At 45.2% G+C, this 288,358-nt stretch overlaps 2 protein-coding genes across 2 annotated transcripts; one reads left to right on the top strand and one right to left on the bottom strand.

Moving 5' to 3' along the window:
* The first annotated feature begins 57,805 nt into the window (after nt 1–57,805).
* On the top strand, nt 57,806–263,212 carry LOC146180860 (ubiquitin carboxyl-terminal hydrolase 24-like). The gene is made up of 56 exons (XM_084576188.1): nt 57,806–58,461; nt 62,060–62,219; nt 64,098–64,165; nt 64,950–65,096; nt 67,200–67,298; nt 67,466–67,501; nt 67,644–67,706; nt 74,235–74,375; nt 79,819–79,977; nt 85,493–85,610; nt 87,164–87,267; nt 89,654–89,761; nt 93,310–93,405; nt 95,133–95,291; nt 98,769–98,864; nt 99,007–99,156; nt 106,808–106,939; nt 112,153–112,264; nt 113,094–113,170; nt 115,887–116,027; nt 119,391–119,444; nt 122,878–122,990; nt 126,766–126,943; nt 132,752–132,850; nt 133,482–133,589; nt 135,750–135,854; nt 137,283–137,368; nt 138,647–138,731; nt 143,334–143,501; nt 146,926–147,107; nt 155,157–155,325; nt 157,351–157,516; nt 162,382–162,540; nt 164,932–165,151; nt 167,529–167,590; nt 168,435–169,026; nt 171,034–171,297; nt 173,173–173,311; nt 177,184–177,303; nt 185,437–185,633; nt 187,773–187,912; nt 190,453–190,603; nt 204,225–204,486; nt 207,463–207,566; nt 209,082–209,192; nt 212,367–212,460; nt 215,115–215,234; nt 221,841–221,936; nt 222,722–222,833; nt 229,661–229,761; nt 237,775–237,888; nt 243,920–243,985; nt 244,346–244,433; nt 246,998–247,076; nt 251,379–251,541; nt 257,095–263,212. Exons 1-56 carry the CDS (start codon nt 58,207–58,209, stop codon nt 257,260–257,262), a joined length of 7,656 nt encoding a protein of 2,551 aa, XP_084432314.1. The 5' UTR covers nt 57,806–58,206; the 3' UTR covers nt 257,263–263,212.
* Nucleotides 263,213–271,541: 8,329 nt separating this feature from the next.
* Prp5 (pre-mRNA processing factor 5) lies at nt 271,542–275,251 on the bottom strand. Its single transcript, XM_084576187.1, has one exon. It carries the CDS (start codon nt 274,954–274,956, stop codon nt 271,684–271,686), a length of 3,273 nt encoding a protein of 1,090 aa, XP_084432313.1. The 5' UTR covers nt 274,957–275,251; the 3' UTR covers nt 271,542–271,683.
* Between the last annotated feature and the right edge of the window lie 13,107 nt (nt 275,252–288,358).

The raw sequence follows: 288,358 nt of genomic DNA, 5'->3' as shown, positions 1-288,358 counted from the left end.
AATCTATCCACACAGCATGTTTGGATTCAGGTCTAAGCTATCTACGCAGGACGTTCTCCTACAACTCAAGGAGGACATCCTAACCAACATCCCAAAAACAGGGGAAAACGTGGTCATGGCCCTAGACATCAAAGGGGCCTTTGACAACGTCAGCCACCCGGCCATAATGGAGGGACTCCAAAATATAAACTGCGGGGAAAGAACTCACAACTATGTAACAGCCTTTCTAGCAGGCAGAACAGCCACCATAAGGCTGGGAGAGGTGAGAAGTCAGCCTTTCAGCACCCCCCACAAGGGAACCCCACAGGGGTCGGTGATCTCGCCCGTGCTCTTTAACCTAGCCATGATTGGCTTGGCCAAAAGACTGGAAGAAATCGAAGACATACAGCATGCCATGTATGCGGACGACATCACGGTATGGACCAACCGGGGCACGCTAGAAGAGAAGCAGGAAAGCCTACAGAGAGCCGCAACATGCGTAGAAGAATACGTAAGGGCAAGAGGCCTAGCGTGTTCAACAGACAAGTCGGAGCTACTCAGGGTGGCGAAGAAACCTACGAAGGCGAACCTGGAAATCAAGCTCGAAGGCCAAAACATACCGGAAAAAAACTTCATAAGGATATTAGGCATGTGGCTGCAGAGTAGCGGAAAGTGCAGCCACACGATCAGCCTACTGCAAAAATCAACCGAACAAGTCAGCAGAATGATTAAAAGAGTCTCCAATAGAAGGCATGGCATGAAGGAAGACGACACCCTTAAACTAGTCAGAAGCCTGGTAGTCAGCAGGGTGACATACTCCCTTCCCTACCACCCGGCAATCAAGAAAGAAAAAGAACAGGCCGAAGCTCTGATAAGGAAAGCTACAAAACGGCCCTGAACCTACCAAGAAACACCCCAAACAACAAGCTACTAGAACTGGGAGTTCACAACACCTTTGAGGAGCTGGCGACGGCCCAACTGGAAGCACAGCTAGAAAGGCTAGAACTCACGGAAACAGGCAGAAGACTACTGAGAAGACTAGGCTACCAGGCGGAAAACACGCCAGACCCAAACGAAAACATTCCAGACGAAATCCGGCGAACCCTCAGAATTCGCCCGATACCACGAAATATGGATCCCAACCTACACGCGACCAGAAGACAGGCAAGAGCAGAATACGTGGAGAACCACCTAGCTAAAAAGGCATATACAGTATATACAGACGCAGGGCTATACCTGAGAGACAGATACAGCACCAACACGAGGATAGCAGCAGCTGTGGTTGACTGCTCAGGCAACACGATCAGCTGCGCATCCGCGAGAGGAAGATCGGTAGTAGACGGAGAGGAGATCGCTGTGGCACTCGCAGCGGCCGAGGGCTATCGAAGAAACGAATCACAGGTTATAATAACAGACTCCAAGACAGCCTGCAGAAGGTTCCAACAAGGAAGGTTCTGCAGGGAGGCCCTACGCATTCTCCTCGGCGCAGGAGCCTCGGGCTATAAAGCAACACAAGTAGTTTTCTGGGCACCGGCGCACACCAACATAGAGGGCAACATGAGGGCAGACAGCCTGGTTCGCGAAATCACGCACCGAGCCTTGCTGACAGAAGACCTCGTGGACCCCGTGATGGTGGACCCGACGTACGCAGATATTTTAAATCACTACAGAGGCAGCAGGTTAAAATACCCTCCGCCCCACAAGCGACTCACAGAAGAAGAAGCGACCAGCTGGAGAATACTGCAGACTGGCACCTTCCACAACTTATACATTCTAAACAAAATGTTTCCCACACAGTATAGAGATAGCTGCTCCTGGTGCGGAGACAGTCCGACCCTATACCACGTCACATGGGAATGTAAACACAACTACACTTTCCAAAAACAAACTAACCCGAGTGCGGAGCAATGGGAGGGCCTGCTAACCAGTTGTGAGCTCACCGCCCAAAGGGCATTGGTGCAGCACGCATGCGAGGTAGCCAGGACCAGTGGAGCCCTGGAATGAGGGAACCACCCGTGCTAAGGAGTCTCCAACGGTGGCGAAGAAGCGGCTGCAGGAAGACTCTCCGAGACTGACCAAAAGACCTCAATAAAGTTTTTTCACTCACTCACTCACTCGAGTAGAACAGTGACAGTCTCTCAATGATGATGAATTTTAATTGACCATGCAAGACTCGATCGATGACAGCCGGTCGGCCTGCGCCACTGAACAACAGAAAAGGCGGGATCAAATTTTTAATACGCCTCTTTTGACAAGTTTCATATTACTGCTATCAATTGATGCGTTTGAACTATGCTTCCTGGAAAACCTCATAGCAATGCTGATAGTCTGCCGTCTCGCACCCGCAGAGGGGTTACCTACATGGTCGCCTCGATCAGTACACTTTACCTCGGTAATGCATGCAACGGTGGCGCTGTACGCAATCGAAAGTCGGCTGCATAGCCCTCGGTTGCCATGGTCGAGTTGCCATAGAAGCCATGCATCCAAGGGGATGTTGGATGGTATTCTATTGAAGCCCGAGAGGCCAAGAGCAAGATCGCGTTTGAGGAACGCCTCCGCCTCATGCTCGACACCCGGTGGGCTCGCAGGGTGTACAGATACCTGCACTTCCAAGATATCAGGACGCAATGGTGCTCCCGTGTTCAGCGGCTCCGGCTAAAATACTGGTTCTTCGAACATCCCATCGAGGAGGACGCCGAACGCAAAAACACACGTGCTGTACAAGCCCAAGTGCTGCAGGCAGAGACCACCCGCTGGCAAAAGGCGATGGAGGCGAAAGCAACACTCCAACTATATCGAGGCAGCAAGAAACGCGATCGCCCAAGAAACGCTGTAGGATAACAGCTGTGGCAGTGCGCTTCTTTCTGTGGCGATAGTGCTCCCGACGTGCAAGCCGCTGTGGGCAGAACCTGTGGGGAAAACCAAGAAACAACCGGGTGCTCAATTGCATTGGACTCTCCCCGCCGCATTCAGATGGCACCACCCTCTTGCAGGCGCTTGGCTTCGGGAAAATCGAAACCGTGCGGGGTGCCGAAGTCGTGTTAGGGTGTCTGGTCGTGTCCAAATCAAAGGCTTGCCTGCAACAATGGCGAGGGCATCGTTTATAGGATCTATAAACGTTGGGCGAAGGAGGGTAGCGCGACAAATGTCCGTCATGCCCCAAGATGCCTAAATAACTTTTTTTTTAACTCCCGGCTAGGACACAGGAACTGTGACCGCCCGCTTCAAAAAGCCACAGCATGATCATCATCATCAGCGTGTGGTCCGCGCACAGCTGCTTTAGTTTTTTCGCTTCGAAACACGGTGCTTTGAAGTGTGTGTTTTCGTCGGTTGCGAAAGCAACACTACGACAGCCAAAGCGAGACCTCGGACGGCCGTCGCTACGCCGTAAAAAGGCGTAGCTACGGTCTCCTCATAAAAAAATAAGCATGCCGTGACATTCACGTTATCCCTATGCCACGGGCAGGAGCTGCCAACTCGGGTCGTTCATAGGAGGGTGATATCAGAATTAGCCTGCCAGAACCGTTTGCATTCTCGTTACCCCTACGACACGCAGCGTAGGGATGTAAAATTTCCGGAAATTGGGAAGGATGGAAAAAACCAAGAAAAAAAAGCTTTTCCTGAAATATTGGAACATTTTCAAAATATCAATTTTTTTTTTGTATTAAGAAGTGTAGCTGCATTAGAACAGCAAAAAGTCTTTTTACGAGCAAAGTGCTGCTCGTGCAAATGTCGCGCCGCTTTTAGACGGTTATAAAAAGACAAATGACGCCGTTGTTGGTTCTAGAAGGTTCTGTGCGTGTGCGTGCGTGTGTGTGTGTGTGTGTGTGTGTGTGTGTGTGTGTGTGTGTGTGTGTGTGTGTGTGTGTGTGTGTGTGTGTGTGTGTGTGTGTGTGTGTGTGTGTGTGTGTGTGTGTGTGTGTGTGTGTGTGTGTGTGTGTGTGTGTGTGTGTGTGTGTGTGTGTGTGTGTGTGTGTGTGTGTGTGTGTGTGTGTGTGTGTGTGTGTGTGTGTGTGTGTGTGTGTGTGTGTGTGTGTGTGTGTGTGTGTGTGTGTGTGTGTTGCAGCCTCCACTATTGCGTGTCAGAAGTGGCCAAATTTAGTCTGTGTGCACATCTAACGCAGGCATAAGCCCACAGGACATAGATTACAGAACCTGTGTTTACTCGTTCCAACATGCAGCTTAAAGTGCCTAGTTTGATGAGCAGCGCCGTAAATGAGAGGAACAGCAATTCGTAGTAGTGCGGGCCGGTAGGCAAAGTTCTGTGTTTGTTTCCGTGTCTCCCTTTCCTTGGCGCGTTCTTTTTTTTTTCGTCTCATATATAGTTCACTAGTGATTTGTTTTTTTTTTTTTTTTCTGGCAAAACCTTATACGGAGTTTAATCTATATCTGTATTTTTCTCTGCAATCAATCATGTGGCAGTGAGGTCTGACCACTATTCCGTGTTTTCTCCTTCCCGGTACTAGTCTAGTCTTTCACCATTTACATTCCAATGTGCTTTTTATATTCCTCTAATTGTTTGAGGTTTATCTCATTTTAGCTTACATCAAACACGGAACTATATCTACATGCAATATTTCTGTATGCTCATCGTGTGTTTTTATATATGCTTACTCTTGCTCGTGCTTTTATTTTTCTCGTGTAAATGTTAACATGCAGTGCACAGTTTGCCGCATTTATCTCCAAATAAGCAATGCGTAAATAAGTATCGAACATTTCTGCATTTTAAGATATACTCTAGTCCTTTAATATCAACGGCTCCTTTCCTCATTTATCAAATCTTGGTAATTTAACATTTACCGCATTTCTCGTTAGTACAGTAAGCCATCTGACAAAAAGATGCTATTACATTAGCACCATAAAAGGAAAACGCCGACCACAGGTATAGGGTCAAAGGTTTGGGTCGGCGTTTTCCTTTTTTGGTACTAATAAGGACATTGCTACCCGACCATGATTTCATCAAACCTTAGAATAAAAAAATGCTGTTTTGCATATGCGTTCTCAGTGCGTTCTAGTGAATACAATACACGCATGTGAAATTCCAGTTCTGCTCATTTTCTGATAATGTTTGGTAGACAGATTAAAGTTCATCGCTTTTTTAATTAGATCATTGACATACCAAGGCGCTCTAGTAGATGGCGATGTGTTTTGCTCGCTTCTTCCTAGATTGTTCTAACCTGTTCGTGTTGAGCTTCAGACCATTTTTCTTCCAGTTCGATTTTTATGCATTCAAATTTTAACACGTTGTTTTTAAAGAGACAGAACACTGGCCAAAATATGTCAGGAGATTATCGTGGAGATGAAAACACCTTGCCTCATATAGTACAGATCGACTACAATATCAAAGAAAAGAGGCTTTACAATTTGAATTTGCCATTGAAAATCGCATAAGAACAACTGAGGCGCTATCTAGCGGGGAAACCCTATTACTTTCGGTGTAGTACCTCACCTGACTACATGTCAGCAAAACATCGCTGATTTTCGTAAGTGCACACTGTTCTGTTTTCTTCTAAGAGTGCTTGTTGTAATTTATTATATTTTGCGCTATTTACACTGCATTCTTAAATAAAAACCACCCCTTCTTTCGCATCGCGAGAGGCAGCTTTCAGGTGTTGCTACTAGATGGCGCTACAGTATTTTGAATTCTTTATATGATAAACATGGAACGGAGGATACAAGACAGTAACCTAGGTTTTAACCTGTCATATAGATAGGTGGAAAGGCGATAGAGCAGCGCCTCCCCGGTTCGATGTATGCAGACGATATTGTGCTGCTAGCTGAGAGTCTGGAAGAATTGCAAACTCTAGTTAAGTATTGCGGAGACGAAGGGGACGCTCTAGGCCTCAGTTTCAGAGCAGTTAAGTCGGGTCTGATGATTTTCAACCGCTCAACTGATCAGGGTCTTAAAATACAAGGCCATCAAATACCTAGAGTAGCAGAATATAAATATCTGGGGGTATGGGTAAACGAAGGATTGGCATACATTGGAAAGCATGAGCAATCACTTAAGGCCAAAGGGCGAAGGAATGCCGGGATAATGAAGCATAAGGCATTGTGGGGATACAATAGGTATGAGGTTTTGAGGGGTATATGGAAAGGAATTATGGTGCCCGGACTTACTTTCGGAAATGCGGTTTTGTGTCTGAAATCAGAGGTACAGTCGACATTAGAAATGAATCAGAGATCCGTTGGACGATTAGCACTAGGTTCCCACGGCAAAACTACAAATGAGGCGGTACAGGGAGATATGGGCTGGGCATCTTTCGAAGTACGGGAGGCTCAGAGTAAAATATTATATGAGGAACGCCTGAGGAAATTGGACAGTAACAGATGGGCAGCTGAAGTATTTAAATACCTGTACTTAAAAAGCGTTGACTCAAAATGGAGGAAAAGAACTAGGAAACTAACTAGTAAGTATGCTAGTCACAAGGACGGAGAAATAAAGAGCATTAAGCAACAGGTGAAAAACACAGAAGGTAAAAATTGGATAAATTCGATGGAAAAGAAACAGAGTGTGGAATTATACCGAAAGTGGAAAATGCAGATCAGGAAGGAAGATTTCTTTTTTTTTTTTCTTTATTTTCACATAACATATACAAAACGTTTGCAAAAACTGCTGGGCCAATAGCCGAAGCTAGTATAGGCCCATTGTACACTTTTGTTATAACAGCAACAGAAGACACCAACATAAGACTCGGTTATAAATGATCAGTGAACAAAGTAATAGCTCAAGAGGCATGTGCACTACTTTTTCAAGCTAGATCAGGGTGCCTTAGAACACGCAGCTACAAAAAGAAGTTTAACAATGGAGATGACGCATGTGCTGTATGTGGTAACTCCAGTGAAACAATTGACCATATTATACTCGAATGTAATGGTATCCATCCTGAAGTTGATGCAGGCGCAATCACTGTTCCTGAAGATCTGGGGTTTAGAGATAACAGTGGCCGGGTGAATAAACCGGCGGTGGAAACTAGCAAAAAACGACTGGAAGATTGGTGGCTTAAAAGCAGAGAAGTGACATAATGTTAGTAATGTAAGAACAAAAATTTAATAAATGGAAGATGGTTAGTTAACCATTCTAAATCAATAATTAAGATATTGGGAGAAAAATGAGCATGATAGCTACTGCTACCACCCCGTTTCAAAGGGGACGCTCCTATATTCCATCCATCCATCCATCCATTCTGTAAATGAAGCGATGGTAGTGCCCTCAAAAACTTTCGGCGACGAGGCTTGCGTTATTGTGCCGTAATAGCCTTGAGTGTGAAATTAAAAAGGACGTTCCTTTAAGCAAAAAATGTCTGATTACTGTCTGGCGATATTTGTTTTCGGTACGTCTTTTTTGTCGACCACCAGTCGTCATCACGGTCGCTGCTCATGGTTTTCAGCTTCAGGTACATAAAAACCGGTGTATGCACTGATCGAAAAATTATCGGTACAAATTTTTTCAGCATTTCTACCAAAACCGCTATGGCATCGAACATTTTAGACATCAGTCTTTCCATTGCACCAAGAAAAATTTCGGACATAAATTCCAGTGTTCTGTCCCTTTAAAGGGGTAGGGACACCAAATTTTGAGGGTTTATAAGGGGTTTTCTCTGTACTTGAGATCACCCACAGCCAAAATCTAGACACAAAAAACATTTTGCATATAACTTGATTCAGCTCCAAAAAGCCCTTAAATGCTCTTTCGCCCGATTGAGTCGCAATGTTAGGCGTAGCGGTAGAACATCCGCCTCGCATGCAAGAGGACCGGGGTTCAAATCCCGGTGCCGCGCAATTCTCCACCGGATGAAAAAAAAAAAATCGCGTGTCGATGGAATTGCATAAACAGGTTAGGGGTGCGACCTGATACCAGTGAACACCTCCGGCAACGCACTCCCTCACCAGAACAGGAGTTGGCCACCCTGGTGCAGTAATTGGACGCAACTTCCTATGATAAGCTCCATAAAACCCCGGCCCTCAGTCACCAGCGGCTGCGGAACAACTGACCACGGCGGCGGGCAGACCTGTGACGCAGCAGGGGTGCTAAGAATTCCTGGCTCCGCTGGACAGGCCGCCATTGGAAACTGACTCTGGCAACGTTTAATGCTAGAACCCTAGCTAGTGAAGCTAGTTTAGCAGTGCAGTTAGAGGAACTAGAGGGCATGAAATGGGATGTCATAGGGCTTAGTGAGGTTAGGAGGCCGAATGAGGCATATACTGTACTGAAGGATGGGCATGTACTGTGTTATCGAGGTTTACCAGAGAGGCGACAACTAGGAGTAGGTTTCCTTGTCAATAAGTATATAGCGGGTAATATAGATGAATTCTATAGTATTAATGAGAGGGTTGCAGGCATCGTAATTAGGCTTAATAAGCTTAATAAGGTATAAACTGAAGGTTGTACAGGCCTATGTACCTGCATGTAGTTATGATGACCAGACAGTTGAAAGCTTCTATGAAGATGTAGAATCGTCAATGCGAAAAGTAAAGACGCAGTATACTGTACTAATGGGCGACTTCAATGCCAAGGTAGGGAAAAAGCAGGCAGGAGACAAGGCAGTAGGTGACTATGGCATTGGTTCTAGGAATAGCAGGGGGGGAGTTACTAGTTGAGTTTGCAGAGCGCAATAACTTACGAATCATGAGTACCTACTTCATCAAACGGAAGAACCGGAAATGGACATGGAAAAGTCCTAACGGAGAGACTAAAAATGAAATCGACTTCATAATGTTTTCAACCCCCGCCATTATGCAAGATGTAGAGGTAACCGGGAAAGTGCGATGCAGTGACCACAGGATGGTGAGGTCCCGAATTAGCCTAAATCTGAAGAAGGAACGCAACAGATTAGTAAGAAAGAAACCCATCAACGAATTAGCGGTGAGGGGGAGGGCAGAATAGTTCAGGATCTCGCTACAGAATAGGTATTCAGCTCTGACTGAGGATGGCGACATTACCCTACAGGCAAGGAACAATAATTTCAGAGATATCATTACTGAGTGCGCGGTAGAAGTAGGCGGTAGGATAGTTAGAGAGGATGCCGGTAAGCTGTCTAAGGAGACGAAAGATTTGGTTAAGAAACGCCAGACTATGAAAGCTTCCAATCCAACAGACCAGATCGAATTGGCCGATATATCAAAGCTAATCAATAAACGCAAGGTGGCCGATATAAGGAAGTATAACATGGAGAAAATTGAGCATGCTGTAAAGAACGGGGGAAGCCTTAAAGCGGTAAGGAAGAAATTGGGCTTAGGCAAAAACCAGATGTATGCGATAAGGGACAAGGCGGGCAACGTCATCACTAATATGGACAAGATAGTCAAAGTAGCCGAAGAGTTCTATACAGATCTCTACAGTAACCTAAGTAGTCAGGACCGTAATGAGATTGGCGGTAGGGAAAAACAGTCAGACGTTCCACCAGTGACGAAGGACGAGGTCAAGAAAGCACTAGAAACTATGAAAAGGGGGAAATCAGCTGGAGAGGATCAGATAACTCCAGATTTGCTAAAGGACGGGGGTGATATCGTGCTAGAAAAACTGGCCACCCTGTATACGCAGTGCCTGGTGTCATCGACGGCACCGGAACCATGGAAGAATGCAACATTATCCTCTTTCTCAAGAAAGGGGACTTAAGGACCTTAAAAATTACGGACCAATCAGCTTACTGTCTGTTACGTATAAGGTATTTACTAAGGTAATCGCTAATAGAATCAGGACAACCTTAGACTGCAATCAAGCAAAGGATCAAGCAGGGTTTCGGAAACGGTACTCTACTATCGATCATATCCATACCATCAATCAGGTCATAGAAAAATGCTCGGAATATAACCAGCCCTTACACATAGCATTCATTGATTACGAAAAAACATTTGACTCAGTTGAAACCTCGGCGGTGATGCAGGCATTGCGAAATCAGGGGCTAGACGAGCCGTACGTGAAAGTGCTGGAAGATATATATAGTGGCTGCACAGCAACCATAGTTCTGCATAAAGACAGTAACAAAATTCCCATGAAGAAAGGTGTTAGGCAAAGAGACACTATCTCCCCAGTACTATTCACAGCTTGTTTAGAGGAAGTATTCAGAGACTTGGAATGGGAGCAGTTAGGGATAAGGGTAGATGGAGAATACCTCAGTAATCTGCGATTTGCTGATGACATTGCCTTGCTAAGCAACTCGGGGGATGAACTGCAAATAATGATTGATGACCTAGACAGGAAAAGTAGAAAGGTAGGCTTGAAAATCAATATGCAGAAGACTAAGGTAATGTTCAACAGCGTCGGGAAGAAACAGCGGTTTACATTAGGTAGCGAAATACTGTAAGTAGTAGGCGAATATGTCTACTTGGGACAGGTAGTAACCGCAGATCCGGACCATGAAAAGGAAATAACAAGAAGAATAAGATTGGGATGGAGCGCATTTGGCAAGCACTCGCAGATTATGACTAGCAGCTTACCGGTATCGCTCAAGAGGAAAGTATACAACAGTTGCATCTTGCCTGTACTCACCTATGGGGCTGAAACGTGGAGGCTAACCAAGAAAGTTCTACTTAAGTTGAGGACAACCCAGAGGGCTATGGAACGAAAAATGGTAGTTGTAACATCGAGATAGAAAGCGTGCAGGTGGGTCAGAGAAATAACTCAAGTTACCGACATTTTAGTGGAAATTAAGAAGAAGAAATGGACATGGGCAGGACATGTAGTGCGAAGAGAGGATAACCGATGGTCGCTTAGGGTAACAAACTGGATTCCAAGGGAAGGAAAGCGTAGCAGAGGGCGGCAGAAAGTTAGGTGGGCTGATGAGATTAAGTAGTTCGCAGGGGTCAAGTGGATGCAGCTAGCACAGAACTGGGTTAAGTGGAGAAATATGGGAGAGGCCTTCGCCCTGCAGTGGGTATAATCAGGCTGATGATGATGTTGATGATGAATTTATTCACGTATGAAGCTCATAAGTGTATCAGTGAATACTAGTGACGTCACATCACAGTAACGTGACGTACTATCAACGGTGCAACGACGCGCCGCAACTGCCAGCTGCTGCATAGGTGATCGGTGGGCTGCCCGAACGAAACCATCTCATCAACGAGACTTCAACCTGACTAGATCTTCTTTCTACTTTATTGAAAATACAAATAAGCAAATCAGGACCATTTCATATGCTCGCGTTTCGACACTCAGCGGAAGAGGGGAAAACAAAAAAATGCAGCATTTGGCACCTGAAATTGTTTTAATAGACTAAACATTTATCACGAACGTTCTGAAGTAAGCATAATTGCAACCGAAACTAAATAACAGCAAATAAATTAAATTATTTCTGCAGCCTTTTCAGTGCTCTAAATTTCTACTTAGAAGCAGCCATTTATCATGCAATTAGCACAAATTTTCATGTTTGTTTAAGGGAATCATACTTTATGGGGGGGGGGCTCGGTATTTTATGCCTCGGGAAAAAAACGAGAAAATCTTTTTTTTTTTTTCTCAAAATTTCCTGTTTGTCCCGAGCCCTCCCATCTCTACACGCAGGCACGTCCATACGGCTTGATTGAAGCGTAACTTTATATGTGGGCTGATAGCTTACGCTCTTACGCAATACCCTTGAAGGATGACCTTAATAAGTGCCCTCAATAATGTAGCACCTTACACTGATAGGGCGTGATAGGGGAATAATGTAGCAGGCAAAAGAAGTTTCCGCCATTGCTTTCGCAATTCAACTAGGGCTAACCAGAGCTAAACCACAACTAAATATTTTCTTAATAATTTTCCCACGTGGATATTGTTTTAGTTCAGAGGAAAAGGTTGCTGTTTGAACATTGCTATTGATTATAAATTTACCCCATAAAAAGCATTTCGGCGCTTTTTTGCTCTCGTGCACTGCAGAGGACTATAAACGACAGCTGCGCGCCAGCATGCAGTTCTTTTCACAATATATTCGTGGTGTATGTGCAGTGAACGCGTAATTGTACCGTATATCTGCGAATACATTTCTCCACGCTATATTACTATACCCCAGGTACTTCTTTCATGTTGCACTATATCTATCAATTCGCTTTTAATTCTTGAAATCAGATATCAAAAGAAAATGGCAGTTACCTCGTAGAATGTTTCTCTGACCTAAACCGCTAAATCCTCGTAGCTCAAATTTAGCACAAAGATGGCATTTGGTCGCCAGTATTTTTATACCAAATTTGTTTGGGATACCTGCCTGATTCAATCTGAAGTAAGATGTTCAACGATATGGTTCCTATCGTATGCGGCGGCGACGAAGCAGCGGCTCGCAGCCCAGAGTTGGCAGCGGTGGCGCCATGTCGTGCTGTTACATTGGAAAGCATGAGCAATCACTTAAGGCCAAAGGGCGAAGGAATGCCGGGATAATTAAGCATAAGGCATTGTGGGGGTACAATATGTATGAGGTTTTGAGGGGTATTTGGAAAGGAATTATGGTGCCCGGACTTACTTTCGGAAATGCGGTTTTGTGCCTAAAATCAGAGGTACAGTCGACATTAGAAACAAATCGGAGATCCATTGGACGATTAGCACTAGGTGCCCACGGCAAAACTACAAATGAGGCGGTACTGGGAGATATGGGCTGGGCATCTTTCGAAGTACGGGAAGCTCAGAGTAAAATATTATATGAGGAACGCCTGAGGAAATTGGACAGTAACAGATGGGCAGCTAAGGTATTTAAATACCTGTACCTAAAAAGCGTTGACTCACAATGGAGGAAAAGAACTAGGAAACTAACTAGTAAGTATGTATAGTAACAAGGACGGAGAAATAAAGAGCATTAAGCAACAGGTGAAAAACACACAAGGTAAAAATTAGATAAATTCGATGGAAAAGAAACAGAGTGTGGAATTATACCGAAAGTGGAAGATGCAGATCAGGAAAGAAGATTTCTTTGATAACTCAAGAGGCAGTGCCCTACTTTTTGAAGCTAGATCAGGGTGCCTTAGAACACGCAGCTACAAAAAGAAATTTAACAATGGAGATGACGCATGTGCTGTATGTGTAAACTCCAGTGAAACAATTGACCATATTATACTCGAATGTAATGGTATCTATCCGGAAGTTGGTGCAGGCGCAATCACTGTTCCTGAAGCTCTGGGCTTTAGAGATAACAGTGGCCGGGTGAATAAACCGGCGGTGGAAACTAGCAAAAAACGACTGGAAGATTGGTGGCTTAAAAGCAGAGAAGTGACATAATGTTAGTAATGTAGGAACAAAATTTAATAAATAGAATGGTGGTTTAGTTAACCATTCTAAATCAATAATTAGGATATAGGGAGAAAAATGAGCATGATAGCTACTGCTACCACCCCGTTTCAAAGGGGACGCTCCTATATTCCATCCATCCATCCATCCATCCATCCATCCGTCCATCCATCCATCCATCCATCCATCCATCCATCCATCCATCCATCCATCCATCCATCCATCCATCCATCCATCCATCCGTCCGTCCGTCCGTCCGTCCGTCCGTCCGTCCGTCCGTCCGTCCGTCCGTCCATCCATCCATCTATCCATCCATCCAGCAGCAAAAGGAGAGGCAATGGAAGGTTGTTGAAACAGCTCAAGGAGACGCCACCGATGCCAACTTTGGGGCAGCGGCATCTCTTGCTTCACCGCCGCATACATGGAGGAAACTACTACTACTACTACTACTACTACTACTACTACTACTACTACTACTACTACTACTACTACTACTACTACTACTACTACTACTACTACTACTTCCACAACAACTACTACTACTACAACTACTACTATTACTACTACTACTACTACTTCTACAACTACTACTATTACTACTACTACTACTACTTCTACAACTACTACTACTACTAATACTACTACTACTACTATTACTACTACTACTACTACTACTACTACTACTACTACTACTACTACTACTACTACTACTACTACTTGCAAGGCAGTGAGAGGGAGGAAGGGGCGAGGGGCGAGGGGCGAAATGAATCGTAAAGACGCGAAAAGGCGTGCGCATTGGTGCTGAGACACTGCACACTGGCAAGTGCGATCTCGTAGAACGAATTATTCTGTTATTCGAATTATTCGAATTATTCTGTGTACGTGCGCGTACCCGATTGCCTCTTGCGTATGTGCAGTTCACTCTCCTTTCCCAAGCGAGGACCGCTGGCGGCATTTCTCCGGCAGTCTTTTGTATTGTTCCACCTCCTGTGCCTTTCTCGCTCTTTGGCCCAGTCACACACCCACCTTACGGTTTCAAAACGCCGAAAGGCACCGAATGCCTGTTGCTCAGTGGAATGGCAGTATGATCACAGTATGATATAATGAGAAGGAGGGCACCTTTAACAAGGCCAGGTGCTTTAATTAAAAGGGAAATTGAGAGTGAATGTACCCATGCTCGATCACATAGTGCGACAGTTCTAACTTTTTTTCTCTGAAAAAGGCAAAGCCATTAAACGCGCAACTGAAAGCGTTAAAAAATGAGCCTAGAGACGCCTACCGTCTTCCGGCTCCAAAAGGCCGTTTCGCGCTTAATATTTTCTGTTGGTATGGCATCAATGCGCGTTGGTTACTTTGCAGTCTGGATGCGGAAGTCAACTTGCACATTTTGGAGGAAAGGAGACGAGGAAAGTCAAATCTTGAGACTGCAGAGTAAAAGGCTTTCACATATGTATATGCATGTGGCATATGAAAGGCTCTGATTGGTACAACCCGTGGCATTGAAGTTTTGAGGAACGGGTTCGGTTACAGAGTGAGCTGAAATACTCTTTCTCTGTGAACTCCCATTATGCGACCCTGCTTACAACCACCGCCCTGAACACTATAGCTAAACACCCCAAGACTGTTAGCTGCGCAGCACGACGAAGACTTCCGGTTGCAAAATTTCAGAGGCGCCTTCATTTTTGGAACGTGCCTGGAACAGCCATGATCAAAGGACTGTTGCCGTGGCACCTGACAGTAAGGTCCTGTTTCCAAGAGTCGCATATCACGAACCGCTTAGGTGCCCGAACGACGCCCATAGCGCGATCGCAGTTGGGTTATGACTGAGCACACGTGATGCCTTCGAATCGGGAGGTTGCGGCGTATGCCACCTAGCCGCAACAATTATTACTTATTTGTAGTTAATCTTGTCTTACTTTAAGCATCAAAATAATCTATATTCCGTTACTTCAACCTGTCTTCAGTCTATTATTAATTGCATATAGTAACGTTGGTTCTGATGTTAAAACTGTTTTTTGTAGGTGAACGCTGTCTGGCGAGTCATGGAACCCCGAGCTCGAGCTGGGCCACAAATGACGTGTAGTGTCCTCTCTTTATATATATATATATATATATATATATATATATATATATATATATATATATTGTAGGGGTGTGTTTATTCAGATGGATATAGCCGCTCAGGAGGAACTCGCAGCGGAGCGTCAGGCGTGGCGAACCAGCAAGGCAGCGACCAACTTCTTCGTCCTCGAACGCGCCAGCACGCGATGCATGGCAGTGGCTAAGAAGACGAAAATTACCACACTACATTTTCCCCCCGGGTAGAGAAGGAACCATCCTGGCGACTTATGGAGCGACAGAACAGACGGATCGTAATATGGCTTGATTCGGTTGACATGAACTGTTTCGCGTCCACGGCGACGCAGGTCCACAGAGGGCGTAACAGGCTCAACTACGTAGTAGACAGGAGATGTTTGTTGGAGGACTCGGTATGGACCATGATATCGAGCAAGAAGCTTCTTTGAAAGGCCGGTGGTTGTGGCAGGGACCCAGAGCCATACCAGGCAGTTAGGTGCATATGTAGAAAGCTCGCCGGTGTCGCGGTGGTGTTTTTGTTGCCACTGGTTTTCTGTTGTAAGCGAACGGGCGAGCTGACGGCATTCTTCTGCGTACTGGGCGGCATCCGAGAGTGGCGTCGATTCAGAGACATCAGGGCGGTAGGGAAAGAGCGCGTCCATTGTACAGGTTGGCTCGCGTCCGTAAAGAAGAAAGAAGGGAGAGAATCCAGTGGTGGTCTGTATCGCAGTATTGTACGCGTAGGTTACGAAGGGAAGAACTTGGTCCCAGTTGGAATGAGCGTCGTTGACGTACATGGCCAGCATGTCACTCAGAGTACGATTGAAGCGCTCGGTTAGGCCATTTGTCTGAGGGTGGTAAGAAGTTGCGGTGCGGTGAATGATGCGGCATTCTTTCAGCAGTGCCTCAAGAGCTTCGGACAAGAAAACGCGTCCGCGGTCACTGAGCAGTTCTTTCGGAGTCCCGTGGCGAAGAATCAAGTTGTTGAGAAGGAACAAAGCAACGTCTTTTGCGGAGGCAGAGGGTAACGGTGATGTTTCAGTGTAGCGAGTAAGATGGCCTACTGCCACGATAATCCACCGGTTTCCAGTGGAAGTAGTAGGAAGAGGGCCATAGAGATCTATGCCAACGCGGTCAAACGAACGAGCAGGGAAGGGCAACGGCTGCAACGAAACAGGGGACTTCTGTGGAGATTTTCGGCGTTGGCAAGATTCGCAAGCGCGCACAAAACGTCGTACAAAGCGGTACATTCCACGCCAATAAAATCGCAGACGTAGGCGCGTGTAGGTTTTCAATACGCCACCGTGGGCACACTGTGGGTCACCATGGTACGCAGCACAAATGTCGGCGCGGAGATGACGCGGGATGACTAGAAGCCACTTCCGTCCATCAAGCAAATAATTGCGGCGATAGAGAAGACCGTCACGAATGGAGAAGTGGTGGGCTTGCCGGACGAGCGCCTTGGATGAATGACCGGGAGTAGGACTTGAAAGAAAATGCAAAAGTGCACTGATCCACGGGTCATTTCGCTGCTCGGTAACCATGTCGACAGTGGAAAGAGTCGACAAATCGTAAGCACAGACGTGCTCAGACGAGGTATCACTAGGCAATGGCGAGCGGGAAAGAGCATCCGCGTCCGTATGCTTCAGACCTGATCGATAAATGACATGGATGTCATACTCCTGGAGACGGAGAGCCCAGCGAGCAAGGCGACCGGATGGGTCTTTCAGAGAGGCCAGCCAGCACAAAGCGTGGTGATCGGTCACAACATAAAACGGTCGGCCATACACATAGGGACGAAATTTTCCGATGGCCCAAATAATGGCCAAACATTCCCTTTCTGTGACTGAATAATTGGACTCTGCTTTAGTCAATGTTCGGCTGGCGTATGCCACAACATACTCGCTGTAACCAGGCTTACGTTGGGTAAGGACGGCTCCAAGCCCAATACCGCTGGCGTCAGTATGAATCTCCGTAGGCGCAGTCGGATCAAAGTGGCGTAGAATGGGAGGCGAAACCAAAAGGCGGCGTAAAGTGTCGAAGGTTTTATCGCAGGCCGGAGTCCAGGCTGAAAGGTCGGAGCTGCCGGCAAGGAGCTGGGTCAGAGGAGCGATGATAGAGGCGAAGTTCAAGATGAAACGTCGAAAGTAGGAGCAGAGGCCGATAAAGCTCCGAAGCTGCTTCAGGGAGGTTGGCTTCGGGAACTCTGCAACTGCGCGAAGTTTGGTGGGGTCGGGAAGAATGCCGTCCTTAGAAACTACGTGGCCTAAAATTGTGAGTTTTCGAGCGGCAAAGTGGCACTTCTTCAAATTCAACTGAAGCCCAGCGCCGGCGAGACACGTGAGGACATCCTTTAGGCGGAGAAGGTGAGAAGAAAAGTAGATAACAAAGACAGGTCTGCCACTTGAGTCCACGAAGAACAGTGTTCATCAGGCGCTCGAAAGTTGCCGGGGCATTGCAAAGGCCAAAGGGCATAACGTTGAACTCGTATAAGCCATCAGGTGTTATAAAGGCAGTTTTCGAGCGTTCATCGTCAGCCATCGGCACCTGCCAGTAGCCAGAGCGCAAATCCAAAGAGGAGAAATACTCGGCTCCCTGTAAACAGTCCAAGGCGTCGTCGATTCGTGGCAGAGGATAGACGTCTTTGCGCGTGATCTTGTTTAGCCTACGGTAATCGACGCAAAACCGGATGGAACCATCTTTCTTGGTGACCAAAACAACCGGAGAAGCCCATGGACTGTTTGATGGCTGTATGACGCCCGGCGAAGCATATCGTCCACATTATCAGCAATGACTTGGCGCTCAGAGGCCGACACGCGGTAAGGACGCTGTCGTAAAGGTGCGTTTGTACCAGTGTCGATTGTGTGCGTAACGACAGACGTGCGACCCAGAGCAGTGTGAGGAAGGTCGAAGGCAGAAGTGAAGCTCTGTAGAAGGGCAGGAAGTTGATCGCGTTGCGCGGGTGGAAGATCTGCGTCAATAGCCTGTTGAAGAACATCGGGTAGTGTCGAAGCGGTCGCTATATCGCAAGAGCTGAGAACATTAACGTCTAATGAAGCAGGCGTGGCAGGAAAAGTATTTGCACGCGCAGGATCAAGTTCTTCAATACGACCGAGACACTCGCCGCGTAGCAGGACGGATGGGCACGAAAATGGATTCGATACATACATTGCACTAAGACCTTCTTCGAACTTGAGAACAGCAAATGGAAGCAGGAGGCACGGATGGCGTGAAGCGGCCTCGGACGGTGTGGAGTAGACAGTCGAAGTAGTAACACTTTCACAGGAGAGTGGAACGAGGGCAGCAGAAAATGGAGGAATGTCTGTGTCATTGGCGACAAGGAGTTTTACAGACCGGGTAGGAACGTCACACAAGGCAGTATCACACACAGGAAAAAAGGCAACTTCCGCGCGGGCGCAGTCAATAACGGCACGATGAGTGGAAAGGAAATCGTAGCCCAGGATGATGTCGTGTGAGCAGTGAGCCAGTACAATAAACTCGATGGTGTATAAGACGTCTTCGATGAGAACACGGGCCGTGCACGCTGCTGAGGGATGAATGCGCTGGGATGAAGCGGTGCGAAGCGAAAAGTCGGGTAGTGCGGTGGTCACCTTGCGAAGACGACGGCAAAGAGATTCACTGATGACGGATACGGCAGCGCCCGTGTCAACAAGAGCGAGTATTGCGACACCGTCGACGAACACTTGTATTACGTTTGCAGGAGAAGACGGAGGACTTGAAGAGTTCGAACCAAGCGCAGTTCTTGCCCCGGGAACTGCGACTGTTAGTTTCCCTCAACAGTGCCGGTAGAACGTCGGGGAAGCGGTGATGGTGAACGGCGACGAGGGGAAGATGATCGGCGAGAGGTATACATTTGATTGTCCCGAGGAACGAAGTCGGAACCGGGTTGAGTTCTCGGCGAGGGCTGGTCGGCGTCGTACGAGTAGTTCCAGGGGTCAGGGCGAGAAGGTGGAAGGCGTTGGCGGCAAAGACGGGCTACATGGCCCGGCAGCCCACAAGAGTAGCAGATTGGCCGGTTGTCTGCGGTGCGCCAAGGGTTCGTAGGGCGTTGGCGTACCCTTGGAATAGGCCTGTGGAACGCCGACCCAGGCAAAGGCGAACGATGGTTGGAAGGGGCGGCCTGGTAGGAAACAGGTGCGGTTGGCATTAGCGGCCTGGCCGCAACTTGGGCGTACGTTAGTGGTGCCGTTACTTGCGCTGGCACGGGGCTGGTCGGCAGCACTGGGCTGGGCGGGAGCACGTTACTGGGCGGAAGGACATCAGCGATATGGTCTTGCACGGCACGCCGTATGGTAGGGGCCAAAGACGGAGCCATGTCAGGAACAAGGCGACCAGTGTCTTGTAATTGAGGGACCAGGGATAGCTGGCGGGCGACCTCTTCGCGAACGAAGGCTTTTATCTGTTGAATCAAAGGGCTGTCCTCTGATGAAGTAGAACCACCCAGTGCTAGTGTAGAAATGGTGTCGTCTCTAACACCGGAGCGCCGGGTAGAAGCGCGCTGCTTTCGAAGCTCGTCGTAGCTCTGGCAAAGTTTAATCACGTCACTGACGGAGGCAGGATTTTTCACCCAGAGCATCTGACACGCGTCCTCGGAGATACCTTTCAAGATGTGTCCGATCTTAGCCGCTTCGGACATTACTGGGTCGACACGTTTGCACAGGTCAACGATGTCCTCTATATAACTTGTGAATGACTCTTCGGCATGCTGAGTGCGCTCACGCAAGCGTTGTTCTGCTCGGAGCTTGCGAACTGCAGGACGGCCAAACACTTCCGAAAAATTCTTCTTAAATACAGACCAAGATGGCAGGTCTGCCTCATGGTTGCGAAACCAGAGGTTCGCCATGTCGGTCAGGTAAAAGATTACGTTACTTAGCTTAATAGTGTCGTCCCATCTGTTACAACTGCTGACACGTTCATACGCCGACAACCAGTCGTCGACATCTTGGTCAGTCGTGCCACTGAAGAGGCATGGATCACGCTGCCGTAGAACGCCAGAACACAGTACCGTGGTTGGTAGGGGCGCCGATGTCGAGGTGGTCTCGTCTGGCATGGCGGAAGCAGTGGTCAATGTGCGGCTTCTAAGTTCCAGGGTGGATGGGAACGTACCCAGCAGCACCTGCACCAATTGTAGGGGTGTGTTTATTCAGATGGATATAGCCGCTCAGGAGGAACTCGCAGCGGAGCGTCAGGCGTGGCGAACCAGCAAGGCAGCGACCAACTTCTTCGTCCTCGAGCGCGCCAGCACGCGATGCATGGCAGTGGCTAAGACGAAAATTACCACACTAAATATATATATATATATATATATATATATATATATATATATATATATATATATATATATATATATATATATATATATATATATATATATATATATATATTAATCTATGATAGAGCTACAGTGCTCTAGAATATAGACCAACGCTGTGTTTACAAACAAAGTGGGCGCTCACGGCGCCGCAGCCGACTGGGGGTGAAAAATAGGGTTAATTAACGTCCATAGGAATGCATGGAATCGAAATATTCCAAAGCAGTTTTCTCATTTCACGGGGCACCTGTGATGTCGTTATTCACTACGAAGCAACTATGAACATCCTAGAACAGATCGTCAAAATACGAAATCTCATTACCGAGACGAAGTATTTTTAAAATACTGCTAATTATGTGGGGTGCGAGTTGGGAGGGCTACCCGTAGAAATACATGTAAACACAACTTACCGGATCCGAGTATTTTTCTCATTTCGCAGAGCATCAGAAGTGGTGGCCGGTCGTTATAACGTTGACCTGCGCTTTGAAGAAGTGTGTAATAAAATATGGTGCGTCATTACAGAGGCAGTCTACTTTTAAAACTGCCCGAATAACCTACGTTATGAATACAGACACCGCCAAAAGGCAAGCTGGGTGTAGTGAATCGCGCATTTTTGCTTACAGTCTAATATGCTGCCGTATAGGGTAAATAAGCTTGATAATACTGTCGCTCCAGTGATACTTCCTAAACAGAATTACATTTAAAAAGCAGTTGTGAAACGCCATGCGACAATATGGACCGAACGAGATTCGCGCATTGCAGCAGACGACAGCGCAGCTAACGATACCCACCGCGGCCACCTCCAGCTCCGGAGCGTCTGCTGGCGACAGCGCCAGTGATGCATGGTCGTCTGCAACTGTGCGCGGTCAGTTTATCGTGCTGTGAGCGGTCCCGCAAGTCGTCAGACTTGCATTACTTGCAAGATAATGTAGTGTGTCATTCAAAATGACGTCGGGGGCATCATACAAGACGTTCACCAAAATATGAGAAGGGTTCAACGCTGCTGAACCGAGCAAAATGTTGCGGTAAGTTGTGTTTACATGTATTTCTATGGGTCGCCCTCTCAACTCGCACCCCCATACGTTTCGCGGTGTTTTTAAAAATACTTCGCCTCGGTAATGAGATTTCATACTTTCACGATTTGTTCTAGGATGTTCATGGTAGCTCTGTGCTAAATAACGACATCATATGTGTCCTGTGAAATGAGAAACCTGCTTTGAAATCCTGCGCTTCCATGTATTCCTATGGGCGCTAAGCCTATTTTCCACCCCCAGTCGGACCACGCTGGCGATAGAAGCGCCACCGCATCGTGCCACGGCCGGTCTCGAGGGAGAGAGCGCTTCTCTTACGGCCTCTCCAATGGGGTCTGTTTCCACCGCCCGGCGCGCCTCGGTGGGGCCGCCACCGCCCCACTGCTGCTCCTTCGCTACAGCCGTTCACGCGCAAGGGAAACGCGCGCTCGCGTTTAGCTTCGCCCGCGTCAGTTGCAACCGGCAGGTCCTGACATTTCGCCCCTTATGGTTTATACGAAGTCCATCATCAACATCTAACATTTATCGTGTACGAGGAATAAAATATAGTCAACAATCCGCTCACGCGCGCGCTCCTTCGTCAGTGTGGCCATGCACGGTCGAATGAAGCTTCGGGTACACTTCAAAATTTTTTACCCCTAAGTTTTGTACAAAAATAAATTTACCAGGCTATGCAATCTGCCTTTGAATGTTTTAAGCAGGTGTAGCGCGACCTGACGTGAGTGCATGGTGAACCGTAGGGTGGAGATTCTGTCAACCGCTACCGTTTTCGTTTAGATCAGAAGAGGCACCGGCAAAAAATCATGGCGTGTCTCAGATTCAGACTAAAGAACAAAAATTTACTCATGAAGTAAAAATTTCACTTGTCTAGCTTCGTTCAAAACATATCAGTCGGTTGAAAGACAGAAGATGTATATGTAGTCTCGCGAATACTATTAATCAAGGAAATGGGCTTAAAGAGTTAAGCAGAATCGAAAAGAGCGGCAAACAATAAAAAAAAAATTGTCCTTCAAAGTTACACATTCATCAAAATGCGACCTGCGTCTAGAAAATTCAGGCTCAAAATCTTCCTGCACGGCTTGTACACATAAGGAGTTGGTCTCTCGGTCTTCTCTGTCACTTTCCTGGCATAATTAATTGAGAAGAAGAATTCTGAGAATTTTTTCAAATATCAAAGAAGCGGACCTAATAACATAGCTGTTGTCAATTCCTTTCGGGCAACTCAGTGTTGAGTTCTGAAATGCTGACTGAATCAGGATCTTAAGTACTTCGAGAACATTTGTGTGTAGTAGGTGCACGGCAGCTTTTTCAAAAAAAAAAAAAAAGCTTGTCCAATAGGGCAACAAGCTCTGGTTTCGGATAATGCAGTCCACTAGAAAATTGTCCTCCTAGAAGAGCGTACTACATAGGGCTGCTTCTTTCCCTAGTTTCAAGAAGAATAGCGCAAGCGTCACACCCGAAGTTGATTAACTAAACGATATGTCCAGCGACGTAAGGTGAACCGGAATATGTGACAGTGGGAAATGGGATGGTAGGAGATGCCATCGCTTCCTTCAGTGCCTTGATTTTGCTCTCAGATGAAACGCCCGTCTTGACAATGTAGTCATGTGCCGCTTACTGTTACGGCCCTCGCATCTAGCATATATATATATTATTCACTTCCGCACATTAACCTATACTTTCCCGAAGAGAGCCTCAATGGGTCACTATATATAGGGCTTGAAATGAGTCTTCAGTGAGAGTGTCCTTCTTTGCATACTTTCGATATAGCAGGTGAACTCATTTGTAAGTCACTGCAACGATTATCACCATCATTTATTGGCCTTTTTTTACCACTTCGAGCACAAGTGGTGTCATGAATATCAAACCGTTTTTTGTTTTCATAATAAGCATAATATCATGTAAAAATATCATTAAAACAATGTTTATTTGCAAAATTAAAATAATGTTTATAATACCACACATTGCCTAATATATGAATTGTAATAACTGTTGGTTTGTGGGGTTTAACGTCCCAAAGCAACTCAGGCTATGAGAGACGCTGTAATAACTGTGAAGAGGAAGAAGTGCACAAGGAACATGCCAGTCAGTGGCATCGTGATCGCTGCGCGTGCTGGATCTGACTGTGTTCGCTGCCGCTGTGTTCGCCGCTGATCTGCTCAGTCCTGCTGATCAAGTCCTGTTGATCTGCTGAATAAACCCCCCATTCTCACATTTGGTGGAGGTGCTGGGTAAGATCTATCCTCTTGGCCTGGAACTCCGCAGCCGTACATTACCACCTCCTGCGATGCCTGAGGACGTCAGTCACCAAGCCGTACAAGTTGGCTCGGCCATCATCTGTCCCGGCTGCGTATTGACAAACCATATCCCGTAGGAGCACTCGAGCAGACGACGCTCTGACGCGCAAGCACGTGACAAACGTCACTTCCGCGAGTAGCAGCGACGCTGCTTCTCCCTAGCGCCTTGTGACGAGACTCCTCATCGTTTCTGTTTCGTTTCGCGCAGGGCTCGCATTTACGTTTTTTTCCCCCACTGGTGTTTGTCAAAGGTACGCATGTTTCGGTGTCGTTTTCGCGCAGGGCTCGTATTTCCGCACGGCTGTCAGCTGAAGTTCACGTAAAAGTCACGCAAATTGCCGTCGGCTAAAAGTTCGGTCACGCGATCGCGTTAATTTCGGTCCAGTGACCACTGTGCGGGCTTTTTCCTCTGGTGTTCTGTAAACGTCGGTCGGTTACCGGTCACGTGTCACGTAAACTTCAGTCCAGTGTATGTTCTGGAATCGTCGCTCGGCTCGGCTACACCCCGAAGTTTGCACTTCTGCCCATTCGCATAGCTCCGCGCAGTTCGTCCGGTGCTTTTGGGTTGTACGCACGTGCACATGGCTCATCCGTTGCGCGCTGCGCTAGCCAGGGTGATTTTGTGCTTGGCGAACTTGTGTGTCAATTGCGGATAACTAGAGATGATGGACGAGCTCCCAGAGCCGCTCGAGCTCGTAAAAGATGAGCTCGCGTCAAAAGGGCACGAATCGGTGTATCGCGCGAACCTGGAAAACGAGGCAGCCGTCAACGAATGGCTGGAAGCCTACAGCGTCGAAATCAACAAGTCTTGGATCGTGCAAAAGGTTCAAAAGGATGGAGAAAGATACGTACTTTGCCAATCAGCCAGTATTGCTCTTAGCAGTATATTTCAATCATTGTCAAATAATTTATACTCGGCTAGTGCTATATGCGGGTTGGATTTTAGTCAATTTAATAAAAAGCGGAGCTACACTTCTCGCTTATACTGGAGTCGAAAGTACACGAGCGCAATATATTAGGCGATAGTTTCCATGCAGACCTATGCAATTAGCTGAGAAGCTCGAGAGAAGAGACTTTTGAAGGAAGTCACAACCTCGAAGCTAAATGACTAATTGCAGAAATGATGGCACAAAGTGCTAGTTACATGCCATCAATCTGATAACTTTCCCTTGTAAACGTTCGTAAAATCAGTTTACAAAAAAAAAATCTTAGCCAATGAACTTATACTCAGTGAACATCCAGTGAGTATCTGCCGCAAATGTTAATAATATATCATTATAGTATACATTATAATGTCCACGTTGAAGAGAGTAAAAAGTGGACATGTACCGAATACCCACATATGCCCACACATCTCTTGATGAGATATTAAATGATATTCTGTAGATATGTAGCCAACATCTTTTTAGGGGTTGTGAGCTGTGTAGTAAGAGTACAGCACTTTATAAGAGCAATCAGAGCAATTGCTGAAAAATGCCAAAGAAGATAATTGTTTATCCTAGGTAAACATTTCCTACTGGTTTCTTGCTAGGATCCTACTAGTTCCAGTAGTACTGGTTTATTAACACATTCCCCATAGCCACTGGAATCTGTAGCGGCTGGGTCTCCCTGCAGAAGGTCGGTTGGGTGCATTGGTTCTGGTGGGCCTGTTGACCTATGAAAATCTTGGTGCAGCAGCTGCCTAGGGCCGCACCATCAAAAAGAAGACAAGGGCAAAGGTTTCATAAGTATGAATCATACTTTATTATTTTCCATGTCTACGAAAGTTCTGCAATCTGCATGGACACTTTTGCCTTTCTGTCTGGTACTGCTGCAGGTGTTCCAGCTTCAATCAGATGTTGCATTGAAGTTAGCTGCACAGAAAGATTTTTTCAGAAAAACATGCTAGCAACACCACACTACTTTAACAGTCAAACCATTCCATATGTGACACACCACAAATTGTTAGTGCTGTGCTTCGCATGCCTACACAGCTGCTTACAGTGCAATCAATCATGTTTCTGTCTAGTTTGAGCTTTTTCAGAATCAGTGCGTGGCGAGCCTGTGTATGCATTTGGACCAGAATATGAGAGTGAAAGTGTGTAGCTGCGCGGTGTATGTGTGCAATGACAACTGGTCCATGTGGAGAACATGCACTTCATGTGTTATACGTCGGCTATGCGAGACGAGTGCAATCCACTGTGTGCGTGGTCTCCTCTATAACTCGAACCAATTCACTGCACTACAACTTTGTCATCAACCATTTGTACCATCATTCTCCTTTTATTTCCTTTTTCTCCCTTATCTAGTGTTGAGCAGTACGCTAGGGTCATATTGCTGCTGGCCGAACTCTCCATCTTTCTTTTCATTGAATTATTTCCATCGCTATCTTGCTTATACACTGTGCTTTGGGCCTCCTTGCAAACACAAATGTGGCTATTTGCAATTCAAAGTAGTTTCTTTGATGGCTGCATGGCTGCCCAGTGTCATTTGTAGAACTGAAGTCACATCTGCCACTTTTTCCTGCCAAAAAGTTGAAGGCATTTGCCAGTAAAACAAACTGCTTCTGCATAAATGGTTTACAATGTATTGCATTTACTAAACAGCAAAGGCATTGTTTCACCTCAATTTAGAAGCAGTGCATTTCAGTTTTGTTTAGTGTCCCAATTTGACTTAGGCTCTGCAGGATTCTGTAGTGTAGGTCTCCGGCTCATTTTTGACCAATGATTTTTTTTTTTAACATGCACTGACATCACACAGTAAATGGGTGCCTTACATTTTCCTCTATCAAAACATGGTCGTTATGGCTGTGATCGAACTCGGGTTCCTCAAATTTAAATGCCTAAGACTGGTTGTTTCATACTATTTACTAGACGATTTTCATCGGGGTAGCCTTGTTGTGCCTAATTTACTATAAACACACTTGTTGCACATGATGATGACATTAACAAGCCTTTCTTGAAAAGTTGGATTGCTAGCTGATCAGTGTGCAAACCATAAGGGAGTGATGTCAAAATACTCTGGTTCTCCCCTCTTCAAGTGTTGCTATAGTTTGTGAGCTTAATCTTTTAATTTTGTAGCAATGCTTCCTTCTTCAAAACAATTGGTAGGCATAATGGTGCAAGTACAACATGTCACCTAATTCAGAAGCTTTTGAAACGGCTGTAAGATAGTTTGGAATTCAAGTTAGCCAAGGTCACTTTGAGATGTATACAAGGAATAAACAGTTGTTGTGAAAGCCAGCACTTATTTATTTGACTCAATATTGAGCTGCACCATCCTGCGTAAGCATGTTATGAGGTGCCCACGACTGCAAAAATAAACACTCTTGTTTCTTCTTGCCATGACACTTGAGCAGAATACTGATCACATACATAAAGAGTTACAAAAAAAATTACACAGCATGCTATGCCACTGCCTCTGCTTAACAGGTGCAGTTAAGTTAGCTACTGCGCTCAACAAATGCCTATTCAACACAGTGCTCTCAAACAAGCGTGAGTACTTTAAGAGGGTGGACATTCTGGCTGGTTGGTGCATGATCTGTGACTAAAAACAGCGCTAACACGAGACGAAGCAGACGAAACAGCATCGTGTCCCCTCTGCTTCGTCTCTTGTCAGCGCTGTTTTTAGCCACAGAAGCGTGAGTACTTGGTTATCGAATTCACCTAATATCCCACTACTTTCAGAATCAATAGTTTGACGTCGCCAGATTATGGGCTTCAGAAAAGGGCGGTTGCCGCTATGAACAGGGCGCAGTAATCATGCGGGCGTTCACAGAACGAGAACATGTTTTCATTTCAAGGATTATTACCGCTAATTTCAGAAAACTGGCTCCGCTGTCCCAGCATGTTGCCATATGGAAACATTTCCGTATTTAAAGGCCGGAAACTGAAAAAAAAAAAAGAATCATGAGTGCAGACAGCTGCTCACAAGGTAGCATAAAATGAGAGACGGCCTTTGAGATGTAATTTAGCATCGGTAGTAGTCTACATACGCCCTTGGGTAGGCCAGTAGCTTTAGCATCTCTAGCGAAGACCCCCTCGAGCAGCGATGCAGCATCACAGCAAATGTTTCACAAATACACCACGTAACCACGTTTTTTTCTCTCTTCCCCCTTTTTAACCCCCTTATTCCAGCGGTGTTTATCCAAACATTGCAGTGCTACTAACCAAGGCAGCACTTTCAGCGACTAGTGGCTCCAAGGCGAGCATCCAACGGCGCTGCGCAGCTTGCTTGGAATCGACGCACTTGCACATCCAGCACCAGCACAGTTGGCATCCAGCATGCTTAGGCAGCAAAATTTCAGCAGTCACGGCTTCACAAAATCGCTTGCTGTCAGAGTCAAACATGAAGGCCAAAGCACTTGTTTCGAACTGCAAGCATCACAGTATCCAGCATCCAAATGGCACGGCTTGGGCCACTGCGTTTATAAAGCCTCAAAATGCGGCCGCAACACCCCTTAAGCCACAGGCACTACCACTAAGCCATGGTAGAAGGATACGCGCTTGTCTGGCTAACCAACGCCAGCGTCGGCGAAGCGTTTAACGGTGTGCGCGCGTGCGCTGCCATCTTTCTTTGATGTAAAAAAAATAGACACAAACAAAAAACAACTTAAAGGAAGTGACGTCGTGTCACGTGCTTGCGTGTCAGAGCGTCGTCTGCTCGAGTGCTCCTACGGGATATGGTTTGTCAATACGCGTCCCGGCTCCCTCCGCCAGCGAGACCCCGCCATCTTCAGCAGCACTGACGACCACGATGTCGAGGACTGGCTCACATCCTATGAACGAGTGAGCGTTTACAACAAATGGGACGCGGAAACAAAGTTAAGCAACGTCATTTTCTATCTCACCGGCGTAGCAAACCTATGGTTTCGAAACCATGAAGCGGACATTCCATCATGGTCCGCGTTTAAAGCCAGCTTCTCTGAAGTTTTCGGCCGACCAGCTGTGAGAAAACTCCGCGCTGAACAGCGCTTGCGTGCGCGGTCTCAGCAAGTTGGCGAAACTTTCACGAGCTATATCGAGGACGTCGTCGACTTGTGCAAGCGCGTTAACCCACACATGTCAGAGGCCGAGAAGATCAAGCACATTCTGCAAGGCATCGATGACGATGCCTTTCAGATGCTGTCGGCTCGAGATATCCGCACCGTCGAGGAAGTGGTCACACTGTGTCAAAGTTATGATGAACTGCGGAAACAAAGGGCCATAACGCGCGCGAACACCATGCACTCTGAGTCCCTTGCTGGCCTGACAGATGCAGGCGAACATTCTGCGCTCCTGCCACAAATTAAGAGCTTCATTCGGGAAGAAGTTGCTCGACAGCTCTCCCTTATATCCTGCCATCAAGAACCTTCCTCACACCTAGCTCCCAGTTTACGCCACATTATTCAAGAACAGGTAGCTGAATCTCTTCCTCCAGCCCCTCAACCCATGCCTGTTACAGCGCCGTTAACATATGCGGCTGTTGCGGCCCGACCGCCACCTACATATGCTCCACCGCCACCTCCCTACGTTCAGTCGCCTCCTGCGCCTGCGCGAGAACCTGCGCAGTTTATGCGACCGGCTCCAAGACCACGTAATCCCTGGCGCACGACGGATAACCGGCCAATTTGTTACACTTGCGGGCTTGCCGGACACATTTCTCGTTATTGCCGCAACCGTCTCCCGGTGTCGGCACCACCTACTCACGGTTCTGCATACTGGTCTCCGACGCCTCAGTATTCTGCGCCTACTGAGCCTCCAGCCCGCCCTCAGTTCTCCCCAGACCGCTCAGCCATATCCGACCGCCGTTCACCGTCGCCGCGACGCCGCTCTATCTCTCCGATGCGACGTCGACAGAACGCTTCACATGAGGAAAACGTTGCGGTCATGGCTCTAATTGACACTGGTGCTGCGATTTCGGTAATGGACGCAAAACTATGTCGCGCTTTAAAGAAAGTAAAGACGCCAATGGCGGGACTTTCGTTGCGAACGGCCAGTGCTCAGCATATCAAGCCTTTAGCAGCGATGACACCCCCTTCATCAGTGCTCTTCAGTGCTTGTTCGTGTCGCTTGTGCATCTATTAGCGATGACACCGTTCTCTTCACACCAGCCCATACTTTCCTGCGCCGCAAGTGCCTTCCATTGCCCTACGCAGTGCTCGCTATTTCCGCTGGCCTTTCCACGTTATGGGTCTCTAACCCATTTAACTCCCCTACTGCTTTGCGCCATGGTGAATGCCTCGGAAGTATCCAGCCAATCGCATCTCTTCTGATCTCTGAGGAACCTGACGACGCGCCGCACTGTGCCGTGACTGCGCTCAGCCCCCCTTCACCTGCGCCCGCTCCCCCCCTCTACAGACTTGTTCTTCCGTTCCATCGATGCCGATCTTCCTCCAGAGCAGCGCACTCAGCTTTTGAACCTACTACATTACTTTCGCTCCTCCTTCGACTCTCATCAAAGTTCTTTGGGTCAAACTCCTACAGTCACTCATCGCATCGACACCGGCACCCACGCACCACTACGACAGCGCCCCTATCGTGTGTCTGCAACCGAACGCCAGGCTATTGAAGAACAAGTCGACCTAATGATCCAGACTGTCGTGATTCAGCCCTCAAGCAGCCCTTGGGCCTCACCTGTTGTCCTTGTAAAAAAGAAAGATGGTTCTATCCGCTTCTGTGTCGATTATCGCCGCCTTAATAAGATTACGCGAAAGGACGTCTATCCTCTCCCACGCATCGACGACGCTCTAGATTGTTTGCAAGGCGCCGAACCCTTTTCTTCCCTAGATTTACGTTCCGGGTACTGGCTAGTCCCCTTGGAAGCGGCTGATCGCCCCAAAACTGCCTTTGTAACTCCCGACGGCTTGTACGAATTTACAGTTATGCCGTTTGGCCTTTGTAATGCTCCGGCAACATTTGAGCGGATGATGGACACCATTTTGCGTGGCCTAAAGTGGAAGACATGCCTTTGCTACCTCGATGACATTGTCGTCTTTTCTCGTGACTTTGACACACACCTCTACCGTCTGAAGCACGTTTTGACCTGCCTATCTGATGCCGGACTGCAGCTGAATTTGAAAAAATGTCATTTTGCCGCCCGCCAGCTCACCATTCTCGGCCACGTTGTTTCCAAAGAAGGTGTATCTCCAGACCCTGCCAAACTTCGTGCCGTAACAGCCTTTCCCAAACCGACTTCCATCAAAGATCTACGTAGCTTCCTCGGGCTGTGCTCTTACTTTCGCCGTTTTATTAGGAATTTTGCTTCCATTGCTGCTCCCTTGACAGAACTTCTGTCCGGCAGTTCCGACCTTTCGTCGTGGTCACCAGCGTGCGACGATGCCTTCAATGCTTTACGACACATCCTCACGGCACCGCCTGTCCTACGTCACTTCGACCCCACAGCGCCTACTGAGGTCCACACAGACGCCAGTGGTATTGGTCTCGGCGCAAAGCAGATTGTACTGAATACGTGGTCGCCTATGCTAGCCGTACACTCACGAAGGCTGAATCCAATTACTCTGTTACTGAAAAAGAATGCTTATCGATTATTTGGGCTCTTACTAAATTCCGCCTTTACCTCTATGGTCGCCCTTTTGACGTAGTGACGGACCACCATGCGCTTTGCTGGCTTTCCTCACTGAAAGACCCGTCCGGCAGACTGGCAAGATGGGCTCTTCGCCTTCAGGAATATGATGTCCGCGTTGTTTACCGCTCTGGCCGCAAACATCATGACGCCGATGCACTTTCCCGCTGCCCCCTTACAGCTGAGGTCGCGAGCCTTTCCCCTTCCGACGATTCCCCGCCATCGCTTCACATCAATGACATGCCGTCAGCGCAGCGGCAAGATCCTTGGATAAACTCTATCCTCGATTTTATCTCCAATCCTACAGCTGCTTCTCCATCGCGTGCTCTCCGCCGCCATGCTTCCCACTTCGCCATTCGTGATAACCTCCTCTACCGCCGCAACTACTGCGCAGATGGCCGCATGTGGTTGCTAGTTATTCCCCGGCAGCTACGTTCGCAAATCTGTGACTATTTCCACGCTGACCCGCAATCCGGTCACGCGGGTGTCCTCAAGACACACTCGTCTCCGGCTGCGTTACTACTGGCGGGGTATGTACACCTTTGTACTCAAGTACGTTCGCTCATGCCTCACCTGTCAACGTCGCAAGCCATCTCCTCAACGTTCTGCTGGAGAGTTGCTGCCGTTACCCAGCCCACCACGTCCTTTCGACCGCGTCGGCATTGATTTGTACGGGCCGCTTCCCTACACTGCGGCCGGCAACCGCTGAGCTATCGTAGCCGTTGATCATCTGACGAGGTATGCAGAAACCGCCGCACTTCCATCTGCCACAGCGTCAGAAGTAGCTTCCTTCATTTTGCAGCGATTTGTTCTTCGCCATGGCGCACCTCGAGAGCTGCTCAGCGACAGAGGACGCGTTTTCCTGAGTGACGTTGTGAAAGCCTTGCTCACCAAGTGCAACATTATTCATAGAACCACCTCCGCCTATCATCCCCAGACTAAGGGCCTCACTGAGCGTTTCAATCGTACCCTTGGCGATATGCTGTCTATGTACGTCTCCTCCCATTACTCAAACTGGGACCTCGTCCTTCCGTATGTCACGTACACTTACAATAACGCAACACAGTCTACTACAGGCTTCTCTCCTTTCTCTCTCCTCTACGGCCATCACCCCTCAGCTAAAATCGACACCATACTCCCGTATCAGCCTTACATATCAGAGTATACACCTGCGTCTCAAGCAGCCCAGCATGCGGAAGACTGTCGACAAATCACCCGCGCATTCACGGCTAACACCCAGTACCGCCATAAATCTAACCATGACAGCCAACACTCGACACCGCACTTCTCGTCTGGCGCTCTTGTGTGGCTATGGATACCTTCCAATGCCCCTGGGCTGTCTTCAAAATTTCTTGCTAAATGCCATGGCCCGTACCGTGTTCTGGAGCGCACCTCTCCGGTTAATTATGTGGTGGAACCTGTTACGCCGTCCCATTATCTACGCCGGCGTGGACGCGAGGTTGTTCACGTCCAGCGCCTCAAACCCTATTACGACCCTGCCGTCTTGCTCACGCCGTAAGTCGCCAGGATGTCTCCTCTTCGTCCAGCGGGTAATTGGGAAGAGGAAGAAGTGCACAAGGAACATGCCAGTCAGTGGCATCGTGATCGCTGCGCGTGCTGGATCTGACTGTGTTCGCTGCCGCTGTGTTCGCCGCTGATCTGCTCAGTCCTGCTGATCAAGGGAATCTATGCCTTGTTGGCCGTCTACGAGCATTGCATTGTCGCAACGTGCACCTGAGAAATTGCCGACACTTCTGGGACGCCACGACTACCTTCCTGACCAGGTGGGCTCGCTTCCCGTAAATTCTGAACCCCGAAACTCAGCAGTGGCCTGCAGCTAGGCCTAACCGCCTGAGCACGGGCTTCGGCCCATCCAGGCGTATGCTACCACCTACATCAAGATGGCTACCGTCACGGGATACGACCCCGACGCAATGCAAACTTCCACAATCCAGGTGAGCGATTCTCCAAAATTTAACGCCTACACGGAGACGCTACTCGAAAGGCAGAAAGAGATATGGACCCAAGTGCGTTCCAGCCAACGCCACGTCGCAGCGCCAAAAGGTCAGGAAGCGTCCGGCTCTGCAACGACAGACAGTTCACCACGGACGCGGCCGCCCCGCTGGCGTCCTTCAACACAGGCAGAGATCAGCAAGGACGAAGCGGTCGTAATTATAAAACCCAAGGATACCCTCGATCTAAGCCAATTCAAGAACAGCGGAAAAATCAGCCACGCGCTTCATGAAGCTACTGGAATTCAGCCGCAGGCGCGCTTACTGAGCATCTGGCCCGAATGGAACCAGAATCTCATCGTCATAGGAGCACGCAACGAGGAAGCTGTCCGCAAGCTCTTGAACATCAAGCACATTAGGGTCGGAGGTAATCTGTACGCGGTGACTGCATACCTCAAACCTCAAGATGCGACATGCAGAGGAGTCATTCCTGTCGACTTGGAAACCACGGAAGACGAAATCATGCAAGCCATTTACTCTCCACAAGCTGCGGTCATCGGCGTTCGCCGCCTTGGGAAAACAGTCATGGTAGCCCTCACATTTGACGGGCACAAATTACCCCGACACATCTTCTTCTACCAGCAAGCGACCCCGGTCCGGCTATACAAGAAAACCACACCGACGTGCCTGAAATGCGGCCAGGTAGGCCATCGCCAAGGCGTCTGTCCTCATCCGGACGCGTCATGCTGCCCCTCCTGTGGTGTTCAGAACCCATCTTCTGGCCATGAGTGCACAGTTACCTGTTTCACCTGCGGAGGCGATCACCTCACCAACTCAAACAAATGCAAACTTAAATATCGGACACCAACCCCCCGAGGTCAGCGATCTGGCACCGATCAAACCAGCACCCGCTCATCCAGGGACAGACAACGCTTGCAGCACCATGAGCCACATAAACATCAGCGCCTGCGGTCGTCCAGCGGAGGCTCTGCAAACTCCCGGCGTTCCAGCACTTCACCTGGGCGGCGAGGCGGCAGTCAAAGAGAAGACAAGCGAGACGGCTCCGCACAAAAGGTGAGCTGGGCTAAGGTAGCCATTACTTCCCCTCAGTTGTTGGCACAAACCAAAATGCAAGATAAGCTCAACACGCTCGAAGCCGAAAACCGCCGGCTAAAACAGCTCCTGTCTCAACCCCAAAACAACACATCACCCACGCAAACCAACCCCCTACCCTCCACTGACACTAGCGCCTCTCCACTCGCACCCAACCCCCCTACCATCCGATCTGAAGCCACAGGGGAACCCGAGCAGTATACCGAAATTAAAACGTGGGTAACCCAGGCTATAGATAACCTAAGGACAGAACTTTTTCAAAGTATGCGGCAGATGATTCAGGAGGCTATGCAACCAGTCGTGCCACAGATGAGGGAAGAAATTAAGCTCTTACTAGAACCTATGTTTCAAAACCAACGAGTTCACGACGCAAAGATAGCGCGCCTACAACAACAGGTGGCGGAACTCATGCGGTCTGCCTCCCCACGATTGAAAGGCTTCCGTCGCCGACACGCTGTCGCGGACGAAGACTTGGAATCCTGCCTCGAACCCACCCTCGAACCTATGCGTTCCATTTCCGAAGAATCTTCTCCACCTGTACCATGCCTACCGCCCGGACAGCAACCACCCACAACTTAAGCGTCCTACAGTGGAACTGCCGCAGCTTCCGCCGTAAGAGAGCCTCACTCCAACAATACATTGATCCTCTCCCAAACCAACCAGATGTCATCGCTTTACAGGAGGTTAACAACTCCGCAAAACTCATTAATTACTCCACACACCAACGCACTCAGGCAACTTGCATTAAGGTTCACAAGGATTATACTGCACTTGCTTTAGATCTAGAAGAAGAAGATGATGTAGTGTACGACTTTGTTCAAATCCTACCTAGACACCGCAACGGTACGGGCACCTACATTCTCAACATTTACAGTAAACCCACCCAAATTGCCTTTCCTTGCGCCAGGGTGTTCACAAAGGCACTCACTGTCGCCCGAGGAGCTCCGCTCCTTATTTTGGGCGATTTCAATGCGCAACACCCATCCTGGGGCTACCCGAAAGTAAACAAGAAAGGCCGCATCCTAGCAGACACCATATCAAACCTCATGCTTACCATGCTGAACGACCCGACCCAACCTACTTGACTTGGCAACAGTGTCACGCGTGACACCAGCCCCGATCTCACACTAACCCACGGATGTAAAGCTTGCCTATGGGAAAACACACTGGAAACTTTAGGCAGTGACCATTTCATTCTGATCATCCATCTTGCAAGCAAAACGCATCGACATATGCGCGGTACTGCCAAAATCACTGATTGGACCGCGTTTCGAAAAGAGCAAGCTGACCTTGATCACCCAGATATCACTGATTACGCTTCCTGGGCATCGGACCTTAGGCACCTATCCACTAAGTACACCCGAACCCTGAAAATATCTTTAGACCGCCCTGCAATTGACTCCCATCTCCTGCACCTGTGGGACGCCCGCAGAGGCCTGGTGAAACGTTGGCGCCACCAGCGCCACAACAGAACGCTCAAACGCCGCATCGCAACCCTAACGCAAGCTGCAGAGGACTATGCATGGAACCTTGCTCAATCAAATTGGCTGACAAGATGTGATTCCCTGAGTGGTAACCTTAGCTCGAAACAAACTTGGAGCTTACTCAGATGCCTCATTGACCCAAACAACTCCAAAAGCGACCAACGCAAGAACCTTGCTAGGGCTCTACATGGTTACCGCGGCTCCAATAGAGATCTCGTACAAACCATCAAACAAAAGTACTTCTGCACCACAGTCGATACGGACCCCCTCCCTCCCTATAATGGGCAGCCAAACGAGAAACTAGATGCGGAATTCACCGTCAAAGAAATACAGGCCGCCATCCTAGCCATGCGCAGAGGCACAGCTCCTGGGAAAGACAAAATCACGGTGGGACTCCTCGCCAATCTCCACGACGCAGCCCTCACGCAGCTCGCGAATTACATTAACAACTGTTGGCGCATGGGCCGGTTGCCAAACGAGTGGAAGACTGCGGAGGTGCACTTCATCCCCAAACCGGGCAAACCCATAAATATTAACAATCTACGGCCCATCTCTCTCACCTCCTGCGTAGGGAAAGTTATGGAGAAGGCGGTACACATCAGGCTCACCCGATATCTTGAAGAAAACGACTTGTACCCACACACCATGTTCGGATTCCGGCCTGGCCTATCCACCCAAGATATACTCCTGCAGCTTAAAGAAGAAGTCATAAACCCCCCTAACAAGCCTTTCTTCAGGACAATTCTCGCTCTTGACCTCAAGGGGGCGTTTGATAACGTAAAGCACCACTCTATTTTGGAAAATATGAGCCGCATAAATTGTGGGGCAAGGACCTATGCATATGTTAAAGATTTCCTTCACGGTCGTACCGTCTACGCCGACCTCGGTCTGGCAGAACCCAGCCAAATACAGCTAGGCACACGTGGCACGCCACAGGGTGCTGTTCTATCACCCTTACTTTTCAATATAGCTTTAATCAAACTCCCCGCACAGCTAAATCAGGTATCGCATCTACGGTACGCCTTCTACGCAGATGACATCACTATTTGGACCACGGCCTATTCTACCGCGGAAATCGAAGACCGCCTTCAAGAGGCCGTAACCATCGTGCAAGCCTACGCCGCTAACTGCGGCCTTACTTGCTCCCCCGAAAAGTCGGAGTTGCTGGTACTACACAGCTCCCGCCAACGCAGACCCACTGTTGAAGTTAACCTCAATGGAAACCCAATACCACAGAAGGACACCATCAGGGTTCTAGGGCTTTACATCAACGACAAGGGCAGAAATATGTACGCCCTCACTCGGCTCAAAAACACCACTCTGCAGGTTGCGCGTATGATAGCCAGGGTCACTACCAACAACAGGGGTATGCTCGAACAAGACACCCTGCGCCTGGTTCAAGCATTCATCATTAATAGAATTGTGTATTCGACACCGTATCTGCACCTCAAAACGGGAGACTATAAGCAAATCGACGTCATTATACGAAACGCAGTTAAAAAGGCGCTGGGCCTGCCCCAAAGCACTTCCACAGAACGTCTTTTGCAATTAGGGGTGCACAATACAGCCGAAGAACTCCTTGCCGCCCAACGCGCCACCCAGATAAATCGATTAGCAGCAACCCGCACGGGCCAGACCGTTCTTATGGACCTTAACCTGACTAGCCCGCAAGGTCTCGTACAAAAACAGGCTATACCGCCCGGGTGGTCAGACTCGTTCATAGCCAATCCCCTACCCCGCAATATGCATCCTCTGTTCCACCAAGGGCGCCGGAAGGCGCGGGCCAAATACATCCAGGAAAAGTACGGGACGGACACTGAATCGTACTACGTAGACGCAGCAAAGTCAGAAGCGGGGTACACGGTAGCGGTTGTGATTCACCAACAACAACTGGTTGATGCCCTCACCATCTGCGATGACAATATAGAAATGGCGGAGGAGGTGGCCATTGCTTTAGCCGCCACGCATACCACCTGCGCCTATATAATAACAGACTCTGTGGCTGCCTACCGCAACTACATCAAAGGGCGAATATGTCCCCAGGCTGCCAGAATATTGAAAAATTATGGACACCCCGAACAAGACAAATGCCTCGTCTGGACACCGGGACATCAAGGCGTGGAAGGGAACGAGTGCGCCCATGCCGCTGCCCGAGCTCTCCTCCCCCGGGACTCGACCCCTCCATCCTCCACACCGCCCTATCCCGGCCCTCTGGCGACGTATGCGGAGAGGTTACAGCACTGCAGACTCTCTCGCAGAAAATATCCACCCCCAGCCAAGGGGCTCTCCAAAGCGGAGGAAGTTAGATGGCGACGCCTACAGACAGGTACATATAACACACCAGCCCGTTTAAACACAATACACCCCGGGTTCTGCGACCCCAAATACAAATATTGCGGGGAAAAGGCAGGCCTGCACCACATGGTGTGGACTTGCCCACACAATCCTCCAGATGATCCGAATGCAGTGCCAACAATTGAGGGGTGGGAGGCTGCCCTATCCAGCTCTGGACTAGAGGCCCAACGGGCCATCGTGACACGTGCGCGGGTAGCAGCGGCAGCCGCTGGAGTCCCGGACTAGGGACCCCACCTGCACATCCCCCTCCCTTAAATATACTTAATAAAGTTTTTCACTCACTCACTGCTGATCAAGTCCTGTTGATCTGCTGAATAAACCCCCCATTCTCACATAACATTTAAAACTCAACCCTATAGCGTTTACTTTGACTGTTATACTAATAATTTATATTATGCAAGCATTTCGCAATTTACATTACATTTTTATGAAATTATTTTCATCTTCGGTGCTACGTGAATGGTTTCGCATCTAGCGCTGAAAGACGGTTTTGCTGTTGCAGACTAGTTGCTGTCATGTTAGCCTTGAAGAAACTTTGATGTGATCACTGCTCATTCATGGCGATTTCCACTGGTCGCTACGGAGCACGTTTTCTTGCTCCGGGACGACGATTTCGATTTCCACTGGTCGACCAAGATAGGTTTCGCGTATTCCGCTGGTCGTTTGGGGCAACTCGGGACGCTCCAGCTCGATCCGCCGACCGAAGTCGGATCTCGCCGGAAGTCCTAGTCGCTGACGCAGTCACTTCCGGATGCTGCTGGATTCTTTTGGCTGTTTTTGACCGTTTCAGCGACATTGGCAGAGGACGCTGGATGTCATCGTTTTTTGCGCGAATATGTCGAAGTGCGTCTATCGAAAAACGTCTGCAGCGTTAAAAAAAATGAGAAAGCAAGTTGTTGAGGGCCGCACTCCTGCCTATTTATCAACCGCAAACATTTTGGCGCTGGGATGCGGCTACAACTTTCGAAACCGGCTCAGCTTTACTTCCGCCGCGCGCTCTACACGTTCCGCTGGTCGACCAAGGCTGATTCGCTCTGTAGCGCTTTAGGTCGGCTCGGGCGCCCAGCTCCGATCGACCAGTGGAAATCGCCATCAGTTTTGTTTTTGTTCCTATTCTTGTATAGGCTTGGGGAAAATTCGGATTAAAATGGACAAAAGTAGCTACCGTGCCGCAACGTATGTCATACTTGTCGAACGTTTGCTGAACGACAGTGTTTTTTATATCCGTTCAAGTGCGGTACGTTGACAACATGCCGCTGCAGCATCTACCATCTGTGCATTTTAATTTTGGGGCTGCATTCACCACGAAACTCGCGAGCGACAGCGCGAAACAGGCAAAAGCCCCCCGCCGCCGCTGAAGCAGACGCGGAGCGAACAGTGAGCAGGTCACGCCCCTTGCGGTGGCGGAGAGCGTAACTCAAGGAGAAAATTTCCCATTGTTCCCGCGGCGATTGAGAAGGCCGTAAAGGCCGCTGTACGGTCACTATTTGGGCGCTGCGCCCGTCCGCTCGAGGACGCATCCGCCAGGTCCTAACAATGGGGCGGACGGAGGCAAGCGTCCTCCGCCCGGCTGCCGCACAGAGTTCGTCAACTTCAACTTTTGTCGCATGCGTTCTGGAGGCGCATCGCAAGCTCCTCCTACTTTTTCAAAGATGGCCGCCGGCCGACCGAGCGTAGGCGAAGCAAGGCCTAGGCGGACGGTGCCTGTCGATGAAAGATAGACCATGTCGCTATTGCTCGTTTATTACGATTATTCAAAGCGACTTGGAAGTTTGCCTTGCCATGAGCACAAGCATCGAGTGACAGTTCCCCCAGTTGAGTTGGCCTGCACCAAGTTGACGAGTGGCCGACAAACCTACGGAAGATGTACTACTGCTACACAGTTGCGGTGCCTCGACGTGTTTATTTGGAGCCGTTTGTGATTGCTGCAGGATCTTCACGGACAGCATCAAGAAGCAGCTCCCCGCAGTGAATTAATTCCCTGTGCGCGTATACAGTTTCATAGCAGCGACAATTAGTGGGAGTGTAGCGAAAGTGATACGTTCAGAACGACTGCTGTTTTGCCAAGTTGGTGAAATCGCCTGCAAGTATATCTGTTACGAGTGAAAAGCTCACTGCAAGCTCACTGCACACGCTTTGTTTTCCGAATGTTGATATGAATTTTGAGCTGTGCTAGACGCATTCATTCGTCTGCGTGCAGCGATCGCGAGCAATCACTGATATCAATCGTGTTTCGTGTATGTGCTGTGCTTCAGAACTGCCGTGGGTGTGAAGTGCCCTTTCTGAAAACTTTTTTTCGTGCGCGAAACGATTTTGGCTGCACGGAGAAGCGTCGGGAAGCCGGCACCAATCTGCTGCTTGATGCTTCGTGAAGTATGTTTGCGATGGTTGCTTGTTATCGTTGCTTCGTGTGATGCCTTGACAGATGTGTTTATTGGGTTTAATTGTTGTACTCCGAATGCTCTCATTACAACCGTGCGCGGACGGCATTGTTGTTAGTGTTCTTGGCCTCTTTATTATAGGTATGAGTTGTGGGCACACAACCACGGCGGGCTTGTAACCAAGTTTTAGTGCCGAAACAAAACACAGCGCATTCTTGTTCTGTGAATGGAACGATTACCGTAGAAATGGCTGAAAAAGCTAAGAAGGTGTGTAAGAATTTTTAGGATAAGTGTAATAGATTGGGCAGTGTTATATGGTACAGGAAGAAAAGTACAGACATAATCTGAAATGAAATGCCATCTTATGTGTTATTCAGTTTCCCCATTTGAGCAGTATAGGGTTAGAAGGATGGAAGTTTTCTGCACATTGTGCAAGACAGTCCTCATGAGATTAGCATAAAAAAAAAAAAATTCGCACTATAAGCCATAATAATAAAGAGTAAGAGTACCTGCAAGCAAGATCTCAGTAGAAAACCACCTGCACGAAAGTGTATAAGGCTCCATGGATTCAGCTTTATCATGCGACTCACAGAGCATAGTGTGAAACTTGGGGTGCAAATACATGGCACAAGACAAATGTTTACATCTGGCATGCCTTAAGCTGCATGCAGTAACTTTTCATGAGAGTGATGAATGCTGGTACTCTCAAGTATGACTCAAGGAGCAAAGATTTTAGGGATATTCATAGCAGAAATTAATGAGTAGAAGGTATGTAGCACGGTCACACAAACACTTTCGATCCTTATTGAACTCGATCTGCATTCAACTCGTGCAATCGTGCCCGAGCCTGCTTGGATCGAAGCTGTTTCTAAGCGCTCTTAAGTTTTGAAGTACATCTGAGAGCGGGTATCGCCACCCTCGATGTCACCTAATGCACACGAAGGAAGCTTCTCAGTGGTCTGTGCAGCACCAGATGCTTCAATGCTTCCTGAAAACCTCAATGAGGATCACAAGTGTTCGCGTCGCAGAGGTATAAGAAGGAGCAGGTAATTTCAGACTGAGTTTGCTAAGAAATGGGCTGCTACCACAGTTCTTTCAAGTGCATTACAATGAAAAACCAAAGGTATATGCAGAAAATAGCATCTCACAAGCTTTTGTACTCTCAAGACAGGCAGTTTGCACATGTAAGCACTTCAGACGTCACGTGAAATCCTGTGAACAGCTGACCAGCGGCATTTCCCTCATTGTCTTATGAACAGCCAAAAACAAAAATGCTTTTCATAATGGCAATAACATGCACCTATTATTTACTGCAGATTTCCTGCTCTCATTGATTCATTTCTTTTTTTTTTTTTTTTTTACTTCTTAATTATTTCGTGGTTGAAATTGCCTACAAGTATTTGATTCGTTTGAAAAGCTCACTACACATATCTTGCATTCTGAATGCTGAAATAAAGTTCGATCTGTGCAGGTAGTCGCGTTTGTTCTTCCCGCATGCACGGCTTTTTCCCTGCAACGTGTCCATCATAAATATTGATTGTGGCTCATGTGTACTGTGCCTGAAAACAGCCTTGGGTGCGATGTGACCTTTCTGGAAACTATTTTGTATTAATGAAATGATCTCCACTGTCTGCTTTCTGATGTGACTACAGAAGCATCGGCACCACTCAGTGGCTTGATTCTTCATGAAGTATAATTCTTGCAATTATAGCTAGATTATAGCAAGCCTGTCTTGTCTGTGCCACGTCTTGTTCTGATTAATCGTTATGTTGTGGGTGCTGGGCATCATGATGGTGTGCCGACAAAACTGTTAATTTTCTTGTCTCTCTGAAAAGGGTACATATCTATGATGGGTACCGAAGGTTTGGTGCTGAGCCAAAAACAAGAGGAGAGATTCATGTCCCAATAGAGCACATGCCGTGTAATCAACTTCTGTCGTTCTATCCTTAGCTCAACAGAGCAAGATGCCACCAAATGAATGGCTAAGAAAGATGGTAAGGCCCATTATAAGACTGTAATGAATTGGGCAATATTATGGTGCAGAATGAAAAAAAAATGTACAATCTGAAAGGAATTTTCAACTTGTCTAAACATTCTTCCAGTTGCAATGATACAACAATATACAGGTACTTGCACACTTTTACCAAGGCAAGGCCCTTAATCACACTGAGGGGAAGACGAATTCAAATAACGAGTTACAACTGAGCTAGATGAATTTTCAAACAAGTTTCCTTGGGTCTAAACCGTGAAGGTTCGATAGTGTCAACCCTCTACAGCATGATAATTCGGATAGAATCCCGTCGCACAACCACATTACCTTGCATTGCCTTGAGCTGCATAAAGTGATGCTTCTTGAGAATGTTGAATGCTGCTGCTTAGTGTAGCAAGAAAATAGAAATTACTTGGCAAGAGCCAAATGTTGAGGAGAACCAGAATGGGGAGGATAAACATTTATTTTCTGGCTTCAAAGACCACTATACTAGTAACAGATGCGAGATGCTACAACTGGGGATATGCATATAACAGCTTAAGTTTGCTGCTACAGACAGGCAACATTCATTTTTTGTTCATGGTATAGCATGCAGAAATCTGGATAAAATATCCTTTGCTTTGTTGAATTTCCTAGCTTCAACCAGAGCAGTGCAGCATTACTATCAGGCAACACAAACAGCTTGAAATCTAAAAAAAAAAGCCATGTTACATACACCTAAAATCACTGGAGTGCTTCTAAGTACTCCACAGATATGGTTGTCAAGTGAAAATGCATGCAGTTGTGTCAGCATGTACCTAATTAGCAATCTCGGACTGACCGAAAGCTTAGTGCGCTTCACGACTCTGGAACACAGCACCTTACAGCATGTTATGTGTCCTCTCAGAGCAATGTACTTCTCTTTCCTTGTTGAGCTCAGTGGCTATTTTTATAATGTCCCCCTAAATGAAGCTGTCACTGTATACACCCATTGCAAGGACCCTTTTGTATGGAAAATTCCACAGAGCCTGTCTCCACATGCAACACTGCACAAGTGTGAAGGAGTGAGACTACAGTACAAGGCTGCATGCTTGAAGAAAACACAATTGTAATGAATGAGCAAGAGTAGTGCTTTGCCAACTTATCTATTTATTCAATTTGTCAGGGTGGCGCAGTGGTTACGGCGCTCGACTACTGTTCCCAAAGACGCGGGATCGAATCCCGGCCTCGGCGGCAGCTTTTCGATGCAGGCAAAAAGCAAGGCGCCTGTGTGCTGTGCGATGTCAGTGCACATTAAAGAACCCCAGGCGGTCAAAATTTCCGGAGTCCTCCACTACGGCGTCTCTCATAGCCGCCTGAGTTGCTTTGAGACGGTAAACCCCACAAACCAACCAATTTGTGACAGAAAAGAACCCAGCAATATAGTCATCCACACTGCTCAAAGGCAAAACAGCATTGTCTGCTAGTCTACAAGGTGCGATCATCACTATTATATGTTGTGCATACCACTGTGTATCACTGCTGCATTACAACAATACCCCCCCCCCCCCTCTCGTCTACTTGGGGACTACGCATTAAAGCAGACAGGATCTCCCAAGTGTGAAACTGCATGGACTAGTTTCTATCCAGCTTTAACTCTTTCACTACCGCGCCTATTTAAATCAATCAATCTGATCGACGGTTCAAATCCTCACACTCTCACGCGCTCGCGCAGGATGGATGGATGGATGGATGGGTGGATAAGGCTGAACCCTTTGAATCGGGCGGCGGCGCCACAGGCCGCCTAGCCGTGAATAGTAATATATAGTGTGGACCTATTCTTGCCTTCCTTTCAGCCACCAATCAGCTAACCTTCGTTTGGTTATTTCTACCCTTTTAAAGTCTATTTTCCCTTCATTATCCTTAAACCCCAATGCTTTGGCTAAATCTGGCCCATTGCCTTGAACTATAGGGCGGAGCCCTTTACAGGAAATTATTAAGTGTTCAGGCGTTTCCTCATCCTCCCCACACACCCTATCTCTTGGTACTTGACTCGGTACGTCTTAGTCCGCAATACTCCTGTCCTAGCCTCGAACAACAATGGGCTGCCCCTAGAATTATCGTAAATGTTTTCTTTGGCTATTTCCTGCTTGAACGTTCGGTACATTTCTAATGCTGATTTAGTCTCCATCCCTGTTTTCCACAGACCCCTCTCTGTTTCCTTAACCTTTTTCTTAATTGATAATTCCTGGCTGGTCCCCCGACTGCTGTCCAAATATTTGCTTGCCAATTTTCTTGTCCGCCTTCTCCATCTTGTGTCAACATTCCTCATGTAGAGGTAGCTGAAGACTTTCCTAGCCCACCGCTTTTCTCCCATTTTTCTCAATCGTTGCTCAAACGCTATCTTGCTGCCAGCTTCCCTGCTCTCAAAAGAAGACCATCCCAGGTCACCCTGCACACCTTGGTTTGGCGTATTCCCATGAGCTCCCAAAGCAAGCCTACCCACCCCGCGCTGTTTAATTTCCAACCGTGCTCGGACCTCTGATCTCATACACAGGACTGCGTTGGCAAAAGTCAGACTAGGAACCATCACCCCTTTCCAAATCCCTTGCACCACTTCATACCTATTGTAATTCCAAAGCGCCCTGTTTTTCATGACGGCTGCGTTTCTACTTCCCATAGCTGCCACATATTTTTCATGCTCCGTTAGGTATTCAGCTCCAGTATTTATCCACACCCCAAGATACTTGTACTTATCCACTACTTCCAGCATGTCCTCCTGTATCCTATGTTCGCCGGTCTCATTATCATTAAAAATCATGACTGCCGATTTTTTTTTGCTAAACTGCAGACCTAACTTATCTCCCTCTGTACCGCAGATATCCATCAACTCCTGCAAATCTACCCTGTTGTCAGCCATCAGTACTATATCATCTGCATACATTAGTCCTGGTAATGACTGTGGGATAAATTCTCCTTGCTTGAATAAAGAAAGGTTGAAGCCGAGTCCACTCCCCTCTAGTTTAGCCTCTAATCCTTGCAGGTACAGCATGAACAACAAAGGTGACAGGGGACATCCTTGTCTAAGCTCCTTCTTTACCTCTACAGGCTTCGACACCTTTTTTTCCCATTTTATTAGCACTTGGTTATCCTTATAAATATCTTTTAAAAGATTAGTTACTCCGCTTTCCACACCTAACACATCCAGAATACTCCATAAGGCTTCTTGAAGTACACTGTCATAGGCTCCTTTGATATCTAGAAAAGCTAGCCATAGGCAACCTGCAATGGAGTTTGCTGAGACATGTGGCGCCACCTGGCGGCCGACGGGAGCTAATACTGAGTCGGCGCAGAAGCTGACGCCGTATATGTTGCGGCCGCTGTGTTCCTTCTGCGCTCGCGTTTTGTTATCCCAGTGAGTGTGATTTACTCATTTAGTGACTTCAGTGGTCTCGTGCGATGCTTCGACTACTATGGATGTGAACAAGAATAAAAATAAGCGCAAGGGCGGCGAGAAAGATTACCACAATCACGAAGGAGACCTAAGCGTACCGCTTGCTGGGAGAATGATGAGAGAAGGAGATATTGGCTGCGAGAGAGTAATGTAACTGAAATTTGTTTTGTTATGGGGCCATTGGCCTACAGACGCCAAGAAGCTAAAATAAGACGATTGCCCGTGAGCGGAGGAAACGGTATAAACTTCTGACTCGGGGAGTCGCACGCTGGTTGGGGCACACTACTCAGTACGCGCTTTAAAATTTGGCGTGTACTGGTATATGCTGTGCAAGATCGAGTGGCATACGTCCAGAAAATCAACAAAGCCGTGCAGCCGCAGCATCGTATTCCAGCCGCATTTCAACGGAGGCGAAATAAAAAAAAAAAAAAATGTTCGTGGATCTGTGAACTGGATTTCTAATGCGGTGTCTATTCGGAACCACAAAGCCAAAATATCTTCAAAACTTCCAATTACAGATTTCAATAAGCATATTTATCTGTAAATTAGTTCTTAAGGTGCTGAAAAAGTTGAAGTGGCGGAGTGTAGAGGCCCGTGATACTGTGTACGCTGAGAATGGAACTTCGTTCTACTGTTCCACGCCAAATATTTCTTTCACCGGCTGCTCAAGCTACTCAAGAGTCTCTTGTCTCAGACGATAGAATATTTCATCATTAGTAACAACAGTAAAAAATTCTAACTCTTAACGACCTCCGTTACGAAAGCTTTGCCGTTGAGTGCCAGCATTTCCCGCCGGCTTTCCCCAAGCTTGAGGTACGGAGATACAAAATGCATGCCAGTTATTGTTGTTGTTAAGGGCTTTATTTTTCCAACGGTGTAGGAGGCCCCCTACTCCCCGCCCCCGGCACGCACAGTTTTCGTTGATGACGCACGCTACAACCGCACAGTGCTTGCAATCGCCACGACATCCGTAGCGGGTACCGCACCATGCCTCCTTAACTTCCGCGGCACTGTCGAAAGGTGCACCACGAGCAAAAGTGTTCGTCATGGTATTAAACTTTAAAGCAAAACTGCGAGGAAATTATTATGCTGCTGTAATCAAACAGCACGAACAAAAAAAGAAGAAACGGCGATCAATCTCTTCTCAGGTTCTCTCTGCACTTTCGATGTTTGGGTATGAGGTGTGAACGCATAGGTGAATGAAAAACTACGTTTACAACATTTTTCATTCATTTAATTATTTCTTAATTCATCATCACATATCCGACTAATGCCCTGAGAGAATAAATTTCGTTAAAAAAAATTCCCGTCTACTCACGCGACATTCAAAGCTGTGCGCGCGGGTGTTCCGTCGCGAGCGGCGCGCACTTCGCGGTGACGTCGACACCGTTCACGTTTTAAACATGAGCATTCTCGAACAGGCAGTGTCCTTTCGTCAGTATCGGTTTTCGGAAGTAGCTCTCAAGACATTCGATTGCCTTAAAACTGCAGAAAATGAGAGCCGAGATGCTTCTAGCCGTACAACGCGAACGCAACCCGACCGTGCCAGCCTACTCAGATTACTCGGCGCCGCCGTTGGCGGCGCTGAACGCTGCGCTCCACTAGCGCCGCCTGGCCACTGCAGGTTGCCTATAGGGCGCTAGTGTTCCTGTATATGCTATAGGGAGCATATACAGGAACACTATAGGGCGCGGGCGCCTAGAGCCATCTAGGTTATAAAGTGGGAAACAGACAACGTGCTCCACCTTGTTTTGTTGGTTTTTTGTGTTGCGGCGCTTCTCCACGTATCCGCCTTTTGCGCGAGGATGTGGCGCCATCATGCGGGAGCGGGCGGGAAACACATTGAGCGGCAGTGTAGCAGACGACGCGAGAGCACACCATACGAAATGGCCACGCCAACGCTGGTAGAAAGCGAAAGCTTCCCCCCTTTTTTGGTCTCATAGCGGAAAGTAGTGACAGTGATTGCAGCATATCATGTTCACGCAGTATGGGGGAAGGTAGAGCGTTTTCACAATCCACTCATAACGCACGTACGCATATACTATCTTCGTATTGTAAGAGCGTGTAGCGCGGGCCGTGTTCGACGTGACAGAATGAGACGCTCTCAGCGTGCAGAACGCCTGCGGGGTCGATGGTGAACTGCGCCTCGGTGAAAACATCTAACCCCACTCACGCAGAGGAGGCAGCTATTGCATTAGCTGTAGCATCTAACCCCAACGCCGTTGTGCTCACTGATTCTCAAAACGCCTGTCGCAACTTCAATTACGGATTAATTCATAAGTCAGGGTTGTCATTGCTAACTAAGCACCCACCCAACCAAGCATCAATCATCTGGTTTCCCGGTCACCTGGAACTACCAGGAGGAAACGAAGCCGCTCACAGGCATGCCCGAGCTCTTCTATACCGGGCGTCTCCCCCTGATGACCATAAAGGGTGCCGTGACCTGATAGGTTTAGCAGTGTATGCTGACAATCTCGCGCCATACAGAACAGCCAGAAAGGAGTACCCAACACCACACAAATCCCTCAATAAGTTAGAAGAGAACATCCTTAGGAGACTACAAACCAACACATACCCAACACCAGCTAAATTACACCTGTGGTACCCTACACTATACTCTCCGCAGTGCCCACACTGTGGAGAGGTAGCTAACCTCTACCATATGGTGTGGGCATGCCAATTTAATCCCTTAGTTGACCCCATTCCCAACCCCTCGGAGGAGCAGTGGGAGGCTATTCTGCTCAGCGATGATCCTGACCGTCAGCACTGGCTGGTGGGGAGGGCCAGCGCAGCAGCAGCAGCCAATGGACTACCGGACTAGGCGGCCCACCCACATGTTCTGAGAATACTGAATAAATAAAGATGTTTTCAATCAATCAATTTCGGCAGACAGGAGAGCGTGGGGGCAGAGAGAGAGAGAGGGATCTCAAAGGGCAAAGCAGCCAGGGGTTTGTTGATGCTGCAGAGCTAGGTGGAATCGTCTCCTGTGACTTTGAGCGGCGCATATGCGCGGGGTGTCTTGAGTTACCGAGCACAATGCGGTCTCCGCGGCGCCGGCATGGTGCAATGGGCGTCGCTTCCTCCTCGCGTCATCTACAACCGTGCAGCTATAGGATTTCATCCACGAAGATCGGCAGAGAGTCACATATACACACCCCGTGAAAAGGGCATTGTCCCGGCCGGAATGCACACCTGCAGGAAACGCGCTGCATTTTTCTGGCAATGGATGATTCAGAGCTGTAGCCGGTTTCTGGCCTCAGGAGTCAGAACGGATGTGGTCGCAGTGGTGAAAAGGTTCTCGGTGCGCAGAGAATGGTCATTCTGTTGTGAAAGGATCTCCAACGTTCATTTCTGCCTCCGCCGCGATTTCTGCGGAATCAACAACTTGGTGACACATGTGAATCTCCTACATATCTGATGCGCATCTCGGTCAGGAACCAACCCTGTTCTACGTCCAGAGCGATCCACTCTGCAAGTGAACGAGCATGAACCCTCCAGGAGACTCATTTATTGTGCCGGGCGGTTTCCTTGACGTTGCAAACGGTTGGACGAAGACTACGATTATCAAGATCCCTAACGAAGTGCATCTGATAATTCGTACACCAAAGGAACAAAATCCGGATGCTTTGGCGTGCACGAAGGCGAGCCTTTAATTAAAAAAAAATACTGTGCGTCGTGCAAGTGCGTCATATGCTCCGAGCGGCAAAAACACAGATACTACAGGTATGTATGCATCTAAGCGAAATAGGCATGATGAAAAGTACCTACTGGAGTTTTCACCCAGGCTGTAGCGCACCAGTGATAGCTGCAATGAGGATTTCTTCGGTGCGTGATTGCTTCAGTTGCACCGGGGCCTGAAGGCGATGTATTTTGTCCCTTCTTATCTTTATGTGCGAAACGGCTAGGTAGCTTAGATATCACAGGCGGCTGTGTGCGCTAGGCCGTAATATTTAGCATGTTTTATCGTGACTGCCACCTCACTAACAAGAAAAAAAAAATACGGCGTTTTAATGCACTGCCGTTCGCGAGCGTCATGACCAGCTCAACCACTCGGCTCGCTAACGGCGGTGCATCACAACAAACACCCTTTTTTTCTTCTTTTTAGTCAGGCGGCAGTCGCGATAAAACATGCTAAATATTACGGTCAAGCGCACACAGCCACCTGTGATATCTGCGCTACCCGGCCCCTTCGCACATAAAGAAAACAAACGACAAAATACATCGCCATCAGACGCGCCGAACAAGTGCTCATTGCGGCTATCACTGGTGGGTTACAGGCTTGGTGCAAACTCCGGTAGATACTTTTCATCATGCACATTTCCTTTAGACGCATGCATACCTGTAACGAAGTGTTTTTCGCACAGTCGAGAGCACGCAGTCGGCTGCCAAGGTCGCCCATTCACGTCTTGACGCTTGGTTGCCCTAATCCAAGCTTCACGCCGTTGCAGGTCGCGGCTCGCCGAAGGAAATCTAACAAAACGCGTCTTGCATCCCGGCACGCCTCGAGAGTGGCAGCCGTAAGCGGCACAGGTGGTTGGCATCGTTTTACCGAGGCTGTGAACGTACCGCGCTTCCAGCCCCCGTGCGTTGGCTATGAGCAGCGTTGCCAGATTGGAAAGTGGCCGCGACACCAGAACCTCGACGAAATTTCCCCAGATTTCCCCAGAATCCAAAAAATGCTATAAAATGATTAAAAATGACCACGAAATAGCTTTCATCACTCATTTGATTAAAATAAAAGCATGTCATGCAGCCCCTAATCATCACTTTGGGCGTCATATATGTATGAGCGGAACCCGCGTATCATATCATCGGTGATGACGAATTTTGATAACGCAGAATTTTATGACCTTGGCACATCTGCCTGGATGACAATGTTGAGCGAATCCGTACAATGACATCCCAGAGTTTTCAGCGACTCTTGCTTCAGAACATGGTCTTCACACATGTGCCTTGACCGAAAACCCGCTTCACTGCTGCATTTGACACTGGGCATGAGAGACAGGCCAGTGCATACAATGCCAGTTCCTTGTAGGGCTTTTCACCCATGGTGTTTTTGTCTTTGAAAACTTTGACCCATAATGTTGCAGAGTCCTCTGGAAGTTTGCCGCCGAAGCCGCGGCCTCCTCACTCCAAAGATGCATAACAATTCACCTGTATTGCACTTCACTCACTTCCGTCCAGGTTTTCTTCTCTTGAGATTGAGTGGCCGCTTGCGCATCCTAGTGCTAAACGTTTGGATCAGCAGCGCCCCTGAGTGGTTTTCCCCAGATATCACCAGATTTTGTCTGGTGTAGTAGTTCGTGGACTTGGACACCAGGAGATCCAACAATTCACCAGATTTCCGAAATCTGGTGGCGAATTTCACCAGATGGCAACGCTGGCTATGAGTGCGGCGCCGTCGACGCCTCTCAATGTGTTTTCATCAGTCGCCGCTGGGGCTTCGCGCATGCGCAGAAAACTCGCGCAAAAGGCGAAAAGCTTCGGATTGCCGAGCGTGCGCTTCAATCATAGCGTCGTCATCGCGCGGACGCTCCTAGAAGATGTGTTTCTCGCCAATCGAGCGCTTCAGGAGCTGATTTTACGGATGCAATCAGCAGTAGTGAGCCAGAAGAAGATTTGGACACATCTGATTTCAGCACCAATGAGGAGGATGTGTCAAGTCAAGCTGGAACATCCAGCGGGTGAGTGTCGGCGCTATGTGAGGCGCATATTTCTATTACTAATAAATAGTTATGAGAGGTGGAGCATGTGCTCACAGCTATATTATTTATTTTCAGGGTCTCAACGTCATATCGACGTGCTTCCTTGCCAGCATCTGTGAAGCGTGTGCAGTTTTTTCTGAAATGAAACCCGTCGAAGTTGGCGGCGCAGTCCAGAGTGACGCACGGCACTTCGTGCGGGCCGTCGATTTCTTCAAACTATTCTTCACCGCTGAGCTGATCCACATAATCTGCGACAACACAAACAAATTTGCATGAACGCATATTTTAGAAAGGCAGTCGTACGCAGAAAAGGACGGCTCATGGAAAAATTTTGGTCCCGACGAAGAGATGCAGCGCATAGGAATCCTGATCTGCATGGGAAGTGTGGAACTTCCTCGCCTCCATCTATACTGGAATACCTCAGAGTTAATTTCGGGCCTCATTCCTCCCAAGATTATGCCCCGGAGCCGATTTTTTGCGTTCCTTGCTTTTCTCACTGTCATGGACCCGGAAGAGACTGAACCCGTCCGCAGTGGCAAGCTGCACAGGATCGCACATCTACTGCAGCATATGAATGACGTGTCACGTCAGCATTTTCAGCCATACCGAAATTTGTGCGTGGACGAACGGATGGTAAATCAAAAGGACGATCGGAAATTCGGCCGTATATGCGTGACAAGGGGGTCAAATGGGGGTACAAGCCGTGGGTCCTTGCAGACTCAAGCACAGGCTACACTGTGCAATTCAGTGTTTACACCGGGAAGCGAGAAACACCCAGCTCAAAGGGTCTAGCTTATGACGTTGTAATCCGAATGTGTGATGCATATTTCGATCAAGGCTACATTATCTACCTTGACAACTTCTATACGTCCACCTCCCTCTTTGAACATCTCCTTGAGAGGAAAACTCTCTCTTGTGGAACAATGCGCTAAGATCGTCGGGGATTTCCCTTTCAGTTGAAAGACACCACTTGGTAGAAAAGAGCAACTCGAGGGGACATTCGCTGGCTGTGGTGCCATGATGTGCTGTATTTGCAGTGGAAAAAGACAAGCGCGCTGTAAACATGATGAGCAGAGCACGCTGCCAATAGTCACGTCACTGCAATGCAAAAAGTGAAGCAAGGAGACCAATGGACAAAGATCCCCATTAGGAAGCCACTCTTGATAGAAGACTACAATAATGGCGTGCTTGGTGTTGACAAGTCCGATAAACTTATTGCTTCTTATAATATGTTGACGAAGTGTGTCAGGTTGTGGAAGCCACTGTTTTTTCATTGTATAGACATTGCTATCGTCAACAGCTTTATCATCTTCCAGGAATATATCCAACATCACCCTGAGATAGAGGAGCTCACCAGAAAGAATGGCTTTGACCAGCTTGCATTCCGAGTTGAGCTGGTCAACCCGATTTTTGAAATGGATGACAGACAAGTTCACCCTCCCCCTCCTCCAAAGAAGTCTAAGCACAAGCCCCAGGTGCAAGAAAAGCACCGTAACTACAAGTTTTGCTATGAAAGAAACAAAGTTGAAAGGAAGACTGAAGTTTTCTGTGAGCCCTGTGGTGTGTATCTGGGTTTCATCCCTATGAGGGACTGCTTTGGACAATGGCCCGCAACACACCCCCACTAACTTACTTTTTTTTTTTTGCCGAAAGAACAGTTTTGCACAATACTTTCTGAACTGTGCCATCTTTTTGTCACATAATTAGCTACAAAATGTATATCTTCAAAATTTTTCACTCTTGATATTTTTTTAAGTTTTGCTCTTTTTTCAAGAAGAATGATATCATCACTGTATAAATTTTTTAATCTTACACATTTTTTCACTAACTTGTGTAATAAATAGATATGGAACGTTTATGTTATTGAGTAGAAGATTTTCTTAGCTACATTTTGATACCAAACAATGTAAATAGACCATTAGTGTCTAGCCACCAAAAAATATTTCCTTCCACTTAGTAAAAACTGCCCTTTTTCCCGTGGTAGCGAAAGAGTTAAGGGGAACAAAGTGGAAACGAAAAGCACAAAAACAAGGCGCACAAGAAGCAGTAGTGCTGGCCAATGTTATTCGACGCAGCCCAAAGGCCTGGAGAGTGAATGAAGGGAAATGACAATGGCAGAGAAGGAAATGAACACACTACAGCGCAGGTAGGAATGCATCCACAAAGTTTCACAGGAATTTGTGCATGATCCTGGAAACATCTAAAAAGTTACATTGAAACACAGACAAAAAAAAAAATAAAATCAGGAATGCATATAGAAACCTACACGCATCATCTAACACGGGACAGGATGACGTATCATGCAGCATGAGCTCTTCAGGCGAGCAGAATCTGGTGGGGCGATCTAAACTAAGGGCTATTGAACCAGGCACAGACTAGAACCTTCCAGTGGCAGTGAAGCGAGGGCGCCGTTACGCATTCAAGAAATAGTAACCCAGCATAACATGATCAATAAAACGGCACAAGAACACAATCACAGGGAAAGAAGAGGGATTGAAAGGCGCTCTTTCTTTCCATCTTCTTTTCCTGTGATCATGTCCTTGCGCCGCTCAAATGGTCAGTGTGAACCAACTAGCATTACAGCAAGTACTACAAGCATAAAATGGTGAGCACATGTAGCATCCTAGTGGCATGTTTCCATTGCAAGGCAGATGCTGCTTGAGTTACTAAATGGCACATATAGATGAGTTGCGAATGATTATTGCATATGCATGCATCCTCTGGTAAGTATGTAAAGCCTCACTGGTCTGTACATTTACATTCAATGCTTTTGTAGAGACAGACTCCCTAACGAAGGATCCTGCAGTGGTTGACCAAAGCATGAAATGGGTTTTTTTACGGTACACCTGCTGCTTGGTGATATTGTAAAATGACCCAGAAGCCTCCATATGTGCCTGTAAATACACAAAATTCAGTGAGATGAGCAATCCAAAACACAAAGCTACATTAGATGGGTTTTTAAGCATAGGTAGCATTGAGGAAAAAAAACACTGCCAGTTTCATTTGATTAAGGAAATAAGTAAGTATACAAAATGCAACCATAATTTCAAACGGTTCGATGGTGGGAATAGCCAGAATTTTTTTGATCAGTTTCAAAAAGGCCAGGTGATTGTAAACAGTCAATAAAAGCATTTTTCTTGGATTGACAAGATTATCCAGCAGCTTTCTCACTATATGCAATTATAATATTGACCTAGTAAACATCTTGCAGTTCAGTGCTGCTTTCCTTGCCTCTCTGTCTTAGCATTCGTTACTTGTTACGCAAGCCACCGAGTATAAAACATCTGGGATTGCAAGCCATTTAGCCTTCCGTGGCAAGGACTCCTAACATCCACACACACTCGCTTTCTTCCATTTTTCTTTTATTTGATAGCTCAGAGTTCCAAGCACAGTTTTCTTTCTCAGAAGAGTATTGAATTCTCAGAGGGGATATTTTATTCGATATCACAAGGTGCAGTTTTGTCGCTACTCTTTTGGAAAACTGCACTGTGTTTACATGCCACTACAATTGGTTTCTGTTCTTTGAATTGAATTGAGGATCTGTGCATTCACTCCATGATGAACTTGATGTATGGGCTTGCAGGATAGTTATGTAAACAAAGCAAAGGACTCGGGTAGGTAAGTACACTAGTCATAGAAGTATAGTATTTCATGTTCACAGACAAGTCAAAATTCCATCAAGTCTGCATGCTGTCCTGGCAACTAAGTGCCATGCCATTACACTTGGTCACTGTTTTACAATTAGCCCCTAGACAGTTTTTCTCTACAAGTGGGGACCCTTAGCTAATGCAAGGCAGTGGCCGCTAAGTATTTCTTGATCCCAACTGACCGCTCTGGCCATGCACTATTACTCTGTCGTGCAGTGACGTGACTTTTCAGTGCTTGCTCTTAGCTGTATTGTTTTTAAGTATGAGAAACAGTGAAATAAAACTACAACAGAAGAATAAAACACTCATTCCACACAAAACATCCAATATATACATATTTGTACTTAGAATAGTCATTTCATATCATGCAATGTTTCGAAAACTTTATGGACTCTTCCTCAGCAGCAGCAGAATTGTGCCATAATTCTTGTTTATTTGTGCTCAGCACTAACTGTACAAATATTTCACTTGAAATTTGACTAGTAGAGGCTCTCTCAATTGGTAACAATTCTTTTCAGTACATGCCGCAGCTGAGTAGCTTGAGCTGTGTTGCATGTTAACACTCAATCGCCAGATTTCATTTGCTACTTTCTGTGTCTGAAATGACAAAAGCAGTGCACACACATGAAACCTAGGAAGACCAAATGGCATAGGTCAAGAAAAGGAAGTGTATGCTGCACTTGACATGAAGGCACTTATTAGTATAGGCAGCATTGAGCACAGAGATGGAGAAACTAGTATTACGTACTGGGGGGCATGTGAATTGTAGTTTTGCCAACCAAACCGATTATGAATAGCGTAGTCTTGCTGCTGAATCAAATATGAATAGTGCTGAAAGCCAAACTGAATACAAATAAACTAGTTGAGCAGCTATTTTAAATGTCTTTGAAGAAGTAAACACATAGAATTTTAGAGATAATTTGAACATGCACTGTTTGAATCATTTGCTATGGCATGGATACCATAACAAATGATTCCATGCACTTTTAAAGATTTGTTACTGTCATGAACCTCGACACATTTTCTGCGTGCAAATGCATCTCGTATGCAACACCACAGCTGTACGTTGCAGCCAGAAATGAGGATTACGTGGCGAAATGTACGCCACTAAGAGATTGCTACCACCGGGGAGAACCGCACGGAAAACAGTGCTTCTGTACATGTTACAAATGATGTGCATGTTTGTTTATGCTTTGTAATCTATTTTCTCACAGTAAAACAGGCGTGTTGTAAAATGTGTTTAGGCTGTAATTTCGGATGAAAACATTAAATGACCAGCTCCTGCATCTTTGCCGCGAGTGCTATACCGAAGTGAACGCGCGAACACAGGCAGGGGAGATATGAATATATACATTTTACCTTTAAATGTATACGTTCGGGAGTACTACGCTGTTGCTGGATGATTGCATCGCCGGCGACTTAATCGCTCTACTAATGATCAGTTCATACTGTTTGTGCTGTATATGCGGGGGCTCAATAACTCTACAGCTTGGGTGCAAATTAATTTTATAGCCGACGATCGAGAGCCACCGTGAAGAGGAAAAGTTTCCCCAAACCAGCGCCGCAGCCGTCATATGCAGCGTTTCGACGTTCGAAGCAGCGCGCGCCGGGCGCGCCAATCAGAGCGCTGGAGAAATCCGCCATCCAAAAGATGCCCAATGCGCCTCCCGTGCCGAACGCGTCCGCCAGCTGGAGGAAGGCGGACGAGCGCAGCGCCTCTAAAAACGACCGTACGGGGGCCTTAAGAAAGAGCGCGCGCGCTCTCTCCCTCGAGACCGGCCGTGATCGTGCTTACGTCACAGATCGGTGTTGTCTGTCACTTCGCCTGTCTTTAGTCGCGGAGGCCCCGGCCTCCGTCCCATAGGCCTGCGTGCCGGGGGCGGGGAGTAGGGGGCCTCCTACATCGGTGGAAAAATAAAGTTCGTAACAACAACAATTGGTCTATTCACGGCCGGTCTCGAGAGCGCGCGCTCTCTCCCTCGAGACCGGCCGTGGTTTATTCTAGAGCACTGCAATAGAGCTATTATAGTATATTCTAGGCACTATAGAGCTATGAATAGAGCTAATCTCGTGGCCGGTCTCGAGGGTGAGCAGACCGGCGTGCTAATCTCTGGGTAATGCAATGCCTTGGCGCAACGTGTCGCTACAGATGAGAAAAAGTTTTGTACAACTGTAAATAAAATTAAATAACAATAAAAACATTTTTGCTTGCAAAAAAAGGCATGAATATTGTTAATATATATTTTTAAGTTTTAGTTGTAGTTAAAGCTGTAACGAGTGGCTCTTTTGTTAAACTTATACCACCAGGCGGCTAGAAAGTGCTGTTCAAAATGGCCGCTTCCTGAAGCTCGTTGTCGAGCGTATGATGTGCGTGGTTTCTTTTTTCTTCTATAGAGCCCCTTTTTAATTTGGCCGTAACCCATCGGTCCTCATTTTCTAAGAGTCAACATATCGTATCTATCCCTTCGCAACGTTCAACCGTGCTTGTTCTTTTTGTGCATCTCCGCATTTCTCACGCCATGTCTTCCTCTCATGAGCGTGCCTTCACTCGAGAATCGCAGTGGTATCCCAATCAGTCGCCGTACAGCAGCAGCGGCTCGCGAAATTTGTAAGGGGCCGAACGTGTCAGTGTGCGTGTTTGTGTGCTGCATTTTCCCCGGTCATCGAGGCTGCATACTTTCGTAATTATCTGTCCGACCGTCCGTCCATCGCGCAACCATGGATCAGACTGAGAAGAACGTTCAGACGCTGTACAGCATGGGATTCCTCGATATCGAGGATATCAAGAATGCGCTGCGGATAAGCCACAACGACCTGAGTGAGGCTGTGGCCATCCTTACCAACGATCAGGGGCGCTATGGACCCTACTCGAGCGCTGGCACTGCCGAAGACGTCGAGATGAAAGACGTCACCTCCACGGCGCTTGTGCCCACGGCCGCCCCGCCTCCCTACAACTCGCTGCCGGACGCCAAGGTAATTGGCCGCTCAGGAATTGTGTGCCGCTCTCACGCGTGTCGCTGGTTCGTTATACTTTCTCCTCCGCCTCCGCTTTTCCTCTTATGTTCGTCGCGGCTGTCTCGGCCGCTTCCTACTTGGTACACGCGTGACACCCAAGCATTACATGCACGCTTCTGTTTCACGCCTTGCTTTATTTCTGATTTTAAATCTCGCTTCTAATACGTTTAAGAATGGCCGAGGGGGGGAAGCGACCTTGGAGCCAAAAACACCGTCTAATATACCGGGTGTAGCGCAGCGAGCGGCGAAGTAACGGTAATTTCTCCGCGTCAACATAGCGGTCTTTTTCACTTTTTGTGTGCGAGCTGTAAGTAGTGCGCTGCGCATGTTTAGCTAAGGTTGTGCGTCCGGTACGTGGTCTTAAGAGTGAGGGAGATACTGGGGCCCACTCGAAACCGGCAGCTCCGGCCTTATCTCTCTTGCATCTTCTCTTGCATGTCCAGTTTAATTGTCTCGTAGCGGTGCCTTCTTATTGGCTGATGTGTGCACTAATGGTGCTGATGCTGACACTCGCAGTAAATTCGCAAAATATCACCTTTTTCTACATATTGAGATATACGTAAAATTTGCAGAAAACATATCTTTTTTTCTGGATAACACTGGAATGTAACGGAACACGTGAAGATCTAGGAAAAAGTATGAATCTAGTTGTTTGCTAAAGATATCTCTTTTAGTGAAATCTTTTCTAATGCCTTTATTTGCACCAGCCTTATATTTCATGGCATGCGGTAACAATGAAAAACTTTTTGTCAGAAATAATCATGCAGATTACTGTTCTCTGTACCCACAACTGCCATGAATTTTTTTTAGCAAAACTGGAGATGGTGTGTGCCACACCCGGGACATTTGAGATCTAATATTCCATAATCACTTCTTGAAAAAAAAAAAAAGTCTGAAAAGTCTGCTTTTGTTCTAATCTTTACGGTACTTTGGTATGTTAATGTTTAATTCCTGACGTGGTTAACATAAAAGCAAGATCGTTTCATGTTGCTTTTTCGCGCTGCTACGTTCAAGATGGCAAGATAGTTGTATATGGAAGCCTTATGAAGGCTTTCTGTGCATACCTACTCGCTGTACACTTAACATTGTATTTGTATTTGCTCTTTTCCGTGTACCTGTTTAGTTTGCTCATTTTTCTGTACTCACTGAGCAATATTGTAGAGTCTGTGGAAACGCTGTTATTGTGTTACAGCAGCTTGGCAGTTCAAGTGGCACTGGCTGTGTTCATAAAGAATGGCTCAGTAAAGGCCCAATCTTCTCCTTGCCTATGCATGAGCTCCATCATCATGCTACACTTGAGCTCGACTTCCACTTCGGAAGGTGCAAGCTCAGCCGTTGTGGGCAGGCATTTAGGAAAACGGATGTAGACATGCAGCAGACCCACACTATTGTGGTAAAATAAACGTGAAAGTTGTGTGCTCCCTGGGCTAGGGCAGCAAGTGCAGCTAAATTGAGCAAACTTTTTGTTTGTTATAACCTGATCTGCTTGTAGATGGCGTGTGCATTTGGGATCATTTTTTCACATAGAGCATTGTGCAATTCACGGGCTTCACACATGGCACTGCGATTTGCAGAGTTGTTCATGGTTGTTTGACCGGTGGCAAAGCTGGCTAAAGAAGCTATGCTTAGCAGCACAGTGTCACAAAGTCAACTGGTGCCAAGCTGCAGCCTTTGTGAGAAGTGTCAGGCCTGAAGCCCTAAGACATCTAAGCTTTGGAATGGTGTAAACTGTGCTCCCTTTCACCTTTAGAAATTTGTGAATGCTGCTGATGTAAAATGAGTCGTAATGAGCTGGCTTTGAGCAAGTAGAAGTGGCCTGTACGTCTTTGACAAAAACTGTGCATTGTACTTGTTTTAGTTATGCAAATGAAATTTGCTCCACTGATGAAAGTACTGGTACCCAGTGGGATGATAAGCAGCAACCTCCAATCACTGCTGAGGATTTATCCAGGATAGGCGTTTGTAATGTGACTGTGCATAAACAAGGCTGCTGTTACTTCACCACATACATTGCTGAGACTGTCAACGAGGTGCTAAGGCAGGAATGCATTTAATGGCTACATTTCCAGCTTTTTTCCATCTGTCCGTCCACGCCTGTAGGAAGTGATTAGCTCAACTGGACCATTATCAGGTAAAAGAAATGGATGCAAGGGTGAAGACTGAATGATATAGGCACCTTGCAAAAGTGACATCTGCCCACTCGATTGATGCAGCAGCAAATACCCTGTAATGCCAAGCTGTCACCTGATATGATGGTAATATAGACGCTTATGTAAAGAACACTTGTGTAATGGTTAACTTGCAGTTAGTGTGGTGCTGACTGTATCAGCTTTGCTAAAAACTAGTTTGAAATTAATGTGCAGCAAATCACAATGATGAAAGCACGAAATTGTAAAAAGCACGCCGTGCTAGCGCGAAATTTTAAAGCTCGCAAATGCACAGATCAGCAACCAAAATGAGGCACTTTAAAAACGTTGCAGCTTTCGAGGTGTTTTGCAGTGTTCTACTTCGATACATCCCACTTGACGGCAAAGAAATGGCCAAAACAAGCGAGGCACAAGTTGTGCTTGTCATCGCTGCCACTGGTTAGATCTTCGCGAGTGACGTAACGAAAAGAGGGCATAAAGGATTGTTCAGTGGCCACCTTCATCTGTTTGCTTCCTCGTGTAGGGATGAGGTCAAAACACTTCACTGCTTGCATCCATGCCTACAGTAGGGTAATGTAGGTGCAAAATGGATTAGATAAAATTTTTAGCACTATTCATAGCTTTATGCAGTACAATACCACTTCAACAAACACCCCTTTAACGAGCTATTCACTTGTACAAACTTTTTTAAATCGCCCGCCAAAGCGCCATTGAATGCAATGCAAACACCCTTCAGTTTAACGAAAATCAGCACAGTGTGCATTTCACTTGTACGAACATTTTCTGCGGTGCCATCCTGTGTCTGCCAGGTCATATTGAGCACTTTTGCAAACCGCAATTTTTATTGCACATTTTTACATTGAGAACCGCGCTCTATTACTGCATGATGAAAAGTGGCTTTCATTTGTCTTTAAACTGAATTTGCTACCTAAATGAGTTCATAGCTGGCTTTGCACATTTAATTGAAGTCACAGCAATAGTTAGTCATAGCCAGAGCTTTAGCCCAACTAGCCCTTCGTTCAAGCTTCAAGAATAGCATATGTATGCATGCTGGTTAACTATGATTGCCAAACGAAAGCACCTTACTCTAGATCAAACATGAGATATTTGACTTAGGCTGGACTCAAGGTAGCGCCAACTTGACACTGCGTAGGTATTCGGAGATTCCAGTGTCAGCACTGTCTAAGAATAAGAGCCAGCGCCTAGCAAATGTGGCCACATCAGAAAGTTTGGAGCTCGGCCTCGCCTTTAAAAGACTGTGCGCTGGGCATTTCAAAAAAGTCTATGCTTATTTCAGTTTAATGTAATTTCACATTAACAAACATTGCCCTGAGGTCCCTTGGAATTTAATCAAGTGAAGTTTCACTGCATAAATTTTGCTTTTCTCGTAATTTTCTTTCGTGGTGCAGCCGTGCTCTCCCAAGCCAGACTATGGAAACTCGGCCTTCCCCCAGACAAATCTGTACGAGCTGGAGCAGCGGGTCTTTGTGGATCAGTGGTCCATCCCATACAAGAAGGATGAGTCATTGGCCAAATGCCTCATCGCAGCTACAAATCTGGCCAAAGAAGGTAACCACCTAAAGTAGCACTCCCAGTTTCTCTGTAGTAGGCATCATGCGAAATTTTGCAAGCCGCCTTTTCCAGAAATCTTTTGTCATATTGTGGTGACCTTGTTATAGTAAATAATGTTTTAAGAATTTTTGAGTTTTTTTTTTTTTTGACGACTCTTTGAACAACTTTTGCCCAAAAGCACCACATACACGTTTAAGGTTTTGAAAGTTGCATATTATAGCTTATCTTATAAGCTACATCTTCTAAAAGTTCCTGGGGTACCTAATTTCTGAAGCAGACTCTCTTTACACTGCCTTCAGCATATGGTAGCCTCCATCGCTTTGCATCATAAAACCTACCATGACTAACCAAATAAGAAAAAACATCTGCCACAAGTGGGATCCGAACCCATGAACTCAAAGCCCAAGGTTCTTTAGAAATGTTCTTTGGAAATGTTTTTCACAAATGTATTTTCATGACTATGCTTATGGTACTTTCGGTAACATGGTCTGCGGCAATGTTGGCATGCTGCCTGGTGGATGATGGAGCGGGGTAGATGAAACTTCATGAAGATGATGATCTTCATTGCACAGTGCAAGAGTGTGATGTAGTTGGAATTGAATGAAGCTTGCAACGTTTATTTCACGGGGTGAGCGTGTGTTGCAGTTTTACAGGAGGCGTAATTGGCCGGGGCCATAGTATAGTGCTGGTGTGCTTAGGCCAGGGATGCTGATCTGTTCGTTCTGCTGCAGGTTTGACACCCAGCTGTGGCAACTTTTTCTAAAGTGTCTTTTTCCTGTGTTTGTTATATCTGAGGTAACATTATATGCATACTTCTTTCTTGTATTTAGGGGTGCAACAACGTATATGGGTGGTCATACGGTTGATGCAAGAGTAATTCTAAGCTCGCAAAAGAATGCAGTAGAGATAACGCTCTAAAAAAGGGAAACATTCCCCTATGCTTTTTTTCGGTTTAGGTCACTGTTAGCTTTCTTCTCATGTATGTAATAAAAGGCTCCCATTTTGTCCTGCCGCAATGGTGCATTGCTTAGGGTACTCGACTGCTGTTCCCAAGGATGCGGGCGGGCTTGAATCTCGTCTGCAGTAACCGCTTTTTGATGGACGCGAAAGGCAAAGCACCCGTGTGCTGTGCGATGTCACTGCACGCTAAGATCCCAGGTGGTCGAAATTTCCGTAGCCCTGCACTATGGCGTCTGTCATAGCCTGAGTCACTTTGGCACATTAAACCTGATAAACAAACCAGACCAAGCCCCCCCCCCCCCCCCCACCCTTATTTCATTTCTCTACACTTGTCTGCTCAGTAACGACATGAAATAGCAGACTATGTGCTCAGAGCTGCTAGACTGTGACACCGTAAATTTTTTTTTTTTGGAACTGGTCCTTCTTCAGCCCATCAAAACTCTTATGAATGAATTTGCTTGTGAAAACGTTTTCTCAGCTTTCATTAGTCATGCACAAGTCTCAGGAACATCACCAAGTGCATGTGAAGAGGTCCGTCCGATTCCCATTTGGCCCCGCATACAGGATTGCCTTTTTTTTTCTTCAGATCGGTTTCGTAGTCAATTGGTGCATTTTTACAGCCAGTGCTTCTATGCTGGCTGAATTTCAGGTCAGGGCCTTGTTGTCAGGACACTTCAGATGCTCTCACAGACTATCACTATCCACAAGGGTGGTGGACAATGCACCAAAATTACCACGATGCCATTTTGTGGGGCCAGTGACAATATGGGTTTCTAGCTTAAGTACCTTTTTGTTCTTGATTCTAACAAACGTGTCATCTTTAAACTATTCTAAAAAAAAGAAAATGGTTCTCATTAGAATGGAGTAAACACGCTTTGCTGGTGTCCTAATCCATTGCTTATTTCTCTCTCACAGGACAGTGCGAGTCAAATCCAGAGTGCAGAAGCTTCATGGAATCATGCATGCCTGAGTGCTTTCGTAAGGTACGCCCTTTTCTGCTTGTCACTGTCATTTAAAACAAGGGCTGAAACCACTTGTGTTTTCAGTCCTTGTCGAGATCCATTTGAAATGGCAGAGGTGTGTTGTATGATCCTGATCTAATTCTTTATGAGCTACATCACTTCTTTTCTCGGTGCTTCTCTGACTTTTGGTCTTACTTTGTATTGCTTTTAACTTTGTTAATGAACTGAATTCTTCTGTCACTCTCTTTAATTTAAGACTGTAAGGATTTTGGATGCTACTTCTATGAACAGATGGGACCTTTCCAACTTTCCACTGATTGAGAAAGGACTGGTGTTATATAATACTCAGAGTTATTGTTTTCATTTCGTTTAGAGGTTGGCCAAAGAGAACATATGTGTCCTGTTTTTTACTTTGCTTATCACACATGCTTGAAGAAACCACTTTGCTTCTTTGGCAAAGTTTAAAGATGAGAAAAAAATTCTCAGCCTTCTTTGTAACCTAATAAAAGTTGATGATGAAGCATCAGCAATGATATGCTTGGGCGTTGGGATGACTTTGGGTGCTGGAAGCCTTCCTTTGAAGAGGGGACAACGGGGGTGCTCTTATAGCTATTAAGAGATTTTGAAGGCTTTAGACAAGTAGTAAACTAGATGATGTGGCTTGCAAACAATAATAGTTTCTAAAATTGGGGCGATTGATGTACCAGTTTTTCATTGAGCAAAATGTAAATCAAATGGGGTTGCTTATCGGCAAGCCTATGAAGCTCTGTATTAAATTTTGTATTTCCTGCCTCTCTGCTTGCAGCTTCTAACAGCACTTGCAGTCCGTAACTGGGCACCAGACGTCCAGGAAGGTGTCTACAACATGCTCATGCTACTCATTGATTTGACTGTCGAGCGTCTGAGCTACAACCCTATCCCCGAAAAGCTCCTCTCCAATGTGCTCACTATGGTAAGTTGTGGCACTGATTCGCCATGGGCTGTAAGACACTCATATGAGCAACTCTTGTCGTATGTGCGATGTGCTGTTTGCTGGAATAGGACATGTCTAGTTTTTAACAAAGTACTGCCAGTTTATTTGCTTGTAGCTTGAAGGTTGCCACTTGACACACCATACTGGAGAATGCTGCTGAAAGGCACTGCATTTAAAAGTGATCTTCATTAATTTCCACCCTTAATGCACTCCACATTGCAGAGGTGAGTTGGTTACATGATAACTGATGTGTCATACTGGAGCAGACAGTGTAACCAATAGTTATGCTAAGACAAAAGTAACTTCGTCGAAGCATTACGATAGTAAGGCATGGGAATCTATAGCGTGTACATGTACAGTGTTTTCAAATAGTAACTAAAAAGGTGGTAATAGGGTAAAAAGCTCCTGTAACCTGAGCTTTATTGTGGCAACTTTCTTAACACTTTCCTGTCTGCGGAAAAAGGGGTGGTTTTTGGGTGGTGTCATTAATACTGTTTTTCTTTAACAAAAACTTGCTTGGTACGGAATGTCTAGTATCAAATTGTAGAGGAGCAATTCCTCTTCACAATGGTATTAGTGACAATCAACATATTTATTTAGTAAGTGATGGAAAAAAAAAAAAGCTCACCAAAAAATTATACAGACAACTGTACATTTTCCCCTCCCTATAGTAAAGACATTTTTTGTAAAAATCTGCTATAGTAAAGTGCACCTGGCCGCGGCGACGACTCCCACAATATGACATCGCCGCCCGCGCACTACCTAGAATTGCGAGACAAAGATTTTTTTGTCTCTGAAAAATAACAGTGTTCTTTTTGGTGACTTTACCACCAGGCTTAGCAGCACTCAGGAGAAGCCTTCGTTACGGAGGCCTCGAAGCCTTGAGGAAAATCATGCAGCGTGTATGAAAAAAAAAAAAAAAAAAGTAAAGCTGTTTACAAACATAGAAAGGAGGCGGCGCAGTCCGTGGTAAAGTGCAGCAAAGAATCGGTAAGGGAAGAAACGGGCAAACATTCGCAGCACTGTGCAGCACGAAGGATGAGGTAGTGGAGGCAAGAAGTGGAGGTGCAGCATGTGTGGTCTTGCAGCACTTGATTGCCACACGCATTTATCATTTATTGCCTTTTAAAAGACAGAAACAGCAAAAAGTGACACCATGCTCATGCAAGGCTTTGGTTCTCACATCAAATCAAATTAGGTTGTATTCATAGCTACGTTGTCCTCCTGCTTAAGAGGTACTTTCACAAGACGTAAAAATTTTTATAACTGAAAAAAAATTGCACTAAAAGATTGATAACAGAGAGGTGGAAGGTATTTCAGAGGGGTTTTTTTCTTCATTTTCATTAAGCAACATTATGTGCTCAGTAAGTACCCACTTAACTACCAGACAGCATCTTAGGACCATGTTATCTCCAACAGCTGATATAATAAAGACCCTGATATAGTAAAGATTTTTGCTGGTCCCAGTGACTTTATATAAAGGGGTTCTACTGTAATGCGTTTAAAAGTTGTTTATTTCTTTCGCAGCTGCAGCTTTGCTGCATCATGTGTGCCAAATTTCATTAACGCAGCTTTGATTGTGTTGCTGCTACAAAATATTTTATCATTACTACTACAAATCTTTCACCAAGTATGACTGCCACATCCCAAAACTAACCTTATCTTCTTGTGCAAAGTGGCAGAATGCTGTAGTAGCTTATCCTTTATAATGGGTTGCATTGATTCTCGCTGTTCTCGAATTTTAGCTTGGTCTGTACGGTAATGGTGTTCGTTTTAATGGCCTTATTTGTGGGGTGGTAGCCCCGCCATGGTGGTGCAGTGGTTAGAGCACTCGACTGCTGTGCCCAAAGATGCGGGATCGAATCCCGGCCATGGCGGCCGCTTTTCGATGGAGGCGAAAAGCAAAGGTGTCAGTGGGCTGTGCGGTATCAGTGCCCGTTAAAGAATCCCAGGTGGTCGAAATTTCCGGAGCCCTCCAGTAGTGTGTCTCATAGCCTGAATTGCTTTAGGACTTTCATCTCTGTAAACTAAACTAAGCTATTTGTGGGGTGTAGTACTCACACTGCCTTTCGCTCTTCGCAGGCCTTTGACCCGGAAGCTGAGTTCCACGCCAAAAACAAAAGTCGGCAAAGCAGCCTTGAGCAAGGGCTGGTGGTCTATGCAAAGTCTAGGGGATCCCTGGTAAGAAGTAGCTTGTCATGTTTTGATGCTTCATGGCCTTCATGCCCACTAGGCTTTCGCATGCTTTTTGCTTTTATGTTACTCCGACTTATTTTGGTGCACATTGTGATTGTGAATGCCAAATTAAGGAACTGGTGAACTTGAATTGTTGTGCTTATCTTTCACAGGATCCGTACGGTTGGCTTTTGGACATCATTAACAAAGTGAGCTGTTTTTCATAACTTTGTTTGCTGGCAAGTTTTTCGTTTTCTGTTTGCCATGCCTTTCTTTTCCACTCTTTGAACCTGGGGTCACCTCATAACTTGTCCTTGTTTCTTTCTCCTTTTTTTTTTTCCTCACATACAGTTTGGGAGTCGCAGTGGCTTTGAGAAAATATTGAACAAATTTGGAGAAAACTTGACCGCAGATGTAAGTTCACCCATACTTGTTTGCATTGTTTCATTTTGGTTTTAGGATTTGATGGAAGTACATTGCCCGAGAGCAGTTCGAAACTTTAGTCACTTGCCACCACGGGGTATTATGAGAAACACATCAGAGTCAAAAGGGTGTGCTGTGAATGTCCTCGTGGCTATTATTTTTTTCGAAGGTTTAGTTTTGTTTCCTCTGCATTGCGACATTTCCTTGTGTCAATCATTTCTGGTGTTGAAAGGGCATTTGCAGCTGCCGCAGAAGCAACCGCAAAGCTCCTCTGAGTGTAACTGCTCATAGATGTGCTGGAACAAAACGCTGTATTTGGTAAGTACTCACAGATTAAGACTAGCAGCTTACCAGTATCGCTGAAGAGGAAAGTGTATAACTGCTGCATCTTACCTGCACTCACCAATGGGGCTGAAATATGGAGGCTAACGAAAAGGGCTCTACCTAGGTTGCTAGGAAACGGAAAATGGTAGGCGTAGTGTTAAGAATAGTGGATCAGAGAAATAACTTGTGTTGATGACATTATAATGGGAATCAAGAAGAAATAGGCATGGGCAGGGCATGTACTGCAAAGAGAGGATAACTGGCGGTCTCTGAGAGTAACCAATTGGATATCAAGGGAAGGAAAGCGTAGCAGGGGGCAGGAGAAGGCCATGTGGGCGGATGAGGTTAAGAAGTTTCCAGGGGCCAAGTGGATGTAGATATCACAAGGCTGGGTTAATTGGCATAATAGGGGAGAGGACTTCACCCTGCAGTGGATATAGTCTCTCTAAGGATGATGATGGTGATTATTCTGCAGGTCGCTAGACATTTGGGCAGCCTAGTTAAATGAAGTTCATTAAAATAACACATTTGTAGCTGCTTTATTGTCATTTTTAATGTTATGGTGCATTGAACGCTTTTTCTTTGGCTAGTATTTATTCATTAGCTTTTTCATTGGCTAGCTAGCTGTCTGTTCAGTTCTTTTTCACTGGCATGGGCAAATCTGTTTTCTCTCTATTGCCCCTCTTGCTATGGCTCTTACTAATTTGGCTTACTAATTTTTTGCTTATTTTGTTTCTGCTGGAGTCAAAACTTTTCAGTTGTTACTGCTCTCTTTTCCTAATTTTTAGCCTGATATATACCACTTTTTACTTGCCTAGCCAGAAAACGAATTAGAAGGGAATATGTTTCGACATGTTAGTTTGTTGTCACACAGAAAGCATAGTGCAGTAAATGGCAGAGGACGAGGCAAGGGCAAGGACAAATGCTGGGAAAATGATTGGCTTTGTTATGAGATACATAAGAAGGGAGCTAGTAGCCACTAACATAAAGAGAAGCAGAGGGGATATTTTTTTTTTTTTTAGTTTATGTTGATGAATGTGAAGTAATAAATAATTGTAGAGGCAATTGATTAGGAAGTAGAAGAAAAAGCCATTTACCGCCAGAATATTTCTCCGTACCTTATGTCTTTTGAATTCTCTTTTACATTTGCACACATGTTGTTATCATTAAATTTTGTGCAAAAGGGACTCGCAATGCGATGTTCAGATGCTGTGATTCTAACCTTGTAAATTTTAATGCACAGTAATGTAGACCGTTAATGCTGGCTCTCACCAAAGCTGGTAGCCGTGCAGAGTCAATGGTTTGCTGTCTATGTTTGCTAGTTGTGCTGCTGTAGACTTGTCTTTGCTTTTTCCAAACTTAAATGAAAGAACACTGGTAGAAACATGATGCCAAGGGATAGGAGGGAGCACGAGTAGGGACTGAGGAAATGCATGTGTCAATTACTGTCTTACAACAGTGGCTTGCTTGTGGTAAAGTGTGGCTGATTGGGGTAGGTTCATTAACAGATGGGGGCCCTGCTGTAGTCACGACTTACTGGCTGCATTTGTCATCTGTATTGTTCTAATCTTGCAGGGTTTTCAGGTTGTGTATTAGAAGAGAACCATTAAACCTAATAGCTCCTGTCGCTAGCATTTTATTTTGTTTTCTTATTAGAAATCCTTCCTGCGAGCGGAAGTGTGTCTTCTTCTAGAAAGCTGCCTGCATGTGACACTGATGACTTGCCCTTTACAGCAGCCTACCACAGAATATGTACAGTCTCTCTGATAACTTGTAAAAGAAATGAAAGTGTTATGCAAATCATTGCATTGGTTGGGGGCCACCAGAAGGCACACAATTGATCTCTGATATAGTGAACCCGGATAAATCGAATGATTGCCTATATTGAACTCTTAAAATATTCCGTTGGGAACCCCATGCAAAAGTATAGGAGTAGTGCTTGCTTTTAATCGAACTGTTGTTCATCGGAACGTCCAATATATCGAACTGCACGCCGTGCCCCTGCAAAGGGTGCTTCTCCCAACGGTGTCATATAGTCTTCTTTTACGTGCAAAGCCTGGCCAGCTGCGCAACCTTGTCTGCTTGTGGGCCACGTTAACGTTGTAAAGCAGCTTCTGTATGGGACCCCGGCTTTGATTTTCTGATAACCTCAGTCGAAGCCATTTTACATACTCTAATTACCATCGTACTGCCAGCACAACTAACATGAAAAGCACCTTACACCTCCCTTCTCTCTCTCTGAGACGTCAGATACTCTGGCTATGTCTGCTACATAAAATATATTACCATAGTACACTTCACAGTCATTTTCTTCAGCATCCCTTCTGCATATCACCTCGTGTGGGCCATCGTCATGAAATTGAATCTTCAACATGTCGAACAAACGCTTTTCACAGTTCATTCCTCCCGCATTCAGTCAATGATTGGAACCACCTTCCTGCAGCACTAGTATCTATAACCGATATAAAACTATTATCGTGTTTCCAATTGATTCATTTTGCACTGTTTAGTATTTTTCGATTTGTACCCTTATATATTTTCCTGTGCTTTTTCACTTATTCATCAAATGTTTGTCTTGTATACCACTCCCCTCTGTAATGCCCAACCCGGGCCTTGAGGGTATCACAAATAAATAAATAAATGCCATTGGGTGAGGTCTACACTGAGACCAAATGTGAGAATGCCTTTGGTTGCGCATGATTGTTTCAGTGTGAAACTGCTGCCATGCACGAAAGTCAGTGTTCGAAGCACGGGTTGTTGTGCGGTGAAGCCAGCCTTGCCTGCTGAAGGCTTGTGGCAGCTCTCATGTGGCCTGATTCGCCGCTGAAAAAATAGTTTAACACATTCGAACTGAGCGATCGTTCCGTTTATAGCATACCGGTAACAGAATTAGACCTCTTATGATCAGCAATGGCTTTTCCTGAAAAATCTTGCACAATAGCTCTAATGTCAGCCCCAGCCCCAAAGGAACTTGTGCCACGTGGTCCCTGACATCCTGATTTGTTCCTATTCAGTGCTGAGAGCCATGTAGGGGCGCATCCTACTTTTCAGTGGCTGGTGCGAAGTGACACTTGACGCATGGGTTTGCGCTTGTGCACCTAGCAAAAATTTGCACTTATTGCACAAAACTTGCAAAAGCTGCTAGTATGCGGGCGGGACGTGTGTCGCATTATGAAGCGACCGCCAAAGTGGGCACATCGTATGTATGCGTCTTGGTTACAGAGCAGTCATCTTAGTTTGATGGTGGCTCTGCGTATGAGCCAAACTAAGAAAGTCCGCTCCGGCTCCTCTTGACGCCATCTTGGGCTGTGCTGTGCGTAGTTCACTATAGCTGTCTGTATATCGGCACGCTTGCGCTAGCTGTGCGTGTTGATGCTGCGATGTGGCAGTATAAAAGTGCTGTTTCGCAGTGCTCGTGAATGCTATCTGACATCTTGGTGCTATTTTGTGTTTTTTTTGAGCGTGCAAGCAAACCGTACGTAATCCTTTTGACATGGCGGCAGCTGTTAGAAACAGCACTAGCGGCCGGGGCGACTGCGAAGGACTGCTCCGCTTCCACTGGCTGAACTCGTCAGAGTTAACTGGGAGGATGTATGTGTTGTATCTTTCACAATACGTGTATTTTCAATTATATTTAATAATTGCATTATTGGTAACTGTACACACAAACACACAGTGAATGAAACGTACGGGCAGCTTACGAACGCGGAATACAGATACTACGAAAGTTGCTTTCCAGTCATCGCTGCATTGATTTAACGTGAAATGTGACCCATTTCATGTCGTGTATTTGCTCTCAACATCATCATAATCATCATCCTTGGCCTGACTATACCCACTGCAGGGCGAAGGCCTCTCCCATATTCCTTCAGTTAACCCGGTCCTGTGCTAGCTGTATCCACTTGACCCCTGCGAACTTCTTCACCTCATCCACCCACCTAACTCTCTGCCGCCCTCTGCTACGTTTTCCTTCCCTTGGATAGTCTTCCTCTTGACAGTGCATGCTTATATGCGATGTTGCACTGCTTTCATTTCGCATTAAAGGCACGGGCAGCGTTCACCGCGGTTCCGCTGCTAACCGCTGCTACTGCTTACCAAGCTTGGCGAATGCATGTGGGTCTGTAGTGCGCCGGCGACCGAAAGCAAAAAGCGTACAATCGAGCTGTCCTGCTCCAACAATATATACTTTCAAGTTAAACCACGGTTCAAGAACACCACATAACAGAAGTAGTGCCTAAAGTATCATCTGTCAACGTTTTTATGCAGTCTTGGTGTACGTCTGGTGGCGCAGCAATATCATATCCCCGTTCCATCGTAGCAGCATCGCTTGCACGACATCTTAATTCGTGCGCTCTCAGCTCCACCAAGACGACAGATTCGCAGCACATACAGCAACGCTTATGAAAGCGGCACCGCGGACGACGGCACTCTTGCGGAGCGCTACCCCCTTGTCGTCACTAGGTCTCATTTGTGCATCGAAGGCATATCCAACGGCTCTTTGTAATTGTTCAGCGCTAGAGTAAATGGTCTCTCGCAGAACTGCTTTACTGCCGATCCCATTGTATCAGTAAAAGATGTAAATTTCAGTGACCCATTGGCAGGGGAGCCAGCGTGCAGACTATGGGGCGCACCGCACCAGTGGCAGCTGGCTGTGTTGAGAAACTTGTTTGTATTACAATTATCAGCAACACGTTGGGGTCAGAGATATTTTTTTTTCTTTATTTTTACGCAAGCTTGCCATAAGGCATATTATAGAAACTCATGTAAATGGTTTTCCGTGAGGAACCGGAGCAGGCTCCCGCGGCTCCCGCTCTTAGCGTTGTTGGTGAGCCATTTAGAAAAGTCCTCTTCCCTTGTTGTGGTTAGTCCCACTTCGCGCAGAATCTGTGTCCTTGATGCCCTTGTCCCTGCACAAGTCCATAGCAGGTGGCGAACATCCACTTCTGCAGCTGGTGTGGAACACTTCGGGCATGTGATTGGTCCGATCTTTGCCGATGGGGTAAGGGCCGCCCCAGCTCTTATCCTTCTAAGGGAAACCTCCTCCAATCTCGTTAAGTTACGAGGAAGTGGAATGTACACGGGGAAATGAGGGTCAGAGATTTGCAAGGAAGATGTTTTTTTTTTTTTGCTGTCGGCTAATTGTTTAAGTGAAGAACATATTTTAGCACGCTCTTCTGGTGCTGGCAGAAGAGATCCACCGTATCGTTAGCTCGGAGGACTTGCGGAAGGCACGGTTTGCCCAGCATGCACGTTTACTATAGCGGAGGAAGTAAAATGGGTATCATATTCATGAGTCCGTCATTGGTACTAAGTCTGTCTGGCTTACACAAAACGTTCATAGGCAAATTAAATCAGGACGAACTGGAAAGTGGTGAAGCAGAAATATATCACAGCTGCACTCGCACTGTCGTTGCATGCTTCCCGCATACGCCTTCGGCCATCATCTTGCGAATTCTTTAATTGTTTGTGCAGTCCACGAACACGCATTGCTGTCCCCATGACATTACCACTAAAAGGGTCACCAAAAAATGTATTTAAGTCTCTCGAACGACAATATACTGAGGTGCGAGGCCGCTCTGCTATGCTTAAAGCGTGCGAATGCACAGCCCACTCGGTACTGGCAACAATGGACTGGCACCATAAATCTAGTTAGTGTATTTTCCTCCTCTCTGGCTTTCTCTCGGTAAAACGGTCTATATACGGGATGAATTGTAGCATATCATAAAAAATTTGAAAGTGCTCAAGGACGAGAAAGTAGACGAGACAAACGCTACTTAAACAGACAAGGAGGAGAAAAGTGGACGAGACAAACTATTGAGTTGCAAGTAGCATTTGTCTCGTCAACTTGTCTCATTCTTGTCTGTCCAAGTGATTTCAAATTTGCTCTATCAACGAGCCCGGCAAACAATTTCGTTAAACACGTAGCATATGTTAGTGTGTATTCACATTTGCGTCTTAGCCTAGTGGTCGTACTGATAGAAAGGTCTGGCACAGTGCGATTCCCGACCAGTCAGTTTGCTTGCATAGATCTCCCTGATGCTACCAGGTGGCACCACATGCCAGGCAGCTGCACGCATATGCCTGCCATGTTGGGACCATTCAGTGCATGCGTTTTTGTGCAGCGACCACGGTTGTGGCCGCGGTTCTTGTCATGCTGTAGGCCTCTAACGATGCCTTTTACTGTTCTGTTTGCAGGAGATGGCAGCCCTGCTGAACCCCCTGGCAGTGTGTGCCCAGTTTCTCAACCCTGACACTACATGCGCCCTCCTTTCGCCCTGTATGAACAAGGCCATTGGCTACATCAAGGGGCTCACGGATGATGACCTGAAGAACAAGGCAAGCGGGACTCTCTGATTTTTAAGGCGAAAGCTTTCCTTGGCTCACGAGTGGCATCTGATGGAATATGTCAACTTAGACAGATCCATAGCCAATCCAATAGCAGCCACGTTACGAGGCAACATTGGCTAAATTGGCTTGAATATCTAAACATTGGGTAATCAACACCAAAAGGCCGTAAGCCAATCCAGAAAGGTCGTAAATCAATCCAAAAACTTAGAGTCCAATCCATAGCCACATAACAAGTCAACATTGGCTAAATTAGGTGAAGTATGTAAACATTGGATAATCAATGGCTAAAAGCCAGATTTGTTCGAGAGATACCGACAGTTTAAAAAAAAATAATAAAAATATAAGTATTAAAAAAATAAGAAAATATAAAGAAGGAGGAAAGGCTTTTGCCATTAAAGGGACACTAAAGAGAAAACAGAAGTGGGCTTGCATCGATAGAATGCCAATTCCTGATTACAAGAAATCCACTCTGCTGTTATAAGGTAGTAAAGAGGAAGAACAGAAATACAGGTATCGCCGCCACAGCCGAAACTCGCAACTACAAATCACGTGACGCGCTAGGGATCATGGAAGCTGACAAATGCGAATTACGTTGCTCATTTGAATGCGGTCATAGGTTTTGTCTCGAATATAATAACACGCTTTTATCATACGTAAACGACGGCAAAAAGACAGCGTAAACGTTGCAAGGCAAATACAAAAATATACTTGGAGGCGCCACAGGCGCCCACTTCAGTTTTGGTTATGTTTCGGCTCAGGCATTTCGTGCGCACTCGGATAGTTTGTTCGGACCTGCAGCGCCTGAATTACGAGCTTGGAGCAGCAGATGCGCCTGGCTCGTTCCTATTTGAGCATTCGGAGGCGCGAGCGAGCGAAATCCGCTGCCGCCGACACGGTCCTTCGTTCACACTTCTGCACCAACATATCCCGGCCATCACGGCTTCGACTGCGACCGGACCGCTCGACTGCAGCTACGTACGCCACGAAAAGCATACATATGCTAAGTACCGAAGGAAAAACGCATTATCATTCAATTGTTCATTAAATCATGGTACATCTGACCAATATACTGCGTCAACAAGACCTTCAACGTGCTATTTGCAGGCATCGTAAACAAAAGGGGCATAGTTGTCGCTCATACCAAGGAGAGCGTCGATATATTGCGCTTGTCGGCCGGCGAAAAAAAGGGCCTCGGGTAAAAAGTAAAAACTAAAAATAACGAAGCACCAGAAATACATTACAAAAGGTAAAAAAAAAAATCTATTTGTAGCAAAAAAAAAAAAAATGCCAGTAGCCGTAAGATTCGAACTCGCAACTGCTTGCTCCATAACGTTCGGCGCTAACTGCTCGGCTACGCCGCGCCGCAGGAACACCGGAAATATTTCTGCACTTTACCTCATGGCCCCATTTACAATGAAATGTTTCTGCTGCCGGTCTAAAAATTACAACTTCTTGACCATCGGAGCATGCTGCCTGCTCTCACAACTTGCAACTAATGTTGATGCCTATGCGCACTATATTGTGCACTGGATCCATTTTAACATGTGGAATTTCACAACGCTGGTAAATTTAGTGGCGCCGGCTCTTCGGTCATGCTCTGCTACCGTGGACGTAATTTTCGCTGAACACGGAGCTGTAGCACAAACCTTGAAGGAAAAAAAGTGCGACGAAGCTTCAAAACTGACAAGAGCAGCAGCGAGGACACTATTTTGCTGGTAACTAAATCTTATTTGTATGTAAACACGTCGGGAAGCGTTGCAATGACCGAGGGCTCGGTTTGTTTATACACAGTGCAAGAAGGAGCGCAAAAGCTTGAGAAACATGTAAAGTTTTGTGATTTACAAGCGCTCTATGTTTTTTTTTTCTTCCTCTATGGGCCCATCGCTCGGTAAATTACTTTCTTCATCATTTTATTTATTTCGGCTGTGGCCGTCATTGCGAGTACGCTGTTGCCATGTTGGCCCTTGAGGGATGCGACGCCGCGGGCCGCGCCGGCTCGCTAGCTATCACGGAGTCTCCGCTTACGTCATAGTGTGCGTCACTCAACTCCGACTACGTAGTCGGAGGGAACAGTTTGAATTCGACCGGCGGGAACAAGAAAAAACCTCAACTTCTTATCGCAACATCTCAGCAATTATTCGATTTTTTGCTGCCGGATATGCGGCGACAGTGTCACCAAACGTAGTTTATTAGATTTTCATAGCATCTTTGGATGTCTTTAGTGTCCCTTTAAGCTCTTGAGCGTAATCCTGTAATTTTTATTCAGCGTGTTTAATTGCACCTAGGGCCACTTACAAGCACACATAACTAACTATTCTCCGTTTGTCCATTTGAATACAGTTGAATCCCGCTATAACGAAATTCACGGTGCACGAAAAAAAATTCGTTCTCGCGGAACTTCGTTATCGCAAAAATTTGACGTGAAACGCAGAAAGAATTGCCCAAGCAGCAGCAAAGGCGTTTAATGCCAAAAATCTGTAAGCTTGGTTTGCTTACGCTTCACGGCGAGCAACGCCGTCACGCGATTTTCGCACTCGGTCAGCAAACCCATTGCAACATCGTCGTCTCGGACAGCAACGAAATTCCTGATGACATCAAAAGCGTCCATCACCTGTACGGCGGTTGCCGCAGACGGCGCTTCCTGTATACGTCGTCGTCTTCTTCATCGGAAGAGTCCTTATCATTCCGGGCAGCTTTTATGATCTGTTCATCACTCACATCTTCGTGAACAACAACACAAGCGTCAGCGCCGATGTATTCGTCGAGCTCGAGATTAGGCGGCACGGTTCCTATTTCTCCCAGCGTTTTCCAGGCGGCCGCGATCCCCGGAGCCGGTGACGCCTCTTCGTCGTCGTCTGTAACGCCTGGTGTTAGGCCAGCAGAGTGTACGGGTCGACCTTCGGCAAATCCGGCGTGCCTGAAACAGTTCACAATTACTGAGCGCCCCAGTGTGCTCCAGGCAGCAGACATAATCTGCAGTGCCACGTACAAGTCCACCTTCGTGTCTCGGCCGGTTTCAGTGTTAAAAAGCAGCCGCTGAATTAACCTCCCGCGGTAAGCGCGCTTCAGGCTAAGAATCACGCCCTGATCGAGAGGCTGTAAGACAGACGTGCAATTGGGAGGGAAAAACCTCAGCTCCGTGTTAGTGAGCTTGACTTCGTCGGAGTGATGCGCTGAACAATTGTCCAAAAGCAAGCAAACTTTACGGCCCTGCCGCTTCATGTCGCGGTCGAATGCCATCATCCACTCGGTGAAAATAGCGCGGGTCATCCATGACTTGTTGTTCGCCTTGTACTGCACAGGTAGGCTACGAGTTCCCTTAAAACAGCGCGGCTTGGCACTTTTGCCTATGACTAACGGCGGACGCTTGTCCGAGCCATCCATGTTTGTGCAAAGCAGCACTGTGATGCGTTTTTTGCTGTGTTTGCCGCCGTGACAGCGCTGCCCCTTGAAGTCGAGCGTCCTAGCCGGCAACATCTCGTAGAATAGCCCGGTCTCGTCGGCGTTGTAAATGTCTGCAGGCGCGAAGTTGCTTAAAATTCCGGCCATGTTACTCGCCTTCCAAGCAGCTGCTCCGTCCACGTCTGCTGACATTGGCTCGCCGCACAACACTTTTCCAACGATGTTATGGCGGGCCTTGAAACGGTTTAGCCAGCCAATGCTGGCTTTAAAATCATCAATGCCAAGTAGGCATGCATAGTTCAAGGCTTTCAGCTGGACGATGCTTCCGGACAGGGGGACGTTGCTGGCTCGTGCTTCCACAAACCACGCATGCACTGCTTTGTCCAACTCTTCATGGAGGGGCCGCGTCACCTTTTTGTGCTTCGAGGATGTGCCTGAAGCAAGTGCCATTATCACGCTGTCCTTATTGCCTAGAATCGTTGACAGCGAACTTGCAGGAATTCCGAAGTCTTCAGCAATTGCCGCTTTCTTCCTTCCGCTTTCTGCTTGGGCGATTATTTGAGCTTTTTGCTCAAGGGAAAGAGTTTTGCGTTTTTTCACTTGCGTTGCCATAGTGTCCTGCGGATGAAAACTCGTCGTTGTCGAAGAGAAAGGCAGCGAGTGAATAACGCGACCACGACACAAAGCCAAAATGGCGGAACTGCAATCACGTGATCTCATGCTTAATGTGGCTTTGAATTTGACTTGGACTTCTCGCCAATAAAACTAGTTTCGGTTTCGATTTTGAACGCGAAAATTTCGTTGAAGCGGAACCGCTCTGCAAAAATGGTTCGTTGTGCAGAGAAATTTAGGCCATTAATTCTTATAGGATACTCGCGGGGAATAAAAAATTATTCGTTGTCGCGGAAATTTCGTTGTGGCGGTATTCGTTGTGGCGGGATTCAACTGTACCTGTTGTCCATGTTTGGACGTCCCATTCAGGAAGAACCATTGGTGTTGAATTCTATATCAGTTACTGCACCGCAACACTTAGATTCACCGAACATTTCTTTGAAACGTTGAGGACTGGCAGCTCTTCGAAGCAGAGTGGTTTGCTTTGTCATTCAGAATATTACATTTTCATAGGCATCTTAGGCTTTTGTTTGCCCATTGATATTTGAATAGTCACCTGGTAATTCATAAAAACACATAAATCAAGCTGCGGTTGTTTGTAGTAAAGAACCATCCAATGAGTGGGGTTTAAATTAAGCTTTTACTGTAATGAATTGCAACCATAGTCTAAAGGCCGAGTTTCATGAGTCCTCCATGAGTGTACGAAGGATCATCTTAGGCCGGGGCACTCTTTAGCCAAAGTGCCCTTGCACCCGAAATTTCCCATCGTATATAGAGTGCAGCCTTTTTAATTTGAGCTCTCTTAGTTGAAACTTCAATTAAATTGGACTGGTGTGGTCAGTAGGTGATACATCAAAGTGCCCACTCTGACTCGAAATCTGTGTGATGTGAAGACATTTTTGTTCCCCTTTTAACTTTAATCATGAAGAGTTAACTGTAATCGTGCATGCATGAATGAAAACTATTTTAATTTGTGCAGTCTGTGCTCAGTGATACTCTGAGCATTACAGAGTTTTAAGCTTGTCAACCAACATTTACTGGTTTATAGCCTGGCATGTTCAAGAATTTGATGTCCAAACTTTAATTTGTGTTCTTCTCAAACAAGTGAGCTGGGTGAAGAAAGAATTAACCAGCCAAAAAGACGCATGCAGGGAAGCCCAGTTGGTAGTCCTGTCTCCTTCCTGGCTGCTTCTTTGTATTCCTGTGTGCGTCTTTTTAGCTGGTTAATTCTTTCTTTATGAGTGCACCAATTAGCCCACCAACATGTTCTAGTGCAATAAGCTGGCTTTCGCTGAAAAAAAAAAAAGTTAGAGGGTTTGGGTCATCAGAATCAGTGAAAAGGTATGCAGCGTTACGACAGAAATGTGCATGTTCACCTTTGTTGGAAATAAAGGGTTCCTCTCGGTGTTCCGTACAGAACATTGGTTCCGTGACGGAGCTGCTGAAAGCGGTGAAGATGCTGTGTGTCTACCTGTGGCCTCAGGAGATAGCGAGCACGAGCACTCTATGCCTGGATGTCATACTACGCATGCTCAAGTGCTCGCACTTCAATGCCCGCATGAATGGACTCAAAGAGGTGAGAGTGACCACCAACTGTTGCCACAAAAGCACAGGCTAACTAGTCACAGGCATTATGCTTTTTAACCCTTTGAGTGTTTTTGCTGTACGGGTAATCAGACCAAATTCCATCCCGCGGAGCTTTTTCCGTACGTGTACTGTGCTTAGTGTGCATTTGAAATTTCGCGCCCTTCTGAAGAGGTGTACTTACTGGGAGGTGCTGCCATCTTCTAAAACTTACAAGAAGTGTTAGAAATTGTGTGTGCTGCCATCTTGTAGAGAAAAAGAAAACTGACCATGGCCGTTAAGTTGTGTGCTGTTTGCGGCGGCATGCCCTTGTGGTTTCGTCTCCTTCCATGCGATTGCAAGGGAAGTTCAAAAGTTGATCTGTATTTTTGTTGGGACACTAGCTGTGGCCCGTGAAGGCTGAATTTTATTTTCGTTGGTGCTTTCGCAGCTTATCGACACTCACGGGGTGTCATTGCTCTCCCGTTTATTTAGTCTGATGCTATGACTGTAATATTCTTCCTATATATCCGGACTTTCACAATTTTGCTTAAAATCGTCAATAAAAAAATATGACACTGGGGGTAAGTTTTTAAAGGCTTAATGCAGGAGTGCAAGCTTGGCCTCTACTTTGTGTCTTCTGAATGCACAAAATTGTATTTGTAAAAGTCTGCCACGCCATGCCAAAACTTTGTTTGGCATTTACAAAATGTCCAGGGGATAGTTGCACTATGGTCATTTCACTGCGTTCACAGTGTAGTCCTCTTTCTACAGAAACATGACTGTGTTTGCGTGAAGCCTCAGAGAAGGTGCCTCCTTCAGAGCATCTCCCACCTGGGAGCTTCCACCCTGCAGAAGCCTCTCCTCGCTTCCCCCACTCACACCTTTATCACAGTTGGAAACTGATGAGTGTAAAAGGGAAATGTACAACTAGCACTGTCAATGTAGCCTGTACATGTTTTCCACTCTCAGTGTAAACATACATTCGTTTACATGTCCACATGCACTGTTTCATTTACCACAGTAAAATCTCGATGCGATTACAGCTGATCTGAATATTGAGATGATATGAATTTTGAAAGTGACCCTGACGGCTTTCCTTGCAGAAAATATACAGTCGAAGCCGGATATATCGAACCCAGATAATTCGAATTTTGGTTATATCAAGCTCACAAAATATCCCCTTGAAAATCTCATGTAAAAGTATGGGAAAGCTGCGTCATATATCGAACTCAGTTTCAGCGGTCGTTCGATATATCGATATATCGAAGGGCATTTTTCCACCACCACCACCACCACCCTTTCCCCAAAGGCGCACATCTGCGGTGATCACTGCCGCGCTAGCACGTGATGTTTCAAGTCGTGCGGGAAGGCACGAGAGGGAACCAGTGCAGCCGTGGTGTTCGGTAGATGGAAAAAACGCGATAGAGTGAAGCGCAAGGATTTGCCCGCTGCCCTTCTGCTTCTGCCGAGATCTCTCTCCTTCCCCTCTCTTTAACGGTCTTCGTTTGCAGCAGCACGCACTACGCATGCGCGGACAAGCCAGCTCGGTCCGTGGTAGACGCTTTCTCCAGTATGTGTTGTGATTTGTGAACGAAAGTAGCAGTTTTTTCTTTTCTTTTGCAGGAGTCGTTCATTTTTGCTGTCATGCTAAACGTGCAGTGTAGTGTAAGCTATGGCGGCTGCGGACGTTAGGAAGCAGCAATTTTTTTTTTTTTGCGTCGGGACAGTCGTTCTTACTTGTGCTGAACGTGCGGCGCAGCGTAAGCTATGGCAGCTGCGGACATTAAGAAAAGGCAGGTCTTTTTTTTTTTTTTTTTTTTTTGCGAGTCATCCATTCTTACATCTTTAAATCGACGAAAGCACTCGGTTAGTTGCGATCAAGACACCGACTTTTTCCATTGTATGCTTCAAACGGCATTTGCAGCTATCATGCTTTCCAATCATTTTGTAGCAGTGGACTATGCCCGCCCCAAGCGTGGCGTGATAAATCGAACCAGGCTTGTGCAGTCAAGCCATCACGGGCATTCTGCCAAGTTCGCTCCCTGCCACCGCAGGATCTGTCAAAAGTACAGTCAAAAGATAAACATGCTGTGACGTTATCGCTGCATAGCATCTCGGCGCGCTGCCAATAAATGCGCTGTGGATGCGACGGTCAAAATAGAAGGATGCGGCATCCAACACTTTTTTTTTTTTTTTTTTTTTCAAATTCTTGGTGGCAAAAGTGGGGAGTAGGTTCATTATGCGAGTGGGTTGATAATGCGACAAGTACAGTATCATTTTGCACGATCGCAAGTGGCATCTTAAGCCGATTTCTGTATATCGAATTATCGATACAATCGAACCCGGATATTTCAAATTTTGGTTATCTCGAGCTCACGGAATATCCCCTTGAAAATCCCATGTAAAAGTATAGGAAAGCTGCATCGTATATCAAACTCAATTTCACCGGTCGTTCGATATATCGAACTCTGCATCACACACTGGACGGTGCGCCTTCCCCAAAAACGATCACATCGTCGGCCGTTTGCTGCTTGACGTTTTCAAGCCACGCGCGGAAGGAATGAGAGGGCACAGTTCGGCGATGGCTGCTGTATGGCAGCGTAGCGCCCTTTCCCCAAAGGCGCCCGCATCTGCAGTGATCACTTGCACGTGCCAGCACGTGACGTTTGCAAGCCATGTACGTGAAGGAACGAGAGGAAGCCAATGCAGCAGTGGTGTTCAGGAGAGGGGAGAAACGTGATAGAGTGAAGCGCAAGGATGGGCCCACTCTTCTGCCGAGCTTTATCTCTCCCCTTCCCCCCTCTTTCCTGGTCTTCGTTCACAGCAGCACGCACTACGCATGCGCGGACTAGCCAGCTCAGCCCGTGGCAGACGCTTTCTCCAGTGTGTGTTGTGAACGCTCTGCGCGCGGCGGCTGACGTGCGATGCGCGTCCATGGCGCGTCGTGCTGCACGTGTGCGGCTGCAAACGCAGAAGCGGCAGATTTTTTTTTCTTTTTGCGGGAGTCGTTCAGTCTTGCCGTCGTGATGAATGTGCGTATGCTGACAGCTATGGGCGTTAAGAAGCTGCAATCGTTTTTCTTTTTCTTTTGCTAGAGTCATCCTTACTTGTGCTGAACAGGCGGCGCAGCGTAAGCCATCGTAGCTGCGGACGTTAAGAAGTGGCAGGCCCTTTTTTTTTCTTGCGAGAGTCGTCCATTCTTACATCTACAAATCAACGAAAGCACGCGGTCAGTTGCAAACGTAACACCAACTTTTAGCATTGTTTTCTTCAAACGGCATTTGCAGCTATCACCCTTCCAATGATTTTGTGGCAGTGGACTATGCCTGCCCCAAGCGCGGCATGATAAATCGAACCAGGCTTGTGCAATCAAGACATCACGGACACTCTGTCAAGTTTGCTCCCTGTCACGGCTGGATCAAAAGATAAACACAGCGTGACGTTATCGCTGCATAGCATCTTGGCGCCCTGCTGATAAATGAACTGTGGGTGCGACGGGTCGAAACGGAGGGACGTGCCTTCGAGCGCTTTTTATTTTTCTCATTTTTTGGGGGTCAAAATGGGGGGTGGGTTCATTTTGTGACTGGGTTGATTACGCGACAAATACCGTATCATTTTTCACGATCCCAAGTGGCGTCTCAAGCCGATTTCTGTATATCGAATTATTGATATATCGATTTATTTCGCTATCCCCTTCGAGTTCGATATATCCGTGTTTGACTGTATTGTGATTCAGTTACGGTTACACGAACAGCTTTTCAAAATGGTGCAGATGGTACAAACATGTAAGCGCACGCGATCGGACCCGTATAGTTGGCCCGCTTTTCCCCAAACTTCCTGCACCACCTGCCATCACCATTATGGGCCGTACCCCAGCCTTGGTCTGGGTGAGCTCTCTTCCCTTTAAGTCACGTCAAACACAGTCACATGGGCAGTGTCACACAGGTGCTGATCAACCTGTGGGAAAAGGCGTTTTGCAAGCTGCTCTTGCAATTCCCTCGACATCGAAAGCTTCCAAGCATGTAAAGGGTACCATCACTGCTTCAAAGAAAGACATGGACTTTTTTTTCTGCGAAACGGTTTGTGGATAAGGCAAAAAAAAAAAAAATGGATGAGTTGCTACTACTGATTTCTGGGTATGCGTCACGCAACATTTTCAACATCGATGAAGCTTCTTCAGCTCACAGCATGAAAAGAAATTGATGTACAGTCTTTGTTAAAAATATGCGGCGCAACGGTTTCGCTTCTAAGCCCTGTAATGTGGTTTCTGGTAGCAATACTGGAATATGAATGTAAGCTAGAGCAGAATGAGGATGAGTTTTGTCACCTTTGATATTGCGAATGCCAGAGTTGCGGTACGAGTCTCGTTATGGGGCTTAGAAGAAAAACCCGTGGGCCATATATTTTTGACAAAGGCTGTATGAGGCTTGTCAGGGTGACCAGAAAAGTAAGGAGAGAGTTTCTCTACTTTTCTGGGGCAATGTGATGGCTCAGAAACAATGAAGCTCTCCGTCACTGCTAAGGTTAAGCAACCTTGATGCTTTCATTTGGCTGGACGTTTTTCCCGTGAAAAGAAAGCCAAACAAGGGCATGAATGCGTGCAGATTTTTCCCTCAAGTTTCTGACTAGCTTAGGTAGGAAAATGGCAATAAAGAGCTGGACAGTATTTCTTTTTGTTGACTAGGGCTTTGCCCGCTCCAGCCAAGTGATGTTTAACGACTTCATAATCATGTGCTTGCCTGCTAACATAGCAAATCACCTGCAGCAATTGGATGTCGGAATAATCTGGAGCATAAAGCACCACTTTATGAGGCTCTTAATGAGACTTCTCACAAACATTGATTGAAACGATACATTTTTTTGGATTAGTCTGCAAGACACCTTTCATTTTCTAGCCATATCTTATCTTCGGATGGTGTGGCCCTGAACACATTTGCAGACCATTTTTGCTAATTTAGATTTATGATGGCACTGGTCGCACTGCCGTTGATAGAGAATTATTAAAGCCTGCTTGACACTGGGCATTCAACTTCTACTTATGACTTAATCACCGCAGATGGCAACGTTGTGGGTTGAGGGCATTAAAATTTAATTGACGAAACTAATGAACTGTTGTGATCTGCCCCGCAGTCACCTACAGTATGCGCCATTTTTCGATGGCCGATGGAACTGCATTCATCGCTGTCGCCACTTGCTCTCCAAGGCGACATGGCCTGTTCACACACCTCCTTTATTCAAATTTCATTACTGAGAGTGCTGGGAAGCTGTGCGAAACCGACAAGCTTTAGGTAGTGTAGAGGGTGGTGTTTCAAGTGGTGTGTCACAAGAGAGAAAGGAGAGCAGAGTTAAAAGAAGTGATAGAGTGTGTTAATGTAGAAAAGAACATGTAGATGTTCCGAAGACTTTGATGTTAAGATAGTGTAGACATATTATTTAGGCGAAAGTAGTCGGGCATTTCCTTCTGCGCTGCTTGCAGTGTGTGGGGTCTGTGTTTCATTCCTCTTGTCGTCATTTTTTTTCCACAGTTGATCAAGCTCATCGATGATTGTGCAGCGACAAGCAGTTCGTCAAAGGCAGCCATTGATTCTGAGCAGCTGCTGAACTGGATGGCAGAGAACAATGTCCTCTCCATCACTCTGGAGAGTGAGTTTGCTGAGACTTCATTTATCGCAATGTATTGAGTTCACCCTAAGTTCTGCCGTGCCTCTGTAAACAATCTCTGGGGCTAGTTGCTTCATATCCAAGGGGTTAAGACAATGCAAGTTGGACAAGGACTAGAGAACCAAGGAGTAAATGAGCATGACATCAGAGGCATACAGTTATGCATCATTGGAATGAAATCATAAGTCACAGTAAGAAACCAGGAGTGTAACTACGCTTGCACGAGCACATGGACTGATAATCAGTTCTACCTAGGATGTAGCTGAATGATACTATTTCAGACTCATCTTTTAATTAACCTCATGCATTGGGTGCCAGCTTACAATACAGCAGCTGATTGCGGACATTGCAGCTAGCACCCATCGTCGTGAATGAGACTAGATGGATCTTGTAAGCAGCAGTGAACTGCGCCACACACTACAGTGAAGCTTTAGCGGTGCGCCTGAGATGTTCAGGGTTGTCTACTCTTAGTGTGATCATTGGTCACTCTTCTAAGCGCCATTGTGTCCGACACAGCTGCATATCGAAGCAAAGTGACCCGGGCGCAGAGGGACCTGGAGGTGGTGCTTCGTACGGCGTGCAGCCTGCCACCACTTGGCATCGATGTGCAGCCAGGTCCGGTGCAGTGATGCTTTGAAGAGAGCGACCAGTGTTCTCCCTTAGAGTAGACGACCCTGTACATTATATCGAGATGATCGTGGCACTGTTATGGCACAGCATGTAGCAGGCCATTTTACATCTGGCATCTCACATGTGGCACCTTTACGTTCCGATGCTCTGCTTTGCATCTGAATTTGGTGATGTTTCACCAGTCTGACAGATGAAATGCCTGATTGACAGCTAGAAACACTGTTCAAAGTTTCAGCCTGTGTATCGCTGATGGGAACTAGTTTACCTGCTCTTTTCCACGGGAGGAGGAGGGTCAAGGGGCAGGTGTTATTAACAGTTTTTCTGCCCGAGTCCACCTCATTGTTTTTGCCTTGTCACATTCACAACGGCATTCAACACTGCTACATTCACAAATTTCACGTTTGAGGATGCTGCCGCTGCCGTGCAGAAATTCATAGTCATGTGGGATTTATTTTATATATTGCGCACTCCCTTCATACCGCAGAAAAAGTTTATCTAAAGTGCATATCAAAGTGAGTAGTGATCAGTTACGAGTTTTTGAGAACGTTCTGAAATTTGGCACTGTTCTTACTAAAAGCTCAGTAACTGAGGTCTTATTATTTATTTTTTCAATTTTATTTATGCACTCTGTACAGCAAAACACAAAAATGCTCCAGTTTTCTGCACCTAATGGTCAGCAGCATGGTTCAAGTTACATACGTTTATTGGCCCGCTGCGTAGACGCCTTGACTCACTGGCTTCAGGGTGTTCCGAATATTTCGGGCTCCGATGTCCAACCGTTTGTCACCACCACCACCACCCCAGTGTATATTTTTAAACCTTGATAGCTGGGACACCTGGTATAATGCAGCCAACTAGTCTTGTCTGTCATTCTCATTCAGCTGAGTTATGTTTGATGTTTGCAGGCAACATCGACCAGGCACAATACATGGACAAGATAAAGACCATAATTGAATTTATTGGACCTCGGCTTTCCCTTGAAGAACTGACAAAAATCTGGTCTATGCAGGTAAGTTTTCATTTGAGCCGCATGTTTGGATGGTCAGCATTTGTTTTGGGGGTGGATAGTTGATGTACACACAACAGTGTACATCTGGTTTGGGGCAGTGAGTGTCATCATAGAGTTTAGTGTGGTACAGCACATTCAGTTCACTTTTTGGCATTACACCTGTGGTAGGCAATATGCACGACACCCCCTCCTTGTCACCATGTGCCAGCATCAGTCTCTGCAGTTTTTCTTTATTGGTGTGTCTTCTATGCACACTGTATGTCTGGGTAATATTTCTTCGCAGGTAGCACCAAAATTATATTTAAGGAAGAACGAGTGAGGCTTATTTTGGGTACGTTATGCAGTGTAGGGCATTGCATCTAGAAATACCCTGTTAGCGATCATTTACGATAATATTCTTGTTATGCCGCTGCCACCAACATTTTCTCTTGGTGTCTTATAATTATGTTAGTGATTGCCTATTTCATTTTGGCACCATCTCTCAGTGGCCATCTGCTCTTTAGTGCATGCACATTGGACGTTTTGCTCGCGGTGGTCAACCGATCTGACACCCTCCGTCAACCTTTGGGCATGTGCGCGTCCGGGCAAGTCTGTGCCGACAAGGTGCCCTTGTTACTTGTGATGTTTTGAGATTTCGGGCACAGTGTATGCATTACAAATGACAACCATGCTACTGTCGGTCAAAACCGGCTCTGTGTACACTGTAATCGCTTTAATCAAATCATGCCTCTTATAGAGCTGGCAAGCAGTATTGGAATGGATTGGATTTTTGGAATTGATGGGGCTCGCCAGTGTTGCCTGGGAGCAGTGTATGATAAGGGCGGAAAAGCGAGGGTTGCTTTCCAGAATGATGCGAAAATGTGATAACTAACCATGAAATTAAGGGGTTTGGGGTGCTCTTGCATGGTGGGAGGGGGTTGCTTGCTCAAAATTTTATGGTAATGCTAAATAAAAAATTCAAGAGGGCATTTTGGACCACTACAGTGCGATGAGGCGAAAGCTATTACAGCGCGGTGGATCGTAGCCCTCCACTACGGCACCTCCATCTTGCTCTCTTCTTTCACTTCCACCTTCTTCCCTTCCTTTATGGCATGGTACATGTGTACGTGGAGAATTGTGACAGATGCTGCGTCTTTTCTATCCTGTAAATCAGTTTGAAATGTCGCTGATGCCTGCTGTACTAACGCCTCCTAGACATCTGGGTCTGCTTCTGTTTGGTTTGTGGTGCGACTTTCGAGGAAGCGGCAAATGAAAGGTGCCGCACGGATGTCTGGATCGGACGCCCAGTGGGGTCAGCTTCGTATATGCATGAATTGCCTGGTGACATCATGACCTGTCGTGATGGCGCATGGCGTGCCCCTTGTCGAATACAACCAGCATTTAATTGAACACATCAAAAGTCACCGGCGTTCTATAATTCGTTTACAGGAATGGAAAGGCGCAGCATCTGTCACTCGCAGAATCCCGCAATCCTCGTGGTAGACAAGGGGAATTATGATGAATGTTTCACGATACGGGCCATGGCGCAGTTGGTAAAGCACTCAGCTGGGGATCCAAGAGATGGAGATTCCTGGTGGAGACAAGGTTTATATATTTATTTTTAACTGTCTCTTTCGAAAGTGTGACAGCCTCCGCCGACAGCTCCTGCTGACAATGCTGAGGCATTACAAAGCTTTTGCCTTAATAAGTTTGAGTAACACAGCCAAACCCTTGGTGGTGCACCAGGCAGTTTCACATTGCAAGCCAAGCATTGGGGTTCACTTTCAAGGTCGATAGAAGACAACAGCATTTCTTCCAGGTGCTGATGAGGTGCTTCTCCGTGTATGGGGCACCATGGACTGAAATATTATCACGTCAGCATTTGCTGAGGTTTGACTACAACTGGGGATAGCATTCGTTAGGCGCTGTAATGATGTGGAGGTGCCTTTAACAGCCTTCACCAGCCAACAGTATTAGAAATAATTTGAACAGTCGCTCCTATGGAGGATGCAGGTATCCTTCACTGTCAAGAGCTAATTTTTTTTTTTTTTACGCTTAGCATGCCTTTATGTCGAAAGCTCATGACTACTTTCACCCTCCGGTTAGGCTTAGTGTAGTTGTGGCCTTCAGCGATGCAAGCCTGTTATAAAATAATGCGCAGGTGAGAATGGCATGCAGCTGTCGGGCATAGCATTGCTTCATTCCTGATCAATGTATGGTTCTTCGCATCTGCCAGCGGCCAGACGCAAAGCAAAATTGTCTGCCCTCCTTGCCCTTTGCCATACATGCGTAGAGCACTGAGGCATGCGAAGCACGCCCTTAGCACTTTAGATAGAAATCAGAAGTTTTGTGTTTGTTAGGCTTGGCAAGCAGCGTGTTTTTTTTTTCGGTGACCCGCTTTCTGCAGGACCGGCAGAACTGCCAGGTGGTGGACAACATTCACGGCATTATGGCCGCAGCATCCACCAAGTTCAGCCAGCAGCAGTTCGAACACCTCATCACCCTCATCAGCAAGGTGAGCACAGCACAAGCTTTCTGCACATTTCCAGTGGGCGCCTGTAATGCCCTGAGGCATCCTGAAGGCAGGCGTTCTCAGTCTTGCTAGCCTCGGGGAACCTCAGTAGGTTTCAAAAGCTGCTGATAAACCCTTCGTTTCCTTCCTGCCTGTCTAGCATCGTTAAAACAAGTAGCATACGAAACATGGTCCCTTGAGGAGTGCCCAAATTTAAGTAATGAGTGGCTTCCAGAATGAAACAGCCTCTTTTGAGTAGTGTAACCAGGCCAGCCCCTAAATGAGGAGTGTAAAGAAAATGGGGTGTCGTTTGCAGGCTTTGTCATGGTTTTGTTGGCAAGAGCTGTGCTGATTTACAGCCTGTGTAGTGTATGTATTAGTATGTGTTCCTTATGTTTGTGTTCTAAGCAGGAGGAGTTACTGCAAATGCATAACTGCAGATGAGAAATGAGGCCACTTCAGACTTTTTTGCCTTGTCTTCCACTTTCATTAGAAAGAAAATGAAGGGAACCGAACGAAGTCGAACTTCGAAAATGTGCCAAGCAATGCAAGGGTTCTGCTGAACCCATTTAGAGACCCCTGTTATAGGTTGACTAGGAAACCTGAGGGAACTTTGCTGTTGGTTCCTCATCAGAACTGCCAACAGTTTTCGTTCTTTCATTTTACTTGATATCTTTTAAAGAATTTGGGAGTTCAACCAAAAATATGGGAACTCACCTTCTGTGCCTCTTTAATGGTTCAAATGTGCATACATGTATGAATCTAAAAATGGCACTGGGGGTAGAAACTGTGGTGATAAGGCACTAAAAACTGTATTTTAACGTAGAAAAAATAAACAGTTCTCTTGCTAATAACAGTGGCTAGATAGCTGAAAGTACTGCTGGTAACAACACTCTTGGTGGTACCACAACACAGATAATGACATGACAATATGTTAATAAAATTAAAACTGGTGAACAGGGGTGAAGCACGGAGGAATACAAAATAGCAAAGTCAGTGACAGGAACGTAAAAGAAATGACGCCCTTGGGGAAAATTGCAGAAGTTGTGGGAAAAGAAACAGCTTTTTTGAATTATCACTTAAGTAATACGTCATTATATAAAAATTGAACAAAGAGGGGTTTATTGGGATTGTTCGGAGGATTGGAGACAACGACCGGTGATGCAAGGCTATCATATTGCAAAGCAAAATCTCGGGTCAAGCCAAGACAGCTTGAGCTTCCAGTGCGTGCGACAGCTGATCTGCGAAGAACCCAGCAGCCTTCATCGTCGTTTGTGTCGGCGCAGTGTCATCTTCTTTACATTGGCACACATTCAGGCTGTCAGAGAAAGGTTCTATTTGAATGGGGCACGATTAGTTAGAAATAATGCGCAGTAACTTTTTTTTTTTTTTTTTTTCTTTGCAGTTGCATGCTGCCTTGTTCATGTCAGAGTCGAGTCAGGGGTATGGCCCTTGTTCCGATGGCAGTCGTTAAGGTGTGAAGAAATTGGGGAGTTGAAACTATTTTGACAACCTTAGATATGCGGATGATACCACTTTAATGGTAGAAAGTGAAGTGGAACTCAAGAGACTTCTGATGCGTGTACAAGAAGAGAGTGAGAAGTTTGGGCTTAAACTGAAGATTAAAAAGACAAAGATCATGGCGTTTTGCCCTATCAAGTCCTGGAGCATCAAGGGACAAGAAGTGGAAGCTGTGACAGATTTTCTCTTCTTGGGCTCCAAGATTACCTCGGAAGGAGACTGCAGCCATGAAATTAGGAGACGCCTGCTTCTGGGAAAGAGAGCCATGGCTAGCCTTGACCGCCTAGTAAAGAGCAGAGACATTAGTCTGTCAACCAAGATCCGTATAACTCGTGCTATGGTCTTTCCAGTTGTGATGTATGGATGCGAGAGTTGGACTGTGAAGAAGGCTGACCGCCGAAGAATTGACGCATTTGAATTGTGGTGCTGGAGGAGATTCTTGAGAGTTCCTTGGATGGCCAGAAGATCAAATCAGTCGATATTGTCGGCCATAAACCCTGACTGCTCATTGGAGGGTCAAATTCTAAAGTTAAAGCTCAGCTACTTTGGTCATCTGACGAGAAGAGAGGAGTTGCTGGAGAAAGATTTGATGTTGGGAAAGGTTGAGGGTCACCGGAGAAGGGGTAGGCAGCGAACGCGATGGTTAGATGGCATCCTCGAGGCGCTGCAGATGAAGTTATGTGATGTTAGGAAGATAGTGAGAGACCGGAAAGCGTGGCGTGATATGGTCCATAGGGTCACGAAGAGTCGGACACGACTGAACGACTGAACTGAACTGAACTGAACTATTTTGATGATCAAAGACAATGCCTGTAAGCTAGTTGGTTCGGGGCAGGGACAGCAAATCTGCACAAGAGAACAGCTGACTTGAGTGAAACAGCGCGAAAGAAGCCCGAAGGCGAAGCGAAGAAGGGACAGGAAAGAGCGCTGACTGACAACTGAATTTTGAACAGCTGCTATGGTGTTGTTCCTCCATGTCTTTGCTATCCGGATTCCATTGTGGTGTTCTCCGTAGCTGGAGAAGAATGGTTCAATGTAGCAGTTTCATATGAATGACTTTAGGGGTAGAATTTAAAGCATTACGCTTACAAGGAAAGGTATAGGGCTGATGCTTGGGACCTAGCAGGGACTCGACTAAGATGCAAGGAATAAGGGGCCACGAGTATTCTTTTCTTCTTTTTTGTAACACCAGATGGGGGTGCAAGACTGCATATGGAAAGTGCAGTGTGCCTACTTGCCGCTTCTAATGGCCTTGTAAAATGGCCATTGCTGCTTCGGTTAGAACAGAAGCAAGAAATTGTATCAGAGTCGCAGGGTGAAGGAAAAAATATTGCTAAAGGAGCTTTTTGGGGTTTGGAAGGGTTAATTGTGTTTTAGCAGTATAAGAAAAGTAGAAGTGGAGCCTTTTAAAATTTTCAAAAAGTGGATGAAATAAATTAGTTGCGGAAGCATAAACGTTGAAGTCAAGTATAGTGTTATAGTCGCAATGTAAGCAGTAATAAAGACCTGTTAAATAATGCCGATTCAAATGAGTATGATTGCACTTTTCAGTAAGGAACATCTTTCAGTAGTTCTACTTATTCTTTCTGTAACCAGAGGGTAATATACTAATCTAACCAATGCTCAGTTTCTGTGTTTAAATTTAATTCAAATCACTTTGCCATCATGGTACAAATGTTGGCGGGAGCCCGGAGTAAAAGCTTCCGTTTGACAGCTTGACAAGGCCACAGGCTCCCCTCTTTTCATTTCAAAATTAGTAACCAAAACACCACAGTTCACCTCAAGACTTCAATTCCTATCCATGGGGACCACATTTTGTTGGAGCCACCCTTTAAAAAAGTAGCATGCCGTACATGCTTTGGCAGATCAGAAATACTCAAATTGAATTAATCAGCCATCACTGCCTTATTCCTCGGGTAATTTTCAGTGCCCCTGCCTTGCATCATATTTTTTTCTCATTTTCTATTGCTTTACCTATTAGTGATGTGTGTAGTTTAGCCTGCATTCTTGTCTCTACTTTGTTCCACAAGGCTTGGAGGGGCGGCAGTGACATAACATGGCGACGTCTGCTCACCTTCATCGGCAAGCTTGGCAAAGAGAGCAACCAGGGAAAGATCTCCACCAAGGTTGGCCTATACCTTTGACATCTTTCACCAGCCTTTGTTCCCATAATTTGCACTTTGACTCGAAATCTTAAAACTTGATTTGTGTCAGGGCGTAGGACACCCCAGTATGGCTCCTGGTTTTTTATTCAGAGAGGGCGTATATTGGGCTTTACTCGATACTTGTTGCAGTTACCATGAGAGGAGCAGGTTGTAAGCAGCTGTATAAGAGGAAGGGGTCAGGCTCTTTTAGATCTACAGGCATGTGCATTCAATTCTTGTTAGGTTAAACAGACTGAAGTGGTAGTTGTGCTTATGGGTCTTGCATTAAATCCCCGGCTTAGCTTTCATTAAGTATTGTGCATTTGGCGCTCCCTTACGACCTAGTGGCTCGTCACGAATGCCTTGGTTGATGTGTATCTTTCTCCTGTCATTTATCATCAATCTTTGTGCGTGAGGCTCTGGGGTTCTTTATTAAAGCATCCATTGACAGTGCCATGTTTCGCAAGGGAATTTTACTGGTGTTCCAACGCGTCAGTCACAGCGATGTATCTGGAGAGATGTGCTGGTGATACGGTGTAATGAGGACGCTTGCAGCTGCTGATATGTCTGGGGAAAGGGCGCTCTTTGATTGCCAGGAGACAACATATTAACCTCGCCACCCCAGCTGCCCACTGACCACTCTGTTTACAGTTGCCAGTGTACAGGTGGCCACAGTATGAACCACGTGAACGTGCCCATTGCCATAACTGTCACTTGCCATTGTGATATGACCACTTTTATGCAACATACTTGCTTCCAAAGTTTAGGCATGTTTGTTTTCTTTCATGGGGCATAGCTGACAGCTGACCATTGTCACTATGCAGCTGTAATTCAGCCTTGTCTGGGATCATTCTCTTCTCCATGTCTTAATGACATCACTCCCAAATTTTGGGGTGATGGTTTGAGGGTTCACCACCATCTGAAAAGAGCACCTGTGAAGGAATCTTCACTGAAGTATTGCTGCAGAAGGCACTGTGGAAAATTGTGTTTTGCCATTTTAAAGACTTAGGCAGTGCAGTTGGGATTCAATCAGCATGGTCTCATTGTTGCCCCAATTGACTGGCAAAAGTCATGAGGTGATGCGGTTGTATTGCTCCATATATGATTGTCTAGAGGGTGGAGGTGGCAGGAAAACTGTACGTTAGCAAGCGGTTGTAGTCGTGCACGGCCAGCAGGATGCAAGTGCAGGGGAAGCAGACTTAGGAGGCCATGATGTTTACTTGTCTCCACACTTGTGCTCTATGGTTTGTGCAGGATAGGTTAATGGAAGGCACCTGGCACGTGAGATGAGTCTTGCTTGTATTGTTAACCTTTGCTGCCCACTTGTGATGGGATGATCAGAAGACCAAGTATAAAGGAGGCGCTTTTCTTTTGTGAGAGTGTGCAAAGGAGCCTGGTTCGTGCCTGATTCCTTGCTCTGTTTCGCTATATGTATGAGCATATTGCACCTCTCTTCTTTGTCTATATGCTCCTCTCATTCCCTTGCCTCCCAGATTTTACCTTGTGTACCATGCAGCTGAGCTTTTGATTATTTGAGTCATGGCTTTTCGTGTCTTGTTTCCTTCGTTCTCTTGTTGACCTTTCCAGCTAGCGTCAATAGCTGAGCCACCACTCTGTTTCCTCGTCCATGTTGTGTTGCCCCGCTTTCCCTTATCTGCCTGCCTGCTTTTCCCTTTTGCCTCTCCTCCTTGGAACACGTGGTGTCTCAGCTGCTGGACCTGCTGTGGGAGCTGTCGCACCTCAACTCGCTGCCCAAGGCCCATGTCGAGCAGTTTGTTGAGGAATTCTTTGGCATCCTCTCTGAGCTGGGCAACAGGGACAGTGTGAAGCGGCAGTACGTCGGCCGCTGTGTGGACGACATCAAGAAGGTGAGGGGACCTTTCTCGTGACTCCTTTTTAGCATGCATCCATTCACCTGTCTCAGGCCGTTGCCACTGGCAGGTCAGTGTTGGCAAGTGTGATGGCAGGGCACTGTCCGGTCAGTGACGTCACAAGACTACACGAAAAGGCAGAGTTGGCGGCTCCTGCCAACTCAGGCAGCCCCTTTGAGATGGGAATCGAACCCTCCGGGTCCCTTTGATCCTGAATCATATACACAACTGAGAAATGCTGTAAGCATGTTTGTACTGCTTGGTTAAAGTGGTCTCATACGTAATGTGGTAGATTGTGACGGTATGCTAATCATTCTTTTTTTTTTATTCGTGTTTGGCCTAACCATGCTAAATCGGCCGTCATTTTATTCTTGTTTATTTTGCTCTCGCCCCTTTTTTGGCTACATTTAAGATCCTCCCATGTAGGTTGAAAGCCTGTTCAGTTGCTCTGAAGACACAGCCAGCCATTCAAAGTTTGCCAACCTCTGTGGCTGGGTTCATGGCGGGCTCACGGCCGGATTTTGAGATCAAAGTACAGTTTTTGGTTTTCGTTTCAAAGAATACATTCAGTAAAATATGGCTGATTTGTTCCCACTTAATACATTTTTCTGCATAGTATGATTCTTTTTTCGTTCTCTGCCAATGCCCTTGAAGGCATTGAATGTACGTACAGCTAATATTTTTACATGGGTTTGGGTAATACGATTGGAAAAACATATGAAAAACTTGTGTGGTTTTGAATTTTTCCCCAAGAGGCAGTGAAAAAGTGCTAGTGGGAGCGATATTAGCTAGAATAATGGTGACGCTCATAGCCGGTATTCTGTAACCATTCGCTCTGCTCTCCTGCTTTTGTTGTTGAGAATATACTTGTACATTTTATTCTTCATAGTGGGTTCTGCAGCTTTGCACCCTCACTGCCTAGGTGTCACAGCCTGCACTTACCTTGGCAGCCTGCCAAGATGTTCTCCACCTATAATATTGCTACATGGTGGCAAGCCGGTGAAAACAGGAGAACAGGGAGATGATGCTCGATAGTCGTGAGATGACATTTAATGAATATGTTAGCGGGCCTAGCGCGAGCGCGCCTGCCCGCGCCACTGTCCGGTTCTTCTTCGTTGCTCGTCTGTAACATGACCCGGGGCCACCGAGCGATCGTCCGATCATGGACGAGGGAGTTTATCAATGTTGATGATTCCATGGCATGATGATGGGCGTGTCTAGGTGCTTGAAGAAGAAGAGGAAGAAGGAAGAATAGAACGGCTTGCCGGCACGATGATTCCCAGTGAACCTCGGCCCAGGACACTCTCGGGCTACACTTAAGTGGGAACGAATCGGCCATATTTTACTGAATGTATTCATTGAAACAAAAACCAAAAACTGTACTTTGATCTCAAAATCTGGCCGTGAGCCCAGCCATGAACCCAGCCACAGAGGTTGGCAAACTTTGAATGGCTGGCTGTCTTCAGAGCAACTGAACAGGCTTTCAACCTACATGGGAGGATCCTAAATGTAGCCAAAAGAGGGGCGAGAGCAAAATAAACAAGACTCGATGGCGGAGGCCAAGGCACGCACTGCATGGCATAGGCAGGGGAGGGTGTCTTAAAGTGTAGCGGTGTCTTGGGTCATGGGGTCGTTGGTAGGCACATCAGGTAAGTGGGTTCACGTATGGTCATTCGGGTCTCTCCTTGTGTCTTGTGGTCATGTGTGGCGTCTCGGGTCAATCTCTCCTTCGTCGTGTCATGTGGTCGGGGCGGGGGGATGGGGCGGAGGAACGGCAAGGTATTGCTGGGTCCGGCAGGCTGGGGAACGGCCATGCGATGCCTCCTAACCTTTCGCCGATGCTGCAAGAAGTCGTAGGGCGCCGAAGCGCCGGACCAGGACGAGGGGGTGAGGATGAAGAGCCCAGCACCTCTACCAAATGTTACATGGCGGCAAGCCGATGAAAACAGAACAGAGAGATGATGTTCGATGGTCGTGAGATGACACTTAATGAATATGTTAGCGGGCCTAGCGCAAGCGCTCCTTCTTCTTTGTTGCTCGTCCGTAACAATATCTATAATATCTATATCACACTCTCAGTGAAGTTGGCAGGGTGTCATGCTTTAGATGCTCTTCGCGGATTTTTTATTGCGGGCGTACAGCTAATGAAATCACTCGTTTCTTTAAGTTTTACAGAAACTTGCCTCTAAACATGGAGAAACGAAATGTCCGGTGCAAAATGGCAAGTTATTCAAAACGTGGAAATTAAAGTAAGCTCTCTACCAAGTATGTTTTATTTACGACCTTTGTCGTTTTGGATAATACGATTTTTAGACAGTATGTTTTAATTTGTGACTCCCATGAGAGTCATATCAACAAGATTCCACTATAACAGCTTTAGTGTTGATACAGGCTACTTTGAACTGTTCTCGGACATTTACAGCTGACTGGGAATTTTTGTGTTCAGTCAAGGGCATGCTGTGAACTGCGGTAGTGAACTCTGAAAGTTCTCACTGAGGTGTTGAAGGAGGTAAGGCATGTGTGACTTGAGCGTTATAGCAACAGAACGGTAATGAAATGTTAATTTTGCCATGATTGGCACTATGATTATATACCAGACAATGTAGTGCTAGATTCATTTTCCCTTTGGGTAAATCGTTCATGTATTCTGCTGTTAGAACAGCTGGTATTGATAGGCATGGACCCCATGGCTCACATCACATATCCTTGTTTGGAATGCTCGGGCAGTGTGGAGTAAATTGCACAGAGCTAGTGGCTTTCAGGTAACGTGGTCATGCCTGCCTTGCTTCTCAGTGTCTCTACTTTATTGCCTTCGAAAACCACCAGCTGGGGCTTGAGGTCCTTTTTTTTTTTGTGCGGAAGCATTCCACTCAGGAGGCTCGTTCATTTCCATTGTGTCATGTAATTGGGGCAGTCTGGGCTGAAACGTGACAGCTTAAAGGATACAGACACCTAATTTCAGTTGTGTGTTTTCTTCTTTGGAATATAATTTTCCTACAGCTGGTAAATGATTTGCGGTTTGGTTCGGTCTCTATTACTGTTTTGGTTTTGGTGTTAGCAGTCGCTGTGGAATTCAGTGGACTCGAAATCGTGTGAGGAACTAAAAAAACTGTGATATCACATCAGCTTGTTCATTTGTTCTTGTTCCTGCTTCTCAAGCTGGCAGTGTTAAAAGAGCTTATGGAAACCAGACAATGAAACAGTGGTCGTGTCACAATTGTTTCATGCCTCACATGGCCAAACTAAACTTTAACATCTGGGTTATTAATTTCCATGTTGATACTGAAGCAGTATGACAGAAAGAACAGGTTTTATTTATAGTGAGCATGAGTGATTACCACGTAGTGATCCGCATGCACTAAAGTCTTGGGCACCATTCTGAGGGTCTGTACTCATTAAGGGATATCTCCATCATTGATACTGTCATTTGTGTGTCATTTGCCCCCAATGAACTGTGGCTGTTGTAATTTGCAGAACACGTGTGTGATCCCAGCTTTGAAGATGCTTCGGCACATCAGTGGAGCCAAGGGGACTACTGGCAATAAGGCTCCACCATACAAGCAGGACAAGGTTAGTCTGAGGAGTTTCTTCTTTTATATAGCTTTGTTTTATTATTTCTTTTCCTTCTTGACATTTGAGCACTGTTGCAATTCGACATGCTAGCACTGCCTCCTTGGCCATCTTCATCACGTTGTCAACTGTTTTCATGCAGTTCATCTTCAACGAGCTCAACAGGAGCCACGACTTTGTTAAGCTGGTCTCCACGAGCTTGGCAACGTGTCACCGGGAAGCTGTGAAGCTGGCCAATGGGAAGTTGGTGCTGCCTCTTGTGCTAGTGGACGGCATTTACTCCCATCAGGAGGTGAGTTGATTGCATCAGCCACTGCTGTGCTGGCTACGAGTGCAGTTTAACACCTCGTTAATTCAAACTTCGTGGTACCAGGAAAAAAAATTTTGAATTATTGAAGGGCCTTGAACTAAAGTGACAAGAACCTGGTGCATTACTGGGAACTTATTTGTTGGAAAAGTGGACGATGGTCTACTGTTTTTAGGCGAGAATAGCACAACTGAGCATTTTTCACATTCCTATCAATGCTTTATTGCCTGCACGTTGTCGGAAGTGTCAAAGCACAAGTGCTCGAAAATGGCAACGACCTCCCCGGCATGCTTCACCGTGCGGTGCGATAGTGGCGGTGCCCCCTCATAAGCTGCCTGGGTTGTGAGTGAGGCTTCACCACACGGCATGCTGAATGGAATTTGATCAGCACACATTTTCAGAGCAGTGGAAGAACCATGCGGATGGAAGTGCGAAAACATCCAGTACCGCGAATGAGCATCCAAAATGCCGTGCAACTGAGATCGGTTATCTGGCTGATGTGTGGCACGGCCGCTCGATGGAAGCGCACTGGGTGCGGCCTGCTGCGTCGCGCCGCCGTCAATGGGCAAGCGCGTCCTTAGGGAGTTTACAATTGCGCCCGCTATTTCTGCTGAGGGCGCCACTGTTCGGGGACACGTCGCCGCCGGGGTCGCCGACTCTGAGCGCGCGGTTTGCTTCCTTTCTGGGCGCGTTCGCCTCGCGTCTGCGTGGTAAACGCAAACTTTTTTGTGTGCGCGTGTGCAAGCACGTTAACGTTGATACCGGATGCGTTTGTGTTTTAAGGCGAAAGCCGTTCTAGGCTCATGGAGCGAAAATCTATGCGCAGAAGCTGTGCCTGTTTTCTGTGCGTCGCATCTGTGCACTGGTGTGCCAGTCGCAAAAGCGGACGTGCAAGGAGGGAGATTAAGAATGAAAATGATTGAGGGTGATAGGTAATCAATAAAAGTTATAAATAGACATTGATAGAGTAATGACTAATGCTAATGACTAATAATGGTTAATAATGATGAAATGACCAATATGTGAAACGACATGTAATGACCACTGCTGATTCTAAATGAGTAACCTGCTTAGTTATGAGTGATAAGGGCTACAATGACTACGCAGGCAGACTCACCATGACTGAGAGACGACCAATATATCAAACGACGACTTGAAATGAACTGTGGCAAAGGCAAATGATAGGAGAAGGGTAGGCTTTTGCCGTCCTACGCTTAAGAGACATCTAAGAGACTCTCTAATTTTATCTGCTGAGCTAGCTTCAGGCAAAGACAGCAGTGATGAGTGGAAATGCACTCGCTTCCTCTGAAATGAAAGCGGCGCTGAGGTTAAAAAGTCCAGATGCTGAAGCATAATGCCCTATCAGCTGCCATTGAATTTGCTACAAGGGACAGCAGGTTGGACTTGTTGGTGATTAATTATAGGTTAACCGTGCAAACAACGTGACGGGAACACAGGAGAAGAAGACGCAACCGCGCTAGTTGTGTCGTCCTCTTTTCCTGTGTTCCCGTCACGTTGTTGAGCCTATTTAGTTCCCAGGGAGCTGGCCAGTGAACTAGGATTTTTGCGATGTGTTGTGAAGCAGATGAACGCGATGAGGTAGCACCAGAAGCTTTTCTCGCAGGTTATGTTGCGAGGACATATCAGAAAAAGCTACGAAGGCTTTTTTTTATATAAACATGCAATTTTTTATAAATTTTGCTGCGCAAATCTGAGTGGCCTTGCAAGTAAAGGGGTTGAGACTGTTTGAGCCGATGCAATAAAATGAAGAGCCACGTTCCACAGAAAATCCGGCGCCCGCTCTGTCGGCGTAAAGTCGGAAAAAAACCTCTCTGGTAAGAGACACTTCAGTTAGTGATATGGCCAGACACCTTTGGCGCAATGAGAACACATGACATGCTCAATGTGGCAGGAGCTGCCAAACCAGAGAGAGACAATAAGATGTAAGGGTGAAATGGGAATTATTGAAAGCGGGAACCTTAGATCGCAAGTCAGGCACACTATACTCCTATAGGGCACGTTAGTACGGCTTCGGTAAAGAGGGGCTTTATATAGCTATGTGTAGGGTGCTATTTCATATAATGCGGTGGCTTAAGGCTGCATTCTAATGATATGCGACAGAGGCAGCAATTACGGGATACGTGAATAAGCAGATAGCAAAGTGCGGACACTCTAACGAGGCTCCTCAAGGAGACTTAAGAACCCCAAGTTTTATCACTACCAGGTTGTTGCTTAATTTATGCGATATTTGGTAATGGTTTTGAGGCGACATGTCAGTTGAGCAAATGCCTGTTGCAGGAAATATAGTCAACTGGACCAGTTACAGGTTAATGAAAGCCAAGGACAATGGAGGCTTGATGTACCCCGCAAAGGAAGTAATCAAGCTTTGTCAGCTTACAAGCACCTTCATTTTAACAGGATGATGAAGTCTGAAGAGGTCCGGTGAAGTAGCAAGCTGTGTAAACTTTTGGTTTCATCATTGTTTTCTCACTGTACAGAGTACCTGCAGTTAATCTATAAAAACAATGATCGTGCCCATGCTAAGGGGCTATGCAAGATATCGTTAAGTTGCTGCCCCCACTGATAGCGAGCTGGGCTGGAAATGTCAACTCAACAGTGGAGCGATGTTTATGGCTATGGCATAAACCTCTCTCAAGAAAGGTTTTCCGTCTGCGATTGGTAATTTTATTCCTTTTTTTATGTGTGGCCATTAAATAAGCGTACTCAGCTGCTCGCTGAATCTCAGCTGCAGTTGCGCTCTGACGCGTGAACATTCTTGTGATCACAGCTAAGAGTTTCACAACAGCAACACTCGATGCGCGTTCTTCCATTGAAAATTACGAACCAGCAAAATTGTATGGGTTTGCGAGCAGCCAATAAAAATAGCAATAAAAACTTTCGGCGCATATACGTAGCACCTTGAGGCAGACCGGCTCTATCAAGCGCGCTTACTTTGTCCGGTCATGCAAAATGCTGGAAGCCATGACGGATAGCGTTCTGGCGTACAAAGTTTAAGGTCTCCAACTGAGTACAAGATCCTGCAGGTTATCATCTAGATTTAACCTAATAAACATCTTCATATTTCCACTGTAAAATTTGTCATAATGAGATAGAAAGGTTGGTTACATGTCGCATTTTCACAGAGGTTGCTCATAGTAGGACATTTTTTTATTGGATAGCGCTGGCAGCTTAGAACAGGTTGACATCAATTTGTGTATAAAAGCTGTATGCAGAAATGAGTAAATGGTATGAAAATGACACACGGAATTCGCGACGTAGTTAATTAAATGGTGATGCATTAGGCTACCATGGCAGCTGAACAGCTTCGAATTGTTAACAGCCGGGTCACATTTTAATGTGACGAACAACTGGATCCGAATGCAACATCACGGTAATGCGAGCTCTCCAATCGAGTGACCTTGAACCAGCGTCACTATAAGTTTTTCGGGGTACACCCCAATATACATCCTTGCCGAGCAAGCACTAAGTGCTGACATGGTCACACCAGACATGACAGTATATACTAATTCTTGTTACCAAATTGTGTGAAGCGGAGCTCTTATATCCTTAAAATAAAAGGCTTCTACCACGCCGACGCCTCCCTCAAAGCGCAGCCAGGCGCAGCTCTCCGCGCGCGGCTGTCCCCGAATGGTGGCGCCGCGGTGGTGGCGACTGGAAGTAGGCGCCGCCCGCCGATTTCGGGCGACGTAGCAGGCCGCACCTAGTGCGCTTCCATCGAGCGGCCGTGTGTGTGGTCACCGGCCACTGTTTCCTTCCCTGGACTGGTGCCACTGATATGACAAAAGCTTTTCACCACCAGCATCGCCATCACTGCGGGCTTCCGTGAATGGCGTGAAGCTCATAAAGCCAAACCGGAAACTAGTTAGTCTGCTTAATATCTGAGGCCATTTGTGTTTCGTCACACTTGCTGTTGCGCGAATGCCAGAGGTGTGCTGTCAACTTCGCTACATGCAGTTCAGGTCTGAGAAGAGCTACTTTGACGATTGCTTTAAATGCTAATTGTACCTTCACACGGCCTAGTTGGTCTGACAACATAGCCTTTTGGAAAGCAAAACAGCACGCTTCAAAACACAGACACAGAAAGGGAACGACAACACAGCACTGTTTTGCTTTCCAAGATTATTTACCAACTAGCCCGTTCCTTCACCCTTGCAAGTAACATAGCCTTACAGGATGTGTGCTGTCTTACTCTTAGCAAGCCTTAGTATTGGTATGTCTGTATTTGTATATTAACAGTAGTCGAATTAACGAGCGTTTAGTTGCAAGTCATGCGGAAAAGAGAGCAGGCAGTGCTGCCACCAACTCCTATTTTCTGGTGCAGCTGGCTGCTGCACCGGTCATGACAGTGGTTTGATTTTACCCATTGTTCCATGTTTTCACCAGGTTTTATCTTTTCTTCTTGTTTTAAAGGAGCACAGCTTCATAACTGTGCCGCCCTATCGCGAGGGAGTTCCTTTTGCTATGTGCTGTGTGGTAATTCAAATTATTCATGGCAACTATACTCGCATTCGAATTAACAGCCTTTTCTATACATAGCTCCAGCTTGGCCGGACCGAGCAGTGGAGTTTAAATTTTCCAAAAATTCGAATTATCAAAGTTTGGATTAACGAGCTTCCACTGCAGTGGAAGTGAAGGTGTTCAAGTGTAGTATGAGTTAGAAATTGCATATTTTCACAGCATTAGGGAGGGGCACATTATTCTTCTTCAGTTTACCAAGCTCGGTCAGCCAGCAACTTTGTTTCTGACAAGAAGTTCGAACTTTCCGCCACCTGAACAATACTCGGGGACAACTTTCTGTGGCTATTCAGCGAAGCCGATATGTCCTAGCTCACTGTGCAGTGGAACATTATAGTTTCTCCAGACATTTAGTGGATTATGGTTTGCAATATTATACCATTGCAGAATTATTCATGTTAGTATTACATCAACATTATTATGCAATACTAATGAGTGCAGTGTCAGCACAGAGCATTTTAACAACACAATATGTCGTACATATGCTAATGGCTGCACTGCCTGTAGGGAACTCTGCAAAGCGTACAGGATCTATGGCTGCTGCATCTCCCTACCAGTCTCACTACGCCTTCACAATGTGCTTGTTTTAGCAAAGGATGTCATGTGTGCTGTACATCAAAATTTACATTCACTTGGCCCTCAGGGATGTAGAAGAGCACTTATGTGTACAGTTGATGGCTCAAAGCCTCTTGAATGTCAAGGCAGAGCTGAAACCGAGACCGTAACTGAGGCCAGGTGTGCCTGAACTGTTTCACATAAATATACTAGACAGATTTAGAATAGGGGGCCCCAAGCCTTGGACCACCCAAGAAAATAGCGTGCCCAGGCGCAACGTACAAGCCGACCTCAAGATTTAGAATAGGGGCTTCCCCGACGCAGCAGAGTCGGGCTTGCATTCGTCGATTGCAGCGCACTGACAGTAAACTATAAAAAGCATTTAAATGTATAAAAGCCAACAACGCCATTTTATTCATCAAAAAGTGCTATTATTGTACAAAACTATCTTAAAATTACCAGTGACATAAGCCGTTTTCTTCGGACAAAACGAATTCGTCCAAGCCAATCCAAGCGGAGCGGGGAAACCTCATTTGAACCTTCCACGCTTTCTGACGTCTGGTCTCCATGGCATCGATATGAGGCAAACTCACTAAGCCTAACAGCTCAGTAAATCTGGAATCAATAGGAAATTTGGTGTGTTTTATCGCTAAAGTTTGGTGGCGCTTGCATTATTAGACATAGCACAAGCTTCGTTTGCTGTGAACGCACGACACCAGTGGTATAGCACAAGCTTCGTTTGCTGTGAACGCACGACACCAGTGGTAACAAAGAATTGGTGTTGACGTGAGTGGCTGCCGCTTGGCCGGATGCCGCCATGTTGCTGTAACTCAAGTGACCCAAGGCGGCTTGGGGCAAACGCTATTTCCGAAAAATGATTTTTTGGTTTGTGGGGTTTAATGTCCCGAATCCCAAGCATTTAAGCAGGCAATTTAAAGGGAAATGAGGAGCTCGTTAATAAAGCATTTAAGGAGCGAACAGTCTACGAGTGCAAGGCAAACGTTCGTCTTTTTTGTTTTTTTTTTTCCTTGTTTATACTGTTGACATTTACAGGAATTTTGTCTTATGGTGATTATTGGAATAAAGAGCATTAAATGCAAAGCGGAAGGAAAAACAGCGCGTCGATGGTGGCGCCATCGACGCGTTGTTTTTCCTTCCGCCTTGCATTTAATGCTCTTTATTCCAATAATCATCATCATCAGCCTGACTATACCTACTGCAGGGCGAAGGCCTCATTCATATTTTTCCAATTAAGCCAGATCTGTGCTAGCTGCATCCACTTGACCCCTGCAAACTTCTTAACCCCATCCGCCCACCTAACTTTCTGCTGCCCCCTGCTACGCTTTCCTTCCCTTGGAATCCAGTTTGTTACCCTAGGCGACCATCGGTTATCCTCTCTTCGCACTACATGTCCTGCCCATGCCCATTTCTTCTTCTTAATTTCCACTAGAATGTCGGTAACTTGAGTTATTTCTCTGACACACTCTGCACGCTTCCTATCTCTTAATGTTACCCCTACCATTTTTCGTTCCATAGCCCTCTGGGTTGTCCTCAACTTAAGTAGAACTCTCTTCAATCACCACAAGACAAAATTCCTGTAAATGTCAACAGTATAAACAAGGGGGAAAAAAACAAAAAAAAAACGAATTTTTGTCTTGCACTCGTAGACTGTTCGCTCCTTTGAACCCCAAGCATGCCTTAAGTTCTGTGCATGCGCATTTCAACGCCCCAAGTTCAACTTTGAGGCCCCCTATTCTAAAACTCACTACTATGAAGAAAGAGTTGCCCCTGCAGCCTTGGCTGCATAGCCACAGGAAGCTGTCCCCAGCATAGCCTGCCAGGCAATGGCACGGTGCAAGACATGTAAGCCGCCCGAGTTCTCCTGAAGGCAGGAGCTGCTTGCTGCTTTGCCTATGGCCGCATCTTGTTGCAAAGCACTGTTACAGTTGAAATGCACTCATTGGGTGAGAAAGAAATGTTGGGAAGTTATCAGAGGGAGCCACAAACTGCAGAACTGCTGATCGCATCTCGGGAGGACAGGGACATGCGCTATGTGCTAAAACTGAGAGCATGATTGCAGACCTCCCCGCACCATTGCAGGTGGAGCGAGACTTCGACTTCTGCCAAAGGTGCATGTTTCATCATGCAAATTAGATTAAGCAGGTAGCACACTTGCTCAGCAAAGTTGCGAAGAAGAGCGAGATTGCACTTCCCTTATTCAGAGTAACTGTATGACTGAAGTCTTTAACTTGTTGTTTTTAAAAACTCTCGAGGTATATTATGCATGTCATTGTTTTCTTTTTTGGTGGTTGTTTTGACTTGTTAATTGTGTATTACTTTTTTTTAGGTTGTCTCACACAAACACTTTTCTGATATGGCAGCCATTCAGCAATGCCTATTTCTGTCCCTTGTGTAATGTCTGTATAACAATGACCTTTTGGCATGTTTTGAAAAAACTAAATAAATAATGCTCAGATGTGCTGCTCAAACATGCGACACTTGTAGCTTGATGAAACATGTGTGCTTCTGCTTTTCTCTCTGGCAGCACGTCATGGCGCACCTAGACTTCCTGCAGTTTCTGCTCAAGGACGGCTCCCAGTATCTGGCCTGGCATCGGGCTAAGGAGATCTGGGACACGCTGGTCACCAACCCCGATGCATGCAGCGCAGACCGAGAGGTGGGCTGCAGCTTCAGACTTGTTTGCAGCTCGGGTTGCCACAGTGGTTCCTATGATCTCCTTGGGCTCCTTCCTCAGAGCGCATTTCAGGTTTCAGGAACACTCAAGTCTGTCCATGACTCAACCGTCCCTTCTACCCTCGCAATTTTAGGGCTGACCATCCTTCGATTACTTGCAGCAGGCTGTTCCACTATACAGCTGAACCCCGTTATAAGAGACATGGGTGTAACAGACAATTATACAAGAGAGACCATTACCCAAATGGTTGGCCGCCCTATGACTTTTATTAATTGAACCTCTTTTTTTTAAAAGACATTGCATGTAGAAGACAATTGGCTATAAAAGACAATTAGCCTCAAAGTTTGGCACTCAGTTTTGCTTGTAACAGGCATTTTAACGTTAGATGCGGCACCATCCATTGCCAGGTTCAGTAGCAGCTACAGTTGTGTATTACGTTGCATTTCAGTATGAGCGACAAATCTGTCTGGTAAATGCAAAGAAAGTACTCGGCTAGTGCTGCTGACATAAACAAGTCATTGCTCCTAGAATGCGAGACACACCAAAGCAAGACCAAAGCAAATGACATAAAAACAGAAGTGGTTCTGCTCTGGCGAGGACAAATAAACTGCTATGTTTTCTATTCAACCAATTTTAACTTCTACCAGAAATGCCTCGTTTGCTTTTCATTTATTTTTCGTCTGAGTAGCGACATTCGCTGGGTTGTTACTCACAGCCGCTCTTATCCTTGCTCGAACAAGCATAAATTTCACAGTGATATTTCTGCTGGTGATGTTTTGCAGTTTTCGTTGCTTTTATGATTTTGTGGCGCTTTGTTGACTTGAGTTCTTATAGTGTTACCAGACACATAACTTAGTTGCAAATTGCTAGTTGTGGTGTCACGTCATGTCACAATCGCACTTTGCAATCGCTGGGTACGCTGTTTGCCAACATATGCAGCTTTGGCCCAGTTGCCATGAGGCTCTTGGTCTGATTTCAAGCTGGAAGAGGCTGTGTTGAACAGCATCAATGCAGCCGTGAAGCAGACCAAGATTTATAACTGCAGTCAAACCCGGATATATCGAACTCGGATATATAGAATTTTGGTTATATCGAACTCACGGAATATCCCCTTGAAAATCCCATGTAAAAGTATAGGAAAGCCGTGTCATATATTGAACTCAATCTCACCTGTTGTTTGATATATTAAACTCCGCACCACGCACTCGAAAGTGTGCCTTCCCCAAAGACGATTGCATCACCCTCGGCCGTTTGCCCCATGAGGTTTTCAAGCCACGCATGGAAGGAATGAGAGGGGACAGTTTGGTGACGGCTGGTCTAGGGCAGCGCGCATCTGCGGTTATCGTTTCCCGCGCGCCAGCACGTGAAGTTTGCAAGCCATGTGCGGGAATGAACCAGAGAGAACCGGTGGGAACGAGAGGGGAGAAACCGCATAGAGCGAAACGCAAGGGTGTGCCCATTCTTTTGCCGAGCTATCTCTCTCCTTCCTCGCTCCCGGCCTTCGTTCGCAGTAGCACGTGCTACGCATGTGCTAAGCCAGCTCAGCCCATTTTCAGACAGAACGTCAGATGCTTTCTCCACCGTGTGTTGTGGACCCTCTGCTTACGGCAGCTGACGTGGCTATGGCGCCTGAGAAAGCGGCAGATATCCTTTTTTTTGTTTTGTGTTTTTGTTTCGCGAGAGTCGTCCATTCTTATTGTTGTGTTGTACGCGAGGCGTAGCGTAAGATATGGCGGCTGCGGATGTTAAGAAGTAGCAGTTTTTTTTTCCTTTTTTTTTTTTTTTTTTGCGGGAGTCATTTATTCTTGCATATATGAATGAACGAAAGCACGCGGTCAGCTGTGATCATGACACCGGCTTTTAGCATTTTTCGCTTCAAACAGCATTTGCAGCTATCACACTCTCCAATGATTTTGTGGCAGTGGACTACGCCTACCCCAAGCGCGGCGTGATAAATTGAACCAGGTTGCTACTAAGGTAGTTCCAAAGCAAAAGAAATGCAAAAAAGCAAACTGGTTATCTGAAGAGGCTTTGCAAATAGCTGAGGAAAGGAGGATGGCAAAAGGTATGGGGGAAAGAGAAAGATACAAGGTTCTCAATGCGGATTTTCAGAAAATAGCAAGGAGAGATAAGAATGCCTTCCTGAACATACAGTGTCAAGCAGTTGAGGACAACAGCCAATTAAGGAACACAAGAGCTCTGTATAAGACAATCAAAGATATCAAAGGAAGCTTCTGTGCTAAGCTGGGCGTGGTAAAGGACAAACGAGGCAAGGACCTCACTGAAGCCTCAGAGATAAAGAAGAGGTGGCAGGAATACACAGAAGAACTGTACAAGAAGGACCCGGATGTGCAAACCCAACATAGGACGGTTGTGATTACTGGTCTCGAGCCGGGCATCCTGAAGAGTGAAGTTGAATGGGCCTTAGCCAGCCTTGCTAAGAACAAAGCTAGCGGAATTGATGGTATTCCAGCTGAGTTGCTTCAAAACCTCAACCACGACGCTGTTAACACACTGCATACATTGTGTCAAAAGATTTGGACAACCCTGCAGTGGCCACAGGATTGGAGGAGGTCAGTTTACATCCCTATTCCAAAGAAAGGCAGTGCCAAAGATTGTTCCAACTACCTCACGATCGCGCTTATTTCGCATGCTAGCAAGGTGATGTTAAAAATCCTGCAAGGTAGGCTGCAGCAGTATGTGGATCGGGAGCTTCCGGACGTGCAAGCTGGGTTTCGCAAGGGCAGAGGAACTAGAGACCAAATTGCCAACCTTCGCTGGATCATGGAAAAAGCAAGAGAGTTCCAGAAACCCATTTACTTCTGCTTTATTGATTATGCGAAAGCGTTTGACTGCGTAGATCACAGCAGATTGTGGCAAGCTCTCCAAGAGATGGGAGTTCCAATTCACCTCATCTGTCTCCTCAGGAACCTTTATGAAGGGCAAGAGGCCACAGTCAGAACTGGGCATGGTCTTACTGATTGGTTTCCGATTGAGAAAGGGGTGAGGCAAGGCTGCATACTGTCGCCCTGCCTATTTAACCTATATGCAGAGTGCGTCATGAGAAAGGCCGGTCTGGACGAGTCTTCAGCTGGAGTGAAGATTGCTGGAAAACGTATCAACAACCTTAGATATGCGGATGATACCACTTTAATGGCAGAAAGTGAAGTGGAACTCAAGAGACTTCTGATGCGCGTACAAGAAGAGAGTGAGAAGTTTGGGCTTAAACTGAACATTAAAAAGACGAAGATCATGGCGTCTTGCCCTATCAAGTCCTGGAGCATCAATGGACAAGAAGTGGAAGCTGTGACAGATTTTCTGTTCTTGGGCGCCAAGATTACCTCGGAAGGAGACTGCAGCCATGAAATTAGGAGACGCCTGCTTCTGGGAAAGAGAGCAATGGTTAGCCTTGACCGCCTAGTAAAGAGCAGAGACATTAGTCTGCCAACCAAGATCCGTATAACCCGTGCTATGGTCTTTCCAGTTGTGATGTATGGATGCGAGAGTTGGACTGTGAAAAAGGCTGACCGCCGAAGAATTGACGCGTTTGAATTGTGGTGCTGGCGAAGACTCTTAAGAGTTCTTTGGACTGCCAGAAGATCAAATCAGTCGATATTGTCGACCATAAACCCTGATTGCTCGTTGAGGGTCAAATTCTAAAGTTAAAGCTCAGCTACTTTGGTCATCTGATGAGAAGAGAGGAGTCGCTGGAGAAAGATTTGATGTTGGGAAAGGTTGAGGGTCGCCGGAGAAGGGGTAGGCAGCGAACGCGATGGTTAGATGGTATTCTCGAGGCATTGCAGATGAAGCTATGTGATGTTAAGAAGATAGTGAGAGACCGGAAAGCGTGACGTGACATGGTCCATAGGGTCACGAAGAGTCGGACACGACTGAACACCTGAACTGAACTGACTGTGCAATCAAGCCATCACGGGCACTCTGCCAAGTTCGCTCCCCGCCACCGCAGGAGCTATCAAAAGATAAACGGTGTGGGTTGATTACGCGACAAATACGGTATCGTTTTTTCGCATCGTAAGTGCCGTCACAAGCCGATTTCTGTATATCGAATTATCGATATATTGAACTATTTCGCGATCTCCTTCGAGTTCGATATATTTGGGTTCGACTGTATTTCAGCAGTAAATAAATGTAAGAAAGTTGCAAGGTGTAGTCAGTGTGGTGGAGCACCAAGGAAATGCAATATGTAAATGAAAGCTATAATAACGCTTTTGTGACATGATGTAGCCTTCTTTTTTGCGTATTTTAGCTGTAGGATGCCTACGCCGAAATGAAGTCTGGTTAGAAAATGTAAACATGGTACCCTGCTTATAAGGGACTTCTTATATAAGACACAAAATTTCTCCCCAGTGCATGTCCTTTATAAAGGGATTCAACTGTATATCCAGTCACCCAGCACCCTGCAGAGGATGCCACCGCACAGGAGTGTGATCACGCGACCACTCCCAGATCACAGCTTGTACCTAGCACCTCATGCTGACTTTCTCAAAATATACCGAGCGATAGATGTTGGGAAAGGCATGTCTGCTTTTGTGGTGATATCATGTCCATGCAGTCAATCATGTCAGCGTGGCACAGAGACATGACGCAGGGGCAAAGTTTGGCCACAGCCATCATGCGAATGTTATGTCTTTCTGTACGTGATCATTATCGCATTTGAATTAGTAGTGGTGCGGTAGGTGGTTTTTTTCTCTGAACATCTATTCTTAACCATTGGTGCCTAGATGGTGCTGAGGTCGTGGAAGATGACTTCGTGTCCAAGCAAAGTTTTTCGCGTTGTGTTGATAGCCATGTAGCATTGTGTAAGCACTTCAGCTAGATGCAGTAGATAAAATATGAAAATTAGAAAACGAAATTATCATGTAAAAACATGATAAAAACAGGATAGAAGGTATTCCTGAGTATTTTGTTTTTATAAACCAATGCTGTATGTTTAGTTAAGAGCCATTTAATTTCTAGACAGCATCTTTGGAGTCATGGCATTACGAACGATTATTATAGGAAAATATTTTTAATAGTTCAAGTAACTTTGTTGTGGTGGAGTTCTAACACTGCCCTTCATTTGTACAAATTTTGAACTAATTTGAGCTGTCTAGTTGTCATTTGAATTGGCCAAATTTCTTGTGGCTTCCTGGTTAAATAAGGGTTATACTGCTGCTTCTTTTTGACACTTGCAGATGTGCTTTGAGTGGTATGAAAAGTGCCTTCAGGACCTGGAGTCAGAGACGCAGTCACTAATGTTTCAGCACAAGTTGCTCAAGATGGATCCCTCTCAGGTCACCTCCAAAGGTTGGTCTCTGCTTCTGCCAAGAATATCTCCATTATGTGTTAATAGGCACCTAGGTGGCCCACTTGGTGCATAGTTTGCGGAAAGGATCCCCAGGGAGAAAGTTTAGTTTAGTTTAGCTTAGTTTATGGGGTTTAATGTCCCAAAGCGACTCAGGCTATGAGAGCTTCCATAGTGAAAGGCTCCAGAGATTTTGACAGCCTAGGGTTTTTAGCGGGCATTGACATTGCGCAGCATGTGGGCATCTTGCTTTTCGCCTCCATCGAAAAGCAGCCGCCGCGGCTGGTATTTGATACCATATCATTGCACAGCACTCCAGCGCCCTAACCAGTGCACCACCATGGCAGGGCAACCCTTATTGTTAGCCTTCCCTCTGTAACAAAAGTGGGCATGCTCCGGAGCATCAGCAATTTACATTTTGAACTGCTCTTAGCTTATACCTCAGTTTTGCATCGTTTATGTCGCTCGTCTATGCCCATTGCCTTGCAGCCACCATTAAAAGTGCGGCTCCAATGTATGAGCCCAGTATCTCTCACTTGGTAGTTGTAGTCTAGTGTGCGGTGGAAATTCTTCGAGCCAGACATGATAATCGGATGAAAATTAACTTTTTTGAGGCATAATTTTGTGCTTGACTTTGGTCAGTGACAACTACTTCAGTTCATCGGATCACCTCCCGCTTAGCACCACCAAGCGCCTGCTGAATTTGGAGCAGACTCTTGAGTCAGTTGTCTTTATTTGTGTGCTGTCACATGCCAGCTAATGCTTGGTCATTTGCACTGTGAGCTCATGACTGCCAAGTGATTTTTATCAATTGTCTGTTTACTGTTTCAGCATTCTCATGCTTCAAGACCTACTTTGAGCATGTCAACATCCATGAGAACAAACTCAAGAAACGACCCGGTTTTCTGGTGAGCCTCTTGTTTCTTGTCAAATGCTCATCATCATTGCCAGTGTCAACAGTGGCAGAAACCACAGTAGTTAATTAAGCGCAGTTGAAGCAGCTACAAGATTCTTTTCCTGTTGTCCTTTTGTGTGGTCGTAAGATGCATTTTAATACCAACCACCAATTAGCTCGCCTTTCTCTGTTATACAGTCGAACCTCGCTATAATGAACACGGATATAGCAAATTATCGAATAAAACGAACTAAAATCAAAGATTGGTTGGTCTGTGGTTTATTTCTATGGGAGTTCTTTCTGTATAACGAAAGAAAAATTCCGAAATTTGACGCTAGATTGGTTATAACGAAGCAGTTTTCTTGCTACGCTCACAGAGTCCATTGGCTCCGTCGGGCAAATTGTGCGCAGAGGTAACATCCCTTCTTAGTATTCATTGTTGCATTCCAACATGGAACGAAAAGCAAGATTTCATGCTTATACCAAGCTTTTAATAAAAAAATTGTGCGTTTTCGCACCTTTGTGTTGTCCATATTGTGTTGTGTTGTCCATTTGTGTTGCCCATTTTGTTTCGTTTTATTAACAGACTTATTTACAGGAATTGGGACGCCACTTTTGTATCAAATATCGGATATAACGAAGCAATTTTCACGCACCGTACTACATCGTTATAACGAGGTTCGACTGTACTCACTTCTTTAGTATGTTGGAACCCCGTTCTACTGTCAGTCCCTAGGGGCTGTGAGTAGCCAGTCACTGCTGGGGAGAGACAACTCATAGCGAAAGCGGAAGAACACTGGGCTTTTAACAATGCAGCGGAAAATGCAGCGCCAAATGTGCCAAGTGGTGGTACAAAATGCTCATTGCCCACCATGCATAATACACACCTGCCAACCCTCCTAAATCACCGTGGACACTCCCGATTTCTTACTTAACTTTCCAATTGTGTGACTACTGCCCTATATCTCCCTTTAAGCTGCTCTGCCTGCACAAGTATAATATTTGCGAAACCAGCATCGCATGATGTACAATCTAGCTATAACAGGTTTACTGTTTTAAACAAATTATTGCATCCGACGCAGGCGCATATTGAAGCAAAGCGATGCAAGTGTAGAGAGACGCGGCGGTGGCGCTTCGCATGACCTGCCACTTAGATTCATTACGCTACCAGGTCAGCAGCAGTGGCGCTCTTAAAGCAATGGTCATGTTTTAGCTAGAAGTAGACGACCCTGTACAGCTGCATCTAATCGCTGGCATTGCTATGATTTTTAAGGTTGTCCACCTTCATGACTGATTGTTTTGGGGATGGAAAAATAGCATTTCTTAGTGTGCCACAGGCACTTTCATCATATGAGAGCGAGTTGGTGGGCTAGTTGGTTTTGCATGGTGAATTAAAGCTTGCCTCGCTCTGTATAGGAGAGTCAACAACCAACCTGTTCACCGTGGCTGTGGGCAGACGCGCAGCAATCCCTGGGTTTCTTGTGCCCTCGGTGTTTTCTATTCTGTGCCCCTGTCCTGCGGGAGGCAATACATCGGTCAAACAAGTAGATGTATAAATATCAGGCTGCAAGAGCATAACAATAACGTTGGCAACACTGTATTTTCTGGGAATATAGCCAATCACTGCAAAAAATGTGAAAAGAAATCTTGCGCTCCTATATTAGATAAATGTTCGATTATCGGTAAAGGACGAGATTGTACGTCTAGGGAGATAATCGAAGCCATCAAAGACCGTCGTGCCAAGGACCACTGTATTAGCACACCATCAATCTGTTTATAGGAGAAAGAATTGAAATTCTTGAGTGCCTCCGGGCATGCGTTGTGAAGGTTCTCTAATCCTTTCTTAGCGTTTTATTGTTTATCGCCTGTCTCTTTGCTGTATTAAGACCTTTCATCAGTTTTAATTGTTTTTTTACCTGTAGGCCCTTTACACCTCGTAAAGTTCGTTTTCGTTCTTTTTTTTTTTTTCTTTTTTTTTAAGATTTTACCCTCTTTTAAGCACCTTCAGTTGCTTCTGCCATTCGGTTTTAGTGCGTTTTAGTATGTTCTGTTCTCACCAAGGCCCTCTACACCTCGCTTTTTACTTTTTACGTTTGATAGATTTTATTGCTATTGCATTTCCACTTCATCTTCCATTATTGTTACACTTTTCACCGCAACTTCATTCATTAGCAGATATTTTACTCACTGACGTGACTATCTTCCGACGGTTGGTGACGGAGCATTATCGCTGTCTATGTGCCACCCCCTGTTCTCTTCGCTATATAATCTATGCTTTTCGAAATAAATCTCGGTTGTTACCACCTTCTACTTTCATCATCACGGTGTTCACACGTGAATGAAACTGTAGGGCCAAAGCCCACAAGTATTAGGATTGTTTTTGGCTGGAATCTCTTGTGAAATTTCATGGAGCAGGTTGTGTGGCTTTTGAGTTGCTTCATCTTGGCTGGACTTGTGAAATGTTATCTTATTGTGAATGTAGTGCAGCAGTGGGCTGATGGCATAAGGCAAACAATGCTGCAGGAAATAAAAGGTCAGACGTATTAAATACATTCTACTACTACTTTGCATCATTATGAACGTTTTTTTTTTTATTTCTTTGCTAATGTTTGAGTTGTTCCAAGGTGTTTCTGTGACGATTAAGTCGGCCATTTGTATTTCCCTGCTTTTTATAAGAGCGTGCCCTTTTCATGGTTTTTTTCTGCTCTTCTTTGGTGGTGCTCTTGCAGGTGGTGGAGAAGCTGGAGCTGACGGGCATTGACTTCCTGTGGCAGATATCGTTGGCTGCTCCCGAGGAAGACATAGCCGAGATGGCCATTGACTTCATCTTGGACCTCTCCTACAAGTACCTCTCCCCAAGGCTCAAAAAGGTGGGCCACTGTGTGTGCCATTCAGTTACTGTGCATTTTACTATTTCTGCCCATCCTTTGCTTGCTAGAATAGAGTGTACTTTCATGTTTTTAGTTTATCGTCTGATTGTGATGTTTATGCTGCTTCAAGGGGCATTTTTTTAGAAAGAAGTGCTGTGTGCTAGACTGAGATAAGGGCAGTAGACCTGCCTCTAGATAAGAATTGTTTTGATAACCTGTGCCCTGGACATTTAGTGTGCAAAAATTTTGATGCTTTAATTTGGATATGTAACTTGGAGGCTTGAGAAAATCAATTTATTCAAGATGGGAGTTGAATGTCTTAAGCTGATGTCGCTCTTAACAACTTATGCCTTATGACTGTCATGAAGGAAGGTTTGGGGTCAGAGAAATGAAGAGAGCAATTAAGTTAGTGGGAGGTCGCGGGAGGCAGCGCATGGGCCCATGCTTTTCTCTGTGAGTGTGTGAATTCTCGGTTACTGCACATGTTACCCTGCAGTTTGGTGTTTATTAAAATGAATGTGAATTAATAAAAATAATTCATTATTCATGAATTATTATCTTTGCTGTGTGTACCATGTGTGGTCACTCGTGCCTTTCATAATTGGTTCACAGGAATGGAAAGTCGCAGTATCTGTCACACTTCTTTCTGTGGACACGTGAATCAGCCATAAGGAAAGGAAGGAAGGTGGGAGTGAAAGTCCACTTGAGCTCTGAAGCGTGCCTTTCATAATTGGTTGTCAAGAATGGAAAGGCTCAGTATCTGTCACACTTTTTTCTGTGGACACGTGAATCAGCCATAAGGAAAGGAAGGAAGGTGGGAGTGAAAGTCCACTTGAGCTCTGAAGCGTGCCTTTCATAATTGGTTGTCAAGAATGGAAAGGCTCAGTATCTGTCACACTTTTTTCTGTGGACACCTGAATTGGGCTGTAAGGGAAGGAAGGAAGGTGGGAGTGAAAGGAGCTGGTTATGAGGCACAACGCCCAAAACCCAGGAAGGAGCACCAAAGAGCTGCGCTCTAAAAAAAAAAGAAGAAGAATTCGCCAAGATGTTGGGCACTGATAACATTACCCTGTGTTTACCTTTTGACTTTAGCTCTAACAGAGGGGAGGAAGCGAACTAGGCAGAGTGCCAGCGCTTGTCCGGTTGTGCAAGCCTCATTTTCAGTATGTGCGCTTTATCATGCCATGGGCGATTTGGGCGGGCGCTGTCTACTGCCACTCAATTATTGGAACGCGTGATAGCAGCAAACACCTTTTGAAAGAACGATCCACGTGCTGTTGTTGATGGCTGATAGGTGGAAGGATAGACTACTCTCGCAAAAAAAAAAGAAAAAGAAAAAAGGGTTTCCCCGCATAACCTGTAGCGCCCATTCGAAGTCAGCCTTTCATGGGCGTTGGCTGGGTGGCTTATCTATATTTCAGAATTAACGGGGCTCAAATTAATGACTATATATAGTTGAGAGTTTCGAAGGTGGCGCGGAAGAGAGAGCAGGCACTGCGGCTGCCAATCCCTACCCTCCGGAGCCGCTGCGCCGGTCATGGCGTCATACCCACTATTCCATGGCTTTGCATTTGTTTGTTTTTTTTAATCTTCGTCTTCTGTCCTTGTTTTGAACGTGCATAGCCTCTAACTGTGCCGCTCTTTTGCCGAGGTCTTTTTTTTTTTTTTTTTTTTTTTGCCATATGCTCTGCGCCAAACTGCCCAGACGTGGCGGTGCGTAGTTCGAATTATCCATAGAGAAATCGAGTTGCATTTGAATTGACGGGCTTTTTTGTACATAGACCTCTATGGAGCTTGGCCGGACCAAGTAATGTAGTTTGAATTATCCAAAAATTCAAATTATTGATGTTCGAATTAACGAGTTTTTATTTAAGTACATGTGGACGCTTAGCAAGCCAGGAAGATGATGAGCATAAAGGGTTGGGGGTGTGCAAAGATTCATTTATAATGCAAATATGGACTGAATTCTATGAGAATTTAGAAAAAAGGAAGGAGCTGTTCATTCTTATTGTCTATGAATGCTAATTTGTAATTTTATGCAGTGAAAGTTTCAATTCTAATGTCTTTGTAACTGGTGTGCTGGTTTATCTTTTTCAAAATCAGGCAGTTTTGATGATACATATTTCCGAATAATACCTTCTTTTTTCTTGGTATGAAAAAGAACTGAACAAGAGTAAATGGGGTACGCCTCAGTTCACAGATGAGCTAAAGTTTCGACAAGTGGACTTGTCTTCATCTGGGACCTGGACCTTCTTTTTTCTTGCATTTTTAAAAAACTGTATCAACAAGGTTTTACTTCATACCACGAGGTGACAGTCTAATATGCATATGGAGCCATGCAGGAATGTTGAGGGTGTGAGCTGAATAGTGTCTCCCTCTGAAGCAAGGGCTGTGCCCTAGCCTTGAAGTTCTCTCTTTTTATTTTTTTTTAAAACACTGCACCAACAATATTAACCTACAGTAAAACACAGTAACAAAGTCTTATTTTAGTAGCAGCACCTTATGAGTATCATATCTGAGTTGCGAAGTACAAAAATTAAGATGCTATTACTGCGTCGATTCTCAGTCTGCTCTTATGTGCTTTAAACGAGGATAGTTAACGTTGATGGAGCACTTACATTGGATATGTTAGGAGTTCCATTTCCTCACTTGTTTTCATCGTTGCTGCCATTCCGGGCCCTCTGTGTGGCATTAGGCCCAGGCAGGAGGAGCAGTTCAACATGAAAATAAACAGGATTAACATTTTGCACACGAACAAAAAACAAACAAACACGGATACACACGTATGGAATTAAACATAAATATGAGAAATAAGATGCAGAAAAGACATTGTGATAAAATCTCAGACACAACAAAAACACTCATAAAAGACTAGTAATGGCATCAGAGCTTATTAGTAAATTTAATGAAGGTTGATTCTGCTCGATCATTGTTCGGGAAAAAAAAAAGAAAATTTGAAGATGTTAGTTTTGGTGTGGTAAGGGGTTTGCGACTGGGCATGACAATATTGTGTTTCTCGCATGGCTAGTGGTTTTGTGTATGGGTCCAGACTTATTGATAGCTTGTTGTTTTTCGGAAGAAAAAGAAATTTCAGTCACAGAAGTTTTTGTTGGTTTTTCAAACTTCGTATGCCATGGTTGTTAAGGAACCGGTGGTGCGGTATATGGAATATCCTTACACATGGGATACCTCATCAGTTATATGCTGTCACTGATGAGTGCTTGTGATGGCTGCAGGAGTAGCAGCGGGTCATCTTACAAAATCTAGCAAGCTTTGTTGTTCCGATCGATTTGCTTCAAATATGCATGCTCTTTTGGACTGGTGCAGTTGTGGTGACAGTGCCCTTTGGGTGTACTTTTACAGGATGTTGTGTCCCTTCATCATCGCTTCATCAACGAGTGCTACAACAGGCTGAAGGTAATTGGATGCTTTATTTTATTTTTCTTATTCCAGATAGTTTCTGGGGTTAGCCATTCTATTTTTTTTCCTCCACGCTTGCAGGTATGGGAAGGGTGAGTGCGTATGTGGTGAAGGAAACAAGAAAACTCTGTACATAGGGCATAACACATAACATAACATTAACAGAATTGAGATCTGTGTACAGAGGCACCTACAGTAAAACTTCACTGCAGCTTTCTTCTGCAATTTTCTTTGCTTAGTAATAGAGCAGCCCGGCTGCAGTGACTGCTTGTACCTGTGATTTTCAAAGGCTAGTGAACAGAGTGGGTATAAACTTGATGATATGACTTTCAGAGGACCAAGCACAATCGTCATATTGTCCACGCGTCATATGATTGGAAATCTTGTAGAATTGATGCATTCGCCTTATAAATGCACCCGCTACTCTGGTTGTCACAGTTAAATAATTTAACAAGCGTTGTAGCTGATCTCACAGCATTCGTCTGCAGCTGACACCTTTCGTAGCCTTACATGCCGATGTGACCATGGTGATCATCCTATGCCTGTCTTGCCTATTTTTTTGGTTAGGTTGGGTCTGGTTTGATCTGGTTTATGGGATTTAATGACTCAAGGTGACTCAGGCTATGAGGGATGCCGCAGTGGAGGACTCCGGAAATATCGACCACTTGAAATTCTTTAACGTGCACTGACATCGCACAGCACACGGATGCCTTGCTTGTCTTCCCATAAAAAACTGGCTACCATGGCTTGGATTTGATCCAGCTTCCTTGGGTTCCATGGGCACCACGGCGGTTCTAAGCTTTCTGTGCCCTCGTATCTGTGCTAGTGGTTTGTTGCAGCAAGAAGCATATAATATACGGGAATCGAACAGTGCGGAAAACATGGGGACTGAAGAAAGGATGACACAGGACGAGCGCTGACTCTCAACTAACTTTATTTGACGTTGACCTAATGGTTAGGACGCTGGACTGCTGAACGCAAGGACATGGATGTAATCGCGGTCAGCGTGGCCCTCTTTCAATGCAGGTGAAAAGCAAGGGGCTCGCGTGCTATGCAATGTTGGTGCACGTTAAAGAACCCCAGGTGGTCGAAATTTCTTGAGCTCTCCACCATGGCATCCCTCATAGCTTCGTTAATGACTGCGACATTGCAACTAGCGTGGAAAAACACAAAGGACAGCGACAAAAGGTACTGACGGGACAGCAAGCAGTCATTAACGAATACTGTCGAACCTGGATATATCGAACCCGGATATATCGAATTTTGGTTATATCGAACTCACGGAATATCCCCTTGAAAACCCCATGTAAAGGTATAGGAAAGCCGCGTCATATATCGAACTCAGTTTCACCGGTCGTTCGATATATCGAACTCCGCACCACGCACTGGAAAGTGTGCCTTCCCCAAAGATGATCGCATCACCCTCAGCCGTTTGCCGCGTGACGTTTTCAAGCCACGCGCGGAAGGAATGAGAGGGGACAGTTCGGCGACGGCTGCACTAGGGCAGCGTCGCGCTCATTCCCCAAAGGCGCGCGCATCTGCGGTTATCGTTTCCCACGTGCTAACACGTGACGTTTGCAAGCCATATGCGTGAATGAACCAGAGAGAACCGGTGGGAATGAGAGGGGAAAAACGCGATAGAGCGAAGCATTCTTTTACCAAGCTATCTCTCTCCTTCCTTCTCCCGGCCTTCGTTCGCAGTAGCACACGCTACGCATGCGCCAAGCCAGCTCAGCCCATTTTCAGACAGAACGTCGGACGCTTTCTCCAGCGTGTGTTGGGAACCCTCTGCGTGCGGCGACTGACGTGGCTATGGCACCTGCGGACGTTAAAAAGCGTCAAATCTCTCTCTCTCTCTATTTTTTTTTTTTTTTTTGCAAGAGTTGTCCATTCTTATCGCTGTGCTGTACGCGCGGCGTAGTGTAAGATATGTCGGCTGTGAACGTTAAGAAGTGTTTTTTTGTTTTGTTTTGTTTTGCGGGAGGAGTCGTTTATCCTTGCATGTATGAATCAACGAAAGCACGCGGTCAGCTGCGATCATGACACTGGTTTTTAGCATTTTTCGCTTCAAACAGCATTTAGCTATCACACTTTCCAGTGATTTTGCGGAAGTGGACTACGCCCGCCCCAAGTGCGGCGTGATAAGTCGAACCAGGCTTGTGCAATCAAGCCATCACGGACACTCTGCCAAGTTCGCTCCCCGCCACCACAGGAGCTATCAAAAGATAAACACGCCGCGACGTTATCGCTGCGCAGCATCTTGGCACGCTGCCAAGAAATGAGCTGTGGTTGAGACGACCGAAACGGAGTGAAGCGCGCCATCCACATGCAAGCAAAAACGCTCGCGATTTCTGCCGCGGCGACAGAGAAACCTTTTTATGAGCTGCCGCGGTGGCTCGAGCGCGGTGGCTCGAGCGGCGAGAGGGACGCAGTTCCAACAAGTTGGAAATTTTTCGCTCTGTCGCTGCCGCTCATCGCTGAGATCGCTCAATCGCTTGCATGTGAGCGAGCTGGCCTTAACACTTTTTTTTTTTTTTCAAATTCTCGGGTGCAAAAGTGGAGGGTGGGTTCATTATGGGAGTGGGTTGATTACGCGACAAATACGGTATCGTTTTTTTGCATTGTAAGTGCCATCACAAGCCGATTTCTGCATATCGAATTATCGATATATCGAACTATTTCGCGATCCCCTTCGAGTTCGATATATCCGGGTTCGACTGTATACACCAGCTAGCCCAACTGTCTTCCATGATCACCCTTATAGCTTGAGTCGCTTTGGGACATTTCCCGTAGATCAACATAAACCAATTGGTTGTTAAATGTTGTAAGGAAGGTATTTTCCTATAGAGTAAAGTTTATTGCTTTTGCTACTATACATGATCCTCCTTCCCTTATTAGTTACTATGGGATATTAAGTTCCTAGACCAGCATGAACCAGTCAGCTGTTAAGAATTGTACAGAAGGTACTATCCTATAGAGCAAAGTTTAATGCTATTGCTACTAGATTATTGCCTTTCCCATATTTAATCTCTGGAGCCTTACAGATGTACTAGTAAGTAGATCTGCTGGGTAAAAATGAGATTTATTTGCAATATTCTTTTCTTTTCATAGCTGCACTTTGTGGAAAAATGTTTCTTTTTAGTTTGAGTTGCCTGTGCAAAGATTTGAAATCATTAAATATATTCAAAATAATGCAAAAATATTCAATTTGATTTTCGCCTTGTTTTTATTTAATATTCGCTTAGCACCGAAAATTTTACGTTCTCACATTCCCAGTTACAATTGATGGTCAAACCTAAACTCGAACATGGGCTGGTCATTCCTGGCATGCCATAGCGCGGCTATTTTGTGCTTCAAATTCAAAGCTGGTTTAATTTCGTGTTTGGAATTAGTTTTTAAAAATTGATTTTTTCCCCGTGTTGTGCTTCAGGCAGTGGCGGAGACCATTGGGGACACTGCCATGACCACTGCGGTGTCCAATGCCACAAAGACCCTGACTGCAATGGCGGTGTCCGAGGCCATATCCTTGTCCTTGCCCAAGCGGTGAGTAACCATAACGGGTTGTTCTCAACAGCTCATTGCCACCAGCATGGAAGTGGATTAGGCGTTGTCATAGACAGTCTCTGTCCATCCTTGGCATTGTACTGTAAGAGTTGCCAGAAGTGCCTCGCACAAGAATTTTTTTTTTTTTATTTGTGAGAAAGTTATGAAATTTTTATTTAGTATGTGGAGATTTATAGCTCCTAATGCTGGTTTATTATATAATAGTGCACAAAATATATATTTTAGATCTTTAGATTGTTTAAATAATCCTGTGTACTGACTGAATATATCGTATTTACTCGCATAATGCTTGCATTTTTTTTTTTTTTTCACGGAAAATCGATGCAAAGTTAGGGGGTGCAATAATTATGCAGGGAAAATTTTCAAGCAAATGTTTTGGAGCCCTAAAAGCAAGTTTAAATAGGTGTGAATGAGTATTCTTAGGCCAGCTACTGAAAATATAAGCAAAACATTACTTTAATGCATATCCTACCTTTGTTATAAAAGTACAGGGTTGCCAAAAGCACGAACTGCTGAAGCAGTGTTTGCCATGTGCAGCCTCATCATCACTCCCCGCTTTTCGTGGTGTAACGTTTACAGCAGACCATATAGTCCTACTCTCGATCAGTCTTGATCCAAGTCCGTAGAGCCTTGATGTACTCAGGAGTTGCGTTTCAAGGCCAGGAAACTTTTCACTTTTTGGAGAACGGAACGTGGTGCGTCTTGTTTGTTGTCTTCCGGTTCTCATGCTGCCGTCTCCAGAAAAGTACGCAGAAGTCTATTATGCCAAAGTGCCTGCTGGCAGCACGGTTGCCATACTGTACCGCATACTCAATAGCTTTCAGCTGAAAGGCAGCTGTATAGCTTGCATACCGCCCATCGCGATGCGGCACCAAGAGAATGATTGACGGTGAAACAAAACAAGTAACACGAACAGAATGAAAGGGCAATAACGAGACATAGACACAGCACATAAAATGGCAGAACGAAGACTAGACAACGACAATGAGCATAACCATTGCCTCCTCAATAGAGGCCTGTTACGTCGGGGTTCGCCGACAAATGGCGCAAAGGACTGTCCCCGTCCCCATCATGGCGAGGACAGTGGGGAGGTTGATCACGGCAGCAGCATATAAGCGCCCATTCTACTGTAAGGTATACAGTCGAGCCCACTTATAACAATACTCAAGTGCCAAGAAAATGTCATTGTTATAACCAATAATTGTTATAACCGGGTTTGCCAAAAAATGCAGTCAGCATAAGGTTCAAAAATTTTAATCAAGCAGAAAAAAAGTTGTCCACTACTTAACAAAAAAAACCATAGTCCGTGAGCTTCGCTTGCTTCACAGAAAGCTTACCAACATTGGTCTCGAGAGCATCTAATTGTTCGACGTGCTCAAGTGGAAGGCCCCTTGAAAAAAACGAAGTCCCGGAGGGAATAAATCATATGCAGGGCCTCCTGTGAGGACACTACTTGGAGAGGCTGATCTGCAGTGTCGTCGTCGTCATCGCTGTCGTTGCCCGCCGCTCGCACATTTTCCACGATTCCTCGTCAGGGAGGATTTCGGACGTTTCCACATCATCATCTGCATGCAGAAACTCATCCAGTCCCGGATCTGCTATTGTACGACGAGAAAGCAAAACGCCACAGGCGTTGCACACACACCACGTGCACCCCACACGTATAAGCACTACGACGCCCGCCCGCACACAGCCGCCGCTATCGCCACACAGAGAGTCGGTCGGGACGGCGGCGGGGACGCGACCATGTGACGGAGCGTGCTGCAATCACCATCAGGTTTTGCACAAACTTGGCAATAAGATAATCCGAGAAAAAAAAGAAAAGTAACGTCCCGCACGCGAGAATGGCACGAACGGCCGACCGTAGAATGGCACCCAACACAGGAAAAAAGGAAGGCAGCTAGGCCTGCTCGCTACTGCGTAATAAATCACAGCTTTGTGGGGGCGCTAGGAGCTAGTACCAGATATGCTGATGATGATGGGTACAGCCGAGCCATGGCCCTTTTTTTTTTTTTTTTTTTTTTTTTTGGTTCACGCGAGAGTTGTGAACTGCGGCGCTGTTAATTTTAGACCAATTCATTATACTGATGTTTCTAGGTTATAGAAGTAAAAATAAAATATGTGCGTTATTCTGAAATATACGTTATTTCAAAATTCGTAATTCTTAACAAGTTTTACATTGAAAACATAGGAAATCTGCTGGGGATTTTTAAAAAATTTGTTCATTTGAAAAATTTGATAATGTGGTGTTCATAGTAACGAGATTTCACTGTATAATACAGACCCGCATATAACACGAGGTGTAATTTTGAGATAGCGAAAACTGGAAAAAAAAAAATTTTCATCCGCGTATAGTGCGAGCGAAGAGCTGTGTTCAATATATTGGCAAAATGCCCATAGCCCAGCCTGAGGAGGACATTGGAGGGTTACTTTTTAAATCGTGCTGTTATCAGTCCGTGGCATCTCACCCTCATACTGCAGGACCAGATAAGAGCAAGCTGATGGCACAGGCAGCATGCACTGCACGCCTGTGCTTCTGCTTTGAAGGAAACAAGGGCACAAGATATAAGCACAGGTGTTTATTATAAAGAACGGTACATTATACAGTACTGCACTAATCACCAAGCCTCATTACGATCTGTAGCCTTGTCGCAGCACCCGAAAGCAGGGACCGCAGCGCTTGCTGCATGATGCAAAGGCTACTCACGTGTTCACTGTGGAACTAGGAGCGCTCGCAGGCCACACGGCCAACCAAAGGATTAAAGTGCTTGCAACTTATTGTGAGGAAAGATGAGGAATGCGTGGAGCTCATCATGATGACTTGGGTCGCACGTCGGTGGTTCAAACGCTCATCGCCACCAGCATTGGGAGTGGTGATGAAAAGCCGTGCCAAAGCAGGCCGTTTCGATTCAGAAGCGTCAACACCAGACAAGCGTGCACCGTACTCCTTTCGGGCCTGGACTCGAGCAAACATACAAAGTGCGTGCATTCACAACCCAGAGGGGAAACACGCACCTGCTGCTGCCCAAGTCGATGGTGGTCTCTCCGTTTGTTTCCCGCACGCAGCCTTGCATTGAAACAACCACCCCGATACGTTACTGAGAGATGGCCCAATGGCGATGTGAGGCCGATATGGGACGAACAGAAAGAGAAAGGAGGGTGATTTATTCCGGTTCTCGTAAGACCTCCCTTGAAATGGGGTTGGCTATATAACTGCTGTTCCCCTCTTCTTGCAGTGACTCCACAGGGGGTCCCTGTTAGCAAAACAGCAACGGCTGCATGCTTTGTGTACAGATTTTTTTATCCTTTCCTATTGCCTTAAAGGGGATCTATTGTGTATTGCTCCCACTCAGTCCACCACTTTGTCTGAACTTTGTGCCATTGCATTGTTATGTGCAACTTCTCAGCAACTCTCTCTGACAAAAGGACCCCATAATGGGCATGGTTCATTTTGCATGCATCAGTAAACACGCTTCGTTCAGCCTGTTGGAACTTGTAGTGTGCTATCTAAGAGAGCAAGGGGTTTGTGATTTATTGAAATGTGTTCTGAGACGCTGGATGATCTCTAGACCTTCAGATGCGTAGCCCTGTTCTGTGGGATCAAAAGAGAGACATGAAGAGACTTGTGGCAGTAGCAGGCAGTTTATATCGTTGAAAGTGAATGAGGTGAGGTGGCTTCCTCCTTTTGCTCTTCCTCTAGTTTTTGTGTGCTCTGAAGCAATTTATTGTTGTCGCTGTTGCACTGCGCGTGCAGCACCAACCGGTCGCAGAACATCTGCCGTCTGCTTCACCTAGCTGAGCGGTACATCTCCTCCATCGAGGACCAGCACTCGGTGCCACGCGTCATCCTGCCCCATGGTGCTTCCTTCTACGGCTTTCCCGTCACCCTGTGCATTGTCAGCGACAGCCTCAAGGACAACGTCAAAATTCGGGTGAGCCTCTTCTTTGCTTGTTCTGGGCCACTCATGTTGTGAAGGGCAACAGTGTGCCGCCTGCTAGCACCGTGCTTGTGATTTTTTGCTCACAACGCTGGCATTGCCGGCTGCTGACGCTGGATTTTCGGTAAACGGGGCCTTTAATGCTATCGAGTTTTAATGGTTTGTCCTTGAATTAAAGCCTAACATAAATATTTTTTTCCCCTCGGAGTTTGAAATATCAAACCAGCTGCTGTATTGGTGTGCAGTGCTGACACTGTTCTTTTTATATCTTCATGCTGCCACATTGAAAGGGTTGGGAGACATGATATTAGAAAACAAGGAAACTTAATTTGGAAGTGAAAGCTTTACTACGCCATGCAAAGCCCGTGCTAGCCACAGGCCGCCACTGCACACGTGCCCTGCCATTCCGACGACCTCTGGCGCTGCATGGTTATACACAAACACAATACACACACAAGAGAATTAAACCAAGATGTTCATACAGATTGGTTTAATTCTCTTGTGTGTGTATTGTGTTTGTGTATAACCATGCAGCGCCAGAGGTCGTTGGAGTCGTATAGCCAACTCAGTTCAGTTCAGTTCAGTCGTTCAGTCGTGTCCGACTCTTCGTGACCCTATGGACCATATCACGCCACGCTTTCCAGTCTCTCACTATCTTCCTAACATCACATAACTTCATCTGCAGCGCCTCGAGGATGCCATCTAACCATCGCGTTCGCTGCCTACCCCTTCTCCGGCGACCCTCAACCTTTCCCAACATCAAATCTTTCTCCAGCGACTCCTCTCTTCTCATCAGATGACCACAGTAGCTGAGCTTTAACTTTAGAATTTGACCCTCCAATGAGCAGTCAGGGTTTATGGTCGACAATATTGATTGATTTGATCTTCTGGCAGTCCAAGGAACTCTCAAGAGTCTCTGCAAGCACCACAATTCAAACGCATCAATTCTTCGGCGGTCAGCCTTCTTCACAGTCCAACTCTCGTATCCATACATAAAAACTGGAAAGACCATAGCACGAGTTATACGGATCTTGGTTGGCAGTCTAATGTCTCTGCTCTTTACTAGGTGGTCAAGGCTAGCCATGGCTCTCTTTCCCAGAAGCAGGCATCTCCTAATTTCATGGCTGCAGTCTCCTTCCGGAGTAATCTTGGAGCCCAAGAAGAGAAAATCTGTCACAGCTTCCACTTCTTGTTCCTTGATGCTCCAGGACTTGATAGGGCAAGACGCCATGATCTTTGTCTTTTTAATGTTCAGTTTAAGCCCAAACTTCTCATTCTCTTCTTGTACGCGCATCAGAAGTCTCTTGAGTTCCACTTCACTTTCTGCCATTAAAGTGGTATCATCTGCATATCTAAGGTTGTTGATACGTTGTCCAGCAATCTTCACTCCAGCTGAAGACTCGTCCAGACTGGCCTTCCTCATGATGCACTCAGCATATAGGTTAAATAGGCAGGGCGACAGTATGCAGCCTTGTCTCACTCCATTCTCAATCTGAAACCAATCAGTAAGACCATGCCCAGTTCTGGCTGTGGCCTCTTGCCCTTCATACAAGTTCCTGAGGAGACAGATGAGGTGAATTGGAACTCCTATCTCTTGGAGAGCTTGCCACAATCTGCTATGATCCACACAGTCAAACACTTTCGCATAATCAATAAAGCAGAAGTAGATGGGCCTCTGGAACTCTCTTGCTTTTTCCATGATCCAGCGAAGGTTGGAAATCTGGTCTCTTGTTCCTCTGCCCTTGCGAAACCCAGCTTGCACGTGCAGAAGCTCCCGATCCACATACTGCTGCAGCCTACCTTGGAGGATTTTCAACATCACCTTGCTAGCATGCGAAATAAGCGCGATCGTGCGGTAGTTGGAACAATCTTTGGCACTGCCTTTTTTTGGAATGGGGATGTAAACTGACCTCCTCCAATCCTGTGGCCACTGCAGGGTTGTCCAAATCTTCTGACATAATGTATGCAGAATGTTAACAGCGTCATGGTTGAGGTTTTGAAGCAACTCAGCTGGAATGCCATCAATTCCGCTAGCTTTGTTCTTAGCAAGGCTGGCTAAGGCCCATTCAACTTCACTCTTCAGGATGCCCGGCTCGAGATCAGTAATCACAACCGTATTATGTTGGGTTTGCACATCCGGGTCCTTCTTGTACAGTTCTTCTGTGTATTCCTGCCACCTCTTCTTTATCTCTAAGGCTTCAGTGAGGTCCCAGCCTCGATTGTCCTTTATCACGCCTAGCTTAGCACAGAAGCTTCCTTTGATATCTTTGATTGTCTTGTACAGAGCTCTTGTGTTTCTCAGTTGGCTGTTGTCCTCAACTGCTTGGCATTGTATGTTCAGGAAGGCATTCTTATCTCTCCTTGTTATTTTCTGAGAATCTGCATTGAGAACCTTGTATCTTTCTCTTTCCCCCATAACTTTTGCCATTCTCCTTTCCTCAGCTATTTGCAAAGCCGCTTCAGATAACCTGTTTGCTTTCTTGCATTTTTTTAGCTTTGGAACTACCTTAGTAGCAACTTCTTGTATTATATCACGAACATCAGTCCACATCTCTTCAAGTTCTCTGTCTTCTAGATCTAATTCTTGAAATCGATTCCTCACTTCCACAGCATATTCATATGGAATTTGATCCAGATCATACCTGAAAGGCCTTCTAGTTTTCTGCGTTTTCCTCAATTGAAGCTTAAATTTAGCAACAAGAAGCTGATGATTGGTGCCACAATCGGCCCCAGGCCTTGTTTTTACTGCTTGTATAGCGCTTCTCCATCTCTGCTGGCAAAGAATATAATCAATCTGATTCCTGTACAGACCGTCCGCTGAAGTCCGTGTGTACAGGCGCCTCTTGTGCTGTTGAAAATGAGTATTCGTTATGGTCAGGTTGTTTTCTTGACAAAACTCTATTAGCCTCTGCCTAGCTTCATTTGGCTCACCAAGACCGAACTTGCTTGTAATTCCGGATATTTCTTCACTCCCTACCTTAGCATTCCAATCTCCTATAAGAAGAAGGACGTCTGATGATGGAGTGCGGTCTAAAAGGCATTGCAGGTCAGCATAAAATCTCTCAACGTCAGCTTCTTCAGCAGTAGTGGTCGGTGCATAGACTTGGATAACTGTTATGTTGAAAGGGTGACCTTGGATCCGAAGTGAAATTATTCGGTTGTTTTCGGGGTTGTACCCTAGCACTGCTTTGCTCATTCTTCTGTTTACTATGAGAGCGACCCCATTCCTTCTCCTGGATTCGGGCCCACAATAAAAGACATAATGGTCGCCGGAATTAAGTTCTCCCATTCCGGTCCACTTGAGCTCGCTGATACACAAGATATCAATGTTCAATCTGTCCATTTCTCGCTTGACGACATCCAGTTTACCTTGCGTCGTAGATCTTACATTCCATGTTGCTATGTGATATATCTCCTTGCAACATCGGACTTTCCGGTCGCTTCCCGACACATCCACAACTGAGCGTCCTTTTGGCTTTAGCCCAGCCACTTCATTCGTCCTGGAGCTACTAGGAATTACCCTTTGTTCATCCACAGTAACATGTGGGACGCCTTCCAACCTGGGGGGCTCATTTTCCGGCTCCCTATCATTAATACTATTGTGACTGGCCATAGGGTTTTCTTGGCAGGAAATGCTTGAGTGGGTTGCCATTACCTTCTCCAGTGAATCGCATTCTGTCAGAACTCTCTGCTGTGACCTGTCTATCTTGGGTGGCCCTACACAGCAGAGCTCACGACTTCATCGAGTTTCGTAAGCCCCTCCGCACGACAAGGTAGTGATCCATGAAGAGGTGTATAGCCAACTAGACCGCTCGCAAATACTACTGAGCCCTGCCATTGTTTTCTTCTTGTAGTCTTCTGAATCTTCTTGCTTTCCATATTCCTCTTCTTCTTGTCATCTTCCTCTTCTTCTTGCTTCCCGTCTTCCTCTTATTCTTCTTCTTCTCTTCTTCTGTCTTCTTCTTGACGTTTTTTGAATCCTACTTGCTCCATTTGACCGGCTGCTGTTTCTGCAAATAAAGAGTGCTTAATAAATGCTTTACCACGCGTAACCATTAGTAACGAAGCTTTCGCTTTCACACTGGATTTAATCAAGCTAAACCATCGGCAATTTTTATGGCCCTTCTTGCATGTAGTTTCATACCTGTCAGGTTTCCCGAATTTTGATGCTTTTGTATGATTGTTCGACCAGAACAGAAATATCCCGGAAGCACTCTCATGCCTGGCCAAGTTTGGCCAAATCCTTTTTCTTGTCTGGCCACATAGCTCCGAAACTACGTACTGCGTGGCACCGATTGACATTTTGATCAGTGAAGAGTCTAAAAACCATAGTCGGCCAAGCACAATCGTTAAACCCGCCAGTACCACTTTCATTTTGCTGTTTATGTGAGTGCATCACCGCCGCTGCCTTGGGCGGCTCAAGCGTGGCGCTAAGTCGGGTTCTGCCTAAAGTACCAGCGACTTTATTTCTGCCTGTAGTGTTTCTACATTTTAATGGTCAGCCTGCAGCCTGTGTGGGTTCATCCTGGAGTTTTCTTCTGTTCTTTTGTAACTTTGGCAGCTCAGGTACATGGTCAGGTGCAGTTTTTAGAAGGCATTGTGCATTCACTAGTGCCGTCCTAACGTAGTCGTCGGCTCTTCCTAAGGCAATAGACTGCTGAGTTTGGTAGTATTGTCAATTTGTGGCTACATTAGCATCTCGAAGGATGGCAGGATGGACTTGGCTACGCACGTTTCATCGGCACATTGGTGGTTTGCGCACCCTGCCCTTTTGAACTAAATTAAAACAACTCGGTCATTATAAATGTCTGCTGAATGAGTGTTTCTTGTGGTATACTATATTACTGAGTATATTTCAGCACAGGTGAACCACAAAATTTTAAAAATGGTTTTTCTGAGATATTGAAATGGTTTCATCAGCATTGCAATACAACTGTCAAATTTCATTGAGCCACAGTACCGAGGGAAATCATGCTTTCGAAATTACTCGAAATGGCTGTTGCTGAATAGGTGGCTGCAAATCTCCAGTTACATTCAAGCATTTAAGTATAATGATTGAAAAGTAAACTATTGGAATTTAGTGAACCAGGTTACCAACTTAGCATGATTCACCTTTTTTGCTGATGTCAGCCAACACTGGTACTGCGTTGCTGATGAAGCAATCTTTATAGCCAAGCGGGCGAGTTGATGGAACATATTGGATGGAAAAACAGCGCAAAAGACAAGCACTAGAGCAAAGAAACACAAGACGAGCTTGTGTTTCTTTGCTCTGGTGCTTGTCGTTTGCGCTGTTTTTCCAGCAATCTTTATATTTCAGAAATCCTACTTATTAAAATTCCGGTATACTTATATATATGTATGTATATATATACAATCTGTCTGTGTGTGCGTGCGTGTGTGTGTGCGCGTGTCCATTCATGCCTATATGTTTGTAGGGGGACGAGGACCGTAAGCACTGCAATTTTGGTAGGGAAGAAAGCGCCCTAGATGAACTTTTGCGCTTAATGGCCACATAGTGGAAATAAGGAGCTTGGATGGGACATGTGGTGCAGGTATAGTGTATTTCGATGGGAGAAAGGCATGACCGCATGTAAGTAAAAGTCAGGCGGAAACATGAGAGATTGGAGACCAGCTTGGATTGGATGCTATAGCTGGTTCTGGATTATTTAATCTGGAGAGAGGCCCCAGAGAGAGTTTCATCCAAGTTGTGGTTAAGAGAGGTACGCTTTCTTACTGCGAATGAGTGATGAACAGTGGGTTTGAGATGCCCTGGTGTTTTATTTTTTTCTTGTCCTACCCCAGTGCCACAGCAATGCCACTGTGGGCTCCATGAAGGAGAAGGTGGCCAGGCTGTTCAAGCAGACTCCCGGCAACCTGCAAATATCTATGGACGACATCCCGGTTTGTTGCTGCCTCATTTCTTTTCTTGCCCTGACTGTATTTTTATAGCGATGATGGTGGCACACTACCCTGGTGTCATGGCATGGCAAAGAGACAAAAAAGAAAGTAGGGAAAAAAAATGTACGACCGCCTTTCCGGGGTAGGAAAAAAAAATTATTAGTTGCATGCTCCCTTATATCGCACCTTCCCCCTTCAGCATCACAATATTCGCAACCCCATGCATGAGCCAGACTTTTTTAGGTCACATGGTCATAAAGACAGCAGATTGTCGGAGGACTCACCTTTGTGTGAACAAAGATTCTCCGGTTGTGGCTTATAGCACAGATGGCAACCACACTGTTTTCTCCAAATACCTTCACATAGCTATTGCTTGGAGGAAAAATCAATTAAACGTTGAGAAGTTAGACTTTTTAATGGGCTAGTTGGTCCATGACGTTTGAAATAAGTGTGACCTAATAGATGACTGAGAACGAACAGAAACTATAGGAGTGGAGTGGCCCTGTTAGATCGTTTCTGTCCTCTAAGCATAGGGAGCTGTCCAGCATGCGTGGTTAATTGGTCATCAGCTGACAATTGAAATAATGCTCATTTGCCCTCTCTAGAAGCCTGAGTTGGACACAATTGTTTTCAGCTCCCTTCCACTGAGGACCAGAGGAGGCTTTCCCAGTACAAGCTCAAGGACAACCAGAAGATATACGTCAAGGTCGTGGGCAGCGGCTTCATCCTACCTTCGGAAATTGTGAGTGGGACCAAAAAGGCTTTGTGGGCTGGCTCGTCTCTTTACTCAGATTAAAAGTTTATTTATTTCATACTGTGTGGATTCCTTTATAAGTTTATAGTAAAGTCACTGGGGCTGGCAAAAATCTAGACTATATTATGGTCTTACTATATCAGTTGCTGGTGATGGCATGGTCCTGAAGATGCTTTCTGGTAATTTAATGGCTACTTACTAAACACGCCTTGTTGCTTAATGAAAAAAAAAAAGAAAAACAACACTCTAAAATACATTTCATCTCTCCCTTATTGTCTGTTTGTGCTATTTTTTTCAGCTATAAGAGTTCTTGTTTACCTCTTGTGTAAGTACCTCTTAAGCATGAGGGCAATGTGTCTATGAGTACAAACGAGTTTGATTTCATGTGAAAATCAACGGGTTGGATAGGCAAGGCGTCATCACCCGCTGTTTCTTTCTTTTAAAAGGCAATAGAAGATAAATGCATGCGGCAGTCAAGTGCTGCAAACCTGCAGACATCACGCCTCCACTTTTTGGCGCCGCTGCCTCATGCTTCATGCTGCACATGGCAGTGAATGTTCAGCCGTTTCTTTCCTTCCCTATTTACTCTCCTTTACTTTCTGAATGGACCGCGCCGATTTCTTTCCAGGCTTGTAGACGGCTTTACTTTTTTTGTGCCTATGCGCTGCATGCTTTCCTTCATGGCTCCAAGGCTTGCGTAAAGTTGGCTTCTCCTGTGTGCTGCTAAGCCGGGTTGTAAAGCCATATATTTTTCCAGAAAAGTTTGCCTTGCTATTTTAGGTAGCGTGCGTGCTACGATGTCATTTTGTGGGAAGTCGTCACCGCAGCCAGACGCATTTTACTGTAACCAATTTTTACCAAAAATGTCTTTACTATAACAGGGGAAAAATGTACCATTCATCTATGGAAGATGGACTGAGACTTCAGTTTTGCTTTGCTATATCTGAGTTTTTATTATATCAGCATTTACTATAGCAGTGTTCTGCTGTATGAAGTGGCTTCTAACAGCCATGGCTTTCTTTTTTTAACATTTGAAAAAGAAACTAAAATGAAGATCTTGACGATGCAAAACCTAGCTCAACAACATCCAGAACAAAAAGAAAGGTTTATGGGGTCTAGCATTCCAAACCCGAAATGCACTGCCTGCACATTTTCTCGGCCATAAACAGATCTCCGTGAATGCCTTTTCTGCATGTTGATTTTTGCTTGTTTTGACTACAAATTTTCGAGATGATAAATTTCTTTCATGACCTCATGAGGTTCTTATCACCGAGGGTCTGTTGTACATTACGGTCCACTGCTAAAGGGTACATGAGATCGCGTGGCCTAAACATTTTGCAAATCGCTCCTGCCGACCGCTGACTAGAATAAACGGTGCCAAGTGCATGCTCGGGAAGGGCGCAGGGCCGTGCTTACTGCGCATAAACCTTGTATATCATTTGTCGCTGGCTCTCTCGGGAATGCTTTGGAAATCGCGGCAGCGATGTGGCCTTATGTTCCCTTTAATGATGGACTGTACTGTACACGCTTACCGGTGTGTCTTTTGTTAGCCTTTTTTCTTTGTGTCCTTGTGCTTTATTGGCATACCTTCCCTTGTTCCCTTGTTTGTTGCTGTGTAAGCTGTTTGCATGGGAGGCTGCAGTAAATTTTAATAGAGGTCTGGGTACACCAGCGCTTTATACGTAACAGAAAGCGAACATTTTTTTACAAGAGTATGTTGACAGCCTGTTATGCATGTCTCCGTCCGTACCTTCGTTCTAACTTCTCAAGGTTGTGCATAAAGTTGAAGTAAAGAAAATTTAGAGCTTAAAGGAACAGGAGTTGTCTGTTCATTTTCAACAATTTTTATGATAATGAGGGCCTTAGGAATGAAAAACCTGAGGAATATACTACCGCTATTGTGTGGGAGTTTCAAAGATGCTGGAACCAGTAGTCTCCTTACTCAGATGCCTCTGAGCACTGCTACACGGGCGGTTTCAGTCAGTATGAAGTTACTATATCTGGAAAAAGAAAATTATGAAAAACTGTAATTAGGATGTGAGAGCAAGTGTAGAGTTTCTGAGCTATGTTTCAGGAGCTCTGCTGAGGGTATGTCTGTTCGTGTGATTTTCTACCTCTGTTATGTGTGTTTATTTCTCTGCATCACAGGAAGAGGACACAGACGTTCCACTGGCTAGTTCCCAAGTGTCCACGGTGGCCGCCGCAACTGCCTCCCCCTCGGCCGGCCAGCAGCCATCGTTTTACCTGGAACAGGTACGATGTCTGCAATACTTCCGACAGCTCAATTTTTGCATTTTTGCGAATCGAATGCAGCTTGCAAGAAATAGTTCTCCCCAGTCTGCTTATCATTTGGGAAACAAAATGCTCCCAGTACTAGCATGTTGCACATATCTGCGAAGGGAAAATCGCGCGAGGCAACCTTTGGTCGCAGAGTTCTCTTTTCAAAGAGAACGCACTGTTATTTCTAAAAACGGCACCCTTTTTGTCATTGAGCCTTTTCGATTTACCATTGCCGGGCAGTCCACTGGCTGCCAGAAAAGGCAGCTTTGACAGAAAGTGGCAGTGTGGTCACATGTGCAGGAGGCCATCAGAACCCGCCGTTGTCCAACATCCAGTGTGACATTATGGTCACTTTAGACGATGGTATGACCACACTGGCAAGATGCGATGCGGGCGTGCCCCCTCGATCTGCTCTGCATTAATGCTATGATGTTATATTGTTCACTGATGCATTGTGTGTGGCATAAATAGGCTCCTTAAATGCGTAAGAAATGACACGAGGTTATCGAGGGTGGTGGCAGATGGCAGAGCAAATAGCTGATCACGCTTTGGAACAGCGCAAGTGTGGGGACTTCGGTGGGTATTGAAGCACACACACGAGCTTCAAGACATCTTGTATATTACTTACACACTTTAATGTTTCTCATTTGGCATTGTGTCAGGGGAATTTCGCTTGTATTTTCATTAATTAACATGCCGTGCTATTGGATTGTTGTGTCTGTGGACTGCGCAGTATGATCACATATTTGTGATTCACACAGTTGCGGCCTTTTCACTTTTTATGTTGGGGAAATCTTTCCTGTGGGTTGTGAAAAAAAATGAGGAATCGTTTCAGTGAGCCGTAGTCCGTCGCCCACCATAATAATGCACACATAACCACAAGTATGTGTCAGCTGGCTTAATGTTTTTCTCATGGAAGCGATCATACTATTAAAACAATTTTAGCAACATATCGCTGATTTTATTGATTTTTTTTGTTCCCAAAAAGGGCCGGCAGAAAAAAAGCATGTTGTATCTGTATGCTACGCACTGATTGTGGCAAGCGAACACTCGAATGAAAGGTGTTACAATCCGGCCTTGCATGTTAGTGCATGCAGTAGTACTTCTCAAATATCTCCGAGTATTTTACAAAGCATGTTCGCCTTTCCACTGCTCAGAACGCACGAAAGACGACTACACACCCACATTGCACTTAACACGCTGACGATGTGCATGCATTTATTGTGTGTACCTATGCGCTAACTGGGAGCTGGAATCCGCACCCACGCCTTTTCTTCTTCTTTTTTTTTAAGTTATTGGTGATAAAAGTGAAGCGTGTGTTCATTATGTGAGTAAATACGGTATGTATTGTGTGCGAGTTTGCTGAATTGTTGTTTAGCTTTGCTGTGTCATTTATTTCAGGAGAAGCAGCTGCCAGGAGTTGTCATCTCGAGTGGAGGCAACGTCTTTGAGATGCTGTACCAGCTGGCCAGCATGGATGACCCAAGGTTATTGCAAAATTACACACAAACCATTCTTGCTTTATGAACTTCCAGTAAAGTTTCGCATGGGTTTGTTGCTAGGCTGTGTTTGTAATCACTGCTTGGCAGTGATGGTTATCGTGGTAAGTACCAAGTAAAAGTACAGTGATAAAGTTTTCTTTTTTTGTGTGTGTGTATTTGTGATATAACATGTGAAGTATGTTTCAACCATAATTGTAAAGCATGGCTGGGCAGTGACCATGAAATTGGGAGAAATAAAAAAAAAAAAGAGATTGTTTAGATGAAAATTTTACTGCGACCCCGTGAGATTTGTGCTGTTGAAATTCTACTGTATGAAACTTTTCAGCTTGTTGTGTCTTGTTACAAAAAGCTACTGTACATGGTTCCAGTTATGTAGGCAATGCACTCAAGCTGCCAGGGAGAAAGAAACATGTTATTGTTAGCTGGCCTGGCACATCTTCGTGGGGCATTATTTGGGAGAATTACAGGCACTCTGCTTCTACAGCCTCCCTTTCATTGGCAAAAAGACTGCTGCCACTGAGTATGGAATCTTGGACATGACATTAGGTGCACTAAGGTGTGATATGACATGGGAAGCATAGATGTGGGAAGTGCGCAACCGATCGCAACACCAACAGCGCAACAAGATGGGGCCAAATCACATCCACGCATTTCAGCCAGCAAACTGTCAGTGGTCACAATGGGTCACAATGAAGGGGAAAAAAAAAATAGTTTGCAACCTGCAAACTGTAGACGAGCCGAGTCACTTGACGAGCTATGACTGTAGGCACTGGACACCCATGCCTGCTAGTGGCAGTGTTGAGACAGCGAGAGGGGACGAAGGGGAGGAGAGAGTGCATTCTGCAAGGTTGCAAGGGTTCTTTCTCTCTGGTCATGTCAGCAGCAGAATGTGCTTGCCACATTCTGTGCCTTATTAATATCGACTTGGTGCCACAATATTTGTGTTAGAACTAGTGAAGCTTCCTTGCAATGCCTAGCATCTTTAAGGCTGCCTTAAGGAATGTCCTTCTGTCATGTCACTGTTCTGTCAACAGACATGAAAGGTACAGACGAAGTTTATTGCTTACAGCCAAGAATTTTGTGATAGTAGTGCCAGCAGAACTTAGGAGTAAGGTCTCATTGAGGTTGCACTCTAATGATGCCTTCCTCTAGGCACTTCCTTTGTGTGTCTTCCTTTTAATTTTTTTTTAACATTATATATATATATATCTGGTAGACAGTGCCACATACTTTTTTTTTGTTTCTTTTACATTGCATTTGCAGGATTGCTGAGCAGGTTCAGACTCTGCTGCACCTGATCCCACCTGACCCAGCGGTGATTGACTCGCTTGACCAGATGTGCATGAAGGTAGGCTCTCTCCTGAAGTGGCGTACATTTTTATAGTAAGCACTTCTCACTGCTGCTAGTGCACTATGGTGATGTGCAGTATGTGGACTTAGCCTTAGTGGCTACTTGCACGCCAGTGTTTGGGTCAGCTATTGTAGATGTGGCACAGTGTGGGTTCCAAAAAAAACTCAATTTAAGGCAGCCTACTTTTCACTATTAAAAATAAATTACAGCTGCGTTTATTTTTTGATCTTGCTTGACTCACTTTTAAAATGCTTTTGAAAAAGAAATCACGCAACCAAACGTTCCACTCTGTTTGTAGGCAAAAAACGATTGTTGGTATTTGTGGTATTTGTTGGTATTTATTCATTTTGTTGTAAGCTTCATTTTTTTTTTTTTATAAAAGTCTGTGCATCTTAGTTAATGTCATGCTCTGCAAGCGACCCACGTAGCGCAGCAGTTGTGTTTTAGAGTTGCATAGAGTTAGTACTATACTAAGTTTATATTGTGTCCACGATGTAAGTATTTGCACATGCTGTATACCACTAAGAAAACAAGACTACCATGCGGAAAAATCAAGTTTTAAGTTCTGCTGTGTTTCTCAGCTGTGCAGCTGGCTATTCGTAGATTTGGGGATGAAGTTGATAAAAGAAAGAAAAAATTATTTTAAAGTCACTAGCCTGTCTCTTTAAGGGGGGAGACGGCTTCTGTGAGCAAAAAAATCGCGAAAAAATCGATTTTTCAGAACTAGAATTTTTGAAATCTCCACCTCTTTTTCTACTGGTTTATGAATTTTCAGAGCGCTGGAGTCAATATTTCGGTTGTAATATGATTAAAAAATAAATATCCGCGCACACTCGGGGCAGATATTGACGCAAAAACCACGCTCTTTCCGCGATGCGCACTTGTCATTCCCCGGTAGTGACTGCCACCATCTTGGTCTCGTTTGAAAGAGCAGCTTTTATCTTCAATTTCGCGCCATTGCTGCGCGTTTACGACTATTGGTTGTGGAGAAAAAAGGCGCCAAAAGAGAGTCTCGACGTGCGCTGCTATTCGTTAGTCGGTGCACGTGACTAAAACCTGTCACCCGATTGGCTGACACGCTTTTCGTCGTCTGCTTCACGCCTGTGGCAAGCGTCAGTGGGCGCCATCTTGTCGGAGTATCGTCGCTGGTGCGTCTTGCAACGATGTCGGCGCCGAAGTTCCGAACGACGCACAAGTTCGGAAAAAAGAGGAACAAATCGCTCATTGACAACTTCAAGAGCAAGAACTCCGCGGAAACTGCAAGCATCGCTGATGTGTCACCGGCTGCATCTAATCGTGATGTGCTGACCGGGTTAGGCCTGACGTCAACGTCGGCGACGGACGCAGAAGCTTCTGACAGCGGACGCGTTCGCCGCGACACACCGATGCTGCAACCTTCCGATATCGAAGCAATCGGAAGGAAAGCGCAGGCAAAACTTCAACTGATGGCATCGACCCCTGCAACGGAGCACAAGGTAGCTTTTGTCGGCGGAACCGAAGACACCGCTGAAGATGCCGCAGCTGCCGAGCCGCTCGACGACGCGACCTTCACCGTTATCAGCTTGAGTTTCGTGAACGCGCTACTAGCGTGTGTGAAGTGTAAAGTGTGCGGCGGTGATGTCAACATCGGTAAATGTGGCAGCGAATATGGCCTTGCGGTGAAGTTGACGATTTCATGTGTGAATTGCGGCGACATTAATTGTGGCTGGAGTTCACCGCATGTGATCGGCGGACAAAAAAAGAATCCGTTCATTGTGAACATTCTTGCCGCGCGCGCGATGCAAGCAACCGGCAATCAGCGCGGTGCGCTAAATGATATATTCGCAGTGATGAATATATCTCATCGAGGTTTGCATACAAAGATGTGGCAGAAATATGTCAAGGAGAAGTTGACGCCCGCGGTGGACCGTGCAGCCAAAAAGACGACAGCAGACTGCGCACGATCCGTTCGGGAGGTGTACTCCGAGTTGAATTTCGGTCACCCCGGAAATATTGCAGTTTCGTTTGACGGCTCGTGGATGACACGCGGGCATTCATCTCACATCGAAATTGGAACTGTTATCGAGCTTTTCACCGGACTTGTGCTCGATTACGTCGTGCTGAGCAATTTTTGCGCCGCGTGTGAACGAGGCTCAAAAGAGGATGACCCGGCGTATCCGGCGTGGAAACAAGGCCACAAATGCCAGAAAAACACCACCAAGAAGGCTGGTGAAATGGAAGTCGAGGCTGCGCTTATTTTATTCCAGCGGTCCCTACAACAGCACAACCTCCGCTACACGACCATGCTCTCTGATGAGGACAGCCGAACCTTCCTTGCTTTGCAAGAAGCAAAAGTATATGGCTACATAGCAGTTACAAAGGAAGACTGCATAAACTATGTGCAGAAGCGCATGGGAACTGCTCTGCGCAATGTGATTACGAAACAGAGAAGTTGTGGTGGAGAATCCCTTGGTGGCAAAGGAAGGCTTACAGGAGATCTAATTTCCAAGTTGAGCTCCTACTATGCGTGGGCTTTGAAGTCACACACTGGTGATGTGGAGGCCACACAGAAGGCTGTGATGGCCACCTACCATCATGTTACATCTAATGATGTAACCTACAATCACAGCAGAATGCTGCAGAGGCCAGAGGGGAGACCATGCCGCATCACCGACACAACCTGCCTCTTCATGTTTGTGAAGCTTTGCTGCCAGTCTATGAAAGGCTTTCTGACAAGAGGCTTCTGGAGCGCGTACAACGAGGCAAAACCCAGAACAATAATGAATGTTTGCATTCAATGATTTGGGCACTGGCACGTAAGGAATGCCATGCTTCACTCTTCACGGTCCAGGCCGCTGTGGCTGAGGCTGTGATGAAGTTTAATGCAGGGAGTGAAAGAACTGCAAAAAACATTCTGAAAGAGCTGCACCTGACTGCCAGCCCCCAGACAACAAAACGCATGCAGGAGAAAGACAAGCAAAGGAAGAGTGCATGTGCACAGAACCACAAGTCCTCAGAAAATGTGCAGCGCACTCTAAAAAAACGCCATTTAAATGCTAATAAGCAGTCTGACTACATTCCAGGAGGCTATTAGTAACTTTCCAAGGTGGCTGGATGGATAATTTAGTACTTTTCCTCAATAAACATCACTCTGCTTGTTTTTCTCATTTTTCTCAGAACGCAAATTTTGGACTCAGAGTGACTTTCAAAGTAGCATATCTCAGCATCTACAGCTGAGAGAATCACAATTCTTTTTTTAGCATGTAGCTAGGTTACCCAAGCATGCAATGTTGGGAGCAGATTTTTAAATTAAGGCTCATAAATTTTTTTAATGATCTAGTTCTTAATTTCATATTATTCACAGTTTTTTGCACAAATTTCATTCTGATGTAAAATCAGTAATAATGGTAAAATTAGAAAACTGTTTCCAACATTGTGTTGCATTTTCTTTCTAGAGTCTAACCATGTGCAATTTGTGAGCTTTTATTGTTTGCTTTTCTCTCCATTGTTCTTGTGAGCAATAGGGGGCTAATTAATTGTACCTTGAGAACCAATTGTCCTATAAAAAAACTAATCACATTTTTGAAATCAGCATGAGAAATTAGATAAGGATATGCAATTTCATTGAGTTTGGCAAATAAAAATAATTTCTCCAGAAGCAGTCTCCCCCCTTAAGATAGAATGTTTCGAGCCAAATAAAAGAGGTGGCTGTATGCCACCACTGTGTATGCACGCTACTTGCAGTGTACAGAGAAGCAAGTGGTAACAGCTGTACTGCAGATAGCGTTAGATAAAAGAGAGACAAACCGGCTACAGTGCTGAGCACTTTCAAAGTACTTGGAACATGATGTGAAAAAAAAAAATTATTGCCTGCTTCCAGCCAATCACAGAGCGTTCCGAACTGAACGCAAACTGAATGCAGTTCTGTAATATCGACTCTGGTTTCATGCTCTGTGTCTTGAGCTCACCTCATACATAGCGCAATAGATTCTCTATTCGCAATTATTATATCTCTGAAAGGCTACATTATTGTGTGTAGTGCTAAACAGCCTTCCACAAAACCTGGGTTGGCATAAGACCTGCATCAAAATAATACTTAAAGTGCTCCTGAAATGCTACTTGTGGTAATTTTCTGATGCAAGAAATCCATAGAGGTGGCCCTTATGAGTATTTGAGTCAGTTTTGGAAGGTTTGCGTGGAGCGTGTAATTTCGTAACAGTTTTTAAAAAGTACTCCTGGTGACTGCTCAGTACCGATTGGGCCGACACATCCCCGCTCGCAGTGCGCTTAATCCTCCCATGTAACGTCACATGGGCTTGCTGAGCGCACTCGCTCATTGGATGCTTCCAAGTTAGACGCATATGGGGGGTGATCAGGTGCCGTCACGACTTGCTTACTTCTTGTTTTCCTGCACGCTAGCTAATAACTGTAAATTTAAAAATTTCGCTTTGCATAGAGGATTGATGGGACACGTATTGCTCCTTTTCAAGATTTCAAATAGCTTTCCTTGGGACCTTTAATAATGTAACACAGGATTTAACAGAAAAACAGTGTGACACATGCTAGAACGGTGCATTTTTCTTTTGCCTGCACAAGAAAAGAGCATCTTCTCTTTCCTAGTCTGTGCCAGCAGTTGCTCCTCCCCCTCCACGACTGTCGGGCAGTCCCAAGAAGAGTGGCTCCCCAGCTCCCCGGGAAAAGACGCCCCCTGAAGGGTCGGATGCGGTGCTTCGAAGGCTGCTGGACCCCAGTGGAAGGAACCCCTTCCGGCTCCTGTACAACCTGCAGGTATGTGCCTCCTCTTTTGCTTGAGATGTTTCCTGTCTGAGTGGGAGATTCTCCCGGATGCCGTCAGCTTGGTTTCCACTTGGCAGTTCACACTCACTCTCTATAGTCCCGCTAAGCTTCATTTCAAACATCATCTTTCAATGTTCGATCTCACTTTTTCTTTATTTACTGCTTTTGTCGTCATCATCATCAGCAGCAGCAGCCATACTACAACCACTCGAGGCGAAGGCTTCTTCCATATTACTCCAACTAACCCAGTCCTGTGCTAGTTGCATCCGCTTGGCCCCTGCGAACTTAATCTCATTCGCCTGCTTGGCTTTCTGCAACCCCCTGCTACGCTTTCCTTGCTATCCAATTTGTTACCCTTTTCGACCATTGGTTATCTTCTCTTCGCACTACATACCCTGCCCATGCCCATTTCTTCCGCTTGATTTCCACTAGAATGTCATTAACTCAAGTTATTTCTCTGACCCACTCTGCACGCTTTTCATCTCTTAATGCTTCACTTACCACTTTGTGTTTGCTCTCTGCGTTCTCCTCAATTAAGTAGAACCCTTTTCATTAACCTCCACGTTTCAATCGCATAAGTGAATGCAGGTAAGATGCAACTGTTGTAGACTTACCTCTTGAGTGATACAGGTAAGCTGCTAGTCATAATCTGCAAGTACTTGCCAAATGCACTCCATCCCAATGATATTCTCTTGTTAATTCTCTAAGCCAAGACCAGCCAAGAAATGGAAGCCAAGACCAGAGTGTCAAGGTAGAATCTTTTCGGATTCGCGCTCTTTGTGTTCAGTTCTGGATTCAACTCTGAAGCAACATGCTGTTCTGAATCAGTTCAGATGAGTTTTTCAGCAAAAATGTTTTGAATGTAGGTAATTGGATTTTTTATCTAGCTTTTTCATGCCTTCTTTTTTGTGTGATATTGGTATGCAAACTCAGAAAGGCAATATATCCTTATTGCAAAATGTTTCAGTTTAATCAACTTAAGTTTTCTGTTTACCAGAAAAAATATATTTATGGTGGGGTCTAAAAATTTAAATAAAAAAAAAAAAGATTGGCTTACCTACGATGCTTGTTATGCATTTCATGTTAGAGCTGCTTTTTTTTTCTTCGTTTCTCAATTTGGTTGTTTCTGCATCCAACCTTAGTGTAAAAATGGCTTTCAAAAATTCCTGGATCAATATAAGGAATTGATCAGTCATTTAATTAATAATGTAAGACAGGAATTAGAGGCTGTAGCAACAAAACAATGCATTACTGGCCAGAATAATTTGCTTACTATATTTGTGCCAAGTTTACAATGAAGAGTGCTCGGAGAATTGTTGATGATGTGGGGATTTGCAGGGGCTTCTCCTTTAGTTTCATCTGTATGATGATAAACATGAAAAGGTTTGTGCACAAAATGTGTGAAATAAGAATACTGCCAATATTTCAGGTACACCTAGGAATGGGATTACATTGGTCACTTGGTTCAGATTCACTAAAAGCGGTACTGTTCAAAATGACCCTATTGACCATAAGCCACACTGCGGACACTGTTTAGGAACCACAATGTGGCTGAACTACATCTTAGCACGTGGCCGAAGATCATATTCATCTCTTGAATGAGTTCGCCCCATTAATCGGCTGTGCGTGTGTGTCGAAAAGGGGGGCTTTCTGGGCACACCCTCACATGCCGCTCTGTAGGTGAGACCGGAATGTTAGAGCTTGTGTTGCTCGCATCTACGCGTAGCTTTGTGTGTGGCAGAAAGTGCTTGTGGAGTTTGGACTCTCATCAAAGCTGCAGCGGACGGTGTTCTGGGATAAGCCATCGCCACTCAGAAGAGGTCTAATTTTTCTTACTGGTGCACAGTAAAAACTGTAACAATTGATATAAAATTGGGTGCAGTCGATATCTCTATCGCCTTCAGCAGCGAAGCAAACCATGCGAGAGCCATAACAAGCCTTCAGTCAGCAAGGCTGGCTTCACCGCACGACCTCTGGTGCACTGAATGCTGGTTTCTCCGCATAACAGCAGTGTTGTGTTGAAAAACAAGAGACCACTTTCAAGAGGACTTAACGTTCACCGCATAGCACGGTCTTACAATTTAGCACTGCCAGAAAGTGCCCAAGGACGCTCAGGTGACCTTCATGTGATCGCCATGCAGGAAAGGCGATCACAGCAGCACCTCTAGAAGTACCTCTTGTAGGGCCAGAATGTGCAGTTCTTTTAACTTCCGGGAGTAGGTACAGTTGAATCCCGCTATAACGAAATTCACGGTGCACGAAAAAAAATTCGTTCTCGCGGAACTTCGTTATCGCAAAAATTTGACGTGAAACGCAGAAAGAATTGCCCAAGCAGCAGCAAAGGCGTTTAATGCCAAAAATCTGTAAGCTTGGTTTGCTTACGCTTCACGGCGAGCAACGCCGTCACGCGATTTTCGCACTCGGTCAGCAAACCCATTGCAACATCGTCGTCTCGGACAGCAACGAAATTCCTGATGACATCAAAAGCGTCCATCACCTGTACGGCGGTTGCCGCAGCCGGCGCTTCCTGTACGTCGTCGTCTTCTTCATCGGAAAAGTCCTTATCATTCCGGGCAGCTTTTATGATCTGCTCATCACTCACATCTTCGTGAACAACAACACAAGCGTCAGCGCCGATGTATTCGTCGAGCTCGAGATTAGGCGGCACGGTCCCTATTTCTCCCAGCGTTTTCCAGGCGGCCGCGATCCCCGGAGCCGGTGACGCCTCTTCGTCGTCGTCTGTAACGCCTGGTGTTAGGCCAGCAGAGTGTACGGGTCGACCTTCGGCAAATCCGGCGTGCCTGCTTGGGCGATTATTTGAGCTTTTTGCTCAAGGGAAAGAGTTTTGCGTTTTTTCACTTGCGTTGCCATCGTGTCCTGCGGATGAAAACTCGTCGTTGTCGAAGAGAAAGGCAGCGAGTGAACAACGCGACCACGACACAAAGCCAAAATGGCGGAACTGCAATCACGTGATTTCATGCTTAATGTGGCTTTGGATTTGACTTGGACTTCTCGCCAATAAAACTAGTTTCGGTTTCGATTTTGAACGCGAAAATTTCGTTGAAGCGGAAACGCTCTGCAAAAATGGTTCGTTGTGCAGAGAAATTTAGGCCATTAATTCTTATAGGATACTCGCGGGGAATAAAAAATGATTCGTTGTCGCGGAAATTTCGTTGTGGCGGTATTCGTTGTGGCGGGATTCAACTGTAAATGTGAATAACACTGCTATACTCTTGGTGATATGACGTCGCTTATCGTTTCCCCCGATGTTGCCATGGAGGCGGCATGAACGCTAGACAAGGAGAAACATTTTGCGGAATCTTGCGAATAGATCTCATGCACGCTTTATTTTCACCATGAGCTGAGAAAGGCTTTCACCTTAATATATCTTATCACTCTGCCGCTTGATTTTTAGGTGCTGAGTGCACGCCTGATGCCTACGAATCAGGACGCCTGCTCGAACACATTCTGCGAGAACTTCCTTGAAGCAGGTGGGCTTTCACACGTCCTCCGAGTGCTGCACAGAGATGCCTTCCCACAGGACATCGACTACGCGGTGCGTCAGGGCATCTACTTCACCGCATTGCAGATAACAAGGTGAGGCAGAGAGAGACCAACTTACTGCTTTACTGTGAATGCTGAACCTTACTGCAGAAAGCCAGACAAGGCCACTTCACAGCAGTCAAAGAAGCTGTGGGAGCCATCACTATTGCTGCACTGTTGCCCTTGGCGCTGGCATGTGTTTACAAAGTAGGGGTGCAGGTATATGCACCCCTACTTCTTGTGGTTTATGGAGGGTACCGGCTTCATGGCCATACTGAGTCTGCCATCCCCATTGTCAGTGTGCCAAGCCAGTGCGGGTCTAACAAGGAGCATAACTATATCGATCTTTGTGATCTGTTTATTCTACAGTGCCATTCTGGCCTCACTTAAGGGGGGACACGTGTCTTAAAATCGCGAAAAATGGTCAAAAATGGCAATTTTTAAAAATTGCTGTTTTGAAGTCTTGAAGTTCCTGACTATGCCTTTACGAAATATTATAGCTTAATTTCTGCTCAAAATATTTAAAAATGCGGCAATTAAAAGCGTTGGTGAGCTGAAATTGAAAGCCAAACGCGAAGATTTGCACCATTTTCAAGCCACCTTAGCTCCGCGCGGCACGAACCAATCGGCGCCATCTTGGTCTCGTTTGAAAACTCGTTTCCCGTTCTCACTCCTGGCATCTCTCAGCACAAGCGAGCTGAAAGCTCCGCACAGCGGAGCTTTCAGCTTCCGTTCTCAAGGGGTGAATCGTCGCGGCACAGCCGCTGATTGGGTAAAGCAAGCGCTCTTCGAGGCGCAGCCCTCTGATTGGCCGTGACGCATGCCTCGCCTCCTGCGGCCGCATTGCCAACTCTTCATCGTCTGCTTTCGCCCGCTGGCACGTCATTTTTCGCACTCCCCTTTGTTTCCTAGCATCTCTCGTTTTGCCTTTTTTCTCGTCGTTCCTGTAAATGTTTTGACTACCTATTAACTCGCTTCTCTTAGCTTCAAAGTTTTTGTTTTCGTGTGTATTTGCCTGCCTGGTGTCTGTTCCGCATGTCTTGATGGTGCGGGACGCATGCTTAAAAGCAGTTGGCAAAAAGTGACGCGTGTGGAAGAAGAATGCTACATCGAGTACTACAGCTTCGGTGTTGCCGCAAGCTGCAGGGCCGTCGGCGGATGCGGCTGGATTGAACTCGTTGACCACAGTTTTGCCGATGGATGCGGCTGGACCGACACCGTCGATGTCAGCTTCGTTGGTGTACGCCGCGGCTGGACCGTGCCGATCGGCGTCAACTTCGGTGTTACCGCAAGTGTTTGCAGTGCCAGTGGATGCGCCTGGACTTAGCCCGTATAAAATATCGACTTTTGATGCTCTGCGAGTCGCTTCGAATTTCGTGTCGTCGGAAGCGGCCCAGCCGGCTGAGCTAAGCCTAACGACGACTTCGGTGTTTCCGCACGTCGCTTCAGCGCCGGCAGACGCGGCTAATCCGAGCTCGCGTGCTCAACGCTTGGGCACAGTGTTTTTCACTGAGGCAGAGTGTGCGGGGCGCAAGAAATATGCAGGTAACGTCAAGACGTCATCGGCAAAGAGATCCGCGACTTCCTGCAAGTTCGAGCTGATGAACGTCAACACAGTAAGTGAAGACGACGATTGCGGCGTTGAATACATAATCGTTGATATGAGTGAGCATACTAAAGAAGCTTTTTGCGTCCACAAGCTGCAGCAAGTGTGGGATGGCCAGTGTTCAACTCTTGAAATGCAGCAGAAGAGAGTATGGCTTAGCTGTAAAGTTAGTGCTCACATGTTTGAAATGCGATTTCGCCAAGCGGCACTTTTCGTCGCCACGAGTGTCCGGGAAATCTAGCATCACACCCTTTGAAGTAAATCTGCGGTCGATGAAAGGCATACAAAGTATAGGGAAGGGAGCGACTGCCCTAGTGGATTTTCGTGCAACAATGAACCTCTCCCACCGAGGACTTCACTACAAGACTTTCAGAGGGCACATGAACACATGGTGAAAGCTTGTCAGGCAGTTGCTACTGCTATAGAAACAGCAAGTGTAAATGTGGTGAAGGACTTGGACAAGGACTTCCTGAACCCAACAGGAAATGTAGACATGATATTTGATGGCACATGGAAAATGCGTGGCCACTGTTCAAATATTGCAGTTGGTTCTATTATAGAACTGTACACTGGCCTTGTAATGGACCATGTTGGGCTTTCGTGGTACTGTCGTGGGTGCCAAGGGGCACCTGATCCCAATGATGATGGTTACGGTGACTGGGCTGTGAACCACACGTGCATGAAAAACATTGACTGCTATGCCGGACGGATGGAGACCGAACCAGCTATGATTCAATGGGTCCTTGCAACAAAATGGGTTGCGGTACACAACCATACTTTGTGATAGTGATAGCCGCACATTTCATGCATTGACCCAGGAAGGCGTGTATGGATATATATCCATCGAAAAGGACTGCCTGAACCATGTCTACAAGCAAATGGGGACAGCTCTTCGCAACTTGTTTGAGAAGAAGGCACAAGGGGAATCTCTTGGTGGAAAGGGCAACCTTACCCAAGAAAAGATAAAAAAGATGACCAATTACTGTGGGTATGCCGTGCGGAGCCATAGCCACAACGTCGCAGACATGAAAAGGACAATGCAAGCCACGCTGTTGCACCTGACCTCAACAGATGAAGCCCCAGATCACAGTTGCTGTCCTCAAGGAGATGATTCATGGTGTACCTTCAGTCGTGCTTTGGCAGACCAGGCGGAGCCGCCACCACACAAAAACCCTCTGCCAGGCCATGTTCTCAGTGCGCTTGAGCCAGTTGTTGCCAGGCTGGGCGACGAGGCCCTCTTGGAGCGCTGCAAAGATGGCATGACACAGAATGCCATCGAGTGCCTGTACTCTGTCATCTGAAGCCAAAGCTCTAAAAAGATGCATGGCTCTTTGCTGGCTCTTCAAAGGGCTGTTGCAGAAGCAGTTTTTCGCTTCAACCAAGGGATGGCAGCAATCAGCAGAGCTGTTGCAGCGCAGCTTTGTTATAGTGCCAAGACAGGTGCCTCATTCATAGGAGCCTAGAAAAAGATAGAGACTGTGCAGGTCTGATAAGGGTGACACCGATAGTGAAAAGGTGAAGAAGAAGATGGCCGAGAGGCACAGGTCTGAAAAAACCCAAGACTACTGCTCAGGACTTATGTGAATGATTTCAGATTCAGAGACTGGAGCAAGTGACTTTCTGAGCATCTTTTTTGTCAAGTGCCCATGCTGTACATAGATTTTCACAACCATTACATGAACAGATTTTTGTAAGTTTGGTGTCATTGTGTTCAGCAATAACTGGGCTGCATGCTAAAGCATTAAATTTTTCCATATGATCAGTAAACAAAAGTGGCACTGTAAGTAAAACTTTGATACAGTTTTCTCAGCTTTGTTTTTTCGGTCAAATGCCTTTGCCTTACGATAATTTTCATAAGGTTTGCATGCACGGATTTTAATAGACTTGGTATCATCTTATCAGTAAAATCTCAGCTACATCCTAAAGCTTTCCGTTTTTCATAAAGTCTGATAGACTAGCAATTAGATCAGATGTAAACTAATTACTCCCACATTGTTTTTTTCCCCCCAACTTTGTTATTAATTCATGACATATGAATGACTTCTTAAATATTTCCTTAGCTTTAGGATGACAGCATATTTTTAAAACCAGTTTTTTTTAATTAAGAAAATACCGTAATGTCCCGTAAAAGAAGACACTATGTCCGGTACATTGTTTTGCCATATCTTCATTTCTAGATGGGATATTTCAAATCTAAATACATATTTGGAATCAGCATTCAAATAAATATCACTATGCCAATTTTCAGCAAGATAAATTAAAAAGTAAAAAACAAGTTTTCAAGACCGTCATCTATTTTTCAGCATATCTTGCTTAAACTTACCATGCAAGTCAACACTAGGATGCTGCTTTCAAATATGCATTTAGATTTCAAATATCTCATCTCAAGTTGAAGATATAGCAAAATAACTGTCCAAATTAGGTCATTTCTTACGGGCCTTTATGGTCATCATCATCGTCATCATCAGCCTGACTATACCCACTGCAGGGCGAAGACCTCTCCCTTATTCCTCCACTTAACCCGGTTCTGTGCTAGCTGCATCCACTTGACCCCTGCGAACTTCTTAACCTCATCTGCCCACCTAACTTTCTGCCTCCCCCTGCTACGCTTTCCTTCCCTTGGAATCCAGTTTGTTACCCTAAGCGACCATCGGTTATCCTCTCTTCGCACTACATGCCCATTTCTTCTTCTTAATTTCCACTAGTATGTCGGTAACCTGAGTTATTTCTCTGACCCACTCTGCACGCTTCCTATCTCTTAATGTTACCCCTACCATTTTTCGTTCCATAGCCCTCTGCGTTGTCCTGAACTTAAGTAGAACTCTCTTGGTTAGCCTCCACGTTTCAGCCTCATAGGTGAGTACAGGTAAGATGCAACTGTTATGTTATATACTTTCCTCTTAAGCGATACCGCTAAGCTGCTAGTCATAATCTGTGAGTGCTTGCCAAATGCGCTCCATCCCAATCTTATTCTTCTTGTTATTTCTTTTTCATGGTCCGGATCTGCGGTTACTACCTGTCCTAAGCAGACATATTCGCCTACTACTTCCAGTACTTCGCTACCTAATGTAAACTGCTGTTCCTTCCCGAGGCTGTTGAACATTACCTTAGTCTTCTGCATATTGATTTTCAAGCCTACCTTTCTACTTTTCCTGTCTAGGTCATCAATCATTATTTGCAGTTCATCCCCCGAGTTGCTTAGCAAGGCAATGTCATCAGCAAATCGCAGATTACTGAGGTATTCTTCATCTACCCTTATCCTTAACTGCTCCCATTCCAAGTCTCTGAATACTTCCTGGCCTTTACGGTAATTTCTCATTAAAAGAGACCTGTTTTAGGAACATGCAGACATTTCGAAAGATCCACTGCACATCCTAAAGCTTTCCTTCTTTTCTTAATTGTGGTATATTAGCAATTAGACTAAATTTTGGCTAATTGCTGCCACATACTTTTCATCTTTAGTATTCACTTATGATAAAGAAAATGACATTATATGATATTCCTTAGCTTTAGGAATTGCAGTCGACTTTTTGAAATCTATGCATGTTTCTAAAATACTAGGTCTTTTTTAATGATGAATTACCTTAAGGACCCGTAAGAACCGGACATGTTATTTTGCCATATCATCTCTTCTTTCTGAGATATCTGAGATCACAACACATATTTGAAATCAGCGTTCAATTATCGTTCTATTCTGCACTTGCATACCAAATTTCAACAAGATATGTTAAAAAATAAGGAAAATGTTTTCAAGACCCTCATCCGCATGCTTTGTTAGAGCGATGCTGAGCCTTTAGAGTCAGTTTCTGTTTTGTTTTATGCTGTTGGATGGCTTTAAGCTTCTTGAGTGTGTTTGAGGATGGAAACTCTGTGACAACTGCTCTTTTTTGCTGTTCTGTAATTGCTTTAATTTGCACCCACTGTCAGGTTTCGGGAGTGGAAATTACTATCATCATTCATTTTCCTTAAGGACCCCTAGGTGGGGCATTAGATAAGGGGGGAGAAAAAGGAACGAAATCACAAATAATAGGAATATTTCGAATATAACAGTGAAAAAGGCAAACATAATTGTTAAAATAGCATTATAAAGCGATAGAGTGAACAATCATAGATTCATTGTAGCCATCACGCAATGCCTAGAAGAGGAAAGCAGGAACACTGTTTTGCATACAAAGGTCAACAGTATGAAAAAAAAAAAAATATATATATATGCAACACGTGCAGAGGTGGTACTCAAAAGTGCGACTAAGGAAAAAGATAAGATAAAAGCCAGGTTTTGAATTTATTTGGATCGTGCTCAGTTACAATCGCCTCAGGTAATTCATTCCACTATTCAGTGGCCATATTGGGGAAAGGGACCAAGAAATACCCAAAACTGAGATCACAAGTAAAAGCAGACAAATGATAGGTATTCGATCATTCATCGCTCGATCACAAAAAGTTTTGAGCTGCTTCATTGCCATCGAAGATATTTGCAATTAAAAATGACACTCCTCCTTCCACCCCTCAACTCAGCATTCTGAAGCACCAGATGATGATGGAAATGTTTTATTGAGAGGAAATTATCTGAAGGTTAATCGTATCCTTAGTCCGGGATTCTGTTGGCTAAGGCCGCTGCCTTGAATCTTTCCATGAGGGCAGCCTAGTCCTCGAGGTCCGAGCTGAATATGGGCTAGCTCCCATCCTTTCCACATTGGCTGTTTTATAGTGTCTAAGGCACTATTAGCCTCGCAGGCCCATACTGTAGGGTACAAATCTTGTTTCTGGCCGCAAAATTCACATTCAGCTAAAAAAGATTTGGGCTCGGTAGCTTGGAGCTTTACTTGAATATTAATGATTTGGTTTGTAATTTGTGTAAATGACGCTGTTCTCCTTTATCTAATCCTTCAGCTGGGCTTGGGAACGTTTGTCGTGATAAGTGCAAGCGCTGTAGTATGTCTGCGTAGGTTAATAAGTGGGGTGAGTTGTCCGACACTTCTGGAGGGCGGGGAAAAAAGCTTACAGAAAAAAAGAATTACAGCCGCAAATTTGAGGCATAGAATTATTAGCAAGCTGTAAAAGCCACCCAGAGCAAGCTGAAATTAACTGACACAGCTTTCAGCCAATGGGATGCAGCAAAGAGAAAAGCGTTATCCTAGAAGTGCACTCCGCTTATGCAATTCATCACACCAGACCATTTTTGAGGATCTTTTTTTTTTTTTTTTTCTTGTGCGTCTATCTCTTGCTTTCCCGTGTTCATTGAAGCTACATAGCAATGGACCCTTTTCATATTTAGTAAGTTGACTTTCTTATGGTGCGTGTAGTCCTAATCATGGTGTCATTGGCTATCAGTAAAACAAGAATAAGGTCCTGACTGAACTTTTGTGTTACCATTTCACTGGCATATGAAACGTTGTGACAAGAACAGCAGTGGCATAGTCCGCTCTGTAAAGCACACAAACTCCAGCTGTATATGTGTGTACTACATAGTGTTCCACAAATTTATCGGAACGGTTTTGAGAAAATCTGCCGCCTCAACTGGAGGCACGTTGTAGTGAAACTGTGCAGAAGGCTTACATGGTTTTAGACCTTTGGTTGTGTTCAGTTCAGTTCAGGCGTTCAGTCGTGTCCGACTCTTCGTGACCCTATGGACCATGTCACGCCACGCTTTCCGGTCTCTCACTATCTTCTTAACATCACATAGCTTCATCTGCAATGCCTCGAGAATGCCATCTAACCATCGCGTTCGCTGCCTACCCCTTCTCCGGCGACCCTCAACCTTTCCCAACATCAAATCTTTCTCCAGCGACTCCTCTCTTCTCATCAGATGACCAAAGTAGCTGAGCTTTAACTTTAGAATTTGACCCTCCAATGAGCAGTCAGGGTTTATGTTGTGTAGTAAGTTCTATAGTGGGGCTTACCTGGTTTGGCCACGCATGGTGAGAAACCCGAACCGCCTTTGATGAGATTGAAAAAGGGAAAAACGCGAATGCCAATTTTCCGGTGAAGGGCCATGGTGGCGCCATCTATTGTCATTATGATAACGTGCTACACTTGCCTGGGCGGCTTTAGATGCTGTACTTTTCTCTAGCGATGCTAGATGGCGCCACAACTGCCTTTTGCCAGCAACTCAGGATTGGCGTCTTTGATCTTCATTTTCGTCACAGACGGTTCTGGCTTTGCATCATGTGCGGCCAAACCAGGCGAGCACTGTGGTCTAGCCTAACAGCAAAACAAAAGGGGCAACAGCGAGCAAGCTTTGTGGTTTCAGTGCAACTTAGCCTCCAGTTGAGGGAGGAGAATTTTTGAAAATGGTTCTAATAATATTACAGAACACCACATATTTTTAAAATAGCCTGTTCTGCTATTAATAGAACAATCAGCATTTAGATGAATCTGTGGGAACATTCTGTGAAATGTGTTTATTGGATGAATGCAAGAGCACTGAGGCCGGATTGTGGGTGGAACTGATGGGGAAAGAATTTTCTGTTGAGATTTTATTTATCATGCCATTGCAGGTTTCTCATCTGTGGCCAGAACGTGCCGCACGCGTTGCAGAGTTCTTCCTCATGCTCCATGTCCGCCACCTGCGGTGCTCCATCTCCAGTGAAGCCTACCACACCAAAGAAACTACAGGTGGACCTGGTCCGGATGACTCCAATCTCTACGTTGACACCCATCATCAAGGTGATTTTCTTCCCTTGTTCATTTTATTCTTGTCTGTTCCTTGACGAGGCAGGACTTGTTTTGACATTTGTCCTGAATTACCACGTTCAATATAATTTTTTAATTCAGACACAGAAGTTCAAACATGCTTACTAATATGGACAACACGAAGGTTCGACAGCATACAATTTTTTAAAATTAAAAGCTTGATATAAACATGAAATCTTGCTTTTCATTCCGTGTTATAAAGCAAAAATGAATACTAAGAAGAGATGTTGCCACCGCGCACAATTTGCGCGACGGAGCCAATGGACTCGGGAAGTGTAGCGTGCGCGCACGGGTCGGTCGCAGTGGCAGAGGCACGGCAGGGTCTCACGCCATGACGAGGCAGTGGTGATTACATACCAGTCACATGCCTGTTAGCCGTTGCATGGCCGGACTCGAAGAGTGACGGCGATGCTCGAGTCTGACCATGTCCGTTTCTCGCGTCCAGCCATGTCCGTTCATGACCTGCGAGATCACCGCGCGTGGAGGTGTGATCTCGGAGGCCATGGGCCGTTGGTGCTAGTTTTTGTTGCCGCCGCTAGATGACACGGCACGCGAACACGCGGGTGATTTAAACACACTTCGATTCAATTGATTGAAGAATTGCATTTCTTGACGTTTTTGTCCGGCTTCTTTACACACTTTTTCGCTGTTTTAATGCAAAAGAACTGCTTCGTTAAAATCAATTTAGCATCAAATTTTGAACTTTTTGTTTCGTTATACTGAAAGAACTCCCATAAAAATAAACAATAGACCAACTAAACTGATTTTAGTTTGTTTTATCTGATAATTCACTATATCCATGTTCGTTATAGCAAGGTTCGACTGTACAAGTATGTATTATTATGTAATGCCATCAAAATTTGGTGTGCGGTAAGTGCTCGGTGAACTCAAAAGCTGCTTCAAGAAAATTATCCGAATTATATTTATATTTTCAAAACTTCCAAGTCTAGAGCGCACCTTGTAGTTTTAATCAGGTCAGTTTTTTTTTTTTTTTTTTCTACTTACGTTTCAAAAAAGGACAGGCAGCAGAGGCTGCAAAAGTTAACATAAGCTAGTTTGACGGGGTCCGCATGCTTTCCCAACTGGGGCTGCAGCTACAGATGCTATTCAGCTCATTGATTTTGGTAGCTGTGTGAAGGATGTTGTCGTAGTATCGTCATCCCTTCTCCTGATAAAGGTTATCGCGATGTCTGCTCGTGGCTGTGCATGCGCTCGGAGTTTATGGAGGTATTTAACCGTGCCCTGATCCATGTACGGGGGTTGCTTCCAGTTGGGCACCTCGTAATAAACCTGCCTGTTCCCAGGCTCTGGTGTTTGGATACCACAGATAGATATTTGCTGAACAAATGTTGTCATAATCAGCGCTGGCAGTGTGCTGTAACTTTAAGCAAAAAAAAAAACACTGACACAACCCGTTTACTAACCTGCAATGCAAATTTCAGCTACAGCTGTTTGCACTCTATGGAGAGACAGCTGGCATCTCTCCTTTTTTTTGTAATGCGTGGTGTTATCACGTTGAGAGGTACTATACCACAGGCCTATCTCACTTAACCCTCCTGCAGTGGTGCAGTGGTTAGAGCACTCGAGTGCTATGCATAAGAATGCGGGATCAAATCGCAGCTGCAGCAGCCACTTTTGAATGGAGGTGAAAAGCAAGGCACCCATGTGCTTTGCAATGTCAGTGCACGTTAAAGAACTGCAGGTGGTCGAAATTTCTGGAGTCCCTCACAACGGCGTCCCTCATAGGCCGAGTTGCTTTGGGATATACCTAAGCCCAGAAACCAAATTACCTATCTCGCTACTGCTTGTTAAGCACTAATGCACTGTACATTGTTGCAGCTGCTTGCTCCTCCTCCAACGTTGCATGCATTTCAGCCCCTTCATTCCTCTCTCCCTGCAGTGCTCCTTGCTCCACCTTTTCTTGTCTGTTGCTCTCTTCCTGTAACACATAGGTTGAGATAAGTGCACTATACAATGCCTGCCGTGCACACAATGCAGACCATGAGCCGTGCTGCCCTGGAGGAGTTGGTGGACTGTTTGGTGCGGGTGGCCTGGGCGGCGGCCGCAGGCCAGTTGCGGCTTGCTAACTCGCCCTTGCCCACCCGGGAGGGGACCCACTTCATCACAAGCTCTGCGGGACGACGCAGCCGCCAGAGCAGCACAGGTAACGTGCAATGGCCTTTTTAGCAGTGCTTCTGTCGGAACAGAAGGGAGTGGGAAGCAGTATCGGTGTTACTTTTCAACCATTTATCTTGTATTGTGAAAGCTAATTAATGCAAACTTTGAATAGCTAGAATTTTTTCCTAGTTTGAACTGCATGGCTTGCTATCGCCAAGCTTCATTGAAGACTACGTACGTATAAAAAGATTTTGAATCTCTTCGTTTTCGCCATCTTGAGTTCTTTGTGCAGCTACATACCTCCGAAGTTTTGTTGAAATATACCGCTGCAATGGGGGGGAGGTTGCAGCAGTCATGTAACACACTTAAGCTTTTTGTTAGTGTCGGTTAATTTGTTTAGACCACATGTGCACTAATTTCTAGACCACGGGAGAGGACGCAGGTCTTGAAAGAAGGCAAAAAATTATGCTCGCCATATTACCTCTTTCCACTTTTTTCTCTGGCTCATCTTCGTGAGGCCAATTAATGGCATGGTGTTTGACTTAAAAAATGAAATAGTATGTATTTTTTTATTTGTGCTTGGGCAAAAAGTTCACGAAAGCTGCACCTGTTTTGTGTAAATATCAAACAGCGCTTTATTCCAATGCTCGAAGACTGTGAATTGTGTAATACAGTCGAACCTGGATATATCGAACTCGAAGGGAATCACGAAATAGTTCGATATATCGATAATTCGATATACAGAAATCGGCTTGTGACGGCACTTACGATGCGAAAAAACGATACCGTATTTGTCGCGTAATCAACCCACTCGCATAATGAATCCACCCTCCACTTTTGCGCCGAGAATTTGAAGAAAAAAAAAGTGCGTTAAGGCTAGCTCGCTCACATGCAAGCGATTGAGCGATCTCAGCGACGAGCGGCAGCGACAGAGCGAAAAATTTCAAACTTGTTGGAACTGCGTCACTCTCGCTGCTCGAGCGAGCCACCGCGGCAGCTCAAAACAAGGTTTCTGTGTCGCCACGGCAGAAATCGCAAGCGTTTTCGCTTGCAAGTCGATGGCGCGCGTCACTCCGTTTCGGTCGTCTCATCCACAGCTCATTTCTTGGCAGCGTGCCAAGATGCCGCACAGCGATAACGATAACGTCGGGGCGCGTTTATCTTTTGATAGCTCCTGCGGTGGCGGGGAGCGAACTTGGCAGAGTGCCCGTGATGGCTTGATTGCACAAGCCTGGTTAGATTTATCACGCTGCGCTTGGGGCGGGCGTCATGATCGCAGCAGCTGACTGCGTGCTGTCGTTGATTCATAAAGATATACGACTCCCGCAAAAAAAAAAAAAAAAAAAAGAAAGAAAGAAAGAAAGAAACCCTGCCGCTTCTTAATGTCCAAACGGCACAACGATAAGAAAGGGTGACTCGCCAAAAAAAACAACAAACAAACAAAGAAAGAGCTGCCGCTTTTAACGTCCGGAGGCCACAGTCAGTCGCCGCGCGCAGAGGGTTCGCAACACACGCTGGAGAAAGCGTCAGACGCCTGTCTGAAAACGGGCTGAGCTGGCTTGGCGCATGCGTAGCGAGTGCTGAAGGAGAGAGATAGCTCGGCAGAAGGATGGGCACACCCACGCACATGGCTTGCAAACGTCATGTGTTGGTGCGCGGGAAATGATAACTGCAGATGCGCGCGCCTTTGGGGAATGGGCGCGGCAGATCAGCGTCGCCCAACTGTCCCCTCTCATTCCTTCCGCGCGTGGCTTGAAAACGTGCTAGCGCGACAGCAATCACCGCAGATGCGCGTGCCTTTGGGGGAAGGGCGCGGCGCTGCCCTAGACCAGCCGTCGCTGAACTGTGTCCTCTCATTCCCTCTGCGCGTGGCTTGAAAACGTCACACGGCAAACGGCTAAGGGTGATGCGATCGTCTTTGGGTAAGGCACACTTTCCAGTGCGTGGTGCGGAGTTTGATATATCGAACGACCAGTGAAATTAAGTTCGATATATGACGCGGCTTTCCTATACTTTTACATGGGATTTTCAAGGGGATATTCCGTGAGTTCGATATAACCAAAATTCGATATATCCGAGTTCGATATAACCGGGTTCAACTGTATACTTTTTTGTAGAATTGTACTTTGTTAACATAAAAAGTTGTATTCCCTATCAAAAGCGTTTGCAACGCGAGTTATCCGCGATAGCAAATAACAGAGAAAAAGTGTGGAAAAATAAGACCCTATTGAGAAATATATTAATTAGCTTCTATTTATTTCACTCTACAGTACAGCAGAAATCAGACAAAAATTTAGGCGTTCCTAATTTTTATCTTTATTTGCATTGTCTCTAAAAATAATCATAGATGAGCTTGGAATGCCTGGACGTCTACAATACTTGAAGGTGGCCGTGGCATGATTACGTTTCTCCTCTAACAGTGTTTGCACACCACGAACGGTCAGTGCTTATATGCACCCAATCGGCTGGCAGCAGCCGAATGCAGTTTTCAGTGTAGCTCTAGCAACAGAGGAAATTTATTCACAATCATTCATGAAATATGGCACCTTAGAATTGAAATGCATAAACCATACAGATGCCATTCATGCATCTGCTCATTGTTACTGACTGAAAATTCAGGAATTATCTTGCGCGGAAAGTTGAGGTTTTACTTTCATCGGTTTCCCTAAGGCGGCAAAAATGTGGGGTCTCAATGGGCTCTGCGCATTTTCTTCGTGGCCATCTTGCATAATAAACCCACCCTCTTCACATTTGCTGCTGAGAATTAAAGAACAAATGCAATAATAGTCTCATTAGTAGTCTATAGCATGGCCTCCATTTCTGGCGTCCCAGCCCACAGCGATAACATCATGGTGTGTTTATCTTTGGACGTTTGCTCTAGTGGTAGAGTGAAGAGGGGGGGGGGGGGGGAAGGACTTGGCAGAGTTCCAGCAGCCTTGATGGGAGTACTGGTGGTGGCTTGTTTTTCGTGTGGCTTGTTCCATGGTTTTCAGTACGGGCCGTGATTTGGTGATTTGGCCCGTGGGCACCGTCCACTGCCACAATATCATTTCAACTCGCGATAGCGACAGACGCCTTTTGGAGGGAACGATACTAAAAGCCAACGTCGTAATTGCAGCATCCGCATGCTTTTGTTGATGACTTATGGGTGAAAGGATGGGCGGCTCCTGAAAAAAAATATATATTTTTTTTTTACGCTTAATGAACCCTATCCCCAAATTGACGTCAGTTTTTCTTTAAATATGATGGGTCCATTGCACGAGTAAATACGGTATTTTGATGGATGGAGCCATGTGCCTCCTGCCTGGATGAAGCACTATCGTGGGCCCTACTATCCACTGCTCATCCAAAGCTACCTTACAGTGGTAATAGTAGGGGATATCTGGCTGTCTCTTGTGCATTAGAATCAATCATGACTCCATGTCAGTTGAAAATAACTGCCGACCCAATGTTTCTTAAGGCTCAAGTCAGCCAGTGGGCACACTCTGCGCATATGGATCTTTTAAGGCGAAAGCCTTTAATGGCTCATGCTGTCAGCGTTCATTCATTTGGTCACACTGTAGCTGTCAATCAAATGACGTCATGATGACATGATCAGAAAATAACTAAATCCTGTCTTCAGTGGGAATCGAAAACTCCATCCCTTGGATCCCCAGCCGAGCCAACTGCGCCATGGCCGGGATTGTGAAACGCACATCATAATTCTCCTTGTCTACCGTGAGGATGGTAGTAACAATGACAATGACACTGCAGTTAGTGATAATGACAATGATGGCATTAGTAATGACAATGACATTGCATCTAGTTGTTAATGATGAGAGAAAACATGATGCACCAGCAACGCTCAGGCTTCTGCATTTCTGCAGTGTAGGTTCCACAGTGCTCTCGGAATCTTTAGTCTAGTGACGCATTCGGTTGGGGGGACGAGAGCAGAAGCGCCGAGCATTACAGAGAAGTACAGGAGCACGCCGAGCGAGGGTGTAACTGTACTCCCACGGGAACGCTCTGCGTGTCGAGAACAGAGCACCACGACCATGTGACCGCACTTCTCTCCCCAGCATTCTCCGCCTGCCCGCAGTGGCGGCTATTGCAACCAACGCTCCGTGTAGAACCACATGTTTTGTATGCCTTTGTTCTCACAGCGCGGCGATCTGCCTTCTTTGACCCTTTCAATGCCAACAGCGACTCTCAAACATGCATACAGCACCTGAGCAATGCTTTCCACTCGCCGAGCACCGACGTTTTGCAGCCGCCATTTCGAGCATCGCTGACTTGAGAGAAAAAAACAAAGATGGCGCAGATATGACACTTTATGCCATGTGACTTCCTCTACCTTTGCTTTAGACGAAGGAGCAGCTGAGAGTGCATTCGGGTGCTCTCCCACTGGAGGGCGTGTTGTCCACCACCTAAGCGGTGGCGGGTGCAATGACGGCCTACAACAGATCAAAATTCGATGGCTGGCTAGCCCCCGCTGCAAGTGGCGTTGACCTACCGTCCCAGCCCCGTAGGGCCAGGAACAGCCACCCATCACAGTGCTCTCGAGTACGCCTGCTCTCCCACTCGAATTTGCCATATGTGACACGCCTTTGATACGCATGATGTGGATATCTGACCATAACAGGTCTCTTCCAGTACAGTGTATGATGGCGCACTGCCTTTTTGAACCTCCAAAGAAGCTTCTCCCCCTCCCCCACCAAAATGGTGTGCTCCTACAAGACCCCTTCCCCTGCAGTTCTCTACAGTGGCCTGCAGAAGCCATCTTGTGGGGGTGTGCGTTCTTGTGTAGAAGCATGTTGCATATTTTTTTTTCCTTGTCAGTGCCGGGCGGGGGGTACAAAAGTGATGTATAGCAACACAGCTGCAAAGTTGTCTCTATTTTCACTTGATGGTCGTTGGTTCTTTCTTTTGCAGGCAGTGGCACAAGCAGTGGCAGTGATGGGGAGAACTCTTTGGGCCTCCATGGTGGAATCTGTGTGAGCCAAGATGCGGTGGACCGTAAGGATGCACTGCTGGCACAGGAGGCCCTCGGCTTCCTCTTCTCATGTCTTGAGCTCAGGGAGGACGTATCAGGTAATCTAATGTTTGGCACTAGCTCGCGCTTGCAAGCACATCTTTGTTTCAGTGAAAAAAAAGGGGGGGGGGGGGCACATAAACAAGTTTTCAACCGAGGCTAGTGGAAGTACGCATCACTGAAAAAATCTACAAAACAAAATGCCTAATATCTGTCTTTCACTCAAACGGGATATGCCTTTGTAGCTAGTGCCTAGTGCTTCTTCATCGAACAATACACCTTCACACGTGTCTCCAAACTGAGGTGCTCTCATGAACAGAAATAATAACAAAGGAAGGAAGGGGGGGGGGGGGGGTCATTATGTAGGGAGGGGCTGAAGTGCTTTGAGTTACAAAAGTAGCCATAAATGTGACACGATAAAAATCTAAACCACTTTTATAGTTCACAAGGAAACAAATGCCTGTTTTATAGTGCATGCCAGAGCAGTCAATAAGACGGAAAGAAAAAGAATGCAAAAACTCACAAATGGAATCCATTTCCTAGAAATGTCAGCAGAGGTGCCCAATAGGATACTGCCTCCAGGATATTTGTGGCATACCTGTAAGCAGGGACTACCCATTTCATCACTGACAGAATAACAAGCAAGTTCTAATAATTGTCGAACCTGTTGTGTACGTTGCGCTGAAGTTCAGGGTACTATACAGCACCAACTTACCCCTCAAGCTTTTATTCTGATATTTAACAGGACTGCGCTTAAGCCTGCTTAAGAGCGGAAATGGTGGAAGCCACTTTACAGGACTGTTTTCACTAATTTCATTGTCATTGCCATCCCTGCTATCATCATTGTCAACTAAATGCACTCTCATTGTCATCGATACTATCACCATTGTCATTGTCACCGACTGCATTGTCGTCATCGCTACTATTATCCCCACGCTAGCCAAGGACAATTACGATCTGTTTCCTGACATGGCCTACAGGTTTGCATGCTCGGATGAGGATCGTAGGCATAGGGGTTCGATTCTCGGCGGAGACAGATTTTTTTTGTAGTGAAAGCTACATTGGCCGCGATGCAGTCATTTCGCCATGGCACGAAATTTCACTGTGGTTGCACCACTCTCACTGCCGCTGCCTAGCAACCACCTTCTCGCCATCTAGCGTGTATACGACCAGAACATTTCGCCGTGTGTAAGACAAGCCCCTAATGCGCATGCTCGGAAACCGGAGAGGAGCAACAGGTGCGCTGTGCATGACATTAGAGCGCATAGCAGCGGCAAAGAGAGAATGAGCGTAAGACGGCGAAGAGAGCAGCGGAGACGCTCGAGAGGAGAAGCCGGGAAGGTAGAAGGGGACATAGCAGCTGGCACACGTACGGTGCTGCATAAAAAGCGGTTGGTTCGTCGGCGCTGCCTTGTTTGGAGCCATGGAAAGCGATTCGGAAAAGCTTAAACAAGCCAGGCTTACGTGTTGGAATAAAAACAGGTGAAAGCAAAGAGCCGAAGAGACCTAGCCAGGCAACCACACTAACCTGGATGTGCAATCAAGATTAACCAAGGCTAACCAAGCTATGTCTTAGCTTTCGCTACGTTTATCCTGGCATAACCGAGCTAAGCCACAGCCAATTTTTTTCTCTTAACTGTTAGTTTGTGTGAACATTCCCACTGTCCATGAGCCTAAAAAGGCTTTTGCTTTAAAAGAGGTACGTGTAAACGAGGTTGCACTGCAGTCAGAAAATTTTAGTGGAAAAATGCTGGTTTTATGTCGGGGCCGCATTTCATCAGAGCAACAAAAAATAGCGCAACCCTTACACGAATATTGTATATGCATACAGTAATCATGCAAACCCTGCTGCTCAAAAGGAGCCCCTTATAGCAGCGTGGCAGTGGTATGACCAAGTAAGATAGGTGCATGCACACTCACTCTGGTACCATGCAGTGGCAGTGTTGACTTTGCCCATACCTTGCTTCATTGAAACATGACAATAAGGCCACTATGGAAGCAACATGCATTGGCTCTGACTAGCCCTGCCGGTGAGCGATGGGGCATTGCGGCGTCAGTGCGGACTTAGTCATTGGTTCCCGTCATGACTTGGTGGCAATGCTGAGTGGCCTTTCTGTCAGGTTTTGCATGCTAGATTTCGGGAGAAGTATATTTACAAATACATGACGGCTGTTGTGTGACATGAAAAATTTTCACCTACCGATGTTTTGAGATGCGTGAATTTGAGGTAATGAAGTTTTGCTGTATATAGTTGAATGTGATGCTGTTAACTTTTTTTTTGTCTTGACAGTAATTGAACCATATCACATTCCTGGTCTCACTACATTCGAGTAAATACAGTGCCCGCTCCTGGCTGCTGTGCTTGGTCGAGCTTTGTGCTTTCGAACGTTGCTGCACCAGATGTGTCGTTTATCCAATGCCAAGTAGCTACATGGTGGTCGATGCTGCAGCCTGGTTCTGTGAGCTGCGCTGTGTGCGGGACTTTGTACTGGACGTGCTGCTGGGCTGTGGCAGTGAGGAGGTGCGATGCGCTGCACGCGACGGCCTGCACCGGCTGAGCCGCACGGTGGCTGGTCAGACACCACTCCGTCCGTTCCTGCTGCAGCTGCTGCTCAAGGCCCACCTGCCCCTCTGGGTCCCCTCGAGCTACACCCGTGGTTCCAATCAGAGGTATTGCTATGCACATTCAGAAAACGGTGGCTTGCCACAGACTCAGCTAAGCAGATCACAGGTAGTTATGTGCTGATAACTATCCTTTCTTTCTAGAGATAAAAAGAGCCTTTACACCAGAAAGTAACATATCAACTCTGCGCGTTCTTCGTCTTTTCGCATGATGGAGTGTGTTCGGCGTATCTTTATATTTTACTGACAACTTGGTTGCTGCGACGCTGATCTTCGAAAGATAAAACCTGAGCAAAACCATTCGCCTACTCACGTTGCGTGTTCTTCAGAGGTGGGGTAATGTGGGGTGACGTCCTTAAAAAGGAACAGCCTAGCAGACAACAAACCCAGTTGAGTGCGATTTATCGGCGTGTGCTTAGCCTCAAACTGTTTCCAGCCTCGCCCCGTCATACGGCGACGATGCACGGAAAAGTCGCCGCTCGCGCACGCCAGCTAAAGATTCGGGCGCCTGTACCCGGGCTTTTTCTGAACTGGCAACCACACTCCTCTCCCCTTTCCCAGAGAACTTGCGGTCCCACAAGGCAGCTTCCTTGCAATTCTCCACAGTAGAGCCCAGAAGCCATCAGAGGCATTCTGTATATATAACATATGTGTGTATTTTCCCTCGATAATGCCACATGGCTGCCCTGTGAGTTTGGTTGTACGAGGTGGCCATGGTTTGCAGTTGCTGCAGATGAACTGCATCAAAACAGGTTGGCAAGCTATAGTTGGTGACACATCTTGTGATAAACAGTGCAAACATAGAAGAACACACTAGACAAGAAGAGCAACAAACACAGCGCTATTCTTCACAAGATGGTTCACCAACTAGATGTTCACCTTGCTAAAATACCCTCAAAACAGTTCATCTCAAGCAAATTTTTATTGCGAAAGCAATACTATGCCAGGTCTCACCGCTCGTCGCTGTGTGCTGTGTCCGTGGTTCCCGAGCCGGCGCTGCACCTAACAGGAGAAGGAGGAGAAGAAGAACACTCGGTCACTGGCAGTTAATGCTTTCGCTCCATATTCGGTTCAGCAGCGTTGAACCCTTTTTAATTTTTCTCAACAAGTTCAGTAGGAAACCAGCCAAATGATATCCGATTGTTACCTTAGCTTACTGTACTGTGACCTCATTCCTGATATTTCATTTGTGCAATTCTTTTTCTGTTTGATGTTTGCTTAGACGATTCTTGCACTACAGTCAAGGTCAAGCTATATCTGTGTAAATGCAGTAACTGGTTGTTGGAATCAGTGCTGTTAGATGCTTGTGCAGCGTGCTAGACCTTTCATCACTATTCACTGTGCATTGGTGTCTTCATGCCTTTGTATAAACTTTGGAATGCTTGTGGTCAAAAGTTTTTCTTCTATGTGTTTTGCAAATGCTTCCGGGCTTTTTCTTTGCTAGTGTTGACAATGACTTGCAAGGCAATATGGAATTTCGCGAAAGACACGACACACAGAAAGGCACAGAGACGGACTAGCGCTTGTCCTCTCTCCATCTTTTAGTATGTCATATATTTTGTGCTGTTCCATATGGTTCTACAAGGCAATAACCAAATAGTCTGACATCAACTATTGCTAAAATATTGTCACGGAAAACACGGGCAAAAAGTCGGCCTAAAGATCAATATGCACTACTAGACTAAGGTAATGTTCAACAGCCTCGGGAAGGAACAGCAGCTTAGAATAGGTAGTGAAGCACTGTAGTTGGTACGCAAACATGTCTACTTAAGACAGGCAGTAACTGCAGATCCAGATTATGAAAGGGAAATAACTAAGAGAATAAGATTGAGATGGAGCACATTTGGCAAGCACTCACAGAATATGACTAGCAGCTTACCGGTATTGCTCAAGGAGAAAGTATATAATAGTTACATCTTACCTGTACTCGCCTATGGAGCTGAAACATAGAGGCTAACAAAAAGGGTTCTACTTAAGCTGAGGACAATGCAGAGGGCTATGGAATGGAAAATGGTAGGTGTAACGTTAAGAGTAGGAAGCATGCAGAGTGGGTCAGAGAAATAACTCAAATGACGGTCTAGTGGAAATGAAGAAGAAATGGGCATGGGTAGGGCATGTAGTGCGTAGAGAGGACTACTGATGCTTCTTTAGGGTAACAAATTTTATTCCAGGGGAAGAGAAGCGTAGCAGGGGGCAGTAGAAAGTCAGGTGGGCGGATGAGGTTAAGAAGTATGCAAGGGTCAAGTGGGTGCAGCTAGCAGAGGATCGGATTAATTGGAGGAATATGGGAGCTAGAGGCCTTCGCCCTGCAGTCAGTATAGCCCAGCTGATGATGATGATGATGATTATGATAGCCGTTTTTGTTGTGGGGCTCCTTTTTTTCTTGGGTTTGTGCAACTGCTTATATTATTTGTAATTTGTGCAGGTTACTTGGACAATGTGTTGAATACTTTGACCTCGCATGTCGACTCCTGGCTGACTCAAAAGGCAAGTTGGGTACATTTTTTCACTTAATTTTTAGCGTACTCTACATTCTGGTGCACCAGCTCTCTTTTTCACTGACGGCAGTCATTTTCAAATAACTGTAAGCAAGGTTTACACCTTGTGGAAGTACAGCTTACAAGGAAGTACAGCTTTAGCATTAACAGAACATGGCTATGAATACAAAGTGAGTTTGTCTCACGGCTCCAAGGCTTTTCTAGCAAATCTGGCTTCTTCTTGAAGCTCGTAAGACTGGTGGTTAAGCCATCTCAATAAAAGCGCCCTTTTAGTGTCATTTGTTTTTCTGCAACAAAACGAAAATTTGCTTCGAAGGTTGGTGCGTGCTGCAATATCACTTCATGGGAAGTAAGTCACTGCAGCCTGACGGACATTATATACGGATTTTGTTAAAAATTTCTTTATTATAAGGAGAAAAAAAAATGTCGTATCTGTTTCTGTTCAAAATTGTTTTGTGCAAAAGTATGTGTTTGTTTTCAGCTATCTGTGCTAATTTTCAAAATTCAAATAATGTTAGTATTATTCATACTAGCTTTGCACCACAAAATATTTTATTAGGACACCTCTAGTAAATAGGTTTTTTTCTGCCCATGGTTCGCAGAAGATTTCGTCTTTAGTTTAAATGTGTACCATTTAAAAAAAATATTCGATTTGCACTCAGTTTTTAATATTTGAATTTGCTTCACACTCAGAACGATGCTATTTTCACAGCTCGCAATTTTCAAAGTGCATCATGAATTGGGTCAATTGGCAAGTGCTGTTCCCAAACTGTTTGAGAAATTTCGGGCATTTGCTCACGCCACGTAGTATTCATTCTTTCACTTGTGCGCAGGGGATGCACCCGTGGACGTTGCCCAGATGCTGGAGGACGAGATTGCCTGGCTGCACAGCTTCTCGCCCTCGGAGAACGCCCATGATCGGGACATGGATGCCACACTCATGACTGGTCACTTCCACCTTGTCCGCACGCTGGTCGCCTGCAACGGGGACGACCACAAAGCGGATGCTGGGCAGAGTCTGGTTCTCACCCTCCTCGAGACATACCTCTTCCCGGCCTCCAGCCTTGTTGAGAAGAGTGCCAAAGATGACAGGCCCGAGCCCGGCGTGGTTAAGCCAAAGTGTGCTGCAGCCGAGGCACGCACGGCCGCCTTCGGCATCCTAGTCGAACTGGCCAAGTGTTGCCCGACCAACCTGGAGCACATTGTTTGCTGGCTCGTGGACCGGCACCACCAGCTCAAGTCTGAGCTCGTCAAGGAGTTTGAATACGAGCCGCTCATCGCAGGCCGTGCAGAGAGCGGCTATGTGGGGCTCAAGAATGCTGGTGCAACCTGCTACATGAACTCGGTACTGCAGCAGCTTTTCATGCAGCCGGGACTGCAGGAGGCCGTGCTGGCTATAGACTCTGACAAAGTGGAAGAGGACAGGTGAGTCACAATGGCTTTTTGGGAGCGCTAGGCTATGGTCACCATCCAAAGTGAGTGAGAGCTGTGTCGCTGGTGACGAAATTGTTAAAGGGGGAGGAGGGGCTAATCACAATTGTTTTTAAATTTTTGGTGTTTTGGATTATGCATGCATTAAAGAAACTTCACCCCAAGTTTGGTTGTCATCTACACAGTGGAAAATTAAAATTAAATTTTTTGCAAGATGTAGAGCACTCGCCACCAAAAGCGCCTGTGAGCATTGATTTCAAAATGCAACTTCATAGCAGGCAAAAGTCTCAACGCTGAGTGTGTTTCCTAAGTTGGAATGGTTACTTGTCGTGCTCTTCAGCTAAAAAGGACCTGCTATCGAGAGTACAGCAAATAGCTAAAAAGAAAAAGAAAAGGCAAATTTTGTGCCATTCCAACAGCGGTTTGAAAATGCTTATTGTGGCATGGAGATTGCCACAGTTGCCCCAATTGCCATTGCAGTAGTGGGTTTTTTTTTTTTTTTTTTTTCACTATTTTTTGTATGCCAAAAGCACTTGAAGTGTGTTTCGAGTTTGCTTCACACCAACACAGCCATTATTCATACAGGAGAAAAAAATAGATTTGCCTTTGCTTTTTTCAAGCTGTCTAGCTCAAGCTGAATGATCTCCTCAGTGCTTTTCTATAATGCAGAAATAAATTTGTTTGTCGAACACGACGGCAGGAATCCACCATGAAGTCAATCTCACCTACCATATTTACCCAAGTCTAACGCGCCCCTGATTTTAACGCGAACCCAGTTTACATGACCTAAAGAGAGGAAAAAAAAACTGGAAGCCTTGATTCTAACGTGCACGTTGCCAACTGCAGTGAGCAAAAAAAAAGAAACTGCAAGCTCCGACTCTAACGGCCATATGAATTCCAGGAATGAAATAAAGCACACAAACATTTTCGTATTTTCAATTAAAAACAGGCTGTTTATTCACGTGAACCCTCAAGCTCTTACTAGCTTAGCTCAAGGAAGTGCACCTTCAGCACCTCATTAGTCACTGGCACGTGCTCCACCTGCTTCTGGGTCGTGAAATCAGCCAGCTCATGTTCTAGGTCTGGAAACCTCCCCGTTTGCGGACCGTGGCAGCCTTTGCTTGATGCCTTGCTCTCAAAGATTGACTTTTTCAGTCTTGGCTAGTTTAGGACACAAGTTTCAGGCATTCCAAAATGGCGGGCTGCTTCCCTATTGCTGCTCTCTTCAGCGCATAGAATAATTTCACACTTGAAACTGTTTGTAGCGGACACGACATGTCTGTCGCCGCTGAGGCATTGATTCTCGGACAAGAGAGCCTACGGATCGGACAACAACACCGCATCAATTGCAAATGGTTTTTGCGATGCCGAAAGCAATGAACAAATGTGTTGTTATGGATGCCAACCGCATGTGAGCTGCCGCACTCGCATTGAGGCGATGGCAATGGGCAGCTATAGGCCAGTTTCACTTTGCACTTGAATCTAATGCGCATGCGATTTTAGCACTGATTTTCGCCCAGAAAAGGTGCGCGTTGGAATTGGGTAAATACAGTACCTCCTGCTCAGCACAAATTACTCTGGGCCTCTCTGAAAAGTAATTCGTGGATTTGCACGCTCAAAATGCATGTTTCCTTTTCATATTATGCACAAAACAAAGGTTATAATGCCAAGAACTATTAGAGAGAGACATGCTCTTGATGAAACATGCCTTGTACGTTTGTATGGGTCCCACCGCAGTGGTGTGGTTAAAGATGTCCGACTGCTACTCTGAAGTACCATGGTTCGAACCCGACCGCTGTTGGCAGCGTTTCAATGTAGGCAATATGGAGAGGCACCCTTGTGCTGTGCGATGTCTGTGAATGTTCTCCAGGTGGTCGAAATTATACTCCGTTGCCCTCCACTACAGCACTTCTTTTTCTCTGTCCACTTTCAGTCCTACCTTCCTCCCTTGCCTTTCCTGTAAACCAATTTATTCATTTATTTATGTGTATGTGTGCACAGTCTCCTGTTCCAGACGCAGTCAGTGTTTGGCCACTTGTTGGAGTCCCAGCTGGAGTACCATGTGCCAGAGCAGTTCTGGCAGTGCTTCCGACTGTGGGGTGCACCAGTGAACGTGCGTGAGCAGCAGGACGCCTTTGAGTTCTTCAACCACCTGCTGGACCAGGTGGACGAGTACCTGCTCAAGATCGGCTGCGACCCCGTCTTCAAGCCCTTCTACGAGGGAACCTTCTCCGACCAGAAGATCTGCCAGGGCTGCCCCCACCGGTAACTGTACTGCTGGCTTAGGGAGTTCTCCTATGTTAGGGGTTAGAAGAAGCTACATTGATCTACAGAGTCATCCACTTCTAGCTATAACACGTTTACTGCTTTCAAAAATAACCTTGCGTTCGATGCAGGCGCATGTCAAAGCAAAGTGATAAAAGTATAGAGGGAACTGGCGGTGGCACTTCACGCAGCCTACCACTTAGCTTCATTGCACTGCCAGGTTGGACGCAGTGACGCTTTGGAAGCAGTGATCGTGTTATAGCTAGAAATGGATGACCCTGTGCATACAAAGCTTGTCAACACTTGGTTGAACTGAACAAGCCTGTTTACTTTTTTTTCTCTGTCTCTTTCTCTGAGCTCAGCGGTGGTCTATTGGCGTCAGCTTTCGTATTGAGGCAGTGTAGGGTTTGATTCCAGGTGCTACTAGGTATCAGCTCTCTCTTTGCCTGGCTCCTTTAATGTAAAATGTGTGGATAATAAATGCTTGGGTGATCACAAATGCAACAAATCTCCATTTGCACTAAAAGCCGCATATTTCGTTTTATTGCGATAGCAATACTGCACTAGGTTTCGGCCTATCGCATCGTCCCGGGAAGGGCCATGTTTGACCTTGAACAGCTGCGAAGACGAAAGAGGAGGAGGAGGAAGAGGAGAAGTAAAAGAAGAAGAACTACAGCAACAACAACAAGTCACTTGGTCACTCACATTTGGTTCAGCAGCATTGAACCCTTCTCATTTATATGTGGGCTGGTAGCTTACGCTCTCGCATCATACTCTTTAAGGATGAGCTTAAGGGCCCCCAATAATGTAGCACCTTACACTGATAGGGCGTGATAGGGGAATATTGTAGCAGGCAAAATAAGCTTCCGCCGTTGCTATCGTAATTCTACTAGGGTTAACCAGAGTTAAACCACAACTAATCTTTTATTGTTATTGTAGGGTATGCGAGTATTGAAATTTTCAAATGTTGAATTTTGGACTAGTGATAAAAAAAAAGTAAAATAAAATGTTGTAGTAAGCATTGCTCATTTTGTTTAATTTGGAATTGCACATGGTATTTGCCAACGAAATTAAACTAAAATTATGCAGAAATCTGTACTGTTCAACAGGACAGTATGTGATCTCGCCATGCATAGCGGATTACAGTGGCACTCATAAAATTTATCCAGTGAGCAACACAAGACTGCTGTAGGCCGACAAAAATAACATGATACATAGCAGCGCTCTGCGCAGCTCTAAATATGCGCTAAAAAGGAGTGCTTGGCTGGTTGCTTGTGCAGATATGGTTTGAGCTAAGACTCCGTGCGATTTTTCTGTGCTTGAAAGCTGTTGAAGGATGTCAGTGCAATATTGCCATGATGATCGTGTCGAACATTCAGTTTTACAGAAAATCCAGCGTCGGCATTGTGATCGAAAAATCACCAGCATGCCTCAAGCTGGTGGTAGTTGGCAGGTGACATGGCTTGGCTCTGATTGAATGTCAGTGGGCTTTATTGGTGTCACAAGACCGCATGACGTGGCCGAAGTGGGAGGAGCTTTGTGGAGAGGGAGGTGGGGATCGAACCCGGGATTCTTTGATCCAAAGTCAGAGGTGCTACCCCTATGCCAAGTAAGCATAGTCATACAGCTTTGTTTTTATGTCTGGCGTTTCTTCACATTATGTGACAGTGAGAGACACAAATTTTGAGAGTGCATGTATGTGATCGAGGATCCGCCGGGGGAGCCACAAACAGGGGCCATTAATGCTGTTGTGTCATGACCTTAAAAACGTAGGTTAAGTGTCCCCCCAATTTTTCTGGGCGAACTTATTGTTAAAGCAACATGCTGTGACCACTCATTCATATTTTTGCTGCACAAAATTCCTGCCCATTCCAGGTATGAGCGTGAGGAGACGTTCCTTGCCCTGAACCTTCCGGTGAAGAGCCAGAGCCTCAAGGAGTCCCTGGACCAGTTTGTCAAGGGCGAGTTGCTTGAGGGGGACAATGCCTACCTGTGCGAGAAGTGTGGCCAGAAGGTCAGTCCCTTCCATGTACAGTGTATTATCCCAGCTACCATTCAGCAACTGTTGTAAACTCTGGTGGTAATAACAGCAAAACATTCTAGGAGGCACTTAACACTGCTTAGGTTCAGTAAGGCGAAAGTCTTTTATATGTACATATATATTATTGCGAAAGCAATGCTACGCCAGGTGTCAGCCCGTCGCATAGTCGGTGGCCGCAGTCACGAATGACCTTGAGCAGCAATGACCTGCAGCCAATGTTCTTGGATATAGACAATTGGAAAACTGCTGGCACGCCGCGTTACGAACTGGGCCCAAACAATTGCCGGTCCGGCGTGTTGATCGCAAGTGACCGCAGCGCCCCTCTCCCCCTGCTGCGGTAGATGAGTGAGGCCATTGAGCAAACACAGGCGGAAATTTTAAAATACTACTAACCCTCTTCTTTCAGCAATGCAACAGAAAATAAAATTGTGTTTGCTTTTTTTTAAACATATTTGTTTGCAGACGTATCTCAAACAGGCAGGTAGCAGACGACACGCTTGAGCCGCATCTGCAGCCTCCTTGCTTCAGACGCGTCAGTGGACGGTGGTGGCTTTCATATGCGTACAAAAGTGTGTTAAACAGGCAAACACATTTTCTTTTCTTTTTTTTTTGCATTTTAACCGGTCAATAGTCGATCTGCGTTGTGGCGATTAAACACGCAATATCATTGCTTCAAAAAATCGGCAAACTGTTAAAAGCGTGATTTTCACCTGTTTTGTCGTAAAGTTTTAAAGAAAGCAATGTTAAAATAGTTATTAAAATGTTTTAGTTCAACCTTTATGCCGCGAGGCGACGCCAGGCGTGGATAGGTAGACTTGTTCCATTACGTGAACATGTAGAGTCTACGAAGCCATCCTGCTAGATGTCTAATGAATTGGAACACATCCTTTATGTGGCTACTGGTGAACTGGCTATGGATCTGTCTCGTTTAACACATTCCTCATTAAGGTGTTATAGCCAACGGGATTCAGCCTTTGTCTTTTTTAGCATAGCAGGGGTTGGCAGAAAAGTAGGTGGGTGGATGAGGTTAAGAAGTTTACAGGGGTCAAGTGAGTGCAGCTAACACAGGACAAGGTTAACTGTAGGAATATTGCAGAGAGGTCTTTGCCCTGGAGGGAGTATAGCCTGGCTGATGATGATGATGATATCTGCTCCATGAACAAAAATGTTCATGGAGCAGATATGAATGTTGGAAGTTTTTTAGAAAACAGATTGAGTACTTTTCAACGTATCGTAGGTAGTTTGAATTAAAAACTGTGTTTAGCAAGACATGACTGGGGACGGACATGGATCTGTTGTGCACGAGTCCTTCTTATTCACCATCAACTCAATTAGCAGTAAATAAGAGCCTGAAGAGCTAATCTTGCAATGGTAATTACGAGGTTTGTGTGAATATTAAAATCTTCGAATAGGAATAGAATACAAATATGAGAAAAAAATGCCTTCAACTATCGAATATCTTATCAATAAAATGAGAAGGAGAATTGAAAACAGCAAGTATTTTTGTCTTATTTAGTTCAGAATTCACATGATATTTGCACATAAAATTTAACTATAGCTACACAGAACTATTAAAAAATCCAGTATGAATTTATACAGGATTCCATATAGTACCTTCTTTTCTACAGGAAGAACCATATGAAACCGTGTGAAGCTCTCATATTGCTCTCGTTAATTCGGCCTTCAAGGGGACCAAAAAGAATATCCGAATTAATCCAAAGCTCATATTATCGGACAGGACTGAAAACCTGCCGAAAACCCTTTGAATCACAGTAATTTTTTGTATGATGACTGCACGATGGTTGTCTGCATTTGAGATGAAACCCAAGTGACAATGACTTGTTTGTTTTCCCTTTTTCATTTAGTGCTTTGTTTTGCACATACTGTTGGGAAGACCGTCGTCACAAAAGGGAAGGTCGCTCTTCACAAAACAGCCCCATTTGTGTTTTGAGGATGCTTCACTGCACAGCCCACGTGGCCCAGCATTTTAGTAAAACACGCAGTGTGAGGGAGACTACGATGAATTCAAACATTTTCGGTATGTTCGGTGATTTTCGAATATCAGTTTTTGAAATAGGAATATGAATTGAATAACAAACGAATTCAATTTGTGTTCAAAATTTTGAATATTTGCACTTCCGTAGTAATAATACATTACTACAGGTATTAATTAAGGAGCCTATGTAGAAATTGGCACTATTCTGCGGATTGCGCCCCGCCACAGTAGCGGAATGGCTAGAGCAAATTGACTCTTGATCCAAGCATGTGGGTTTCATCTTAACTGCAGTGTCCGCTTTCCAATGCAGGCCCGTGTAGCGTGCAGTGTCACAGCATGTTAAAGAACCTCAGGTGGCAGAAATATCCGAAGCCCTCACAGCTCTCTCACAGCTCTCTCACAGCTCTCTCACAGCTCTCTCACAGCTCTCTCACAGCTCTCTCACAGCCTTAGTCGCTTTGGGATGTTAAAAGTGTATATTCAAATAGTGTATAGCAAATATTCGGACCTCCGAAATTTCCAGCATGCGTGTTTGTTCGGACTTTTTTACAGCAATTCAAATGGAAACTCCCACTCCTTTGCACCAGACAAGGGAGGTATATTATCTCCCTCTCTCAGGATGGTCAGAAGCCAGTTCTGCTGCTGCCTACACCATTCTGGCATGGGGTTCACACATCATGGGAACCTTATTTGCAAAGACCTCTTATAAAAGTGACTGAAATTTTGGGCTCATTGCATCTGGTTGTCCCACTTTGCAGACCTCATTTGCATTTGAAGGCATTTTGAGAACAGTTTTAATTACAGCTGAGTGGAAATAAGCCTCTGGACTGAATGCTCCCAGGTTGGCACATTGCGTGCACTAGTTGGTCCTTGCTTATCAGTTTCACAGCACTGCAAGCCACGGAGCTAGCCCAAGCAATGGAAACTAAAAGTACAAAAAAGAAATCATGTCTGGAGAGAGTGCGCCGGCTGTGCTGTGCGATATGCAGTTCAGTAGTCTTGTTCCGAGTCTCCTGTTTTCGCCATCTGCCTTCTTTTTTTTTTTTCTTGTGCTGTGTCCATTTAAATACATAGTTGTTTAGATTTTTGTGACAGAAACTGTGCACGATGAAAGCTTTTGTCATGAAACAGTGCACGTAAGCTCAAACTGCAGCTTTGCTCATTCCACTCTCTTGCCCCATTTCTTTGTGCCGGGACTTTTTGTTATCTCATAGGTTGAAAAAAAAATATAAGCACCGGTTTCTACCTGCGTTCTTCTCCAGCATGTGGATAGCTAACCGCTGACTGTTTCATGGTGTTACTTATTTACGTGCGGCATGGTGATACATGCCCTTTCTCAATCCACAGCCACTCTGCAGCCACGTCATCACGGCTATCGATGGCCGCTAGCGCACTTCGTTTGTCGCTTGCTCTCAGTGCGTCATGCGAAAGAAAAACAAGTTAAATGATGGGGCAAATGTGAGTTAGTGTTGTTTGGAAGCGCCAAGATGTTTGACTGCAAGCTTAGGGGAGCTGGAAATTTCATAACTTCTGAATGTTAAGAGGTTTGAATTTTTTGGATAGCAAAAGCACGTTGCAAATTAAATCGTAGCAAAAAGCATGCACAAACCCTTTGAAAATTTAAATGTTCGTGCATCCCTGCAAATCTTTTTTTCTTTTTTTTCGGTCAATAGCATTTTGTGCTCGCCATCAAATCGTCTATCCAGCTTGTCTGAGAATAATAGGAGCATTGTATTACTGAAGCTAGTGGTGAAAACTAAGCAGATTTGATGTGTTTTCAATTTATGTACTCTTGTTTTCTTTCTTGTTTTGTTCATCTTCTCTTTCTGTTAACCTTGTTTGTGTGCAGCGTAACACAGTCAAGCGGACCTGCATCAAGAGGCTGCCCCAGGTGCTGGTCATTCAGCTGAAGCGGTTTGGCTTCGACTGGGAGGCTAACCGGGCCGTCAAGTTTGACTACCACTTCAAGGTGCGTTGGTTTCACTGGCCTGCAGCCTCTCGACACGCTGCTTGGAAAATCGCCAGCAGTTAGTTGAGGAGGAGACAACCCAAGTCCTTTGAGTGAACCATGGTTAAAAATTCGTAGTTTGGCTTGTGTGAAAATGCTACAGAGCGTAGGTTTTCAAGTTGTTGGTGTGGCACCGTGGCAGGACCTGCCAACTTGGATCTCTCATTTCACACCGGATGGTTATATCAGAATCAGCCTGCCAAGACCCTGTCATTCACGTTACCCCTATAGGCCACTAAGGCACGTTCATGCGGCTTGGTTAAAGCATGGCTTTTATCTGGGCTGGTAGCCTACGCTATTGCGTCATACCTTTAAAGGCGGATCTTAGTGTCCCCCATAATTAAATGCTATAAACACCTTTACCACCGCCACCTAAAACGCCGATGAACTTTGATGCATGCAACGCTCGGTTGCCCGCAGCCAAAGCTTTGGCTCCACACTCGGTTAAGTAGCGTTGAACCCATGTAATTTTTTATTACTGCTAAAATCACCTGTTAAGTACAGTTTAACATACATGAGAGCGAGCTTTCAAATTCAGTGTGTGACTTTTTCAATACCCCTTTAGATCTGGCAAGAGCAGAATGGTAAGTGATGACTGGAGCTTGACGATTCCATTTGTTAGCAGTAACAATTAATTTCTGGGGCTGATATGTGACTACTTTTTGGTGAATGCATGGCTTCAGAGGAGGTGCTTTCATTCGATAGGATGCGTATCATTTATAATTATGAAATTGGCAGCATGTTTGAGCATTTAAGTTTGTTACTTAACTGTATTCACCTGTGTAACGAAACCACTTCCCACTTTTGTTGTCAAAAATTGTTCTTCAATTTTGCATCACCATTGTCAGTAACCACAGCACAGGCCTTGGTAGCTTGCAAAGATGTTGTGCACCTATAACATCATTCCATGTTAATCTTTGCAAAGCTTCTGGAGTGGTGGCGCACTCAGCAAACTTGGCAAAGCACCAAGACAACATATTAACATCGTTTTGTGTCACGGTGTGATCTGATGATATTGTCACGGTGTTGGCGACTGGGGCTAGATTAACAGAGCCGGTACAGGTAGAATTCACGGTCCAAGGTTTAGGTACGTCCTGCGAGTCCGGAGCCGATTCACTTCAACGTCGTCTTTCACTCCGAGCGCCCCCTGGCATTCCTCCCTCCTTAAGCGTAACGCACACAGTTACACGTGCACACAAGCGTACAAAAGCAACCTCCCCCCCTCAAAAAGAAAGTTTGTAGATGTAGTTTGTCAGTCACCGTGCAAAGTACGGCTTCAGTCGCAAGACATGAACTGTCTCTGGACGAGGTAGCCGACGGCCTGTGTGCTCTGATCCATCCGGGAGCACCTCGTAATTGACGTTACTGATGCGTCGCAGGATTTTATACGGTCCGAAGTAGCGGCAAATTAGCTTGTCTGAAAGGCCGCGGCGTCGAACAGGAGTCCACACCCACACCTGGTCCCCGGTGTTGTAGGAAGCTTGTTTGTGGCGGAGGTTGTACCGGCGTGAATCCCTGTCCTGTTGCTGGGTGATGTGGACGCGTGCTAGTTGGCGTGCTTGCTCAGCATCTTGGGCAAACTGCTCGGCGTCAGAACAAAGTTCGGTATCTGTTTGGTAAGGGAGCATTGCGTCCAGCATCGTCCGAACCTCCCTGCCGTAAACGAGGCGAAACTTCGTGAAACGTGTAGTCTCTTGGACTGCCGTATTGTATGCGAACGTCACATATGGTACGATCGCATCCCAAGTCTTGTGCTGGGCGTCGACATACATCGCCAGCATATCCGCGATGGTCTTATTAAGCCTTTCCGTCAGCCCATTGGTCTGCGGATGGTAAGCAGTAGCTTTTCGATGCGCCGTACCACTGAGATGAAAGACTTCGGCCATCATTTTTGAAGTAAAGGCAGTCCCTCTATCAGTATTAATACAGGTAGGAGCACCGTGCCGTAGTATGATTTGGTGTACAAAGAAATGGGCAACTTCAGACGCTGTACCACTAGGTAACGCTTTGGTCTCGGCATAGCGAGTCAGATAGTCTGTGGCGATGATTATCCAACGGTTGCCACCAGAGGATCGAGGGAAAGGACCGAGAAGGTCCATGCCGACTTGATCAAATGGTGCTCGTGGTGGTATTATGGGCATGAGGAGGCCCGCAGGCTTTGATTGCGGAACCTTCCGACGCTGACATTGCCGACAGCTCTTGACATAGCGCTTAACAACAGTGGCAAGGTTGGGCCAGTAGAATGTCTGTCGTATCCTAGCAAGTGTGCGAGAATAGCCCAAGTGGCCAGATGTTGGTTCATCGTGGCACGCGGAAAGGATTTCCTCTCTCAGAGCTGTGGGTACCACGAGGAGGTAGGTTCTTGACTCGGATCTAGAGTTCTGCTTATAAAGCACACCACCTCTCAGGCAGAAAGTTGAGAGGCTCCGAGAAAAGCACTTAGGTATGGTGGCTGGCTGACCTTCTAAATAATCAATCAGTGCTCGTAAATCTGGATCTGCACGCTGCTGATGTGACATATCTGAAGCATCAACAGCTCCGAGGAAACTGCCAGCGTCATCCGTGTCTGGTGGAGCGAGCTCGACAGGCGCGCGGGAGAGCGTGTCGGCATCTTCATGCTTATGTCCGGACTTATAAACAATAGTGAGATCGAACTCCTGTAGGCGAAGGCTCCATCGCGCCAGGCAGCCGCATGGGTCACGCAGGTTGGCCAGCCAACACAAAGAATGGTGGTCAGTGACAACTTTAAATGGGCGACCATAAAGGTAGGGGCGAAATTTCGCAGCAGCCCAAATAATGGCGAGGCATTCCTTTTCAGTAGTTGAATAGTTCGTCTCGGCGCGGGATAAAGTACGGCTGGCATAGGCGATGACTCGTTCAACACCCTCTTGACGTTGCACGAGAACCGCCCCAAGGCCAATGTTACTGCCGTCGGTGTGTATTTCTGTCTCCCCCTGCTCATCGAAATGGGCTAGAACAGGCGGCGATTGGAGACGGAGACGCAGCTCGGCAAAAGCAGCTTCTTGTTCGTGCGTCCAAACAAAAGGGGTGTCTCCCCGGGTGAGCTGAGTCAGCGGTTCAGCGAGATCAGCGAAGTTATCGATAAAACGCCGGTAGTAACTGCACAAGCCGAGAAATCGGCGAACAGCTTTCTTGTCACGTGGAATCGGAAATTCCGCAACAGCAGCAATCTTGTCAGGGTCGGGCTTCACGCCGGCGGCGCTGACGACATGGCCGAGAAATTTAAGCTCTCTGTAGCCAAAGTGGCATTTCTGTGGCTTAAGTGTCAAGTTAGCGGATCGAAGGGCTTCGAGTACTGACCGCAGGCGCTGAAGATGTTGTGCAAATGATTCTGCGAAGACCACCACGTCATCTAGGTAGACTAGACAACACTGCCATTTAAGGCCGGCGAGGACAGTGTCCATCATCCGCTGAAATGTGGCCGGCGCGGAACACAGGCCGAAAGGTAGAACTTTAAATTCGTAAAGGCCGTCGGGTGTGACGAAGGCAGTCTTCTCACGATCTCGCTCATCGACCTCAATCTGCCAGTAGCCACTTTTTAGATCGATGGACGAAAAATACTTTGCACGCTGAAGGCGGTCGAGAGAGTCGTCAATCCGCGGCAAGGGGTAGACATCCTTCTTGATTACGGCGTTCAGTTTGCGGTAATCGACGCAAAAACGTAACGTGCCGTCTTTCTTTTTAACTAGAACGACCGGGGAGGACCACGGGCTATTGGAAGGCTGGATAACCTCATCTTCGAGCATTTCCTTAACTTGTGACCTAATAACTTCACGCTCGGTCGAAGAGACGCGGTAGGGGTGCTGGCGGATTGGGCGCACATTATCGAACGTCACGATCTGGTGTTTGGCGATGGGAGTTTGATTCACTTTTGACGACGATGCAAAACACTCTTTGAATTCGAGTAACAATGAAAACAGCTGGTCGCGCTGGCTGACCGATAGCTCTGAGCTGACATCGAGATTGTCGAGGGATGTGGGTGGTGGCACGGTTTCTGCGGACAAGCACTCGGAGACATCAGAGATGCGTTCGGCGAAAGCTACGGAAGTGTCACGAAAAAGGTGCCGATACTCGTGCGAAAAATTTGTAACAAGTACCTTGGACTGACCACGGTGAAGATGTATCAAACTGCGGGCCACGCAGACTCCTTGTGTCAACAGTAACGATACGTTAGTTTCGGCTATGGCGTCACCATCGTTAAGGGCATTGCATTTGACATTAACGAAGGTGCTGGTTCGGGGTGGCAGAGTGACACTGTCCTCATAAACTCGAAGCACATTGAGTGGTCGCTTTGCACCGCTGAGGGCCACTGCTTTCTCAGTAGAAAACGAGACCTTAGAATTCCGGAGGTCAATAATTGCGCCATATTCACGAAGAAAATCTATGCCCAGAATCAGGTCACCTCCACCAGATTTGTCACGGTGTTGGCGACTGGGGCTAGATTAACAGAGCCGGTACAGGTAGAATTCACGGTCCAAGGTTTAGGTACGTCCTGTGAGTCCGGAGCCGATTCACTTCAACGTCGTCTTTCACTCTGAGCGCCCCCTGGCAATATTGTGCCTGTGAACGGTGCCAGCCACTTGTAGCAAGACTAAGAGAGTACGCTGAACACTTGCCCTGATGGTCACGTGCCCATTTTTTAAGTAAATTAAGAAAACTTGCAACTACAGCCGCAAGATCAAACTACCAATATGCCAAGCAAAACTCACTACCAGGAATGGCTAATGAATGGCTGATAAAATTTGATTGACGAGACTGCCTGCAGTGAATTGAGATTCATGATATCCTTATCAAAAATGACATGGGTAGCACTGTTCCAAGATGAATGGCAATATAATGTAAACTCTGGTATCTATTCAAAATAAATAAATAAATAAAACAAATTTCATCCTGATGCATGCATTTTACTCGCAAAATCGACAGATGGTGATACTACAAGAAATTAGTATTGTGGACTTTTCTCATACATGGTACTCCATCACGGTGTTCCAAAGGCAAAGACCAGCTTATGTTTCTCCACTTAAACATTATTTAGTTCATTTACTAATAGTAGAACCCCGCTCTTAGTAAACTCTGATATAGTAAAGTGCGCCTGGCCGCAGCGACAACTCCCATGATATGACATCGCCGCCTGCGCACTACCTAGAATCGGGAGGAAAAGAATTTTCTGAATTTCAAAACAAAAATAACACCTGTCCTTTTAAGTGGCTTTACCACCAGAATTAACAGCATTGAGGAGAAGCCTACTTTACGAAGGCCTTGGAGCTGTGAAGGAAAGTATGAAGCGTGTAGGAAAAAAAAAAAGTAAAGCTGTCTACAAACATGGAAAAGAGGCAGCGCAGTCCATTCAGAAAGTAAAGAAGAGTAAAAGTGTACCAAGAAATATGGAAGGGGAAGAAATGAGCGAACATTCCCAGCACTGTGCAGCACAAAGCATGAGGCAGCAGAGGCAAGAAATGGAGGTGCAGCGTGTGCAGTCTTGCAGCACTTGATTGCCACGCGCATGTATCATTTATTGCCTTTTGAAAAACAGAAACAGCAAAAAGTGACACCATGCTCATGCAATGCTTTGATTTTCACATGAAATCAAGCTTGGTTGTATTCATAGCCACGTCCTCATGCTTAAGAAGTACTTCCAGTAACTGAAAGAACTTGCATGAAGAGATGATAAGGAGAGATGGAAGCTATTTCGGAGTGTTTTATTTCTTTTTTTTCTTTTTTTTTTTTTTTTCATTTAAGCAACAAGACTTGTTCAGTAAGTGGCCATTTAACTACTAGACAGCATCTTCAGGACCATGTCATCACCAACAACTGATATAGTGAGGACCCTGATATAGTAAAGGTTTTTGCTGGTCCCAGTGACTTTACTATAAAGGGGTTCTACTGTACTACATAAGTTGGGGGCGGCTGTGTGCCGCTATTAACAAGCCTATAAACAAGTTGTTCATTAGTCAGATTTGCACCCACCAAACAGGTGAAAGGGGCTTAGGGTAAGCAGAGCTGGCAGTCATCAAATGGTTATTAGAAGGCCACTTGTTACTGCCACTGTCGTACATATTCGATCACGCTGATAAAATACAGCAAGTGTTTGGACTGAACAGCAAGTGAGGTGGTCCTAGTCTAATGAGAAATGTGTGCAGATCAAATCCTGCTACAACAAAATTCATGAGACCCATGACGAATTTCAATGAAGTGGAACTTCGTGTTAGTGAAACAGGACATCGCCGCATTGGGCTGGATAGCTCACGAACACAGTTCAGTTACAAAAATCTGTAAGCACTGGTCTCTCATGTCAGATTGCAGTTGGTCGTATTTGGAGATGTTTTGGACACGCAGTGCGAATATACCCCTGACAATTCGTTCATTAGAGACAGTTCCTAGAACCACCATTACTGCCATTTACTCAGAACTGCTTTTACTAGATGCACCGTAATGGTTGAAAAATATACGTGTTAGCATTACGCTTGCCTGCAGCGCAGAAGGAAAACATGAAGTGCACCTTCTCTGGTAGCGTGCTTCCTGTTATAACGTATATAAATTTAAAACGGAATTTGCCAGTTGTTTTAGAGAAACGAAATGAGATATTGACAGCATTGTTTAAGCTGAAATACAGGTGCAATTTGTGTATTTGAGGATGTAGAAGTAGTTCAGATTACATGTTGACACTCCCACGTGCAGCGACACCATTTTATAAATGCGCAATGCATGAAAACTTACTCAATGACCATTGGGATGCATATTGTTTTAGTTTAGAATTTTGAGCCAAAGTGCTGACTCTAGAAAGGAGACTTCGCTTTGACGTTGACAGTCTTCGATCTTGCAATATACGTTGTCCCTTCAAATCAGTAATAAAAAGTTGGTTTGTGCATTTTAATTAATTCATCATCTGGTCATTAGGCTTTATGATTTGCATAATGTCTTCCTTGCCATACAATCCACCTGAAGTGGTCATAACGACATATCTTTCATAAGTTCTGAAAAAAAAAAAAAAGAACGAAATTTGTATTGAATAATTTGAAATTCTATGTATTGTGAAGGTGCTCGGACTATATCAGTTGTTGATGATGGCATAGCTCTGAGCATGTCGCCCGGTAACTAAATCACTGCTTACGCGTTAATGTTGGTTTATGAACACTAAAAAATGCCTTCTATCTTCATCTAGTTATTCCTTTATGGGATAATTATTTATTTTCTGTATCACATTTTATCTAAGCCTATTTCAATGTCATTTTCACATGGTAGTACCGCATTTGCACGAATGCAGCACAGCAGCTGATATAATGAGAGTTTTATTCCCTGTGAAAACCGAAGTTGTGTTACGTAATCTCGGTGCCAGTTAAGAGGCAATAGTTAAGAAAAGTGTTGTAAAATCGAGTGCAGCAGGGCCGCCCAAGCAGCGATTTGCATTTCCCAGTGTTGTGAACATTCGTCCTTTTCTTCCCTTCTCTGCACCTCACTGCATTCTTCGTCTCTCAACTTTCTCAACGCCCACGCCATCTGCTTTCTGTGTTCATATCCGTTTACTAGCAGATATTTTATTTTTATTTTTTTGTGCCACACCGCGTGCGTACGTGGCCTTACGATTTCAAGGCATTCACCAAGTTGACTTTTCTACGCAACTCAAGAGCTTGGTGGCTCACTGTTTTTTTATTTTAATATGTTCTCACTATATTGGGACTGCAGCTTCACTTTGCTATATCCAAGTTTAATATGGCGGGGTTCTATTATATCAGGTATTCATATTGGATTATGAGAATAAGAATTGTATTGGGCGCGTATTAGCAGGTACAGTACATAGACATCTGTATAGAAGTGAGGGTCCCAAACTCAAACGGCTGTCACGGGATCCTCGATTGAGTGGCAAATGCTTCACTGCTTGCTATAAGGAACAATAAAAGATTCATGCAAACCTAACCTTAAAATGGCAAAGCATCAGCTGTAAAATCCCAGAGCGAAAGAAAGATTAAGCAGTCGTTAAAGTTGATAGAGAGCACATTTGAGATTGTTCAGTGAGCTTGTAGGCAGCTGGCAAAGAGGAAGGAAAAACCTTTTGGTGTCTCCACTTATGTGCAGTTCCCATGGTCCCTAGACATGTCGCCATACACCCTGCATGGGGTCATGGAGCAGGAGAACCGCTCGGCGGGCAACGGTGACCCACTGGACGAAGTCTTCCGGCGACCCCCACCAGCGCTCTACGAGCTCACTGGGGTGGTGGTGCACAACGGGCAAGCCAGTGCAGGCCACTACTACTCGTACATTCGGGAGAGGAGGTGTGCCCCTTTTTTCTCTTTTTCAGTTCCTGCTTGCCCACAAGGGGGTTTGTTGATTTGCTCTCACGTTGGCACCAGGTGTCTCCAATCCATATGATCCCAGACAGGATGAGTGGGTCAAAGAAATCGCATGCTAGTTGGCATCAAGGAGGAGAAGTGGGCATGAGCATGTGCAGGGCGTCTAATGCAAAGGGAAGATAACTGATTATCTGCTAGGGCAGAAGTTCTCAAAAACTTGCAGTGCTTTTTGGAGTTCCGTGAATGCCTAAATGCATTCCTTCCTCAGAACTCGCCTTTTCTATATGCGCTTTATTTGTGCGTGACTAAAGGACTAAAAATATCCCGAGCCACTTTACTATATCGCATTCGTACAAGCTCCACTCGTATGTACTCTGTGTGAATGTACAAGACAGGCCTGGCAACGTCTCGGCTCTGTTCCACATGTGCTGTGTGCAGGGGTATAGAACATTACATTATGTGCTGTTCAGAGTACAGTGCGGAGAGGGGTGTGTGTGTTGTTTGCTTCCCTCAGCAAAACAGGAGCGTTCACTTCAGGGCATTGATTATCGTTGCGGAAAGCAGTCTTGTAGAAAGGAGGTCTCACGCTTTCGTTTCGTTTTCCTACGGGACTCAGATCTGTACTCTAGATGGTGACTATTATGTGCAATTGTGTGTATGTGTCTGACTTCTAGACACTAATTAATATTTAACATTTTACTGTCTGCGGGAAATGGGATAGTTTTTGGGTGGTGTTAATAATATTTCTTTTTCTTTAACTAAACTTACTTGGTACAGGAGGGTCTAGTATCAAATTGTAGAGGAGGAATTCCTCTTCACAGTGGTATTAGTGGCAATCAACATCTTTATTGAGAAAGTGATGAAAAAAAAACTGCAGTCGAACCTTGATGTAACGAACCTCAATGTAACGAAATTCGTTGAAAACCATGTACTTTTTTTCGCGATTTAATGAAGTAATTTTATACCGTAAATTTTATACCGCACTCTCGAAGTCCTCACGCATCGCATGCATGTAACAGTAATCACCTTGACAACCAGATGAAAACTAAAACTTCAGCCCTGACACACTGCATTTTACATCTGCCCTTTTACGTGCCAGTTTTGCCGGCAGTCTCGAATTTGCGAGCAAAACAAAATTTTTCATGTGCATACAGAACTCGCGGTGCTGAAGTTTTAGGATGCGTCATGCCATGGCGTAACTGGCCAGTCAAAATGAAAAATCGCTAACCGGAAATACTGTATTTACTCGCGTTATGAACCTACTTTTTTGCAAGAACAATCCACGGGAGTTTGAGGACAGGGTGCAATACAGGGGAAAAGTTGAAATTCTTTTTTTTTTTTTTTTTTTTTTTTTTTTTTACGAGTCATCCATCCCAGCCATCAATCACCAACGGAAGCGTGCGGTCAGCAGCAGCATGTGGTAGCAGACAGCATCCACACCCCATTCCTGCGTGATAAAGCAGATAAGCAAATGTACTGAATGCCAAGCTTGCACAACGGGACAAGCCGAGCAGGCTACCGCAGGCACTCCTCTCAAGGCCTCTGACACGCTGCCAAGTTTGCACCCCCCCATCTCCCTTACCCATCACTAAAGCTAACACCAAGAGACGCATCATGCTGTTCTCTCTGCGTGGCATCTTGGCGTGTGCTGTCAAGTAATACACTGGACAGCGGCAAGGATTTCAAGCTTCACAGACGTGAAGCCTGAAATCCTCTAACCAAATGTGTAGGCCTCATAGGGGGAACGAGCCACTACAAAGGACATAGGAGAGGCTTCCCTCTTTTTGACACTTGGGAACTGCGCAGCACGTATGTCACACCAATGTTGTAGTCCACTGAGCCAAGTTCAAGACGCAGCCCAACTAGTAAATGTCTTTGCTGAACTTCCCTCGCTCACATTACTCGAAGATAAAAACATTCTTTTGCTATTCTCACGTTGCACTTAGTATTACATCTGGGTCTTCGGGATCTGCATTATACGTTTGTTTTTGCTTGAGGGAAGTAGCTTGAGCAGTTCACAACAGGGAGTGGCTTTTGATTGGTGTATGATCTCCCTGCTTTATTATTTCTTAATGGTTGTAAATGTGACTTCACGTGTTGCTATTGCACGGTGCTTTCCAGAAATGACCCGAGGTACGTTGCCCACAAGGGCATCTGGTACAAGTTCAACGACACGACCGTTGAACAGTTTGATCTCAACGACTTAACACTGGAGACCGAATGCTTTGGCGGCACCTACAAGGCCAAGGTTTCTGACTCGGGTAAGCACTCCCGTCTTTACCTGACAAATTGTGCATCATGCTGAATGTGGTCAAGTGAAAAATTACAGGATTGCTCATAGCTTTGTTTAAGAGCTTAATGGCGAAACCCTTTCCTTCTTCTCTTCTGTCTTCCTCTATCTTGGAGTTTGTGTACTCGTTATAATTTCATTGCTTTCTTTTCTTTGGCTTCATCATCAGAACCTATTAGACATCCTTACCTAGGAAGTTATGTTTACGGCAGAACTTATTGCGATGTTTCGCTAATACACATTTCGTAGAATGTCGCAAAATCTCGTGGGCACATCTCATAGACATGAGATATTCACCATGAGCCTAGAAGGGCTTTTGCCTTAAAATTCTTTTATCAATATCATCAACCTGTTTTTTGAAGATATGAAGAAGCACTTTGCATAGCATAGTCAGATAAAAATGTTGATATGCTTTTTAGAAATGACAATTGATATTTATCTTGGCTATAGGGCTGTGCGAATATTGAAATTGTTAATACTAATGCGTGGAAAAAAATGCCTTCAGATATTGAATATCTATAATCAGTGAAAGAAAAAAAAAGGGAAAATTAAGAAAGATGCAGTGATCGCTGGGGAATGGAACTGAACACAGAAAAAATGGTAGTTATGTGTTACTAGGAAAAAATCCAGTCAGTGCTTTCACTTGATAACAGCCTGATTTCAGCAGTTGGTAAGTTTTAATACCTTGGCGTTACGTCAGTTAAGCTCACGTGGTCTGAACATATATTCGACGTTTGTGCAGCTGCCCTTATAGTGCACCAATTAGTACCAAGTACCATTCACTACCAATCGTATGACTCATGCATAAGGTTGAAACTAGAATATATACCCATTATGAGAAATTGTGTTCTGCTGCTTGAAAGAGTTCAGAGAAAAGCAGTTAGATTTATTTTTGTAAAATATTAGCACACTTCCCCTGCCAACTTAATAAAGCACAATAACATACCCAAGTTAGAAGCCCAGAGGAAAGTTAGTTGTGTTATGTTTCCTTTCTGGTAAGATTAAATTAACCAGTCCACAATCTGTTTAACAACAGAGTACAAGGGAAAAGCGGCACAATTACAAATATTCTTTATCCCTATTTTCTTGCATTATAATACCTTTATGTATATAACTTTTTTTCCCTCACACAGTGACAGAATGCAATTCTTTGTCAAGTAACATATTTAAAAGCGGCAATTTTGTGAAAGAGCTATAGTCGCACACTTTGCACGCCTAGTGTATTCTGTTTTGTTGCAAAGTGATTTAATTTGTGATGCAATTTCACATTCCTATCATACTGAAGATGTGTTGCTGATGTGTTGCTACCATTAATTGCCCATAATTTTGATTACAATATTCTTCTGTGATGTGTGTTGTTTCCCATGCGTGTCTATTTTTTGTATGATGACATTGCATACCGCTCCAGCTTTGGCCAGAATATTGGCCTGGTGTATAGCGAAATAATTTTATACTAAATAAATAAAAATCCACGGCAGTTTTACTGTACTGCACGCTTCGCTGCAATGCTTCACTGTGTGGGATTGTGCAGTGAAGCATCTTTAAAATGCGGCAGGTCTTTTCGTGAGCAGGGACCTTCCTTTCTGACAAGAGAGCCATCCCAGGGGTATGCGTAAAGCGAAACACTTGACGGAACCAGGGGAGGAAAGATTGTTTCGTTCTCACTTCAGTGTCATCTTTAATGCAGACAACTGTCATGCAGGTGTTCGTCGGATTAAATTATTGTGATGTAAATGGATTTTCAGCAGCTTTTTCAGGCCTATTCAATAATTTGAGATTTTGGTTTATTTGGACATTCTTTTCTGGTTCCTCGAAGGCCAAATTACCTCAGAGTTTACTGTATTCAGCAGCAGTATGACAGCTTCAGAGATGTCCTTCATGTACAAAAATAGGTATATGAAATTCTGTGGAATGATGGAATTTTTGGTATGGTATACATTTCTGTGCAACTCTAGATTAATTTTATTTGCAAATACTATATATGAATTCTTAAACAAGTCTAACAATATCCGAGAGCACTTGTTTCACATATTCATTTTCGATTCGTATCTGAAAATTTCATTATTTGCTCACCCATACAATAAACAAGTTTCACTCTTAGACAGGTGACTGTGCAGAGTTTCTCTTGCCGTTGCAAACTTCTTATCACCGTATTGTTTCTTTGTTTTTGATCTTTATTGCATGATTGTGAAGGAGTACTATAATGCACCCTTGATTAAAGGGTAATTGTCGAAAAGATGATTTGTTTTCATTTTCAATAAGTGCACTGAAGATGTAAACAGCAGAAAGGACAATAGAAGCACTGGCACTTTGTTATGTATCTTAGTCGTGTGTGTTGTTGTATAGCAGCGTATTGAGTGCTAGTCTTATTGCTTTCCTTTTCTTTTGTACACATAAAAAAAAGGAAGAAAAAGAAAACGCAATAGTGGCAGATTGAATGGGCACTCGACTTGTCAGTGCACAGCATTACTTACCCTGTTTTCCTTCTTCCTTTGTGGTTGTCACCACCAGCGTCGTGTTACCCTGAGACACGGCAGCGTCATTGGAATGCCTACCTTCTCTTCTACGAGAAGCAGGAGGACTCGCGGACGCCCCGAACACCGCACAAGACGCCCGGCCGTTTCTCATTTCGTAGAGAGCCCAAGGACACGACTCCTGTCAAGTGAGTGGATTACTATTGTTCTGCGTTATGTGCTTTCTCCCATGTATTCTCGGCCCTACTGTGGGCACCACAGCAGTATAGATATGTTGGCTAATCAGTTCCAAGTATCATTTCCAGCCGTTCTATGTGCCTGAGACTTGATTTTACACTATGGATGAGAAATGCAGTGTTTCCTGTTCACTGGAATTTTCTAAAGGGGCCAGTGACAAAATTTTGGGACTCTATTTTTTTTTCTCACATCAGTGAAAAGCAGTTTTGTTAAAAATGCTGTAGGAGAGTTTTAGAGAATTATTTTATGATGCTCCTATCTCGGTGCTGGAAACCATTACCATTGAGCACAGCAGCAAAGACAGACAAAGGTGCAAAGTAGTTGTTCCACTCATCTAACAGTAATTAGACAGCTCTGGTATAACTAGGCTAAGTACTTTCCGGTGTTTATTTTTGGAAAATTTAGTGAATGTTTTTCGACGTGACAACATTAGAGAAACTCTTTGTACATTTCCCCTTCCGGATAAATCTCTCACTACCACGCAAATACGCATTCTTCGACGCATACACCTAAATACACACCTTACTCGCATCAGACATTCTCCCACATGCCCAAATTGTCCTGAATCCTATGCTAACTTAGAATGCTGCATGTTTTCCTGCCCTGTTGCAATTTAGCCACGTTAGTTTCCACACTGTTCTCCCTCAATGTTGCGGGCTTGGTCAGCCTCTGTCCAACTGAAAGACCAGTTAGCCTTGGTGGCCCTGGCTCAGGACATTCTCGACACTTAATACTGCACTTCATTAAAGGTTTTTTCCTCCTCCTCTTCAGTGAAAAACATTCTTAAAGCACACAAGATTATTGAAGCTTAAAGTGACAAAAAGGCAAACAGGCAAGTTATACCTGTGTCACACGGGCACTGTAAAGGCATTTGAACAAAAAGACACCTTCCCAAAACGAGTTTAATCCGCAGACATATGACACTGTTCAGTCGCCTTTCAACAAGCGGTCTTTTCCGTAAGTGGAGATCGCCAATCTCTTTTGCGGCTTAAAAAAAGCAGCCTCCAGCCCAGTGGACACCAGTGATTACCTTTAAATAAATAAAGGAAGCAAAAGTGAATTTTCGTGTCACATTTATACATTATAAAGAGGAGTTTTACGCTTCGCAGAAGGTTAACTAGGCACAATAATGTAGTTTTTCTGTAGCAGTCTCGTAACCAGTTGGAAGATATCACGTGGTGATGCTAACCACCAATGCTTATGCGCGCCATCTTCTTTAATTTAGTGTTTGTGAACATACTGTGGTTAAATTTACTATAAACAGCGTGTAATAACACACATATTTGATTGATATGTTTCGATACGTTGGTTTATTCTGAGTGGTTTTGTTTCAAGAGCTAGAGCCATGCTTTCGATAGCGTCCTCGACAGGAAATGCTAAAAAAAGATCTCCAGTGCCGTCTGTCTGCTATGCAACTCCTTTTGAATAAAAGTCTTTCAACTCGCTAAAAGGCCGCCTAAGTGAAAGACTTTTTGCTTGCTCGTGTGACACTGGTATTAATCTGCTAAGTAAAGAGGAATGCTGCCAGTTGAATTCAAGATGGCTCCCAGCAGACGCTAGGCAGATAGTGGATAGAGACTGGCCTTGGTCGCCATGATGTGTGGCCCCACACCACACAAATCTTCCTTCAAATTTTCTGCTGAATGGAGCAAGGTTGCCCCCTTTACCTCGTGGTAAAACAATGAACAATCCACTCCCCATGGAACATGGACAAATGCTGGTCACCAACTACTGCTACCATGAAGAATGTTGAAGGTTTAGCTGGCAACGAGTTGCTTTGGTTGGAAAACAATCCTTGAGGAAAAGCCGATTACATATTTCCTGCAAATGGTCCATTGCTACACCGACTGAGATGCTAGAGGGTGTGTTTCAGCGACTGACGTGCCATAGCCTAGAGCCCTGCCCCTCCTCCCCACTTGCATTGGACTACTTTTTTTAATGCTTTCTGACCCATTTCTGTACTCTGAAGGTAAGGAAATGACAAGCTTTTCGTCAAGAATTGGTCCTACGCTAACATGAACACACAAATACAGTCTAACCTCGCTATAACGAACACGGACATAGCAAATTATCGGGTAAAACGAACTAAAATAAAAGTTTGGTTGGTCTATGGCTTATTTCTATGGGAGTTCTTTCCGTATAATAACAAAATTTGACGCTAGATCGGTTATAACGAAGCAATTTTTTTGCATTAAAACTGCAAAAAATTCGTAAAGGGGCCGAAGAAAACATCATGAAACGCAGTTTTTAATTTGAATCACCGGCTGCAGAAGTGTGTTTAAATCGTCAGCGCGTTCACGTGCCACATCATTTGGCGGTGGCAACAAAAACTACCGTCGATGGCTTATGGCCTCTGAGATCACACCTCCGTGCGCACTGATCTTGGAGGTCATGAGTGGCCATGTGTGCTTAAATCGCCTGCGCATGTTCGCGTGCGGCGTCATCTAGCAGCGGCAACGAAAACTAGCACTAACGGCACATGACCTCCGAGATCACACCTTTATGCGCGGTGATCTTGGAGGTCATGAACGGCCATGGCTGGACGAGCATCACACACCTCCGCATGCGGTGATCTCGGAGGTCATAAATGGCCATGACCGGGCTCGAGCATCGCTGCCGCCGCTGCTAGAGTCCGGCCGTGCAACAGCTGACAGGCATGCGACTGGCGTGTCATCACCATTGCCTCGTCATGGCGTGAGTCCCTGCCGTGCCTCTACAACTGCCGTCGACCCGCGCGTGCGCGCCACGCTCACCGAGTCTGTTGGCTCCATTGCGCAAATTGTACGCAGAAGCAACATCCCTTCATAGTATTCATTGTTGCTTTCCAACACGGAATAAAAAACGAAATTTCATTCTTATACCAAGCTTTTAATTAAAAAATTGTGTGTTTTCGCACCTTTGTGTTGTCCATATTTTTTGTAACGAATATCGGATATAACAAACAAATTTTCATGCCCTCTACTACTTCGTTATAACGAGGTTCTAATCAGCGTTTTTCGGTTTTAACTTATTCTGTAAATTTTTCACTTCGAATGTTTATCGGTGTTTTTCGGTTAAAGTCGGAAAGTACACAGCCTAGGTGTAGCATAGAATTAATTTGAGTTTTCACACCCAAAGCTGTTGCGGCGCAGTGCTGTACGTTTTGTCTCCATAGAAGCATAATCGCTGTAGGCGATCCCGTTCGCTCCAACCTTTTCCATGGCCGTGTTGAGTTCTTCAGAGTCCTCCATAGATGCATCCTCTATGGTTTCAGACTCTGCTACGCAGTCTGCTTCGCTGAAACACTTTGCAAAACAGTTTGTAACCGTTGTGGCAGCGACAGCGATCCATGCTGCAGCCAAATAGAGCATGGCATGGAACGAGGCAGGCGCTAATTCACTGTAGTTCACGTTGCGGCGTGGAAGGGTTGGCACGGCGCCAGGTGGGCAATCGAGCTGCTAAATGTGTGCTTCTTTGCGTCTTCCAAGGCGCGCGGACAGCAGGACAAGAGACTCGAAATGATTCATGAACAAAGCCGCGACACGATGTGATGATACGGACCAAGACAAAGTCAGCCACACTAGCACCAACCACACAAAGAAATAAGGATGGGTAAAGAAAAAAAAAGCACCACCCCTGATGCTGATGACGGCACAGCCTGCTCGAGCGCCCTCTACCTAATGCAGTGGTGCTAGACATGCCAGGCCAAGCCAGTCCAAGTCAAGCTGCCTTAAAAGTAAACATGGCCGGCGTGAGTTGCCATGATCACGACATATCATTCGGGAACGTGCCCAAGTTACGACATAGCAGCGGGGTTTCGAATGCATGGAACCCTATGGTAGCCATGCCGGGACTCGCTGACAACAACGTAGCAGGTGGGAAAACGCAGCACCCAGGAATGCAACAGCGGGGTTCTACTGTAAAGGGATAGTGAGGAAGCGGTAGAGAAAATTAGACGTGAGAGATAGGAAGAAAGGACAGGGTAAGTAAAATTAAAAAAGAAATATATATACACTATGGCACAATATACAGTAGTTTACTTGAGGCCCTTCTGCAAATGTTTTAGGTAACGGAGCACTCGGCACATAGGGCGGGCCTCCGCAATAGCTCCAAGTTCTATAGGCACAAAGGTCCAAGTACAGAGGTACGATCTGCGCGCGTGCTGTATCCATATCACTGTTTATGATGCACGCACGCTACACACTACAAAAGTGTGTTTAAAAAATGCAAGCACAGTTTTATTTTCTGTTGCGTTGTTAAAAGAAGAGGGTTAGCAGCATTTAAAATTTCCACTTTACACATCCACTGCAGCGAGTAGGGTGCTGCGGTTATTTTGGAATTCGCGGGTGCCAGACCGGCGATTGTTTTGGCTCGCTCCGCACTGCTGGCGCCAGTGCAACTCCCCAACTGTCTAGCAACTAAGAACATTGGCAGCAGCTGAAGCTTGACAATCGCCGTGGGCAGCACTTCCAGTAGTGCATACAGTGACGGCAGTCTTTTTGAGTGAACAAAGCCAATCAGTGATTGGATGAACTACAGGACACCCCCAGCCCTGAACTTTGAAACCCTGCCAAAATTCTGCTATCTTGAAAGCTGTCGCCATCTTTCTCGGTCGGTGCATCCTCTATGGGTGCATAGTCGGGCGATGGTGATACAGCCATGGGACAGGCATCGATTCCAGTGATGATATGCTCAAATCCTAACCGCACAGATTTAGATACGCCAGTCTGATCTCGACACTTATGCCATTTTCACGTCATCCTCTTCATAGTAATTTATTTTTTATCAAAAATTCCAACAAATTATTGCGGTAAACATTATCCGGGCAGCCAAAAAAGTATCCCTGTATCCAATATTCTGGTGATAATCGATCATTATATGTGGTTTATTTTTACAAAGGGATAATGGGAAAACTGATAAATTCCAAGAATTGGATTGTTAAGCAATATATAGTTATATCTGGTATTGTTATAAGTGGACGACACTGTACTTTATCTCACAACTTTCTTGCAGCACTGTGGAAGCTAGGAGTCTAGTTCAGCCAATCAGGAGGGAAGTACGGAAAGGCAGGGAGGTTCACTAAGTGGTGCCTAGTAGTTTACTGTACACAAGGGGAAAGGAACAAAGGGAGAGAAAGGAAAGAAAGAGTGGCAATGAAATTAGATTTTCTCGTGTCTTTAGACCACTGTGATAAGAGGACAGAGGGCGCACGCTTAAAGTTTATACAGTTGAACCTCTATGTAACGAACCTCCCTGTAGTGAATTGCTCGATATTATAAAGTTTTCAATTCCCCAACACCGCCCCATTGAAGTATATATGCATTTTAAAACAATGTAACGAACATATTGTGGTGGTTGACTTTGATATAACGAGCTCACAGCACAGGCTATATCGTAATTAGTGCTGTATTACTGAAAATTGGGTAGAATGCCTCAAGTGTCATGACGATAAAACATGAACTGACATGAGAATGTCTATTATAGCAACAAACGACTGCAGTTGATACAACGCGCCATGTTTCGATGCTCATCTGAGTGGAAAAAAGCATCACTCTCGCTGTTTTCGCTTCTAGAACAAAGGAAAAAAGACATGGATCAGCCAGTGAGCGTCTATCGCTGCCGTGCAGTTGCTCGCTCTAGCTCCCTTGCATCATTAGTGGGAACGAACGTCGTTAGTGGGAACAGCATTGAGCACTGGCAACGCAAGGCAAAGGGTCGGTTTCCTCGGGCACGGTGGAAAAACATTTCTGACAGAAAATGGCTAGTCCCCCCTGTCCCCTTGTGGCTTGCAGGACTATGTGGTAGGGGTGTGGGGCTGTTTCAGACTCTGTTCGGGAAGTCTTGTGTCCTAGCTTCCTCTTCCGCCGGTTGGATAGTTGGGAGCTGGAGCTCAGGGTCCGTGCTACGCAGCAAGATGTCCCAGTTTTCTCTACTGTTTTGTGCGCTCTCCCAGGGGGAGTGCGGACATTCTCAAATTATGTGGTCCCTCTCTCATTACAGTGCTTGCATTTATCATCCCCGACCTCAGGGAACATGTGGTTCGCCATAACTGGGTGCGGGCACATGTAGGTTTTCATTTGTTTCCACCCGATTGCCTGTCTGTTATCTAGTTTTGTATCTGGGGTGGGGGGAAGGGGGGGGCAGCCTGCATAGCAGGCACCCTCCGTTCCCTTGATCATTGAAGTACCCCCTAGTGGCTCAGTAATGAAGATCTCGAGCCAACTCATGGGCTGCTTTGTTCCTGGCAAGGGCTGTGTGCGCCGGTGTCCAAATTATCTGATTTTTTTTGTTCAACTTTCTCTGGCTTAGCATTTTGGCTGCAGCGGGAGAGATTTTCTCCTTGCTAAAATTTTGTATGGCAGTTTTGCTGTCGTTTGTTACTAATTTTGCTCCTGTTCCTATGCAAGCCAACGCTGTCGCAGCTTTTTCGACAGCTTCTATGCTCCGCTTGCTTATGGTGGCGGCCATCATGGTGTTTGCTTGGCTGTTGACGACCGCTGCTACCGTGGTGCTGCCGCCACCTCCAGCCACATCCACATAGGCTGCCTCACCTCCCGACATTTTTCAGTTTTCATTTGTAGAGCCTCGGCTCTGGTCTTTGTTATGCTCCGGATGCATGTTTTTGGCAGGTGATGGGCGAGCAGGAACATGCGCGAGGACACAGGTGCCTCCTCACTCGGCAGCAGTGTGAACGCGCGTGCTCTCCCCCAAATTGACTCCTCCTTTATCTCGTTTTCCTCGCTCCTGCGAAGACGCATTGTGTGAGACGCGGCAGGGATGGCGGTTGCTGCCACAGTCACGCCGCACCCTCAGCATGATTGTGAAACATTTCACTGCTTCTGTAGCTTCGAATAATTCTGATTCACTGTATCTACTTTCAAGGGGGTCTCTCATACAACCATTTCTTAATCTGTTTTCGTTATATGCATTGTCCTTTTGAGCTGTCATGCGAGAACTGCATATAACAAAAACCTACACTGAACGAAAAATAGTGGACGTTATACGATTTCGTTATAGCCAGGTTTAACTGTAGGTTTAACTCAACCCCCACTTCATTTGGACAAAAGGTTGCAAAATGTTTGCATCATGTTCACCTCCTGGTTTGCCCTCTGGCTCGTTGTTGTCATGTTTGCCCGCAGTTTCTCTCTGGCTCCTGAATGATATTCGCCCCATGTTTTTCTCACGAACGAAGCTACTGGAATTTAATGAGAGCTTCTGCAAGCAAAGAGCACATCTCTGGTTGCCTGTTGTCCATTCTGCTGATGCAATTCAGAGGGCTTTCCCCGTACACCATAGAATTAGTGGCATATCCAGCTAGCACTTGAAGCAGCCTTGAGTAGTGGGCACTTTGGATAGCAGCTCTGGCAGTGTTTCTCATTTTTTGAGCTCGCAGAATTATAGTAGTGGGCACCGCTATGCTGCTAAACGTGAAAGTAAACGTTTGCTATTCTTTGACCTTTATTGAACCCATTTTGATATTAGCAATGCTGAAAGGGCTTAAGCAGGCTGATTATCTGCTGCACATATTGATAGCCCGTGCTGAGCTTTACTTATGAGCTTAAGCCATTTTTGTCGTTTTTGTTCTTGTTTCAGCACTCGTGGTACATATTGATAACACTAATTCTCTTTATTCTTGTACTAATCTATAGGGATCGGACAGCTGAACCTCCGGTCTCCGATCCTCAAGAGAGCAGAAAGTTGGGCTAGTTGTGTGAATATGTCCAGTGAAACGAAGTCTGGCCAAGCAAGGCTGGCGAAACGTGGTGCGTTGTTGGCTGCACTGGCAGCTACGCAAACTCGTCGGGGGCTTTTAAGTCGATTCATTTCTACGGGTTTCCACACAAGCATGAGTGGCGGGTGACCTAAGCATGGTTCTTTGAAAGACAGAGGCACGAATCTACATATTTGATTACTGTGTGGTCATGGAAAGTGCCGAATTTTTAAAATCCTGCTTGCTACCAGATGCTTTGTGCCTTCCGTTTCCCAGGAGTGACGGCACGAGAGTCTCGGAGTCGAAGCCGCACTCCTTCATCTGTATTTAAGGACATAGTTTTCAGCGCAAAGACACGTGGCCAAAGGAAAGAAGAAGAGGGAAGACTATAGGGACGAGCACAGCACTGTGTTCATCCCTATAGTTTTCTCTCTTCTTCTTTCCTTTGGCCGCGTGCCTTTGCGCTGAAAACTATGTCCTTAAATCTAGAATACCAACCAGCCCAACCACTAACTCTACTAAAGTACCCTTCATCTGTAGTCACTTTGTTGACAATTGGAAATCGAAGGAACCCAACAGCGTAAGTTACAACGCTACCTTTTTCCCGCCTGTGTACAAGAAAACCCCAGCACGAAAAAAGAAAAGGCAGCTCCACCATCGTCATTCGGGCTGCGTTACGATCTTCAGTGATGGGCTGAGACAATGTTTGTGCAGCTACTTTCGCTGACCTAGTATAATACTTTTTTTTTCTTAACAGAAAGAGCAGATAGGAGACATGAACAATTCTTATTACCATGATCTTGTCCTTTTTCCTCTCTCCATTTGTCAACCAATGAAAATGTGCTGAGAGCTCTGCGTCAATACTTTTACAATTTGTTAACTTTTGTTTGTGGCATGTCCATTTCGCCTAATAAAATCACTCATTTCACAGCTCAATCAATACCGCATCGTCACAAAATCTGCTATCGGCCTCATATAAAAGTCGAACAAGAAAAAAAAATATGATTTATTTTGTGGAAACGAGCATAAACGTAGTATTTTTTTGTTTTTTTAATTTCAAAGCCCGTGTAGCAAAGTTTTTTTTTTACGCATTCACGTTGCACCTTACACGGGTTTACGTATTTTCTCAGCAGCGCCCATTTCCTGGCCTGCCTGAATACATATGTTCCTCATTGGCGTTTTAGCGAACTTGAGATTTCCCGATTGTGGCATAGTAAGACAAGACTGTTTTACCTCTCTCAGAAATTGCTTCTATGGCCAATGTAAACAGATTTAGCAGCAGGCTGGCAAGCTGCAGTGACAAAGTTGTAAAAGGAATGGCTTTCAGTTATCCGGATTCCTTTACGTGCTACCTACATAGTCGAGTCCCCTCACACTCATCAGGTATCGAGGTCAGGTATCTGCCCCGCAAGTTCGTGGTACGCTGAGCAAGTAGAACACCTTAGCGAACGAGCCATCAGAGGGATTCATTTGACAATACTAGAACGCTCTTAGTTGTCGGTGGCTTATCTTACAACACATCACACTGTGTGTGTGTATTTTTTTTTTTTCGATTGTATTTAACAGTTTGACAGTATTGGACTATTGCCTTCAAATGTTCAAGGCAGCTGCATTCAATCGCATTGAACTTTCTGTGCTGAGAGAACGCCTAAATAAGCAAAAGCCAAATACTACAGATCTCTCTATCATAGCAGGCGTCCGAAAAAGTAGGGCCGCTGATAGCAGGAAGTTTAATTTTTTTCTTTTCACAACCTCCGCAGCATGTCGAGAGAAAGGTATTTATAGTATAATATTTTCTAAGTCAATTATATGTAGCAACTCCGACGTGTTCAACAAGAGCATTGTTGTATATGTAAAAATGATGCTGAGGTGGTATTACTCATTTGGCTTATATTATGATTAAATTTGATAGTCTCAAGGCCGTGTTCAGTGAGCTATTGTAGCGTAATTGTGCAGGAAGTCCTGGAAGTATATGTGTGTTTGCTTTTTCAACCATAAATAGGATCCTACTTTTGCCTTGGTTGTTTATTTTTCTCCTTTTACAGCTCTCGTTGCAAGGTTGAAACTGGAATGTAATTTGCTATTATTCAACTCTGAATCGTTTGAGCCTAGCTATTACCAAAAAAGACAGGTGCAGCATCTTATTCATTTTACATGAACGCTGACCATTACAACTACCACTGCTACGGCGCCACGGCTACACGGCTCGATGGTATTTGATCTTCAGGCAGGTTTCGACTAGACCATAATATAAGATGAACGTGCAGTGCAGGCGCAATTCCCGTCTTCGAAATCGCCTTAACAAGTGCCTAACGAAGGTGTTCCTAGCATATGGTGAAATCATGCGCGCGGCATTTTCGAGTACTTAACAGAAATACGTACCATGTGCCGGGCAGTTTAAAAAAACAAAACAGAAAAACATGCACACCCTGTTGAGGACAGCCCTTTCCTTTTTCAAGATCTCCCGGTCGAAAAATACTCCTTGCGATTACTCAAAGCTCTCAAAGCCACACCGTAAAATGACGGGTAGGGACATGCTCAAAAACGCCTCTCAGAATGGAAACGACTGCGCCGCTCAGCTGCCTCGGCACTCCGCCGTTGGCGGCGCTGTTCCGCCGAGGAAACGGTGGCGCCATACAACGGGCGCCCGGTCTCTATACGCGATGCGCAAAACGCCGACAACGCCGCCTGTCGCCAAAGCCGCAAAGCGTAGGCGGGCTCGGTCGGGCACTATTCACGTCAGCGTCTATGCGCGCGCGTCATGTTTTCGTCTTTGGGCACGGTTTAACAGATATAACGCCGCTGTCATCATTTAATAATGGCCGGGAAGAATTGCTGCGAAGTTGGTCTTTCGAACACTCATAAAATCTTGCCAGGAACACGTTTGTATAAGTTTCCAGTTATGCTTCACGAGAACGACGGCGGCCGTGAATCGCAGCTGTTCGACGCAGAAAGGAAGCAATCGCACCGAATTACATTTGTTCAGGTTAATGTCATTTTTTCGACACTGCTACACGACCAAAGCTAATGCCATTTCCTAAATATGGTAACTGCGATTGAAATGCTAATGTTGGGGCGCCTTCAATATGTTGCGAAGATGACTGCGCTGTAAACGAAGGCAGCCTTTAAATTGACATTCTTGTCTTGCATCCCTTGTAAACAACCTGTTGATTAGGACTATCAGTTACAAAGTTAGCGCCAGTGTCGGGGCGTTTGTTTACGAAAGGACACGGAAGGTGCGTACGTCTGCGCTTGACTGCGAAGAACGTATGTGTTTCAACAACATAAACTTTGCGCACTAAAGCAAGTGTCAAGAGCAACACGTAAAATAGACAGTATCTGGTGTACTGTCCGACGGCACTTTTATAGAAACTTCGAGTATCGCCCTACGGTGCAGCCCCGTTGACTCCTGTACGTTTTCGCTAGATCGTTCGCTCGGAGTATTAAAACCCGTCGAAAAATGTCCTCATCAAGAGAGCATACGGCAAATTCATAATGCTTACCACATCAGATACCGCGAGCTTACCGTAACGACGCTGCCCGCGAAAGCGGCCGACGACGGCGCTCTGGCCGTATGATAGGCCCTAGTCGTCGCTATGCCTAAACGCCTAAACGGTTTCGCATCAAAGCCGTAGCTGGAAGCGCTTTGGAAATAGTAAATTTCATATTCATAAAACTGCCTTATAGTATCAGTTCCATTGTCTCACAAGTTGTCTTACAGTAAAACGAAGGCATAACTTCGGCGACGCCTTAGCAGCCGAGCTAGAGAACAAAATCGGATGAGCTTCGTCACACCAGCGGCAGCTGCTAATGTGAGCAGAAATTTGTTTGTATTGCGTTTATTACTTGTTCCAAAAATCTCGTTACATAACAGCGATCCTCAGTAAAAAAATAAATTTTTAGATTCCTTCGTCACATTAAGCGCGTATTATTAAAGATCAACAGACATGCTTTTCTGAAGATGGCGAAAGAAATCCGCCGTGCCGGCGGCTCGGCGCCGACGGACCGCGGCAGACGAAGCGACCTGTTCCGCCCACGCTGAGTGCGTTGGCTACGGGTTGGCTGGCAGCGATGGGTGCCAGTTTTTTTTTTTTTTTTTTCTTTTTTTTTTTTTTTTTTTACGATGCTATTTGGCATTTTTCACATAGATGACTGGGTGCAAAATTATAGGAGCACAGTATAGTATTTAATGCAGGTGGCACTTTTGTAGTTTATTTTGGGTGCATCTTCTCACCAACTCTCCGCTGTCGAGATAACATTTCCTCGTTGATCGCATTTGGTAGAGATACCTCAAACTCATTCGATACCTAGTTTCGTTTTCATCGAATGTCATTATATTTTCTCGTGTATATAGCAGCAAACAAATATCATTTTGAACGAATGTCATTCGATGGAAATGGCATTACATTTGCCGTGTGGCGGGGCTGAGTGATAACTATATGTTTTCAGTGTTTTTCGCTTGTCATTGCACCTTCGGTGAACACTTTTTGTTTAAGCTTGGTTGCCTCCGCTAGCGGGGAAGAAACAATACGCATTAGATTTGTGAAACGATTAGTCAGACGATCTTTAGCGTGCATTGACATCGCAGAGCACACTGGCATTTAGCGTTTCGCCTCCACCTAAACGCGAAGGGGGGGGGGGGGGGGGCGGTCGACTTCAGTCCCGATAACTCGATCCTCCTCAGTAGCCTGAGCCATTGAGCAGACATTTGCAAATATGCGTTTTCAAATTTGCCATGCAATTACTTTGAAGACCAGAGCCAGTGTTTCTGTTGTCTGGCAAGATTACGAAAACATAACATATCGCTGCACTTGCTGTTCAGACTAGGGCTCTAGAGATGGTTATAAAGCGCGCTGTAGTTCTGCAGTTTGGCGCGATGTTGATACAAATGAAATGAAGATTATAAAACAATATTAACATACGATATAAAATTTAAATCTAATAGGCTCTTGGCTAACGTGTGATGCAGCTTTTCAGATATCGCCTCTGCTGATATCTCACTCCTCCATGAAATTATCTACCCCCTCTGCCTTTTTGACGACGCAATACGTGACATCCATGCTGTACAGGCAGTGGTAAAGCGCAAGCATGAAAAATCTGAACTCTTGCTACAGGAGCCCAATATGCGCTATTTTTCTGATGCTCACAATGCTGGTTTGCAAGCTCGCTGGATTTTCCTCCGGTCGCACCGGTAAGGAAACCGCTCGCAGTTTCGATGACGCTGCCTAGTTTACTGTAGCAATATATTGCATGTAAACGAAGCAAGCGTGTACCATTAAGCAAAGAAAGAACATTGGTTAATAGGTCAAGGAATGAACTAATTAGCGTGGCGTTGTAATGAAAGCGGGGCACTCAAAATGAACTCCACTTCGTACGCAACCTTGTTGATGCTCGTCTGCAGCAAAACACTTGATGCATATGGAGGCGATGTAGTCCCAGACGGCCGTGATAACCAACACATGTCCACTTTATACAGTACGATCCCCTTGCGCACACTGTCAATGCGGAAATGCCCGCGAGACGCGCAGAAACGGCAGATGGCACGCGCGCACCACGGCCGCGCTTGCCGCATGAGGCCCGCCTCGGGTTTTGACGGCCGCCGCTACGCGGCTTTCAGTGGCGCCCCTATAGGCGCTGCGCATGGCGTATAGGAGATATGCCGCTCAGCTCGGGCCATAGTCCTTGGTATAGTAGGTAATTTCCGTCTTGCAAAAGAATAACATTAGAAATAATAACAAAAGTAAGAAAAGACTAACAAAAGAGGAAAAAATGAAAAATAAACTCCCCACGCAAGTCATAATAATGATGGGATAGTCAACCTTGTGGCTAAATCTAAATGGCTGTTTCAAATGGTGCTGCACTTGATATATGTCGTACTGCAGGTCGTCGTCAGTGCGACGCACACCCAGTGCCTCAGCAGTGGCAGCGGCAGGTGCGAGCAGCAGTGCTCGTCAGCGCGGAGACAGCCTGAGTCAGCTGACGCGGCTGGTGGACCACGGGGAGCGCCAGGGCTGGTTCCCCTCGCGCATGCCAGCCCACATTGGGCGACAGGTGCGAGAGCAGAACCTGCTGTTCTCCCGAAACAAGGACGTCTACAACACACACTATTTCGACTTTGTTGCCTCCCTCACCTCTGTCAACCTGGTAGGTTTGTTTGTTTGTTTGATTTCCACTTATAAGTCCCTCCTCTTAGCTCAGGGAGCAAGGGACACTATTTGCATTGTATTTATGCTGTAAATAATGATATTGTTGATATTTTAATACTAGGGATGCCCGAATTCGAATATAATACAATTCGAATTCGAGTTTTGTGTCTACTAATACAATTATTGCCGATTTCATAGCTAATATTGTATATATAGGATGTATTATTTATGTACCCGATTTTTGCAGTGTTTCTTTTTTCCTGTATTTCTTTTTGCCCACTCCCCTCTGAAATGCCTGTCCGGCCCTGAGGGTAAAGACAAATAAATAAATAAATAATATTTACTGTTAAATTTGCTTTGTACCACACATTCACTTTAGAACCTCGTAAACTAAGCTAAGCCAAAGCCTAAGCCTAAACTAAACCTAAACTAAAAATTAAACGTTTCTAGTTTACCTAAACTGTCTTGCAAGTTAACTTGCTCTTTGCCCGTAAAAACAACTGCCAGCAGCACATGGCTAAAGCCTGCACGCGCAAATGTGCTGAAAGACAAAAAATAGCTGCCATGCAGTCACTACACTGTCACAGGTCGGAAGTGCAGCACCACGCGACACGTCATTATGTCCAGCCTTAGGCATGTAGTGTGAAGAGAGGATAACCGATGGTCACTAAAGGTAACAAACTGGGATTCCAAGGGAAGGAAAGCATAGCAGGGGGTGGCAGAAAGTCAGGTGGGCAGATAAGGGTAAGAAGTTTGCAGGGGTCAGGTGGATGCAGCTAGCACAGGACTGAGTTGTATAGTCCAGCTGATGATGACGATTGCTTGTGATCTGGTGAAACTGATACATGAGGCAGGTTATGTGTTGTTGTGAGTGCTCTCTTCTGGAAGGCATTTCACCACAGACACTTTTTGTCTTCGGGTATTACAAGGGTTCATGGGAGGGATGGTCCGGCTGCCGTTGCCGCCCGGAATACTGCTCTTTTGTCCGTTTCACAAGCCATGTTGGGCTTTGCCAATACCTTGCCTCACTTTATTCGGCCGCTGACGTTGCTCCTCCAGTAAGGAGGTATGTGGTCACCTAACAACTTAGTGATAGCATTCATTAAACTCTCTTTTTTGTGCGAGCAATAATTCAGGCTGGACATGAGACTTATTTTCATTGGTACCAGTTATTGTCCAACGAATTGTAAATAAGACAAGGTGTTGGTCTAAAGAGTAAAGTTTATTGCCATTACTGCTAAATAAAGACTGCTTTCTTCTGCAATGCCTATTGTAAAATAAATAAGTATTAGCAAGTGATGCTGATAATGAGAGAAAAAAATTTGTTAAATGTGTGCTAATATTGAAATTTTCAAATACGGATATGAAAAAAAAAATTGCCTTCGAATATTCTGTACTAGTCGAATGCTATTGAACGTCTGGTGAGTGAAAAAAATGGAAAATTAAGAAATAGCAAACAATGGTCATCTTGTTTATTTCAGAATCCACATAATGTTTGCAAATTGCATTGAATTAGAATTGCAGTGAAGTGTATACCCTTGTGAGAAATCCAGTATACATACTATACAGGGGTTTTATACCAGTTTTTTTGTACAGGAGACACCTGCATGAAACGGAGTGGGGCTGTCATATTGGTAATGAATACAGTAAACTCTACTTAATTCGTGCCTCTGCCTCGGTGGTACAGTGTTTGGTTAGGGCATTTGGCTGCTGTGTCCAAGGCTGCAGGATCAAATCCCAGCCACAGCGACCACTTTTCGATAGAGGCAAAAAGCAGAGTGTCCGTATGCTGTGCGATGTCAGTGCATGTTAAAGAACCCCCATGTGGTTAAAATGTCTGGAGCCCTCCACTGCGGTGTCTCTCATAGCCTCAGTCGTTTTGTATGTTAAACCCCATAAATCCTAAATCCAACCTTAATTTGGCCTTCAAGGGAGGGAAAAAAATGTCCAAATTAACCGAAAGCTCGAATGGGCCTGAAAAAAACTGCCATAAAATCTGTATCACAGTAATTTTACCTGATGAACATGTGCACGATGGTTGTCTGCATTTGAGATGAGACTCAAGTGATATTTTTTTTTGTTTTGTTTTTTGTTACATGCTTTGCTTTGCACGCACTGTCTGGGAGGACCTCTTCACAAAAGGGAAGGTCCCTCGCCCCTCGCCTTTTGAGGATGCTTCACTGCAAAGTTCACATGGCAAAATATTGTGGTGAAGCATGGATCATGGGGCAACTGTGGTCAATTCGAAAATTTTCGGTGTAGCTGAAGTTTCAAAGATTCGAAAAAGCTGAATATCAATTTTTCTGATATGAATGTGTATCGAATAACAAATATATTCAATTCGCATTCAATATTTCCAATATTGCATACCCTATTTTAGTGTAATGTGAGCTCTATACTCAAGGGTGCAGCTTCTGATTTCTCCTCTCTAGGTCCAAATGACCTTAACCTGATGGTGGTGCACATGGCATATAGATTTTTCTAGTAAATGGGAGTTTAATAACATGCACAGGGCATTATACTTTTGCTTAGGAATTTCCAGAGAGCCGCCCTGATGATTTCATCTGAACAATAAATAATTCTGTATACCAAAAATCGACTGTAATTTGAGAGAAATTGAAGGGACTGTTGTCCAGCGCTGCACTCGCCTAGTCTGCAATTGATGGTGGTGACAGAAGTGTGACGTAATTGACTAAATTTAACTTTGGGGCCATTAAATGTTTTCACAGTTCATTTGTTGTTTTTCGCTGTTACTTTACTTCTTAGCATTGCCCTTATTTGGGACCTGCAGTAGTCAAGCATAAGAGCAACAAGTAAAAACTAAGATGGCCTGTTCGCTAAAGGATGGCTTAGCTGGTGGTTGCTCAGATAAGCCATAGAGGCAGTGTATAGACATCACTTGAAATGGCATCAGTTTGTAAAGTGTCCTTATATCTAGTATTGCCAGTCACACACTTCGTTCACATGTTCCCAGGATCATATCCAGCACCCCGAGTATGATCAGCTGATGGTGCAGAGCCTGAACCTGGCAGTGAACTTCTTCCTCAATACCTACCTGAAGTACAAGAAGAAGGACAGGTACATACTTCCGTATGTTTTTGTGTCTTCCTGGAGGAAAAAAAAAAGAAGAAATGTAAGTTTGACTTGTGTTTAGTGCAGCTATGGGTATCAGCAGCAAGCTGTTACCAAAGCTGTGGCAGGTAATGCTTGTGGTTTATTGTTCCTGTCACTGGCAGCGCACAGTGGTGGTAAGTAAAGTGCCACACCAGTTAGGATTCTTCCCCTGCGGCACATCTAGGTCGCATAGAAAATGATACATCACAGTGAAAGTTGTTGCAGTTTCCACTACTTCCTTGGCTGTCAACATGAAGGCTGCATGGTGACTGCAAGGCTGCAGCCATTCACGGTGCTGCTTCCAGGGTTCCGTCGATGAGTGCAATGCCTGCGAACCCTTTGTGCTGTTGTGCCTTCTGTGCCACTGTTGGCATGCGTGAGATAAGAGCATTAGCATCACGTAAAAATAGGAGCCTCGGCAGAAATGCTTGCATCGACACTATCAGTCTGTGGTGTAGTGAAGCGAAGCCTTGAACCTGCCATTGTGAGTGTCCACTGCTTGGCATTCAAGGGTCCCATATATCTGCCTTAGGGCCAGCTGTGTGTAATGCACTAGAACTTCAGTGAGTTTAATCTAACGGGGTCGTGAAAAATTTCATATTGTGCAAAAATTCATATCGAAACGAACAAAAATCAGTATGCGGAAGTATTGGAAAGGCATTCAAGCAGATCTGCTTAAGGCCGTTCGGCTACAACATTGCATGTGCAGTCAACAGATGATAGCGACATTGGCAGTGTGAGGGCCTCGTGCCTTCGCGAATTTCTCACAATACATACAGCAAAGCAGAAGATCATCATGTCAGCGATGTACTGGAAATGCGCCACCGTAAACTGCTTCCTGTGCATACAGCTCCACTAGCGATCGTAGAGTCAGCTGTGCGGGCTGTGTGCACCTGCCATGTGCGTTGCCGCCAACTAATTGCGGTGCACAGCACACATGGCAATCATGACTTTGTCAATTTGCAGGAAGCGCTGCTGCTACAAACTTCTCACGGCGTGTAGAGCTCGACAAACGATCATGACGACGGTGGAGTGCGGTCCACGCTCCGTCGCTAACTGCTCACGGTCCATACAAAGCTGCTGGCGATCATAGAGTCAACAATGTGTGAGCGGCGTGTAGTGTCTAATGCTGCGACTATGGTTAGCACGTTCCCCAGCCAGGGAATTTTATAAATTAAGTATTATCTTGTATGAATTAGTATCATCTCATTTTGTTTGGACGCAACAAGTGTATTTGTATCATCAAGGTTCTACTGATGTGTCTGTTAGAAATGTTTAGGAAAAACTTGATATATTTGATATATAGCATCCGTGTATTATGTATCCAGGTTTGACTATGGAATTCTCTCTCTTATTTTCACTGCTGTCGGGGACATGTAAAGATAATTTATGGTTACGGTCATTTTCTATGCTTGCGTGGGCCTTTGCCAGAAGCTTTTCCTAAGCATGTGGTTCGTTTGGCTGATTTGCACTGTGCAGCTGTGTGATTACTGAGTGGGTCAAGTGCATCGAAACCATCATGTCACTGAGCGAGGATGCTGCTTCGTGGCTCCTGCGGTACATCGCCAGTGCTGGACCAAGTGTGGTCAAGTGAGTATGAGCCTTTTCTTTTTTTTTTACTTGTGCAGTGGCGGAGTTCTTTGCACACGCAGTCAGCTCAAAGACCCTCTTCGCTTCTACTAAGGTACCATGGTGTCATTTTTCTCTGGCTTACCCACTTCTCCGGGCAGCGGCATTGGAGGTTTTTTATAGTTACCAGCTCTGCTTGGCCACTCCTCCCAGAAGAGGCGGCGATACAGTTGATATGAACAATATTTGCTATTCTTTATTATTTTCTTTTATTGTTTTCCACTGATCAAATATTTGATTTTTGAAGACGTTTTTTTCTCCATATTAATTGTATGCTATTCAGATTCGAAAAGTTCAGTATTCGTACATGCCTACATTTTTTTTTCCCCCCCATGTGCGCCACGCGCTTTATCTCACGGCCTTAAGGTTGAGAGCATAGTACAGTGAAAGCTCTTAATTCGAACCTCGATAATTCGAATGTTCGGATAATTCGAACTAGACTACTTGGTCCGACCAAGCTCCATAGAGATATGTGTATAAAAAAGCCCATTAATTCGAACGCAAGTCAGTTCCGCTACGGATAATTCAAATTACGCGCCGTCGCGTATTAAAGAAGAAAATTAAAGAAACGCCTCCGCAATCAGAAGGCATAATTAGAGGCTGCGCACGTCCAAAATGGGGACAGATGATGGAACCAGGTAAAACCATAGAAGAGTTGGTAAAACTTAAATGGCGCCATGGCCGTTGGAGGGAGGGGAAGACCGTCACGGCAAGGTCAGTGCATGGCCGCAACGGTAGCTGCCAGCTCTCTCTTCTGCGCAACCTCCATAGCTCGCAACTAAATACTCGTTAATTCCAACCCTTTTAACTTGGAAATAGGGATAAGTACTGTCGGCACGGTCCCAGCCAACGCCCATGAAAGGCTATGATCTCGGACGGGCACTATGGGTTAAACTTTTTTGTTTTTTTTGCGATAGCCATTCATTTTTCCATTCATCAGTTGTCAACGGAAGCACGCGAGTCAGCCGCGATCATGATGGCGGCTTTTAGCGCCGTTTGCTTCAAAAGCCGCTTGCTGCTATGCGCGTTCCGATGACTGGAGTGGCAGTAGACAGCACCCACCCCATTCGCTCATAGCACGATAAAGCAAAGCAAACGTACTGAAAAGGAGGCTTGCAAGACCGGGCAAGCGCTGGCACTTTGCCAAGTTTGCTTCCACCCCCCCCTCCCCCCTGCTGGAGCTAAAGTCAAAAGATAAACACGCCGTTATCGCTGCACAGCATCTTGGCACACTGCCAAGAAATGTATTGTAGACTGTGACGGCACAGCACGAAACGGAGGCTAACGACAGACTTTCCTTCTTTTTTTTTTTTCAGATTCGTAGGCACGAATCGGGGCTGGGTGGGTTCATTATGCGAGTGAGTTCATTGCACGACTAAATACAGTACATTTACTGTAATACAAATGGTTCTTGTCAGTTTTTTCAAGGCCATTCGATAATTCAAACATTGGATAATTCGGACTTTTTCCCTGGTCCCGTGAAGTTCGAATTAACGAGCTTTTACTGTAGTTAAGCAAACTCGAAGAGTGCCGTTTTATCGTGTTTGATATATATTTGTTTCCGAATGTTAGCCTCACAATCCCAGACTGCACACATGCTGCGATGTCGGCATTTCACAGGAAGTATATTGCCATAGCCAGACGGTCTTTCCTACAACTGTTTTTTATTACACGGTATCTTTACCTATTAAAATTGAAAAACCAATTTATGGTTGGCAATGGAAGGAGAAAATTAGTTCTAATTCATCCTACGCCTAGATTATTCCACGGCAGGAGTTCATATTCTTGCTGACCCATGTTTTGTGCATAAATAGACGTGATCAGCAGCTGCACTGTTGGAAGGTTCTGCCAATGACGACGCCATTGTGTGAGGCCATAGCAAGTGAGATACCGAAAACAAAAATGTTCGTTCAAGCATGAGCAACGGGTTAGCTGAGTACCGAATTTCGACCAGCCAGTGCACACGCTCTCGTTGGCCCCAAAATATCAGATTTTTGGCCATGATGATGGTAGTGTTGGCTGCACCATTTTTAGTGGGTTGATACCGGGTTGGTGTCCCAGCTGAAAAAGAAAGAGAAAGACACAGAACATAGGAAGTACACCAAGAAGCAAGCCACCCGTGCATGTTCAAACGCATGCACACCGTGCACAACGACACACACAACGCACTCACAACTAGTGAACTGCTTTTCACCATTCGGCGAGCCTCCTCTTTGTTGCCGCAGCACTTCTGCTGGAATGTACTACCTCTGCACACTACTTTGTCGTTGTTCGTTCCCAGCAGCGCCGTCATATGTTGCAGACGTGGTTAAGGAGAAGCCCAACGTCTGTGGAAGCATAGTGCCCTCTAAGGCAGGCATGGAGAGTCGAGGGCACATCAAGACAATGTGGACAAGTGGTGCCATCTGGAGCGGCGGCGGCGGCAATCCTTGGCGCTAGGGTGCCCACGCTAGAAACTGTCCCAGACTACCAATCTTCTGACTTTGCAATGTCGTTATTGAAGGTAGTAAGAAATATTTTACAATAGTAGTGCTTCACTTGGCGTTGCATTGAAGCAATACTTACAACGACAATACTCGAGAATTTTCGAAACTCATCTGACAGTCCAAAGCACACCTGTGGAGGTCCTTTAGCCTTGTTGTATGGAATCATGACGGACAATGGGAGTTGAAAATGTAGCTGTTAAATGCATTCCTGCCTTAAAATGATGCTACAGTTTCTCCTTTAGTTTATTGTAGCGGGGTTTACTTGCAGTGTTGAGTTACAGCACTACAGTACGAAGGACGGAGAACCACTTTCCATTTGTATGCGCACACAGCTCGCTGCTTGTGAGGCCCTTCCCAGAAATTTAGCATGAGTTTCTGGCTGGACTTGGAGGCTGGCATTATGTATTGGTGGTATGGAAGGCTATGTTAAAGAGTTGCTTAGTGAGAAGGCTTGGCTAGGACAGCTATTGTTTAGGGACGAAATTCCAGCGTCACATTAAAGGTATTCCTGGAAACTCTAGTTCGGGAAGTTGTACGAAATATTTGCACAGCAGGCTCTCTTTTAGGGAGAGGCCCACCGAAATTTTTTCCTCCTTTCCCTACCGTACTAAGGGGTGCTGTTGTTGCTGTCCGCATCTCCTCTTTTTAGGCTGTACCTCCTGGAATGCCTCAACAAGGAAGTACGCCACACGTTTGCCCAGATCCTGGAGAAGGCACTGGTCTTCTGCCACAAGCTCGAAGCAGTGAGTGCACTGACTGTTTGGCGCATCTACACAGATGACAGTATTAGTTTGTGGTCTCTTCGAGGGTGGTCGGCTACTTGATGAAGCTCGACTTCCCGTGCGTAGTCATCATTCCATCGTTATCGACATGTTTCAAGCAGATGAGCCATCGAAAGGCATAGCCAAGTTCACATCCATTGTTGTGCTTATTCTACTACACCACACCCACAGTGGTCACACTTAGAGCTTGTTTTGTTAAAGGGCTGTTGCACAGTCGGGTACCACAACAACTAAGATTATTCGCTGTTCTGTGAAGTCCTTTAATTGGTGCACTTTATCACGGATTTCTGTAGCTTAGTTTAGTGTGCTGTACGGCAGTGCTGGTGTTTCTTCACTTGTGGCTTCACATATAGAAGGTTTCATTGCGTGAATGGTGAACTACACAGGATGGGCACAAGGTTTTGGCATGCTCGAACAGGTGCTGCATGGTTGGAAGTGAGGGATGCGCACATTTGTACCTGCATCGCGTAGTGCTTTCGAAAAAAAAAAAATGTTACTAGGCAATTATCGTTGCTAACAGAATGCATCTACGGCTGGTGGCAAGCTGCTCAGCACGGCTGACAGCCGGCGTCGCGAAGGGTGGCAGCAAAGCCCTGAAAACGAAACTGTGTGACCAGAGACTCCATCGGCCCGTTGATCGTCAATGCATCCTTCGTTGCGTGTACAGCAGTGAGGTGCAGGAAACGTAATATGCAGTTCAAGCCTAAGGATGATTATTTGTGCAGTCATTTGTTGAACAGGTCATACCTTGACGCAATGCATTTGGGATCATCTTAAATAACTATCAAAGGACAGCCAGTGTTACTAATATGAAAGCATACTTACATCTCCCGCTGTTATCTACTCGAAGAAAACTATCCCGCCTCTCACTTTTTCACAAAATATACTACCATAACTCCACCTTGCGTTCCTCATGGGTTCAGCCACCATCCTACATTTCGTTTCGCCGTAACCATAGTCAAAAGGTAAACATTCCGCACACAAACACAGTTGCCTACTTTAACTCCTTTCTTCCCCGCACCTGTAATGATTGGAATAACCTCTCTGCATCACTAACAAGTATAACTGAAGAACAAAAATTTAAATCCACGCTGCAATCTTTCCTTTTTGCCTAGTTTTAAAACTTACTGTATGGTTATTTGCATAACATCATTGTATACTGTTGCTTATTATATTTTTATATTGTTGTTTTTAACACCTATGCCGTTTTCCTAAATTTCCTAAATTGCACATGTACCTTGTTCTTTTTTATTTGCTTTGTTTTTCAGATTTGTACGCTTTTGTTAACCTTCTGTTTTATATATATATCCTGTATGCGCCCCTCCCCTCTGTAACGTACAACTGTACCCTGAGGGTATTATAAATAAATAAATAAATAAATTGAGTGACGCCAGCTAAGGTACATCTTTAAAATTGCAGGACTGCACTTAAGTCTGCTTAAGAGCAGAAATAGCGAAAGCCACTTTACACGACTGCTTTCACTAACTGCATCGTCATTGTCATCCCTACTGTCATCATCAATAAAAGCTATTGTCACCACAACTACCACCATCGTCATTATCACTAAACGCAGCGGCATTATCATTGCTGCTATCATGATTATGACTAACTGCATTGTCATTTTGATCATTACTGTCATCTTCATGCTAGACAAAAAGAATTAGGATCGGTTTCTCACGAGCCTAGCATGGAGTCAGGGTTAGCGTGCTTGACTGGGAATCGAAATGATTTTGAATTGATTCGCAGTCGAGGCAAATTGTTTTCTTTATAATTTCATGCGGTGTAAATACCGGGCAAATGGCGAAGACATATTGCTTTCTTTATGATTTCATGCTGTGGACACTCCTGGCAAATGCACACTAATGTCACCATGAGCCTAGAGAGGCTTTCGCCTTGATAAACGAGTTTTCGATGCCAGTGACTCAAATTTGCTCTTAAAAAGACTTTAGCGGCAATCATAATTGGAGGGGGGGACTGAAATAATCAGGTTTTACTATGCTCTTGAGGATCCCTCAGCTGACAGCAGTGGTAGGGAGCAAGGGCAGCGTTGTGACAGTGGTTTTGCAATTAATTTGTTTTGAAAACAGCCTGATCACTATTTAAGTGTGTGGGCTATGTATGAGATGATATGGTATCTAATTACCATTCTTTTTTCTTACATATATCTATATATCCTCTCACTGCTGTACACACAATGATGGACGGTCAACAGGCTGATAGAGTTTCCGGCCACATAGTTTCATTTTCAGGGTTTCTCTGCATGCCTACGTAACGGCAGCTGTTAGCCATGCTGATCTGCTTGCCACCAGGCCCGTAGATGCACTCTTTACAATGATAATTGCATAGCAACCTTTTTGTTTTTTGAAGAAAGGATAACCAATAGTCACTGAGGGTAACAAACTGGATTTCAAGAGAAGGAAAGCGTAGCAGAGGGCAGCAGAAAATCAGGTGGGCAAATGTGGTTAAGAAGTTTGCAGGGATCAAGTGGATGCAACTAGCACAGAACCTGGTTACTTGGAGGAATATGGGAGAGGCCTCTGCTCTGGGCTATGAGTCCGACTGATGATGATGATCTATCTAAACAAGCTGTTGATGGCCGGACCTTGTGTGTGCAGAGTCAGGTGGACCTGGACATAGTGGGCGCATGCCTGATCAACCTGCTGGACCAGGACGTGGCCGACAACTGCTGGCACTCGTCCCAGTACTTCTGCCTGCTCAGCAACTATGCCCAGCTGGTGAGTGTGGCACATAGAGTCTACCTACTACTCACTTCTCTAGCTGTGGCATTCTGAAATCTACGGAGGAAGCCAAAAGGTGTACAGTAGGAAACAAGAATTGGAAAATTAAAATAATTGCGGAGGGCTCCAGACTTCGTGGGCGTGGTGTGAAGAGTTAAAAATTCAAACCTGAAAGCAAAAGCAAGCAGTGCAAACTTTTCCTTGTGGGTTATTTTAAGATGCCTGCAGTGGCCTTTTTACAGATGAAGATTGCTCCAGAATGTTTGTACCTGCACTGGTAGCATTGGGTGACCAGGTGAAAACGAGATTAATAAGCCCGCACAGGGTTGGAAGTGCTGCTCCATTCTGCTCCAAAACGCAATATTACACTAAATGTGCCCTAGATCAGCTGCCTCAATATTTTACTATCAAATTTAGTGGAACACGGTCTTTGCTGTACAGTGGACCGTTGTATTACCTACAAAGCTGCAATCTGATCCAGTCCGATTCAGCGACCGGGGGAGCATAGCAGACTTGTGGCATATTGAGTTGCATGTCCGTGCTATCGGTGGCACCACAGTTTGAAACAATGCCAGCACACCTTTGGGGGTGGTGTAATACATCTCGCACTGGACCTGACACACTTAAAAGTCTTGAAGACTTGAAATGCATAGAGCATAATAAATGCTTCTTCGCAAGTAAACTAAAAAAATTAAAAAGCCCCCGCGTCACTCGGGCGAAAACATGAGGAGCCATTGGCAGAAGTCAGCGACATAAAGTAGCTGAGGAAGCAAAAGGCCAACCTCTAGTGTTGTCTATCCTCCTTTAAGGGGGGAGGCTACCCTTGAACACCAACTTTTTTATTTCTTGAGATATCTGAATGAAATTTTCAGGGTATGCTCATAGTACACACATTTGAAGAACTACCAATTTTCATGGAGCTGGGCTCATCGGTTCCCAAGTTAGAGGAGTATATCAAGATAGTTTACATAGGTCCCTAGGGGCAGGCCTGGAGAATTTGCAAAATGTGCTAGCAGTGTGAAATTTGTTATGCTCATTCCTGGATATTTTCCCCAGGGCAAGACAATTCCCTTTTTCTAAATTTCGTCTCTGGAAAATTTTAGTAAGGCCCCAAATTTAGTGTTAAAATTTACACCTGACTTGACAATATTTTAATTGACTGCCCCTAATCACACATGAAATATTTTGAAGAAAACGAATTGTCTTGCCCTCAGAAATTTACTTAGGTATGTAACAAAAAAAACTTCATGAAAATCCAATAAGCGGTTCTTGAGATATGACTTTCCCTAGCAGCCACACTGTTCAAAAAATTGATTCTGAGAAAACAGCTCTCAAAGGTTGAGAGAACAATAACTTTTTGTTTCTCAAGTTATCATGGTAAAATTATCAGGAGAGGCTCATGACATTAACAAATGAAAACACACCAAGTTTCATAGAATTGTTCATGCTAGTTCTCATGTTACAGAAGCGTATCAAATTGGTTCGAATAGGTCCTTTACATCAGGCCTGGAGAAATTGCGAAAGACATTGGCATTGTGCAATTTGTCATGCTGATTCCTAGATAGGTTCCTCAGGGGAAGACAAAGCCCTTTTTCTAAATATTTTTGCTGAAAAATAGCATAGCACTGAATTTTTTGTTATCAATTAGACCTATGTTGATTAATCAAATTAATTATGACGAATTCCAGAAATAATATTTTGAATGCATGGGCTTCCCTTGTTCTCAAAAATTTATTCAGGTACAGTCGAGCCCACTTATAACGGCCCCACTTAAGACGAACACTCGCTTATCACGAACAAGTCCGGTGCGGCCGTCAAATATACATCAGGGCTATGGCGCTCCGTCTCGGCTGCAACGAACATCTGTGCGACTAGCCGATCGGCTACAGCGAACGCCTTGGTGCCGCGGACCACTTTCCATATGCTGAGATCCGTCGATCCTGTGCTCTGCAAGCCGCGACAATCGGCATCCCCGATTCCCCCGCGGCATTTCGCCCAAGGCATGATGGGCGGCGCAGACGCGGAAAGCGGCTTCCCGGTTTATCTTTCGCGGCTTCCCAGTTTATCTCTCGCGGCATCTCGCCGGAGGAAGGAGGAGCGGCCCAAAGGCGGCAAGCGACTTCCCGGGTTATCTTCCGCGGCTTAAGCGCCGAAACGAAAAAAAAAAAGAGCTAGCTAAGTCTGCACTGAACGCGTGTCGCATCTCAAGGCATCACGAGCGACCACGCAACGTTTAACACGTTGCACGAAACCGTTCAGAGGGCACGACGAGAGATTGTAAATCCGGCGATCGCAAAAATGGCGAAAGGCGAACAGAACGACAGCAAGCAAAGAGCCGTAGCAGACGACGCGGGGAGGTAGCCGGCGGAGACCGACACGTCAGCGGCCGCAGCAGCCAATAGTAGTCGCCCGATCCCCCGCGTTCTCGCGGAGCGCGCGCTTTGCCCAATCGCAGCCTTGAATTCGAGCGCGGGAAACTTGAAAGCCGCCACGAGGCTCCCAATCGGAAGCAAGCCACGCCTCGACCGCGCCGCCGTCGCCGCTGCCGAGTGTGGCAGAAGAAAGTGCAAGAATTCACAAACAAAACAAGACCAAGATGGCGGCGCTCAGTTCGGCGGGAGAGGAATGGCGCTTGCTCGCTGCTCCGCGGCTGCCGCCGCTTGTTAAATAATTAATTTCGAGTATTTCTACGGCGAGTTGGGCATTGATAATTACAGAAATGGTAGTTTATAAGACATACTACCGGAATATATAATCTTCCAAAAATCGACTGTTTCGCGATTTTTCGGTTTTCAAAGGTCGCGTCCCCCCTTAAGGCACAGCTGTATGATGAAACTTAGCTTTAAATAGCAAATTTCATATAGGGTAGAACTGCTGCCGTCAGCTCAAACCCACACACGAGATTCGTCCCCCGACGGATGCACTCTGACGTGCTGGCTCTTGCACTTATGCACTGGAGGTAGTGCGGGGGCCTGGCAGGTAGGGGCGAATACAAATGCAGTAAAACCTCGTTGATATATTATTAAAAAATGTGGGGGGAAAATGTATTATCCGATAAAGTGTATGATCCGAACTGCATGATTTTGAAAAATGCAACTGTTGAATGAGTTGCTTAGGCATTTAGACTTTCAGTGCATAAAAAGGTAGATTAGCATTTCTTGGCATCAAGTATGAACAGCTCCTTTTTTACCTCTCGCAGAATTCAGTCCGTGTTTGCGTTCGTCTAAGCGCTGAAGAGATTTAGCAACAAGTCCGATTCATAGAAGATAATGAACCAGGAATGGTTCCTTGGTTGCTTCTGGATGCTTCGCCCCCTTAAACCTGTGATATGTGGAGAAGCCATCACTATGGCTTACAGTCGCCACATTTTTACTCATGTTGCTTCTCCCAGACCCGGCTCGCTTGTGTGCAAGCGAATAGTTGTAGTTATCACATGGTTCACCTCTATGCCCCTAAGGCACCACAAAAGAAACCACCGCATTTCTCCTTATGAAGTCATGTTTCCAAAGGAACGCCTCATATGTTGGCTCATTGGCTTTGTTTGATGCTTTGCCCCGTTGCACCTATGCACTGCAGGAAAGCAACTGTGGCGGGTGAGCGTCGCTGATCAGTTTTTCATGTCGCTACTGATGTCATGTCGCTACCACGTGTCCACATGATCGCAAAACGTATTATACAACCGCAATTTGTAAAAATTTTGATGTAGTAACAGGGAAATCATGTTAATCGGGAACATAATAATCAGGAGAAAATAATGTAACTGTATGGGAGATTTTTTGTGCCCACGATTTTTATCGCATGAAACGGGAAATCGCATGAACCAGGAACGAATCACCGAAATTCTTTGTACCTATGGCTCAGCCAAGCTTGCATCAGACCTCGCAAACTATAGTTGGCTCCATGTGCAGGCCGACCTCTGCAATTTTGAATGGGCATTTTCACCAAAAGTCAACATATCTTGACACGTAGAGCCCCATGATCCAAGGCATTCCATGAATCATGACCAATTTCAGGTGGCCATTTTGGCAAGATGTCAGCACCTCCTATGCAATATTCAAGGTATCTCATGGAAGCCTTTCACTATTTTTTTACTATAGACTTTTCGAGATATGAAGATGGCTTCTGGGGCACACTGTTATTAATATTGGCAGGCACCAGACAAAAGGTGAATAATTTTAGCTAGTAGTAGTTAGGTTGTTTGACTATTTATAGACATTGATGGCAGTCATCCTCAAAACACCTTGTATGTTGATACAGCAGCCATTTCATGCTAAAGGCACCAGAATTTTCCCTCGACAACCTGATTTCTTCCAAAAAATATATAGCTTTTCATCACCTTGTTGAAAGTGATCCCTCAGTATTTCTGGGGGAAAATTTTTCTAGTCATGTGACATCCCCATTTCCAGATAAGTGCAAAAGTAGGTGTTGTTATGGAACTATGAAACTAGTACTCGCAAAAAATTTGTTGTTCTTTTTTAGACTCGGAATTTTTCTTGAACATTTTACCAACATTGTACTTTGAGCTATGAATAAACTTCCAGCAGGGAATATTTTTATATTTTGAATTGTTTACTTAGCCTAAAAAAGTGCTATTTATATAAACACAGCATTCCTGAGGGATGTAAAGCACTTGGTCAATCGGGTCGTATGGCTGGGTAAAAATGTTTGCACTGAAACAAAATTACTCAGTGAAGGATATTCCAGTTACAAAAATTTTCAATTTTTTTTCACATATTTTTTAACCAATAAGATTATCACAGGAGATTTTAATATCTCAAATATTCGTTTGGATGATGGGGTTTTACAGATGTTGAACATGCCGAGGTATTTTTGGACTTTGCATTTAATCGAGATTTAAATCAAGCAGTGAAGGAAGTCACCCAGGTCAGATTAAACACAGAGTTATTGCTTGATGTTTGTGTCTTCGACGAACTGTCTGATCACAAGCTCGTATCACGTAGTATAAGGAAAATCTCTATCACAGAAAGATAAATGGAGAGAAATTGTGTATTTCAGAAGCGTCTTGTGGGTTGATGTCAGCACTCTTGATTATTTAGGATTGTCACTATACCATTTTGATGGAGCTATGAACATCCACGTGATGTGGGAGGAATTTGAGAGCATAATTCGTTATTGCCTAGAAAACTTTGCCCCAAAGAAAATTAAGACAGGAAAAAGACCCCTTGGGTAAATAGAGAAACCATTCAACTGAAGTGAAGATTAGGACGTAGGAGAGGAAACAAAATAAAAACGTCAAACCAAGATACAATCATTGTTTGGGCAAAAGAAAAGTATTACTGGAATAGACTAATAAATTTTAATAAGCAATCACCGCAGAGGTTTTGGCGTTACATTGCTCTTTCGAAAGAATTGATTGATGATGTATGTGTGCTCAGTAGGGGTGTGCGAGTAGTAAAACTTTTGAATACGAATCTGGGAAAGAAAATGGCTTAATGTCAAATCGAAAGTCAAATATCTGATCAGTGAGAATGAAAATTAATATTTGCAACCAATATTAGTTTTGTTTATTTCAGAATTTGCATGGTATTTGCAAATTAAGTTAAACTAGAATTGCACAGAAGTGTATAACCTCTAAATACACTAAACTGTCATTAATTCGGCCTTTAAGTGGCTAGAAAAAAAAATGTCTGAGTTAACTGAAAGCTCGAATTATCGAATTGGCTGGAAAATATGTTTTGAGGATGCTTCACTGCATAACTCATGCGATGAAGTATTGCGGTAAAGCACGCAATGCGGGGAAGCTGCGGTGAATTCGAAAATTTTTGGTGCATTGGGAAATTTTCGAATATTCGAAAATTCTGATAATCAGCTTTTTGAATAGGAATATGAATCAAATAACGAACATATTCGATTCGTAATCGGCATTTCGAATATTCGCGCACCTCTAGTGCTTTGTGATCTTGCGATAGCTCTCAAGTGCAATACATTTTATCAATCTGTGTTTTACGAACCTCATATATCAGCTATAAACTTCAGTGACGTCAACATTGTAAAGCTTTCAGGCATGAAAGATATTACTCTGTCTGAAGGGAGAATTATTTGTCTTCTACTAAATTTAGACACGAAAAAGTCATCTGGTCCAGTTGGCATTCCTGATGAATTTAGAAAGCGCTATGCTGAATGGATCGCAAAGTTTCTTCTTATTATCTGTCACGTGTCTCTAGAGCAGCACAGTTTGCCTGATGACCGGTTACGGGCAAGAGGGGTTCCTACCTATAAATATGGAAGCAAGCGCGATGTTGAGACCAGTTTCAATACTGTGCACATGTAAATTACCAGAGTATGTCTTATCAAAAACTATGTTTTGCTATTTTGAGAATTCTAGTACTTCCACTGCAAATTATTATGGCTTCAGACAATGCTTGTCAACTCTAACACAGCTGACTGAAACAGTTCATGTTTTTGCATGTGCTATTGGCACTAAAAGCCGGATTGACACTGTGTGCTTAGATCTGTCGAAGGTATTTAAAGATTTGTTGAAGACGTTCTTGCTGCTGTGAACATGTTGTTTAACTTCCATCCTGTACCAGCCCAAAAAAGGGGCTACCAGTATTCATAATTAAGTAAATGAACGTTTTGCAGGGTTCCAAGGCTTGCCAGCATCTGTTCCAGCTGGGTGCCTTCGAGAAGCTGATGGTGTTTCTGCTGGGACCCCTTGGTGCCAACATGGACTCTGAGGTGTGTCTGCACATTCGTTGTTACACCTTCTTAGATTGTTTTTCCTTAATTTAATTTTTTGTGCTTTTTGCAAATTTCCCATGGTGTCAGCATGAGTAATGTGAGCCATGTTTTGGTTGTTTTTGTGACATTTTACTTATTGCTAGGTTTCTGTAGCACTTTTGTGATGTAAACTTGCGGCACTTTATTTTGAGAGTCGTAAGCAGCAAACAGAATGTTTACTCCTTTATTCCAACGTTTGCTTCATTTATGGCCTTGTATGTCTTTCCTTGTCACGGTCACAGAATTATGGCATTTCATCCAACGGCTGCTCTGATCTTCTCATCTCTGCTATTCATAGCGGTAGTCCTAAGGTGGATCACGCTGTGTCATCAGAAACTCGAGAAATTTGTGATGCATCAGGATCGTCAGAAGCATTCACTCTTAATTTTTGATGATCACCATTAAAAGATAAATAATTTTTTAAGCTTGCGCAGCTCATTTCACCATAATATTCCATCAAAACAAATATGAATAGCTGATGGCTACAGAAAAGGCAAAATGAATAAAAACTTTTGACCAAACTGGCCATCTTAATGTGCTGTGTCCCTTCTTATTGAGTGGTATTTATTTGCTGCAGGTAGCATTTCTACTCATTATCTTTCACGCTCATTTTCATTCCCACTATTTCTGTGCCCACCCTACTGACACAGAGCAATGTGCTCAATAGGCGATGTATAACTAGTGTTCATTGAAAAAAAAAGTTTGGAAAAGTAGTGTCTGTATTTCCTTGTCGTTTCTCGCAGGAGTCGTTCACCCGACGCTGGAGCCTCACTCAAATCCACGAGTTTGGCTACCTGCACAGTACGCTCATCAACCTTGTGCTGGCCTGTGACCTCTCTTGCCTCCACAGCTGTGGTAATATCTTGTTCCTACTCAGCTGCCGTGGCAGCTTTTGCTGTTGGGAATAATTCTTTATGCGGCGATTTTTTTCCCCTTAGGATGCTTTAAGTTCAGCGCTCTACACATTAAGGCTTCTTACTGTTTTGACATCTGAGGGCAATAAAAGGAGGGATAGAACACTAGAATTTAGACGTCAAATTTTTTTCGGCGAAGTTGAAATATATATGTCTAAAGCATTTCGATTCCTCTAGAAGTGCTGTAGAGAATCTTACTGCAAATTTTTTTATCAACCTGGTGCTGAAAACCATGAGCAGCGACCACAATGACTGGTGGTCAAGAAAAAAGACGTACTGAAATCAAATACAGTGAAAGCTCGTTAATTCGAACCTCGATAATTCGAATTTTTAGATGATTCGAACTGCACTACTTGGCTCGGCCAAGCCCCATTCAGTACACGGCCTATAAAAAAGACCGTTAATTTGAAACGCAAGTCGGTTCTGCTACGGATAATTCACACTAGGCGAAGCCACGTCTTGGCAGCTTGGCACACAGCACATGGTCAAAAAAAAAAAAAAAAGAAAACATTTCCGCGAAAGAGTGATGGAACCAGGTGTGTGTAAATGGCGCCATGACCGGTGCGGCGGCTGGCGGCACCGGAGGGTAGGGGTTGGTGGCCGCGGTGGCTCCTTAGCGATGGCAGCTGCTTACTCTCTCTTCCACGCAACCTCCTAGACTCGCCACTAAATACTCGTTAATTCGAGCCCTGTTCATTCAGAAATACGGATAAGTACTGTTGGCGCCCCCCCAGCCAGTGCCCATGAAGGCTATGACTTCGGACAGGCGCTACAGAAAAAACGTTTCTTTTTTTTTTCTGTGAGAGTTGTCCATCTTTCCACCCATCAGTAGTCAACGGCAACATGCGGTCAGCCGCGATCATGATGCCGGCATTTTAGCATCGTTCGCTTCAAAAGGCGTTTGCTGCTGTCACACTACCAGTGGACGATGCCCGCCCCAATCGCTCATGACATGATAAGGCGAACGTACTGATAACGAGGCTTGCAGACAAGCACTGGCACTTTGCCAAGTTCGCTTCCCCTCTTGCTAGAGCTGACGTCAAAAGGTAAACACAACGCTGCACAGCATCTTGGCGCACTGCCAAGAAATGCGTTGTGGACCGTGACGGCGCGAAACGAAGAAAAGCGCTAACGACTGACGTCTTTTTTTTTTTTTTTTTTTTTCCAGTTCTTGGGCAAAAGTCGGGGGTGAGTGGGTTCATTATGCGAGTAAATACCGGACAGTTATCATTATTGCAAATGGTTCATGTCAGCTTTTTCGAGACCATTCGATAATTCGAACTTTGTATTCTCTGTCCCATGAAGTTCGAAATAACGAGCCTTTACTGCATAAATTTCACCCGCCAGACAGCAATACATTCCTGAAATGTGGTCACGTGAGGTGCTGCAGTGTTAGTAACAACATTTCTCCACAAGATTTCACCTCAGTTGTGTTTTATGTGGTTCTCAATGACAGATTAATACCCCACAGTTACAGGCAAGTTTAGTGACACTTTCACGAAGTGCACTTACATAGGATGAATGACACTTTCGGTGCTCGTTGTCACACGGCAAAATCAAGTGTCATTTTGAAATGACGGCAGTGGCGATATGGAGGCTGTAGCCCTATGTGGAAATTACCGTATACACGCATTTAATGGCCGCACTTTTTTTTCCGAGATTGGGATGAAAATCAGGGGGTGCGGCGATTACATGAGAAAAAAGACAGCGAAAGTAGGCGAGAAGTTCGTAGCGTTCACAGTGCCAGATGCTACTAGCTTTTCACTGTAGTGCCGCCCGTGAAAGGCAGAGCACGCGGAGCAAGTAGCGCTTGGTCGTGCTCTCCTCTGTTATCGTCGCTAGGCCTATAGTTTGTTTCGCACCGAAGTATCAGTGAGCCCCGCTTTTGTATGGCCAGCTTAAAGGATATATCGCTCACTCGTAGCACTGCCTTATTATCACCCTTACTGTCTGTTGATAATACGAGAAAGGTGCGACTCAAATCGACGACTGAGGAGCGGAGCTAGCGTATACGTGTACTACAAGGGTGAGCTGCACCACGTCGCGCCGCCGGCGACAATGGCTATGAAGTTGTGAGCAGAATTTGCTTTTATCGCAGCAATTACTCCTACTATCGACTCAGCACAGGTCAACGATCCCCAAGAAGGATTAATTTCTGACATTGTTTTACTCCAGGAATTATTATTTACGGGAAAAACATTTTCACACATTTTTTTCTGATGCCGGTGACAGCGGGGCTGGATGCGCCGTTAAGGTGCTGGCCACAGCAGCTGATTTCTATCTTTATTGGAGCTGCCGCTAGCTTGTTTATCATTGACGCGCACGAGGTATTCCTGCTCTCTTTGTTTAGTGAGTTTCCTGAGGTTCCTGAATTTTCAGTGTTGGGCAACATTTACTTCAAAATATGGTTCCTAATATTTTTCTACAACTTCTGTTTGACTATACTCATGTTGAACTTTCAAAATCTGCAATAAAGTGATTTGACCATCTGGGAAAGCTTTTTTTGAAAACAATTTGACCCTCAAAGGGTTAAAAGAAATGGTCATGAAGTTACGATAAACATTTCAAAACATTGTAATTCTCAAAAAATGTATGAGTGATATGCGAGTGCCCTGGTGTCGAGACTACACACTCACCTGCCAGACAAAGTGTAGTGACTTCGCCAAACTCACTTCGTGCCGAGTGTGTTCAGCAGCGTCATTAAACTTCATCGTGTGACACGATGCGAAGACACTAAAGGCGAGTGCACTCGTTGAAAGTGACACTAAACTTGCTCATCTGACCGGAGTTTTAAATTGTAAAGCCTTAGTTGAGTAATATTGTAGTGTTCAATTTGTACTTTGTGGGTCAAGATCTTTTCATTTTCATCATAATCTTTCCGGCCTCGGCGGCCGCTTTTCAATGGAGGCGAAAAGCAAGGCGTTCGTATGCTGTGCAATATCAGTGCACATTAAAAAACCCTAGGTGGTCGAAATTTCCAGAGTCATCCACTACGGTGTCTCTAATAGCCCGAGTCGCTTTGGGACGTTAAACCCCACAAACCAACCACCATAACCTCATGATGTATTTTGGCCTGTGTTCTGCCCTTTGAAGAGGTCATGTCCTGCTCATATGACAAATTGCTGATATTTTACAAGGTGCTACTGGAGTTGGATTTTCTTTTTTTATTCTCTGAGCACTGGATGCATCTTATACAATGAAAGCTCATTAATTCGAATCCCGATAATTCGAACTACACTACTTGGTCCGGCCAAGCTCCATAGAGATCTGTGTATAAAAAAGCCCGTTAATTCGAACGCGAGTCGGTTCCACTACGGATAATTCGAACTACGCACTGCCGCGTCTGGGCGGCTTGGCGCACATCACGCGGCCAAAAAAAAATAATAAAGAAACACCTCCGCAATCGGAAGGCATAGTTAAAGGCTGCACACGTCCAAAACGGGGACAGAAGATGGAACCGGGTAAAACCATGGAAAAGTGGGTAAAATTTAAATGGCGTCATGACCGGCGCGGCGGCCGCGGCACGGTCAGTGCATGGCCGCAGTGGCGGCTGCCTGCTCTCTTCTGCGCAACCTCCGTAGCTCGGAACTAAATACTCGTTAATTCCAACCCTGTTAATTTGGAAATTGGGATAAGTACTGTCGGCGCGGTCCCAGCCAACGCCTATGAAAGGCTATGATCTCGGACGGGCACTACAGGTTACTTTTTTTCTTTTCTTTTTGCGATAGCCATCTATCCTTCCAACCATCAGTTGTCAATGAAAGCACGTGAGTCAGCCGCGATCATGATGCCTGCTTTTAGCACCGCTCAGCCACTTGCTGCTATCGCGCGTTCCAATTATTGGAATGGCAGTAGACGCGCCCGTCCCAGTCGCTCATAGCATGATAAAGCGAACGTACTGAAAAGGAGGCTTGCGCAACCAGACAAGTGCTGGCACTTTGCCAAGTTCGCTTCCCCCCACCCCGCTGGAGCTAAAGTCAAAAGATAAACACGCCGTTATCGCTGCGCATCATCTTTGCCCACTGCCAAGAAATGTGTTGTGGACCGTGACGGCGCGAAACGGAAGGACGCGCTATCGAATGATGCCTTTATATATTTTTTTCGCATTCGTTGGCACAAATCGGGGCTGGGTGGGTTTATTATGGAGCGAGTTGTTACGCGACTAAATACAGTACATTTACGGTAATACAAATGGTTCTTGTCAGTTTTTTCAAGGCCATTCGATAATTCGAACTTTTTTCCCGGTCCCGTGAAGTTCGACTTAACGAGCTTTTACTGTATTCTCAGATAACATACTGAAATGGTGAAGCTCCTCTAACCAACAGTGACAACCATGTTGACATGCTCCTTGCGACTCTGACTGCAACAGTGTTTGCAGTGGCAGCTCGGATAAGCTGCCGATACAACAGCACTAACATTTTCACCCGCAACTGGGCTGTTAGTCTAATGTTTAGAGGGATCCCCCAGGATGGAGTAGAATTTGTGTTAACTAATTACAAAGTTGCCAGATTTTATGTTGGATAAAAAAAATCGATGAGTAAAATTAATTGCATTGCCATCGTATTAATCAGTTTAGTATAGAAACATTTAATATGAATCGAATATATTTGTTTCTGATTCATTATTGTAATTGAAAAATTGAAAAAATGTTTTCTGGTTCTTTAAAGACTGAATTAACGAGTTGCAGTATTCAGCTGTGATGCGACAGTTCCACATAATACTATCATGCAGGTCCTCCCCGTAAAAAACTGGAAAATTGAATCCTGTATAATACTTATACAGTGCAACCTTGTTAATTCAAACCTCGATAATTCGAATTTTTGGATAATTCGAACTATACTACTTGGTCCGGCCAAGCTCCTTGAGATCTGTGTATAAAAAAGCCTGTTAATTCGAATGCGAGTCAGTTCCACTACGGATGATTTGAACTACGTGCCACCGTGTCTGGGCGGCTTGGCGCCCATCAAGCGGCAAAAAAAAAAGTAAAGAAACACTTTTGCGATCGGAAGGCATAATTAGAGGCTGCGCACGTCCAAAACGGGGACAGAAGATGGAACCAGGTAAAACCAGTAAAACCATGGAAAAGTGGGTAAAACTTAAATGGCGCCATGACCGGCGTAGCGGCCGGCGGCGTTGGAGAGAGGGGACGGCGGCTGCGGCAAGGTCAGTGCATGGCTGCGGCGGCGGCTGCCTGCTCTCTCTTCTACGCAACCTCCGTAGCTCGCAACTAAATACTCGTTAATTCTAACCCTGTTAATTTGGAAATATGGATATAAGTACTGTCGGCGCGGCCCCAGCCGACGCCCATGAAAGGCTATGATCTCGGGCGGGCACTATGGGTTAAACTTTTTTCTTTTTTTTTTTTGCGATAGCCATCCATCCTTCCACCCATTAGTTGTCAACGGAAGCACGCGAGTCAGCCGCTTCAAAAGCCGCTTGCTGATATTGCGGGTTCGGGATGATTGGTGCGGCAGTAGACGGCGCCACTCCCTGTTGCTCATAGCATGATAAAGCGAACGTACTGAAAAGGAGGCTTGCACAACCGGACAAGCGCTGGCACTTTGCCAAGCTCGCTTCCCCCCCCCCCCCCCCCCCCCCTCCCCTGTGCTGGAGCTAAAGCCAAAAGATAAACAAGGCGTTATCGCTGCGCAGCATCTTGGCGCACTGCCAAGAAATGTGTTGTGGACGTGACAGCGCCCCAAAACAATGCGCTAACAACTGACGCCCTTCTTTTTTTTTTTTTTCTTTTTTTTTTTTGTCAGATTCGTAGGCACAAATCGGGGCTGGGTAGGTTCATTATGCGAGCGAGTTCGTTAAGCGACTAAATACGGTACATTTACTGTAATACAAATGGTTGTTGTCAGTTTTTTCGAGGCCATTCGATAATTCGAACATCAGATAATTCGAACTTTTTTTCCAGTCCCGTGAAGTTCGAATTAATGAGCTTTTACTGTACTGGATTTTTCGGTAGGATATGCACGTCTATGCTATTAGTTTAATTTTATTTACAAATACCATGTGAATTCTGAAATAAACAAAATGAACAGGGTTTGCTATCTTTTAAATTTTCAATTGTTTTTTACTGGTCAGGTATTCGGTACAAAGGCATTTTTTTTCATATCATATTCAATTTGAATTTGAAACTTTCAATATTCACGCACCCCTAGTAATAAAGGATTGATTTACTCGTTGACATCCACTCATGCGCAGACATACGGCTACAGAGGAAAGCTGTATAAATTTCGTAGTTGAAGAAAAGTTCATCCCGGTGTGGGGTTCAAACTCAGGGCAACTGCCTGTCCGGCGTGGTCGCTCTATCAACTGAGCTAATCAGTATGGTGAATAGATGGCAGGGTGAGAACGAATTGATCAATAACTCGTAATAGGGAAGTGTGTTAGTTTTAAGTTTAGGGAAATTTCCTAAATTGTGCTTAGGTGAATGCCAGTGAGTAATCACTCCCCTATTACAAATTCTACTCCACCTCACCTTGGGAGATTTCCTAAAACTCTGGGCTAACACTGTTCCCGCTTGCAGCTCTTGACTCAGCTTGCTGATTTTTGCGAAACATTATCCTTTACACGTGACACCTGTTTTGTCTTGTGTTCTCCACAGGTGCGCCGTATTGGTAAGTTGAGCTGGTTGCCAGCTGCATGCAGCCCTTGTTTTTCTTTGATGGGCAAAAGACGCATCGTGGTGTCTCGCAAAGTGCCTTCCGCACAACCCTCTCTTCTTATAGTCCGTTCCTTACCACTTCCTTTACATTCCAGTGCCTCTGGATGCATACCCAGAATCGTCGGATCTCCTCCCCATGCCAGAGGCAGTGAGAAAAGCACTGTCTGGGCCAGGTGCATCGCGCTATCTGCGAGAGGTATGGTCAACATTGAGCAGCATCTCTGAGATGTAATACACAAGCCAGTTCAGCCTCAACGTTGCCGTGTGCAGCTATTGTAAAGCTTCAAAGTGAACCATTTTTTTTTTTTTTTTCAAATTATGTGGCCAAAATTAAGGGGAGCTTTCTTGATAATCAACTGTTGATATTGAAGAGGTCAAAATGTTAATTTAAATAAGCCAAAGGTTCAAATAAGCATGTCTAGGTTAACAAAGTGCCACTGTGTCTGAAATAATTTCAGTGCTCAGAAGTCAGGTTGATTGCATAAAAATAAAAGATCTTTGAGAAAGTACACTCCTTCTTTCACTTTTGTGTCACTGTATATGGTTTCTTTTGTTATTAAAAACTTTGCACATTGATATGGCATCACAAAAATAAGCCTCATCAAAGGCAAAATTATAGCAAAACCTCGTTCATACGTTTTTTAACAAAAGCCAGGAAAAAAAGGTATTATCTGGAAAACCGTATGATCCGAACCACCTAATAATAAAAAAATAACTGCTGAATATGTACAAAGGCATTTAGAATTGAGACTTTCACTGCATCAAAGTGTAGATTAGCATTTATAGACATGAAGTATGCACTGCTGATTTTTTAGCTCTTGCAGAATTCAGTTCGTATTTACGTTGTCCTAAGCACAGATGAGAGCTAGCAACAGATTTGGTTCATAGAAGGAATGGCGAGTCGGGATTGCTTCTTTGGTTGTTTCTAGATGCTTCGCTCCCTTACACCTGTGACATGTGGAGGGCTTACAGTCCCCGCACATTTGCTCATGCCCCTAGCGTAATGGCACCTTCCCCCCCACACACACACACACACGCACTTTTGCCAGTGAGAATTTGGGAAAAAAAAAAAAAAGTTAGTTGGCACATCCCTTCGTTTCGCCCAGTCACCGTCACATTCACCACGCATTTCCTGACAGTGCGCTAAGATGCTGCGCAGCGATGTTCACGGTGTGTTTACCTTTTCAAGTTAGCGGTTGTGGGGAAAAAAAGGCGGTGGAAGAAAGAGGGGGGGGGGGGGGGGGGCAATTCGGCAGAGTGCCAGCACTTGTCTGGTTGTGCAGACCTCGTCTTTACTTTATCATGTCGCGTTTAGAGTGGGTGCCGTCCAATGCCACGCAATCGCGTGATAGTGCAAACACCTTTTGAAGCGAACCTGAGCTAAAAGCCGATGTCGTGATCGCGACTGACCGCGTGCTTTCACTGATGACTCGTGGGTGAAAGGATGGACGGCTGTGTCAAAAAAAAAATAAATAAATAATAATAATAAAAATTTCCTGCGGGATGATTTGGTGTTTGTATTTGGAAATGCGTAGCGCCCGTTCGACATCATAGTCTTTCATGGGCGTTGGCTGGGACCGCGCTGACAGAAATACTCATCCGTGCTTCCGAATTACTAGTAGTCGAATTATTGAGTCCTTAGTTTCAAGCTTCGGAAGTTGTGCAGAAGAGTAGAGCAGGCAGCCGCGGCCGCCAACCCTTATCCCCTGGTGCTGCCGGTCACCGTGCCGGTCATGGCGCCATTTTGGCTTTATCCTCTCTTCCATAGTTTTACCTGGTCTCATCTTCTCCCCGTTTCACATGTTTGCAGTCTCTAACTATGCATTTCTGTCGTGGAGGCCTTTATTTGGCCATGTGTTGGGCACCAGGCCGCCCAGACGCGGCGGCACGTAGTTCGAATTATCCGTAGTGGAACCAACTCGCTTTAAAATTAAAGGTCTTTTGTACACAGACCTCTATGGAGCTTGACGAGACCAAGTAGTGTAGTTCGAATCATCGATGATCGAATTAATGAGCTTTCACTGTAGTTGTAGTTTTCAAATAGTTCATCGCTGTGCCCCTAAGGCACCGCAAAAGGAGCCATTGCATTTCTCCTCATGAAGTCAGGTTTCCGCGGGAACGGAGTGCCTCATTTTTTGGCGCGTTGTTTTTTTTTTTTTTATGCTTCGCCCCGCTGCACCTGTGCCATGCAGGAAAACAACTCTGTGGCGGAGCGCGGCTGATCAGTTTTTCACATTGTGAACGCTCGTTGGATTATGTCCGGTTAATCGCAAAACATATTATATGACCATACAGTAGACTCCCTTTAAGACGAACTCCAAGAGACCATGAAAATTGTTCGTCTTATCAGAAGTTCGTCTAATCAGGAGTGCTTCCAAAAATGATGCTTGAGCATGCAGAGTGTGTCCAAATACCTCGTATATGAGAACAAATGAATAAAATGGCCTTTCAGGAAAATAAACTGCAATACAAGCATTTATTGGACTAATGATTGTCTACTACACTTTGCAGTAGTAAAGCATCAGGCATTGTTGACTGTTACCCAGTCTGTTTTTTTTTTGTGTGTTTGTCGTGAAAATCGACGGCCTGCTACAAAAGCAGACATCTCGCTTAACTTTTGAAGATACCCTTCAGTGCCCTCACACTGTTCTAAAAACTGCGCTAAAGTGTCTAGGCAGGCATCAGCTGCATCACAGGTAACTAGTGCAGATTCAGGCATAACATTCAAGCTGTCATCTTCAGCAGCAGTTTCCGATGGTAGGTCAAGCACTTCTTCAACCAGAGCGTCCAGTGTGTCAGCCCTACACATTTCCACACTTTCGTCAATGCTGACATACGCACTGATGTCAATGAACACACCCTTACTGCTCAGCACGGAAACAATACTTCTATCCTCCAAGTTCGCAGTGTGGTCCTCATTCGTAGTATCGCAGTCATTCTGCACTGAGCAATCACTAAGCGCCACAAATCCTGCATGGCGGAAGGCGTTGGCAATAGTGGCTTGAGTAACCTGCTCCCAGGCGCTCGTCAGTAAGTGGACAGCACTTAACAGGTTAACTGTGTACTCCTTACTGCTCTCCATGCAAATCAGCATCCTTTGCAGCAGAGAGCGACGATAGTGCCTCTTCAAGCTACTTATTACTCCCTGGTCCATAGGCTGCAGCTTTGCTGTTGTATTCGCTTATTGAAACTCCAGTCAGATGGCATGAAGTCCGGCGACGTGGCCGTGTCTGGGACAGTTGTCAACAACAATGAGAACTTTTCTCTTCTATCTCTGGAAGTGGCGATCCATCTCTTGAAGCCACTGCTCGAAAAGTGCCTGTGTCATCCACGCTTTTGAATTAGCCATGTACGTGACCGGCAGCGTTTTTATGTTTTTAAAGCAGCGTTGTGCTTTAGATTTGCCAATCACCAGCAACTTTAGTTTTTCAGTCCCAGTCATATTTGCGCCCACGAGGACCGTTACTCGAAGCTTGCTCCGTTTGCCCGCCACGCAGTCATCACCATCAAATGCGAGCGTTTTATTTGGGAGTAGCTGGTAGAAAAGCGCAGTTTCATCCACATTGTATATGTCTTGAGGGTCATATTCGTCCATGAGTTCATTCATCTTGTTCTGCCTCCAATCGCTGCAGACCGCTTCATCCACTGCAGCGGCCTCGCCGACAACACAACGAAAGGCCAGGCCATGCCTTTTCCGAAAACGGCCGAGCCACCCATCGCTGCACGCAAACTCGACATTCAGTCGCAGGGCAATTTCTTCCGCCTTAGCTTTCAGTAGCACTCCATTCACTGGCAAATTCGCACTGCGCGCTCTCTTCACCCAGGCAAGCAGAACGTCTTCAAGGTCTATGTGCATAGCTGTGCGCATCCTCTTCCGCTTCGGCGCTAACTCACCATCTTCCAAAGCACTGGTAATCCGCACTTCGTCTTTCACAATACCGCTCACGGTACTTTTTGCGATGCCGAACTTGCTCGCTATTTCAGTCTTTGAAAGCCGGTTGGCGCGAACTTCGGTCAAAACTTCGGCCTTCTCACGAAGCTCAAGCGGCTTTTTTCGAGTTGTTGGCCGATTAGCCATAGTAACAACACGGCGAACACGGCGCACACGAAAACAAACGGCGCACACCACGAGGTGACAGCGTACAGTCTGGTAGAAAATTGCGGGATACGACGCGCACACCCGCCACGAACAATGGATCTGTGCACTGCGTAGTAGGCGTCGTTGGCAGTCAGCAAAGACGCGGAGCTCGGTAGCACTGGCATGACGACACTATCACGTGATCACCATTGGGAAACGTCATTGGCTGCTTTTTCTTCTCACCTTTTTTTTTCCCGCGTTTCACTAGTTTTGGTGGCCGGGTCGCGCATGCTCTTTTGTTTTTTCTCTCTCTCTCTTCCTCTCTGCGCTCTGTTTCGTCCTTGCCCGAGGTCGTACCAAGGCAGCCAGCACGACGCGAAACACGAACCTGCTCCTACTGCGGGGACAAAAGGAGTGAGCGGGGGAATGGTGGGAGAGGACGAGCAGCGGCACTCTTCCGCCTTCGTAGAATCGCATTTCCAACGCCGACGTGCTTGGGTCTACGTGCGTCGGCGGCACGGATGGTCGGGGCACTGAAAAGTTTTTTTTTTTTTTTTTTAGAGCGCAGCTCTTTGGCGCCCGTTCCTGGGTTTCGCGGCGGCGTCAGCGTTGTCCCTCGTAACCAGCTCCACTTTCACTCCCACCTTCCTTCCTTCCCTTACGGCGTGGTTGCTGTGTCCACAGAAAACAAGTGAGACAGATACTGCGCCTTTCCATTCATGTGAACCAATTATGAAAGGCACACTTCACAGCTCAAGTGGACTTTCACTCTCACCTTCCTTTCTCCCCTTACGGCGCGATTCAGGTGTCCACAGAAACAAGTGTGATAGATACTGCGCCTTTCCATTCATGTGAACCAACTTTGAAAGGCACGCTTCAAAGCTCAAGTGGACTTTCACTCTCACCTTCCTTCCTCCCCTTCCGGCGCGATTCAGGTGTCCACAGAAACAAGTGACCAACACATCGCCTTTACATTCGTGTGAAACAATTATGAAAGGCACGCTTCACAGCTCAAGTGGAAGACGCGACCACAAATGGTGCACACTGCAAAGATAATTCATGAATAATGCGAGCGCCCACACCAAACTGCAGGGTAACATGTGCAGTAACCGAGAATTCACACACTCACAGAGAAAAGCATCATATTTTGATGTAGCTTGCTTATATACACCTAGTTCACCATGGTAAAAAAAAAAAAAAAAAAAAAAAAAAAAAAACTTCGCTTTTCAAAATATGTCTCGAATGGCATCGTTCCAGCATTAAGCTCTTTGGCGCCTGTTCCTGGGTTTCGCGTCGTCGTCGCCGTCGCCATTGTCCCTCGTAACCAGTTGTCTGTAATTGTACATATATTTCTTTCCGCTGAAGCGCTGCTCGGACGGTCGAGTAAGCTGCGCGGGTGGGGTGCGGCCGGCCGTGAAAATTCATCTTAACCGATTAGCGATTGCAAAGTGTCCATCTTAAGCAGATTTTTTTTTGCATTGACTCTATGGGGAACCAAACAAACGACCTCCACTGTTCATCTTAACCGAGAGTTCATTTTAAGCGAGTTCGTCTTAGCGGGAGTCTACTGTAGTTTGTCGAAATTTTGAACGTACTAGTAACCAGAAAATCGTGTTTTCCGGTAACATATTCAGTTCAGTTCAGGCGTTCAGTCGTGTCCGACTCTTCGTGACCCTATGGACCATGTCACGCCACGCTTTCCGGTCTCTCACTAGGTAACATATTAACCGGTAGGCAAATAGTGTAACTCTATGGGAGATGTTTTACTGCCCGCGATTTTGAACGTATGAAATGGGAAATAATATGAACCGGGAACGTATCAATAACGCTTTACTGTACTTACAGTGCATCATGAGTGCACAACAATTTTCACTACTTTGCCTTTTAGATTTTTTTTTTTTTTCTGTACATTATGTGTTTGTGTCAAAAACTTTGAGGTCTGGTATTTCCTGGCCATTTTCATTGATTTCAACAAGTTTTTGTGCAACACTTTAACCAGAAAAGCTTTTTCAAGTGTCCCTTTTGTGTTGTCCACATTTTCGAAATGTTTGGTGCCATCAGCCATGACATCAGTGTCACTTTTCATGGGAAGCATGCTTTGGGGAGGTTCAACTTCATATATAATCCCAGGTGTGGACTTTGAAAGTGAGATGTGCAAAAAACAATGTAATAACAACCCCTGATAAGTTGTGAGGAAAACAGTACAGTCACCGAATGATTTTTCTACCAATAAGTTTCGCTTTCGCCCCTGAAAAATTCTGCTTTTGCTGCGCGCTGATCGGAAGAGATCACTGTTCTGGAGGTCACAACTGCTTTCTGCAGGGTGACAACGTCTTTTGGGCAGTATTACTTGCCACCGGCACTGCAGGGGGTCATGTTTTCCGCTAGAGGACAGCCAGGGGTCGACCTCGGCGTAGTCCGACTACTGTTTTCTTTCCTAGCTCAGCGAATAGTGTACACAAAAAGCTAGAATTTGCTGCACTGTTGCATTGGTCCCTGTTGTAAAAAAACGTATATTTTGAAAAAATTTTATTTTTATTTGTGTCAAACTTTGATGCTTTTGTGTATGTTTTTTTTTAGACTACAATTTCTTTGCTGATAGTTTCATCATTTACTCAATAAATATGTTGATTGTCACTAAATACCATTGTGAAGAGGAATTCCTCCTCTACAGCTTGATACTAGACACTCCTGTACCAAGCAAGTTTTGCTAAAGAAAAAAATAATATTAATGACACCACCCAAAAACCACTCCTTTTCCTGCACACAGGAAAATGTTAAGGGTCCTAGAAATTTGTCGGCAACTGTAGTAGAGTACCTCTCCATCTCAATGGACATCTCAACCACACCTTGAGGAAAAGAGGGCACAGAGAAAGGGTCACTGAAATGAAAGGCTTTGGGTTGATTTCAGCCATACAAGGAGCCTGAGCTTGTGCTGACACTGCACAGAGGCACCTTTTGAGGTGCGTGCTGGGGGCTACACTCAACCCCCATGGCCTCATGCTTGGTGACTTAAAGCCACCATGACATTTGAAAGTCTGAAAGGGAACAGAAAATTTGTTTATCCAATCAGAAGTCTCTCTCTACACAAAAGCCCCCCCCCCCCTCCTCCTCCTCCTCCTCAAGAAAAGATGTCTTACCGTGGTAGGTATGCCCAAGTATATGATATATGAAAACGATCAATGAAATAGCATTCAAGAGAGAGGATACTGTAAAAACCCGCCACTAAACCGACACTATGCCAGTTGAAAGTTTCAGCCCAGGGCTTTCAGACCGCAAGTCAGTGAACGAGCACACCATCTGCAAGACAGCTTATGCGCAGCTCTTCGCGATGGTGCGTAGGAGCATTGGGGGTGTTCACTTTCTTGTCCTGAACCATGTTGCAGTATTCTTATTTTTGAGTGCCGTGCAGGCACCTCGGAAGTACTAGTAAATGGGGCTGCTTAACCAAAGTATATATGTAATCTGGCAAAGTTGCTGAACACTTCATATCTGTGGGAGATCCTATCAAAAGATAAACATGCTGAAATATTTTTGGCATGCAGCATCTTTGCAGGCTGCCAAGGTCTGCACTACAGACTGTGATGACAACGTGGGGATGTGATAAGAAAAACTGATCATTTTTCTTTTCCTTTTTAGGGGGGGGGGGGGGGGGGTGAATTTTTAGCAACTCGTGTAAAGTGTGGGCTTACTACACAAGTAAATGCCACATAGACTATCTGGCACCTGGATACATGGTATTCGTTTGGTGAATTGAATAGTTATAAAACACGCTCACAGGCACCAACCGATTATTCAGATTCTGCCATGGTGCCATCACACGCTTCATAGGTTCAACCTATAACACTAACCTCTACTTTTTTAATTTGCATTGGCTCAGATAACCTGAAAACATGGGTACAATTCTTATGTTTTGGTGTGATCTGATAGGCTTTGAATCGAGGAAGTTGTACTGTATGTTACAGCACTAGTTGACATGTTGCTCGATTTTGGCTGTAGGCACAGCTGGATTCATTTTCTGTTTTCACAATGTATAACGATGCACAGTGCTTCCTCCTATGGGTATAGTCTTTACATCCGTCACTCTGTTATGGATGAGCCCATTTTCATCAGGTGTTGGTTATGCTGCAGGTGGTGTCAGCTTGCCGGGAGACGACTGGCTTCATGGACATCCTCACACAGATGATCTTGCAGTGCAGCATATGCAACGAGCCTTTCTCCACTCTTATCATTCGGCTGATTATGGTGAGCAGTGACCTGTTTGGCCCCGTGTTTTACTATCCAAACCCTGCCCATCGGCAGGCAGCAAACTGTGGTGGGGCTGTTATCAAGCTATCACACTGACCAAACAAAAAAAGGAAGAAAGAACATTGAAGTTGCCTAATTCAAGGCAGGCTCGGTTTTCTTAATTTATGTCGTGATGCAGCCCATTGAAGTGATCGAGTAGCAGCCACATACTTCAGCATAGTCAAAGCATGTGTTTCATTTGTTGAAGCCTTATTGGGAGCGCTGCAGTATTGTAACGCACAAGTGCAGTCACGTGATATTTTTTTATATTTCGCAGGCTTTTTAAAATGCTGGGAAAAATGGCCACATTAGAGGTAAATTGGTAGAAAAAAACTGGATAGGTCGTTTCCATACCCCATTCACAACTTACCCTTTTGCTCCCAAACTGAATAATAGAAAGTTTGCAGAATTCATCTTAGTTAATTAACTAATTGAGTGGAATGTAAATATACTCTGAGGACCATTACCTGACGTACGTTGTATTGGTTTCATTAGTATTCGCTGTACCCCCCTTTTTTTTTTTTTATCCTTGATTCAAGTTACATGTGAAACACTGCATAAATGATGGAGGAAGTTTATTCTTAGGAACTTGTCTCTCGATTGGAGTGTATAGACGTTGTTAGACACCACTACAGCAGGCAAGTAATCAGTGCAACTGTAGTTGAAATGTTGTGGGATTACTTTTGAAATTCAAGCCAGGAGCAGGTCGAGGGCGCAGCCAGAATGCACTGTGCACCTGCGCTTCCGCTCCGAAGGAACCAAGAGCACAAGCTATAAGCTGAAATGTTTGATGCACAGAGAGCTGTATCACAAGCACTGCACTGATCCCCCAGACCTCAGTACAAACCCATAGCCCAGCCGCAGTACCCGAGAGCGGGGCTGTGGCACAGTGCGCACAAACAAGAGCTACTCATGTGTATGCAGCGGAGCTAAGGGCGCTCACAGGCCGTACGGCCAGCCAACGGGTCAAAACGCGCGACACACATGACGAGGAAGAATGAGGGATGCACAAAGCACATCTCGACGACACAGGTCGCACGTCGATGGCTCGACGCATGTCGCCACCGGCACTTGCCGGCGGTGATGGATAACTGTGCCAAACCGGGCCTTCCCGACTCAGAAGCGTCGACGCCGGACTCTTTTCGGGCCTGGTCTCGAGCAAGCATACAAGGTGCACACCCGTTCACAACCCACATTTTCCCAACCGAGGTCCGGGGGACCCGGAGGGAAAAATATACGCACCTGCTCCTGCCAGAGTCAGTGGCAGTCTCCCCATTCACTTCCCGCACGCAGCCTAGGGTCGAGCTTATTACGTCACCAGGAGGTGGCTGAATCGGGATGCGAGGACGACACTGGAAGAATGGAACGGATGGCATAGCCACAGTTCTTCGAAGAGCTCCCTTCGGGAGGGGTCAGCAGCGCGGCACCCTTCTTTTCGCTCTCTCAGTGACCCCACAGGGGTTCTCTAGATCGCAAAACAGCAGCACCACATGCATGTTTTGCTTTGCTCCTAGAACACAACCCCCACAATGTATAAAGAAAACAGCTTGGTGCTGAATTCTTTCAAATCTCACTGTTTTTTTTTAATCAGAAGGTTAAAATGCCAGCTTATTTTAACTTTAGATGGGATATATCAGAGAAGTGTGTGGTCGGTATTTAAGTCAAGGTTTTGCATCTTTGAGCCTACAACCCAGTATGCAGAGTTTGCAGAAGGTTGTTGAGGAAATATTGTGGATATGTGTTTTCCAGTTCAGTTCACTTGTTATGGTCATTTTCATGTATTTATTTATTTATTTTATTTGGCTACTATCAGGGCCGTTGAGGTGTTACAGATAGAAGCGGTAACTAATTATACAAAATTTTAAATTTAGAGTTTTTAGCATAGGAGATGGAGAAGTGCAGATTTGAATGCTTCAGGTGCAAGAATTGAAACAATGCAGGCTTGCAGGTAGCTCCTGTCTGAGCTGGTCCTAAAGAGGAAAGAGTAGAAATACTGGTTAGTCCTGCTACATGGAACATTAATTTTGAAACGATGATTAATGCGAGATGATATGAACTCGGAGCAGTGAAAAAAACTTAGTTTCCATGATTCATGTATTTAATATATTTTGTGGAATGGGGAAAGTCTAGAAAAATGACGCCACACTGGAAGATCTGGGAGGTCTGGGATTCTTTTCATGGTTGTGACACGAGATGAACGGGAGTATAGTTATCAAAAATAAAACGAGCTGAACAACTCTGGACAGATTCCGAAACATTAGAGACTTGATCCCATACGGAAGACGCATATTTCATCTTGCTCCAAACGATCGTTCTGTACAGAAGTGGTTTTAAAGCATCTGGAGCAAGAGAAAAATTATGGTGAGGGAAGTCAAGTTGCAATTAGCATTTTTACTTACATGTTCGATATGCGTTTTCTATGAGAGGTCACTGCTGATGTATATATGCCAAGATACTATATACTGAAACAAAGTCTAAACGGAAGCCATTAAGTATGTATATATTAGAACTTATTAGATGTCAGGTGATTGTTGTAGGTGACATATGTGAAGTGAAGGAAGCATATCTCCTTCTAGATGCAAAGAAAAAAGACGGATTTGTAAAAGTTTCATTTCATACTTCACTTATCATACAGTCGCAGAATTCAGGGCTGAATTAAGTCTACAATGATCATTTTTTCAGTTAATTTCATTGAAAAGACCATAATAATCTGCAAATACACATTTACTGGAGAGAGCATTTTTAACTTAACTCTTTCGTTACCGCGAGGAAATGGCCATTTTTCTTAGGTCTCGAAAGATATTTTTCTGCCAGCACAAATAATACTGCAGCACATGTTGCAGCAATCGAATGCTTTTTTCAAAAACATACGCTACAAAGCAAAAAATTCATTAGGGAACACACAAAAAATTGGAAAATTACCATTTTTGCAGCAAGTTGACAAAATTAACATATAAAAGGCACGATATCTACAGGTGCATTAGAAAATTTCGAATATACATAATGAAGATCAATGACCCAGGAACACTGCATAGGATATAAACTATCTGTACACTGCCGTTTTTCAGCTACATAAAAAAAAGACTACAGGTAGAAACAGCCTCATTTCTCGAGCCATATGGTGAAGCAGTTCCTGGTTTTCGTGAGGCAGCACACCAAAACTGCTGCAAACTGGCTGTAAAGGTCAGGCATATATTTTGGACATGCAGCTGACCATCAGAAATGCATTTTCGTGGAATAAAACCACCTGGACTCACAGTCAAAGCTCACTAGTGAATAGCTGGTGCCATTTTCGGGTTATCATCACTACTCAACACCGTCAGATAAGAAAGCCGACAATATGATTCGATATTTGAATTGCTGGAAGCCTTTTGATCACAAAACTTTGATGTTAATGCTGCATTACCACGAGTGGCAGAGTTTTTCTTTTTTTTTTTTTTTTTATGCGCCGACATCACGCCCTCTTTGGCAACAACACATGCACATTAGTTCTCAGAAAGGTCCGTAAAAATACAGAATGCCACCAAATCCCGAAAATTTAAACGGGCTCTACAAGTTCAGTGCCTAGACTAACCACTGGCCGGTGCTAGGTGCACGAGGAACGATTCCAACATGTCGAAATCGGCGATTTAAAGCATCGATCACCGGTGATCGTTTGGATAGGCGTGGTAACAAAAGAGTTAAAATGCATATCATCGCAAAATAAGAAACAAGGGGTCCCAAGAAACCTCTTTGTCGTACTTCTAAGGAAGCTTGTAGGTTACGGGAACTATGGCCTTTGCTTGCATACTGAGTGTGATTGGTTAAAAAATCGAGAAGTTGGAAGTGTTTCTGATTTCAATTCATGATATCTAACTCACATAATGCTCTAAGTGGATTTACCACTTATAATCTTCTCTTTTAAAGGAGTATAGACACATACATTTTCTGTTTCAAGATTTTTGCTTTAAACAATCCACGGTGATCAAAAACAGAGGGAATACTACCCAAAAAGCCCCAACATGCCTCAATTAATTAATTATCAGAGTATTTATCTGGAGCAGTGTCTGTTTCGAGCTTTCCGAGCACGAGCGCGCGATGACGTCAAAGATGCGAGCTCGCCACAAGAGCGCCCTCTGCTGGCAAGACTGGCAACACGTACACACACAATGTAATGACGCATACAGGCAGCATTTTTCGTCTGCTTGCGATCGTGCGTGCAAGAAAATATTGTCGTCCAGCGGTGTTTGAGCATAACATAATTAGTCGTGTCCGACGTTATTTCACCCGAAGGCGCGGATGTTATTGGCATTGCCGAGCACTTTTCGGCCCGCTCGCCAGCGACTCAAGTGAAAAAGAAGGAACCAACAGCAGCCACGAAAGCTTGGCGGTTTGTGTGCAGAAAATGTCAGCTAGTTAGACGCATTGAACAATGGTACTGATTACTCTGAAGATGCTGCTCTCTCAGACCAGTTTGCTGGCGCTGTGAGCTCCAAGCTAGCGTCCGAAAAAAAATTGTTTTAACAGTAAAAAAAAAAGTATGGCTCAATCAGACAACATCAGCCACCATGACTTGCTACCGTTGCCCATGCTCACGCACTGATTGGTCCCGACGCGGCAGGCCTTACTTGCGCCGTCCAAGCATGTGGCACCATCTGATGATGTCAGGGTGATCTGGGCATGTAAGGACGTGGCCGCCGCGATCTGCTCCGATAGCCTCCGCTATGAGTAATCTATTGCGGATCACTGTTTATTCGCGTGCATAACAACTTCGTTCAAAGGACTATAAATAACGAAAAAATTAGGAGGATTGTTTGACCAGTAATGAGGTGCTGGTAGAGTGATTACAGCCATACAGGTGAGCTTTTTTCTCCACATCCACTTTGCTGTTGCCCGGTGAGACTCGACTCGCGTCTACTAGCTCCGCTGCTGAAGGCATCTTTGCCAATCAAGAACATATTTTTTATGCGATAGGCTTCACAGTAACAGTAAAACAGCGCGAAGTCCAACAATTATTACAACGTTAGCCCATTCCAAAGTGCCATCCGCTGTCGCTTCAATGTGAAACCAGCTAGGCCCAGCGACGTCTAGCGCGGATGGGGAGCGGCGGCACAGTTCACGTTTCCTGGCGCGCCAACGGGCGGCGCCGTTGCCGAAAGCTGTGCATTTGTGCAGGAATGCTCTTAGGACCAGAATACAGCAGGAAGCCTTAATGTACATCAGGTTCAAGAATACAGCAGGAAGCCTTAATGTACACAAGGTTCAAGAATACAGCAGGAGGCCTTAATGTACACCAGGTTCAAGTTGCACAAGTGCGGTATCAATGAAACGAGTAAATAAATTGTGTTTCCCTTTCTCAAAATCTGATCTTTTTGTCCGTGCACGCGCACAAAGTTTACCCAAGCATTGCGCTTGAAAAATATGCCGACCGCGAAATCGTCGTCAGGTGAAGTAATTATAGCATGCAGCAACAAACACAGTATGAAAAGTTGTCGAGTCAAGCAAGCAGAAGCGCAGAGCTTTCCCTGGGGTGCCCATTCGATACAGACAGGGCAGACGCGGTGAGCTATCCTGTGTCGTCAATGCTCTTTGCTCTGCTGACTTCACATTGCAGTTGTTTGATGACGTCATGTTGTTTACCTATGTGCACGTTTTCGTAACAGGGATGTCACTGTTGATGGGTTTTGAAAAACGAAGTTTTTGTCTGGCTCGTATTTAAAATCTAATACAAATATGTTCGCGGCAAAATGAGAGGTTGGGATTACTTGGGGAACATCTCTGTATAACCAGAAAAACAATCGTATTCCTTCCGGCACTTCAAAAATTGGTGTCTATTCTCCTTTAAATTGATTGCATCTCACTAAGGCTTGTCTCCATCTTGCTGTATATGCAGTTGCATATGCAGGTGCACGAACAGCCAATGTGTTCACATTCTTAATAGTAATGCATGTCTGTGTAATTTGTGACTAGGCTATAATTCCATATGCCTTTTCTTTCTTGCACATTTCAGATACAGTATTCTATGGTTCCATCAAATGAGCTCAAGAACCTCTCACAGCTGCTGCTTGAACTGCTGGTGAGCACCTACCGCACTTTTGACCCATCCTTAAATATCTTTAAGCAAAAAAAGTGTTTTTGAAATCTTCTGTTTCTCACCAATAATTAAGTAATTAAGCAAGGAGGAGGGGGCGGGGTTTGTGCTGATCGATAGAACCTAAATGTCTCAGCAGCTATTCAGTTTTATAGCAGAACCTGTTGCAGTGGTGTTCGAAGCCTTCATCTGCCCATTGAATTCAATCGCCAGTTTGTAAGCATATTGAATTAAGTTTTGCGACAGGCAGACGTCTTGATACTTTCAAACATTGTGTTCCAATGTGTGAGACCTGCCAGGTATCCTGTGCTGAAGTGACTCATTCACTGTGTTTCCAACCTGCAGAAATTGGACGACCCTCTGCAGTACACCCGAATCAGGCTGGTCATCGATGGTTCCCAGGAGAACAAAATAGAGTTTGAAGGACTCCTGGGTGCGTCCGCTTGTCAAACTTCTATGCATTTCTAAGGCCCTCCTCTGTGCTAGAAGTTTTTGCAGCAGAAATGGTGTTTCATTCTTATGAGTGTATTGTAGGCTAATAGCTTGCAGTTGCTAGGTGCATCCCTAACTTTATTGCGAAGAAAACCAAGTTTACGTAAAGCTGAGGATTTAATTTGGTCTATGTGATCATTCCATTTTAGTTGTGAGTTTACCACAATGCCAAGATACTTAAACCTTGGCACTTCTCTATTCGAAACATCATTAGTGGAATAGGTGAAGGAAAATGAATCTTTCATCCATGTTATCCGCGAGAGCACAGCTTCCTGAGTATTTATTTCCATGCCCCATTTTTCACTCCAGGAAACGACACAACGCAGAGCATTACCTAAATGTTCCTGGTCAGACAGAAGATATCAGAGTATATTTCATATGGTCATCGGCAAACAGAGCAATCTTAACAGCTGGATCAGCTGGGCGAGAAATCATTTACAGACCTGGTTATAACGGAATTGTAAAATGTCCACGATTTTACGTTACATCCAGGTTTTCATTATATCCAATTTTTGCGTGAAGGCCAAGAGAACAATGCAGAACGAAACCCAGGTTAAGAATTCATTATAAGGGAGACCACTTTGAAAGTGCTTGCAGTCAATCAGAATTATTCGAAGTTATAGAAGCGGCAAAACGTTTCACAGTCGCACTGAAAGAGCGTGGCCCGACGGCAGCGCAAATGCCTCTACTATGCTTTACCTCCGCTGCGGCTCGCTCGACGCATCTATGAGGAAGTGCAGAGAGGGCTTTGGAGGGGAAATCATTGTGGGAGAGAGTGCGTGCGTTTGTGCTGTTGCCGAGCGAGGAGGTGCCTGCGCCTTCACACACGTTTATGCTCGCCCACCACCATTGCCCTAGGAAACTAATTCTGCCTTGCGTCTCCGGCGCACTCTGCTGTTCCCACTACCGACGCATGGGAGCCCGCAAGCAACAGCGTAGCAGCAATGAACACACACTGCTCGCCCAGAGTCTGTTTTTTTGCTGGTTTTAAGCATGAACTACCATAGTACCAGGTTCCGAAAGCAACAGCAAAGGGTCTCGCGTTTTCCACATAGATGTGCCATCGGCGCTTAAATATGGCGCGTTGTACCAACTGCAGTCACTCATTGCTATTGCAGACATTCTTTTCACGTCAGTTTGTGTTTTATCATCTTGAAACTTGCGGGGTTCTGCCAAATTTTCAGTAATTCAGTACTAGCTAAGAGACAGTCAGCGCCGTGAGTTCGTTACATCAAGTTCAACTGCCGAGACATGCTCATTACATAGAGTTATGAAATGCATGCACTTCAATGGGCCGACATTGGGGAATTGAAAAATTTTGCAATATTGAGGAATTCGCTACGTGGAGGTTCGTTATATTGAGGTTTAGTTCGTTACATCAAGTTCAACTGCCGAGACATGCTCATTACATAGAGTTATGAAATGCATGCACTTCAATGGGCCGACATTGGGGAATTGAAAAATTTTGCAATATTGAGGAATTCGCTACATGGAGGTTCGTTACATTGAGGTTTAACTTTATATAAATTAAAAAATGTAAGGGGCCAAGCAAAATTTTCTGAGGAACCCCAGAGTTTACAGGGAGTGGGGAAGAACAAAACCACCAATCTCCAGAAACTGCATCCTCTGTTGTAGGTAAGCTGAAATACAAGCAGTGAGCAGAGGTGATACACCAATGAGTTTCAATTTTATATGAAGCTTGTTATGCGGCACCTTGCGAAAGGCTTTAGCGAAATCTAGAAATAAAGTATCAATTTGGCCTGACTTGTCTAAAGCTGCACTGAAATTATGAATGGCTATCATCGTTTGGTTAGTGGTAGAGAATCCCTTCCTAAAGCCGTGTAGAGCAAGGTTTTTAAGGTATCATGACTCTTCAATATTGCAAGTACATGATTGGCAATAATATATAATACGTCATAGAAATCGGGCAATAGTTGTTTACTCGAGAGTCTATCATCGTTCTTATGAACAGGAATAGCCTTCCCTGTGAGCAAGGTGACTGGGAAACACGAAATATTTTGGACAAAAAAACGAGGCAATGGTTCAGCATAATGCCGCAAAAATGCATTAGGAATGTTGGGGCCGGAAGAAAACTTCATATCTGATTAGAGTAGCATTTCAATGACACCTTCATCAGATAACGTATGTCTAAAGGTTCAAAGGAATCACCAAAAAAAAAAGCGTCAATATTTTCACTTTCATCAGTTGAGAATATAGACTGGAAATAATTATTAAAAGCTGTGGCAATGCTCTTTTGGCACGGTATAATGTATCCATACGTGACCATTTGTACAGTCAGTTTTTGAGACTCTCTCATATGATTCCACTGTAGTGTGTAATCACTGTATTGTGTAACTGAAAGGTGTGGAGAAGCAGGTACAGGTTCTGGATGCTGTTTTACAAAGAGTGGAGTTCTTTTTTGGTTTTGTAGGCCTGTGTTACGCTTGAGTGGTGTTTTGCTCTTTCAAGTGTAAACTGGCATCTTTTCTCCTTTGCCTTGCTCAGAGATCATCAAATCCAACCACACCAATGACAGCAGGCGGTCATACCAGGGTGTGAAACTTCTGGTCACCATGGCTAGCAGGTATGTGCCACCTCTGAGGTGAGATCAAAGCTTCCTTCCATCAGAACGTTAAGACTCATCAAAATCGGTTGCTTGCTGGAAATAATGAATGTCAGCGTTTTAAAGAATTGTTACGAAGCTATCTCTTTTACAAAAAGTGGCTTTCGGTCACTCATGAGTAGGCAGTACAAACACCAGGCTTTTAAGTGCTGTGGTACTATAAAACAGCACCACACTGCTTCATCGCTTTGCATTCATTTGTAGCATTTGTTTGCTATACATGTTTCGCTGAATGGTTTTATTATTTTCTTAGCATTGATGGGGTATCTAACAACTTGGAAAACCTGGAATGGTTAGGGAAATATTGTGCACTTAAAAAAATCGGGGAATTATCAGGGGTACATACGATCACAAAATTGTCCAAGATGAAAAACAACTGACTGAAATTAATGTGATGGTCTGCCATGAATGGCAACAGAATAGTCCTATTGTCATGATGTCTTTTTTTCTTTGTATGCATGTGAAGCATAAGATCCTATCCGTTACAGCTGTCTACTAGAAAGTGGACACTGGATAACACATTTGTTCTTTACCTGTTGCTGCTTTGCTTGAGTAAACATGTCAGTGTTTGGAAGCATTTTGTGTGGAATAAGCCAGAATTAAGGAAGAGCAAGTGCAGCGCAGTTTGTACACTTTTGGTTTTGTTATTCTAGGTGCCATGCTCACATAAGATGGCATCAAAGTAGGGGTGTGTGAATCGGAATTTTCGAATACGGATTGAATACGAACATGAAGAAAACATGTCTTCGAATATCGAACATCTTACGAGTGAGAAAAAAAAAAGGCAAATTAGAAAACAGCATTGTGCATCTTGTTTATTTCAGAATTCAGATAGTATTTGCAAATAATATTAAATTGGGATTGCTCAGAGGTTATACCCTACTGGAAAATTTTTGTGTCACTTGTATATAGGATTTCGTATACCAGTGCTTTGTGCAGGAAGCACCTGCATGAGACCTGCTAGACTGTCATATCGCTGCTGAATGTGGTAAACTCTTGTTATTTCAGCCTTCAAGGGGCTAGAAAAAATGTCAGAATTACCAACTGAAAGCTCAGATTATTGAATGGGCCTGAAAAAGCTGCCAAAACCGTTTGCGTCACAATAATTGTGTCTGATAAACACTTGCACAATTTTTGTCTACATCTGAGATGAAACTTTAGTAAGAATGGCATTTTTTCCCAATTTTCTTTGAGTCCTTCGCTCTGCTCACACTGTGGGAAGGCCTCCACTACCCCTTATCAGTGTGATGCAGTAGCAGTAGCCCCTGTCAGAAAAAGGTCGCGTAGCTTGGCTTGCGAACTAAGGTTCCTTCGCAAGCTGAGCTAACGTTTCGTTTCGAGAAGGGGACTCGTCTTCATTTGGGGACAAAGACAAGCCCAGAAGGAGACAAGTCTCCCTTAACTCTCAAGAAACTAAAGCAGGTGACAGGTGTGATATTGCACCTCATCCGCCGAGTTTCGGACCACCACAGAGGCATGAAGAAGTAGAACGACCTATGTCCTGTCATTCACGCCTTCGTCCTCAGCCGTTTCTTATACACAGTCCCCTATCTCCGACTCAACAGGCAGGAAACGGGCGCCTTGGACGTCGTGTTGCACATGGCGTTCAAGACGGTCCTACACCTCCCAATCAATACTTCCACAGAACGCCTTCTACAGCTTGGCCTCCACAGCACAGTTGGGGAGCTTGTGCAGGCTTATCGCCAAGCCCAATACTTGCATCTCACCAAGACCTTCAGTTCAGTTCAGTCGTTCAGTCGTGTCCGACTCTTCGTGACCCTATGGACCATGTCACGCCACGCTTTCCGATCTCTCACTATCTTCCTAACATCACATAACTTCATCTGCAGTGCCTCGAGGACGCCATCTAACCATCGTGTTCGCTGCCTACCCCTTCTCCGGCGACCCTCAACCTTTCCCAACATCAAATCTTTCTCCGGCGACTCCTCTCTTCTCATCAGATGGCCAAAGTAGCTGAGCTTTAACTTTAGAATTTGACCCTCCTATGAGCAGTCAGGGTTTATGGTCGACAATATCGACTGATTTGATCTTCTGCCAGTCCAAGGAACTCTCAAGAGTTTTCGCCAGCACCACAATTCAAATGCGTCAATTCTTCGGCGGTCAGCCTTTTTCACAGTCCAACTCTCGCATCCATACATCACAACTGGAAAGACCATGGCACGAGTTATACGGATCTTGGTTGGCAGTCTAATGTCTCTGCTCTTTACTAGGCGGTCAAGGCTAACCATTGCTCTCTTTCCCAGAAGCAGGCGTCTCCTAATTTCATGGCTGCAGTCTCCTTCCGAGGTAACCTTGGAGCACAAGAAGAGAAAATCTGTCACAGCTTCCACTTCTTGTTCATTGATGCACCAGGACTTGATAGGGCAAGACGCCATGATCTTTGTCTTTTTAATGTTCAGTTTAAGCCCAAACTTCTCACTCTCTTCTTGTACGCGCATCAGAAGTCTCTTGAGTTCCACTTCACTTTCTGCCATTAAAGTGGTATCATCCGCATATCTAAGGTTGTTGATACGTTTTCCAGCAATCTTCACTCCAGCTGAAGACTCGTCCAGACCGGCCTTCCTCATGATGCACTCTGCATATAGGTTAAATAGGCAGGGCGACAGTATGCAGCCTTGCCTCACTCCTTTCTCAATCGGAAACCAATCAGTAAGACCATGCCCAGTTCTGACTGTGGCCTCTTGTCCTTCATACAGGTTCCTGAGGAGACAGATGAGGTGAATTGGAACTTCCATCTCTTGGAGAGCTTGCCACAATCTACTGTGATCTACGCAGTCAAACGCTTTCGCATAATCAATAAAGCAGAAGTAGATGGGTTTCTGGAACTCTCTTGCTTTTTCCATGATCCAGCAAAGGTTGGCAATTTGGTCTCTAGTTCCTCTGCCCTTGCGAAACCCAGCTTGCACGTCCGGAAGCTCCCGATCCACATACTGCTGCAGCCTTCCTTGGAGGATTTTCAACATCACCTTGCTAGCATGCGAAATAAGCGCGATCGTGCGGTAGTTGGAACAATCTTTGGCTCTGCCTTTCTTTGGAATGGGGATGTAAACTGACCTCCTCCAATCCTGTGGCCACTGCAGGGTTGTCCAAATCTTCTGACATAATGTATGCAGAATGTTAACAGCGTCATGGTTGAGGTTTTGAAGCGAATGACCTTACCCTCTTTTATATACCTCACCCCCTCCACCGAGACCTTCTCATCAAGCCTCTCCCTCTCAGCATGCACCCCCAGCATCACGAGCAACGCCACCGAGCGCGAGCAGAGGTGCTCCACAAATACTACGGCTCCGAAACGGGGGCCGTATGGGTGGACGCCGCATACACGAATGAGGGAGCGGTATTGGCTGTCGTCAATTTCATCCTGCAACCTCTTGCTACTGTCCCCCTCCCCTCGGTCACCTCCTCGGAGGCACCCGAGGAAGCAGCCATCACCGATGCGCTTGCGCACACGGAAGCACGCTACATAATTTCTGACTCTAAAACTGCGATACTAAATTTTGCGCTTGGTAGAGTTCACGTTTTTGCGTTCAGCATATACTGAGCTCGCCCGCCGCCAACCCGCCCCGCTATGTGGAGCTGATATGGGTGCCTGCGCACTCCGGGAATCCCGGTAACGAAGCCGCCAATGCGTTAGCCCGAGGTTCTTTAAACCGGGCGCCGGCGGCCTCCAATTCAGGATTTACGCGTGATCGCATGCACTTTTTCAGTGAGCTAACGCAGGCCTATCGGGCCGAGCGACTTCTCTGCCCCCCCACCGCACCCATCTCTAGACAACTACCACTAGACGCTTTGGCGACAACTCAAGACGAGCACCCTCCCGTCCCCTTATAGTATGTCTCGCTACCATCACCGATCCCTCCTGCACCCTTTGCAAAAACCCCACCGCCACCCTCGCCCACATCCTGCTCTAATGCCCGGCAGATCCTCCCCCGCGGGGTCTGGAGCACCTCACCACCTGGGAGACCTTGCTGCACTCCGAGGACTTGGTTCAGCAGAAGATCGCCACAGACTGGGCTGTCGACGTCATGAACCATAGGAACATAACTGTTTGAGTGTAGTGGGGTTGCGCGGGGGCCCAGGGGCATGCATGCCCCAAACTCCTTTGTTTTAATAAAGTTATTACTACTACTCCCTGTCGAAATGTTGACTCGGCTTGCGAACTGAGACTGCCCCTCAACCTGGTGCTCTTTCATACTGTGTAGCCATCTCCTTTCTCTCGTTTCACCCTGATGTGATGTGCAGGTGCCTGCAAGCCAAGGACTACCTGCTCCAGGCTCCGCCCACCTGGCAGTGGTCGGTGAACTGGCTCAAGCAGACCATGTCAGAGTTCAACACCCAGTGGAGCAGCAACACCTCCAACGAGGACTCCAACACCAAGACCTTCCAGCGAACCATCAGCGCACAGGTACGACAATCTCTGGCTTGCACTTTTATTTGTATTTCTCGACATATTGTATTCAAATCATATACATCCTGTTAACATAGGTTGGCTCGTACCTCTCTCAGCACTCTGATCACTGTGCTTGATCCGTGCCAGACAACACTGAGAAACATCCGCAGTGCTCTCTCGTACCTGTCGTCTGAGTTGTTTTCTCTTTAGAGAGAACAAAGTATCGATAGGTCCAGAAAATTCTTATAAAAGTGACGTGCACATGGCAGCACCCGTTGTGGATTTCTACTGCTGCGCCTGCTGAACTAATAATCTCTGCCCCTTTTGCTGCCTCTATTATTTCACACATGCATAGTCGATGGGCTCACGTTGCCATTGCAGCTGAGAAGGATTCATCGTAACTGAGTTAAGGAGCACCCCTTTTAGAATCATATTTTTTATTTATGGGCGGGTTTGCACGAGATTTGCACCAGTTGTGCATTTTCTTGCCCTCATTCCAGAAGTGTAAGCTCTTTTTACCTAATGCAGGTAGTTTAATTTATACTAAGGAAAACTGGTCTCTTGTTTGGAGGAAGCATGGTTAGTAAACATTAGATCTTGAGAACATTTCGATCCTTAAATCTAGAATTGCAATAAAAGCATAAATGAGCATTCTAAGATAGATAGATAGATATGTTTATTTTAGTGTGCCTCAACAGCCAAGTGGCCTAAAGGAGCGCACACTAGGTCAGATACATCAGAATGACCACTTAAAAACATTTAAAACCAGGCATGAAAACAACAATTAGGCAAATATGTTCGTGTTATAGGGGGTGTGTTTATTCAGTCTACGCAGAGGGATTCAGCTCCTCAGGAGTAATTCGCAGCGGAGCGTCAGGCGTGCCGAATCACGAAGACAACGACCAATTTCTCCGTCCTCGAGAGCGCCAGCACGCGGTGCATGTCAGTGGCAATAACGATGAAGATTACCACGCTACAGTAGCGGTGCGATGAATGATGCGGCATTCTTTCAGTAGGGCCTCAAGAGCGTCAGACAAGAAAACGCGTCCGCGGTCACTGAGCGGCTCCTTCGGAGTCCCGTGGCGAAGAATCAAGTTGTGGAGAAGGAACAAAGCAACGTCTCTTGCTGAGGCAGAGGGTAACGGTGATGTTTCAGTGTAGCGAGTAAGATGGTCTACTGCCACGATAATCCACCAGTTTCCAGCGGCAGTAGTAGGAAGAGGGCCATAGAGATCTATTCCAACGCGGTCAAACGGATGAGCAGGACAGGTTAACGGCTGCAACGAAACAGGGGACTTCTGAGGAGTTTTTCGGCGACAAGATTCGCAAGCGCTCACGAAATGTCGTACAAAGCGGTACATTCCACGCCAGTAAAATCGCATACGTAGGCGCATGTAGGTTTTCAATACGCCACCGTGAGCACACTGTGGGTCATGGTACACAGCACAAATTTCGGCGCGGAGATGACGCGGGATGACTAGAAGCCACTTCCGTCCATCAAGCAAATAATTTGCGGCAATAGAGAAGACCGTCACGAATGGAGAAGTGATGGGCTTGCCGGACGAGCGCTTTGGATGAATGACTGCGCGAAGTTTGGTAGGGTCGGGAAGAATGCCGTCCTTAGAGACTATGTGGCCTAAAATTGTGAGTTTTCGAGCGGCAAAGTGGCACTTCTTCAAATTCAACTGAAGCCCAGCGTCGGCGAGACACGTGAGGACATGCTTTAGGCGGAGAAGGTGAGAAGAAAAGTCGGTAGAGAAAACTACGATGTCATCTAGATAACAAAGACAGGTCTGCCACTTGAGTCCACGAAGAACAGTGTCCATCAGGCGCTCGAAAGTAGCTGGGGCATTACAAAGGCCAAAGGGCATAACGTTGAACTCGTATAAGCCATCCGGTGTTATAAAGGCAGTTTTCAAGCGGTCATCATCAGCCATCGGTACCTGCCAGTAGCCAGAGCGCAAATCCAATGAGGAGAAATACTCGGCTCCCTGTAAACAGTCCAAGGCGTTGTCAATTCGCGGCAGAGGATAGACATCTTTGCGCGTGATCTTGTTTAGTCTACGGTAATCAACGCAAAACCGGATGGAACCATCTTTCTTGGTGACCAAAACAACCGGAGAAACCCATGGACTGTTAGATGGCTGTTAGAAGAAGGATATTCGTCCTCTTTCCTCAATGTGAAGTTCTTCATAGGAGCAAGTGTAAAACAACGCGCGAAATTGTTGAGGCAATTGAGATAGTACAAACTGGAGATGATTGTGTAAGTGGTGCCTCGATTTCGCTGTCTGAGAAAGAGATGGCATATCTTTCATCTTTTACATGTGCAGCCTGAATATGTTTTTTCCTGTTCACTCTGAGTTTTTACCTTCGCATGCTCATATGACCTCAAGTGTACAAATATTCTGCTTCTCGCATGGAATAAAATCAGTTGGAAGTAAGCGGTTTTGTGTTCATCTTTTGCTGTTGTCCGTGTGTTTTTTACGCGCTTTCCAAGTGTAACATGTCTGACCAACTCGCCCAAATGCAGCCGTTATCTCAATTAGGTTTGCGATTCCGCATGCCACGCGTGACGTCGTTTCGTGACCACAGCTGCCACCACGCCACTAACTTTTCCGAGTGCTCGATCTGTCGCACCCATGAAAACTGCTTAGATATTACTTTTTCATCTGCATTGTCATGTTTACGATGCTCGTATGTGGCAGTAATCGCCTCGAGGAAATCGTTCGCTCTCCTTCTGTCGTGCCAAGCACCACCAGCTATGCTGTTATCGACCCATCGCGGAGTGTCGGCTCTTTATCACTCATTCGTGATCCTGATAACAGGATGTCGCGTCACCAGCATGCCTCTTATCTCTATCTTTCTTCACTTTTTAGGCCAGTATGATGCTTCAACCTAAATTTTCTGCGTTTTACGTTGTGGTCATGACGGCGGAATGTCGCTAAGCCAGCTAGGCCTAACTGTGTGACCTTTTCAAAATGGCGCCAGGCCACAAGCATTCGAGCCAACCAGAAGTGGTTAGTTGGGTCGCATGCTTTCGGAGCCCAATAGCAGCGCATGTTTCGCACAATTTTGTCCTTTTGTTTCCCACTCTGGGTGTTCGCTCACGGATGCCATTTGCGACATGGGAATAGCCTGAATCATGTTCTTTCGAATGAGACCAAAATGATGCCGGTGGGGCGTGTTTCTAGATCAGCGGCCAATCAAAACTCAGTGTGATTTGACCACAATTCAAAGGGCTAAGCCTTCAGATTCGCAACTTTGCAACGTTGTAAGGGCTAAGCCTTCAGATTCGCAACTTTGGAACGTTGTAACACGTGAAATAGGTAGTATTTTTCAACCAAAATTTGCAGATAGTTGTGGAAACATCTCAGGACCATGAAAATGGAGAAATTGAAAATCTGATTTTTAGAAAGATTTTCGGCTACAAAGAATCGTGTCCCTCCTTCTTAACAGGAGTCTGCTGTATTATATTAGTGTGTGTGTTGTAGCAAATAAATGTTCTCAAAAAGGGTACCAAAGCACCATGAAGGCACATCACTTCTACACTTCACAGAGGACTGACCATGGAAAACATTGTCTGCAGCAAATAACTGTGCCATTATTGATTACCTTGCCAAATTCTTTGCCTTTCCTCGTATCGTGAAGCATTACTCAAGTCCTAAGCGGGATATCCTTGGAGCCTTGCAAGTTCATTGGACCAAAGCGATCAACTGACATTGATGAGTAATTTAGGAAGCTGTTCACATATTATAGTTAAACCTCTATAATGAACCTCCCCATTGAATTGCATGTCTTTGAAAACTCCATGTAACAAACACATCGCGGTGGTTGACCTCGATATTGCCACGTAACAGTATAACGAACTTACAGTGCCGACTATATTTTAGCTATGCCAGACTACGTGAAATTTCTCTGTTTCAGTGGTAAACGGCTGATTGTGTCAGCATTGCAGAGCTTCTCCGCTGGTTGATACTCAACATCATAGTCGTATGCCGATAACATGAGAGCCCAGCGCAGCATCCGTTGTGATAGCACCTGAGGAATGGGCTTGGCATGGTGCAACAGCCCCAAGAGCGGCTTGTGGTCCGTCACGGTTCTGAAATGCCTATAAAAACTGATGGTACTTCTTTATGCCAAAACCGATGGTGAGTGCTTCTCGCTCTGTCTAAGCATAATTGCGTTCTGCTGCGCTCATAGTTCTCGATGCATATGCAACCATCTCTCGCTGCCATCTTCATCTACATGACTTAACACAGCACCCAGTCCATATGGGGACGCATCGCAGGTCAGCACTATGGGCTTGTTGACATCATAGTGTACAAGAACATGCGATAACTGCAGCAGATCTTTCGCCTGGCGAAATGCTTCTTCCTCGGCCTCCGTCCAATGCCACTCGCGACCCTTGTCAAACAGCGGTACAGTGGCTGCAAGGCATGAGCTCCCAAAAGACAAAGTTCCTTTTTGCATGTAGGCTTCAGGGCGTCGTGAATAGCACATACCTTGTCTTCTGTCGGCTGCACACCTGCAGAGTTCACGCGGAATCCCAAGTAACATACTTCCTCAACACAAAATTGCAATTTGTCAAATTTATTGTGTCACATCCTTTATTGCCGGAGGCAGGGTACAGACTGGCCGCTAGGAAAGCCGCCCTCACCTGACACCTAGAAACAGGGTTGCTTAAGGGGGGACGCGGGCTTTGAAAGTCGAAAAACCGCGAAAAAGTCGGCTTTTCAAAAAGTACATATCTCGGCTGTATATGGACCACCTTGCAACAAAGGCTTTCACCTCATCACACTTTAGTGGTCCAAAGTTCCCCATAGAATTTTTTCCCTCTTCTTCACGCAGGCCCAGCAAGGGATTTATCAGATCAAGTTTAGTCTGGAATAAAGTGTTTCTATATCTCAATTTCAGATTCGTATTTTAATATACTCTTTATATATTTACTAATGAAAAGCACCACAACATTGTTTAACTCTGGCCCTCCTTCTGTGTACTATTCAGTGATGTGTATGTTTGTTTTTGATGAAAGCATGGCAGCAGCTTAACTCATTTAATTATGGTTATGAAACTTTGTAACCCCTGGTTATGCTTCTGCACTTTCGGCATCTTTCAACCGTTGTTGAGCCAGTTGATGTTCCCATTCTTCACGGGTGTCTGCTGCTAGCTTGGCGCATTTAGGCGCCCTTCCTTTAGCCAAATTTCTAGCGGGATTGGTGACGCCATGTGGATCACTGGACTCAGCCCGCCCTACGAAATCATTCCAACAATTAGACGGCTCTGGCCGACTTGCTTCGGCCATAAAATAAACTGTGAGAGTGTGTGCGGCGCCTTCCACTCCCCCTTATTAAGCCAGCAGGGAGTCGCATGTTTAGTTGCATGGCCACAGCTGGCAAGGCAGCGCCCACATGGAGGTCGTTTGTGAGGCTGTAGCTGCGGCGAGTCACTTGGTGTCACGTGATGACACCGCTTCTCCGCTTGAAGGTCATATTGCGGCACTGATGACCTTGGCTCGTACTAGCCTAGTAAAGCTTTCACCTTAAATCTACTTTACTGGTGCTTATGCAGGACACCCTCGCGGAAGCCACAGCACTGCTCACAGAACTTTCGTCGCCCGAGGCTGCCGAGCTCGGCATGGAGATGGACCAGGACGAGGTAGAAGACGAGGACTCGCGGTTGAAGAGGACGCGAGGCCTGGACGACATGTTCAGCTACGTCGAGGTCAAGCCTGAATGAGGGAAACAAGCACAGTGCGTATCTGCTGTGACAGAAGGACAGAGATTTGTTTGCACCAGTTGGGACTACTAGACCAAAGCTCGAGATGGCTTTCATCACATGGTTTTCTAGAGGACTCATCCGCATCACTAGTGAGTTCTGAATGCAAGTTACGTACGGATCTTGTGAATGATTCTAGTGGATTTGTGCAGTGAAAGCTTACCTTTGCGAGTGCAGCATTAGTGGCGGCTTCTGTGTTTCGCACTTGGCAATGCTAGCCATGTGTGCAGCTGGAATGGCTGAAGTGCTCAAGTGTTGTTGTGCAAGACTGGTTGCGTGCTTGAGTTGCGTGGCTTGGTCGCGTGACGAATTATTATTTCATGGTTATTCGGCGAGCTGTGGTGCGACACTTCTTTTTTTTCGATTTGAATGTGCGGTCAGCAAATAGTAGATGTGTTGGTTACGGATTTCTGAGGGAACATTGCTTACCATTTAGATTATGCTGCCGTCAAGCAGTCTGTGCGGAAGGCACCATTGGTTGTGTGAAAAAAACTTAGCTGTAGTTATTCTTTGAACATTGTATGGTATAGAACACACGAATTGGTAGGCCTTTTGTTAATTTTTTTTTTTAATAATGTTCTACCATGACTTCCACGTGTAAATAAGCCTGTTGAGTGTGGCTTGCATAGATTACGAAATGGCTACACCATGGGCAGCTTGTTATTATTCAGGTCAGTGTCACTGCAGTGATGCCTTTTACTACAAATCGAGTAAAATCTCGTTACTTGATATCTTGGTTTCTTTTTTCATCATTCATTCTTTTCTGTCACTGATTACATGCCACAGGATATTAAATCTAATGTGAGGATGCCTCCGGCACTGAAACACTTGCCAAGTCACTGGTAAAGCATGCAAGCATGCCCCAATTGATTTCATGTTTTTGCTATATTGACCTAGCAGTTGAAAACGAGCAACTTGGACACAATAGTCTTACAGGCCTTAACAAATGCGGATAGCAGTGCCTGTCAATATGCCGCAAGCCATTCTGCCTCTGAGATTGTTCACCTTACATAGGGAGCAGCACATTCTCACAAGGGTTGCTGCCTGCACCCACAGGTCTTCATTGTTCGCAGTCACTGTGAACAACTGTTCTTTAACGAAAACTGCCACCCTTTGGACCACATTCCCGACTGCCAAACTCTGAAAAGCACCGTCTGGAGCTGACAGTCAAACATGATATAGGAGGTAAAGATGCACTGAATATACACATGTGAAAGTCTGTGCACTTTCTGTCAAGAAACATTTCATTCAAATTATTTGAAAATTGTAGAAGGTGTAGAGTTGCAAATTTACTGAGCTAACTGCTTTTGCTCGACTGGTGTGTTTCCTTCCTTCCTAATGGCAATTCGGTCATACAGTATTTCAGCTTAATTTAAACTTTTCATTTTCCCTTTCATTAGTCTCGGATTAGTTTGATGAAGCTTGTATGTGGTGACAGAAAACATTTCTGTCAGTCACAAAAGCGTTTACTTTCTTGGTGTGGTAAATTAAAAAAAAAAGCTACCAATAATTGGCAAAGTGAAATTGTTTTTCTTGTAGCAGCATGTCTGAATCGCTGTTTGTGTTATTTTTTTATCTATCTTTGAGCAGTTCACATACTGGGGCAGGATGCATCAACTTGGTGCAGCCTTAAAATGTGAAGGCCCTAGTATAAAGCATTAACAGTTAACTTGAACACTCCTTCCGAAAATGTGGGCGAATGCAGGGTTTTGCAACTCAAATGATAAGCACAGGTTTATGGTTGCTTCTATGATGTTCCTACAGTGTTCCCTTGTGGACCATTCAGCCAACACTTGCATTGGACAGCCCGTGAGGCCAGCTCAGACAGTTTTGCATTCTTATCTCTTTGGATGGCGTGGCGTTTAGTTGTTGCAGTCTTTCTGCAGGTACCTGATGGCATAGATCAGGGCTAAGGTCCTGGTGAAGCTTCACTATTTGCACTTGGTAATGCCAGATTCAGTATGCAGGAAATGAAAGAGACTTGAAAATCTGGCACCGACTACTGCATGACATTATAGTCCGAGTAAGTACCATTACACTGTGGTGATCATATTGTGCACTAAAGTGAGGTTACTTAATGCAGCTTTGAAATCACAAAACATGGCAAGAAAAATCTTTTTATTTCTATCTGTATTTATGCCTTGTTTTTCTATGCTGTCCCGAAGTTTCATAGCTGAAATCCACCGTTTTGTGGTCAATGTTGGTTCTGCATATCAAGGAAACACTTGAACAATTGGCATTTCTCTCCAATCCAGCTTTCTGACTATATGATCACCTTGTGAAGAAGATTTCGTCACTACTGTTGTATCTATTTTGACCCCATTCATTTTGTTTGCATTTCTGGGACTATATATGCAAATCAAGACATTATGCTTCAAATTTACTTCAATCAGACCTACTTATAACAATATTGAAGTACCTGCTAAATATTGTTATAGTCTGCAATTGTTTAACCGGGTTATGCGAAAAACAATCAAATGACAAACTTTAATTGCAAACAAAGCTAATGACAGAAAAGTAACCTACTATGTTGATTTCTTTGCAGGAAAGAAATCTGTATCAGTCAGCTTTCTCTCAATCATGGCGTATTTATTTTACATCTCTCTGCGGCATGCCTAACTACTGCAAACGCCCAAGTAAGAGACCTTTAGCATAAATGGGGTCCCAGGAGGACTACGTTGATTTTAAGGCTTTTTTTTGCACCGGCTCTGTTCAGCTTTTCTATTAAAACAAGTGAAAGCTGAGAGGATCGCGTCATTAGTGAGCCTTTAATTTTTCGTAAGTACATTGCGAACATGCACGACTTCTTCATGTTTCGGCACATTGCAATGATCATTACCTTGGTGAGAGCTTTACGAACCTTTTCGCCGCTGGCATTCTGAATGCAGCCCGCTTTTCAGGAGCGACTCATGACGAGAAATGCGATCAGCTTGCAGGGCCGAAGGAATAGTAATGGAGGAAAGGACAAAAAACACTGTTCCCGTGAAGCTTACACTTTGTGTGCGTAATTTCACTGGAGTGTGGTAGCGTTTCTATGTTTTTGTCTCTTTTAAGATTGCCTGTGGCCAGATTTAAAAGTCGACTTGGCGATTTATTTAGTCGATAAGCGATTTATTTTACCATAGGAAGCATGGAAAAGCTGATAGTGCTGTGGCAGTTCGTTTTATTCTATATATTTTTCTAAATGGTATTGTTATAAGTGGCTTTGACTACAGCTTCACTTTCTGTATGAAATTTTCTTATCAGTCTAGTCATGACTATGGCAACTGCATTACAAAATTCGGTAACTTTTCCCAAACCATTTTCGTAGCAGTGAGAACCTTACCTCATTTTCAACCTCATTGTTATTTGTCCATAGCACTTGACCGATCCTAAATTTTTAATGGGTGCATGAAAAATTTAATTTTTTTATGGCCTGAGAAACATTTTTGTAGCCTGATTTGAAGCTTGTTATTTTTGTTTGGGAACTGGAATGAACGGATAAAAATTTTACACTTTTCATTTTTTAACAACCCTGTTGCTGCCGAAATCTTACATAAAAATTATGCCCTACTTTCTAGCTCAGTCAATTGCTTTGTCCTAATGAACCTATTGTGTTGATGGTTTTTTTATGAATGTAATAAGTGCACAGCATGGTTCACACAACTTTTACAACCATGATACACCGTCTTACTAGGAACAGCCATGGTCACTCGAGTCCTTTTTGTTGCAGTGAGTAGCTTTCATTGAGGCTATTGATGTCTGCTTTGAGGCAAAATAGTGATATGACAAGGACTGTTTTCATCAGCACAAGGTCAAATTCCTTAATCTGACTGTTGTTTCACAGCTGAGTTGGCACAAAGAAAGAACATACAGAAATGGACAGTTCTTTTCCTGGCTCAGTTTGGTTTAGTGGTTTAGTGTTGCAACCACTTGTAAACATGGTAGGACATCTGGCGGCTGGAAAAAGAATGGTACTTGCACTTTGTGTTAGGCTACAAAGTGAAATGTACTTTGTGCATGCTTCTCAGGACAGCATGCTGTAGTGTCACACATTCACTTTATGAACAGCCCACAGCATGGTGGTGACATCTAGTGTCTAGAAAAATAACTGTTTTTGCACCCTCTGGAAAAAAGATGCATGCTTGTAAGCATCTACTCTGCATATCCAGGTGTTGCATCCTCTGCTTAGTTGCTTCCTCTATGTACAAGTGGAGAGGTTGCTCTCCACATATCCTTGCTGTGCGCGCAGTATGGAAAGCTTCAGCTTGTTCCGATATTGGGATCTGTGTGCTCTTCTGTTTTTACTCCACAGCTCATGCTTTAGATCAAAAAGATGAAGAGAAACAGTGAAGGATTTCTCTGTAGTGTATATAAGTCGTAGCCACAGTGACGACTTGCACTGCGTGCGCTCATGACTGCATTTTGTCACTTAAGCATGGAATAAGATTTTGGAGCCATTACGTGCAGACATCTGCCAGTCCTACGCACACTGTCTTCCTACAAGCACACCAGGGCTACACGTCTTCAGTTTATTTTTGGAAACATTTTGAGCTATGTTTCATTCGTGACCCTTTTAAGATGGGTTTCAATTATATGTTTCGACCGTGTTGGCATTATGCAATGCTTCAATTGCTCATGCAGTTCCTTTGCAATGAAGTAGTTGTGCTGAATAGTTGAGCGTGACTTGTGTGCAGAGTACCTGGATTGTTTACGGGATGGCAAAGTTGAGGCCAAGTGTAAGTGAAGATGGCTAGCAGCTGAGTTTGATCTGCTGTACATGATAGTATAACCACATTTTTTAAGTGCACATGTGGTGAGCGTTGACGCATGTTTTTTGGCGATTATGTAGTCTCATGGTGTCATCAATGCCCATTGCTGCCCAACTGTGGGGCGTCACTGTTGCAACGGTGGCAGCTTCAAGCATGGCTGTGCCTGCCAGCAAATTCATAGAACGTGTTGTGTTTTCACTTCTGATCATATTTATGATCACTGTACCAACTGTTTGCATTGTATTTGATTTGAGATTCTTTTCCTGTTTTCTTCACATTGTGCTCGATCAACTTGATTGTGTTTTGAAGAAAGATGCCCTGTGCAGTCAAGTACTGGTTGTGCGAGGATGCATATATATTGTTCCTGTCTTCTTAGTAGTTATTTTTCTTGCTGTTCAAATATTTTTTACGCCAAGTGTGTAATGTGGGGTGAAAATAGCATTTACTGTCTCTCTGTCTTTCGTAAGTCGTGGGATGATTGATGCATCACTCAATAGTCCTGGAAGTAGTCACAAGTCACCATAATGGGCCTGTTGGCATGGCCTGGAAAAACCTGTATCATGACAAGATGTCAACCTGATGCTTGAACATTAGTGAAGAAGTGTTTGGAGCTGCTGTGAGCACTTTGTTTTTCAACCGGGTGCTTTGGAGTCATCACTTGTATGCGGTATTATGTGTCCATCAAGTGCACCATTTTTTTAACCACCTTGCAATCATGCAACTTTCTGACAACCTTATCTGTCCAACATCGATTAGTGTAGCCTCAGGTGCCAAATGTGCCTTGTTGTTCCGACTTCATTTCCTGTACAGGTCTTTATAGTTCTCTTTCTTTCTTTTTTCGCGTAAAGAAGTCCAAAGTGCTTGCCTATATAGCTTTTTTCACTAGTTGGGAAGTGACGAGTAGTTTGTCGACATGAAGCCCAGCACAAGCGGGTCAAATGCTAAGGGGCAAATGCCGCCCGAGTGATATGACTACCTACTGTGTTAGGGTGCCTGTTTTTGTGAAATTTTATTTCTCAGATTAGTTATTTTGATGTTGACTTTGCTGAAAAGCCTTGTCCTTAGAGTGTTGGTGCATTTCACATATTTGTTCCTGCAAGAAACTGACTGAGAAAGTGTGGCAAGGACGCTCAAGTGAATAAATGATGTACATACGTTGATGCCATCTGCTACCAGTTTTGGTGACCGGTAATGCCGAACAACGCAAACTGTATACACAGCTTGCAGTAGTTGTGAGATATCATCTGGAATTGCTGTTCTTAAGGGCCCTACAACTTGGAGCTATGAGATAACTGAGTAACATTGCTCTCTACAAGAAGCTCAGTTCAGTTTATTACAAGGGATGTGCCGGTATTAAAATTTTCAAATATGAATCGAATGCAGGCCAAACCAATCTCTTCACTGTCACCTTAGTCCCCTCTCTTATGACACAGTGCAGGGGTCGACAGAAAAATTGTGACAGGTATAGTGCGCCTTTCCTCTTAACCAATTTAATATGAATCGAACAACAAACTTATTCTATTTGTATTCGAAAGCTAAAATATTTACAGACCCAATGATTTCTCTTAAAGGGGCATTACATAATTGGTGGAGATATATACAAACAGCAAATATCTCATGATAAATAATCCTTAAAGAAAATAGTTAAATGTGCTAAAAATGGTGATGGGCATGTGGTAGCAGTGATGTCATGGGGCAGACCATTCCAGCTTGTAGACATCTGGAAGAAAAGGGAAGCAGCGAAGGTAGCAGTTCGAGTGGACCACTGCAATCTGCACTTTTCAATGCTTAACAACTGCTAAGGAATTCAGCACTTTCGTGGGCACCGCGTTATGTCAGCTTTAGAGCCTGCTGCAATTAGTCCACAGCTTAATTTTTCTTTGGGGCAAGTATGGGGCTGTTGTGGTCTGCTTACAGAGTGAAATCTCTGGTTATAAGGGTCGAATCGGATTTGCCACTTTTAAGCACTAATAAAAGTGGCTTAATAATACTTGCTGAGGAGCTAGTTGGTATATGTTTCCTTGAAAAGATGTAGCACCAAAACAGACAACACGCAGATAGAGGGACAGGATGCGCCCTGTCCTGTCTCTCTATCTGCGTGTTGTTCGTTTTGGCACTACATCTTTTCAAGGAAGTAAATGTGGTACCAGTGTTTAGCTTGCGATGAATTCATCAGCATTAACTGCAGGACAGCACTTTGTGTATGATGCTTTTAATATGAAGCATTCAAGCCAGTACTTCGTTCCTGACGCAGAAACTGCTTTGTCTTCTAGGCTTTCCCTTTCTTTAGTGCATTGCTAACATTGCAGCAGATGTAAGACTGCACGATGCTTCAGGTATGTCACGTTATGCCTTCTTTTCCCGCATTTGTGAGCAAGTGCAATGTTACATCTTCATATTACACCGGGCAATTGAGCATCAAAGACAAATTACACGAAATGTGCTTGTTGAAACAAAGGGCATACAAGCACACATTATGTAGTTTACATGCATACTCGTTCACTTTTGTTTCTGATGTTCACATAGTAGTGCCTTCCTGCAGTACCAATATCTTTTTTAGGCGACGTTACTGTGCTAATATTTTGGTACTGACAGATGTTCCTGTCTTTTAAGCTCTTTCTCAATCTAGAGTTATGTCTTATTAAGCCTTTGTTTTAATTTTTGCTTGCCTCAGTTCATAACTAATAAGCCAATCAGGTCACTCAGCTAATGCAAATACCATAGATCTAATTCTGATCGCATGCCCTTACCTGGTATCTCTGGTATTCTGTTTGCCTGGCCTAAATGGCTCCTTACATTTAGCATTTGAAATTAGCATCTACAAACCTAAATTGACTAATTATGTTAAAAGCCTTGGTGATCGCAATGGAGCTCTTTGAGGTCATTAACAAAGATTTTCTAGTTCTGTAGTTTACATTTTTGGGGGGCTCAAGCAATAATACCAATTGTAACATTTTTAAAGTTGAAGTGAAAGGCCTTTATTTGAAAGATATGCTCCAAGCTTCATCTTTTCAAATCCTAATACACCACGATACAACAGCTTCATACAAATGCAGTCTAAGCAGACTAAATTACTTTATTATGCAGCAAAGCTGTTTCCTTCAAAAAGCTGATGCACAGCACCTAATGATGCTAATAGACCTTAAGTGGCTGTGCTAAATACACAGTAATTATTTCTGACTAAAAACAAGTAGTATGCCTAACCTTGAAGTATGCACGGAGCTTAAACCAAAGAAACTTGTTACAGTGCGGCTGCAAAGGCAGTAGTGGGAGGCAGATGCATATCAAAGGTGAGGAAATGGGCTACTTCCTGCCCCCTGTACTTACGTGTAGCCAGCTGACTAGTAGCAAACCGAACTGCCAACTACCTTGCAGTTTCAGATTCCGGCACTGTGCTTGGTCTCCAGGCTACCAAAATGTTTGTTGTCACACTGTTTCACTTCTTTTTTCATACCTTTAGTCATTGAGAGCGACCATGCACCAGCACAAGTGAGCCAGTGAAATGTCAAACTTTCAAAGCAGAATCAATCTGCGCATAAATTAACTGCCTTCTGCGACACTAGGATCTTCATGCATTCTTCTGGAACAGCCATTAGCATTAGGCATGTACAACTCTGTTAAGTTGAAGCTATCTTAAAACCCCACAAGTAGGTTGACATCGTGTGTAGAGGGAACCCCATTTCAGATGGCCATATCTGTGCAAAAAAATTAAGGCTGTGCGAATGCTGCAGTTTTCAAATACAAATTGAGTTGAAAATGCCTTCGAATATCTGATTAGCAAAAAAAAATACTGAAAAATAAAAAATAAATAGCAAACATTATTGGTCTGCTTTAGTTTAGAATTCACATATTTGCAAATAAAATTAAACTAGAATTGCATGGAAGCTTACACCCACCTGAGAGAATGAGTAGAAATTTTATACAGCATTCCATATACCACTTTTTTTTACAGGAAGGACCTGCAGGACTGCTGGAGCTGTCGCATCGCTCCTGAATGCAGTGAACTCATTAATTCAGGCTTCAGGGACCAGAAAATGTGTCCGAATTAATCGAAAACTCGAAATATCAAATGAGACTGAAGAAAAGTAATGAACACCTGCACAATGGTTGTCTGCATTTGTGAGAAAAATGAACATTTATTCTCCGTCCATTCAAGTGCTTTGCATTGAGCTCTGTCGGCCCTGTCATATTTAGAGGATGCTTCACTGCAGAATCTACGCGGTCAAGCATTGCAGTGAAGAGTGCAGTGCAGGAAAACTACGGTGAATTCGAACATTTTCGGTGTATTTGGTATTCTTCAGATGTTTTGAAAATTCTAAATATCAGTTTTTTACATTCATCACACGAGTTCAGGTGCTTCTGATGATTATATAGGAGATATACCGGGGCTGAAAAACGTCTTATTACTCTCGTTTTTGTTTATCTGAATAAAAACACTTACATATGCATACATACATATGAATTGAATAGCAATCATATTCGATTGGTATTCAAAATTTTGAATATTCACACACTCTTAGTAACAATGGCATTATATAGGTCAGTGTTAAGTATCTACGTGTCATAAAAATTCTAGTGCGTTATTAACCTTTCAACAAAGCACCGAGTAACCTTAAATGACCACTAAATAGGATTTATGGTAGGAACTCTATCTACCCTCTTTGAAAATTTTTATAAATTTGGAATGAATGTTCTGTGTGGCAAATTTCCACTTTAAAACCGTGGTAAACGTCCCCGCACCCGCCTTCTTTGCCTATGCTTTGCCATCAGCAGAGTGATGCAGAGTTATCTTTTGAATGCAGTCCACTTGCTTCGCGCTTGTTATTTTGGTGATATGTTCTCTGAGCTGCAGCTATATCAGTTTTACTATCAGTTTTACCAAAATATTCCCAGGTGAAAAAGTGAAAAACTAATTTCCTGCTGGATATATATAGAACCGCGTACCCAAATTATCTAGCTAGAAAATTGTGACTTGTTATTTTGGTGATATGTTCTCTGAGCTGCAGCTATATCAGTTTTACTATCAGTTTTACCAAAATATTCCCAGGTGAAAAAGTGAAAAACTAATTTCCTGCTGGATATATATAGAACCGCGTACCCAAATTATCTAGCTAGAAAATTGTGCTTCCCAGTTGGGAAAAAGCAATTCCAGCCGGAATGACATCTAATTCCTGCTGGATTATGTAACCGAAAATTATGTCCAGATGGAATGTTGAGACTTCCAGCTGGAAAATTTATGCCTCCAGTCAAGCTCCAGCTGGAATCTCATTCATTTCCAGCTGAAATGGGTGTGCCTGAAGAAAGTCTACTAGGCATCTAATATTTAAGAGTACAGGTATATTTTTATTGCTGTGGGCTTAAGTTACAGCTATTTATCCACGCAAACCGAGAAAATACAATGCAAGAAAGAAATTTCGCAGAAAACTGTTTATATGCACCTTAACTGATTAGAGCCCGCATCACCACTTTTAGCATCTTTTTCAATAGTGAATTTTGTTGTTCACAATGGCTCAGCTTTATCTCATTCACCCTGTTAAGATTAGTTATGACTGTGAACACTATACTAATTACTCTTTTGAAAAATAATGAATTTATTGAAAGTTTCCACCTGTCTAAGCGTCGAATTAACGCGAAGTTTTTTATGGCAATAATACTTCTCATTGATTATTTATTTTTCAATTCATATCAGTGACCTTAGTGCTGACTGGAAAGTCAAAAAGGCAGTCCAGTATGAAAATTGAGTAGTAGTGATTCTTCATCAACTGATACCATTAAATATCCATGTAAAATTTTGTTGTATATTTTGTACTCCAAATCCTTCCACTTTCTTGAAATAAATTCGTTCTTTTTTCACATGAATGACATTGCATCAAAAAATGCCCTCCTGAGAAACTGAATTATATATTTACTCATAACTGCATTTAATCCTTACCGATTGCATCTTCCTAAATTCTTTTAAAGCATTTAATTGCGTTGGCCTCCAGCTCTTACCCCTATAATTAGGCAAGCTTAACATTGATGCTGAAATTTTAGCGCTGGGACATATCCGGCATGATCATTTCCAGTTTGTAACAAGTATCAGTTTACCTTTACCTTCCACTTCGGAGAGCTTCGCTTGGTTCAGAGTCCCATTCTTTTTCTGACCACTTGCATTATTTAATGACCTGCCCCATAACTTTATTGCGAATACTCACCTGTTTGCTTATAAATTTTGTTATACTTCGAGAGATCACTAGTGATCAGGATGGTGACAGTTTTCATCTACTCTTATAAACTTACTCTTTATATATCTGTAGTCTGACCTAAGTTTGAATATGCATACTTAAACTTGGATCCTCGTTACCAATTTCCAACGCATGTTTCAAATCCTTCAAAATCTGTTGAGTGGACCTTTTCTTCAGGAATTCATCCATTAAAACATTCCCTCAGTTTACCTCACTTCACTGCTCGCCTGTTCTTAATAAAATGTTTCACACACCAGTTCATGCTTCATCCATCACGTAAGAACCAAATGTTTAAATTCGGCGTTCCATCCTGTTGTACTGATAAGTACTTTGATTCAGTTTTGTCGCACTCAAGTATTGGAACCTCTGTTGCTGCCATCACTGATCATCATCTTCAAGAATGTTGTGATCGATTTGTTCAGTTAATAATTTGTTCTGTTCACCCACTCCTCTCTGTAATGCCTGCGGGCCTCAAGAGTATGGAAACATTAAAGCAATTTTTGATTGGTAATAAATGCCAGCTCATGCAACTGAAAACTACTAAATGCAAAGTTTTGCATGCATCACATGCTGAATCATGTTGCCTATCAAATGTGTGCGTCCATATATCTTACCCTGCCAAAATCCCAGCTTTGGACAGCAGCACTTATAGATATATGTCGCTCCATCAGTAACATAAATTTCATGCCTATAACATCTTAACTGTACATTTAAGCTCACGTCATGATAAATCTTATATGGCATATTCATACTAATCATGATTGCTCAGATACCTACAATGTAACTTCTCTTCTGCTCCAACAGCCCCAAAATCTCTTTGCAAAACACTAGTCCACATTAAATTTCAGCATCTATCTTCTATACGAACCCGAGTTTTGCCACTCTTAAATAATTCATGTGAAGTCGCTAAAAAACTTATACTTGTTTCATTCTCCATCGACTGCCAGTATTTCAACTATAAAACAAGGGTAACGCCTGCTTCTCGCAGTCATTTTTTTTTTCCTGCCATTGCTTGATTCATGAAATGTAGATGAAGTAAAATAAAATAGTACTGTATTTACTTTTGCTTTCCTTACAAAAAATCCAGGACAAATGAAGGACAAAGACCTTTTCAGGTGACAGCTTGGTAGGGTCGCCATGCCCTTAGAAATTGCGTACTATAAAAATTATATCAATAACTCAAATATAAATATAATTTAAATAAGCATCAAAAGAAATAAAACTAGCTACACAATAACTTCCAGAATGATGCAGTTTCAAGATTTCTAAACTTTAGCTCATCAGAAACAGGACAGTGAGCAAGAACAGGTGAGGAGTACGTATCCTCCACTGTCCCTGGCCCTTCAATATGCTAGAGCTTGAAAATGTAAATGAACAAGTTGAAGTTTTTATGTTACTCTAGTTTTGATGCTGTCCAATAATCAGTTAGCACGCACTTATTCCATACACAAAAAATGAGCATTGGTATTGGTTAGTTTCATATTAAGCAAATACTCATTGTGAAAAATGTTTTTACATGCCTTTCCTTATACGATTTTTCGTATTGTTCTATTACCTCCCTTAGAAAATTAAACCAACCAAGTGTCCTGGTTGTCAAAAGCACCTTTTAAGAGGTATTCATAAATTAAACTGCAATTAAAACACCTTGTTACTGAACTTGAGGCAATCTTGCTATCAGCTGGTAGCTGTACAATTTCGGGGCAGGTGAAGCTTCATACACGTGAAAAAGGGGCACTAATGACCTTTGTTATCTGGTGGAAGCTTTTTCTTGGGTGTACCCTGTTGATGTTTACCTTGGATGCTACATACTCTACAAAGAACGGTAACCTATTCAGGAAGAAAATTGGCAGTTACAAGTATGAAGTATGTACAAGCATTTTAGGAAAAACATGGAGCAGTTGCATAGTACCCTAATTTTTCCAAGTTGGCACACACGATTTTCATAGCAAAAGTTTGCTGGCACAAGTGCGATCGTCTATAGTGACATAGAGGTCAAAGCTAAGGGACGTGCATAGTTAGGCAACAGTAGAACAGATTGCGTTTGTCTTTTTAAGTATTAGTAGCGAGTTCAGTAGGCTTCATTTGCGGAACTTCTCAAAAGTGGCGATCAGCTGCAAGGAGGAGCTTATTAAGGCTATCATATTGTATGTGAATGCTCGTGTTGAATGCAGTTAGCTAATGAAGCACATCCTGTGATGCTTACAATATAAAATGTAGAAGTCTTAAGATATTACTGCGATGAACGTCTGCTTCGAAGATACAGGTGTAGAAACCTCCTCATATATTGCAGCTGATCATTTGCTCTAATCACTGGGGTTATGCACCACCATAACCTTCGTGCACTTCATACCTTCTGGAAAAATGCCGGAGTTCGGTTATGTTAAACATGAAAGCAAGGACAAACAATGTTTCCTCAGTGAATATGTTTGGTACGTAACATAGTGAAGCTGTTAAAGGGGCATCATGACGTAGACTAAGCATGTGATTTGTATTCTTTATTTGTGTAGAATGAGGCACGGTGATGTCCAAATGGCCAGTGAGAACGGGGAATTTGTATTGTTTAATAAATTAGCCGGCTCCCAAGGTGCAAGTGAAGCTGTTTGTTGCTGAAGCAAAGAATGTGCGGTTGCTGTTAGGAAAGTAAGGTACATAAGATATATTGCATAAGATATCTGCAAGGTTTTAGCTAAAAATTCTGCTGCCACACCAATTTCTGGATTTACAGCAATTTAAAAGTAAATGTAACATGGTCTACAACTCATAAGCACTAGCAACATTACTAAAACACCCATTTGAACAGTGAACTATTCTCAGATCTACCTCGTCATTTGTGCATGTCAATTACTTCCAAGAAGTTAATTTTTTTGCCACACTGAGACTTGTTCAAATACATTTGTTCCATACAAATCGTGACTTGAGCCATCTTTATTATAGACTGAATGCCAGCACTGAACATTCGAAGTTGCCTAAAGTTTTACAATTAAGAGCTGAATGACTTCCTTGCTTTTCTTGTTCTATATTTACCACCCCTTGGGTGCATAATAAATGAAAATAATGAAAAGAAAAGAGTAGCTCAGGAGTTTTAAGATAAACTGTACTTCTACCATGACTTCAGCCTCCAACCTGGTACAGACTTTGAAAATGATCTTGAAGCAACAGTAAAAAAAATGGTTGTTAGTCACTACATGCAAGTTATTAGAATAGGAGTTAAGTTCACCACAAGCTTGCTGCCATTATCATGAAGAAAGACAAAGGGATACACAACTGCACGATAAGGCTGGCTCCTCTACGGATGCCCAGAACATTTACTGACAGGCTCAGAAATGAATATGAACAGCAGTAATAGGGTATGCAGCACAAATAGGCAAAACACACTCCAGTCTCCTCCATTTTGCCATAGGTACACTTCACAGCACCTTGTAACGTCCTCTGTTGATGGGCTGGTACGAGTGCTGCATCTTAACCATCTCCTCCTTGATGAGCCTGATGATCTCAGCCCGCGCCTTGCTGACAGCCAGTTCACTGGTGCTTTCAATGGCAAGGTACAGCTTGCGGTCTCCACCCTTGGGCTCCTTGCCCGGTGGATAATATGTGCCGCGTACTGTGATGCCCGCCTCAGAATATTCACTTATCTGGGCCATGGCCTCCTTGGACGTGACCTTCCACCTTGCCTGCTGGGGGAAGTCATTGATCTCGAGTTCCTCCTCGTACTTCTGGAACCGCTCCTTGACAGGTGGCGGTTCCGGTGGCTCTTCCTCAATGACCTTGGGCTGGTAGTTGAGCTTGGCGTGCAGCTTCTCAGCCCGCTGCTCTGCAAGCGTCTTGGCCGATATAACTGGTGTAGGCAGCTCTGGTACATACTGTCCACGGAGCATGGCCTCGGTCGCCGACTGTGGTGTCATTGTGATCTCTGGTGCAGGCGTTGAGGGCGCACTGAATGTCCGCGTCATGTTGATGCGGCAGGCCAACATGCGTGCCATTTCCAGCTTTTCGGAGACAGTGCCACTGGGTGCAGCAGTGGTAGGAGTTGCCCCCAGTGGAACAGCAGTGCCTGGAATGGCAACACCAGGAGCACCTGTGGCACTTGGTGCGGGCACTGCTTGACCTGTCACAGAAGGTCCAGGCATCAGTTCCTTGATGCGCTTCTTGGGTGCAAGCATGGACTCAATTTCACGATCAATGTCACCTTCGGCATCTTCATCATCAGAGTCCTGGATGCCAAGTGCTGCTCTCTGGAACTTCTTCTTTTCTGTCTTGAGGTGTGACTCTGCCTCATCAAACTTGAACCCTTTTCCCGAAAACCCACTGCCTCCCCTGACTTTCTTGCCCTCTGCCTCTTGCTTCGCTTTATATTCATCAAACAGTTTCTGCAGGTCCTCGGGAACTGGGTTCCCACTGAGTTCAAGTGCCTTTATGACATCAGCAGCGTAGCGACCCTGGTCATCAGTGACAAAAGTGTAGGCATATCCCTTGTTTCCAGCACGACCTGTCCGACCACAGCGATGAACATAGTCTTCGTAGTGATTTGGGCAGTCAAAGTTAACTACGAGAATTAGGTGTTTCACATCTAATCCTCTTGCTGCCACCGATGTTGCTATTAGGACGCCAACTTTGCCTGCTTTAAAATCAACAATTGTGGAGTCCCGATCAAACTGATCAATTCCACCATGCAGAGCCATGGCATTGTGGGATGCCTTCATGAGATCCTTCAAAAGGATGTCAGCATGCTCCTGTTTGTCCACAAACACAATGGCACTGCCTTTGTCCTGGTACAGCCCCAAAAGCTCGAGAAGCTTAAAGAATTTTTCCTCCTGCTTGAGGATGACAACATGTTGTTCCACATCCTTACAGACGACACTCCTACCACCCACCAGTATCTCAATGGGCTTTATTAAGATCCGCCGAGCAAGAGCTTCCATCTGCCGAGGAAAGGTAGCAGAAAACATTACTGTCTGCCGGTCTGGCCTAATTGAGTCAATGACGCGCATCACCTGAGGCTCAAAACCCATGTCAAACATGCGGTCCGCTTCATCCAGAACTACATATGTGGTCCGACGGAAGTTGGTCACTCTGCCGTTATTGGCAGCTAGCATGTCAATCATGCGCCCTGGCGTGCAGACAATAATCTCTGCACCACGCTTAAGGTCTGCAATCTGTTCAGAAATGCCTGTGCCACCATACACACAAACAACACGCAGGCCTAGCGACTTTGTGAACTTCTTGCAGTCTTTTGTTATCTGCATGGCCAGTTCTCTGGTTGGAGTCATGACGACGCCAATGGGACCATCGTCATCTTCAAGTGGTGGCTGATCCAGGATATGTCGGAACATAGGCAGAAGGAATGCGAGCGTCTTACCCGACCCCGTTTTAGCGATGCCAATTAAGTCCCTGCCCGACATGACAGCAGGTATGGCCTGCGCTTGAATAGGAGTGGGCTTTTCAAACCCGTTCTTCTTCAGCAGTTCCAGTACCTTCTTGCTAACCCCACATTGGGCCCAGTTTTTTATTGGCTTGGGGCATCCTTTCCCGCGAACCTTGATGCCTTCCAGCTCAGCCCGCATAGTCTCCACTTCTCCTGGTGTCATCTTTGCCAGTTCTGGTACCTCAATGTAGAAGTTCTTACGGAATGGCGCATACGAGAGGTCGTCTATTGAGACGGTGGCCGGCTTCTTTGCCTTGTTGGCCTGCAGGTTGTTCATGGTAGTCTGCAAGTCTTCTGCCTCCTCCTCAGAGGAGTACTCCAGGGCATCAATGTTCTGCTCCATGAGCTCGCCCTTCTTCTTGTCCTCTTTTTTTTTGGCAATGCCCACAATCACCGTCACCTTGTTGCCACTTTTATCCGATGACGGGGCGCCATCTGCCTTGAGGGCCTTGTCCTTGAGCTGCTTCACCTCGTTCTGGATGCCCATCATGTACGCGTCCAACGGATCGATGTCGTCCTCTTCCCCTTCTTCCTCCTTTGTCTCGGAGTCTTCCTTTTTAACATCGGCTTCACCGATTTCAGCTTTGTCCTCACTGTCGCTATCGGCAGCTTCTCTCTTCACCGGCGGGCCGGGCCCATCGTCCAGCTCGTCCTTGATGGGCGGGGGCGGCGGTCCCGCGTCGTCTTCTTCGTCATCTTCGAGGCTCCACTTCTTGCCAGGCACAGGCAACACTAATGTTGCGGCGGCTGCCGCCGCCTCACTCTGCTTCCGCGCCTGACGCCACTTCTCGATCCTCTCCCGGCGCTTCTGCATCTCCAGCTCTAATTGGCGCTGCTGCACGTTCTTGTCGACGCTGACGCTGGCGTTTTCCGCAGCAACGATGGCTCCGGTGACTGCTGCGGCTGCCGCTGCTGCCGCGGCCAGCGGCGTCAGGGCAGACGTCGTCTGCTCAGTTTTCTTCTCTTCCAACTTGCGCTCGTGGCTTCGCGAACGCTTGCCTTCGTGACTTTTGGAACGCCGGTCCCGCGACCGGGACCGGGACCGCGAATACGTACGGCGGCCGCGCGACCGGGATCGGCGGTGCCTCTCCCTTGAGCGGCGGCGCTCCCTAGAGCGAGAACGTCGGTGCCGCTCAGCGCTTCGGCGACGCCGTCCTTCACGGCTTCGCGAACGGTTCCGGCGCCGTCTGATGCTTCTTTCCGGAGAGCTGGACGAGCTTCGTGAGTGCGATCGACGTCGCTTCTTGTCCCGCGCCATTGTCGACGGCGCTTAACGGAGTCAACACGAACACGCTGTTGTCTGCACGGCGGTAAAATCGCCCGTACGACGCGGTTTTGTTTCAACTGGTTTCAACACACACAAGTCAGGTCACAAGTCAGGTCATGTTTCTCAAAATGACCATAAAGAATAAACATGCCTGCGGCGAAAAACTTACGAACTTGTATCATACGTGCACGAAAACATCTACCGCCTAATCACGATATGCGAAATAACACCACAAACGCAAAGATTACGCAGGCGCCATGTTTAACCATCTGCCGGGCGGAAAAGGAAACTAAACTAAATCAAAGTACAGTTTTGAAAACTATCCTAAATAAAAATATTAACGCACAAAAATTTAATTGTAAAGTTAAATTTGTAGCATTTTTTGCTCTTTGCCTTGTTTGAAAACCAACGTTGCTGAAAACGACATTGACCTTGCCTTTTCGGCTACGTTGTGACGTACTCGTGACGTGTAAATTGGGGCGGCGCGAAAACACGTGTACACAGAAATTGATGACAAAAATTAAAAAACAAGAAAAACGTTACAAAAAATGCAAAAAATAACGCCGTCGTCTGCTACTTGGCGCCGATTACAAAACTGGCAACGCTGCGATGGCGAGAAGCGGTGCGAACCGCGCGGCAGGGCAAGGCTGAGGAGGTGAGCGGCTGTACTGTACTATTAGTTACGGTCGTTGCGACCACAGTGCATCATAGTACACACGCTGTCGGACCTCCAGCAGCAGCTAGGCTGAGCGAACGGCGGTACTCGACGCAAACCCCACAAACAGCCGGTCGTCAAGTGTGAGCGATGCCTTACTTGAGAGTCGTGCATGTGGCTGTGCGTAAGCTTCATTTATGGACTTAGTCAGGCAGAGAAATCGGCGAGTATCAGGATTGAGCTTCGCACATTCACTTCTCAGCTAGTGGGTTACAAAGAATTTGTTTATACGCGCGAATAATGAGAAGGAAGCGCCCAGCAGATTTTCGGGTTGCATTTGCCACTAGAGAGGAGACACACCTGTCCGACGACAACGCTGGCCTTCTCAAGGTATCACTGCCGTTGGAAACTGCCTGCGGCAGCCCACCGTTTCCATCATGTTATAGCAAGTCTGCTACGGCTTAAAACCTCGGCTTCAGTGGCGTAGCGTGCGGATATCGGCCCGGTGAAGCGGCGTATTGAAAACACGCATGCGATCGTCGTGGCTGGGCTACGCACATAATGCGGGTCAAAGAACCGAGCGTCTATATAATCATTTATTCAGCCATCGCGGCGGGGACGTTTTCACGCAGCCGTACAAGAAACGTTGCTGCGAATTTCGCCACAAAAATAAGGAGATATAGCACGCTTTATGCACATTTCACCGCATGCAGAGTGTGTCACTCTGTTGTAGCAGATGTATTAATTACCTCTTTAAAATTAAAAAAAAAAAAACTGTCGGTATTATTCTCCTTGGTTTCTGAACATGTTGCGTAAAAACATTTTATAAAAGTAGCAACACTGCTCGTCAGATGCAGGTACACATTACACCGTAATATGTCACAAGTGAAAGAAAATTTGTCAGGTACAGCTAGCTAGTTCTTATGCTACTGTTTACCAGTTTTGCACTTTTAATGGCATCCGGCACTTTCTTTCAGTGCAGCAAGGTTCCTCAGAGGAGGGTGAAGAGGTCGGGTAGAGAAATGCCTTCACATACACTATTTGATGCTCAGGAAGTGAAGGAACAAACATGAAGAGGGAATATGATATATGATGCCTAATTACAATGAGCTAGATGCAGTATGGAAACCATTTTCTTGAAGCAATTGTCATCGTAATGTACCATTCATGCACACATTAACCAGTGCACATGCTACACAAAGCCCGAACCTGTCTCTGAGTGAAGCAAGGGAGCCAAAGGGGAAAACAAGCGTGACTTTAAGGACACCGTAAGTAAGGAGTAACAGCAACAAAAAAAAAAAAAAGCAGAAGCACGCACAGGGACAATATTAGACAAAAAGAGGTATGAATTGCAAGGCTGATGTGGCCCGCAGCACATTATTTTTAGGAGAGACAGCAACGCAAATGGGTGGTGTTCTGGGTTTTCTGGGAAAGGTTCATTAATGCCAGGTGATAATACTGGATGATTTGTATTGGCTTTGCCATCCCCTGTGTGCTCTTCCAGCAATGTCTCGTGTCCAACGTGCAACTGTTTAACATCCACTCTCTACGCTCCTGACTCAAAGACATGCTCAAATGAACCTCACCTGAATACGGGCATAAATATGGGAATAAAGCATGGAATTTACTTTTTCGATATTGTGATTGCATATCATTGGAAAACTAAACGATGGCTTGTTTAAATGAGCATATGATTTGCAGCTAGTGCGTCTTGTATGCACGGTTTTTCCAACAGGCTGCAGTATAGCTTCTGTCCTTTATTTTGGCAAAACATACACACTTTAAGAGACCTGCTGCTCACATAACACATTCCCTGTAGCTTTCAACAACTAGTCGTTGACTAACAATTGGTGTACCATTTGCTTTCGGTACTTTTTGGCATTTTTTTTTTTACATGCACCTCACATGAAGCCTTGATTATAAGAAAAACTGAAAATTACAATATACAAAACAATAGGAAATTTCTTTACAGCACTCCACACTCTACACAGCCTAAAATGAAAGGCTGTAACACATTCAAGTAATTACAGTATTGTTGACAGCTCATTGCCATATCTAAAAAGGTGGCACGGCCTTGGAGACCAAAGAAGAGAAATTAGTTATACAAAGCAAGGGAACACAAGATAGGGTCAAAAACCCATTCTCCAAGTGTTTGGCCCAAGATAACCCCAGCACCAGTAAAGCAAGCACCCACTGTTTTACCAATGAGTACCCAACACCACTGAGGATTAGTCCCCAAATGCTCAAACCACTAGGCTGCAACTACAGTCAAGGGACGCAGCATTCTGCAGTATTACCAGCAGAGGTGGGCCTTTGACCTCAAAAACCTCGACCTCACCTCAAACTCAAAAAATATTTGGCGACCTCACTCAACCTCATCAATTGAGGTTGAGGTCCCCCAGGCGACCTCACCTCACTTTTCAGGTGACCATTGGCGACCTCACTCAACCTCACCTCAAACTCAAAATGTGAGGTTAGGGGCGGTCGCTCGACCTCAAAAAAAAAAAAGAATCATTAAATTCAACCGTAACTTAAAGCAAATATACATTTCTCAGTAATCCTGGGGTATATATAGGCTAGCCAGAATTTTGTCGTATGAAGGCTGTATTTTACTCCTAATTTTATACTACAATTAATATCCTGGATAAAAGCAGAGAAACTCTGGACACTACATGTCCAACTCTGCACTAAAGTGGCAATCCTCTCCCCTCCTCACCTACTCTTTAATGGTCGGTTTCAATCTAAGGCCTACGTGGGTACCACGTTACTACGCATAGGCCCATAATGCAATACAAAGAGTTTATCCCATCTGACCCACGTGAATAAGATTCGTATTAGAAATAAAACAAGCCAGTTCTTACTATAAACTGAAAAGACAAATGCTGTTGACCCTAGTGACGACAACAATGACGATATATGCTCGTTTTCTTTTCTTGCCACATAGCGCTAAACAGACAGGGACACAGCGAGACACACGGGATGGGTGCTTTTTTTTTTTTTTTATCGCCCGTCCCGTATGTCTGGCTGTGTCCCTTTCTGTTTAGCGCTATGAGGCAAGAAAACCGACACCAACGCGCCCAAGCTTTCATCCTTGCTTTTTTTCTTAATTCGAAAAAAAAAATTGATGATTGCCCAGCTTTTTTTTAACACACTGCACATTGTTTTGCGACAGAATACATTAAATTAAGAAAAAAATAGGAATACAGTCGTGCCTCGTTAGTATAGACTTTGGTTTCCGACCAAAACTGTCCATAAAGCGAGTCATATCCATAATAACGAGTCATGAATAAAAACGAAAAGTATATAATTGAGAAAAAAATTATAATTAATGGCTGCAGTTTTAATTAATTTGGATATATAAACACAGCCGAGATGTCGATGCTACCCTCTTCTCCATAAATCCGTCGACCCGAAACGTCATGTCTGTTCTTAAACCTTGTCAGCCATCCTCTTGAGTAACCGAAGTCAGTAACGCCTAGCCAGAGCGTAGAATAATATTTTTGTTTTACTGAACAAAAATTCCGTAAGTCATCAAAGGTAAAACCTATCAAAACGGAGAAGAAGCACACATAATGTTGCCGAGGCAGCGAGCCTTCTCTTGAAGCATTTCGTCGCTCACGACAGCACCATTCACGTGCACATTCCTGAACCACATTAACAACCCAAGCAACCACCGACATCCATCGGACGGCCAATGGCCATCCGTTTCGGATGTTCCGGATGGCCGATGGACGTCCGCGAACAGCCAGTGGACGTCAGTCGGCCGTCCGATGGGCATCCAAATGGACATGTTTGTCTCGCCAATGGACGTCCATTTCGGACGTCCGTTCCCGGATCTTTCTCGCATATTCGCATATATGCTGCATGCATGCTTTTTTTCGCTCCCACGAGGCAATAAAATAGAAAAGCAGCCGAAAGTACAACAGGCATATTTTATTGTAAAATGTCTAATTCATCAATATGACGTAAAACTTGAAGCGCACATCTTCCGTGATGAAGTGGAAGCAACCAGCTTTCTGCAAAAAGAAAAAAAAAACAGATTAGTAAATAGCCTGTAGCTCATGCACAGCATAATCCTTGACTCGAGGTTTTCTGGAGGCCAATAACAAGAAAATTAAGTATTTCTTATATTGTACCTGCCCTACAACACTTGTTACAAGCAGTCTCAAATATCAGCGAGGTTTTGCCCTCCTTTCCCTTAGTTCACGCCAGTTATATCGCACCCGCTATCTTTCGAATATCACATAGATTCATCTGCAATGCTTCAAGGATAAAGCCAAATAAGCTAAACAGTTCAGAAGGCAGTATCATACAGGCCATACCTAAATTAAAATAAGCTGATAACGCGCTTCAATAATTTCAAGCACAGAAAAGGCCACTCGCTATCTGAAATGCTTTTTTTTTTTTTTTTTTTTGTAGTGGTGCACAACTTTCAAGCTCGCGAGCTTGGGCGATTATCGCTTATCGCATTGTACAGGTGCAGTTATGCATTTTATTACGGTAATGCACTGCAGCGCAGACTGTGCCCTCGCAATCTGTAACTTGCATTGAAAAATGCAGAGCATGCCACTTGCGAAGGCAAGCATATTAAAAAAAAAAAAAAAAAAAATCTTTGACGACCGACTGTTTACCCAGCGCCTTGGTTGACGAAAACAAGAAGGTTGGTTACAAGCTTCGCAAGATTGCAAGAGTGGAACGCGATAGCACCTCCAGCAATTTCCTAGTTTGCGTAGAGGAGAGGGAGAGCCAACTCACTCGACCTACACGGACGCCACCGCGCCGATTACTCCTGGTTTTCGGTGTAACTAGGTCCTTAATGCTCTCGCGTTGAAATGTGTCAGTAAGTTCACTGCGCTGTTACATATTCATACAATTTTCGCTGCGCAGATTTTCACGAAGCTCGATCGCAGTACTCACTTTCAAACGCGGTCGCTTTCGCCGGAGTCGTCCGTCCGTCGTGAACCACTGTTGCTCCAAGGGGGTAATCCTTTCACACTAGGAACTGGCACAACTGCGCAATCGCTGTCCTTGCAGCGCACACAGATGGGTGAAGGCATTAGAGCAGAGTTGCGTGCACCCGCACAGAACGAAAAAAAAAACTGCTGCAGCGAGCCGCGGCGGCGCCGGCAATGGCGGTACAGAAACACGTGGTACGAAACTACGGCGGGAACATTCATGCGCAGAAATGAATTAGCCGTAATAAGTTAACACTATATTTTTACTGAATATTGTTAGTTTCTTTAAATAGGTACCCTTTTTGTGAGGTTATTCAAGCGAAACCAACCATCCCTCCCCCCTCCCACACACACACGCACACACTGCGATGGAATACGCAACTTTCAACCAAACAGTACGGCCGCCTGCTGGCGAGGACTGGCGGGGATTTCAAACAGCAAAAAAAAAAAAAATATTTTTGTAAAGACCCACAGTGCAAGGTAATCCGGCTCTTTCGTTCGCCAAGACGTGGTCGTGGACCATCGTGGATGGCGAAGCCGCGCAGGTGGTACATGTAGTACATACGTTAAGGCTCAACTAGAGTAACAATTGAAGATCACAACCGCCGCTACCAACGGATACAACGAATTGGGGCATGAAAGCTGAGAAATTAATGACAATCGCCCCATACTGTGTATGTGCCAGAGTTTTTTAGTCCAACCAGCTAATCATTTGGTATATAATACAATTCGCTATCTCAGGGGCCGAATGGAAGTTGCAAACCTAATTGGATTTCCTATTGGAATTTTGAGTACCATTTGGAAAATCCGAATGGAATTTTACATGCAATTGGAACTATTTGGAATGCCCAATTGGTATTTGCAGAACCATTTGCTTAATCCAGCTGGACTAATCCATTGGAGAGGTGGTGTCCAATATTGGGTCCAGATGTAACCATTTGCAGGTCGCAATTGGCCCCAATGTTTTTTTTTTTTTTTTTTTTTTTTGACCAGGCAGGACAAATCTCGAGCATTGAAGACAAGTGTGAATGTTGAAACAGAATTTTGTCAGCGAGGAGATATATGTCCTGGAAACATACTCGTCCGTACGTACATCGGACGTACACCTCGTCTCTCATGCGGATATACAAAAACGGACGTAGTCTGTACCTCCGACGGACGTACGAATACGGATGTCCGAAACCGGAGGTTGTACGTATGTCCGACGGACGTACAATTCCGGAAAAGGACGTTCGGCTCTAGCTCGGACGTACAACGGACGTTGGTGGTTGCTTGGGAAGGCTGACTCCATTTTTTCGAACTGTGCTGGGCGCTGTCGGACTGTGGCTTAAGCTGTGATGCCGACGTTGAGCCATTTTATCGGAGTCCGGTAGTATATATAGATGGTATACCGTCGACCTGGCGAGGCTGAGGCCTAGTTGAACTTGGGTCCAGTCTTTCACGGCTTGGATTGACTGAGGTGGCTTTTGCCGCTTGTATTCATAGATTTCCCGCTTCGTGCCTAAGTTCAGATCCATTGTTTTGCGTTTAACTCCCACAATGCCAAAAATCAGACAGGCTCCTGCTTCTTTGCACTCTTTTTCCGTAGTTAACCTCCCTGACTTTCCGTTCATCTGACTCTTTCTTGCCTTGTACTGTTTCTGTAAGGAAGCGAGGGAGTCAAGTTGGCAGGCTAACAGCCCTTTCCTGTGCCTTTTGTATGTGTTCCTATGAAACAAACACTGCAAGCTGAAGTGCAGTTTAGAAGGACGGCTAGCCGACTACGAAGAGCTCAGACCTTGTCAAGGCCGTATCGGTGACTCAAGGCGAAGCCGACATGCGGATCGCTGTGGTGCAAAATGTGGTAGTTCGGCAGCGCAACAGTGACGAAAACCAGGAGCATGAGAAGGAAGGGCGTCCAGGACGGGACGCCCGGTCCTGGTTGCGTGGTCGTCGCGTTTCTTTTGTCGCTCTACTGCGTGAATGTGCCTTAACCCTGACCGAAAGCGTTGGCTTCATGGAACACACTTTGTGTTCTGGGATAGAAAAACTTCAGTTCCCACCCCCAATTTTGGCGCTTGTCTTTCTTCTTATTGTTTCTTTCTTACGCTTTTACCGGCCTCTTCTGTTCACGTTCAGCAGTATTTATTGCGACCACATGTTGCTGTTTTCCCGACTGCGGCCTTTAGTTGCGGCGCTGCCGCTGCACCCAGAAGTCTCCCGGTTCCCTCCTTTTGGGGTCTTTCTTAGTTAGCTGACCCTCGGTTTGCTGTCTACGATCCCTGTCATCCACCCTCCTTTTCTCCTCCTCCTCCTCCCTTCCTCCGCTCTTGCCCAGCGCCATCTATGTCTTGCCCCCCCCCTCCCCTTCTAAAACGACGACACGCCCGCTTTGGTTCTTTCCAACTCCACAGGACTCGTTCAGGCATCCGACCGTATCGGCTGTCGCATAGGTTCCCGGCCTGTGCACCCTTCTTTAACTTGCGTTCGGACTCCTGTGCTTTTTTCAAGCGATGTCCATATTAACCAGACAAAAATACATGGGCCGAATAGGCTGTGTGCATTCATCCCATCTCCATTGTTCAGAGAACGAGTTTCTATATTAACGAGACATAAATACATTGAAAAATATTCGCCCCTAGAAAAACTGTCTATAATTCGGGTCCTCCATATTAACGGATGTCATATTAACGGGGCACAAATTTTCCATAATAGCCACTCATGAAACGACTTGTGAAGACTAAATCGCCAACAAAACAAACAAAAGAGGAAAAGACAGCAAAACACCAATTAATCATAAAACTCGGCCAACGCCGAATAAACCTTCAGAAAATTTCGAAGAGGAATGCTGTTTATCTTATGAGGTTCCAACCGGCCACTCCTGGGCGTTAGTTTATAATTCTGCGATCCCGTGGCGTATTGCAAGAATTGGCGAAATTGCTTCTTCGAACTAAAAAGTTACAGGGGTCGGAACTGCTAGGAAAAAGGGTTAAACGTGAACCACTTTGCTGTCGCGAACATCGGCTCGCCCGTCAAATTTCGCCGGAGCAAAATGTCCAACTCCCACCCGCCTAAAACACACACACACACACACACACACACACACACACACACACACACACACACACACACACACACACACACACACACACACACACACACACACACACACACACACACACACACACACACACACACACACACACACACACACACACACACACACACACACACACACACACACACACACACACACACACACACACACACACACACACACACACACACACACACACGATATAAATACTTGTACGTCCGAACCGAATACTGGATGCCATTTCGCCAACAATTCTGAGACGAGCTTTGTGGTATTCACTTGTTTTCCTTTGAAGACTGAACTAATAAATTGCACGGTGGTGTCTCCAAAGCTGCATCGCCGCGTGCACCGTAGGTGAATCTAGAGAAACCGTTTCCCCGTTAGTGTCGTATAGTTACAGCACATAAACGTAAAATAAAGACAAGAACCACAGAAAGGAGGCGAGCAAGCAGCCCGGAGGGACGGCGCCCCCCGCTGTGCACGCGCTCCTCCCTTCGGTCTGTCTGTAGGCATCTGGTTTTGCTCATGTGGTGAATGCCGAACTGTCACCAATACACACCAAAAGGCAGTGGCGTATGTGTGCCAGCTCCGCTTTCAGAGACTAGATCGCGCTTTCCAACACTTGCAAAAGAAAAAGAAAAAAATCTAAATGACTGCGCGGGTAATTGGAAAGGAGGGTTGTGCTATGGGCCTCTGAAAAGATGCCAAAGAAAGAGCCTAATGTGAGGGAAGAAGCCTGTTCTCTTTTCGGCAGTGTAAGAACTTAATTGACATACAAGAAAATATATATAAATAAATACCATGTTGACGAAAGTAATAACAAATATCGCACACTAAAAACAGAAGAGAACTGCGCTTCCAAGAGCGTATAGAAGGTTTGAGACATCGACTTAATACTGCATTCCTCAGTGCTAGCATGTAATTTGCTTCATATCACGTGCATCTAAATTGATTTTTAAAGAAAAAAACAAATATCTGAAAAAATTATTCCGACATCTGGCCACAAAAATTTTCATCCGATTGATTTGTCCGTCTCGAGCAGACGGGAGCACAAAAGAGACACGTTCAGTTCGCCACACCAATTCGTCCGTCCAAAACACCAAAATGTCGAGCCGGAAACAATCTCAATACTTTCTAGCTCATAAAAACATGTAGGAGAACGCTTTTTTCTTTTTTTTTTTTCTGCGCCTGAATAAGAGATTTCAAGAGAAACCTGATATTATGAAGTTAATAATCCCTTACTCTCCTCGTTCCTCCTTCATTGCTTGATTTCACTAGAATTTGAGAGAGAAATAAAGGGCCTTAGCGGAGCGAAATCATTTTTTTTTTCATTGCGCTTTACTGCATACAAGCCCCATATATTTTTTTGTCTCTTCTATCTCGGCAAATGGTTAACATGTGCAGGCTTCTTTCCTGTATACCAGTTGCGTCTTACAAGCTGTGCCGTCCGTTTCATCCTGTTGCATGTTTTACCGCTACACTGGCACCTTCATCCCATTGCAGTTACTACCAAACTTTCTAAAGAGCACCTGATGGCCATTAACAGTGAAATGTGGCACGCTTTGTCATAAAAACATACAGTTCTCATTACTAGACAACAGTTTTAGTGCGTGAGAATTAATGATTTACAATTGTACATCAGTTTAGCTTGCATCATAACTGAATGTGTGAAAGAGCACTGTGGGTGTGTGACTGCAATGCAGCTTTAGTTGTAGTAGCATCTGATGAGACTATATTTTTTGTCTGGCAGTGGTGTTGAAAACCTCTGCAAATACATAAGCATTCAGACAGTTTTGCGAGAAATAGTTGGGAATAAATAATTTAGAGCATTGCAGGAGATTCTAGAGCTCATTTTAGACATTCAGAATCTATTTTAATGATCTCTAGATGATGACTTGCAAGACGTCTTGCAGCTTAAAAAAGTGGGTGCATTAGCTGAGCTAGAAGGCAGCTACAAGAAGTACCAAGACATATAAAAACATCTTTCATATCTTGTCAAAGCATCTTTTAAATGTCTATCAGCTGTCTTGGGTGCCACTTCAGATGTCTATAAGGTGACTTGTTTATCTTGGGCAAGATGCCTTATAGCTATCTGCTAGACTGACTTACGTTTAGTAAGTTATTTGTCTTCCAGATTTCTAGGAGATATCTTGCAAGACGTCTTGTAGCCTAAAAAAGTGGGTGCATTAGCTGAGCTACAAGATCACTACAAGAAATATCAAGACATCTGGCAATGTCTTGCATATCTTGTCGAGACATATTATATACGTTTAGTAGCCATCTCAGAGGTCTACTGAGACATCTATCGGGCATCTTGCTTGTCTTGGCAAGACAGTTTATAGCCGTCTCATAGATGGGTTGGTGTTTACTGGGCTGTGAATCTGTTAGATGAAACAAGCAGCACAAGACCAAAGAGAGGTTGTTCTGGAGAATACAAGAATATAAATTTACAGGACCGGAATATAGAACGATGACGTACAATTCGAAAGGGAGGACTTTGATGAAATGCCCAGATGGTATTGTGCCGGTTTTTCTGGTTTGTTCATGTTTTTTTTTATCTGTCAGTATCACGTCCCCTAACAATTTCGCTGCACCATTTTCTGTTAAGTTTCCGTGTAATGTACAGCGGAGTCCTTTATCGAATGTAAGGCAACAGCCGTGACGTTAGCGCCTGGAAACGGGCATGCACAAGACACAGTTCTGCTCCGCGCCGTCTGCGCAAAGACAATTTGCTTCGCTTTTTAGTTTGCTGGTTTCTTTGCGGCATCATACAAAAGCACCGCATGCCAACGTGAGTTATGTGCTTGGCGCGCTCCTGGGTGTTTGAGTCTGCGGCAAGCATCGGCACAAACAAGTCAGAGGAAACGGGGGTGGCGGGCGGGGGGCATGAGGAGTTCGTGAAGTAAAAAAAAAAAAAAAAACTCCTTCCAAGTAGGCCAGAGGGAAGCGTCCTCGGGCTGCGGACATTACGGTGGAATGCCGAAAGCAGGGCAGGGGCTGCGGCATCCGGTCGTCCGATTGGGGGGTAACCAACACGAGGGGCTTTGAGTCGGCGGGCACACCACGGCAGTACGCTCGAGCTCCGCGTCAAAAGGGGCGCTCTTCGAAGAAAGCCGCGGCAACAGCAAAAAACCTGGACCTCACAATTTCGACTTCACACAATGACGACCTCACTCAACCTCAAACTCACGCGTGAGGTTGAGGTCCAATTTCGTGACCTCACTCAAAAAATTTCGAGCTGTCCTCAACCTCACCTCACTCCGTGAGGTTGAGGTCATTTTGAGGTTGAGGTCGACCTCATGAGGTTGTCCACCTCTGATTACCAGTATCAAAGATTATGGAACTCAACGTCATTTAAATGGTAGTCGGCACCTGGGACAGAGCAAGTATTCCCTGATTCTGTTATGGAGAGGGCAAAGGTAGTTATAGAGTGTGTAAGAATGATTTTACCTGTGTATAAATGCCTGCCACACCTAAAATGCTCTCTATGCAGTCTACCAAAAAGCAGAAATGTTTGTCTCAGGAAGACAACAAGCCTTAAGCATTATTTCAGCAAGTCACTCAATGTGATGGCTATCAGGCTAACCAGCACAGCACCTGAAAACTTCATGCTCTAAAAACAATTGTGGGGACACGCAAGCTCCGCATTTACCGCTATGACACAACAGCTTTTATCGCTCCTGTCTGCAGACTCTCGTTCGTGTGAATCGACTTTGCTACTGCTAACACCTAGTCTTTATTCTATGATACATATCAGTAGCGTACACTTGTAAGCTACCCAATTATGTGGAAAACCACTTGTATAGATACCTATAAACCCCACTCTAACCAAGCCGTATGGATGCGTTTTCATGGCCTAAGGGTTGCCTATCTTATTACCCAAAGATCCTGCAAGGTTTATCACCTCACACATTCATCTCAAAGATGAAGCCAGAGACATCACATTGAGTACTCGGCCATGTCACCTGCCTGAAACATGCCCAAGATTTTCCATTCACAACGTTGCTTTTTGTGCAGAAGAGAGGCTTTAATGTTGCTGCATCAAAAAAAAAAAAAAGCAAGAAGATAATAGCTGAAAATCTACGCTACATTAGGCTCTGCTGGCTCACAAGACATTTGACCACGGTGCCAACAGCTAAGTTATAGATGCAGCTGTGGCAGAGGCTGTACCACAGAAACAACAGATGAATATGGTCTAGATAAAATGAAATCGCTTTGTTCACAAATTGTTCAATACATCATGAAAAAGAATGGCTCACTTATGGATAGTATGATGTCTACTGTGTTCAATAGGATTGTACACTCAGGAAGTTATCTTTTGAATGCAATATTCTTAAGAATATATTGTGGTGTTCAATTTTGGCTATACACATATCAGACGTGCAAAATATGGAACACATTCTGAGGGTTAAATGCAGAGAGGATTGCTGAAGTAATGTCGACGCAGTCTCCCGCTTGGTAGGCTCCCCTTCTGTCTGATGATCTGCCTCTGGAAGCTTTTATATATGGTGGCTGGGCTTCAAAGATCACCTTGGAGAAGTGGCTCTATCGGCCAGCCGTGCAGCTTAGGTGTCATTGCGGGACGCCGAGGATGGGGAGTCTAGCAGTTGTCCAAATATGGTGAAACACCTGCCGAGTTAAAGGAGTAACGGTTAGTAGGCCCGAGATTATTTTAGACTGTGCCTGTTAATGGTATTTGGCCTGGCA

This window comes from Amblyomma maculatum, chromosome 8 (genome assembly GCF_055883805.1).
Source record: "Amblyomma maculatum isolate TAMU_Amacu chromosome 8, ASM5588380v1, whole genome shotgun sequence".
Classification (NCBI taxonomy): domain Eukaryota; kingdom Metazoa; phylum Arthropoda; class Arachnida; order Ixodida; family Ixodidae; genus Amblyomma; species Amblyomma maculatum.
Note: the sequence above shows the minus strand (reverse complement) of the source record. Positions and strands in the feature narration are given on the sequence as shown.

Coding starts and splice junctions, on each gene's coding strand:
- Prp5 (XM_084576187.1), bottom strand. CDS start 274,956: ATGGCGCGGGACAAGAAGCGACGTCGATCGCACTCACGAAGCTCGTCC.
- LOC146180860 (XM_084576188.1), top strand. CDS start 58,207: ATGGATCAGACTGAGAAGAACGTTCAGACGCTGTACAGCATGGGATTC. Junction 67,299..67,465: donor CAAAGTCTAGGGGATCCCTG/GTAAGAAGTAGC, acceptor TATCTTTCACAG/GATCCGTACGGTTGGCTTTT. Junction 143,502..146,925: donor GGCTCCTGTACAACCTGCAG/GTATGTGCCTCC, acceptor CTTGATTTTTAG/GTGCTGAGTGCACGCCTGAT.